This window comes from Leopardus geoffroyi, chromosome B2 (assembly GCF_018350155.1).
Source record: "Leopardus geoffroyi isolate Oge1 chromosome B2, O.geoffroyi_Oge1_pat1.0, whole genome shotgun sequence".
In the NCBI taxonomy this organism is placed as follows: domain Eukaryota; kingdom Metazoa; phylum Chordata; class Mammalia; order Carnivora; family Felidae; genus Leopardus; species Leopardus geoffroyi.
The window spans coordinates 105,887,870-106,110,985 of NC_059332.1; the positions used below are offsets into that span (position 1 = coordinate 105,887,870).

At 39.9% G+C, this 223,116-nt stretch overlaps 2 protein-coding genes and 1 non-coding gene across 14 annotated transcripts; 1 reads left to right on the forward strand and 2 right to left on the reverse strand.

Moving 5' to 3' along the window:
- Positions 1–44,409: 44,409 nt before the first annotated feature.
- Positions 44,410–54,889, forward strand: VGLL2 (vestigial like family member 2). 5 transcript variants are annotated; one of them, XM_045499386.1, is made up of 4 exons: positions 44,410–44,535; positions 49,530–49,836; positions 51,871–52,392; positions 53,535–54,889. In XM_045499386.1, the coding sequence occupies exons 2-4, from the start codon at positions 49,551–49,553 to the stop codon at positions 53,576–53,578; spliced, it is 852 nt and encodes a 283-aa protein (XP_045355342.1). In that variant the 5' UTR covers positions 44,410–44,535; positions 49,530–49,550; the 3' UTR covers positions 53,579–54,889. The 5 variants fall into 5 exon arrangements, with proteins under 5 accessions (XP_045355342.1, XP_045355340.1, XP_045355341.1 ...); XM_045499384.1 differs by lacking the exon at positions 44,410–44,535 and adding an exon at positions 46,718–47,030; XM_045499385.1 differs by lacking the exon at positions 44,410–44,535 and adding an exon at positions 46,719–47,030 and having other exon boundaries at positions 53,678–54,889.
- Positions 54,890–71,489: 16,600 nt separating this feature from the next.
- On the reverse strand, positions 71,490–192,102 carry ROS1 (ROS proto-oncogene 1, receptor tyrosine kinase). 8 transcript variants are annotated; one of them, XR_006717517.1, is made up of 45 exons: positions 191,510–192,101; positions 186,333–186,377; positions 185,135–185,194; positions 183,409–183,435; positions 178,378–178,438; positions 170,298–170,446; positions 169,488–169,626; positions 166,052–166,253; positions 165,315–165,391; positions 163,856–163,978; positions 163,503–163,687; positions 162,238–162,335; positions 157,876–158,372; positions 156,214–156,426; positions 155,129–155,239; positions 153,727–153,905; positions 150,429–150,620; positions 146,618–146,718; positions 139,732–139,949; positions 138,907–139,067; positions 137,914–138,058; positions 135,458–135,720; positions 132,238–132,301; positions 131,724–131,926; positions 129,947–130,152; positions 128,785–129,071; positions 119,838–120,014; positions 118,010–118,212; positions 116,184–116,328; positions 115,182–115,414; positions 114,918–115,094; positions 111,050–111,218; positions 110,200–110,317; positions 106,881–107,071; positions 104,990–105,073; positions 101,862–101,997; positions 100,189–100,351; positions 98,470–98,534; positions 97,402–97,531; positions 90,546–90,643; positions 90,127–90,342; positions 89,048–89,182; positions 81,709–81,872; positions 77,584–77,700; positions 72,965–73,053 (listed from the first exon to the last, which is right to left on the reverse strand). XR_006717517.1 is itself a non-coding variant. In XM_045499390.1 (44 exons), the coding sequence occupies exons 1-44, from the start codon at positions 191,630–191,632 to the stop codon at positions 72,743–72,745; spliced, it is 7,029 nt and encodes a 2,342-aa protein (XP_045355346.1). In that variant the 5' UTR covers positions 191,633–192,100; the 3' UTR covers positions 71,490–72,742. The 8 variants fall into 8 exon arrangements, 7 of the variants coding, with proteins under 7 accessions (XP_045355346.1, XP_045355344.1, XP_045355345.1 ...); XM_045499390.1 differs by lacking the exon at positions 77,584–77,700 and having other exon boundaries at positions 71,490–73,053; positions 90,127–90,330; positions 139,732–139,946; positions 191,510–192,100; XM_045499388.1 differs by lacking the exon at positions 77,584–77,700 and having other exon boundaries at positions 71,490–73,053; positions 139,732–139,946; positions 191,510–192,100.
- Positions 192,103–194,268: 2,166 nt separating this feature from the next.
- On the reverse strand, positions 194,269–194,375 carry LOC123610111. Its single transcript, XR_006718115.1, has one exon. It is a non-coding gene; the product is annotated as a U6 spliceosomal RNA (small nuclear RNA).
- Positions 194,376–223,116: the final 28,741 nt, after the last annotated feature.

The window sequence follows — 223,116 nt, forward strand, 5'->3', positions numbered from 1 at the left end:
AGAATAAACGTTCATTGATTGATTATAAGTCAGGATTGTGCTTAGCGAGCAAGATATCATGGACCCTGATGTCACAGAGATTATAGGCTAGTGGGGAAGACTACTTGAAGAGCTAATTTAAAACCAGGGGTGCCTGGGTGGCTCAGTTGGTTAAGCATCCAACTTCAGCTCAGGTCACGATCTCATGGCTTGTGGGTTCAAGCCCTGCATCAGGAGAGCTGTCAGCATAGACCTGGGAGCTTCAGATTCTGTGTCTCCCTCTCTCTCTCTCTCTCTCTCTGCCTCTCCCTTGTCTCTTTCTCTCTCAAAAATAAGTAAAGAACTATTTTAAAAATTAATTTAAAACCAAATGGTGAGGGGCGGGGTAGCTGGGTGGCTCAATTGGTTGAGCATCTGACTCTTGATTTAGGCTCAGGTCATGACCCCAGGGTTGTAGGATGGAGCCCAGAGCTGGGTGTGGAACCTGCTTAAGATTGTCTCTCTCCCTCTGTCCTTCCCAGATTCTCTCTTTCCCTCTGTCCCTCCCCCACTCATTCTCTCTTGTTCTCTCTATCCACCCCCCCAAAAAAAAATTAAAACCAACTGTGGATGCAATGTATGGGGGAAGGGTGACTATAAGTTACTATAGAAACAAGAACATCTAATATAATATGGGGCAGGGAATGGGAGGCATTAGGAAAGTATCTCCAAGGTAGTCACACAAATATACCTGAAAGATGAGTTTCAGTTGGTGAAGTAAAAACAGGGAATTTGTCTTCTGGGTTAAAAAATAAGGAAAGTATTGGGGCGCTGGCATGGCTCAGTCGATTAGGAGTCCGACACTGGCTCAGCTTATGATCTCACAGTTCGTGGGCTCGAGCCCCACATTGAGCTCTTCACTGACAATGTGGAGACTGCTTGGGATTCTCGCTCTCCCTCCCTCTCCTTCTCTGTCTACGCATCTCCGCTCCCCCTCAAAGTAAATAAATTAACTTTTTAAAAATGTTAAGGAAAATATTGAAAGTCTCTAAGAAGAGGCAGAGCACTTTTGACAACCTAAAAGGAGGTCAGGATGTACTTGATCTAGAGGGCAGTGGGAAGCTATAGAAGAATTTCAAGTAGGGGAATGGCCTGATCAGAGGTGGTGGTGGCTATCTCATGGAGGATAGGCTCAAAGAGTTCAAAGCTAAAGGGAGTGAACCCAGTGAAGAGGTTGTGACAGGAATCCACATGGGAGATTATTTGCCCTAGACTAAGAGATTGTCAGTGTATACTGTGAAGAGTTGGACAATTTCAAACATTTTTAAGAGAATTTATAGATTTTTAAAATTTTTTCTAGTGTTTATTTTTGAAAGAGACAGAGCATGAGCATGAGCAGGGGAAGAGCAGAGAGAGGGAGACCCAGAACCTGAAGCAGGATCCAGGCTCTGAGCTGTCAGCACAGAGCTGGACGTGGGGCTCAAACTCGTGAACCACAAGATCATGGCCTGAGCCGAAATCGGATGCTTAACCGACTGAGCACCCAGGCGCCCCAGAATTTATAGATTTTAATAGCCGACTGGATGCTGAAGTGAGGAACAAGGAAGAATCAGTGGTGACCCAGAGATTTCTGGGATAACCCTGCTCTGACACGCTCCCTGATATTTGGGAAGTTAAGCAGGCTTACTCCATTACAAAAAAGAAACTAGCCTTACTAAGTTAGTCATCGAAAGTCCAGAGCAGGGTGAAAAACATTTTTTTTTTTTCTGTTTTGAATCAAAGTTAGCCTCAGATGGATGCCCAGAGCCTCTTTCCTTTATCTTCCTACTCTGACAGTTCAGGATCCACCCTGCAACTGCTCCTTGTACCTAAGGCCAGTGAGATTTTAACTGCCTTTGTCAGAGGCTGGCAAAACCCAGTTTTGCCTCCATCCTGGAGGATAGTCTTGGATCCTTGTATTTCTCAGAGTATTACACTTACACTGCAACCACACCTCTTTCTTCCTAATATTGATCCCCTCAGATCATGACTTAGGTGTTATTCTGCTACATCTCTTCCTCCCCATCAGGTATAAGGGCTGAAAGTGACAAGAAAACCAACAGGACAACAACTCCATTCTGACACAGGGGCTTGGGTGACTGGCTAGACACTAATACAATTCACAGAGCTAAGGAATTCTGGAAAAGAGCAGAAACGGGAGGATGGCCATAATGAGGTGCATGTGAGACATCCAAACAGGGACTTCCAATAGAGCATTGAACAAATGGGTGAACTAATGATAAATATAAGGAGTTGCGAACATATAGAAGTTAATTTAAACATGGAAAAGGTGGGCTTGTCCAAGGAGCATATGTAGACTTATAAGAGTAAATGCCAAGGACGTAATGCCAAGTGATCCAAACATTTAAGCAAAAAAGGACCCTGCAAAGGAAATTGAGATAAAAAGGAAACTGACTTCATACAGCTTATTGGCTAGTGGGGAAGACTACTTTAAAAATTAATCTGAGGGGCGCCTGGGTGGCCAGTCGGTTAAGCGTCCGACTTCAGCCAGGTCACGATCTCGCGGTCCGGGAGTTCGAGCCCCGCGTCGGGCTCTGGGCTGATGGCTCAGAGCCTGGAGCCTGTTTCCGATTCTGTGTCTCCCTCTCTCTCTGCCCCTCCCCCGTTCATGCTCTGTCTCTCTCTGTCCCAAAAATAAATAAACGTTGAAAAAAAAATTAAAAAAAAATTAATCTGAAAACAAGTACAGGTGCTATGTCAGTGGGTGGTTGGGGTGGAATAAGTTGTTATGGAAACAGGGACATCTAATTCAATGTGGGGCAGGGGAGGCACTGGGAAAGAGAGTCTGAAAAGCAGTTACAGAAATATATCTAGCAGATGAGTTGGAGTTAGCGAAGATAGAGGAAATTATCTTGTAGGCTAGAAAAAATGTTGGAAGTTTCTGAAAAGAGGAAAACTAAGAGAGTGTGGTGTTACAGGAGCCACTGGAAAAGAGCATTTCAAAAAGGACAGGGTGACGTTAATTAAATGCTGCTGAGAGATCAAATAAAATAAGGATGGAAATGTGCCCATTGGTTTTAGCAATAAGCTAAATAAGCTTTTGAGCCTTGTCAAAAGCAGTTTAGTGAAATAAAAATCCTTTTCTTTCATTCCAGTATGTAACAAAACTGTGAAGGTTTGATTAATGAAAAATGCCTGGCAAAACCTTTCTCAATTATTTATCCATATATTTCCTCATGCATGTAACTAGAAATACAAAGGGACACTAAAACATGTTGTTTTGAACCCAACATATTTAAATGTTGTCTTTCTTTGTTATTCACTACTGAGTATGAATTAAGTCCTCTAAATCATAAAATACTGAAATACTTTCTTGCAGGCAGAAGGTATCCTCAGCCTGAACGTTGCAGTAGAACAGAAGTGTTGGGCACCTTCCTGTGTGCATCCATCCTAGAAACCTGGCCACAGAAAGCACTTGTCTCAAGAGAAATTGGATGCATCACAACTATGTCTGAGAGGGAAGAATCAAGATAGCATTACCAGAGAGAATGGTTTCCTTAACTATAAAGTGATTGTATTTGGAGGGGAAGAAAGATGTTTTGTGGTTGATTTCATTTGCTTCATCTTTTGTTCGTGTTTTGGCCCTGGTTTTAAGTATTGTAGAATGAAAACAGCAACAGCCTAATTGGTTGCCTCAGCCAGAGCCCCTGCACAGGTGGCAAAGAGTTTTGTGTTGTCAGGTTTCCTCTGGACTTATAACAGCTTCATCCCTCAGTAAGTGTTCAGTTATGTACTTCCTATGCCAAAGCATCTACCTCCCCATAGAATCCCCAAGTTTCCATCAAAAGAAAAATGCACCCACCACCCCCTCCAACCTTTCTTGTATTTTCTTCATATCACCCTCTCCATCAATCACCATCTATACAGTCTTGAAAATCTCTTCTCCATCATCACTAAAACCAGAAGTGATTATTTCCCTCTAAATTCCTCAGTAGAAGGCATGTGACAGTTAATCACTCACTATCATATAAATATCTCTTCTACTATTATCTCAAAAGTGCTATTAAATTATTTTTTGTTGTTTCATTTTCTCTGCACTTTTTTCTTCCTTCTAAATAGATCCTATGCTCCTTGAAGGGAGAGAAAATCTGATTCATCTCTGAATGCCCCACAATGCCACACCCATAAAATGGGTGGTCAAAAGACATTGACTGAGATGTTTGGAAAAGTACGTGTGAAAATATTAGGGATGCCTGGGTGGCTCTGTGGTTTAAGCATTCATCTCTTGATTTTGGCTCAGGTCATGATCTCACAGTTGGTGGAATTGAGCCTCATGTTGGGCTCTGCATTGACAGCATGGAGCATGCTTGGGATTCTCTCACTCCCATTCTCTCTGCCCCTCCCCTGTTTGTGCTCTCTCTCTCTCTCTCTCTCTCCCTCTCTCAAAATAAATAAATAATAAATAATAAATTAATAAATTAATAAAGATGAGGCAATGTGGTTATTCTACTTTACTTTTGATGACAATCCCACTTCTATCAGAGATATGTCAAGTGAGAGAGAACCCCATAATTCTCAGACTCCAAATACATTTCTCCCATGATGCAAAAGACTTCAAAACTTTGACATCTTTGAAATCATATAGTTAACATTAATTCAGAAGATACGGCCCGTATATATTCACTCTTGCTTTTTACCATTCATGTCAATAGTTTGTGGCTCCTCCTTAAACTCTCCTCCAGCTACACAAGACCATTTACAGAATTGGGCTGCTGTGGTAATAGTAGAAGGTTGGAAGCCAGAATGCAGTCTAGTTAGTTGGTCTATTCTAGTTAAGATATTGTATAATAGAAACAGACTGCTAAGCTGCATGTGACTGACATTAACCCGTGGGTAGATCCAGTCTTTCTTAAATAGACGTCTTTTCTTTGTTGGAGACAAGTATGTCTTGTCACAATTTGGCTGCCTAATTTTAGCTCCAACTAGGGTTTGCTTAGCCACCAAGCTCCAAATCCGGGCCAGAAATAGGCAGAAGAGTGATGGTCATGTGTTTAACAAGATCCCAGGCATCGGGCCAACACACATTGGAGCTAGGGTGGAATTTCTTGCCCTGCGAAAATGCAGTGCTAAATCTTCCTCTCTCTCTTCTCTCTTTCTCTACAAGTGGATCTCTCCTGTACAGTGAGCTGAGCTGTCACCTGAAACTAATGAGGAAGATGTGTCTTTCAGCAATCTGAACTACAGTCAAAAGTGTGTGACCTACCAGCCTTGACACACCAACTTGGACCAAGATTTCTGGAATGATTGAAAAAAGTGTTTTAATATGGTTCATCTTGGTAGACTATTTCATCAATGACTTCTCAAATTTCACAGACATCCTCAGATACAACACATAGTACGTTTTTTACTGTCAGAAATGAACTTTTTATTCTTCCTCTTTCACTCACTCTCTTTCATGTGGACTTTATTTTGTGTATGAAGTATGAGCCCTCATATTCACATCTCTCTTTTCTTCTCTTGATTGTCAGGAGTAGTTGAAGAATATTTACTAAGAAAATTCCTTATAAGTTTATAAACGTAGCTTGTACTTTGTGGATATCTAAGTTCAGCTATATGCTCATATCCCCCTTACTTTCTGGGGCTTTCATAGTCTTTCATAGAAAATTTGCTATATGTTAAGTCATCTAGAGAGTGAAAGTAAAAATAGCATATTTATAAATTTGAGGGTTTTTTTTTCCTAGGACTGATTCCCTAGAAGACTTGAGAAAGAACATATAAAGAACATAAACAATTTCAAGGGTCAGAAAAGACAGAGAAGGACTTGACCTCATTTAGCACAAAATCCTTGGGTCATTTTCAGAAGAATTTTTTGCAATTATTAGTTACCTATAGTTGAGAAAATCAGAGTTGACACATATTACAACTAACAACAATATTTTAAGGCTAGTTAAATTTCTGAACTCTAATAAAACATTTTACTCTAGGGAAACTCTTAAGGCATGTTAACTGTGCCCCACTCAAGGGGATATATGACCTTCATATTGGATTTAGAAAAACAGACTTGGGTTCTCCTTTATATGCAAAAGGCATGGGCTTTAAAAAGTGTTTTTCCTGTCCTGGTAGAAATGGATTTGCCATGATCCTTCCTTCTTACCTGTTTTCCATTGTGACCTAGACACTGAAGGTAGGGACCCCACATCTCACTACAGACCTAAGTCATCCCCATCTACCCCACACTCCAAAATGAACCTCTGTGATACAAGCTAATTAACTTAGTAAACCATAAAATTAGACCAATAACATCACTGATTGGCTAATGAGCTGGTAGATGGCGAGGGACTGGCTGGTAGATCCAGGGACATGTCTAATGATCCAAACTTAGTGATCCAAACTTCCTTAGTGTTAAGGAAGATTCTACACATTACATTAAAATACTTTGTTAAAGTCGCTCCTCATCAGGGAAATACAAATCAAAACCACACTCAGATATCACCTCACGCCAGTCAGAGTGGCCAAAATGAACAAATCAGGAGACTATAGATGCTGGAGAGGATGTGGAGAAACGGGAACCCTCTTGCACTGTTGGCGGGAATGCAAACTGGTACAGCCACTCTGGAAAGCAGTGTGGAGGTTCCTCAGAAAATTAAAAATAGACCTACCCTCTGACCCAGCAATAGCACTGCTAGGAATTTACCCAAGGGATACAGGAGTACTGATGCATAGGGGCACTTGTACCCCAATGTTTATAGCAGCACTCTCAACAATAGCCAAATTATGGAAAGAGCCTAAATGTCCATCAACTGATGGATGGATAAAGAAATTGTGGTTTATATACACAATGAAGTACTACGTGGCAATGAGAAAGAATGAAAAATAGTCCTTTGTAGCAATATGGATGGAACTGAAGAGTGTTATGCTAAGTGAAATAAGCCATACAGAGAAAGACAGATACCATATGGTTTCACTCTTATGTGGATCCTGAGAAACTTAACAGAAACCCATGGGGGAGGGGAAGGAAAAAAAAAAGAGGTTAGAGTGGAAGACAGCCAAAGCATAAGAGACTCTTAAAAACTGAGAACAAACTGAGGGTTGATGGGGGGTGGGAGGGAGGGGAGGGTGGGTGATGGGTATTGAGGAGGGCACCTTTTAGGATGAGCACTGGGTGTTGTGTGGAAACCAATTTGACAATAAACTTCATATATTGAAAAAAGAAACCAAAAAAACAAAAACAAAAAAAAAACAAAAAAAAACTTTGTTAAATATTCGATTATCATTATTTTTGACCTACAAATAAATCCTAAAAGCTTATTTGTAGGCTCTGTAAGGGGAGAATAATATTCTTATAATTCTTGGTCAAAAAACATTCCTTCTCCCCCCAAGAAGGCCATTCTCTCAGAATGGGGATGCATCTTGATGAGCAGCACCTCTTCAGTTCCTGGGACTCACCTTGCTCTCCCCTGTCTCTGGGCCTTTGCACTTGGCATCCCTTCCACTTTCGATGCTGCACTCTTTTCTCCTCCTGGCTCCTTCCCTTTTGTCTGGCTAAATTCAATTAATCCCTCAGATCTTAGATTCTGAAGTGTCACTTCTCCAGGAATACAGCAATGAGAGGGCAAGGACACTCGTTGATCAACTGGAAAAAACCTTGATTGTTGTGTCAGACAAATTATCAGCATCTCCTTATTATTCCTTTTGTTGACTGGTATTCTCTTCAATACTCTCCTTAAGCCTATACATTAAATACCTAAAATATGGAAAACACAATACTAAGTTAGAGAAGTATAGTCTTTGCCTTCAAGTCTAGCAAAAGCAAGAAAGATACAAACAGCTAATGACGGCACGAAGTAGTAAAGCTATATAACCATTGTAATGTGCAAGGTGCTGCAGGAATACAGTATTTTTATAGGTGGAGCTGAGTGTGAAAGGGTGAATAGAATTTTAATCAGTGAGAGGGCAGGAAGGTGATTCTAAGCTGTAGAAACAGCATAACCAAAGGAACAACAAGATGGAACGACACCATGGGTTCAAATATCGGAAAGAAGTGTGTTAGGTACCTCATAGGAGGTGAGTGATGGTAGAGGGGGTTGGCAAAATTTGCTATATATTTTGTGGAGGCCAAAATACGAAACTGTATGTAATCTGTACTGCACAAAAATGAAACTGTAAGGCCCTTGGTTCAAAAAGCAGGGAGAAATTTGAAGTTAAAGGTATTAAAATACAAAGCTTTTTTGTTCAAAAAAGAAAGTAAAGGAGTAATAGTGATATATGACTAACACATACCTATAAATTACGAAAAAATTCTATTTTTGGTGTCATAATTTTATATGGTACATTGAATAATACTTCGTTAATGTGATGTCTTGGGTTCTGGCTCATTTGTATACAAATGCCTTTGCAAGGAAAAAAAGAATCTGTATTTTTAGGAACTTAATTTTTAAACTATATAATTAAAAGCAATTTCAGTCACTCCTAGCTAATGCAAGATCACAAGTAATTTTTGATAGTTTTTAATTTTCAGAATGATCTTTCTGCTGATGCAGATTTACTGGAATTGTTAAGGATATTTGGTAGGCTGTGACAACATTGGGATTTATTTCTGATCAATTATTACAAAATATAAATTTAGCACATCTAAAGCTGATGACTCTCACAGAACAATTTTTTTTAAGATTTAAGTTTTTATACAAATCAATTTCATTTAAATCTGAATTTAATTTTAAAAGTAAATTTATACAATGGCATTTTAATATTTCCTCTGACATTTCTGGAAAATTGTGTAGGTTGTATAGGAAACTAAAAATAGTTTCATGATTTGCATATAATTTAAAATACCTATTTCTGTATTCCATCTCTTTATCTTTAATTACAAGGAAGAATTGATCTGGAAATTGTCTTCTTTTTAATGGTTCATGTGAAGTGTCATATGAAAATATCATTTTTTCCTATCAAATGAGACATCTTTAAATCTAGTTTCTATTTGCTTTGCAATGTTGCAGCAGTTTTCAAAACGAGAAATTCAAAACTCTTTGAAGAATTCTAATAAATCCCTGATATGCTTTAAAGTAATATCTGTTTTGGCTTTGTAATAATTTACTCGCAAAGTTTATTACCCCATCTCCAGAGTTCTTGACCCTGCACTCAGGCTGTAGAGTTCATATCTGTGCAGATGCACAGAGATGGGCCCCAGGGATGGACAAGAAGTCCCCCTCCCACTAAAATATAGGCATTGGTCCCATGCAAAGTCCTCCCTTTCTCCCAAGGCAACCATTGCTGCCACTGCTCTGCCTAGATGTCTACTGCCTCCCTTGCCACTGCAAATCTGGGTCCAGGTTCTAATCCTAGAAGCCCCCTTGGGGACTCAGGGCATCCCAGACTATCCCAGGTACACGCATGCCAGGAGGCCAAGCCAACTGCTTAGCCATTCATTGAGATCTGAGCCCACACACATCCAAGCCGCAGCCTCACTGCTCATACCCTCACTCTATCATTACATGTGACCTCGCTTACAAAACACAAGTTCAAAGATAAAATAATTAAGAATTTCAAGTCCAGGGGCACCTGGGTGGCTCAGTCGGTTAAGCAGCCAACTTTGGTCATGGTCTTATGACCAGGTCATGATCTCACAGCTCAAAGGCTCGTGAGTTCGAGCCCCACATAGGGCTCTGTGCTGACAGCTCAGAGCCTGGAGCCTGCCTCCGATTCTGTGTCTCCCTCTCTGTCTGCCCCTCCCCTGCTCGTGTTCTGTCTCTCTCAAAAATAAATAAACATCAAAAAAAAAAAAAAAAAAGGTTTTTTTTAAAAGAATTTCAAGTCCTTAACAGAGTATTAAACCGAGGGTGGGGTCCCTTTCGAGAGCAGGACCCTGGGTGACTGCATAGAAGCTGACTGCCTAGGAAGCCTGCCTAGGGGATGAGTAATGCAAAGTAGAAAAGAAAGTCTTTAAAAATAGTATGGGAGCACATTTTTAAAGCTCTTTGAATACCTTACTAAAGATTTAGGCACCAAAGATTTTGAAGTGGGAAAAGTACATTAAATTTGTATTTTAGAAAGATCACTCTGGCATCTAATCAGATAATAAGACCAGCAGATCAACTAAAAAATGTATAATCTAGGCAAACAATTTTGAAAGACTGGATTTAGGGCTAGTAACAGGTTTAAGGAAAAACCATACTGTTTTGACTACTAAATATGTGCTAGGCACTTTATAAACATTATTTCTAATCTTCTAACAACCTCTAAGGTGTATATTATGCTGATTTTGCACCTGAGGCGGCTGAAACCATTGGGGTCTAGTTACCTAAGGTCACACAGTAAGTAGAGCAAAGCCAGCATTAAGCCCTGAGCATACCCTCCCCGCACTGGGCAACATCTCCTCTGAGCTCAAGGAGAATTCCCCAGAATGTGGTCACCGATCTATGCAAAGCTTCAGGGAGAGGAATTGGTCAAAGATTCTGTTAAAATTTTCCCCTCTCCATCTTACAGCCTGGAAAGTCCTCCCAGCTACCCATGTTTATTTTATGTGTATTTCAAAAGATCCTGTAAAATTAAGAAGACCAAGGTCTAAATGGTGAGACTTTGCTATAGATTCCTTCCAGGTCATGTGTGCATAGTGCCTAATACATAGCTCGAATTCTATAAATATTACTTTCCTTTTCTTACTACTTCTCCAGTAATGGTCCCACAGTGCTCAAGTTTGATTTGGTTTGATCGGGTTTTTCCCTTTTCCTACCATGCTTGTACCCCACCTAACCCCATCAATCGGCAATGATTGTAAATTTGCCCAAAAGGCCATCAGAAATGTGTGAATTTTCCAAGCTTTGGAGACATTACCCTCATTCAGTTCAGAAATAGCACATGAGACAGGGTAGGGCATGGTTGGGAGAAATGAAAGAGATAAGGATGTAAATGAGTGAGGTGATTAGCACCCAGGCATCATCCAATAAATGTCAACAGCCCGTCAGTCACAAGAGTAGGATCTTTAAAGAGCTCTTCTATTATCTATTACAGAGCAGTTGAGAACTCTTGCGCAATGAACATCCTTAGGCAGCACACAGGGAAACAGAGTCACAGCCTTATTCTGAAAGTCACGATGCATTCATCAGTCAACAAAAATGTATTGAATGTCTACTATGACAAAGACGCCATGCTTGGTATTTCCCATCCACTTAACCATTAAGGTCTTGGAAATTGGTCATGTTGGAAAATATTATATTTGGTCATATATGTAAAAATGAAGAGAATGAGAGCCATTGACTTATTTCATCAGGTCTTGGGCCAACTCTCCACAACTCATGGCATTCAGTTACAATCAGTTTGAGCAAGTCAGAAATTATTTCAGGACAGAAATTATTTTAGATTATTCAAATAACCATTCTTTTTTTTTTTAATTTTTTAATGTTTATTCATGTTTGAGAGACAGAGTTGAGCAGGTGAGGGGCAGAGAGAGAGGGAGACACAGAATCCGAAGCAGGCTCCAGGCTCCAAGCTGTCAGCACAGAGCCCGATGCAGAACTGTGAGACCATGACCTGAGCGAAGTCGGACGCTTAACCAACTGAGCCACCCAGGCTCCCCTCAAATGACCATTCTATTTCCCATTGTACTATTCCTTGTGGTATTATTCCTGAAGAAGGGAATATTGACCAGGTTATCCATTTCCCAAGATTAAAATAAAGTTCAGTGATACATTCAAGTCCATACAACAGACATTTATTGGTGGGGGAGGGACATCCACATTTGCTGAGCAATAATCTTGCAGCATACACTAAGTAGCCCCTGGTCACGTGTCCTCCTTTAATTTCACAATGACTATTATTACCTCCATTTTACAGAGGAGGAAATTGAGACTCAGAGAAGTGAAGTAATTGACCACATATCACAGCACTAGTACAGAGCTGAGCCAAAATTTGATTTGTTCTATTTAATTTCAAGTGACTTCCATGTGTCAGAGTTCAGAACCTGTGCAGCTATACACAATTTACTCCAGGTCACTTGACTAGAACAAAAAGCTAGCACATAAGTGTAAATCTGTCCCAATCCAAATATGTGGTCTCATTATCTAAGTCAGGCTTACTGCAACCTATTTCTACTTTTTATAACAGCTTTATTGTGCCATAATTTATAAACTATACAACTTTCCAATTTAAACTGCTTAGTTCAGTGGTTTTTAGTATATTCACTGTTATACACCCATCACCACAATCAGTTTTAGAACATTTTCATCACCCCAAAAGGAAACCCAGATAACCATTAGCAATCATTCCCCGTTTCTACACAAATCTCCCAAACCTAGCTATCTATTTCTTTAATGACTCTTACTCTCCTGCAGAGCTAGTCATTATGCTGCAAATAATATAAACCAAATAGGGTATGCTCCCTGGGGTTTCAGTAAAATGAAAGTCACAGAACTTAACATTTTCATAACAGGTTCATCAAGGTGCATCAGCTCTTGTAGTAAACTGGGAAATCATTGTTTCCGCCACTGATAATCCAGGCAAACTGAGAAATAGCGTGAATTAGCTTGAGTTAAACAGTTGGCTACAGTTGTGCCATGTATACTCTGCTTAGCAACAACCGTCTGGTCTTCCAATGATGAAAGAGCCCTGGGAGCTGAGTACTGACTCGGTGGAATGTGTGGAGCGCTGGGTGTGCAGGGTGCTGGAAGGCAGGAGATTAAGGAGGGCTGGCAAGCGTGGGCTGGAAGGAGAGGACAGCACTGAAAGACATGTGTGTGTCCTGTGCGGGGAGGAGAGTGCATCACACAGAAGGATCGGAAAGACCAAGTAGAGCCAAAGGACACCTGGTTGATCTTTCAAAAGGCGGACTGGAGTTGTGGGAAGTATCCAACCCCTAAACCACACATCTGGGTACATGCCCTCTATTCACTACTCAACTCCTCATTTCTCACCAACCCTTATGGGAACGTCTCATCATTTTCATACATATTGGATCCCATGTCTTAATGTGGCATAACTACTCCTGCTGATCTGTTACAGCCCTGAAGAGCATCCCTCATCATCCTGCTCACTCTACCCATTTCCTCCTTCCTCTCCTCATCTCTCAGGTGCTTCCCTCAGTTACACAGGCATGGTTGCCACAGCAGGCCACCAGCCGAGTCTGACAGATGACCTGGGGCTTTGGTGCTTGAGCCCCCACGCCCCCCCCCCCCCCCCGGTTAGGCAGGTACTCTCTTCAAATGAGAGCCTGCAAAAGTGACCTCTTCACACTGAGATGGGAGCCCTGTGGAGATGGTAAACACTACCTGTAATCCTATCACCTAGAGACAACCACCCTTAACATCTTAGTGATTTTCTTCCAGGCATTTTATATATATACAAAATTTTATTTATATGTGTATATAAAATTATATATATATATGTAAACATATATAGCACTATAACATATGTATGGATTATATGCAGCTATAGCTGTATGTACATATCTATAGCTACAGATAGCTCTATGTCTTTTTTCATTTAAGATTATATAATCAACATTTTCTCAGGTCAATGAATATTCTTAGGAAACAAGGTTTTTTAAGTACCTGACTGACATTTCATCTCATAAATATAACTGTTCTAAGCATTTTCCTGTGGCTAGACATTTGAGTTTTTCAGGTTTTTATCAAAGTAATACCATAATAAATATTTTGTACATAAATTTAGCTGTGCATTTATGTTTATTTTCTGAGCTAAATGCTTTATGTGTGTATTATCTCATTTAACCTTCACAAAAATCTCTGAGGTAGGTTTTATTATTATCTCCATTTTATAGATGATGGGTGTCATAGAGAAGTAAACCACCCAAGCTCACAAAGGAAGAAGACAGAGGAGTCAGGGTTCAAATGCAAACAGCTGTACTCCAAAGTCTGCTGTAACTTCAAAGACAATGGAATTACATGAAATCAAAGACTATGGAGATTTTATTTGTGTGTTTTGCTATATAAGAGCAATTCCTGGGGGTGCCTGGGTGGCTCAGTCCGTTAAGTGTCTGACTTTGGTCATGATCTTGCGGTTGGTGGGCTTGAGCCCCATGTCATCTCTGTGCTGACAGCTCAGAGCCTGGAGCTGCTTCGGATTCTGTGTGTGTGTGTGTGTGTGTGTGTGTGTGTGTGTGTGTCTCTCTCTGCCCCTCCCCTGCTCATGCTCTCTCTCTCTCTCTCTCTCTCTCTGTCTCTCTGTCTCTCTCAAAAATAAACATTAAAAAAATTAAAAGAAAGCGAATCTATTTAAAGTGGGGGGGGGGGGTGAGTTAAAGAGATTGACAGAGCAACTATATGCAGAATCATTGTAAACTGTTTCTCACTTTCTTCAAGTCTTTTAATATTGCCTTCCCACACCTAATTCAACACCAATATTTGTAGTGACTTGCCTTTCACAAAGCATTCAACAAAGCGTTTTCAAAATATTCAATTGACTTTTTAGATGAAAACACCTCTTATCTCGCACATATTTTATTAGTTTACTTAAAATTCAATTAAATGACATAATGACAGTATGCACTTCATAATTTGTATTTCTATAATAGTTGTGTTAGTCTTCTAGGGCTGCCATAACCAAAACCACAAATGGGGTGGCTTAAGCAACAGAAATTTCTCCCAGTTCTGGATGCTAGAAGCCCAAGATCAAAGAGCCATCATGTTTAGCTTTTGGTGAGACTTCTCATCCTGGCTTGTAGACAGCTGCCTTCTGGCTATGTCCTCATATGTCCTCTTTTCTGTAGATGTTCTGATGCCTTTTCCTCTTCCTATAAGGACATCAGTCCTCTTGGCTTAGGGCCCCACCCTTATGGACTCATTTAGCCTTAATTCCTTTCCTAAAAGCCCTATCTCCAAATACAGTCACACTGGGGGTTAGGACCTCAACATATGAGTTTGGTGAGGGGGACATATTTCCATCTATAACAACAACATATGTATTTCACATGCAGATATGGGATTTTTCTCATCATGTTTGGTAATAAATAGATGTGGGGCAATACAATGGACTCTCAGGTGAGTTTACAAATCAGTACATAAGCACTAAAGGGCAGAGATATCTAGAGTGGCCTACTCACCATCAGTCAGTCTGTTAGAAAGGAAATGGTGAGCATTGTTCAGCCACCCTAAATGAGGTCATTTACAGGAATATCTGCAGTATTATGCTTATATTTTTTTCAATGTGTCAACTTTTAAAAGATCCTAGTGACTCCAATGAGCCCTACTCTACGTCTCACTTCCCCCTCCTCCCTCCTTTTGCTACTAATATTATTTCAATTCTTCTATAATTTTCCTCTATAACTTAGTGCTTGAAATTCTATTTCTTGTTTCATTAATTTTAGAGAGTTTATCTTGACACCATCATCTGCCAGATGAGCAAATTAGTACCCTCATAATTGCCTTCCATATTTCCCCCATCTCCATGTCCCAACCTCTAAACACTATATTATTATTTTTGCAATGTCTAGGTTTCTAATATTTGTTTTCCAATCTGCAACTGTACTTAACTCATAAGTGTTTATACAATGATTCTAAAAATTGGGGGAGGGGGGACGGGAAATAAGCATTAAGAGTCTGTAAGCATTAACAACAAAAACAATAGTATGGTTGGGCTCATAAAGAAGGAAATGGCAATTCTATCTCCACAAATCTGGGTTGCTTAAGGAAGCATGATACAAGTATTACAGGCAAAGGGATCTTCATTTCTTATATCCATCCAGTGTGACAGAAAAAAGTAACAGATGCTGATCTGATTCATATTCTGCTTTGATAACCTCTTTTCATTTTAAAGCTTCTATGATTGTCTCTTTATTTTCAATGTTCTAAAATTGAATGATGATGTGTCTAAAGGTGAATCTTTTGTTTCCATCCATCCAGCTGAGTATTCAGTGCCATGTTGTCACTCTAAAGATTGCATCCTTCAAGTCTGGGAATTTTTTTTCTATTATTTATTACTTTCTCTCCTTTTTTCTCTTTTTTTCCACAGTGGTGGATAACATGGAGCTCAGTGCCATCTAATTGTGTGCCTTATTTCTGCCCTCTAGCCCTGCTCATACCTCAGCCAAGAGGTACCAGCTCCATTTTACCATGAATTCTGCTAGGCATTCCTGACTCTATAACTTGGTGAATTTGACAAAACGCAGTTCATGATGTGCAATTCTAGCCCAATGGTCATTTAATGTCTCATGGACAGGTGGTGCTCCATCTCTCCCAGGGCTCTGTATCACATCAGTGATTTTTGAAAGATTCCAGAATGTTATGTGTCTGCACTGTGATTTTTCTGTTGAGGTTGGCTGTAAACTGCACATGGTATCTTCTCTGACTACCGATACATCTAGTAGTCTGCCAAGTTGTATGGCCCAAGAGGCAGAGCTGCTGGCAATACAGTCTGGACCTGTTGAAAGCCTTTTTCTGTTCTGGGCCCCACTTGAATTTGGCAGCTTTTTCTCTTATCAACATATAGTTCAGAGCAGTATTAACAGTATGGGACTTGCTATCTCCATAGCCTAAAAGGAATTTAAGACATTGTCTTTCCTCCTTAGTGGGAGGAGATACAAAATCCAATATTTTTTTCTCTAGCTTGGAGAGGTTGCTCCAGCAAGCCCCACATTGGACTCTTAAAAAGTTCAGTAATGTGGCATGCTCCTGCACCTTCATAGGGCTTATCACTGCTCACCTTCTGGAGCACAGTTGCACTTCCTGCCCCTTGCTCATCTGGTCTGATTAAACTGCTATTATCAATACAGTGAACCAGGTAACGTTCTATGGGGTTTCTAGATGGCTTGGATCCCTTCAGTCTGTATTATAATAGAAAGCAGAGAATTAACATAGCCTGGGGCTGATACTAGCTTCAGGCTATGTTAATTCTCTACTTTCTGTGTAATATGTATCATTCTAATCAAAATAAGTCAGAGAAAGACAAATATATAATTTCCCTCATTACATGAAATTTAGGAAACAAATGTTTATAGCAGTGTTATCAGTAATGGCCAAATTATGGAGAGACCAAATGTCCATTGATTGATGAATGGATTAAAAATATGAGGTATATATGTGTATATATATATATACATACACACTCTCGGCATATTACTCAGCAATCAAAAAGAATGAAATCTTGCCATTAGCAACAACGTGGATGGAACTATGCTAATCAAATATGCAAATAAAAATAAGTCAGTCAGAGAAAGACAAATATATGGTTTCGCTCACATGTGGAATTTAAGAAACAAAATAGAAAAACATAGGGGAAGGGAAGGAAAAATAAGATAAAAACAGAGAGGGAGGCAAACCATAAGAGACTCTTAAAGACAGAGAACAAACTGAGGGTTGCTGGAGGGGAGGTCAGTTGGGGGTGGGCTAAATGGGTGATGGACATTAGGAGGGCACTTGTTGGGATGAGCACTGGGTGTTCTAGGTAAGTGATGAATCACTGGGTTCTACTCCTGAAACCAATACTACACTGCATGTTAGCTAACTTGAATTTAAATAAAGAAATTCTTTTAAAAAACATAGCCTGAGCCTAAACTATAAATGTATGCTACTGTCCTTCCTTATCCTTTCTGACAGGGATAGAAAAGATGGCACTCATCAGATAAGTGACCACATACCATGTACCTGAGGCTGTTTATCTGCAGTGGCAAAGATATTACATCTGATATAGCTGCTGCAATCATGGCCATTAATTGGTGAAGTTCACTGTTATCTTCCAGAATCTACCTGAGTTGTGTAGAAACCAGACTGGTGAATTAAATGAAGATACGATGGGAGCCACTATCTCTTGATCCATCAGGTCTTTAAGGATGGCAGTAATCTCTGCCTTTCCCCCTGGATTCAATATTAGTTTTAATTTACTCACTTGAGCAGAGTGTTCTTTTTGTCCTGTTTTACTACGATACTCTTATAGCACATGCCAAGGGAAAATTTCACAATTGTAAATACATTACAGTTGTACATCATGGGATGGGGTTAATATCTGACCTCCACTCTAATAGAGGATTCACGATGATGCTTCCGGTCCCCTGGTATCAATGCCACCTAGGAACCTCTGTCCAAGAATTCTTAGGAACTGAACATATTTCCCTTTCGCCATTGTCTGGCTACATGACTGAATAGCTAAGATTCCTTTGAAAAAGAGTTTAGGAACCATATGTTATAATGTTGCAGTCTTTCCTCCTGAAGACCTGACTATTGCTTCACTCTAATGGATCCCAGGCCTGAAAACTAGCTCATGGCTAGAAATTGGGCAAAGGTTTATGACTTTTTATTGTTCCAGTTTCCCTCTACTACCTGATCATCTATCCTTGATTTATTTTTGTTGTATAGATTGAGCAATACCCTTGGTGGCTGCCCAAATATCTTTCTCCTAGGAACACTGTGCTTTGTTAGCCATCTGCATCATTCTCTATAGACCAGCCACCTTTGGCTCCCAGTTTGAACTTGGTGCTCATTACATTAATGGCATCCACCTCACTCTGATGGTTAAGTGCCACCACCTGACTTTTGTTATTTTGCTCTTCTGATATTTTGGTATCATGTCCATTGCCATCAGTGAGTAGAGTTCTGATATCACATCTTCCACCATTCATCTTGGGCTGCAAAGGACAACTGTAATTGGGCTTCTCTTTGATGCTGATGACCCTCTCACCCCTTGCAGACCTTATAGCTTTGCTGGCAGCCTGTATCTAGATTGGTCAATAAAGGAGTGTACAAGACCCAGATTCCTCTCTCTTCAACAATTTTGAAGCGCCATCCTAGCTCCAGAGCTCCCTCTAGGATTCACTGGGGTCTTTGTTAACAACTTCATCACTCTACCTTTTCCCTCCATTCAATACGGCTCTCTTCACTCCCCAAGAGGCACTGGCCCAAGGAGCACTCCCCAGTAATTCCCTGGATGGAGATCTTTTCCTCAAAATCTTCTTCCCAGCAACTGAGAAAGTGGACCCTAAAATGAGATTTTGGCACTGAACCAACAACTGATTACCTAGCAAAGACGACCCCATTGTGATCATGGGCCAACTGACTCCCTTCAGCTGAGGCAAGGATTAGAGGACTCATCTAATTGCTACTGGACATCAATAATATCCTAGAAGCTTGGGGAATGAAAGTTTCAATTCTAGAAGAGGGAGCCTGGACAGTACACCAACAGCATCTACTACCTTTGTGTTCTCCAATCACTCCTTTTTCTTAGTAGACCACTCTTGTTTTATGTTGCAATATATTTTTTACTTCCTCATAGAATGCTAATTAAAAATTTTAAAAATACTCTTGCTGTTCCTTAAAGTAATGCTTCCATTAAGGTCAGCAACCTTTATGGTCTATTTTGTTTTTGTCTTTCTTTCCGCACCCCCCCCCCAACTTTGGTATTTCTGGTTGTCCTCAAAATATAGTGCTTCGTGGTTGTTTAAGAATGAAAGACCATGGAGGCCCCTGGGTGGATCAGTTGGTAGAGCTTATGACTCTTGATCTCAGGGTTGTGACTTTCAGCCCCACGTTGGAGGTAGAGTTTACTTAAAAAAAAAAAAAAGACTATGTTGATTTGCATGGGAGTCCACTGGTCTAAGTCTGTTTCCCCAGCATGCCTTTCTACTAATTGGGAGTGTTGACCACAAACCAGTGGTGATATTAACTGGCAGGTTTCTCTTTGGGTGATCTGGAGGGGTCCACATAAGCAGTCGGGGTGCCTTCATCCCAAATGTCCAAACAAGTGAGGATTTGTCCTGGAGTGCTAAATCCTGCTTAAAACCCTAAATTTTCCCATGTAGAGAGTTCAAATTCTTTAAAGAACAGTCTTTGGGTTTTATCTTGGGAGTAAATAATATTGCTACTAGTCATTATGCATGTGTAGGGAGTCCAGAATATTTTTACAGATTTTCATACTTAGTGTTAAACTGTCCTACATAAAAACTTGCCAATTTATTTGCCAACTTATTCTCGCCATTTCACCACACTCTTGAAAGCACAAGCTATTACTGACTTGTAAATGTTTGCCAGTTTTATAAACAAAATATTATATTATCATTTAATTTGCATCAAACTTTTTTTCATATATTGATGAGCTCCTACAGGTGTTCAAACCTGTAGGAAGACTAGGACAGCGAGACAAGCTTTGACATTCATAGCATTGTGTTTTTCTGTTCATTTTCATATTTCAGAGAGGTCACAGCCAGAAAAACATGTTTATCGCTATGCCATTTTTGAAAATATTCACCTCTTAGCATATTTATAGTCCATTCTGAAGGGTAAATGAATTCCGCACTGTTTTTACCAGCCAGGTATGATTTGTAACAATTTATGCTTCCTGTCTCAAATCCTTAACATTAAGGATATATTTAGGCAGCTGTATGAGCTATGTCATTTTTCCCAAAATAACACACTGACCCTAAACCATGCAATCAGATAATAAGGAATTACTGTGCAATGAACACTGTAAACAGACAAAATATGTCTGAATGTGAGGAGGATTTGACCTGTCCAAGGAGCTCTGTCATATTCAGATGTTCCATCATGATATTTCTGGGTTTCTCTTGCAAGCTTCAGCTATGATTTCTTCATCTGTCAGTCAGGAGTCAGCCTATCCTGCCCACAGGCATGTCCTGCACTCTTCCCATTGGCCCAGGAGAGAGTGACGGATGGCAGCAGCTGTGGCCTCTGTCAGTCCTGGGCTCCACCTTCAGCCTACAGAGATCACTGATTGAAATGCATCAGAGACCACTCAGCTGTTCATTAAAGAGCCCACCTAGAGGGCCAGCATCTTGTGCACTTACACGTGAACTGAATCTAGAAGGTCTGGTTCAGAGAAAAACCAATATCCAGCCCTGCCCCCTTCCCCCCCCCCCACCCCACCTGGCAACACAGAGCACAAACTAGGGCCTAGTGCCGCAGGTATGTCAGACATGTGTGTGCAAACTGGCAATCAGTAGATCAACCTTAGTTCCTGAGAGAAAAGTAGGCAAAATGGAAAGGGTCTGACCAAGCATTCTGGAGTTGGGTCGGCAAGAACCTGTGGATAGTGTTCCACAAACAGGTGTTTGCAACACTCGCCGGGTATGTCTCAGGAACTCCACAGTCACTAAATCTGGAACTAGAGTAAAGTGATGAGGAGGAAGTGGGATGAGAAACAGGCAACATCCCACAGTGCTAAGACCTCTCAGGGACCCTGGAATGAAGAGATCAGTGATTTTTATCCAGCTGCTTTTCTGAGCATGCAGCTTTTGGGGTATATGTTTAGCATTAGTTTTGAGGTGATGACTGGATACTAGCATTCTGTGCATAGGGCTGAGGGCCGACTGCCTTCTAAGAGCTCCAATATTCTGAATTTGGGACCCATATTGACCCCAGGGCTCCTCTACTGCACTAGAGTATCAATAATCTCTGCAGGCTGAGCGACAGGGCGAGGCTGACAGCAGCATCTGCTGCTCGTCCATCATCTCTTCTGGCCAATAGAAACAGCGCATGGTCCCTGTGGCCTGGGAAGGCCCTCATTCTCCCTCTCCAGTGGTTGTGCCAGATGAAGAAGTCATTACTACTCAGGGCTGGAAAAGAAACCAAGGATGCCTGGAGGGAATAAAAGAATGAGAGAACAGGATACAGTCAGCCAGTTGGTCACTGGGGCACATTACAGCCTCTGGGCACTCTTTCCAGATGCCTTGCATTTTTCAGTGTGCAGCCGCTTTCCCCATCCCTGCACTAGGGGAGTTCAAGGTTTCAACATCCTTGTACACTGTAGCAATTGGGAGAGTGATAGGGATGTCTTGAGAAAGAGAAAGCAATGTGGGAGCCCAAGAAGAGATTCAACATATGCTCATTGTTTTGAGATTAATTCAGGAAGCTCAGGAAAGGAGCCATGGGTCAATGTGTGTCTTTTGTGGTTGCCTTTCATCGCTATTTTCATGTGCTGTTTCTCAAAACCCTTATGGTTATTATCAGTGGTGATAATACTAATAATATCTCTTTTCTGAACCATGCACAACATTGGCAAAGATTTTTCACATTCATGACTTCACCTGAAGCCCTAGGAAATAAAGGAAGTGTGTGGAATCATGCCCATTTTAGAGATAAAAACCCAAAAGGTCAAAAAACGTGACAGGAGTCCCAGGTAACAGAACTGAGAAGAGGCCAAGATGGAACCCGACCTCAGATGTTATGCTTCCACGTCCAGGGCTCTTTCCACACTCACGGCTCACATTACATCGGTCTTGTCTGCAACTCAAGTAACACCAGTCAACTGTGATCCAGAAGCAGGGGCGAGGTGAAATACCCAGCACCTAGGAAGTTTGGGGGATGTTTTCATCATGATGTAATTTCCATGAAGGGAGCCACACCCATGCTGTTAGTGGGGGGTAGGGAGGGCGCTCACACAGGTCCACATAATACACTGCAATGCTTCCACTCTCCAGATCAATGACTGCTAAACTGGAGTCACTGATAATCTCAGTCCCTTTATGAAGAACATCCCCTCTCATGTGAGATTCGACGTCATTTTCTCAAATCTTTACTAACTGAAAAAGGGACTCAGTAACAAACAAAATAAGTCAGTTGATTTATACTGAACGCTGAAAGGGAGAGTCCTACATGCTCATGTATGTGCATACGTGCTTTCAAAAGCAATATGAATCACTTCACTAGCCCACAGAAAACAATACTGAACATTTAAGAATAGAATTCATACAGAAAACATTTAGATATGGCAGAGCATACACAGAGCAGAAAGTTAGCTGTCCTCAAACCATTGTCAACTTCTAATAAATGATGTTTCAGTTTCCCTCCCTCAGCATTCATACGTTTAAATGTTCTTTTCTTTGTCTTTTACCTCGCTTCATAAAAATGGAATATATGACAATAAAATCTTTTCCCCTAGACCTTCTAAAATATGTAAGAAAAGAATTCTGTTGCTAGCTTGAACTAAATAAAGTAAAACAGCATGACCAACCAGCGTCTCATTATTTTGAAGACGATCTTTTTGCTGTTTTGACTTTCCACACTAATTAAGAGATTTGGATTAGACCCTGGAGCTTGGACAGACTTTCACAAGCCCTCAGAGTAACTCTTAGCATACTTTGATTCATAAACCCTAGAGTGCATGACATTGCCCGAAAAAGATCCACAAAGTACATCAGTTAACCAAGAAGAATAACAATTCTTGATCTCTTTTAGATAGTTGTCAGAAGGATTAGGGATATGAGATGAGACCATTAAGAATGTATAAAAATGGAAATTCCACTAAGATCCAAATTATTCTCTGTACTAGAAAAGCAATGAAATCTTTGATCTTTCTCTAACTTGATCCCAGAGCAGACTTCTCCTACTCTTAAGTCCATTTTCCTTTCAAGCTGAAACAAAGAAGAGGAAGGAATAGGAAAAAGTAAGGAAAAATTAAAAACCATACCCCTGAAGCATACCATCACCTCCTCTAAGCACAAATAAACTGTAAAATGTATTGAGCCAATTATATAATATACTCTCTTATTGAGGAACAGGCAAGAAGCTATAACTCTATTCTTTAAAGTATATCAAAGATTGTCTTTATGTTCGATTTTGGAATAAAATTAAGCAGCAGTTCTAGAGTAATGTATGATCAATATCATTCAAAATGTCCATACTAAAAAAGAAAAAGAAAAAGCATTCCAGCATTCAATGTGCCTTTACTGCAAATCACAGAGGGACTGTAAAATTTAAAAAGTAACTCCCAATACCAGCTCCTATATTCCTTAGAGCAGTGGTTCTCAAACTTTATCGTGCATCTGAATCACTTAGAGGGCTTATGAAAACAGATCCCAGGTCCCACCCCCAGAGCATCTGATTCAATAGGCCTGAGAATTTGCATTTCCAATAAGTTACCAGATGCTGTTGATGCTTCTAGACTGGGGACCATACTTAGAGTACCACTTCTATAGAAGAATTAAGAAAACAGGAAATAATAAAGGGCCTTTGGCTTTGGGCCAAAGAAATTTATTGATTAAATAGAGGGAAAAGTTTCAGAATAGTCAATTCATTCAACAAATATTTAGGTTCCCACTAGAGGCCAGTAACTGTTCTAGATACTGGAGATACAGTGGTAAACAAAACTGGCAAGATCCCTGGAGTAGATGCATGATAAGTGGGTAGTCAAGAGTGGTGGTATAGGGGCACCTGGATGGCTCAGTCCGTTGGGTGTCCGACTTCGGCTCAGGTCATGATCAACCAGTTCGTGGGTTCGAGCCCCATGTGGGGTTCTGTGGTGATGGCTCAGAGCCTGGAACCTGCTTCAGATTCTGTCTCCCTCTCTCTGCCCCTCCCCATGCTCTGTCTCTCTCTCTCTCTCTCTCTCTCAAATAAATAAAATAAAAATTAAAAGAAAAGGGTGATATAAAGAAAAATGAAGTAGAATAAGTGGGCGAAAATGATGGAGGTGGGGTACTATTAGACCTGGTGTTTAGAAAAAGCCTCTTTGTATAGGGGCTTGAATTAAGTGAAGAAGGAAGCCATGGCAAGGAAGACTGCAGGAGCAGTCTAGGCAGAGGAATAGCAAAGTTCAAATACATGTTCTGCCATTGCTTCTACGTGTTTCATGACCAACCTTCATTCAACAAAGAAATTAAATGTCAGGGTAGCACACTAATTTTTTATTAAAAAAAAAATGTCCTGTGAACATCATTTAGCCAAATAATAGAGCTATCGGTATGATATATACAGAACACAGTGAACATTTTCTAAATTGAATGGAAAGGATCTCAAAATTCGACGCTAGAATGGCTAAACATTTAAGATGGATGAAAATAATAAAGCAATGGATCACTGACTCATGTGAAGACTTCAATGTGGGATTAATTTAATGAGTAATAAAATGAAAAAATATATACAGGTAAAATTTGAAAAAGCAGGTGTTACTCCATTAAACTATATTGTACCAAAGATAAAGCCACATTTAAAAGTTAACATTGTTTTTACGTACTGTTGGACTCTTAGAGAAGAAAACAAGAATATCACAATGAATTCGTGTTTCCTTACACTAATGTAAACCTAATGTTTACACCTAATGTAAGCATTAAAGAGTTTTCTTTTTTTTTTGCAAAGGTGTTGACTGCATGAAGAATGAAACAATAACCTTAAATTGTAGATGTTAATTTTAAAATTTGGAGAGGGGAGGCCAAAGATAATGACACTAATGTTGGAGAAGAAAAAGGCATTCAAGTCACAATTTTAGCTGAAAACCGGAAAGGATTCTTTCTGCCAAGTACAATGCATACTTTGAATTTGTTACTAAGAGACATGGCCTCAACTGTGCAGCTAGTAATGGCTTTTGCGGAACAATTTAACAATTATAAACAACATATTCTGGATCCACTCAAAATAGAACATCTTGATGAAACATACCAAATGGGACTTTAAAACTACTCTTGGACACATGACAGGAATCCTGACTAAATGTTGTCAAAGCAATTAAATTTAATTTAGTCGAGATATGGGATGCAGACTGAGAGTTAAGCCAAACCACAGAAGATCCTCAAAGAGTGAATCATGGACATTGGCAGGAAATAAAATTACTTTTGAACTTGTAGTGGCCACAGTTATTGGTATGAACTGTTGCTTGCTGTTAATAATGTTAGCAAAATTTACCAAAAAAAAAAAATAATTATAACTTTAGCAGTTTCACTTTGTAAAGGATTTTTTAACTTTTTTAAAATTTAAAGATAATTTAAATATGTACATATAATATGCTACTACAAAAGTAACATTCCAATAAATTATAAGGAAATTGAAACATGAAGGGAAAGTTCACAGGACTATGAAGTTGATGATTCACATACAAATAATTCTGAAAAGAATTTCCATTCATACTATTTCCTGGCCATTGTCAATCAGGTTATAGTTGATCAATATACTGCTTTTTTTTTCCCCTTGGAATAAAATGATGTTAACATTTTTGAAAGAAAAGAACTTAAGAAATATTGTGTTTGATTGAGATACTGCTTTTAAAGTTGATGAACAATTGTGATATAAATGATAGCAATTTACAAGAAATTAAAATATCTTTTAATATTTTCTATAATAACAATACTTTCTCACACGCTAAACCATAACAAAGTTTGAACCTGATTTATAAAATTCATGGTTCGGGGCACCTCAGTGGCTCAATCAGTTAAGTGCCCAACTCTCGGTTTTGGCTCAGGTCATGATCTCATGGTTTCGTGGGTTCGAGCCACATGTCAGGCTCCACAATAAAAAATAAAAATATATAAATAATAAAATAAAATAAAATTCATGGTTCATTTCAAATCTAATTATTCCTTTAAGAAACTTATTGACAGTTCCAATAAATACTGCCTTATTGACAATTCCAGTAAATACATATTGAGAGCCTACTATGGGCTCTGCACTGTGCCCAGTCCTGCGGTAAGAGCGTCCAACAAAAGGAGACAAGGTCCCCTCTCATGGAGCCTAAAAGCAAGTAGGAAGCATAGAAATTGATCAAATACTCACACCACTGAATATATTATTTCAAGTTGAGTTCTGAGATAAAGTCATGCTTCCATGAAAAGAGAATTAGTGAACTTGAGAACATATGGAAAGGTTTGAAAAGGCAGTCTCAAGTCAGCATAATATTCTTGAACTTAGTAGAGAAACCAAAGAAAAACACAGGAAAAGAGTAAGACTCAGCACCATATCTGAAGGCAGTTCATATCTCATCCCTAAAAGAGACCACTGTGTGACTGGGAAATCACCTGTCAGATAGTTTTATTCTTGTATAAATTGTGGCTTACTTTTGGTCTTAAAAAAATGGACATTAAAAAAGAAATATTCAAAAACCAGAAGAAAAAAAACCCACAAATGTTCTTACAAGTGAATAAGTGAGCAAATCATGAGTGAACTATTAACTCACATAATAACTTGGGTGAATCTCAAATGCATTTTGCTAAGTCAAAGAAGCCACACAAAGAAAGGCTACAAACTGCATGATTCCATTTCTATGATATTCTGGAACAATTACAGCGACAGAAAAGATATCAGTGGTTGCCACAGTCTGGGGCTGGGAGGCATCAGGAGGTGACTACAAAGAAGTTTGAGAGGATTTTTTTTTTGAGTGATAAAACTTTTATATTTTGATGTAGTGGGGGATATATTCTTATATGCATTCATCAAAACTCATATAACTATATGCTGCAAAGGTAAACTTTTCTGATGCAAATTATACCTTAATTAAAAATTTTTGTTTTATTTATTTTAAAGTTTATTTACTTATTTTTGAGGGGGGGAGAATGAGTGAGGGAAGGGCAGAGAGAGAGAGGAAGAGAGAGAATCTCAAGCACGAACTGTGAGATCATGACCTGAGCCAAAATCAAGAGTCGGATGCTTAACCAACTGAGCCACCCAGGTGCCCCTAAAAATTTTGTTTTAATGTACCCAAAGAAAAACGAAAAGAACAAAAATATAAAGAAATCTTGCAGTGCTGCAGCTTGGTTGGTGATTTTTCTCCAATTTACTGCATCTTCCATTTTGGAGACACCACTCCCTGCCTGTGAAATCTAGTTAGATCCTAACTGCAAGTGGGAAGTCAAGAGTAAGTGTAGGTGGTTATCTTCAGACTCTCTTGACAAACTTCCACAGGTAGAATGAAAATGCAAATTCAAGGTAGGTCACTCTTGTGTGGTTCGCTCATTTATTCCACTCTGTTTAGATTCTGAAGTGCACTTATGTGTCAGAGTTAACCCAGACTAGAAAGGCATCTCATTTGAAGGCTATCTTGTTGATGTAGAAATGGAATGTGCTCAGTAAAATGTTTTGAAAGTCTTTGTTATGAAACCGAAGAACATAAATGAGCAGTTACTACAAGCAGTAACCTAATCTTCTGGCAGTTGTAAAGGAGCTGAACTTTGACAATAAAGGTTTTATGGGAAATATGTCTGGAATTGGTTGCCATAATAATCCATTGGTAGAAATTGGTATGGTGACCCAATTTAACAACTGTGGGCTTCAACCATGCAATAGCTAAACAAAGAACACTTGTTCCTGAAGAAGATAATTATTGCTCCCTGACTTTCAGAGGAAAATGTATTTGATTACCTATGCTAAAGTATATTTCCTGCCTTTTCCAACAGCTGAGGATCATAAGAGTTGAGGTACAATTATTTCCCCAAGCCTGTTTCCCAAATAACTTGCAAGTCGACCCACACTTCTCAGCAAGGAATTCACTAAATTTTAACAAGCAGACTTTTTTTTTTCCCTCAAATTGCTGGATACTTTCCAAGACTACTGATCAGTTAAGAGATGGTGAATTAGTATCTCCCTTTTCCCCTGTATCTAACTTTTATCAGACTCCATATACATTACTATTTTCCCTGTATCTGACTATTGTTTGACTCTTTATACAAATGTGAACTACCCTATAGCCCAGATGTGAATTGGTTCCATCATAAAGGAGAATCCAGATTTAAAAAAAAAAAAAAAAGGATAAACAATACTAGGTCCAACCCATTGACTATAATTTCTTTGCTGCTATAATTGCCCAAAACTTGAATCTTTTAAAGGCAAAAATTTTCAATTAATTGCCCAAAACTTGGATCTTTTAAAGATGAAAAATTTTCAATTTCCTTTCAACGGACACATGCAATGTCTTTCTAAATGACTCTAGGAATAGGTTTGGCTGCTTTGATATTGACATCTGGAAGTAATATTTGCTAGAATACAAAAGAAAGAACATCCTGATTTCTTTATATGAGGCTAGCATAGTCTTGGTAACAAAACCAGCTAAACATAATACAAGACAGGAAAACAGCAATATAAGTTTATTCTTGAACATAAATGAAAAATCCCAAACCAGATATTAGCAGCCAAGTCCAAAGAAGTATGAGAAAGATGAGACATCACAACCTTTGTTGGTTAATACTAGGAAACCAATTAATGTAATTAATCACATTCACAGATTAAGGAGAAAATCTGTCTGGTCAGATTTCTTGCAATGCAAGAAGAAAATTGCATCATTTACCAATGATGTTATTGCTCACGTAAACCAGACAAAAAAATCTATAAGTAACTTATTGGTATTGATAAGCAAATTTAGATATAAAAGCAACCAACATACAATTGTATCCCTCTTCACTAGCAGAAATAAATTAGAAAATGTAATTTAGGAAATACCATTAAGATAAAAAGGGGGAGCATCTGGGTGGCTCAGTAGGTTGAGTGTCTGACTCTTGATTTCAGCTCAAGTTCTGATCTCAGAGTCACGGGATCACGTTCCACGTGGGGCTCCTCACGGAGTGTGGAGTCTGCTTAAGATTCTCTCTCCTTCTCCCTCTACCCTACTCACTCTCTCTCTCTCTCTCTCTCTCAAAATAGATAAATACATAAATACATAAATAAAATTAAAAATTAAAAAATACCATTAACAAGAGCAATAAGAAGTGTAAAGTGTCTAGAATACATCTTGAAAGACATTTTCAAAGATCTAAATGAATAGAGAACTATTTCATGTTCTTTTACAGAAAGATCCAATAGGAAAAGGCTATTCCTAAATAGATCTAGAAGATTTTTCATGGAACTTAGCAAGCTAATTAAAAAACTTATATGGTAATTCAAAAATCCAAAAATAGTCTGGCTACTCTAAAGATTAAAAAAAAATCATGTAGGAACATGCCTTACTGTATATGAACACTTATAAAGCATACTCGTTAAGGCTCACTTAGAATAAGCATGCTCACATAAAATATATATATATATATATATATATATATACATATATATGTGTATATATATATATATATACATATATATGTGTATATATATATATATATATATATATAATTTGTACTTTGTATTGTAAAATGTGGTGTTTTCTGGGGTGCCTGGGTGACTCATTTGGTTGAATGTCTGACTCTTGATTTCAGCTCAGGTCATGATCTCACGGTTTGGAGCCTGCTTGGGATTATCTCTCTCCCTCTCTCTCTGCTCCTCCTCTGCTCACACGCTCATAAATAAGTATAAATAAATAAATAAATAAATAAATAAATAAAATACTATAGTATTTTCAAAGGAAGAAACAACTTAACAGAAGAGAAATGCCAGAAATAAAATCATGCATATATAAAAACTTGATTCTTGTTGATTCTTGTCAGATACCAGGTTGGTAAGGAACGAGTAAACTCTTCAATAAATATTGCTAGGACAATAGATTACCCATATGGAAAAAATATTAATTAAAGTCCCAACCTCACACTCTACTAAAAACTACTAAAAATCAATTTCTGGTGAATTAGAGAATAAACGTGAAAAGAAAAATTCAAAATATTAGGAAGATAACATAGAACAATATATGATCTCAGGGGAAAAAAAGCATTTAGTAAGCAAAACATAACAAAACCATAAAGGAAAAAATGACCATTTTCAACATTAAAATTAAGAGCTTTTGTTCATCAAAAGAAACCATAAAGGAAGGAAAATACAAGTTACAAACGGGAGAAGATATTTACTTTATCTATAACAAAGGGTTAGTATCCAATCTATATGTGAATGTACAAGAAGATAAGCAACCACATAGAAAACAATGTGAAAAATACATAACAGACTTTTCACAGAAGAGTAAACATTAATACCTCATTGTCAGAAGCAATTAGAAAATGAAAATGAATATCAAACTCCAGCACGCACATAACATATTGGCCAATTTAAGAATCAGCAAGACCATGCACTGGCAAGAATGTGTAGAGGTAAGAACTTTCTCATTTCCTGTTAGTGGGAGTATAAATGATACAGTCATTTAGAAAAACATTTTGGCACTCCTTGGTAAAGTTGAACATGCATAAACCACGTGACTAGTAATGTCATTCCCAAGTACATACTGCAGAGAATTTTATTTTATTTTATTTTATTTTTTTTTTTTGAGAGAGAGAGAGACAGGGGCGGGGGGGAGTGTAAGCAGGGGAGGAGCAGAGGCAGAGCGAGAGAGAGAATCTTAAGCAGGCTCCCTGACCAGGGCAGAGACTGCCATGGCTCAATCCCACCACTGTGAGATCAGGACATGAGCCAAAACCAAGAGACGAATGTTTCTCCAACTGAGCCACCCAGGAGGCCCTGTAGAGAAATATTATCGTATAGCAATGTATACAGCATAAAATGAATGGACTTCGGCTTTATATATCAATATGGATGAGAGGCAAAATCATAAATTTGAGGAAAAGAAGCAGGTCACAGAAGAATACATGAAGTATGAATCAATTTACATGAAGTTCACAAACAGATGAAGCTAAACAGTGTGTATTGTTTAAAAAATACCCATCACAAATGGTAAAACAAAAGGAAATAGACAAAGAAATGCCTTATTTAGAAAATCGTATACTTTCCTCACTCTGTTAAATCTCTATATTTTATAATCGGTTCTTCACCTCAGTGATCTCAGGACTTAGGTTAGGAATTGTGCCCTTATCCCATGGGACTCTGACCCATATTATTGTTTACAAAATGAAAGGATATCTGGTTCAAAATAAACCTAGGAAAAGTGGCCAGTAGCCTCTAACTTCATACAGTAGAAGTAATTTATAAATTTCTAGTTTCTTGTTGTCAGACTCTAATGAGGGCATACTTTTTACACATAAGAAAAATAGAAATACAGGGGCGGCTGGGTGGTTCAGTCGGTGAAGCGTCAACTCCGGCTCAGGTCATGATCTCATAGCTTGTGGGTTTGAGCCTCGCATCAGGTTCTGTCAGCACAGAGCCTGGGGCCTGCTTCAGATTCTGTGTCCCCCTCCCCTGCTTGTGCTCTGTGTATCTTTCTCAAAAATAAATAAAACATTTAAAAAATTTTAAAAATAAATAAATACAAAGAATGTGTCTGTGATAAACCTATTAAAATCTACTTAGTACCTTCAAGGTATTTGTACAAGCCCGTGCTTATCAAGATACAAAATATTAGTAGATGTTTAAGCCCCAGGCCCTGCTAAGTAAATACTGGAACATTATACAACCAATAAGGTCTTTTACCTGAGCATTTATGTAGCAATTCCCTAGACAAAACCAATACCTACGGCAAATCCTTCTTGTGACTCAGAGTGAGAAACTGTGCTAACCCACTTCTAGAAAAGAGGTCATAGAACCAGTAACGTGCACGAGCACTGGCTCTCCATTTTTTGGCTGATCTCAGGATTTTTTTCCATGATCTCAGGATTACTGAACTCCTAAACATAAGCTCCCTAAACACATAAAATGAACATAATAACAGGGCGGTTAGAAAGCTTGAGTAAAATATATGTGAAGTGCCAACTAAGTATTCAAAAATGTTATTACTAATGCAATTATTAAAATATTGTATCAGTAACATCTAAATTTATCTGGAGCCCTTACAATTGAGAATGCCCAAAAGACACTTTTTGCTGCTGTTTGAGTTTTTCTTACACGAGCTCATTGGCCTAAACATTTTTCTTACATGAGCTCACTGGCCTAAAAATTCTTTATGCAAAGAAATGGAGGTAGAAATTAATTTATTGATTAACTGGAAAATTCAATGATTCCTTTTGCTGTCTATACAGTTTGTATGTGCAGGTATAGCTTGAAGTGATAGTGTAAGTTTTCAGAAACTCCAAGGAACAGATACATTTGATCCATCTCTCATAAAGAGGCATTTCAAACTATAATCAATACTTAAGACAAAAAAAATTGCTTCATCTTAAGGAAACACCCAAAACTTGCCTTTAAAGATACATAATAATTTTTGCATATACTTCTTGTTGTAACACATTTCAAAAGAAAGAGAAAGACACAACCATAATAAAACTCTTGTACTCACTCCCCAGCCCTATCAAATTTTGCTAGGTTTGCCTCAGGCTCTTTTAAATCATAGAAACCCCCTGTGCACCTCTCCGTATTCCCATTTGCCTCCCTTCCCAGTAGTAGCTTAATCCTATTTCTTTTGTGGTTTTCATGTTATTAGCGTCTATATATGTACCCCTAAAAATATACAGCATTGTTTCACAGGTTTTCAACTTCTACAGAAACAGTATAATCCCATTTTGGCAACTATCTTTTATTTATTGGCAATGCTGTTAGATTTAACCATGTTGATACTTATAGTTCTATCTGCTGTAGAGTATTTCATTGTATTGATTAATGTATCACAATTCATTTATTCTTTTCACTTTTATAAGTTTGTTGGCTTTTTATTTTACTTTATTTTGTTTGAGGTGGCTTTTTTTTTTTTTTTTTGGTTATGTTTTGTTTTGTTTTTGCTACTTCAAAATACAGACCTACATCCTTTCATTGAACTTCACTCTATTGTGCTTCACAGATACTGCATTTTTTTGTAAATTGAAGGTTTGTGGCATCCTTACATCAAGCAAGTCTATCGGTGACATTTTCCTAGCAGCATTTGCCCACTTCATGTCTTGTGTCATATTTTGGTAATTCTCACAATATTTCAACGTTTTCATTATTATTAGATTTGTTATGGTGATCTGTGATCAGTGATCTCTGATGTTAGTATGGTAATTGTTTGGGGGCACCACAAACCACGCCCATATAGGATGGTGAACTTCACAAGTGCTGTATGTGTTCTGACTCCTCCATCAATTGGTTGTTCCCTTGTCTTTCTCTCTCCTTGGGCCTCCCTATTTCCTGAGACACAGCAATACCAAAATTAAGCCAGTTAATAGCCCTAAGTCTTCAAATACAATCGCCTCTAAGTGTTCAAATGAAAGGAAGAGCCACACATCTCTCAATTGAAGTCCAAAGCTAGAAATGATTAAGTGTAGTGAGGAAGGCATGTTGAAAGCCAAGACAGGCCAAATGCTAGACTTCTTGTGCCAAACAGCCACGTTGTGAGCGCAAAGGAAACGTTCTTGAAGGTAATTAAAAGTGCTACCCCAGTGAACAGATGAATAATTAAAAAAAAAAAAAGGCAAAACAACGTTATTGCTGATGTGAAGAAAATTTTAGTGGCCTGGATAGAAGATCAAACCAGCTACAACATTCTTTTAATCATCTAGCACAAGTCCTTAACTCTCTTCAATTCTATGAAGGCTGAGAGAGGTGAGGAAACTGCAGAAAAAATATTTGAAGTGAGCAGATTTAAGGGAATAAGCTATCTCTGTAACAGAATAGGACAAGGTGAAGCAGCAGGTGCTGATGACAGGCTGCAGCAAGTTACCCGGAAGATCTAGCCAAAATCATTAACGAAGGTGGCTGCACTAAACAACAGATTTTCAGTGTAGACAGAAGAGCTCTCAAGTGAAAGAAGATGCCATCTGGGAATTTCATAGCTAGAGAAGAGAAGTCAGTGCCTGGCTTACCAGCTTCAAAGGACAGGCTGACTCTCTTGCTAGGGGTTACTGCAGCTGGTGACTTGAATGCTCACTTACCATTCTGAAAATCGTAGGTCCCTCAAGAATTATACTAAATCTCCTCTGCCTATGCTTTATAAATGGAATAACAAAGCCTGGATAACAGTACAGCTGTTTACAACATACTTTACTGAATATTTTCAGCCCACTGTTGAGACCTACTGCCCAGAAGAAAATGATTGCTCATGTATCTGGTGGCCCAAAAGCTCTGATGGAGATCTACAACTAGATGAGGTTGTTTTCATGCCTGCTAACCCAATATTCATTTCACAGCCCATGGGTCAGAGTAATTGCAAATTTCAAGTCTTATTATTTAAGATACACATTTCACAAGGCTGCAGCTGCGATTGATAGTGATTCTTCTGATGGATGTGGGCAAAATAAATTGAAAACGCTCTGGAAAGCATTCATTTTTCTAGGTGTCATTAAGAAATTTTATGATTCATGGGAAGAGGGCAAACTGTCAACATTCACAGGAGTTTGGAAGAAATTGACTCCAACACTCATGGATGACTTTGAGGGGTTCAAGACTTCAGTGGAGGAAGTAACTGCAGATTGGGGGGAAATAGCAAAAGGACTAGAATTAGAAGTGGAGTCTTAAGATGTGACTGAATTGCTGCAAGCTCATGATGAAACCTGAATGCATAAGGAGTTGCTTCTTAGGAATGAGCAAAGAAGGTCGTTTCTTAAGATGGAATCGACTCCTGGTAAAGGTTTTGTGAAGATTGTTGAAATGACCGCAAAGAATTTAGAATAGTACAAGAACTTACTTGATAAGGAAGCATCAGGATTTGAGAGGATTGACTCCAATTTTGAAAGAAGTTCCACTGTTGGTAAAATGTCATCAAACAGCATCTCAAGTTACAGAGAAACCATTTGTGAGAGAGAAGAATTGACGGATGTGGCAAACTTCATTGTTGTCATACTTTAAGAAATTGCCACAGCTACCCCAACCTTCAGCAATCACCAGTGCTGATGAGTCAGCAGCCATCAACATGGAGGCAAGACCACACACCAGTAAAAAGATTACAATTCACTGAAAGCTCAGATGATGGTTACCATTTTTAACAATAAAGTATTTTTAATTTTTTTAATGTTTATTCATTTTTGAAAGAGAGAGAGACGGAGTGCAAGCGGGGGAGGGGCAGAGAGAGAAGGAGACACAGAAACCAAAGCAGGGTCCAGGCTCTGAGCTGTAAGCACAGAGCCCCATGCAGGGCTGGAACCCACAAACCTTGAGATCATGACCCGAGCCAAAGTCGAATGCTTAACTGACTGAGCCACCCAGGCACCCCAACAATAAAGTACTTTTAACTGAGGTATGTACACTTTAATGATATATCGCTACTGCACATTTAATAGATTATAGTGTAAACATAACTTTTATACACACCGGGAAACCAAAAAATTCATTTGAGTCACTATATTATTGCAAAATTCACTTTATTGCCATGGTCTGAACCAACTCCACAATATCTCCAAAATATGTCTGTAAATGTTTCAGAAACTTCCCATAAGTACTTCCTTGCGCTCACATGCATGAAATTCCCTGGAGTATATATCTAGAAATGTAAGCACTGGATTGCAGGACATATGAATCTTCAAGATACACTACTATTGCCAAAGTTCTTTAAAAATTGACTTTATTAATGTATGTTCTCATCAAAAAAGTTAGAAAATTTCCTTTATTTCAGAACTTCGCCAAGATCTGGTTGTCAGGTTTTGTAATATTTTCCCAAAACAGATGGTTAAGGTATCTTACTGGTGACTCATTACTCTGGTGACCATTTTTATTATTTTTTTTTAATTTTTTTTTTCAACGTTTATTTATTTTTGGGACAGAGAGAGACAGAGTATGAACGGGGGAGGGGCAGAGAGAGAGGGAGACACAGAATCGGAAACAGGCTCCAGGCTCTGAGCCATCAGCCCAGAGCCCGACGCGGGGCTCGAACTCACGGACCGCAAGATCGTGACCTGGCTGAAGTCGGACGCTTAACCGACTGCGCCACCCAGGCGCCCCTCTGGTGACCATTTTTAATAAGACTAAATATCTTAAAGTTTCTAAGTATACAATCATATTATTTACAAATAAGGATATTTTGTCTCTTCCTCTCCGATTCTCACACTACTTTCCCCCTTGTCTTATTAGATTGGCTAGCATGACCAATAAAATGACTAGAAGTAATGATAGCAGGTATCTTTATCTTGTTCTAATATTTAGTAGAAAAGCTTCTTAAATTTATCCATTATGCATAATTTCTACACAATATTTTTGGTGACTACCCTTAATCAAATTAAAGAAGTTTCCATATATTTTGATGTTTATAATGAATGAGGGTTAAAGCTCACTGAGTGCATTTTTCTACATCCACAAAGGTATGGGTTCTTTTTTTTTTTTTTTTCTTTCTTTCTTTCTTTCTTTTTTTTTTTTTTTTTTTTTTTTGTCTTTTTATCTGCTAATGTGGTATGTGCCAATTAATAGATTTTCTTCACTTGAATTCCTAGGATAAGACCCTCCTACCCAGTCACCATGTATCTTTCTCTAAGCGCTACTGAAACCAAAATGCTAGTATTCTATTTAGAATTTTTGCATCAATGTTTCCAGAAAATGCTGGTCAATGACTTTATTTTGTTGTTGTTCCTTAGTCTGGTTTTGGTAACAAGACCTTTAGGTGGCTAAAATTAACAAATCAGGAAATAACAGATGCTGTCGAGGATGTGGAGAAAAGGGAACCCTCTTGCACTGTTGGTGGGAATGCAAACTGGTGCAGCCACTCTGGAAAACGGTGTGGAGGTTCATCAAAAAATTAAAAATAGAACGACCCTACAACCGAGAAATAGCACTACTAGGAATTTATCCAAAGGATACAGGAGTGCTGATGCATAGGGGCACATGTACCCCAATGTTTATAGCACCACTTTCAACAATAGCTAAATTATGGAAAGAGCCCAAATGTCCATCATCTGATGAATGGAAAAAGAAGATGTAGTTTATATATACAATGGAATGCTACTTGGCAATGAGAAAGAATGAAATCTGGCCATTTGTAGCAACGTGGATGGAACTGGAAGGTATTATGCTAAGTGAAATAAGTCAGGCAGAGAAGGACAGATATCATGTTTTCACTCATATGTGGATCTTGAGAAACTTAACAGGAGACCATGGGGGAATAAAAGGGGGAAAAATAGTTACAAACAGAGAGGGAGGGAAGTAAACCATAGGAGACTCTTAAATACAGAGAACAATCTGAGGGTTGATGGGGGCGGTGGGGAGAGGTGAAAATGCATGATGGGCATTGAGGAGGACATTTGTGGGGATGAGCACTGGGTGTTGTACGTAAGCGATGAATCACGGGAATCTGCCCCAAAATCCAAGAGCACACTTTACACACTGTATGTTAGCCAATCTGACAATAAATTATATTTTTTAAAAAAGACCTTTAGTATTCTCTCAAGTACTCTGGGAAACAGAAAATTAGATAAAACTTGTCTTCAGATTCTATAGAACAATATTATATGTTGTCTTTTGAATGAAACAATACAATTTTTAAATCCTTTTATTTCATGCAAGATACTTTTAGCTGTCTACTCAATATCATTCTCCCTTTTTTTCTTGCTAAGAGAACCCTAATTTTGTTGGAGGTTGAGATATATATGTGAGTATATAATGTATATATACACACATACATACATTCACATACATGTATATACATATACTATATATATACATATATGCACATATACTATATCATATGCATATGTTATATATGCACATATACTATATATACACGTTTACAAATGTCACATATATGTATATATGCTTGTTTTATCACGTAAGTGTTGACTAAAAAATAATGTATTTTAGTATATAAGCATTTACTCCCTTGTCCTCCCTAACACTTTTCCAGTTGCCTCCACCTGCCCCTCCCACCATCAGATGTACACATCTTAGTCCATAGCTTGTTCTTACTCATATATTTCAGACCTCCTGCTCCATTGGGATAACAAAGATGACACAAACCCAGACATGGAGTCAGAAGGCCATCTAGCCCAGTCTGGGGTCATGAAGCTGTTTACCTGCCAAGCCAGAAAGAGAGATTTAATAAAGATATAGCCAAGGGCAGCAAATCAACAGCCATTTTTTTCAGCCTCCTTTGTGGGGCTGGGAGGCCTTGGTTTCGGGTTGTGGGTCCAGCTCAGAACTTTTCATCCCATTCCCCTGCAGGAGCCAAGAGCCTGACTGCCAACTTCCAGCCCAGAGCCCAACAAGCCCATGGCAACTGGCCCTGCTCATAGCTTTCGGTTTCTGTTTTATTTTTTGCCTTAGAATGTGTATTCTATTTTGGAGTCCGGTCAGGTTTTCTGGCTATCTCTTCTTACATTTTCTTTATTATTTCTATGGGTGTGAAACAAAAGGGGTGAGTCTAATGGTAACCTTACTGTCATCTCTACAGGAAGTGATTTTCAAATATTCCTTAGGATAAACAAAGCATCAAAATTCTTATATATGCTAAGACTCCTGACATAGTGTGGGTTATCACTCATTTTCTTCCAGAAATCTATGTAAGCATTCACCTGTCATGGGCAGGAGAATTTGCAGTACTAATCACCAAATAAGATGTCATGACTAGGGGCGCCTGGGTGGCTCAGTCGGTTAAGCGTCAGACTTCAACTCAGGTCACGATCTCGCGGTCAGTGAGTTCGAGCCCCGCGTCGGGCTCTGGGCTGATGGCTCAGAGCCTAGAGCCTGCTTCCGATTCTGTGTCTCCCTCTCTCTCTGCCCCTCCCCCGTTCATGCTCTGTCTCTCTCTGTCTCAAAAATAAATAAACGTTTAAAAAAAATTAAAAAAAAAAGATGTTGTGACTAATAACTTCTAGTAAACTTATTTCCTCTATTACATAGGCTACATATTACTGCACCTTGAAATACGCAGTAATTATGAAATGTGATAAAAAATGAAAAAAATTCTAGTTTCAAAACCCCAACTTTCCAAATAAAAGAATGATTATTTTTCTGTTCTCAGTCTCATGAAAGTTCAGAAAAGTTGAATTTTTATTTCCCAAGAAGCAGACACTAGATGTACACACACATGCACTGGGGCCCCCAGAAAGCAAGTGAAAGGGCAGTTTTGTTTCCAATACTGTGTACCACAGACTTCAACTTCATTCACTCAGTGCTTGAAAGACACAACTCCCTTTTGTATTACATTTCCCTGAAATTCTAAAAGATCTCTGGCTAACTAGTTCTGTCCAAACTTTGAGATTAGGCCCTTGTTTGGTAAGGATTTCGGGACACAAAATTATTCATTTTCAAGTAAAGTTTGTAAGGTGCTATTTTTCAAGAAGGATCTGAGGTTGGAAATAACCTTCATATTGAAAATGCTCCTAAATATTGCACACTGTTTTCGAGTCAAACGGGGATCTGTTCTGATTTCAGAGTTTGGAGCCATTAACATCTTTATATAGAGATCGTCTAGTCGAGTGTCTTTGCCATAAAGGTGAACAAACTGAGGGCTTGAAGGGATGACAACGTTTCACACCCTGGGTGAGAACCTAAGGTCCTGATGGGCTGGATATCCAGTCCATACAATGTCATCAGGATGAGGCTGTATTGCTTTCACAGAGAAGTAAGGGCAACGTCCCAGGAAATGTGGTCAATGGGCTGAGTTCCCAAAGTATGTGACCTTTAGAACTAGAGGCACTCAGGAATTAAGCGTGCCACCTCATGTGCTTTAAAGGTGGCAATCAGTGGCATGCCCTTCAACCTTTCCCTTCCCCTTCTAAGAGCTGATGGTTCCCTCCAGTTCTCCAGCTACTTACCCACATCACAATTTGACAACATGTGCTTTGAAATGTCTTCTTTTTGACACCTACTGTTGGGAGTTTCCTTCTGGTGAAATAACTCTCCATAGCTCTCAGGCTTACTACCAGAGGTAAAAAAGAACCTTTGTTTCTCTTTGATTTGTTGGTATGGTTGCTTTAATTTAGCACTTTATTTTCAATGCACAGATACAGCCTATTTTTCTAAATACAATAACTGTTTGGTAATAGAGCCATTACCCTGCATTACTGAAAGGCTGCTTTAAAACATTCATTACTAAAAATAATAACAGGCAGTGCCCTCATATATACAGGGGCAAAGCTACTGATGCACATTAGGGCTTCAAATTTAGTTTGCCACTGAATATCCACAGAGAGAAAAAAAGCTACACGGTAAAAAACATGTGTTCATTTTTAACCATTTCAGAATCACTCTCTTCTTAAAATAGTTACAAAACCAACAGATATTGTTAAGGTCACAGCCAAATACTGAGGATACATACATTTGGAGAAAGAATTAGCCGTGCTTAGGAGTATAGGCATTAATTAGCTAATATGGGAAGAAGTTTCCTTGCTGAAAGCCCACTTTGAGACCTGAATTTTTCACTTTGATTTATTACATGATCTTTAGCTGGTTTTCATTCCAAATTATCTGGACAGCTGCCAAATTTCTACTTTGATTCACTGAGTGGCAATATTCTGCATGAGGCAGATAAAATGATATACTCTTCTTTAAATTTTACATTTCAAATTGTAAAAACTTAAAAAAAAATTTTTGGGTAATGTTACAGGTTAGATTATTTTACAAATTGATTGATTCATGCATCTTCTAAGGAAATATGAAAAAATAATAATATCAGCCAGTGAAATTTAAATATCACAGTCAACAACCTGACTTTTACTTTAAAATATGATGTACAGGGGGGCGCCTGGGGGGCGCAGTCGGTTAAGCGTCCGACTTCAGCTCAGGTCACGATCTCGCAGTCCGTGAGTTCGAGCCCCATGTCGGGCTCTGGGCTGATGGCTCAGAGCCTGGAGCCTGCTTCCAATTCTGTGTCTCCCTCTCTCTCTGCCCCTCCCCCTTCATGCTCTGTCTCTCTCTGTCTCAAAAATAAATAAACGTTAAAAAAAATAAATAAATAAAATATGATGTACAGGATTTGTAGTATAAAGTTAAGAACAAAAATAAACAATATAGTCTGCTTTGGGCTCTGCAGGCTAAATGTCCTGATGCACCATTAGACTTCATACTACATGTTGTACTTGAGGCATTGTTAAGCCTAATTTACTTATGTCATCGTGAAATTTACTTAAAAGTCAGTCACGATAACCAAAGAAATTAAGGTGGTCAATGCCAGTTGGTGTTAAAAATTCTTCCACATGTGCCAAGAGAAACTTCCTATGAGAGAATTTCTAAGAAGCTGTTTCAAGACCTCTTGAAGCATGTGACAGGACATCACACTCAGATGGATATCCTCACCTTCTGTCTGTTATTGCTGTGGTGTCCTTTTAATCCCTTTAGCATCCTGCTGAAATGAAGTTTATAAACACAAGTTTGGGGATGGATCAACACCAATACTGTCAAATATCTAAGTCACCAGTTTAAATCCTTCGGTCTCCTTCCAACCTTCTGAATCTGCAAATTCCCCAAATGTCTCTATATCTCACAAAAGGAGTTTCACAGATATGTTAGCTTCTAGGATGTCACCAGACTGTGTGTCTTTTTTTTTTTTTTTTTCCAAAAAATGTTTTCACTATAATCAGAAATTAAAGGCAATTAGAGTGGCTTTTCCAGTCAAATAAAGATGAAAACTCCTCCCCACTAAGAAATAATTGATACATGCTCTCTGACTTAACTCTTTGTGTCCAAGTAAATAGCAGAGAATGTAAATTTCCTTCTAACTCTTACTCTCTTGTAAAAAACATAGCAAGCCAAAATATTACACACATATCTATTCCAAATCTCTCTTCTTGCCATTTGTATGCTACCAGTTTGAAAGGTTTGAATCATATGAATTTATGTAATAATATCTTTATACTAAGCATTTCATAGAGACTCATTAAAAAGAACTCATTTCTAAAAGATGAATATGGTAGGGGCGCCTGGGTGGCTCAGTCAGTTAAGCATCTGACTTCGGCTCAGGTCATGATCTTGCGGCTTGTGAGTTCAAGCCCTGCGTCGGGCTCTGTGCTGACAGCTCAGAGCCTGGAGCCTGCTTCGGATTCTGTGTCTCCCTCTCTCTGTCCCTTCCCCAACTCACACTCTGTCTGTCTCTCTCTCAAAAATAAATTAACGTTAAAAAAAATTTTTAAAAAGATGAATATGGTAGTAAATATATTTCTCAATCTTAGAACTGGCCATCAGCATCAATAAGAAGTTAAGAGAAAACTAAATTCAGAAAGTTGTGATGATTTCACCTAAGTTAAAGTTGACTTGTATGTAACATGAAAATAGTCCTTAAAACATGAAAGACGAAAAGTTTAACATTCTTGTAATAATTAAATATGTGTCAATAGTTACAAAGTAATCTCATCTACACACTAGAACAGACCGTGGAGGATTTTTGCTAGAAAACATTAAGAGTTACTTTAAGTTTGCATGAAAATAATTGAACTCTCTTTTTCTTGGTTTTTCACTAAGTCATACTGAAATTCCTTCATTTAGTGTTTTGGTGAGGTTTCAGAGTACAGAAATTTCTTTTTTTTCTTGATTTTTTGGAAATAAAATCACCACTCAGATTCCACATTAGTTACCAGAGTACCATTGCTAAATAATATACTGTGTCCAAAAATCCTGACTTTTGCAGATGTTTCCAACTAATATTATTAACATTTTGAATCCACAAAATCGTTGTCAGCTACTCTCAAATTCCAAACACATCTCTGCTCTGTAAAATGGGCCAGGGTGGGCTTAGGGGTTAAAAAAAAAAAATCTGTGAGATAACCATTGTGTTCATCTCCTTTGGCTGGCAGCATAAGGCCACATAAAATGCCAATAGTCAACGATCCAAATAAATCATGGGTGAGGGAGGGCCTGGCTGGCTGCAGGTCAATTCTCCAAATTCGTTCTATTCATACACCCTTCCTTGAAAGCTGTCTCTTTGCCGTTTTCAGAATAAGATGGCACAGGTGGACAGAAAAATTCAGAAGGTATTGGGAAAATGATGAGCAACCCTTCTGAAGAGAAAATAAACTACTTCATTGAGATGCTATCTTTAAACATATAGTCACTCAAAAGTAATTGAGCGTCACTTATTAACTTCAAAATAAAGGCACCTTTTATTTTCAGTTCTAGCTGTGGTTAGAATTGCACACTAGAGTTGGATAGTACAATGTTTTCATATGGCAAACTCCCTCCTCACAGTTCAATATATTGCCAAAAAGCTATCATAAAGTGAAATTCATTTCTAAAAGAAGTTTGGATATTCCTTCTGCCCAATTAGGAGGTTTAAGGGTAATTAGGCTAGCTGTAATAGTAATAACTGACCTTTCTGGGGATGTTGATACATTTGTGAGGGACATCTAACTGTCTGGCATAGTCTCTTCTAAAATTACTGGGAAAAAGAGAGGGAAAGAGAGGAAGGAAGAGAGAGACTTTCTGTCCTCCACTCCCACCCGAGGCTCTGAATCAAAACCTCACTTACTTGATGACTTAATGTCTTGGTGGTTTGAATATCTGGGAGAGGAGAGGGTGTTAAATTTAGTTGTTTTACCTTCTATTTCAGCACAGAAACAAGACACAATCTCATCAGATTGAGAAATATCACCTTTGGGTAAATGACAGCTTTCCAGATATACGGAACAGACTGATCTTGCTCTTATCAGTGGGCTTACTTTAAAACCACAGACTTCATTTTTCTTCCTTTACCTTGGATTTGGGGGGAGGCAAGTGTTTTCCTGCCTAAATTCAAATTGATGCTCACTGGCCCCAATTCCCTGGGTTCCTTTAAACTCCTGTGCAGCGAGTGCCCTTACTGAGCTTACGCGAGGTTTTTAAAAACTGTTTTAAGTAAGAGGAGACTGAGAAACGTGAACAGAAAGCAACCTCGGGCAACTGGCATCACATTCTCTTCATTTTCTTTGTTCAAATTGTGGGCTGTCACTGCTCCTGTAATCCTTTTCAGAAAGAACCTGCATTTTGCTGGGCCTTGCTGGATCCGGGGAGGTTGTCGTTATTTTCTCCCCAATTTGTGGGAAATCAAAGTTCCTCTGGTACAAAGGTCAGAGTAAAATAAAAATGTCAAAGTGGGTGGGTACAGGGTTTAGGATGAGCTATTGCAGGTGTGCGGGGACGAGAGTCGAGCTTTTCTGAGCGGGCAAGCCCTCACACCCCGCCCCCCCCCCCCCCCCACACCATTGCTTTTTCGCGCAGTGCTGCGGTCAGCCAGCTACGCCGCCAAGCCTGGGCTGCGAGGGAAGGGGCGGGCTTCGGCGAAGAATGCTGGGTCCCCGAGATGCCCTAGCTGCAGCCAGCCAAGGTAGAACCTCTATGTCCACAGATAGACAGCGGGACCTGCGCGGGGGGGTGGGGGGGGGGGGCGGAAGAGTGTGACCCTCAGTGATCACGCCTATTGGCCTCGATCTGTCCTGGTCTCCGCGGCTGCGTGGGCACCTGGGCTCCTGGGCTCCTGGGCTCCTGCTCAGACCAGACCCTGGGCGCGCGGGCCAGGGCTAAGCCAGGACCTGGCGCAGGGGAGGGCGGAACGGGCCCCTGCAGCCAGCTTGCGCCTAGGCGGCAAGTGACACTGGGAGCTACACGCCCACTTCCCGCCTCTAGGAGGGCACTGTGTGGATGTTTGGTTCAGGTTCGCTCTTTTGCCTCCAGAGAAAACAAAGGTTGCCGTTTTCCCAAACATCCAAGGCGGGAGGGTTGGGGTAGGGGCGGGAAGGATGTTATGCTCCACCTGTGCGCCTAGGTCGCCAGAAGCTCTAAGGAGCCTGCAGAACTCGACACTAAGGCCAGCTGGCTTCCAAAAAGGCTTGCGCAAAACTGGGCTGAATGGTGTCCTTATTTATTTATTTTTATTTAAATCTTCTTTAAAATCGGTTACCGCGCTCGGCACGGCTCACCATTTATAAACCGAACTGAAGACTGGGAGCCATTACCCATTTATTTTTCGGGCAAAACCAAAACCTCAGCCCCGAAACAATTTGGCTTAAAATATTCACATCTTGAAGACAAATATATCTTTAAGGCTGCATTTGTTTCCAGTGTTGCAGCCTGAGAATCGATGTCAGACTTTTTGTTTTTGTTTTTGTTTTAATGGGTAATAACTGGAGTTCCCTAATGCACGCGGCGTCTCCCTTGGTTCTGGGCTCTCCGAGCTCCCAAGCCCTGCCCCCGCCGCCACCTCAGGTCTCACCACCGCTATCTCCTTAACGCTCTTTCCACCACCTGACCCAGCCGTACGGACAGCCTAGTCTCGATTCGCCCCTAAACTTACGGGATGCTGGACTCCTCTGTGACACCCTCCTCCCCAGGGGGCTGTGATGGGATGGGGAGTGCTTGGGGAGGATGGAGAGCAACACCAGAAGCCGGTCCAAGCCTGCCGAGCTCTCAGAGAAGGAAAGGGAACAACGACGCACGTTTCGCAATCAAAATGCATCCTTTCAACGCTTCGAAAATGAAACCTAAAATCCCAGCAGCTGTTTTACTGGTTGAAGAGACTACATACAACAGCCCTCTCTGACCTCCCTGCATTCTGTAGGCCGACTCCTCTTGCAGCCAACAAGTCCTGGTCCCCAAAAGTTACCGCAACTTTAAAGGACTCACGCCGAGGAGACCTGGGGCTGCCGGGGGCTGCCGGGGGCTGGGTAAGGCCTCCTGGACTCCTCGAAAGCAGCTCGCACGGGAGGGGCCGGATGCGGGGCGCCAACAACGCAGATGGGGCGGGTTCGGGTGGGGGACTTCAAAGAGAAAGTGCCGGGATCGAACACTAACGAGGCAGAAGGGACCGACCCCAGAGAGCTGAACTGAAGTGTGGGAGCTGGAGGCGGTCGGGCGGGCGGGGTCGGTAGAGGTGCAGGGGCGGTCAGTACTGGCTTCAGCCACCGCCTTTTCCCCCCCAGAGGGAGCTGCTCCGCTCCCGGGAGGAGTCTTCGGACTCCCTGGACTTCCTGTCTGAGACGACGAGGATCCCCTAGGGGATTCCTGGGGAAGGCGCTACCCTCCCGGCGCTCACCAGGCGCGGAGAGCCCACCTCCTGCCCCACCTCGCCAACCCCGGGCGCACACACTCTCAAATCTCCAGTGTGAGGCCGGGGCTCTCCCAAGGGACCTTTGCCACCACGCATCAAACTTTTTTCTCTCCCCAAGTGCGAGAACCCCCACTTCCCCCCTTCCACACTCCCCCCCTCCTTCTCTCCCATTCCGTCTCTCTCTGGGTTTCTCTCTGTCTCTCTCTCTCTCGCTCGCTTTAGCCTGAAAGTCCTACTCCTCGCGGTGCAAAGCCTCCGGCCTCAAACTCGGGGGTGCGCCGTTCGCGGTACCCTTGGCCCCCAGCTCGCCGCCGGGCAGCCCCGAGAAACACCTCGGTAGCCCCTCGGCCCCGGTCCCCGGCTCCCTATTGGCCCCCGGTCCCCGCCCCCCCCCACGGCCCCCTCCCCCTTCCGCGGCCCAGAGTGGCGTCAGCACGCCTCCCCGGCGTGGGGTTTAAATGCCCACTAGCGGGAGCACCGGCGCTTCTGTCCCGGAGCAGCGTCCGGGTTGAAATTGCCGGGTGGGAGGGGAGCCTGCGAGCGAGCGGGATCCCGAGCCGCGGAGCGCGCTGCCCACCGCTCCACCCGCAGATGACTCGGGAGCTCGAGCCCAAGCGCCGCCCATGCAGCATCCCTGCGCTCCACCGACCGAGAGTTGATGATAAAATACTTAGCCGTCTCCGCTGCGGGGAGCCATGAGCTGTCTGGATGTTATGTACCAAGTCTATGGTCCTCCCCAGCCTTACTTTGCAGCCGCCTACACCCCCTACCACCAGGTACGTGTCTCCCCCGGGCCGGGACCTCGGAGACGGGTGGCGCGCCCCCGCTGCCTGGAGCACCGCCTGTACCCTGAGGTCCGGGACGCCTCCGCACGGGTCCGGGGCGTCCTACCAAAGGCGGGAGCCTCGGGGATGCGGCGATTGCCGGCGCTGCCACACGGTCGCTTGAGCTAACCCTTTAGCGTGTCCACTTGCGCTCCCGGGAAAGCAGCTAAGCCCTGTTAATGCGTGCCCCGTCCTTCCGGGGAACAATCAGACGAGGTTCGTGTGAGCTGAATTGCCTCCTTAGAGTCTGTCGGACTCCAGATTCTTCGGTGCTGGGTAAGGGGAGCTGCGATCAACGCTCACGCAGGGAAAACCAAACTTTGGTCTCAAAGGTGAGAGTGACAAGAGAACAAAAGTAAAGACCTGCCTGTGCCTCTTTCTGTCTGAAATGCAAAGATCTGGCCACTCATCCCTGCAAGCTTATCTAACGAGTAACTTTATTCCGTTTAAATTCGCAAGGGATCAGGCCAATTAATTCCGGAACCAGAGAATTCGTTACAAAGAGAACTGCGCAAAAGCATGAGTTTTATCATCTTTGCTCTGCAAAGTTCTGGGGATTATTATTGGGGTGCAGTTGACCTGGCAGAGGAGGGCTTCAAAGATAATATTCTTTTCGCTTTTCTTGAGGCTGAGTAGCTGCATCAGGCTGTCCTGCTCTCCACAGGACAGTGGTTACCTGTAAGAAGACCACTTAACCCCAATTGGGCAAACTCTTGAAGTTTCCTTTAATTATAACATTTTCTCTCTTCTCCGAGCTGAGTCTGGGCGACCAGTTTTTCTTCCCATTTCCTCAGCTAGTGTAGTAAAAACTGAGGACCGTAGTCCGGTAAAAGAGTAAGTTCACACACCCAGGAGGCCGTAGGGGTCCCAAGCAGATTTCAAAGTGAGGGCTTGGACCCCTGCTTCAGAGACACAGAAGTACATCCGGACCCCCAGTCCAAGTTTTTGCCCATTTTGCTTGCAAATTCGGAACGTCTATTCGAAAATTTCCTGCTGAATTAATGATGGAACGAGTAGGTTTTGCTTTTTGCTTTTTTCCTTCTACCTCCCCCCTTTTTAAACTTTCCATCCAGGGAGTTTGTTTGGTCTCACAATATTCATTTGGGGAATCCTCAGAGTCCCTCATTATAAGCCAAGTGGGAATGTGGTGAAAGTGGTGATATTGCTAAATAACTACAGTCTTCTGGCTTCAGTGTCTGAGATGATTCCTTCCCAGGCTGTGACTATTGCAAAGAGGAGAGGTGGGTTGATTTTCTGTCTTCTTGGTCCTTTCTCCTCCCTGGCCCTGGACCAATAATCTATTCCATTAAGATCTCCGTTCATCTTTGTATGATCAGCCCGCTTTGAGGCCATCTCTCCCTGCATAAATGCTTTAACACTGCATTCAGTCCATTGCTCACTTCTAAGAAAATATTTCAGCAACCACACTTGGTTTTTAAAATCGTTACCAGACAGCCATAATTCACTCAACCTCACAGCCAAGATCTTCTCTCCCTTTTATTACTTGTTTCCCCAATGTGCATAGAGATGGTGAAGGCAGAAGTTCTCACGTTTTTCCTTACTCAAAAGAAGACCTCTTTAAAAACTGAGCTAGACTTTTAAGTGGACATTTTATGGGTGACCAAACAAATATCAACTTGCATTTACTTAAATGATCCATGTCAGGATGTCATTCCACATTTTTACCCCACATGATTCCTTCCCAAATAGAACTACCTCATACCTCTTCGCAGTTCTTCATTCACATTCCTGGCTGCACAGAGTGGGTTTTGGTGTTTTCGTGCTCTGTCACGATGCTTAAAGTCTTGCATCTTGTGCATCTACCTTGGATTCTTTTTTTTATTTTATTTTTTTTTAAATTTTTTTTTTCAACGTTTATTTATTTTTGGGACAGAGAGAGACAGAGCATGAACGGGGGAGGGGCAGAGAGAGAGGGAGACACAGAATCGGAAACAGGCTCCAGGCTCTGAGCCATCAGCCCAGAGCCTGACGCGGGGCTCGAACCCACGGACCGCGAGATCGTGACCTGGCTGAAGTCGGACGCTTAACCGACTGCGCCACCCAGGTGCCCCTCTACCTTGGATTCTTAAGCAGGGGACAATCAGGCCCGAACTGGAATTGGATGCCCTTCACCCTTGGAGCCTGATTTTAAAAATACATCTGCCCTGAGCCTGGCTCTGCGGTCAAACTCCGCTTATATCCTGGCTGCTTAGGCATCTTCTGGGACCTTTACCCTGACACCTTCAGAGAGCTTTCCGTGTGGTCTAGCGGCGATTCTGGGGAGACAGAGACACCAAGAAAGGCAGTCTGCCTGTCAAGAAGCTCGCACAAGTTACTGAGCACAGGGGCTTATGCATGAATGTCAGTTTTCCCCTGGATACCTTAGGGATCTGACCCCAATTTGCCATCTCTTTTGAAGCTGACTCCTCTATTCTTTCTCTCTTTGAGCAGAAACTAGCCTATTACTCCAAAATGCAGGAAGCCCAAGACTGCAACGCCAGCCCCAGCAACAGCAGCGGCAGCTCCTCCTTTTCCAGCCAAACTCCAGCCAGCATAAAAGAGGAAGAAGGCAGCCCAGAGAAAGAGCGCCCACCAGAGGCAGAGTACATCAACTCCCGCTGCGTCCTCTTCACCTATTTCCAGGGAGACATCAGCTCCGTGGTGGATGAGCACTTCAGCAGAGCCCTGAGCCAGCCTAGCAGCTATTCCCCAAGCTGTACAAGCAGCAAAGCACCCAGGAGCTCGGGGCCCTGGCGGGGTGAGTAAAGGGCCCTCTTCTAGGGGCAAATAGAGAGACCTCTCAGCCTGGGGCCCAGCCACAGAGGCTCGAGGGAAGGCAGCTGAATGAATCCTAGGTGTCAGAGGAGTTGAGGATGGGCATGTGGGGAGAGTAAGTAAAAGGAAGGAAGAAAGACCTCTCCTTGCAGAGGCAGAGCGGAGTAGAGCAGCGACCTAGAAAAACCACCAGCCTTGGAATTGGGAGTCCTGGGTTTCCGTGCTGGCTCCACCAACTTCCTAGCAACATGACCTTGGGCAAGTCTCTTAACCTCTTTGAGGTCACTCTATTTACTGGTCTCTAAAATTAGAATGATACCTGCCCTCTTAACTATCCCTGGAGATGGCTGTTCAGCAAACAGAAAACTGTGTGTAAATGTGCTGCGGAAATGTGAGGTTTCCAACACTCTCCCAAGCCCTGAGGGAGATCTGCATCTACAACAACTTACAGGGCACTTGTAAGTTCCTGATAATTTGCCCAGAGAAAAAAGTCTTAGACCCTACTGTCAGCAAAACCTGCTGAAGAATGTCTCCTAAACCGTCCGTATGCTTTTTGCCAGGTTTGAATTCCTTAGGAAATTTTGAAGCAGAAAATGTCTTTCAGAAAGAAAATTAAAGTACCAAAGAAATAAAAATTTAGGTACAGCTGAAACATCTCTAAGGATTTTTGCCAAACACACCCCCCTCTTTATTCTACCCTTCTCATAAAGCACTGCTTTCTCTAGCCTGGGACAATGATTTATTGGACAAATCAACTAAATCTCCCTTCCATTCTGAAATCTCAATCTCCTTTAATTTCCAGGACAAGGAAACAAACTTTCTCACTAAACTTAATTCTTGTTGTGTACCGAGCTGAGAAACGAAGACTTTGCTGTAAAAAGGAACACAAGTATTACATTTTATGGGGAAATGACAACCCCCACCCTCCCTTTTTTTCTTAAGAGTGTCTGACAGTGTGTGCAAGCCTTGCCTAGATAAGACCCCAAATCATGAGTTTTGAACACAGAACATTCTTTTTATTCTCCAGTTGCCTAAATATTTTTGACAGGAAGACAGTTCACCACTTAGAATGCATTTTTAATTTTTAATTCTTTAGAATGTTCTGCAGATGCCTTCCCCAGAGGAGATGCTCAGTACAGTTCCCTAGGATTAAATCTTTCTTTCCCTCCCCTTCCACTAAAGGCAACACATTTGACCTAAATGCTGTTCTCTTAAAAATGCCTCCAGGCACTAGGGTCAACAGTGATACTGGCAATAATAATTATTATTCCTGGCGTCCACACTTTAACGAACAAATATTATTAATTAAAACGTAAAAGATCTGTCCCTTTGTGTCCCTCTGCAAATAATACAGCTGCCCTTTTAGTAAGTGTAGTTTACTCTTTTGCTTGAGTTCTTGGAAAAAAAATATTTGAAAGAAGGTTTCTAGAAAGGAGGCTAATAATAGCAAGACTTCGAAATATGTCGATGGACTTCCAGTCTATCAGAGGCCCTGGAGGGGCACATTTTCTGGAGCTGGGGAGGGTGAAACGCGAGAGGGGGTAGTGAAATCTCTAGGCTGCCGACCAAGAGTGGGAAGAAGTATCTTTAGCTAGGGGAGAGAGAGGCTGCGGGTTGGGAATGGGAGGCCGTGTCTGCCCCGGAGCCGCCGAGGCAGCGCAGCCCGCAGTGGAGGAAGCTCCCAGCGCCCCAAAACTGGAACTGCAGAGGGGAATCTCACCGCTCTGCCTCTCCCAGCCTGTTCTGGGGTTTCCGCGCTGGAAACGCGTCTGCGAAATCCGAGGAAGCCGCCCTCCTTCCCAAAGAGTTTCTCCCATTTTGCGGTGCCTCGACCTCGAATTCGCAGGGTGCATCCGCCTCCGAAAGACGCCGCCCCCGTGGGCGGGCAGCGGGTCGGCTCCCGGCCGCGGCTCGCCCGCACTTTGCCCGCCTGGCGCGTTCAGCGCTCCCGCTTCCATCTACCTGTGGTGACGCGCTCCTCTCTTCCTTTCCTCCCCTCCGCCTCGCCTGCCTGCAGACGGCTCCTTCCCGATGAGCCAGCGCAGCTTCCCCGCCTCCTTCTGGAACAGCGCGTACCAGGCTCCGGTGCCCGCGCCGCTGGGCAGCCCGCTGGCCACCGCGCACTCGGAGTTGCCCTTCGCCGCCGCCGACCCCTACTCGCCCGCCGCGCTGCACGGCCACCTGCACCAGGGCGCGGCCGAGCCCTGGCACCACGCGCACCCGCACCACGCGCATCCGCACCACCCCTACGCCCTGGGCGGCGCCCTCGGCGCCCAGGCCGCCGCCTACCCGCGGCCCGCCGCCGTGCACGAGGTCTACGCGCCGCACTTCGACCCGCGCTACGGGCCGCTGCTGATGCCGGCAGCCTCGGGGCGCCCGGCCCGCCTCGCGCCCGCGCCGGCGCCCGCGCCCGGCAGCCCGCCCTGCGAGCTCTCCGCCAAGGGCGAGCCGACCGGCGCAGCGTGGGCCGCGCCCGGGGGACCCTTCGCGAGCCCCGCGGGGGACGTGGCCCAGGGTCTGGGACTCAGCGTGGACTCAGGTAAGCGGGAGAGGGACCTTGGCCTCCCCGGACCCCTCCTGCCCTGTGTCCGACCCTGGGTTGAGCCCCGGACCTCCCTTAGTTCTCCTTGGAGACCCCAGTGACCTTGTGGCCCAGGGGTCTGCATGGCAGGGTTGTGCTTCAGTAAACAGATGGCCCAGTGTCATCGCTGTGGGCAGAATGAGAAAGTAGGCTTTCCCCTCCCCCCCAAATTAAATTTAAGTAAATAAATAAGTAATAAATAAATTTGTTGGAAAGGTTCTATAGCTCTGCGCTGTTCAATCCTGTAGCCGCTAGCCACTTGAAAGGTGGCCAGGAGGAACTGGGATGTGCTTACGTGCCTGATACACACTGGATTTCAAAACTGTACCAAAAAAGAATGTGAAATTCATCTCACTGGTATTTTTATGTTGACTGCATGTTGAAATACTTTCGACACGTTGCATATTGAACATACTGGGTTAAATAAAATATATTGCGAAGATTCATTCTCACCTGGTTCTTTTTACTCTTTTTCAATGTGGCTGCTAGAAAATTTAGAATTATGCCTGTGGCCCCCATTGTGTTTTTATTGGACAGCGCTGATCTAGAGGACCTGCTCAGAGTGTAGTTCATAATCTTCTAAAGTTTGGGGGGAGGGTACTGTCTCCTGGTGACAGTTATAAGGAAAGGAAAATATGATTTTGTTATCAACTTAATCGCCAATTAAATAGGTGTCTTAAAATGTAAAACTTAAGGAGAATGTGCTCTTAATGACAATACTGAATTTCTGACTTAAGGAGTTGAATTTGAAAGGTACATTCAAATAAGGGTGTACTCTTCTGCTTGCTTTACTTTTAGGGCATAACCAAAAAAATGGTTATATTATAAATGCAATCATTGGCTTGTAGTCTTGCCCACTCGCCCTTCTTTCAGGTGAAGATTTGACATTTCTGTTTGCTTTGCTTTTACTTTCATTCATGCCCTTTAGATGAATTCTGTGACATTTGCAATAAAACTGTGGCGTTTGTCTTTCTCTTTCCTTAAATACCTGTGCCTTCCCGTCCCCAACCCCTTCTCTCTCCCTCTCTTGTTTTTCTTCTCCGTCTCTCTCTCTCTCTCTCTCTCTCTCTCTCTCTCTCTCGTTTTCTCTCTGTTTTCAGGTTTGCAGCCTCAGGACAAAAGCAAGGATCTGTACTGGTTTTAGACAGCCCACCTTCTTCCCTGTAGGTCTCTGCATAGCGCACTTGATGGCACTCAGCTGAAATCGAGTGGGTTTGTAACAGCTTCTGATCTTGGTTTGCAGCTCGTCGCTATTCCCTCTGTGGTGCATCCCTCCTGAGCTGATCTGCTGACCCAGGGTTTCCCCTTCCCTTTCCCTTCTGACCAGCCGTGGAGGCTCAGCATCTGTGCCTCTCACTTCATGGATGAGGACATGGGGGAAGGCAGAGACTTCAAACTTCTCCGTGTATTGGGAAAACCAAAACACACATCTACAGAAATATTGTCAAACCATAATTCCTTCTGTGGAAAGAGCAGATCCAAAGACTGAATTATGTTGAATGACTTTTGGGCACATCACTGGAAATATCTGCGGTGAGGTCACTTAGATGACACGATGTCATAAATTTTCCTGGAAAGAGGAGGAAAAAAAGAGACTTTTTGGTGTGAATATTTTTTATGCTGATGTGAATTATTTCATTAAGTAGTGTGGCCGTAGCACTACGGATGTCAGTATCCTCACATTTGAAATGTATTTGTATTTGCATCAAAGACTGTGGTAGAGAAGTAAAAGAGGCCAGTTCCTTCTTCCTCACCTCATAGCCTCCAGTTCCCTTCCTGCCAGCTCCCTCGCTGCAATACCCACTCCAGACACAAAGACACACTTTTTTCCTTTGGACCGTGAACATGGAAGCCTCAGCCTAAATGTGAGTGGCAAGTGGCTTATCTGGAGCCACCTGCCCAAGTCTTACTGAAATGCAGCTGTTGTAGGACAACTGTTTAAAACTCCAGAAATACATCGACCAAGGTGGCACTTCCCAGTGTTTGGCACAACAATTGCAATTTCACTGGATATATTTTATATGTGTGTGTGTGTGTGTGTGTAGATATATATCATATTTTTTACGAGGAACGTTTTACGATGAAAGAAGAAACCCTTCTCTGCCTTCTCTCCCACAAATTCTGCCTCTCCTTCTATCCTCCTCTGGATGAAAAGAAGCAACAAGAGATCCCCAACTGTCTCTATGAAGAACTAGGAATCACCACAAGGGGAAGAAATGTCCATGGAGTCTCTAATACCTCGAATATTCCTCTCAGTCTCTATGGTCATGATTTGGGCACTTCAGTTTTGGGACAGGGGAAGGGGTCTGTGCGTGGGCAAAATTGAAGGTGATGAGGAAGAAGGAACAAACATTAAAGATGTCTCTTTGCTACAAGGTAACTGTGTTATTTCATAAGAAGAAAATAAATGTCCTAGTCTTTCTCCAGTAGAATAAAATAATTTATAGTAGTACAATCTGATGTCAGTAAGTACCATTACTTTATATGTAGAGTGCTCTGTGTTTTTCCAAAGCGTTTGCCATTCTGTGAAAGCTGATAACTCTTTTCCACTTCCCATCAACCCTGGAGGTGAGAAGTTAGGTAGCCCACCTCTGTTTCACAAATGAGAAAATTGTGGCCCACGGAAGCCCAGGGCTTATCTGTCAGCATTCACTGGGTTAAAAGCAGAGATGGTGCTGAAAAGGCTACCTGTGCACCATTCAGTCAGGTACATTATTATTGTTACTTCGTAAATTCTAGACTCTTAAAACAGTATTCAGTTAAAAGGTGTTTTGGGAATATTGGTTATATTATATTTTAATAAGCTAGGCTACGAAACCAAACCTACCAGGAGGAAGAAAAAAAAAAAAAAGGAAAAGCAAGAGAGAGAGAGAGAGAGAGAGAGAGATTATTTAAGAAATTTTCTCTTGATGCCAAAGTTGCGTTCCCTCACTTCATTCACTAAAATGCCCATGGGAGAGATTTTGTGTTATGTTCCAATTGCCCTTGCAGATTGTGAAAACATAAAAAGATGAGTTCAAACATTGACCTCCATTGTAACGTGAGAAACAAATTTATCTTGGATGATCATCTCAGGAGTTGGGGCGGTAAGGGACCCTCCTCAGTGTACGGCTTAGGGGAGTTACCCAGCCCCTCTTTCCATCATTATGGTCATCACAAGAACCTATCACTGGTGTTGCTCATACAGAAGGTACTCTCTGGTCATGGTGCCCAGATGTGATAACACTCATAACAACTAATGCTGTTTCTCAGGCTCTGATCTGAGGGCTTTGCATGCAGGTTAACTCATTTAAGTCTCACAACAATTCTATGTTATATTTATTATCATGATCCCCTTCTTACTGAGACAACAGAGGCTCACAGAGGAGAAATAATTTGCCCAGCCACACAGCCATTAAATGGCAGAGCCAGGGTTCCAACCCACTGCAGTAACTACTACTTGCCCTCTTCTAATTTGTCTTCAGTGGCTCAACTTTGGGTCCACTTTGCCCTCCACAGTAGATGAATAAGGAAGGGAAGGAGGCAGGGCAGCCAAGGAGGACACATCACAGAACTTACAAAATCCCTGGTCTCAAAGGAACTATCCTAAGACATTTTCACACCCCTTCATCAAACGATACTAACTATAGACCATTCAGTCAGAGGCAGATTTCCATTCTCCTCCAGGAGGCAATCATTACTGCTTCTCTTATTAATTCATTTCAGTATTTTCCAGACTTCACTGCTCTGAAGCTCCTCACACCCAACCCGACCAAGTCGTGTCAGAGTTAGCCTGAGGTTTGGACATTGAAGCAACAACTAAAATTAACTTTGGACTTCTCTGTGGATTTTTTTAATCCATGTTCCATTGGCACGGATCACTGGTATATACAAGCATAAATAAAATGCATTAAGTTCCGGCTCGCTTTTTAGAATTTGCCGCTGAGTATGCAGTCAGGGAAGGAAGCACGGTGGTGCGTTCTTTGCCGGACATGGTCTCCAAGTGTCCCCACTGGAAGAGGCTGTGCCCGTGCCCCACTGCGACCGCGCTCACAGGCTCTCTGATCAGAACCCACAGGGAGCACTTTCCCAGCCACGGGCCCCTGGTTACTGAAACCTCTCTCCTGAGCTGCATCTGACCTGAATATCAGGTTGCCGGTGAGGAGACTCATTCACTGGAACTGGCCTTTGGGGCAGTCCTGGACAGACCATCCAGACTCCAGCGACCTGGCACATAGGACACACGGATCACAGCATTTCCCTCCGTGTTGTGTGTTCCCAAAGTAGAAACGCACAACAACCTAGAACTATAATGATTCTGTCCGTGTAATAAGCGCCTCAAAGAGAACCTCGGTGAAAGAAGAGTCCTGACTGACAGGCGGTAGGCCCACCAAACCCACGCAGAATACGAATTCCCATGCCTGCCAGTAATTTTCATGAACTGATGCAGCCTGGAGAAGGCAAACTAGTGGTTGACAAAAGGACCTTCAAGGGAATGAAAGATGACAGGACACAAGGCAAACATGACGTTTTCGCGTGTGTTACACCTGGTTGGGAGCCCGAGGGAAAGATAAGCTTCTGCTCCCCTCATCCCCGCTGGCACTGGCGGCCTCCTCACGCACTCTTTCCTCCGCGCTTGGCCTCCGCTGAGCCAGAGGTGATGAAAAGGGGAGAGACAGCTCTGCGCCACCAAGTAATCCTTTTGCCCATTGCCCTCTGGCTGAGAACTCAGTCACCCAGCTTCAGGGAACTCTATCTGTTCTACTCCTTTAGTTTAAAAGGAGTTTCCAGCCTGTCTCATTTCCCCCTTTGAAGTTCTATTTCAATGCGTGGCAAATTCTAGCAATGACTTAAGATTGATTTGGGCCTGGATGGGAAGGAGGGCAGAGGTGGTGGATGTGAGGACTTAGATCCCCTGACTGGAAGCTTCTTTTGACGCTCTTTCTGGATAAGTACTGCACTTTCTGTGCTCATTTTTATCTGAGGAAACAACTCTTAAGATCAGTTTAACCTCCAGTTCGCTCAGAATCATAAACCCTGCGTTCATGTGCAGACACCCATAACCCTCCTATCGAAATAAACAAGGATTTTTTTAACACCTAGCGATTGATCACTGTGGGGTTGGAGGAGATAAGAAAAAAAAAAAATTAATACAACTTAGACAAACTGTTTTCCATAGAAATGCTTTTTCTGTAAATTGCACTTTAATTTTTTTTTTTAAGTTTATTTACTTTGGGAGAGAGATGGAGAGAAAGCAAGCAGGGGAGGAGCAGAGAGAGGGAGAAACAGAATCCCAAACAGTCTCCAAACTAACAGCGCAGAGCCCTACATGGGCCTTGAACTCACAAACGTTGAAATCATGACCTGAGCCGAACTCAGGAGTTGGATGCTTAACAGACTGAACCACCCAGGCGCCCCTCTATAAATTCCATTTTAAATGTAATTCTTAAAGCATTAAAGAAAAATTGAAAGATATTTGCAAAGACTTTAAAAATAAATGAAACCAGGGGCACCTCGTTGGCTCAGTCCATTAAGCAACCAACTTTTGATTTCGGCTCAGGTCAGGATCTCTCCATTCATGAAACTGAGCCCCAACTAGAGCTTCATGCATGAAGCCTACTTGGGATTCTCTCTCTCCCCCTCTCTCTGCCCCTCCCCAGTCGTGCTCTCTCTCAACAAGAAATAAATAAACTTTAAAAAAAATAAATGAAACCAAAAAACCTAAGATTCATTTATAAAGTTGCATTAACTCTGTTAATAATATACCTGCAAATAATTCACATTTTGATCACACTTATCAAAGTCCATACTCTATATATTCCATTTTCCTTGCAAGACTTTTAGGAATTAATATTATTTGTTATTTATTACATATTCCTAAAATCTGGAGTAAAGGAATAAATGTCCTGAAGGCAGTATCATTATTAGATTTGCTGTTTATACATAACTGAAGTTCTGACATTTATACAAGCAACATGGTTAAGCAAACATAAATCTCCCATTTCCCCACGAATAAATTAAACTCTAACAATATAAATATGGTCTCCTCACAACAGAATCTATCTACAAATCTTTCTCTCTCCTTCACGCACACACACACACACACACACACACACACACACACACACACTGATGCAGGCCTAAAGGGAAATCAGAGACACCGTGCCCTCAGACAGGCACAGACACAAATGATTATTCTCACTTGACAGACCAACTGTACCGCTCTTTCCTTGTATTTCACTCCAGCCCCAGAGGGCTGGATCAGGAAAGAGACACTTGATAGCTGCTGGTTCCGTGGCTGAAATATTTGTAAAGTTAACGCATAATCTGAAAGCAGAAGCTAATAAATTATAGAGTGCTAATTGGAGCTGGAGTGGAGCTGTCAATCACGTTATCCCAAACAGAGAGACCCTCATACCCTAAAAAGGCAAAGCAGCCTTCAGGAACAGCTCCCAGTTGTTTCCAGCCTTCACCTGAACCCCAGCATAAACATTGAATCCAGGCAGAGTGGCCTCAGGCGGAGTTGGCAGAAGTGATTCTGCTAATCCAACCTCACTTTAAGAAGACACAGATTCTCTTTTAGGAGGAAAGAGTAAAATGGTTTCACCAAAGTATTGTGTTCCGAGTAAAATAGTTTTACCGAAGTATTAATGTTTAGAGAAACATATTTACAGAAATATATATATATATATATATATATATGTTTGATATATATATATATATATATATATCAAATTTACTAGGACACTTACTACTTGGGTAAAATGTTAACCTTTATTTGGAGTTTTTTCACTTAAAAAAAAACAAGTTTAACTCAATAAGAGAAAAATCTCAAGTTCTCCACAAATTAATGTCATATCTACCTCAAGTTAGAGTATCTCTAGGAGTTTTCCAATATACTCTTACAGAACCCAGTCCTATAGAACAAAAATAAGATGTCCACACTTCCAATGCCTTACTGGAACTCATTCAGTTCCTCCTGAAAGAGCAGCAGCAGATTTTTTATTCTTTTGTTTTGTTCTTATAAAATCCTGGTGATCTCTGGTTCTACTTATCTCCCACTGTTTCGGATGGCTAAAGTCATTTTGTTCAAACTGTCCTCCTCTGTCATCATCATTTCCTACCCATGTTTCCTACCCAAACCGTATAAATCAATAAATATATAATTATTACATATAAGAAAATTTAGGTTGAAGGTAAACTAATTTTTTGGAAAACAAAACTAAAGAATTAAAATGTTTTGATTCCTAATCAATATTTGTGTGATTCTCATGACCTAGTTACCAGGTAGAAATTTTTACCAACATTTATTTATGGGATCTATGCTTTGGTCTTTATGTGTATTTACAACTAGTAAAATACTCTTATAATTTAGAAACTTCTTTAGAATGCTTGAAATAAAAATAGTTCTCACTTGGGCAAAGCAAATCGCACATCTTAAAATTTCAAACACACAATGGCTCAAATCAACAATTATAATAATGGGAATGTCATAAGCTTATTTCTTTTCCGGCTAATTCTCATTGCTATAGCCTTGCCCTTATTTTTGGCAACTATGTTACTGGCCCTGTGCCAATAATGGCACTATCATGAAATGGGATGGAAAACAAAAATATGTATTTTGTTGTTGCTGCTGTTTAGTTTTACTAGGTGCAATAGTATTTCTTTTTTTCTTCATCTACCACATTTTACACAATGTGTTATGCATCCCACAAAATGATTGGATGTTTTTCATCTAGTATCATATGACTTTTTTTTATATTGTACCTGCTTTTTTTTAATGGAGGTTCTGATATCTCAAGAAGCACTGCCTAAAGGTTCTGTATTATTAGTGTTATCCCACCTTGCTTGGTGGAGTGTGAAATCCTGTTTTTACTTCAGGCAATTTCTCCTCCATACCCAGAAACTGATGGACAGATTTTGGTAACAAACATAGAGAATAGAGCTTATGATATTTGTTCTTCCTTGTCAAAGACTTCTAAGAACACATTTTTTTTTTTGCTTGCACTTTAAAAAGAGAATTTTTTTTTAATGTTTTATTCTTGAGAGAGAGAGAGAGACAGAGCGTGAGAGGGGGGAAGGGCAGAGAAAGAGGGAAACACAGAATCCGAAGCAGGCTCCAGGCTCCAAGCTGTCTGCACAGAACCCTCACGAACCGTGAGATCATGACCTGAGCTGAAGTCGGACGCTCAACCAACTGAGCCACCCAGGCGCCCTTTGCTTGCACTTTTTTAAAGGAATAAGAGAAGAGTCTAGGGAAATGTCAGATTTATACCCTGAGGGAAAACCACAATGAAACTGTATTCAATTGGAATTGGTGAGAAGGAAAATTATTCACAATTTTATGTTTAACAGTTCCAAACTATGTAGTTAATAAATAAAAGTTACTAATACTGACACCTTCATCTTGCATTGAAGTTTGAGATGTCTGGTTATTTGATATTTAAGGAGTGGTGTTATTATAAATATGACCGAAAAATTTTTAAATCCACCATTGGGATACTGCCATCTCCCTTTTTTGCCTGAGATATAAAATGTATTGGAACTAAAAAGGAAAAATAAACAATGCTTCCCAGCCACAAAATGTACCAGGCCGCAGGTTAACATAGTCTTTAGGTCTTGGGAGAAAAAAGAAAATATAGGTACCACTGAATCTCCCTATGTTCAGAACAGCAATAAGGGCAATACATTAAATGTTAAAATAAAACAAAATTACACAGTTTAATAGTGTGTAATTTTTCGGGTCCTAAAAGCTTATGAGAACATTTCTTACTGCTATTTTAGAGCCCATATTTAATTTTTGTCACCTCCTTTATTAGAGGAATTTCTAACTTGAACTCAGTTACACACTGTTTATTCTTTTTCTCCTTAACATAAACAGAAAAGTCCTACAAGTGACATGAGAGAAAATACTTTGTATGTTGTCCTTTCATTTTCTGATCTATTCTTGTGCTTTCTTGTCCTGTGTATCCATAGCAACACTCAGAATGAAGTTAGAGCTACTTTGTCTCAGTTTTCAGGGGGACATCAAACTCACCTTCAGCTCAACAATGCACAATGTAGAAATTAACAGTACCTAAACACAACTCTAGTGGACTGTCCTGGGTTAGAGCAGTTTGCAATGTTTTATCATATTCCACACTTCCATGGAATTGTAAATTCCTTGTAAATTCCTACCTCCTGCTGTATTAGAAAACCTTCACTCTACCCTGTTACCCAAATGTTCTCTCTTCTCCAAAATCTAACAAGTTCTGCCTCTTCCGTGAAGCCTTGTCTCCACCCCAGACCCGGTGAGTATTCTCGTCTTTATCAGGACTCTTCCTATCTAATGTCTGTGACATTCACTTGGCATTTATTTTCTAACCTCTTGGGACAAAAGTTCAGAATTTAACAGGTTGTGGTAACCCTAAAGATCATCCCATTCACCCTTGAGTTGTAATATTCTTTACCTCCTTAACTAGATATTAAATAAATTGGTGGGCAGGTACCACCAATTATTTTGTGAAAAACACATTCAAATTATTGCATTAATTTTTTATATTTTATTTGGTGCAAGTGAATTTAAAAATAGAAGTTGAGCTGAAGTTTGAAGTAAAAGTTAAAAAAAAAAAAAAAAAAAGAAAAGGAAAGGAAAACTATCTGGAAGCCCGCTTCGGTAAAGAAAATCCTTTTGTTAAAAGGAGTGGGGAGCTCACCACTTTTAGTAGGAGCCAGTTAGGGTCAAATATCATTTTTCTTCACTTGTTTCCCACTCCTTGTGCTCAAGACATCACTTCAACAATTACCGTCTCTTCTCCCTGTATCATCAGTCTGCCCCCTCTACTGGATCATTCCCACTAATACAAAACGGGTTGCAATATTCCTGCCTTTATACAAACGAAAACAAAACAAAACAAAAAACTCCCTTAACCCCATCTCCTTCCAGTTATTTCTCTGTTCCCTTTAAATGACAAAACACCTGACATGAGTCATCTGCTTGCTCCCTCCATTTACTTATTCATTTTCCTTTTACCCACTCTAAGTTTCCTCTACATACGCAACAGACAAGGCCATCGGTTAGCTCCCTATGTCTAAATCTGAAGATCAGTTCTCAGTAATCCTTTCACCTGTCTCATCAATAGGGTGATACACCAGTTATGATTTTCTGATAAGCAGATGCCAAGACACGTACCACGTGCTGGAGGCCTTATTATGTTCTAGCAAAGATACTACATCTGGCAGAGCAACTATAATTGGAGCTCTATTTGATTTAACTGCGGGTATGCTTGTTCTTTTCCAGGAGCCATGCAGTTTCTGTAGAAACTCTGGTGAATTAAATAGCAAGACGACAGAAACCTTGAACCCTGCAAACTTTAGATCTTTACTGATGGCCCTAACTGCTGTCATCCGCTGGGTTTTGACTTTTTATTTGACTTTGTTTTGACTCGGCCAGGGGAGGGAAACTAGGAGGGCTGGAGTTTCAGAGGTTCCCACTTGGCCTGACACCTTGCAAGGAGAGAGAGAAAGGAGGATGGGATAGAAAAGAACCTCCGATGACAGTGCAATTCTGGGAAAGTCTCAGCTGAACTGAAAGAGAGTCCCCAAGCCAAAATGGCCGGTTAGCGGCCAGTAACATCCACTTTGGGCAGGAATGGCACATTGCTGGTACTCCTCCGTATTCAGTCATTGGAGGGAAATGGCCTGAGGGAAGCATGACCTGGCATAAATGTCACAGTAGATCTGAAAGTACAGCAGCTGGAGGTGTCAATTAGCCATGCTCCCGATAGCAGATTCTCTTGAAAGATGATCCAAATAGCACACCTCCACGTCCACCACAGGGGACCATACAATTTATGGTCTGAACAAGGTCACTTTCAAGTGTGAAAGGGACACTGGTAGTAATTAATCGAGGATGAAGGCATACAGGGGGACTATCCTGGACAAGCTGGTCCATAAGGCTACCTTCCTTATCAATAATATTTGACACAGTTCATAATTCCATCCTTCTTCAAACACTTTTTCCACTTGGTTTCCAGGATTCCACTCTCTTGATCTTCATACTACTCTTCTGAGTCTTCCTTCTCAGTCTCTGCTAGTCTTTCCTTTGCTCCCTAATATCTAAATATGGAGTGACTCTGGCCTCATGCTTAGATGTTCTCTCTTATTTACATGAGGCCCTGGCTGAGCTGAGCCAGTCTCCTGGCTAGTCTCAACCTTCTGTACATACTGACAACTCTTGAGCCCGAGTCCCCCCTCCTTCATCCCTCTCCACCTGCACACTCAGCCTCTCCCCAGAGATATCAACAACCATCTCAGAGCGCACACACCCCAACTGAACCTTTGCTGGCCACCCCACCTCTCAACATGATCGGCTCTCCGGCAGCCTCCCGCACCCGAGTAAGTGACAACTTCCATTCTTCCTACTGCTCAGGTTAACGTCTTAAGCTTTCTTCTCCTGTACCCTCTATCGAATTCACCAGCTAAGCCTTCCAAAAGCCCAAAGGCAACCACTTTCGTCACTTTCACCGCTGCTTCATCACCTTCACGGACAAGTCATCATCATCTCTTGCCTGCTGGCTCATGGATTCTAGCTGATCTTGCTGCTTCTACCTCTCAGCCCCGCCCTACTCTCAGACTTCTCTCCACACATCTGGAACGATCCTTTCAAAACCTAGGTCACGCTATAGCTCTTGTTTGCTCAGAACTCCTCCGCATCTTCTATCCCATGCAGGGAAAAGACCAAAGTCCTCCTAATGGCTTACCATGGCCTGCATGATGTAACCACCAGCCCCACACCCTCTTCCTTCAAGTCATTCCCGACCCTGGTGCTATTTCTTTCTCGGGCCAGGCAGACTTCCATTTCAGGGAGCTTTTGAATTTGCTTTTCCCTCTACGATATAGTCATATGGCTACTATTTTATTTATTTCAGGTCTTTAAGTATCTCTTTATCAAAGCGGCCTTCCCTGGCTATCATACATAAAATAACTGCCCTCACTTTCTCTCCCTCTAGCTATGTCTCATCCCCTGATTCATAGTTCTATTAGCACTCAACATTCTCTGACATATCATATATGTCACATACACACACACACACACACACACACACACACACATACATATACAATAAAAGAGATATTTATTAAGCACTTACTTATAGTAGGAATGTTCTAGCCTATTGGGACTATGCTCAAAATGGACAAAAAAGGGGCGCTTGGGTGGCGCAGTCGGTTAAGCGTCCGACTTCAGCCAGGTCACGATCTCGCGGTCCGTGAGTTCGAGCCCCGCGTCGGGCTCTGGGCTGATGGCTCAGAGCCTGGAGCCTGTTTCCGATTCTGTGTCTCCCTCTCTCTCTGCCCCTCCCCCGTTCATGCTCTGTCTCTCTCTGTCCCCAAAATAAATAAACGTTGAAAAAAAAATGGACAAAAAATATAATTCTCTGTATAACAACAAAGAACAGTTTGAATTTTTCAAAGATGAATGGGGAGAAGTTAGAATGAAGTCTAATGTAGTTGTGGAGGTTTGGCTCAGAATATGTAATCCAGTTTTCTTCTCTTGTGACTTCCCTTTTCTGTGGAGAACCGAAAGCTAAAACAAATGTTTCTCCAATTCATGCTCAGCTGGTGATCCAGGTTTTATTCGGGTTCTATATCAGAGGCAATCACATGACACTTGAAATTTGAGCTGAGATAAATGGGATGTTGGGCACATATTTTATCAATGGGTGTTCTAGCAAATGTGGCAAAGTTCTGCTGCCACACTCTGTCTCTAAGGCTTGTTGATTTGGCAGAAATGGCTTCTTAATTCTAGAAAAGGTGGCATGATGTGGGATCCTGAAGCTTCCTGATTTTGCTACAGGAAGTTTCCTGATTGGAGCGATGTTGTTCCAGAAGCAATAACTGCAGCTAATTTAGCAGCTCCGACTGAGGCAGCCCTGTGTTTATATGCATAAGAAGGGACGCCTCCGGATTTGACAAGCAGTTTCCTGATCATGGTAAGAGAAGCAGCTTCTTTAGCAGCCTGGTTCTGTGGTACAGACCTGGAAATAGATTCTGGAATTTCATCCTACAGAGTTCTATTCAACCATCTCAATTCTGAAAAGCCATCTGACATGCTGTAATAAATCCTTTTATTCAAAATTGTCTAGAGTGGAATCTGTTCTCTGCCTCAGAATATTGACCAATATGAAACCTTAAGCAGAACATACTGAACACATAAAAGGACAGTTTTAAAGGGTGTTTTTTTAAAGTAAATCAAATAATTGAGTTGAATAATAAGATGACCTCTCTTTTTCACTCTCAGCTATTTTCTGCTACTTCTCTCTATTATTGCTGTCTGTTACGTTGCCATTCAGAGGAAAGGTAAAAAAAAAAAAAAAAAAAAAAAAGTAGACCATACAGGCAGCTATAATATCAGCAAGCAAATGTTCTTTTGATATGTAATGCTTTTATTTTTAGTTTTTTACTCTCCTCAATATGGTATAAGATATCAATTCAAGTCAAACTTATTTCCCATCTTATCATCAAGTGTACATTCTTAGATTTTTCTTTCATTTAAAAAAATCCTTACTGCTAAACTTGTTTCCTTTTAGTCCTCATTCCTTTTTACTTTTGAAAAGTTACACTTTTGTAAAAAAAAAATCTTATTCAATTTCTTTAAACCCCTCCCCTGCAAAACAGTTCACTATCTTTCCTGGTTCCTCACTCCCACCTCTTGCAAACACCAATCTGTTCTCTGTATCTATGAGCTTGAGTTTTTTTTTTCTCTCTCTCTTTTTCTTTTTTTAAGAGTTCACAAATAAGAAAGATTGTACAGGGGCGCCTGGGTGGCTCAGTCAGTTGAGCATCTGACTTTGGCTCAGGTCATGATCTCACAGTCTGTGAGTTCAAGCCCTGCATGGGGCTCTGTGCTGACGGCTCAGAGCCTAGAGCCTGCTTTGGATTCTGTGTCTCCCTCTCTCTCTATTCCTCCCCCACTCACACTCAGTCTCTCCTTCTCTCTCAAAAATAAATATCAAAAAATTAAAAAAAAAAAGAAAGATCGTACAATATTTGTCTTTCTCTGTCTGGTTTGTTTCACTTAGCAATGCCCTCAAGGTCAATCTATGTTATCATAAATGGCAATGGACATTTAGGTTCTTTCCATAGCTTGGCTATTGTAAGTAATGCTGCATTGAACAAGGCATGCATACATCTTTTCCAATTAGTGTTTTCGTTTTCTTCTGATAAATACCCAGAAGAGAATTGCTGGATCAAATGGTAGTTATCTTTTTAATTTTTTGAGGAACCTCCATACCCTTTCCCGTAGGGGTTGTACCAATTTACATCCCCATCAACAATGCATAAGGGTTACATTTCTTCCCTATCTTTGCCAATACTTGTTCTTGTCTTTTTGATAATAGCCATTCTAACAGAAATGATATCTTACTGTGGTTTTGATTTTCATTTCCCTGATGGTTAATGATTTCCCATCTTTCCATGTACCTGTTGGCCATCTGTATATGTCTTCTTTGGAAAAATGTCTATTCAGATCTTCTGCCCATTTTTTCAGTTTTTATTTTAATTCCAGTTGATTGATATCCAGTGTTATATTAGTTTTAGGTGTACGATATAGTGATTCAACAATTCCATACAGCACCCAGTGCTCATCATGACAAGTGCCCTCCTTAATCCCCATCACCTATTTCACCCATTCCCCCACCCCCTCTCCTCTGTTAACCATGAGTTTGTTCTCTACAATTAACAGTCTGTTTCTTGATTTGTCTCTCTCTTTTTCTTTTTGCCCTTTGCTCATTTGTTTTGTTTCTTAAATTCCACATATGAGTGAAATCATATGGTATTTGTCTTTCTCTAACTTATTTTGCCTAGAGTTATACCCTCTAGCTCCATCCATGTCATTGCAAATTCTTCTACCCACATTGTCTTTGAGCTATTGAGTTGTATGAGTTCTTTGTATATTTTGGATATTAGCCCCTTATCAGATATACAATTTGCAATAATCTTATCCCATTCAATAGGTTGTCTTTTCATTTTGTTGATGGGTTCCTTTTTTGTCCAGGAGTTTTATACTTTCATGTAGTTCCATTTGTTTATTTTTGCTTTTGTTGCTTTTGCTTTTGGTGTCAGATTCAAAAAATCATCAACAAGACCTATGTCAAGGAGCTTACTGCCTATGTTTTCTTCTAGTTTTATGGTTTCAGGTCTTATATTCAAGTCTCTAATCCATTTTCTAATCCATTGTGTAAGTAGTGGTCCAGTTCCAGTCTTTTACATGTGGCTGTCCAATTTTCCTAACACCTTTATTGAAGTGACTGTCCTTCCTCCATTGTATGTTCTTGTCTTCTTAGTCATCAATTAATCAACCATGTATGTGTGTCTCTCTGTTCTTCTGTTCCATTGATCTATGTGTCCGGTTTTGTGCCAATATCATATTGTTTTAATTACTATAGCTTTGTAATATAGTTTGAAAGTAAGAAGCATGATGCCTCCAGATTTTTTCTTTTTTAAAATTTCCTTGGATATTTGGGGTTCTGTGGCTTCACACAAACTTTAGCATTGTTTGTGCTGTAAAAAATACCACTGGAATTTTGATAGGGATTGCATTGAGTCTATATATTGCTCTGGGTAATATGGATATTTTTAATAATATAAATTCTTCAAATCCCTAAGCACAGAATATCTTTCCATTTATTTGTCTTCTTCAGTTTGTTTCACTAATGTCTTGTTTTAAATATACAGGTCTTTCACCTCCTTGGCTAAATTTATACTTAGGTATCTTATTCTTTTTGATGCAATTGCAAATTGCATGAATTTCTCTTTCCGATAGTTTGTTATTCGTGTAAAAAACACAACAGATTTTGTGTATTGATTTTTGTATCCTGCAACATTACTGAATTTGTTTATTAGTTCTAGCAGCATTTTGATAGAGTACTTAGTGTTTTCTATATATAATATCATCTCATCTGCAAACAGTGACAGTTTTACTTGTTTGTTCCCAATTTGGGTGCCTTTTATTTCCTTTACTTGCCTAATTGTTCTGGCTAGGACGTCCGATACTAGGTTGAACAAAAGTGGTGAGAGTGGACATCCTTGTCTTGTTTATGATCTTAGAGGAAAAGCTTTCAGCTTTTCACCATTGAGTATGAGTCAGCTGTGGGCTGGCTATAAATGGTCCTTATTATGTTCAGGTACATTTCCTCCATACTCACTTTGTTGTGAGTTTTTATCATAAATGGATGTCAGATTTTGTCAAATGTTTTTTCTGCATCTATTGAGATGATTATATGAGTTTTATCCTCCATTCTGTCAATGTTGTGTGTCACATTGACTGCTTTGTGGATATTGAAACATCCTTGGATCTCTGGAATAAATTCCACTTGACCATGGTGTAAGACACTTTTAGTGTATTGTCATATATGTTTTGGTTTACTCATTATGTCTTCTCCCCCAGCTAGAATGCTAGAACATAATCTCCATCAAGACAGAGACTTTTCTTTGTTTATTACTCTAGTATAGTGCCTATAACAATGCTTGCTATATGTAAGCACTCAAAAAATATTGAATGTGGGATGCCTGGATGGCTCAGTAGATTAAGTATCGACTCTTGGTTTTGGTTCAGGTCATGATCTCAAAGTTTCGTGAGAGCCCTGCGTCAGCCTGTGCACTGGCAGCACAGAGCCTGCTTGGGATTCTCTCTCCCTATCTCTCTGTCTCTCCCTTCCCCACTTGTGCTATCTCTGTCTCTCTCAAATAAATAAATAAACAAAAAAATTTGAATGAGTGAATGAATGAATGAGCAGATCTACAAGGGAGCAATAAACCACAACATATCCATCCTAAGAGATTTTATGGAGCCATTAGAAACATTTACAAAAAAAAAAATTGTAAGGGGAAAGCATACACAGTAATGTTAAATGAAAAACAAAAGCAAAAACAGAAGAGATAGAACTACTTCAACCAAGAACATAAGCTCTCATGGGGGAAGGAAACAAAACAGGTTGAAAGGAAATACCCTAAAATCTTTACAGTAGAGTTTGGGTGGTATATTTTGGCCCCTTGATTCTTCTACTGATTGTGCAGAAGCCTGGAAGGATTGGGATAGGTCATCTGGTTCAGGCGTACTGTAGCCTTGATCAACTGTAAAAAGCAAAAGTAGATGGGCTTTTCATTTTACCAAGGAAAGAAAGTAAAACAGAAGTCAAGAGCACCTTAACATTTATTCCACACTCATAAAGGCCATTATGAGAATAACAGGCCATTTGAGACAGGGAAGAAACTGATAGTGGTAAAATAAATTTTTGCCTCCTTTAGCATATGTTCACCATCATTTCAAGGGCTTCCAGAATTTCAGGACTTGCCTAAGTCTGATCTGAACCACAAAGCAGTCTCCTACCTTCTATAGTCTATCTAGGTGTTAGGAGATGACTCAAGATCAAAAGAATCCTCTTGAGTCCCCCATGGCATTAGACCAATTTTCTGGCATCCTTTCTAAAAGCTACAAGTAAAGACTTGTCATGAAGTGTGTTGTAAAAGGGTGATGAGAAAATCAACCAATTAATCCATTAAACATGAACACCTATTTTGGCGTAGAGAAGATACAAAGGGTTAAAGACATCACCTTGACTTCAGAGAGCTTGCAATTTATTCCAGTTGGTAAGATACATAGAAATTGGATGGAAATAAACGTGGTTACTGCTAAATGAGATGTGAAGACGAGAAGGACAACAGTAATTCTGAGAAGGGAGAAGAGAAGGAGTTAGGGACAAGCCCTTCCAAAAACTTGGCATATGAGCTGATCCTACTTGACGACTGGGATTTAGACAAGAAGAAAATAGGTAAGGAGTTCCAATAGGCCAGGCAAAACCAGTATGGGTAAACAACAGACAGCACATCTGGGCCCAGGAACAGGCTCTTGTCTTAAGAGCGTTTCAAGTAAAGCATTTTCATCAGAATTATATCAACATATTCATTTTATCTAGGTAAATCTTTGTCCAGTTGGCAATGTTAAATCATTAACAATATTTGTTTCTTTTCTTTTTTGTACCTGTCAATCCCTTTCATCTATTTCACCGATCCCTCTGCCCCCCTCCCCTCTGGCAGCCACTAGTTTGTTCTCTATGAGTCTGTTTTTCTCTGTTGTGTTTTGTTGTTTGCAAACAATATTTTTCATTTGCAACTCACTCTTCCTTATGAATTATTTCTTTTCCTTGAACAATTTAAAATGAAGGTAAGACGGGGTTCCTGGGTGGCTCAGTCAGTTAAGCATCTGACTCGTGATTTTGGCTCAGGTCGTGATCTCAGTTTGTGAGTTTGAGCCCCGCATTGGGCTCCATGCTGACAGTGTAGGGCCTTCTTGGGATTCTCTCTCTCTGCCCCTCCCCTGCTCGCTCTCTCTGTCTCTCTCTCAAAAAATATCCCCTCAGACATTCTATAAATTTCTCTGTTGTCCAAATTGTGATGCACATGGACTGAAAATCCAATTCTTCTATACACTTCTGACTTCTTTGTGTCTTCCAAAATAAAGGTCCATACCACTGGTGGAGCAAAAGTCCCGGCTGCAAGCAACTGAAACAGACTCTGGTTGATTTAAAAGAAAAGCATTTCTTAAAAGGATCCGAGGGTAACTCACAGAATCACCAGAGAGGGCTTGAGAGCCAGACTAGAGCCAGGAGCACTGGCTCAAAACACAGCAGAACCAGTCTAATCTGGCTACCCCGACTGCTAGAAGCACCAGGCTCCAGATTTGCTCTGCAGACTCTCCTGGCCCTGGACACCGGATGCCAGGAATCAGACCAGCTGCAGTTGCCACCAACCACCACTGTGGTCCCTGTTTCTTTGCTTCCTTACCTCTCAATTTTAGAAGCTTGTGGTGGGGGTGTCTGAGTGGTGGGGGTCACATGCCTGAGATTTGCAAGAGATCTTGGGGAAGCAAATGGAACATAGCTCCCACCCAGGAGATAAAGGTGGAGGAACCCTCCAACAAGGGAAGGGGCATCATATGCCAGGCTATCAAAAAGAATGATAAATGTCCACTAGAACATCAGAAGATTAGACAGAAAATATCCTGCCCTGTTCAGTGGAATAACAGATGTAGCAGGGGCCACAGATCCTGGACCTTTATTTGGGGGCTGTTCGCCACAGAACTCACACATTGACTTCCCTGTGTTCCTTACCACACAGCCAATTATCCGTGCAGCTTCTCAGGCTGTAAGCAAGTTACAAAATGAACTAAATGATCCAAGGTGGAGATGCATAGGTGATCCTCTTCCAGGAGTGGCTTTTAGCAAATTTTATAATCAAAGTGTTTTCTATATCTAGCAAGCATCCTGTATACTGCAGTGGAATAACAAACAGAATGCTTTCATTAATGTTGCTGCTAGAGTACTTGAGGCATTCAGATTTAAGTGGGTAACTGCAAAAAAAAAAAAAAGATTGGCTTTAAATCAGAGTGTTTCTCTGAAGAAATGTTTTTAATAGCTCTCATTTCGATATGTATTATTTCATGTATTTTTAAAAATCATAGAGCTTAAATTAACATCATATAGTCATTTATATTTAAGGATACTCGATACTAAATGTAATTGTAAGTATTTTATGTGTAAGACACATGTGGCAAATAAAAACGATTCTCGATATTAGCGAATTTCCATAGCAGCACACAGTCACAGAGCTATTTTTATACAACCCAAAGTCCGTGGAATGCTAAACCTTAGGATTTAGAGTGATCTTCATGGTCCTATGCTCAATAGAAGCTACTGTTCCAAGCCTCCAAAATACAAAGTATTTTAGAGTAGTCATAAAGACAATTATTTTATAGTGATAGCTTTCCAAATGATTTCTCATGTCCTACATGCTGGTTCCTTCTGTAGATGTAGAGTTATTTAGTCATTTCCTCATGTATATATATACATCCTTTGGGGATAATCTGTAGTTCAGTCGGCCCCCTGAGCACACTCTTCATCGCCCTCCTTCAGGTCCCTAAACGTAGCTATTTGGTCTCTCCCCATCTAACCAAGATGCTTCTGGTGCAGCCCAGACCGAAGGGTGAGCAATGGACTAAGGGACCTCAGGGGAGAAGGGGAGCAGTTTCCTTCCAGAGTCTTGAGTCTTCCTAAGCTTTCTGATGTTTAGTGGTTCACGTCAGAATTCTACTGAAGGTTAGGCAGTTGTTATGGGGATTGCCACAGTTGAAATCAAACGGCTCTTGGAACCAAGAATTCAGGAATTCAGGAACTTTTCAGTGTTAATTTGGAGTCATGGACTACCACAACATCTATCGTTCTACCAGGGTTTTCTTTCAGTAACTACTTAATGGGAGTGTTTATCTCAGCCCTGCATTTCCCAAACAGAGTTATTAATCAGACCCATCTCTATATCCACTGTGAGTGAGACAGGCATAGTTCAGGCCTTCGGGCTTGCCAGGAGGGCAGTAAGCCACTTGTTTTTCTTGGCAGATATCTTTGTCTGCATGTGGTTCCATCTCTTCTTTCCTCAGACCACAAGATTCAGATTCCTTGGAGCCTAGAGGACCCTCAGAATTTCCTTCACCTTGGCTACACTCTGTAGCAAGTACCATATAGTTTAACCCTTCTTGGTTCTTGGTCTCCATTAAAGCAACTGACGTAACGTCACCTGAATTCAAACAGATCACACTGCCATCTTCATCTGTGAAAAAAAAAAAATGTAAAAGTTATGCTAGTATCTATTTGACTTCTGTATCTGTAATATACAGACTGTACAGGAATTGTAACAATGCCAACCTTACGCATGGGGTCAGCAAGCATTTATGAGGGCCACCAAGAGAACACAAAAATAAGCAAGACATGCTCCTTGTCCTTGAAGCTATCATAGTCTCGTAGAGGAGCAGAAACATTACTATAGATGACAAGGTGTGCTGAATGTAATAAAGGAATATGTAAAAGGTGGTGAGAGCTCAGAGATGATAACTCTACCAAACTGAACAGGTCACCACCTTGGTGATAGGAATGAAGTGCCCTTATGTTGGCTTTTTTGTCTGAAGTGCTTACGTTTCCATCCCGCTGGCTAAAATACCCCCCTTTAAATTAAAGATTAAGTAATTTAGTCATTTATTAAGATAATATTTATCGGATGCCTACCACATGCCAGGCTGTGTTCTAGGTATCGATGAGGCAAGAATGGACAAAACAAAGTTGTCCCTCTTTGGGGTTTACATTCTGATGGGAGGAGACAGACAATAAACTAACAGACAGCTAAGCCTATGTCAGGGGGTGATGAGCACTATGAAGGAAAATTTGGCAGAAAAACGGAACGAGAAAATAATGGTGGGGGTGGAGGGGGCTGCTATTTTAGATGAAATGTCAGCGAAGTCCTCTCTAGCAAGGTAAAATTCAAGTAGAAACCTGAATTAAGTGAGAGAATTGGACACGTGGATATCTGAGAGAGAACATTCAAGGAAAGGAGAACACCAAGTATGGACTGGTGTGGCTCGTCCCCCTCAACTATCTCCCTGGGATAAGGTGCATTAATACTAATTAGCAAATAGATACACCAGCATGCTTATGACCTCATAGGGCTGACAGGGAATGGGTAGGCCTGGCAAGTTTTGATGACAGAGTTGAGGGAGAAGGAAAATAACATGAAAGATAACAGTGATTATTATTGTTGTTGTTAACATAGAGCACGTACTACATACCAGGCACTGTTCTAAACTATATACATATAGGGGCGCCTGGGTGGCTCAGTCGGTTAAGCATCCGACTTCAGCTCGGGTCACGATCTCACGGTCTGCGAGTTCGAGCCCCGCATCGAGCTCTGGGCTGATGGCTCAGAGCCTGGAGCCTGCTTCGGATTCTGTGTCTCCCTCTCTCTCTGCCCCTCCCCCGTTCATGCTCTGTCTCTCTCTGTCTCAAAAATAAATAAACATTAAAAAAAAATTTTAATAAAAAAATAAATAAATAAAATAAACTATATACATATATTTACTCATTCTTCTATTAAATAAATGCTAGTATTATCCCCGTTTAACAGTTAAGGAAACTGAGGCACAGAGGGGCTAAATAATTTGCCCAAGGTCACACAGCTGCAATTTGAATCCAGATTGTGTCCCCATATTCACCCTCCCCAGTGGGAGGGCAGAGCTGCTGTTCTCTGTGAGGAGGAATCAGGTGGGTGGGCAGTGTGCCCTGTAGGAGTCCTTGAAAGACAGACTCTGGACATGTGTGTGTGCGGTCAGGGCGGCAGCAGAAAAATGGGCAGCCAGAGGGTAATCGGCCTTCTTCACAATTATGCTCATATTATTTTGTCTTCTTTACTTAAAGACTGACCTTTTTACAGAGAAAAGTACAAGAATTCTTGCTGAAACCTAACAGCAGAGCTTCTGAAACATTTCACAAGATTCTAGGTAATCAAAAGGGACAAATACACAATCTAAACATAAATATATAAATGTGTATTATGGGGATGGTTTTTGATCAGTGCTTTTCAACTTCTGAGTGTCAGTACCTAAAAGAAAAATTTATGATCAGAAATATTACTGTTCTTGGGGATGCCTGGGTGTCTCAGTTGGTTAAGCATCTGACTTCAGCTCAGGTCATGATTTCATGGTCCATGAGTTCAAGCCCCACGTAGGGCTCTGTGCTGACAGCTCAGAGCCTGGAGCCTGCTTCTGATTCTGTGTCTCCCTCTCTCTCTGACCCATCCCCTGACTCATTCTCTCTCTCTCAAAAATAACCATTAAAAATTTTTTAAAAAGAAATATTACTGTTCTTTCAGAACATATCGTATTTTACAAATCAGAAACATTTCAGGCCACAGATGATGCTCCTTCCTTTGTCCCTATCATCCTTCCAGCAAGAGAGCATCCAAACGTGTGTCGCTAAGGAAGGTGACACCTGCATTTAGCCCTGATGTACACCCAGGCTGGGTTTATTTGGAATGAATTTAAGTGGAAATATGAGGACAAGAAACAACTTCAAAGGACTAAGGGAGGCACCATTATACCTACTTTTTGCCAATGGAATTTAATGGATCTGCATATTTATCAAGTTCCAAACCTGACCTACGAAGCTTATTTTATTGTAAGAGCTTGTGAACTCTGTCCCTGCTCTTACTAGGTGCATGTTTCTTTTGCAGAACTTCCCACTGGGCTGAAGGACACAATGGCTGAGCTACAGGCTCACAGACTCCTTGCCATCATTTCATGTTCCTCTTCATCCTTCAAACATCATCATAGCATATTGCAAACCACATGGATAGCCATGTAGTGTTATAAAATATCTCTCCCACAGAAATAACTTTATCAGATGCCAAGGTTTGTTAATATCTAAGTGCTGAATATCTATGGAAGCATTCTGCTGTTATGATTATGGTCAATATGTACTAAGAGCCATTGAGAAACTCATAAGAATAATTTCCTACATATGATAATAGCAATCAAAAATATCAAAAAGTGATAGGAAGAAATAATAGATTTAACTCTAAATAGTCCAGTGACCCAGATTGAGGAAAGTAGGATGTTCCTGAAGGGCTTAAAGAAATTAGACTAGGGGCACCCGGGTGGCTCAGTCGGTTAAGCGTCTGACTTCAGCTCAGGTCATGATCTCGTGGCTCGTGGGTTCAAGCCCCATGTCGGGCTCTGTGCTGACAGCTCAGAGCCTGGAGCCTGCTTCGGATTCTGTGTCTCCCTCTCTCTCTGCTCCTCCCCTGCTGGTACTCTGTCTCTCTTTCTCTTCCAAAAATAAGTAAACAAAAAAAATAAAATAAAAAATAAATTAAGCTAAAGGAAAGTTTAGAAAACTTCAAAACTAAAACTACAATATAGGTCTAACTGCTCATGTTATCAGACGTTTCATTTTCTTAAGTCTAATTCATTAAAAGCATACTGGGAAACTTTCTACTGCTACATGAGTTAAATTTTTTTTTTGCCTCTTGTTATTTCAAAAACAATTTTTATACAAGGCAAATAAACTCTTCTTACAAATTCTGGCACCGTGTGTCAAAGAAAAATCATTAGCTAACTACTCCACTGGTTTATAGTACTTAGAGCAATATTTAGTAACTTGACCCTGGCAAGCTTTCAGCAATTAGTACATCTTATTGCATAAAGAACTTATGAAAGATGGTGGGGAGGAGGGTGTTTTGTTTGTTTATTTTTGTTGAAAACGAAATAGAAAGCCCGCAGTGCAGACCTTAAAGCAGAGATCCTGAACAAAGATAGCATGTGCTCAGCAAGTCTTTCTTTAAGAGGGAAATATTAAAATAAAGACTTCCAAGCAAGACAGGGTATTTACAGACGAGACATATGCCGGCTGACTGGCTATGTTTAGAACAGCAGAGGAGCATTTAGATTTGTTTCCTGTAGAACTCTCTGGGACTGATGAGGTGATGTTTACAAAAATGTTTGGATGAAGTCACTGGGATATTTTTACTAGATGCCCAGATACGTTACTAATCTTCTCTCCCTATCCCCTCTCTACCCCATTAGGTCAGTAGGACCATAGGATAGGCATGGTATTATTGCTCCTTGTAAGCCTACCCCCCCTTTTTTTTCCAGAAAAGTCTTTCCAATGACTTTCTTATCTTCTTATGTATCTCCAGTAATAACAGTCAAGACAGACGACATCTTCCTGCTTTGCTAAATATGCCCAGCAGTCTGCAGGGCAGTAAACTATTATTAAACACATTCTCTCTTATTAAAAAGGTAATTAAGTTTAGGCTTCCCTTGAAGGCACTGTTTTGTGATTTCTATCCTTTGCAAATATGCAAACTCTGCCTGGCAGTCTATTTCTTCTCTCTGCCCCTTTTGCTCAGTCATATCTCCACAACCAAAAACTTTAGTGATTCCCATATCCGTTTCCATTCCTTATCTTCTGGATTTACATTCATTGTAAATAACAGAGTAAGAATTTCTCTTCTACTAAAATTGAATTTCTGTCCTGGCACAGAATTGCTTGTTTCTGGCTAAATTATCAAAGTTTGGTTATATTCCCTGATAAGCTCTTCCTGCTTTGTTATTGTGCATGTTTGTCTGCTTCTGTTTTTTGAACATTATTTAAAATTTTAATTCACTCTGCCAACCATGTGGCATCTAAATAACCAGGATAAACTGGTGTATCTTTTCTAGCAAGCCACAAGTCATAAGTTCTTTCACTACACCTAGCTGCCCAGCACACTATTAATAACAAATTGGGGAAAGTGTGTGGGTATGTTCCTCACCACAGCCATGTCTCTGTGAAGGCTGAGAGCAAAGGTTCTGGAACAGAAGCCATATATATACCAGCCCCACCTCAGCAGTATGACCGTTGGCAGGTTGCTAAACCTCAGTCTTCTCATCTATAAAATGGTGATATAATAATATCCATGTCATAGGGCTATTGTGAGGATTTAACGAGTTAACCCACATAGCACAGTGAATGACACATAAAAAGTACTAAAATAAGATTAGCTACTATGACAATTAAAAGCCATTCCCAAAAAAAGTTTTGTTCTATGTATTTAATGTGAGCATTGTTACTTATCTCAGCCTCACGGATGAGCTAAGTAATGCAACATAGTAAAAAGGTCTTAAGTGTTCATAGAGACTTCTGGTAGAGGCTAAGGTAAAGCTCAGATCTCGGGCCCTCCTAAACCCATCATGGCAGCCTCTATGATTTTTATAGACTGTCTGCACACGTTAGAAGGAAAGGATTCCATAAGTAAAGAGTGAGATTTAAAATACAAGTCAACTGTAAAATCCTTACAGCCCTCTGGAACTCTTTACTTCTGCAGCATTTGACCACTCCCTCCTTCATGAGCCTCTCTCTTTTGGATTTGACAATACTCTCTTATGACCTTCCTGTCCCCTTCTGGCTTCTCTCGGTCCACCATCTTTCTTTGTCCGTCGCTAATATATTTATTGGCTGCTCCTAGGTCCCATCCACCGTTCACCTCTCTTCTTATTTTATACACCCTCGTTGAATGACCTCATCTATATCCTTGACTCCAACTACCTGTATTTACAGGACAGACCTTTCAGCTGAATACTAGGCTTCTTCCCTTATCCCATAACCAACTCCAACCAAACACGTGCAAAGCTATTCTTCCTGCTATGCCCCCCATCTTTGGAAACAGCACTACTCTTTACGTACTTTCACAAATCACTGGGACTCACCATTGTCTCCTCTCTCTGTCACTCAATTAGATGCCAAGTATTACATCTACCTCTGGCCTTCATTTCCTCCTCTCTACACCTATTATCATTCATTAATTCAGCTTCCATTAATTTCCAATTTTTTACCTGGTTATTTATGTACAACCACTATCCCTCCAATTTCATCACTTGCCATTCCCCCCTCTCCTGTGTGATAAACTACATGCAGTTTTGTGAACACCCCCATTCACTGTTATCCCATGCCTTTCTACATATTGTTCCTTCCACCCTGAAATATTATTTTTCTGACCTCCCTGAAACTCAGCTTGGAAATAACCTCTTCCCAGTGGCTTTTATTGACTCTCTGACACACAGTATGGATTTGGCATCCCTCCTCTGGAGGCCCACAGAACATGGATTCCCTCTCAATGGCAATAGAGAATGCCTCCTGGATTTCTGAAAAAGATATAGCATAAAGTCATCCGCTCCCTGAATCCTTATACATCATCTCACTTATAAGAAAAAAAAAAGTATAAAAACTGACCAGAGAATCTATATCCCACTCATTTCTCTAGATTACATAAATTTTATGTCTAAATCCAGCCAATACATATATAAATATATATAAATGCACATTTCTGTCAATGGTTGTATATGCCTATAAAATATCTAAAAGCATATAACCAAATTGCTAACTACGGCTAGCATCAGAGAGTAAGAATAGGGAGGAAGTAGGAGACTTTGCTTTTTAGTCTGTTTAGATCATGTTATATGCTTTTCAACAATAAACAAAAATCACTTTCATAACAAAGATCTTTAAAATGTAGACACAGTTATAAAATAATATAGCAAGAGGAGTTACTATGAGCAATTGCTGGAGAAGTTCAAAGGAAAACTGGAAAGGACTCAGGAGTCATTTTGACGATTGATGTAAAATAACATAGAAACTATTTTTTAAGCCCTTAAAAAGATAATAGTTGTGCTTAATTTTGGAAAGTCTACTAGAAGGATATGCACAAACAAATTCAAATCTGAGTCTTATCAGTTAAGTGCTGCTTGCAGAAGTAAGAGCAGTCATCTAGTTGAGAGGGTACCAAAAGTAAGAACGAGGCCAGGCAAGAGCAGGTTCAAATGGCGTCAGCAAAACACTAGGGATAGAGACATCATCCTATGACAAGGAGAGCCAATGAAAGCAGCACTCTTATTAAACTTTATATACAAAGTTAAAGAAACTGACTCTAAAGTTTCTCAAGGGAAAGAAATATTCTTGCCTCCTTTTTTTTTTTCCTTAAAGCAAACCCACTGGAATACATTAAATGTAGGTGCTTAACACTATGCCTTGCAACAAGTCAATAAGTATCTGTTGAAATAATTTTTCAAAATTCTTACCGAATTGCATTTAGAAAAATACGTTAAGTAAACACTTAGAAAATGAGAAGGACTTGATAGTGTCTAGAATGGGTTACAATCTGTTTTTCCTTATCCTGTGTGATCGTCACCCAGGCACGTGTCTGTACAGAAACCCCCAAAAGGCTGGGGCTGCTGCAGCAGTCGTAACCCCTCAGGGCTCAGTCACTGGAGGTGAGAAGACAGGTGCAGCCCATGTGAGACCATGAAGAAGGCTCAGCTGACAAGGGTTACGACGCCTGCTCAAGACAAGCACAGCCCTTTCCAGTCTGTTGCTTGGCTATTCATGTTAAAGAAGCCAAACCACCAGTTTTATTTCCATGCATGTCATGGATCCTAATTTACCCCAAATATGTATTCAGAAATACAGCATGCAAGACAAGTAGATGTTCACCCTGTGCTGCTTATTCTTCCCTGCTATTTATTAGTCAAGTGCATCACTCCACAGAGGTCTCACGCCCGACTCCACGTCGGTCTTCAGCCTCTTGTAATCAGTTACCACAAACACTAAGAGGCCTGATTGCTGAGAGATTTCTGACTCATGGTCCACCTTGCCAGCTTTATTTTTAAGCAAAAATGTCTGCATTCACAAAGGGCCCTGCCTGCGAAAATTTAATAGCTGGAAGGAGTTCTAGAGCAGCTGGAGAGGATCATTTGACAATTCAGTTTTCTGCAGCCACGTACACAAAGGTATGATAAATCTGATTTTGAAAATGAATTAAGTGACTGCTGCATTTTAATTCCATTTTGTGCTTTTCACTGAACTAAAAAAGGTTAGTCTGTCTATCCCAGTTGAATGGTCCCAAAGGATCATTGCCTTATTTACAAAGTTCCTAAAATTGTGGTATCAGACTAGACCTTCACAAGGCGTGAGCCACTACAATAATCCTAGCAAAATTCCTAAGCCAACGATTAGACATACGCACAGCAACACGGATGGCTCTTAAAAACATAGTGTTCAACGACAAAGAAGAGAAGCTTTACAAACACAATAGTATCTGTGTGTACAAAACAGTACACGTTTTGTAGCAAAACATACAAATGAAAAGATGCACATTAAAGACACTAGAATGGTTGCCTGGCAAGAGGAGGGAGAAACTAGAACAGGAGAAGAGGGAGATAAAAGGACTAAACAAACAAACAGGAGTGAAGCCCTGCATACACCAATGATCATGATGTACCATCAACTAACAGTCTATAATTAACTCAGCTCTGTACTTGAGGGTGAAACGGGTATGAGGGGTGGAGGGGAAGGAAAATAGATCTCATGAGAATATAGTCTAACATGTTCATTCTCCTCCTTACTATCTGAGATTGTAAAGTCCAGGGGCCATGTCACTATTCTTTATTATTTTTTTTAATTTAGTGCCCAATTCAAAATAATTTCCAGGGCCATGCAGGTGTCTCAGCCAGTTGAGTATCTGATTCTTTATTTTGGCTCAGGTCTTAGTTGCAGGGTCATGGGATTGAGCCCTGACTCTGGCTCTGTGCTGACCATGGAGCCTACTTAAGGTTCTCTCTCTCTCTCTCTCTCTCTCTCTCTCTCTCTCTTTTTCTCTCTCTCTCCCTCTGCCCTTCCCCCGCACATGCATGCATGTGTGTGCATTGCCACGCTCTAAAAAAATTTTTTAAATAAAGAAATCATAATAATTTCCAAAGAGGAGTACAATGAATACATAGTACCAGTATATTCTTCTTCTTCCTCACCATAAAATGTCTTCTACGTATATATATACCCCCATTTTAACCTGTTCAGTTCAGACTAGAGAGAAAACCAGAAAATTCTGAAAAAGAATCAAACTTACATTCAAAGCCCTCATTTATGACTCCACTGGGGTCTGTTTCTTCTCTGCGTTGAGAAATACTATTTAAGGAAATATTTTTGAATAACTGAAGCTGATCTTGTATTTTGTGGAAAGTAGGTCTTTGGTCAGGTTCTTGAGCCCAGCATTGGGTCAACAGATTCCACCTGGATACACAGGTAAAGGCACAAAAATAAGTGGTGATTGGAGATCATTAGGCCACCAGTACTGATAACCCAGGTAAGGTCATTTCAGAAGGCAACAAATTTCAGTTATTGCCAGTTTTCCATAATTAGTATAAATAAGCCAGAACAAAATCTTTGGTTTCCACTTAATAGTGTCTTCCAATATTACTACCTTTGTTAGATAACACCTTTCTTTCAAAAAGCCATTACTTTGAACAGTCATTAACCCAAATAAATAAATAAAATAGATAGTTGGAAAATGATTGCTTAACACTAACAGCTATAGAAATTACTGAAGAATATGAAGACTTTACATTCATACATTGATATCTAGAACAAAATCTAAGATTACTCTAAACCACATAGATCTCTAGCGGCAGAACCCGAGGTAGAAACCACATTCAGTTCGAATGCTTTTAACTCCTCATTATACTGTCAAATTAAGTAAGAGACTCAGTTTCCTCAGACATTAGTAGCTGGTTTATTAAACATTATTTTTTCCTTAACGGTTGTCTAAGAAATATCTGTGTAACACTCTTAACTGTGTTCATTCATTCAGCAAAGACTTGGAAACTTATTATATACTGGGAGTATATAAAGAGCTAGGGATGTGGTTGTCCTCATAGAAATACATATAGTAAATGTAAGAAGGTGACAAAAATTTATCTCCAACTCATATGAGCTGGAAAAAAAAATGTAGCTCTTTTATATTGTCTGCTACTAATTAGGTCTTTCTTAGAGCCCTCACCTAGAAGGAAAAAAGTTAACCTCGTTAAATACAATGGTATTTAAAACCTGGTGCAATTCAATATTTTAAACAATCTTTTTAGGTAATGCTCAGTCTTTTCTGGATAATAAATCAACCTCTAATTTTAGTCTATTCCTACTCCCTCTGTCCTCTTCTAAAAGATGGTGGCAGGATATATGTTGGGTGAAAGTCTTACGTGACTTATGATGGCACAGTGAAAAATTCTTTGGACTGCACCGTGCCCTCCAGATCGTTGCTGGTCTCAGAATAGAATGATCAGGAATTCAGTAAGGAGTGACTGGTCTGGCCCATTCTGCAGGCATCAGCTGCTATCTACAGTCTCCGATTTCTTTACCTTTGTATCCTTCAGCTCCCCCCTCCCCCCACCCCACCCCCCACTCCCCCACCCCCCCCCCACCCCCGCCCCGTGAACTGGTCTTCCCTTTCCTCTCTCTAACCATAACCATCTCTGAGACTGCCTCATGCCCTGTATATGCTGACAAGGCCCAGGGAATCCCTACCTGTTTCTGTTGTGTGACTAAAGGATGCTCCTTGCCCTAATGTCTAGCTTTCAACAAAATGTCCACGCTGAATGGGAAACAAAGGAAGATGGGAAGTGCAACTTGACCTTCTCTGCCTGGACATGCCCTTCTACCTTACTCATGATGCTGGGTCTCCATGTAAATGGGATGAGGCTGGGTGGGGAGTCCCCAGCTCAATGATCAACTTGCCATCCTCCCAAATTGGGAGAGGTGGGCAGTTTTCCACCTTTAGTCTAACTGAAGCTTACACAGAAGGTTTTTCAGGACCTAGATATCCAACATCTTCACCCTCCAACCTCTATCTATCAAGGTCTCTTCTTCCTACACTTCCTTAGGGCTTCGAAGAAATGGGCTTCTACTACTCCCTCTTTTTAATTAGATTATCCTTATATAGAATTATAGGTTCTAGTCATTCAAACCTAGCATTTAGCATACTAACAAGAAGCTAAAGGATTCTAGATAACCACTCCTTCCTCCAAACCTGGCTTTCAAGTCTACTGATTTACTAAAAAGGTCAAGTACCTGCTTTTTTTTTTTTTCTTACTCTCTGGAGCTAGAAGGCATATTGGGGACAGGGAGAGAAAAACTGGTAAAGAAATGTAAGATGGAAAGTATTTAAAAACATTAGTACTACTATATCAACAGATTAATATACAATTACAAATTACAAGTTCTAAAAAAAGTACTAAAGAAAACAAATGTGAGATCTAATAGAGATAGAACATTTTTAGTAAGTTGCTGTCAGAAGGACACTCTGAAAAGGTGACATTTAAGCCAAAGAACTTCGTAGGAAAATAAGATGCTAGTCACGGGAATAGGGTGGGGATGGGAGTCAGGGAACACATTAGAAGAGGGAAAAACATGTGTAAATTCCTAAATTAGGAAAGAACGTGGCTCATTTTAGAATCTGAAAGAAAGCCAGCTTGGCCGAAGAGCAGTCATTGGAGGGGGAGAGTGTTAAGAGAGGAGATGGGAAGAGGAAGGAGAAATCATGCAGGTCTCACAGGCCAGACTAGGAGTTGGATTTTACGGCACTACAATGGGAAGCTGTTGAAGGTTTTTAAGAAGGCATGATCTTAAATTCTTAAAGAAGTTACTCCAGCTGATATATGTGGACAGTGAATTGTAGAGGGGAAAGTTAGAAGCAAAGAAGTTATTAAAGGAGACAAAGTGAGAGATCATGAAGGTATGGACTAAGGTAATGGCAATGGTAGTGGAGTAAGGATGTATCCAATCACAAACGACAATGACCAAGAAATCATTACAGGTACTGTACTCAAAGTAGCTAGTGTCTATGTTAGAAATTATAATGGAATCTCCATTTCCTTATAGTATGGTGCAAAGTCAACTTCTGTCTCATTTCTTGACAAGCACTTCAGGTCAGAGTTAGTACTCAAAATCAGAGTATTATGGGGAAATCTAATATTGGTCGATTTTCCAGTATTCATCTGACAACTTCACATATATTACAAAGAATTTACATTCTGGATATAGAATGTGAAACTTGACTCTATTTCTTAAAAATGAGAATGACAGCCGAGAACCTACCTTTTACATATTTCTTTATAACCTCTCATTTAAAAATAGGGATGATACAAAGATTTGAATGAAGGATGATTAGACTCTGAAATAAAATAGTACAACTTATATGGAATCATGAAATGTAAACCAATATTTAAAGTAGAATCTTGAGAGGAGAAAGTCTAATTCACCACAGGAATCATATCCCTTCTGAAAATAAAGTTGTGATTCAAAGTTATTGCCAAAATGTAAGTAGAATCTTTCAAGACTTGCCATATTTTAATTGTGGAGTCTTTTAACTTATTTATTTATAAGGTGTCTCGTTTCTACAAAGGACTCAAGATACTTAATGAAGATTATTTAGGAGAGAAAAGACAAAGCAAGAAATGGGGTGCCTTGGTGACTTAGTTAATTAAGCGTCTGACTCTTGGTTTCAGCTCAGATCATGATCTCACGGTTGCCGAGTTCAAGCCCCACACCAGATTCTGCTTGGGATTCTCTCTCCCTCTCTCTCTCTGCCCCTTGCCTTCTCCCTCTCTCTCTCTCAAAATAAATAAATAAACTTTTTTAAAAAGTGAGACAGAACAAGGAAAGGGAGAAGGAGGGAGATTGGAAGGAAGAAAGCCATCCCTTCAGTTGCCACCTAGCTAGTCTGTTTCTCATCCACTCACACTACCCTCCAAAACTTCAGCCTCTTGTTTAATCCATGTCAAGTATTTAAACAGACTTTCCTCTTGTCTTTCTTCTATGGATGCTTTCATTTACATTGAACCCAATCATTATTCTAAACTTTCTGATGGCAAAAATATATGACCTGATAATATATCAAATCTTCCTCTCCCACCAGCCAGGAATGAACATGGAATTGCTCTAGATTAAGAAAAGAGGAGCTTTATAAAGCAACAGCTATTTAAAAGTAAAGCGCACAACCTGTGCTCTGAAACAGCATTAAGCTGGCAATGGAATGAAAAGGCTTTTATGAATTTAACAGCTTCTAAAAAATGGATTACTTAGGGTGCCAGGGTGGCTCAGTTGGTTGAGCATCCCACTCTTGAGTTCAGCTCAGGTCATGATCTCGAGGTTTATGGGTTTGAGCCTCACATCAGGCTCTGCACTGTCAGTGCAGTCTCTCTCTCTCTCCTTCTCTCTCTGCCCCTCCCCTGCTTACACTCACTCACTCTCAAAATAAACAAATAAAAACTTTTTTAAAAACTGGATCTCTAATATCTTTCAGATAAATTAATAACAACAACTACACGTTTGGCATCCGGTCTTCCCTCACAAATATGCACTTGTCACAATTCAATATCATGTATTCCATACCTGTACTAAGTTTTAGTTACAAATCTTCGAGAATGTTACTTTAAATAAATTTACAGGTCATTCACTTTGTAAAAATTTCCCTACCCTGGTTTTTCTAGCTAGGTAAAATACTCACTCATACTTGAAATATCTCACTTGGCTAAATGTTCAAGTTCAAATTCCTCCATTCACTATGCCAACCCTTTACTCTTCTTTGCCTCATGGGTTTTTAAAATAGCATGAGACTCATTAGCCATGTGCATTATTGGTCTCTATGAGTATTAAAGTCCTTGGATTCATAAAGTAATCAAAATTCAACAGATGAAAATTTCATATCATCTTTCAGTATTAAGGGGATGAATTTCCAAGGAATTGAAACAAAGCACATAAAATACAGATTTGTAAGTGTTCTCTTACTCACTATGCCCAATCCCAGAGAGACCCAGCTAGCATCTAAATGTACATATCTTTTAAGAGGTAAAAATAAGATGGTGAACCCTCATGTTCTCCCATTGTTGCCTCCTACGTATGAGACACCCTCCAGTAATTCCAGTTGCCCCTCTGATACATCCATCACAGAACCCCAAAGAGCTCGCACTTGAAGTAGGTTGCCCTTTGATCCTGTTTCTTCTCAAGAGTGGTGTGGCTGTTGTGCAAACTGAAAGTTGAAGAGAGTACTGAGGACTGGGCTTTCCACCATACATCCCAAGCTACGGAAAGAAGGGCAGGAATGCTCTGAACTCCTGCATTCCATTAATAGCTGAGCACAACGTGGCCCTGTATGGACTCACCTGACCCAGAGTGCATCCAGGTGCTGAGCATTTAGGCAGTGAATGGAAGGTGCAGCATGGCTCAGTGAAGACTTTCAACCCTCTAAGCTGGGCCTGTGATCTCAGAGAACTGCTTCAAATAAAAATCAGTTCCCTCTGTACTCTAAGGAGAGTAGTTAATCTTTATCATGACAACTTAAGGCCACGGCCAGATTGAATGGCATGGCTGAGAGATCCATTTCCTGGCACAGCTTGTTTTCCTGGTTGGCAACAGATCCTTAACCCTTCCCAGGGCTCTGAGAGCATGTAACACTCGGGGGTGGGGGGGTGGGGGTGGCTGGGAGCATTGTTGACTTTTTAATCATAGATGTTCAAATGAACTTCAAAACCAACAATGGAAAATTTTGGCTTTAAGGAAACTATATTTTTATAAAGTTACAGCAATAATGTGTTCAACCAATGAATTAGTCAAGATAAAGTTATGTAGAATATTAAGTTATATATTTATATAAGTTATATAAATATATGCTTTATAAACATATAATATCAATGTTGTGTAGAGTATATGTTTCTGCCTATAAACAGGAATGTTCTTCTAAGTAATTTTCTAGGATCTCTTCCTCCTCCTTCTAGTTGCGTTTTGGGATCCATTTGGGCAAAGTCCAACATACCTACGTTTTTCTGCCCCACAACCGCCATGTAATCATCCACCTCCATCCTCCCCATAATAAAGGTGGGTATGATTTGCATCAATCAAAATGTAGAATTCTGTGATTGAATCCTAAACTGTCTATCCAATAAAATTGCGTCATTGTGATGAGGTACCCTCTAGGGGGGAAAGAGGCCAGATAAAATTCTAACGGGATAATGCAAATTTTGTGCAATTGAAATTCTGGGGAAAATTTCTGAGCGTTTGACAGATATGTAAGAGCTGCACAGCAGTGGTTAGTTTGCTACCTAATAAAAATGTATTTCATGCTTAGGTATGCTGGGGATTTCCTCAAGCCCTGGGTCAAAGGCTTTCCATTTTTGTATAATTTCTTCCTTCTAATTTTGAGAATTTTTTCTGTCTCCCCCAAAAGGATCACAAATCATTTTTAAGCACTGTCGCCAAACTTGGTCAGGTATGTGTACATCTGATCTCCCTGTAAATGTCCCAGTAAAAGCTAAATCAGAAAGAAGCAGTGACTCAAATCTTCTTATTCTGACTGGAAGATTTAAATAATACAAAACCATTCACCAGTAGAACATCCAACCAAGGTGCCCGGTTCTTAATCATCTTTTGGCTCCAGTCTGAATAATCCTCTAAAATAACACAGCATAGTCAAGGCAATACAACCACGGTGTGTATCCGCATACTGCTAATTCCTTTTGCACTTCTCTGTACCACACAGTTTAGCACTTTATTACGTGTTGGCTTGTTATCCAACTGTTCCATGTGTGTTTCTTCTCCTTCAAAATACATTCTGAGACGCTGAAGCCCTGGGGCCATTAGTTAGACGCCCATGTATTCCAGACAACGCATGGCATGGTACTGTGCACATAACAGGAGAGTTTATACTTGTTCAGTACTTGTTCCTTTCCAAACATGTCTTGGAAAAAGTTTCAAAACTTGTTTATTTCTGCTGACGTTCTTCACAAGAAGGTAGATAACTACTCAGCAAAATAACTGAGCTTATTTTTCTTTTGTAATTAGATCAAAATCACCTACTCTCCTGAGAATCATGAATTATTAGACTTCAAGAGGAGCCAGGATCAGTTTGATAGAGTCACTAATACTTAGTCACTTTGAGCTAAGTTCATAAATAGATCGCAACCTGTATAACTTTTAGTAGTACTATATCCCAATATCAGCTGCACCAACAAAGGCAATCCAACTTTTAAACAATATATTCCTCTTTGATGGAATCTCTTAATATGCAAATAAAGATATTAGCCAAATTAGATCTTCCAAAGTCAAATGAGTATGTGTGTGTATATACATACACACACAAGCCTTTTATTTATTTATTAGGATTCATCTCTCAAAAGTATAAATATATTCTATGCTTCTAAATTTTGTTTCTGAAGTGAAACATCATGGATATATATAAAAGAGACCATCATGTATTTAGTAAATTAAATGTTACAATCAACTTACATTTGATGTAGACAACACAAATATCCAAATTCCAGTTTTTATTTTAAAATACCATGCAATGAGGCATAAGATTGCATAGGCACATGTGGTTTTGTTGTTGTTTTTAGGTGTTTATATTAGCATAATTAACTTACAAATCATCAGGACAATTTCTCGGTGGCTGCAGTCTCCCTCCTGTTTGCACATAGTTTAAAACATCAAGGTTGGAATGAGCTGGATAAGGCTGATGACCAAGAGTTAAAATCTCCCAAATCAGAATTCCAAAAGACCTAAGGATGTTAAAGAGTTTACTTTAATTCTACTTACTACAAGCATCATGTTTACAGTAGTTTCTCCAATGTAACTATTCCTGGGGCTATCTGGGTCTACTTTGTGATTGGCATTATTGGCCCCATAAAAGGCAAATGAGAGACTTAAAAGCAAGTTGACCTCAAGAAAAAGTAGAAAAAGCAACTGCCTACTAGCAATACTTCAAAGGTGATAGGTGATAGGAAGGCTTAGTGGGGACACACACACGCACACACACACACACATTTTTTCCTTCTCCCCAGCTGAAACTGCATCACAGACCTCCACTAAAGGTTTGCATAGCATCAATATGCAGACTTACATGGGGATAAGCAAGAAAGCATTTCACCCCTTTCTCCCTGACTTTGAATGCTGGTAAAGGTGGAGGGGAAAGGCATGAATGTGAACTGGCCACACTGGGGACCAATTTTATCTCATCACCAATTTTGCCTATGGCCAGTTCAGCTTGAAAGTCATTAAACAAATCTTTACATTTTGAGTAGCTCTAATCAAGATTTGGGATCAAAAAGCAAAAATGAGGGATCCTATTCTAATACTAAAGAGATGTCCAAACCTCCTCAATGTCATAACGTTTTTGAGATGCATGATTTAAAATCTACCTATAAATTAACGCTCATACATGCCAAAAGAGTAGGCATTTGGACATATACTTGGACATCAATTCATATGTACCAATTCCTATTAGTCATAGCCTCTATGCTTTTGGACTGTGATAAAATACTTGAAGTAAATGTATATATTTCACATATACGTGTAAGACAACGGATCAAAACTAATTAGGGTGAGAAGGGAAAATGTTGAGATCCAGGAATAGTCTCACCAGGTTAGATGACCTTTTAAATTCCCTTCTGGCCCTGACATTGGGTGGTTCTGCCCAAATTTCTCCGTGTCCTGTTAAACTCACCATACGTCAGACTGAGTAGTGAAGATTCCATCCATCAAACTTTCTGGAGCCATCCACCGAACGGGGAGTAGGCCTTCCCCTCTCTTTCTATAATAATCATTTTTATAGATGTCCCTTGCAAGTCCAAAGTCCCCAATCTTCACTACCCGTGATGGACTGGTATAGTCTTTCACAGAGACAAGGCAATTCCGAGCTGCCAGATCCCTATGGCAGAAGCTATATTTAATAATGCTACGAATAAAGTTCCAGAGATCAGACAAGTAACCCAGGTCGGTCTTTAGAGAAGGGAGACTTTTTACGGAAATGTTTGCTATTTTGAAGTAATGAAAATGTTTAATTATCCTACATGTTTTACCCAAACTGCAGGTAATTGTTGTGCCGATGTCCGTAGGAACCTTGTATCTAGAATATCACTGTACCTGTGAATGAAGTGCATCTGTTCCAAGTAGACACAACCTTTTGAAATATCCACACACAGATCTACAAGGTCAACCAAGGTGAGTAAAGGACCATGAAACTGTAAGAAATGAAAGAAAAGTTACAGGTACTTTTACAGTTTGTACAAAACATATACATATACATATGTACACACACATATGTGATGTCTCAACGGTATTTTTAGTTATGGTTACAAGAATTCAAATAAGGAGTAAAAGAACTAGGTTTACATACTTTCTACTGAAATAAACATAAATAAGACTATTTTTACTAAGCAGAGGCAATATCGGATCTTTATTGGAAAGATCTCAGGGTGTCAGGTCATACAGACCAAGATTTGAAACCTAGTTCTGGTACTTACTAGTTGTGTGAACTTGTTTACATTGTTAAATTCATTAAGTAACTTTCTCATTTGTAAAATGGGAATAACACTGACCATATAGGATTTGAGAGAAGATATGTAATCTGGCTGATATATAACAACTTAATAAATAGTAGCTGCTGTCCTAAGTAGTAATAATGCTAATTTAATCAGTACTAGCTAGTTTAGTCATTGGCCCAATGTCACACTGTAATGTCAGTCATGACAATGGGCTTGTTGCTCAGGCGAACTCCCATCTGTTAGCAATTGTTAACAATACTCTAGTTCAAGGTCACAGATCGCTCCTCTCCTCCGTAAGAGCCAGCATGAATATATAGTTGAGCCTATACTGCTTGCAATGATTTCGACATGAAAAAAAGCCAGTTGAAGTTTTTATTGGCACCCCATGGAAAAAATTCAATATTCCTTCCTCAAGGCTACATTCATATATTGTCTTTCCCTTGCCATTTCCCTAAAATAACCCTAGTTCAGGCCTTTATCGTTTCTATCTGACACATCCCAAACTTGTGTCCAGCCTCTTGTGCTTTAATCAGCCCTCTTCGTTGTGACCTACTGCCTGTGGAGTCTATTACAGGTTCCAAAGCACAACCTCCATGGCAGCCCTGGGCTGCACCAGTCTCTTTTTGCCTCCACTTATGACCCTAGTGTCTCTTTTCACAATCTGTGCTTCAGTCATGCCGGGACACTGGCAGTCCTTTATCCCTGCTCTGCATTTCTCAACCTCTCTTTTTTTTTTTTCAATATATGAAATTTATTGTCAAATTGGTTTCCATACAACACCCAGGGCTCATCCCAACAGGTGCCCTCCTCAATACCCATCACCCACCCTCCCCTCCCTTCCACCCCCCATCAACCCTCAGTTTGTTCTCAGTTTTTTTTTTTAAACATTTATTTATTTTTTTAAGAAGAGAGAGACAGAGCAGGGGGTGGGGGAGGAGAGAGAAAGAGGGAGACACAGAATCTGAAACAGACTCCAGGTTCTGAGCTGTCAGCACAGAGCCCGATGCGGGGCTCAAACTCATGGACTATGAGATCATGACCTGAGTTGAAGTTGGATGCTTAACCAACTGAGCCACCCAGGCGTCCCTGTTCTCAGTTTTTAAGAGTCCCTTATGCTTTGGCTCTCTCCCACTCTAACCTCTTTTTTTTTTCCTACCCCTCCCCCATGGTCAACCTCTCTTCTTTAATTCTGCTATCATTCTAGAATGCCCTCATTCTTGATTTCCATCCACATCCTTCATTGAGCACCTCAAATGATTCCCACCTTCCCTCAATTTCTCTTAGATGAGTGCTTTTATGTGCTGCTCCCCCTCGCCTCCCCCAACAAGCCCATGTCTTGTCCCAAAACTAAGAAGACTCCTCATGTTCTTGGACTCAACATTGCCATGGTCCTGCTCAACTGTACCTCAATCCGACACCGAGTCTTGATCTTACTCCCAAGAATCAATCCCCCCACAACACTGTTTGGGTCCAGTAGACACCAGACACTGGTCTCTTGGCCTATGTCTGAGTCCCTGCTGGGGGTCCCGACTGGCTCATTGGTTCCTCTGTGAGTGGAAGCCTGCTTTGCTATTGGCAAAACCCACTCTACTGAAGATGTTCCTCACTTTGAACCTTGCTTCTGAACTTCAGTGTGGTGACTAACACCACGTTCCCTGCCAACGGGTTTTTAGAATGCTGCTTGCCTGCCTCAATCTCTATCACTTGCTCTTGATAGCCCCTGTGACAACCTGTTGGGATACCCCCATGTTGGGTCTCCTTGATTCCAGATGCTGCTGCTCTGGGCTCACCTGTCATCTTTCTCTTACCAGCCTCCCCCTAGGCACATTCAACCTCCACCTGGGTCTGATCCTAGTCATGGCTTTTCATGACTCACATGGGAAGGTATAATTTCAGAGACTGTTCTATCCCCTACTTTAGTTGTGTCTCAAACAGAAGACCTCCTCCATGAAGCCTTCCCAGGACTCCTCAGTTGGAAATCATCTCTCTCCTCTGTGTTCACAGTATATTCTCCATTGCATTCCATTAGGCCCTCCCACTTTCTATCTTAAATGAGTTCTTTATATTGACTTACCTCCCTACCATGTGGCAAGGTCCTTGAAAGAAAGAGTCACAGCCCTCACTATTGTATAATAAAAATGCAGCAAAAAATGGATAACTTGATGGTATCTGACTACATATTTATACTGTTTTGATGGGTTGGTTTTTGGTTTTGTCTTTTACTTTCTTCCATGTGAATATAATCTTAGGATATCAAAGCTAAAAAACGCCTGAGGACGTTGTCAGTTCAATACCCCATTCTAAAGACACAGAAACTGAGGTCCTGAAAATAAAAGACTAAACTAAGGTTTATGGGCCTACTTGCAGTCAATCTTTCTGTATTAGACCCAGCACTGTAGTCTCGGAGCAGAGCTAGGCAGAAGGATGCTTGCGGCCCTTCTGGAATGTTGCCTCTGAGCACTTCCTGTGGAGAGAAGGCTGCTTCCAAATGAGCTGAGCATGATGGGAACATAGAGCCCGCAGCGTTCTGGCACTCAGCACCTAACAGCATCCTGTTGTCTGGCTGGGGTGAGGGCAGTGAGGCATGGAAGCTGTCCTGGGCTGGAAAGGCAGTGGAAGAACTCTTGAGGACCAATCAGTATAACCATCAGGCCCCTGACTAAATAGGAATAATTTGGAAAGAGCAGGTCCATATTTTTATTTAGTCTTTATCCCCTCTTCTCTACCCAAAACAAACAACATCTACAGATAAACTTCTTGTTCAAGATGGAGGACTCAGGATGTGCATTTTTAGTTCTACTCCTTCCCCAAACCTTACTACAATGGCAATATAGGGGAAATGTGTATAACCACACAAGGATAAATGTATCAGGAAACTAGATTTAGTGCACGAAACATTTTGGGAAAGGGAAGCAGATGGAAGGGTGGTCATTCAGCAGAGCCAAGAGAGAGCCTGGCTGCCTGCAGGGGGGAAGACAAGAATTAAGCTGTGTTTCACTATAAAACCCCCTAAGGCTCTGCAACTGGAGATAGCAGGTATCTCTGGATGTAGGGGTGTGGGGCAAGGCTGGAATCAAGAGGAATGTTTAGAAGTATATTTTAGGAGCTAACCAGATCCTAGACCCTCCCATGACAGCAGGAGGCTTTCCTCTTCAAAACACACACACATACACACACACACACACACACACACACACACACACACACACACAAACACACACACTGAACCAGAACAACTCCACGTTCAAAGATACCAGTCGCACTAAGGCTCTGTGCTGAAAATGGAGAGGAAAATTAAACAAGAGTCCAGATACTCAGCCTTGAGACTTCCACCCCCTTCCCATCTCACCTCCCTGAACTGAGGCTTAGGCATTTATCACTCACGCAGGAGACTAGCAGATTCCCCTCTGGTGAACCTGGCGTGTGCCAGGAAAGACACACAAATACTGTCATTTGAGGATTAGGGAGACCCCCAACGACAAAGCAGGGTCCCACATAACAACCAAAAGGAAGCTGCCACAGACACAGCTTCCAGTCAGCTTCTTAGGCCTCACTGTCAAAGAGGAAGACCAGCCACAAATCACCAAACATTTGAGAAAAGCTTCTCACATTACAAACAGATTCCAGAACAAAGAGGATAAAGGAAATCAGGACAATGCAGGAAGCAAATTAATACTTAAAAAAAAAAAACATAATTAGTATCTTAGGAAAGATTAGAGAAGACTTTTCACCTATGAAAAAAAACAATACTATTTTAAGAAGAATGAATCTGTGGGAAATTAAAATTTTTAATTTTATTTAAAAATTTATGAAAATCTACCAGAATTGAGAGCAAAGATACAAAGATGTAGAAAACAGGAGAAAACAACTATAGAACAAAGGATAAAACAGAGGGTTTTTCTAGAACCAATGGTGTTTCTAGAATAAGGAAGCAGAGGGGACAAAGAATTTTATTGATTATCCCATAAAATAACATAGGGGCACCTGGGTGGCTCAGTCAGCTAAGTATTTGACTCCTGATTTTGGCTCAGGTGATGATCTCACGGTTCACGGGTTCAAGCCCCACGTAGGTCTCTGCGGTGACAGCACAGAGCCTGCTTGGGATGCTCTCTCTCCCTCTCTCTCTCTCTGCCCCTATTACACGTGCTCTCTCTCTGTCTCAAAATACATAAATAAACTTTAAATAATAACAATAATAATAATAATAATAATAGTAATAGTAATATCCCAGAACTGAAGGAGGTGATTTTTCCAGGGTGAGTGTCCAGATTGGTTTAAAAAAAAAAAAAAAAAAAAAAAGTACCACACATAAGAAGTTCCTAAACTTTTCCAGAGAGGAGGGGCAAAAAGCAGATCACCGATCATCAGTCCAGGAATCAGAATGGCATAAGACTTCTTTTTTTTTTTTTAATGTTTATTTATTTTTGAGAGAGATAGAGACAGAACACAAGCAAGGAGTGCTTCTCAAAAAGAGGAGGGGAAAGGAGATTTTTCCTTCAGATGCTTGTTTTCTCATGCTTTCTCTCTTCTAAAAGAGAACAAAGAAGTCATGGAATAGAGGAAGGTAAGGTCCAGCAAGGAAATCACCAAGGTAAACGTGAAGCAAAGCCCTGGGATCACGGCTAGTCAGCTAACCCAGAGGACAAGCACCACACTGCCTCTCGGAGGAAAGTGTGCAAGAAAAACATCATTAGGTGCTGGATCATGTGATATATTTAACATATACATTGATAGAAGTGTTACAATTCTGTCCAAGAGTTTAGTTAGGTATACAGAAAACTAAGCAAAGGGGGGAAAACAAGACGCGTTTATTGCGTTTTTTATTTTAGCCCAAGGTGGGAATAAACCCCACAATCACAGTATTTGAATAACTCAACTGCAAGTAATTGTCATAGTAATGTAAATCTGCAATACTGATTTATCTGAAAAATGTGACACAGCTTTTGATGGGTGGAGCTGGTGGGGTTGGGACTGATAATGAGTAAGTCTCAGAGAGTTAAAGCCTCACCTCTCATAGTAGGTAGTCAGTAGATTTCTCCCAAGACTGAAAATTCAATGTGCAGCAGTATAAACAGAGTTTGTAGGAACATGAGGTAAACACCAGAAGAAATTGGACAGATCTGGGATGTGGGGATGAGATAGTCTTTCTTTCTTTTTTTTTTTTTTTCCAATGTTTATTTATTTATTTTGAGAGAGAGAGAGAGTGAGCAGGGGAGGGGCAGAGAGAGAGGGAGAGAGAATCTCAAGCAGGCTCTGCACTGTCAGCTCAGAGCCTGATGCGGGGCTCAAACCCATGAACCGTGAGATCACGACCTGAGCCGAAATCAAGAGTAGGATGCTTAACCGACTGAGCCAACCAGGTGCCCCCAAAATAGTCTTTTGCTATAAACCTTGTTATATATTTCAAAGTTTTAGCCATATAATGTGTACTTTGACAGAAATAAAAACAAATAATAAAAAAATAAATAAAAATAAATAAATTTTTTTTGAAATCTACGTTTAAATATTAGTTACTTGTTTTGTCTCATGTGTTTCTCATTGGAGATAAAAAGTAGGTTCCCACAGGTGCTGTCACCCCTGGCCCTCCTTCCACGGTGTTTGCAGTGCCCTCGCTGTTCCAGGCACTGCTGTAGGTAAGCACAGGGGAAGGGGGTGGGTGGGCAGAACTGCTGACCGGGCTTGTTAGTGTGACCGGGGAAGAGAAAGCAAGGAACTGGATGGATGGCATGAAGGAGGAGATAGGAAATCAAGAATTCAGTTCTGGCCAACATAAGTTTGAGATGCCCATTAAAATCCAAACAGGGGCAGCTGGGTGGCTCAGTCTGTTAAGCGTCCAACTTCAGCTCAGGTCATGATCTCGCAGTTCATGAGTTCCAGCCCTGAGTAGGACTCTGTGCTGACAGCTCAGAGCCTGGAGCCTGCTTCAGATTCTCTGTCTCCCTCTCTCTCTGCCCTTCCCCTGCTCATTCCCTTTATCTCTCTCTCTCTCTCTCTCTCTCTCTCTCTCTCTCTCTCACAAATAAATAAAGCCATTAAAAATTAAAACAAAATCCAGATATGCCAACTGGGTAGGGACATATAGTTCTCAATAAAGACGTAAGGGGTTGCAAATATCAATTTGGGACAGACAGGCATATAGATAAAGTGAGGAGAAAGATGTGCCTTTCCAACTCCACACAATCTCTGTTCTCCAGAAAACATGATTCTGGCAGTGAGGTACCTATTTTCCCATTAAATACTAAAAACGGGCTCAAATAATCAGAAAATGCCAGAAGTTAGCCCAGAGTCTAATTGTCTTAATACGAATGAAGGAAATACAAGAATTCTTTCTACAGAAGTCTTCAGAGGTTCTACCATCAGCCCAGATTGAATCAGCCTCTTGAATTTAAATACATTTAGCAGGAAATTATAGAGCATTTGCATTACAAAACCAATACCGGGACCCCATTTCCTACCTTTGTCATCCGGGCTTTACGCAAATAGGTAAGAAGGTCTCCTCCTTCCATCAGTTCCAGGATAATGTACTGGGGTTCATTCAGCAGACAAACTCCAAGCTGCTTCAGAATGTTGGGATGGTTAAATTTGCTAAAAGGTGGAAAGAGACAGACAGGATGTTGTGACAGTAACAGACACCCTGGCTGAGAGCCTTTGGGAAATAGAGCAATTCTTTATCGTTTCCTCCAAAATTCCTGTTGTTGTTGTTGTTGTTCTCTAATAAATGGAAGTCTCCTTTTCCCAGTACTGTCCTGTGTGCCTGCCTTAGAGAGATGATACGGCAACCCCTAGTGGCCAATGCATACCGATAGAATAGGGTGATCTTTAGAAAAAACGTTTATATGAACTATTTCATGTTTTGGAAAAGAAAGTAATTTTAACTAGTATCCTTCTTCAAAAGATATTTGGAAGTATTACCTTTTGGGTCATCACAGGTATGGAATGTTATTCTCTTCCTTTTGGAGAGGCAAGTCAGACATGCAGGTTTGGCTTCAACCAACTTTCTCAATGCGTTAAAGCCAGTAAGCCCTGACCTGCTGATTAGAACCCACAGCATGGATCCCATAGACCACTGCCTCAGGCCATCCCTTTAAGATGCCTCTGAGCAGTTTTCATGACCAGCAACTGACTCCACCCTTGAAGACAAGTTTACCAAGACAGAGGATATTTTCCCTGACGTCATTGTACTTAGAGCTCTCCCTTCCTCCGTCTACTTGACCCATTATCACACGGTTCAAAGAACATAAGCATGCTTAAAGCTAAACAGCTTCAGAAATCACTTGAACAACACACTTCTTATCGAAGGTAAAAGAAGAGAAGACCTTTTGCCTGAGGACTGCCTTTTGAAAGACTGGCTTCTGTATAATACTCGTCACTACAATCTATTTATTTATGTTTAAACTTGAGCCATGTTTATTTTGGGCATGATCTGTTACATCAGGTCATTTTGAATGTTAAAAATTTACCAATCGGATATAAAAGCTTGCCATTCATACCAAGGAAAAATTAATCCAGAGCTGCCCCGATACCTCATCAGATGTGCCTCTTTCAGGAATTCAATCTTCTCCTGGTCTGTGGAGCCCTTCTTCAAAGTCTATGCAACATAAAAAGAAGCCAGGAATCAGTATAGCAGACATTTCTGTGCTCAGTGGGTTAATGGAGACCATCTTTGTTTTGTTTTGTAATATCCACCCTGACAGCTGGAAACAGATCATGGGTAATACGTGCGCGTGTGCTCTGCAAACTTAGTTAAAGTTAGCCCATGTTATACCCAGTGTTCACGTGAGAAAACCTGACAGATAAAAGATTGAGTATCAATTAAACAAATTCTCTCCAAAATGTAGACATTTTTACAAATTTGGTATATAGGTCAGTTTCTTGCTTTTCAAAGTTTTCTACTCAATATGTTTCCCCCTGCATCCTTGTTAACAATACTCAATTTGTTTCTTAGAGGCATGATGCCCAGACCCAAACAATTGGTCTAAGCTAATCATGAAAATTGTGTTTCGTGATTCTCCGGCCTCCCTTGCAAATAGGGGCGGTCATCTGACTCAATTCCGGTCAATGAGGTATAAGGGGAAAACTGCTAAAAGGGGAAAGAAGCTTGTGGAAAACTTTCACTTTTTGAACATATACGTCTAACGTTATCCTTACCCTTTCCCTTAACCTGAATGAAGATGTGATGCCTGATCTTTGGCAACCATCTTGGGACCATGAGGCAACACACATGTACAAAGTCAAGAGAATTTCAGATTTACTGGTTCTGACCTAACACAGTACTGCACAAAGCCAGCAGTCCTCTCATTAGGTGAGAAAAATAAACACTTGTCTACACCAGTTGAGGCTACAGTAATTTAAGTCTTTTTAGATGATATCATTTGGAAGTGGAGAAGATTTTGCTAACTTTTCTAGTTGTATAGCCCAGCCTCAAAGCAACAAATTCCTAAAAAGCAGTGATTAGGATATTGCTCAGTTCCATAAAGGATTCATCATCCCTCAATCAAAAGGTTTTACACAAATATGAGAATATACCCAGTGCTTCCTTAAAACTACATTAAATACACCATGATGAATAACCGTATACTACAGTGGTCAGCAAACTATAGCTTACAGAACGATTCCAGCCTGTCACCTTTTTTGTACAGCTTGAGACCTGAAAATAATTGTTAACTTTTAATTTTGTATTTTCCCAGCTTTACTCAGGTATATTTGACATGTTACTTTTTCAAATGTTTGGGGGAAAAGTAAAAAAAAAAAAAAAAAAAAGAATATTTCTTAACACATGAAAATTATATGAAATTCAAATTTCAATTCTCATAAACAAAATTTTACCGGAACACAACCACTCATTAGTTTACGTATTGACTGGAGCTGCTTTTGCACCGCGATGGTGGAGTTGCATAGTTAAAACTGACACCAAATGGTTAACAAGCCATCGTTGTTGACTATCTGCCATAGAACCTAAGACACTGAGAAGGTGCTTTTACAACCCCCATTCTCTTATATATTTGCAGGGGAAAACTGCCTGCTGAGTCTTAGCAAATTAGTAACTTTAGAGGTAAGTGAATTACAGGGCTTATGTAAGAAATGGAAGAAAAATTATAATTTCTGGAGTCAGGCGTGGACTTCCACCTTCTACCAGTTGTCTTTCCAATTAAGATCACTCATGTTTTATTATAGTTTCGTCCATGTAAATTCATGTAGATATGTTGAGCCAGCATGTCAAGGAATTAAAAGATCCACGTTACCTTCACTGCTACTTTGGTTTCTCCACTTCCAGCCCCTAAGATGTCTACTGCTGTCCCTTCATACACTTCTCCAAAGGCCCCGCTTCCCAACAGGAGACGCAGAGTCAGTTTTTCCCGGGGGAAGGCAGGAAGACTTTCAATCTCCTCTTGGGTTGGAAGAGTACTGGAAAACAATATTTTTGGTTTCCCAAAATACATCTGGTTTACAAGTTGGTGTTGGTGTCAGTGTTTGAGAAATAAAGAGTATGAGAAAGAGAAAGAGAAATCTCATGACTTTGCAACATTGTTCTATGTAATATAGCGATGTGGAATTTTGTGTTTCTATTCCTTCCCTGTTCCACCAACCAGAATATTCCTTCCCTATTCCAAAACACAGAGAGAGCATGTCACTTCACTTCTAGGCACCGTTATCTTGATAGAAACATGCATATGCGTGCATTGCCTCAAGAGTTTTAACTGTAGTTTGTTTTGTTAAAGTTATGAGTTATTAATTTCTTTGGGTTATCAATTCATGTAAAAAGCTATTGCAAATTAGTAATAAATATATCTGGGTTTATGAGCCTAAAAACTTTCATGTTAACTATTTCACACACCTGATCTCTTACGTAGAACATTTAGCATGACCACAAAAATCAACTCTTTCTCCATAAGGTTAACTTTTAGAAGCCAACTCTCACCTGGAATATTATGAGGGGGAAAAATTGTCTGAATTTAAAATGCTTTGAGTTTTTGAAACAGAATCTTGAATATAGATTTGCGGAGTATTTTCTCAAGGAAAAGTCACCTCTGAATCACTAATTTAGATCGCCTCTGTGTCTACTTTTAAACTTCCATCTTTATGTCTTGGAATTATAAATTTCAAGGCCTATGACTATATAATTCTTTTAGCATAGGCCATAATATAGTGTCTTGTATAAACTGCAATATAGTGTCTTGGATAAAAAGACATTTAAATATTTTCTTTAACTAATGACAGCAACATAAGTTCAAATTCAACGATCTTAAAGAGCTTTTGTAGGCAATCACCATACAACGTTTGAAAACAGATTAAGATTGACTTAACGGCACAGGCATGGGACCCTTGGAATTCCTCTCTTCTAGTTGCCTCCAGTTGAACCAAGTGTGTTACCATCTGTTCTCTTCTTTTTTTTTTTTTTTTTTTAATTTTTTTTTAACGTTTATTTATTTTTGAGACAGAGAGAGACAGAGCATGAACGGGGGAGGGGCAGAGAGAGAGGGAGACACAGAATCGGAAGCAGGCTCCAGGCTCTGAGCCATCAGCCCAGAGCCCGACGCGGGGCTCGAACTCACGGACCGTGAGATCGTGACCTGAGCCGAAGTCGGACGCTTAACCGACTGAGCCACCCAGGCGCCCCTCATCTGTTCTCTTCAATACAGTATTTATTTCCTTGTTTCATTTATTTTTTAACTATGTGATAAAACACTGGAAAACAATGACATTTTGATGATCTTCCTTACACTAGCATAACCACATAATTTGCCATCCATCTCAGGTCACATTTGAAAATGGAAGGAGTTGTTATTAATAATTATGCCAGAGTAATGAGCATTACTCTGGACAGGACCAGGACAATCCTGGGATCCATGAGCACTCTCTTTATAGTTGCCCACTGTTCTCTAGGTGCCCCATAATGATGGCCCCGGTTACATACTGTATCGCATAGCAGGCATTAGCCAGTCCTACTCCAGCGGCCAGCCCTCGAAGTTCAGCCAACTCTTTGTCTTCGTGTATGAGACCCGTCAGCCCTTCCGTGGGAGTTTTTTGCTTCTTTAATTTTCTATGCCAGACTATAAAATAAAAAAGGACATAATTTACAAAATGAAACATTGCTTTATTTCTGAAGAAATGTTAACAATACATTTGAAACGTTTAGATGTAAGAACACCATTGACAGGATAACAGAATTTGATTGAAAAATTTGTCCAGAGCAGAAAAACAAATTAAATCTAGGTAGAAAGACATATAAAAACACATAAATTATACCACGTCCCTTCTTACCTTGTGTCGCAAACCAAAGCTTAATGCATTTCTTATTGCTGTTATAAACAAGTCGAAGTCTCTTAATATCAGAACTTATTTCTCAAAATCACCCCTAAACTAGAGTCAAAATAAGGCAAAACTAATTTGCATTATAATTATTAGTGAAACAAATTTATATCTGAGTCCAGATATGTCCAGGTTATACTCTTAGAGTAGATCTGAGGAACACTTTCAATATAATGGCATGCTTTTTTTTTTCAGAGTACAAGAGTTTATACCATTGTTGTTCATATACACATACTCAAATATACAGGAAAAACTATTGCAAGAAAACTCATCAAATATAAATTATCTTCCCTAAGCTGTGAAATCATGGATGATTTATATTGTCTTCTTCATACAATGAGCACATATTATTTTCATAATCATAAAGATAAGTGATTTTTGGAAGATTAAAATACAATTATAAGGTCAACCATCTATACTAGAACATTGGCTCAAAAGTTGAAAACAGCAAAGATGTTTTGTAAGATGATCGTTAAAGTCTGAATTTCATTCCAGAGTAGCTTCTGTTTCCAACAGGTTAGAGTTTCGTTCGAGCGAAATTCCATCTGAGGGACCACATGGGGGAAAGATCTTAAGTACCTTTGCCAACGCAATTTTTCAAACCTGAAAAGCTCTCACTCCCCCCCTTCATTTTTAAAGGCACAGCTCAGGCCCCCATCCTCATCCTCAGTGATGCCTTCTAAGACCTCTGCAACTCTGCTGATCTCTCATTTACGAATTTACAAGACCACTTGTAGCTCTCAGCACTTCTATGTCAGTGTCCAGTGCATTTCCTGTACTATTGCCTTTTATATCTCCCTCTTTAATTTCACACAGGTTATGTCTCAGCTCCCTCATTAAACGGCAAGCTGCCATGATAAGCAATTGCATTTTACAACTTATTTCCCTCTGCCCCCAACATGAAGCTAATGTTGCATGTTAGATATGACCACTCACCAAAGCGAAGGCTGTCGATGTTTATTTTTAAATACTTGCTTCAATTTTATATTTGTAAGTACAATTGCTGAGAGCCCTCCGCCCAAAACAGATTTTTAAACAATTGCCGCTTCTCATTATTTTAATAACTCAATCTTTTCTCATGCACTCACACACTCAGACTAGTCAAAACACATGCACTGCTGCTAAAAGCAAAGAACCAAATTAGCTTAACTGTACTACAAAATTCGTAAGTTCCAAATAGAATAGAGACCTTTAAATCCTGAGAAAGTCAGATATCCATGGGATGTCTCGAAAGCACAATATAGGTTGTCTGAAATTATCTCATGCTCACCCACTAGAGTTATGGGTTTAAACAGTGGTGATGTACAGTAGGCAAGCAAAGGTCAGATGGAAGATTCTTCCTGTAATACTCCTTCCCCGTAGGAAAGCAGACAAGCAGTCAAGCCTATATGCCAACTGCCAAATATACTACAGCCGTACGTGTAATTCTGGAGGGGCCGGCTTAGTGGCACTAGCATCAGCTGTGCAATACTTAGACACCCTGGAACCACAGGTTAAGATCCTGGCAGGGTCAGCTGAAATTTTTAGCTTTCCAAGTGAGCTAAAGGAGTTCCGTATATTATCTGGGTGGAATCTGTGAAAAGAAATCTCAATTCAAGTTTCAGTGTGCTCTCTGATAGCTTACCACTCCAATCAGTTTGGGGAAAGAATAAAGATTCAGACCAGTTAGTAAAATCCTGGCTTTCTTTATCCTGAGCACTAAGTTTAGCTTTACGTTGGTAACTTTTCCTTAAATTTTACCTTCTTTCCCTTATGCAGGAAAAAAACAAAAAACAAAAAACAAAAAAACAAGCCAAAGTTTCCTAAATATGTACTTGAGTATTCTTTTCTGGTAAGTATTGTGTCTTTCTTATAATGCTTCAGCATGTCAGGGACTCACAATATTAGTAAGTGATGATAGGATGATATCTTGTAATCCAAACCAGGATATTTGGGGCACTGAAAGAAAGTCCTATTAATGTTTATGCTGAAACAAAAGGAATGATCCAGGATATATGATCACCAAGATAACCCTATAGGCCCAATATTTGACCCCAATATTTCTGGAGTTGTCACTATATTTTCTCCTCATTAAACCAAATCTTAAAAAAAAAGTTAGGACTAGCACATTAGTATAAAAATGAGTAGAGAGAAACAGCTACCTTTCTATCGACCTAACAAATTCTTCTGCTTTCCTGGTCATTTATAAATGAGCAGGGATTTGAAATAAGCAAGTTAGACATCTGAAAACCAGAGTGGACCCTACAAGTCAGAGATGGGTTGTCTGCAAAGGAAGAGCTATTCCTTCCAAACCAGTCTGTCTGCCCAGAGACCCAAACTATCCCAGCAAGGACTGTCACCGGTCTCCTATTAATCCTACACTTTTTTTTTTTTTTTTTTGCATCCAGAGTTATTTTTCTTTTACTTATTTAAAACTATAAGCCACAAAGCACTTGGCATGCAGCCAATCCAAAATACTGTTTTAAAGAAAGCTAAAAGTTGGTGCCCTTATAATTAGTTTTATCTAAAGTACACCATGAAGTATAAGTGCAGATATATTTTTCATAAAATAGTTACTCCAAGAGCAGAAAACAATTCACAGAAGTTAGTGGTTATGAAAATCTAGCCAAAAGTAACTGTGAAATTTGTGAATTTATTTCATGTGGGAAATACACTAAGTGCTAAATCAACTAAATATGATCAAGTAAATAGTTTACTACTTATATTTTTAAATCAATTTATTATTATACTTACCAAAAATCAATGAGATTATAACAACCAGAAATATTCCAATTATAATAATAAGTATAAAGCTTCTTTCTGATATCCAAAAACCATCTAATAAAATAAATGAAAAAAAAAAAAGTAAATTTGCAGAATAAAGCTAGGTAGTTTCAGATATGCCTGAACCAGCTCCTACTAGATTTTTGCAAGCCACTTGTTAAACCACTGGTAGTTTGAAATCACCCACAGAAAAAGCGCTTAATACCACAGGAAATTAAAATCAAGGTTTTGGTTTTGTTTTGTTTTCCAAAGATCTGGTTTACCAATACACCATTGTGATGTGCCCACCCAATCTACTTAAAAATAGCGGAGGAAACACCTATAATCTTCTTAATGAATTTGGAACAAAGAAATCTCAATCTTCATATAGTATATAATCAGAATTATTGTTTCTTCTATACCGTCTTGCATTACATTCAATTCTATAGGTGTTAAACTGAGGAATAGAACCATGGAAACATGGTACCTTCTCTTGGTAGTTTCAGTTGAGGAGAGGTAAGACATGTAGGGCAGAGCTTGGCAAACCATAGTCTGTGGGTCAAGTCTGGCCATAGTCTGATTTGCACTACCCATCAGCTAAGAATTATTTTTACATTTTTAAAGCATTATTTGAAGAAGGAGGAGAAGGAGAAGGAGAAGGAAGGGGAGGAGTAGAAGGAGAAAGGGAAAAAAGAGGGGGATGGAGAGGAAAAGAATGGGAAGAAGAAGAAACAGCAGCGACAGACATCAGATGTAGCCTGCAAAATGTAAAATATCAACTATTTTGGTTTTGTTTTGTTTTTTTTTTTTCAGAAAAAAAATTGCTGAGGTTTTATCCAGGTAACGAATTATAATACAAATAAGAATGATGCAAACATTATATAGAATAATATAGGCTATGTGTATGTGAAATGCAATAATTCATCTTGCCTAAAGATCATCAGTTAAGCAACAGCTCTGGGTTCATTTAATTTAGGCCTTGAAGGATGAGAAGGATGAGAAGAATTTCAATTGACAGAAAGTAAGGGAAAGGAAAACCCAGCTAAGGGGTGAATGGTAGGTGGTGGGAACCCACATTCTAGGCTGAGGGAAACAAAAGCTTAAAGACCTAGTGTCATAAAAAGGTTTTTACCAGTATGGCTACAACATAGGGGCAAATATTGAGAACAATGAACATGGAAGGCCTTAAATGTCACACACACAAGTTTCCACTTGACTCTGAAGGCAGTGAACGGAGAGTCGTTTTAGGGATTTCAGAGATGGGTTAAGTGATCCAGCTTGTGCTTCAGCTAGATTAACCATCAGCAGTGTGATTAAGCCTAGAGCACAGACAAGAAATGATAAATTAGGAAAGCCAAAGTGGAAATAAGAAGATGACCCCCCAGTGAACAGAAATCAAGATGGTAAATAAATAGAACTTGGTGAAAGAGTAGCGGGAAAATTAAATATGGTATTGAGATTTCTAGGCTCTGTGATCAGACAGATGATATAGCATCACCTACAATGGGATACACAATGAAAGATGAAGATATTGAGGAAGAGCCAAAGCATAGTTTTAAGCCTGTTGTGTAGCAGGTGAGAATATCAGGAAGAGGAACACAAGGCTGGATCCAGACCAGACTGTGGACAGCCTAGGAAGCCTATCCAGGAACACGGACTTGATGTGCCGGGCATTAAGAAGTAGCTGATTATTACTGAAGAGAAAAATGACACGAGGACGCTGATGTGTTAGGAAGATCACATCACATGAAATAAATAGTTCCATAGTCTAGATGATAAATTATACAGTCATCCAACTCATTTCTATTGTTAAGAATTCACTTATATTTCTCTCTGAACCTTTATGTAATCAGTTAGAGCATAGACAGACATCGTAACATACCTCCAACTAATATAATATTCTCACTGATTCCACTATAGTCACCAAATCCCAGATTATTTGCAGCTACCACTCTGAACTGAAATGTTCCTTTCAGGTTTTTGGACTTCCATGTGCAAATACTACCGCAGGATCCATTATATGCCATCCTCCACATTAAATTCTGGTTCTGTGAATCATTTGAAGTACCCTTTCTACAAAAAAAAAAAAAAAAAAAAAGAGCAAAATGGTCAATATAGAAAATATAAGAGACAATATATGTGTTGTTTCTAGATGCCCCTGTACCATTTCAGCAACAGAAATCAAGAGCATCTCCTACTGCACACTTTACCTTTGATCTCATTCCTCCCACACAGCATAATCCTGTCAAGACATTCTGGCAATGCATGGAGCCAACAAACTCAGCCCATTGGGAAAATAACAAATAGTGAATGGCCAGGAGAGAGCTGAAGAGGTTTTTCCTACTATTAGAATGTATAAACTTTCTTCAGAATTCCAAACACATCAGACAGTTGTTCCATAATTTCTAACCTGGAATTTTTTATACTTTCTTAATTCTCAGTCTCTTATGCCATGTGTAGTTTATGTATACCATAGCTCTGCATAAAATGAAATACAGGACATAAAATTGATAAGGAAGGTGTAATAGTTTGAATACCAAAATTATCATTACACCTGAGATTCCAAGGTTTATTTCTTCCATTTTTATTGGCATCTACTCCACCTCAAGTCAACTCACACTATTCTTTATATGAAACATGGAAAGAGCACAAGAGTGGGGCTCAAAAGATATAAATGGAATGGCTTTTAACAGAATCGTAGACTGAGGACAAGCTCCAGGCCTTCCAATTATGTCCTGACAATGAAGAACTTTTCAAGTCTGGGACTTTTCAGACAACAACAGTTTTAGGACTTGGTACCAACCCACAGTAAGCTTAGGGATAGCTAGTTCTGCTTCTACAAACTGAGTGGACATCCTGAAAGGGGTGGGAAGGCTCAGCCCTTGAAGGACAGGGAAAAGACAAGAACTTCAAGAGGATCAGGGCAGCAGAGTTGTTGACAACTGTTGCCAGGAGCTAAGTGTCCTAGGGACCATCCTGCATAAGACTCTTTATACAATGTCTTTGTACATTTTGTGAAGTCTTGTGTTAGGCACTGGCAATTTCATTGTTCAATTCCAACAACTCTGATCCAAAGGAAAGAAACACTTAAAAATTCATAAAATGGCTCTTCACAGTTATTGGCCATTGAGGAAGACAAGAAAGAATTCTGATATTGGTTGAGAATCTTTTATTTATAACACACCATACTGATGCTTTTTATTTCATTTCCTGTTGTTGAGTTTTCACAACAACCTAAAGAGGTAAATACCATCATCCCATTTTACAGTTGAGAAAACTTAAATTCAAAAAAAAGAGTAAAGTAAGTATTTAAACACGGTACGGGGTTGAGTAGTATCCCCCAAAACTTACACCTACCCAGACTTTGTGAATGTGACCTTGTTTGGAAATAAGGTCTTTTAGATGTAAGCAAGTTAAGATGAGGTCATATTGGATTAGGGTAGGCTTAAATCCAATGACTAGTGCCTTCTTTTAATTTTTTTAAGTTCATTTTTTTACTTTGAGAGAGACAGAGAGTGCAGGGGGGGTGATACAGGGAGAGAGAGGGAGAGAGAGAGAATCCCAAGCAGGCTCTACCCTGTCAGCCCAGATCCCAGTGTGGGGCTTGACCCAAGAACCATAAAATCATGACCTGAACCGAAGTCAGATGCTTAACCGTCTGAGCCACCTAAATGCCCCATTGACCAGTGCCTTCTTAAGAAGAGAGGAATATCGGCACAGATATACACAGAGAACACCATGTGATGACAGAGCCAGAGTTGGAAGTGATACATCTGCAAGCCAAGGAATACCAAGGATTGCTGGGAAGTCTGGATCACCAGAGGCTAAGAAGCAGCAAGGAAGGATTCTTCCCTAGAAACTTCAGAAAGTGCATGGTCCTACTGATACCTTGATTTCCGACTTCTAGTCCCCAAAACTGTGAAAGAATAAATGCTGTTTCAAGCCACCCAGTGGTGATACTTTCTCATGGCAATGTTAGGACACTAATACAGTGTATTCGGCTTCCACGTTCACACACTATCACTACGACTGTACCATCAGCAAGTACTTAGTGTATACTAGTATCCTGACTGAAGAAGTGACTTTGAGATACAGCAATTCATTCTATTATTATCCCATTATCCCTGTCATGAGAGTAGAGGCTTGGGGCAAGAAAATGCAAAGAATGTATGGAGTTCTGCTCTTAAGGAGTCACTGAAGGGAACACACTAAATGGTTCCTAGCAAGACAGTGGTATGGGCTGGCTGGCGAATATAATTAGAGTCCCAGACCACCGACACAGTTCTGCAGATCAGAATGCATTTGACTCTGCATGAAAAACAGTAATAGAATTTACAAGAAGGTTTCAGTTAGAAATATGGCCAGTGTAATCCTCTGCCATGAGCAGGAAAATTTTTTAAGGTTATGGGAATGCCAGATCAAGATGGAGCAAAAATAGATCTAAAGCTCGAATCGCCAGGACTATAATTATGGAAGTGACTTTTGTCCTTGGAACTTCTTAAAAGATAGCTTCATAGATCCATGAGAGGAGTGTCTGTGGAATTTGGAATTCTCCCCTCAAGCTGGCATGAAATCAGTTCATCTGAGCCAGTTACTATTATACAGAGCTCCCCATACTGGCCAGCTCTGAGGTTGTACATGTTCACTAGCTGCCTGGTTTTCATTGAAGGCACGCTTTCAGACCCTCTGGCATACAGTGCAAGTTATACTCTTCACAAAGGATAAAGAATCCAGTGTAACCTATATAGTTCAGACCATTTCTGTGCTTGACCTGTTTTCACATTCTGAAATATACCTGGTTCACTGCCGGTTCTCACCAGACGTTATTCATCTTGCTAAAACAAATTATCATCAGAAATTTGCATGCATACCATCGTCTAACATCAAATATCAGCCCTGTTTCTTGGACAGAATAGAAATTAAATAAATATTAGCTGCACGTGCCAATGACTGGATTATTTCCATAACGTTTTGACAAGTAGTTGCAGATTTCTGAGAAGGATGGTGTGATCTCCTTCTGATCGGAGTGCCAAGGCTGACCACTAGGCATTGGGCAGAGAGCACAATGGTGCACTGAAGATCCTTAAGCTAAAGATCCTTCATATTTATTTATAAATATTGCTAATTTTGATCTAATAATACCTTACAATTAACCACTTAGCTCTTTGTAGTTTACAAAGCACTTTTGCAAACAGACATACCTGACCTCAAGGACATAGTACATAAGCCGGCTTCCATTATCTTCAGCTTTTTCCCACTGTATTGAATCTTTACTCCCTTCTAATAATTTTGGAATGCCTGGTTTACTTGGGACTCCAGCTTTGGAAACATAAGAAAGTACTGATTGGTATGTTGGAAGTAGAAAATATTCTGCATAACATCTTTCCACAGAATATATTTACTGAGAGGAAAGTCAAATACATTAATGAAATATTCAGAAATATTCTCATATGAGTGCATATTTTTAAATGAGTATCTGAAGTTTTTATTAGTGATGGATTAGATGGACCAGTGATAGGAATAACAGTATTATGTTAGCTCACCACAAAATAAGTGATGTGAATAAAGAAAACTGTAAATTTTGGAGCATTTTCCCTTTGATTCTTACAGGGATCAACTTGGTTACAGTATACCTTTTAAAACACTAATTAGCATTCTTTTTAGATTTTTTAATTTTTAGCATCTAGAATACAGTAGTCAGTAAGTTAATATTTGTTGAACACTCAACAACACCATTTAACTTTTGTTCTCAATGCAAAATGTCACAGATAGACAAGAAAGTAGAGAATACTGGAAGGTGGAATCATCTTGCTCAGTTCAGGATTCTGCAAAACCTGGTATTATCTCAGTATTATCTCATTAGTGCCTGTAAAGACTCCTGATTCTTTTCAACTCTTACCTCAAACTCTAGAAATAATTTACTCCTCTTCAAAAAGAAAAGAAAAGAAAAAGGTTGACCTCTAGCATTAGTGAAATAAGTGATAAGAAACTCATTGAGAAACTTACAGGGCTTTTTGAGTATTGAGGATTATTGAGGCTATCAGTACTCACCTTTTGTCTTAAAGCTTTCTGGGAGTGAGGTGCTATTTTCTCCTGTCCTATAAACCACCACGACGCGGATGTTATAGGACATATAAGGCTGTAGATCCGTGATGCTACAGACATAAGTAGGACCTTGGATGCATGAAGTGTTCACACGGTAAAACTCATTATACTTCCACTGGAAAAAAGAAGTCTCAATTAATATTTTTGGTTCTTTAAGAAAACCTTCTTAAGCATAGAAATTCACAAGTCTATGGCAAGCAATTAAAAATTTAAATAAAATTTATTTTCAATTAAAATAAGTGCTCCTTTATGAATGTTTGATCCCAAACATTATCTCCACCACTGACCGCCATTTTAAGTTTGTGACAAGCTATAACTGACTTGAATAACGGTTCTTAGGATGAGTTCAAGGTGGGACAGGCACCTCTTATTACATAGATGTCCTTAGGGAAGATCTGGACCTTGGCTTTTTGTTATCCCTCCTTGGAGACACCTACATTAAATTAGGATGGCTGAGAATGCAAATCCATAGCTGAGGGACCATGCTGGATCAAAATAATGACATTTTCAATTCCATGGATTTGTTAATTTCAAAATTATAATGTTTTTACACATTTTGATTCTATCAACAGGTCTACAGTGACTTATAAATTAAAACATGTAGTTTTTCCCTTCAAACTCTTTTCAGTCTAACCAGCGTTCCTTGTTTTTTATACATATGAAGCCTAGTTCCCTAAAAGAGGGAAATTTTTGTCTATCATCACTCAGTCACTGAGTAGAAATGTTAGAAGTTAAATATAGGAAATATTACTTTAATTCCAATGTAGATACTGGGTCTCTAATTATAGCTATCTTACACTTTCTTTGTGCATGGCTTTTGAAAAATCTGTGTATTTGGACCCTTCATGTGTTATTTGAAAATGGTGATTTTTTTTTCAATGTACAAATAGGGAAAGACAGAGGATATGGCATTTTGTCAAGGGTTCTTAGTGTATTTTCTCCAGTAGAGTTTCCTAAGAAGGTCAGTTTCCATAAATAAACCTTACTTTACATCTCGTTTTTCATTTAGCACTCACAAGGTCACATCATTTCATTGGATGGACACTTTATATTAGTTTTCTATTCAACTAGGAATGATTCCTACAGCACCTTCAAGAAGTAGACCACCTTGTTACAAAAAAAAAAAAAAAAAAAAAAAAGAGGAAAATGGGAATGGAAGGAATGAAAAAAAATAAAAAAACAAAAATGCTGATGTCCAGGCCATTGCCTGCTAAATTCATAAAGGTATCAATCCTACTAAAACATACAGGCTAAAGAAACAGATGCATTGGATCCCTAATATCTACTCTGAACTGAGGGAAAGAAAGAGGGACAGACAGACAGACAAATATTGATTTCTACCTCAAAAATTTTAGCCCTTTGTGATCCTGCCTCCTTAATAATCTGCTATATAAACTACCTTAAGTGAATAGATGGCCCAACATTCCATACCCTCCAGAAATTATCAAAGCTCCTTGGAAGGTCAGATGTTTGACCAAGGGTTCTGCTGGAAAACAGTAGACTATTGGCCTTACCACAGCAATGAATGTTCTGGGCAGACCACCAACTTGGGGAGGTGCCACAGCTACCCCAGTAAATCACAACAGAGTCAAGACCTTCCATTTGTTAGAGGCCAACAAGTGCAGGAGTGAAAGCTACCACAGAGAGATTTGAAAATTATTTGGGTGGGGGTTGTGAAGGAAATGGTGCAGCCTATCATGTCTCAGAGACCAGAACTTCAGAAATGTAGGAATTTTCCTGGACAATTGAGAAAAACTCAATTTTAATGCACAATCAGGAAAATAATTTACCAAAATGAAACTACTTGTTTCTTCTCCTTAATCTCAAATTAAATATGTTCTTCTTCCATACACTGTTGTGATTAAAAAAAAAAATCTATGGAATTTAAGACCTAGACAGAAATTTAGCCTTGTGCTTTAATTCCTTCATTTTCCACATAAGGAAAATTTGACAGAAAAGATGAAAATTGGAAATTTATCTTTTTCTCCTCCTTTCTAAAAAAAAATTCTTAATTAAAAAGACACATATTCACCCTTATCACTCCCCTCTCAGAGTTCCAGTATGGAGTTATACCATCATTCCCAGGTATCCTATCTTTGTGAGATAGGTTCAAGTTGCTCTAAAGATATAGAACTTTCTGGGGCGCCTGGGTGGCGCAGTCGGTTAAGCGTCCGACTTCAGCCAGGTCACGATCTCGCGGTCCGTGAGTTCGAGCCCCGCGTCGGGCTCTGGGCTGATGGCTCAGAGCCTGGAGCCTGTTTCCGATTCTGTGTCTCCCTCTCTCTCTGCCCCTCCCCCGTTCATGCTCTGTCTCTCTCTGTCCCAAAAATAAATAAACGTTGAAAAAAAGAAATTAAAAAAAAAAAAAAGATATAGAACTTTCTGACTGGATGTACTCATCAACCCTCTCGGAACACAGCCTCCTACTGTGCTCATCAGTTAGTACTTGTAGATGGTCACATGTGACGATTACTGTATCCCACATTTTCAGCTTCATGATTTTCTAAGTGGTATATCTAGAACCTGTTTTCAGCAAGTGTAGGGGAAGTTTTGAAACAAACAAAAAAAAAAACGTTGTGTGAAAGTCACAAGGACTGAACCAGACAGTCCCAGTCCTCTGTCCCCCAAACTTTGAGGAGTGGGGTAGGTGCCTTAGTGACTCACATTCCTTCCATGGATAGCACCCAAGTAGGACTGCTGTAGGATGAGTCAACCCCTGGGGCTCTTCCCTGCCTGGCTGGTGATATCTGACTCACTATGGCACCTGTCTGGATCTCCGACTTCTCATCAGTAACAGGAGGGGCTTAGAGTCACCAGCTATAAGGTCCTTCCCCATCACGTTTCTTTGATGTCAGAGGTAAACTTCACATCCCCCACTTTGCCTTTAAACTGAACTGCACTGAGCTTCCTTAAATGGATGTCTAGTAAAAGGTGATCCTCCAATTTCTCCAATTTAACTGCATTTTTTATACGATGACACTTTTTTTAAATAGGCAGCAAATCATCACAAGCACACTCGATGAAAAAAGTCCAATAAACTACAGCTTTTGGTTTTATGAACTCAACATTCACTATTGTTTCATAGTTTTCATGGATTTTATCTTAAAAATGTAAGATCATAGGGGCGACTGGGTGGCGCAGTCGGTTGAGCGTCCGACTTCAGCCAGGTCACGATCTCGCGGTCCGTGAGTTAGAGCCCCGCGTCGGGCTCTGGGCTGATGGCTCGGAGCCTGGAGCCTGTTTCCGATTCTGTGTCTCCCTCTCTCTCTGCCCCTCCCCCGTTCATGCTCTGTGTCTGTCTCAAAAGTAAAATAAATGTTTAAAAAATAAATAAATAAATAAATAAAGTTTATAAGCCAAGATCCAACTGGTTCAGAATAAACTGGTCTTATATTTTATTTCTCTCCTGTTGCTATACAGCCTTTAAATGGTTGAAAGAACATTTCTAGACAAGGATTTGGGTTTTGTTTGCTTGTCCATTCCTTTTCTTTTTCTTCATTGGAAATACCAAATTGCTGGACACTAGACAGCCATGCTGATAACATCTAAACTAAGTAAAATATTATGAAAACCAGTAACTTATAACCCTTTCCACGGAGCCTTTTAAGAGCAACCAATGTCTCTAGGAATTCTTTCCATCAGAAATGAGTCTAGATAGATTCTGTAAATGGCAAGCCAGCCTAAATCAATGAATGTTGTCAAATATATTGTTGGTTTATACAAGAGAATACTCTAGAGATATGAAAAAAGGTCTTCTAATTTATCCCATAGCACAAAACATAGATTTGCATTAAAAGAGTATGGTGAGATCTACCTTCTGGAGTTCAAACCAAAATCTGATGAGGTTAACATTAGATGGAGCCTTCCATTCTAATTGCAAACTAGTGTTCTCTGGAACCAAGGCACAAGGTTTCTCTGGTGTGTCAAACATTTTGACAGTGATAGGATGACTCTCAGCACACCACATTTCCTCAGCATGGCAGGCCAGAACCTTTTTGTAAAAAAGAACAATTGCTTAACCTTTTCGGAAACTTGCACTTGAGCATGGCAATAAAAGTGCCCCATACAGTTATTATACCTTTAACACATATGGTTTTCCACCAGATAGTCTAGTAACAAGGAGAGAGAGCTTTCCATTTGGATATTCACTTTGTCTTAGAGGAGTCTCTGGAATTAGGGCCAGATGTGAGATTTCCAGCTGATAGCGAACTGACTCCATAGGTCCATTTGGCTTGTGAGATTCTTCCCAGGATACAAGTACGCGGGTGTCTGACTGCACAGTTGTGTTAATGAGCCTAACTGCTTCTGGCACTGAAATAAATAGCAATGCATAGTAAGGGCTATTGCATCAGCACTGAAAGATGGAAGAAGGAATGGGGTTCTGGTTGAGGAATAATCATATCATGTGAGCAGAACGAATGGCCAATATTCTAAAGGAAAGCCAACCTCTTATAAAATGGTAAGTTAACAGGCCGCCTGAAAGTCTCTTGCTTATTTTTGCCTAATGACTAAGTCATTCTCCGACTCCAGCTCAATGATATGGCCAATGATGATGAACAAACCAATTCAGATTAGTTTTGGGAATGTCATCAGAGACCTCTGAAAGAAATGGTGTGACCTCAAAATAATCACCACCTCTCAGAAAACCTTTTTAGATCTAGATTCATTTTCTTTCAGGCAATGATGCTATTTACTTTAAATCCCAAGTGTCCTGAGTAAAATTCACACAGAGAAAAGGCTTAATTCTGCATCGCCACAGGATGAGACCTGTGAATATGTAGGGAGAGGGTGACACTATGTGGTGAGACTGGAAAATGTGTTTCTTGGTCAAACAGTATTGATTCTGATGTTTCACCTTCTAGTTGTGTTTCATTTTGATGGAGTATTATTCATCTTCTGTTGTTAGAGCAAAAACCAGGTTATCAGAGTATTGTCAATAATACATTTCCTTATTAAGTTTAAAAAGCTCACATAATAGAGATTACTTAGCATCCAAATTTTAAAACCCACAAATATAGATGTATATGTCACGTATATCACAAAATGCCTGTCTAGAAACCCACCCAAGCCCATAACTCACCTCCACTTTTAGTTTTTCCCCAAATCTCCTTTCCCAGAGGTAACTGTTCCACAGCGTCTGAATAATAATTCTTTACAGCTGTCTGTATCACATATGTTGAAAATGGTTGTAAACCTTCAATAAAGGCTATCCTCTCCTGAAATTCCTGTAATTAATTGTTAAAACTCAATATCTGATTCTTATTTTTTCATACAAATGAGGAGAAATTAACCAAAGGGATACAATAATTAAAAGATCTTTTAAGTTAACTTATTTTCTGATATTGGATCAAGAGAATGATAATGTTCACTGCCCTAATCTGCCCAGACCTGAGTTGCTTACTATCTCCAAGAATCAATACCAAATGATCGGTCAATTTTCAATGACATGCTCATTTCACATAGGAAGCTAAGTTCTCAGAAGATACTAATTCACTAGCTTTGCATACAAAGGTCAGCAAGATGGTATGGTAAAGATGTGACACAGGGGTGCCTGGATGTCCAACTTTGGCTCAGGTCATGATCTCATGGTTCGGTCCATGAGTTCAAGCCCAGTGTTGGGCTCTGTCCTGACAGCTAGGAGCCTGGAGCCTGCTTCGGATTCTGTGTCTCCTTCTCTCTCTTTCTGCTCCACCCTGCTCATGCTCTGTCTCACTTTTCTCAAAAATAAATAAACATTAAAAAAATGTTTAAATAGATTTGACACATAAGTGAATATGATAAAATATTAAGCTGAATTACTTAATCATTATTAAAGGTAAAGTTTAATAAAATAAAAACACTGTCCTTAGACCAACAGTTCTCAATTTTGGTTGTATTTTGGAATCAACTGGAAAGTTTTAAGAAAACACTTGTGCCTGGGTCCCACCCCCAGAGATTCTGATTGCATTGGTCTGAGGTGAAGTGTGGGCCCAGAGGTTTTTAAAACTCCAATGTGCAGTCAGGTTTGAGACCCATTGCCTTTGACCCATATTAATCAATGTGTAGGATAGACTGGCTGTGGTAACAGAAATATCCAGTGCCACCAGCCTAATCTTGGTCAGCCAAATGATCCAATCTGTCTCTGAAACATTGAAATGTGTAAAGAGAGGTTAAAATAGACAAAGGAAATAACCAGAATCATGTGTCCTTTCTGGTGAAGTATATAGTGTTTAACTTCCAACAGATGATGATGGTCAATTTCACCTTTTGATGTGGTTGAATAGCAAGCACAGAGCAAAATATTGAGTACATATGACTCCATCACAAGGACAACTGAAACATCAGTGCCAACAATGGAGTGAATTGTGCCAATTAATTCATCCACTCAAGAAATAACTAGTGAAAGCCTCTACAAAGCCAACTACTATGCTAGGTGCTAAGAATACAATGATGAAAAAAACCCGACATACTCCCTACATAACAGCATACAGGAAATGACAGACAAAAATAGAACATACCATTTTTATATTAAATAGATGCTATGGAGGAGGGTTATACAGTAATGTTCTTTCTGTCTAATCATTTCTTACCCTTCAATCTGCAATCTGCTGCATAGGCCACAAAAACAGATCTCTATCACTTTCTGGGGATAATTAGTCAGGGAAGACAACAAACCAGTTCTCCCAGGACACTCAGGAAACTGTCACTATGGCAATCCACCACTGGTCATAGTTAATAAATATACTTCCTTGAAGCTTAACTCCCAGACAAGACTAGAACACAACTTGCTTTGATGGATCAGCCGTAAAAGTTTGCACAGTAGCGTGCTTCAGGATATAATATAGAAAACAGTTCACTGTGAGTGAGAATTTTATATCAGAAACAGGTATCTTGTGAAAAGACAAAGACCACCAGCTCCAATCTTACCAGCATTTTATATTTCAGCCCAGAGCTATTTTTCCCGCCATTAACTTCTTGGTAATAAACCAGGTATGTTGGAGTAGGGCAAGTGATGCTGTGCCACGTGAGATTTGCCCTGGTGGGCGGTAATCGGATTGTGAGGCTGCTGTTAGTGGTGTTAAGTATAGTTGGCTCTGTGACATCTGAAGCTAGACACAGTAATGCTTTATCTAAAATAATAAGAAAAGATTCAAAATATACACATATATCATACATACATGTATGAAAGAGGAACAGCAGATTTATTTAACATCAAGGGTAATAACACGTTTTTATACTTGGCTGACAAGGTGTGATATATTGAAGTATTAGAAATGTTATTCAGGAAAGAAAGACGGGTGTTTTTCCCGCACGTATTGAAGTTGTTAAATGCCTCAGAAAAAAGGGAGCAAGGTAACAGATCATTGTTTAAAATTTCCAGCAGGGGGAGCTAAAGTACACTGAATAAGGTACACAGATCCCAGCAAAATCAAGCTGAGCCTTTTTTTACTTTGAAGACAGTAGTGACAGCACATTAGTCAAATTGGGAAGGGGGCACCTGGGTGGCTCAGTCTGTTAAGCGTCGGACTTCAGCTCAGGTCATGACCTTGCAGTTCACGGGTTCCAGTTCTGCCGTCAGGCTCTGTGCTGACAGCTCAGAGCCTGGACTCTTCTGTGTCTCCCTCTCTCTCTGCCCCACCCCCACTTATGCTCTGTCTCTCTTTCTCAAATAAATGTTCAAAAAAAATGTTTAAATATTAACCATATTTTTAAAATTAATTCCAGTTAAAAAAGACTCATGCTAGCTTTAGAACTTTTATTTTTAAGGATGTGCGGGTATATGTGTGCGTTCCAATTTCAAACAGACTTTTAATGGACTTACCAAATCTCCTAAATTTCTCAAAATGAAAAGTGAACTACTTTACCAAAATAGGCACCTGGCTTATTTATAAATTCTCCCATTTTTTTCCTATTTTATAACTGAATACATTTAAGCAGAGAGAGTTTGTTCAATTCTTTCTGCCCCTCTCTAGGGGGTAATTATGCTTAATTTAAAATGATATTGCCACCCTAATGGCAGATAGCTTGAGAAAAAACTAAAAACCTCTTTAGGTTTGAAGGCCACCCTCAGTGTATGTAATGTTTTTAATTTTGGTCGGTTGGCTTTTAGAGTTCAAACTTTTTTATTAGTATTATGACTCTCAGAAAATATATAGCTAGTTCCGCCATAGTGCCATCCACGCATTCCTAAAAGTCTTTGCATTATACAAAATTGTACAATAAAATCCACAGGGTTTCTGCGGGAGATAGAGTTAGAAGCACAACACTAAAAAACTTAACGAGTGACACATTTAAAAAAAGGGAGGAACTTAGCAAAAATGATAGCACACATATACACATGATGAACAGTTGACATACATAATACCACAACAAATAAAGCACTTTACCTTGAAAAAGACCTGAAATTTTATGCAGTGCTTTTTGACACAACGGGGATTTCTAAAAATATTGTCAGAGGAGAAAAAAAGACAGAAAAGAAATTATGAGAATGCAAAGAGAAAAGGAGACAGACAGAATGATAGACAAGGGTTTCCCATGTCTAAAACTCTCTAGGACGACTCAAGTCATGTATACACACGGAGATCAATTGTGACCCAGGGCAAACAGCAATCGCAGCGTTCACCCATCCTGGCAGTTTGGATCAACACTGAGCACACAACGAAGGGCTTGAGGGGGCAGCCTGGAGGAGATATTCTGAGACTTTTCTGCCCCCCCAGACGGGAGAACGTGCTGATGAACAGTGTGATTTTATTACCTGGAAAAGGCTGCAGAACTGAACTGTAAGCCAAGATATGCTTACTCCCTTGGGCCTTCACCTGGGAGAGGATGGCCCCATTGCTTTTCTTTGCTTGATAAATCTGTGTGCTGTCCTTTGCGGAGGAGATCCAGTAGAGAAATTCCCCATCCACAGTTAAACTTTCAAGCATTTCTCCTGCTCATGAAAAACATAAAATAAAGAACAGAAACAACAAAATACGTAACTCACATCTTCTACTCAAAACAATATGTGAAATCCTTTTTCTGTATTGTAATTGCTAATTTTTAATCTTTCTATCATTTCAATAAGAAAAAAAAATACCACCTTTGTTTTATGTCATTAGGCCAAGGATTTTACAGATGTTTTCTCATTTTAGTTCCATACCAAGCCAATAAGGTAAATACTATTATAATTGGCCTCATTTTCTAGAAGTGTAAACTGAGGCTTTAAGGAGTTAAATAATCTCCTCAAAGGCCACAAAGTTAGTAAAGACCATAGCCAAGATTTTCAACTTAACCTGTGTGACTCCACATCAAACAATACCTATTGGAAGGGAGGTGTTGGACGACGGGCCCAGGGCTCAGTGTCTTGCTCAATATTTTTTATCAGTAATTTGGAATAAACACAGGGTAAGTACACTTACCAATTTTGTAGATAATACCTGATTCTTACTGACACTAGTATGTTCAATTACTGGCTTAAACTTTGAAAATATCTCTACACAATCAGGAAATGGATTGAAATGTAATAGGAATAAATGTGACACCCTAAATTCAAGTTTAAGGTCAATTCTAAAAATAACAAATGAAAGAAATCTGGCTTAATAATAGTTAACATGAAAAAAACTATGGGTTTTTCAAACGGCAGGCAGCCAAAAGACCTGATACCACCTTCAGCTTCAATAAAAGAAGACAGAGGAAGTCAGAGACCCCCCTGCACTAACCAGAACACATCGACAGTACAGGGGGTCATTATGGGGGTGACACTTAAGAGGATATTAAGCAGCTGGAGCGAAACAACAGGAGGGTTACTAGGGCAAAGAAAGATCTAGAAGCCACATCATGTAAGGAGTAGTTACAAATACATGAATTTTTCCTCCGAAGGAAAATGAGCTATGACAGAAGTCACTACATACTTGTATGGCTATCATGTAGAAAGTTATTGATTTATTCTGTATAAAATTAGAGGTCAGAACTCAGATCAATGAATGGGAGAAATGGGGAGAAAATTTTGGCTAAATGTAAGGAAAAAATCTATTTAGAATTATTCAAAAAATAAAAAATTTCCTTATAAAGACATATTTTTTTTATAAACAGGTATTATTCAAGCAAGGGTGTTTTTGTAGAGGGGATTTCTTCCAATATCATTCCAGCTAAAACATCTCTAAAGTCATTCAAATTTTCTAATTTTAGGGTTATAAATTTCAATTATGGATTCCTGAAAGACTAAACAATTCTATATCTATAAGATAATGGCCTACTAGATAATTCTTGTGTATCAGATGGTAAAGAAAATTTATTCTGACACTTGTTTAAATGGTAAGAAAGACTTTAGTTAAGGCTGTTGCAACATTGCAATAGGAGAGAGAGATGTGCTCAACTTCACATACAACAAAGAAAGCTGGGGATTCAAAGCCAACAAGCAAAATTATGGGGTCAGTGGATAGAAAATTACTAAGAGAAGACATCAAGGGTAGGGAGATTCTTGCTAATCTTCCTATGATTTTTGCTAAAGGCAACCCAAGAAATCAAGTGTGGGAGATGAAGGACTTGATCAGATACCAAGGTGGAGGGGTTATCCCTAAACTGATTTAGCAAGATTCTTGCTAAAACTAGACTCAACAATGACAGACAAGGAAGACTCAGGTCAAGGCCCAGTTGAGAAAAGGGGAACATTTGATCAAGGAAGGAGTCTGTGCCACAGATTCAACAGAAACAAGTAATTCTCCTAATACGAGAAGTTCAAAATATATCTCTACTCTTAAGCCCATTGAAAGTATATTAGAAAAGGCTATGGGTAACATGTCAACAAAACCATGCGTGCAGTTATAACACACACACACACACACACACGTTTGTAATTTCAAAACTTTACTATAAAGACCAGCAATGTCCAAAAACACTTCTGATGATGGCAATATTTTATGTCTACACTGACCAATACAGTAACCATTAGCCACTTGTGGTTTGAGTATTTAAAATGTGGCTAACATGACTGCGGAATTAAACTTTTAATTTTGTTTAATCTTAATTAACTTGAACTTAAATCACATGTGACTAGTTGCTACTACCTTGAACAGTGAAGAGTAGACTCTTAACAATGTATGGAGGTATTTAGAGTGCATTTTTTTTTTCTGCTGCAATTACTCCTAATTAGGAGACCTCCAAATCACTTCAGACATTTAAGTATTTCTTCCACAAGCATGTGATGTCAAGTATTGATAAACTCATGCTGAATGTGGAGTCAATGAGATCATCAAAACAGAAGTAAAGTAGGGTACTGGTAGTAAGATCACAGATGTTGTAGTTAGGCCCACTTTCCAACCGCAGATCCTCCTCTAATTGTAGCCTTTTGGACAAATACCTTACCTTTCTGGGTCTCAGTTTTCTCATCTGTAAAATGAGCATACTATTATCTACTTCATCAAGGTGTTTTGAAAATTAAATGAGATAATACATTTGGTAGCTTGGTTAGGCTATGTAGTTAAACTTAATAAATTATAGGAAAACAACTCATGAGGAGGAGGGAAGATGGCGGCGTAGGAGGACGCTGGGCTCACCGCGCGTCCTGCTGATCACTTAGATTCCACCTACACCTGCCTAAATAACCCAGAAAACCGCCAGAGGATTAGCAGAACGGAGTCGCCGGAGCCAAGCGCAGACGAGAGGCCCACGGAAGAGGGTAGGAAGGGTGGCGAGGCGGTCCATGCTCCACGGACTGGCGGGAGGGAGCCGGGGCGGAGGGGCAGCTCGCCGGCCAAGCAGAGCCCCCGAGTCTGGCTGGCAAAAGTGGAGGGGCCGGATGGACGGAGTGTGTTCCCTCAGCAAGCGCGACTTAGTGTCTGGGAGGTCATAAGTTAACAGCTCTGCTCAGAAAGCGGGAAGGCTGGAGGACAAAGGGAGGGAGAGCTGCTGAGCCCCCGGACGACAGAGCTCAGTTTGGTGGGGAACAAAGGCGCTCGCCAGCGCCATCTCCCCCGCCCATCCCCCAGCCAAAATCCCAAAGAGAACCAGTTCCTGCCAGGGAACTTGCTCGCTCCGCGCAAACACCCAACTCTGTGCTTCTGCGGAGGAGCCAAACCTCCGGCAGCGGATCTGACTCCCTCCCGCTGCCACAGGGCCCCTCCCGAAGTGGATCACATAAGGAGAAGCGAGCTAAGCCTGCCCCTCCTGCCCCCATGCACCTTGCCTACCCACCCCAGCTAATACACCAGATCCCCAGCATCACAAGCCTGGCAGTGTGCAAGTAGCCCAGACGGGCCACGCCACCCCACAGTGAATCCCGCCCCTAGGAGAGGGGAAGAGAAGGCACATACCAGTCTGACTGTGGCCCCAGCGGTGGGCCGGGGGCAGACATCAGGTCTGACTGCGACTCCGCCCACCAACTCCAGTTATACACCACAGCACAGGGGAAGTGCCCTGCAGGTCCTCACCACACCAGGGACTATCCAAAATGACCAAGCGGAAGAATTCCCCTCAGAAGAATCTCCAGGACATAACAACAGCTAATGAGCTGATCAAAAAGGATTTAAATAATATAACAGAAAGTGAATTTAGAATAATAGTCATAAAATTAATCGCTGGGCTTGAAAACAGTATAGAGGACAGCAGAGAATCTCTTGCTACAGAGATCAAGGGACTAAGGAACAGTCACGAGGAGCTGAAAAACGCTTTAAATGAAATGCAAAACAAAATGTAAACCACCACGGCTCAGATTGAAGAGGTGGAGGAGAGAATAGGTGAACTAGAAGATAAAGTTATGGAAAAAGAGGAAGCTGAGAAAAAGAGAGATAAAAAAATCCAGGAGTATGAGGGGAAAATTAGAGAACTAAGTGATACGCTAAAAAGAAATAATATACGCATAATTGGTATCCCAGAGGAGGAAGAGAGAGGGAAAGGTGCTGAAGGGGTACTTGAAGAAATAATAGCTGAGAACTTCCCTGAACTGGGGAAGGAAAAAGGCATTGAAATCCAAGAGGCACAGAGAACTCCCTTCAGACGTAACTTGAATCGATCTTCTGCAGGACATAGCATAGTGAAACTGGCAAAATACAAGGATAAAGAGAAAATTCTGAAAGCAGCAAGGGGTAAACGTGCCCTCACATATAAAGGGAGACCTATAAGACTCGTGACTGATCTCTCTTTTGAAACTTGGCAGGCCAGAAAGAATTGGCACGAGATTTTCAGTGTGCTAGACAGAAAAAATATGCAGCCGAGAATCCTTTATCCAGCAAGTCTGTCATTTAGAATAGAAGGAGAGATAAAGGTCTTCCCAAACAAACAAAAACTGAAGGAATTTGTCACCACTAAACCAGCCCTAGAAGAGATCCTAAGGGGGACCCTGTGAGACAAAGTACCAGAGACAACACTACAAGCATAAAACATACAGACATCACAATGACTCTAAACCCGTATCTTTCTATAATAACACTGAATGTAAATGGATTAAATGTGCCAACCAAAAGACATAGGGTATCAGAATGGATAAAAAAACAAGACCCATCTATTTGCTGTCTACAAGAGACTCATTTTAGACCTGAGGACACCTTTAGATTGAGAGTGAGGGGATGGAGAACTATTTATCATGCTACTGGAAGCCAAAAGAAAGCTGGAGTAGCCATACTTATATCAGACAAACTAGACTTTAAATTAAAGGCTGTAACAAGAGATGAAGAAGGACATTATATAATAGTTACAGGGTCTATTCACCAGGAAGAGCTAACAATTATAAATGTCTATGCGCCGAATACCGGAGCCCCCAAATATATAAAACAACTACTCATAAACATAAGCAACCTTATTGATAAGAATGTGGTAATTGCAGGGGACTTTAACACCCCACTTACAGAAATGGATAGATCATCCAGACACACAGTCAATAAAGAAACAAGGGCCCTGAATGAGACATTGGATCAGATGGACTTGACAGATATATTTAGAACTCTGCATCCCAAAGCGACAGAATATACTTTCTTCTCGAGTGCACATGGAACATTCTCCAAGATAGATCATATACTGGGTCACAAAACAGCCCTTCATAAGTTTACCAGAATTGAAATTATACCATGCATACTTTCAGACCACAATGCTATGAAGCTTGAAATCAACCACAGAAAAAAGTCTGGAAAACCTCCAAAAGCATGGAGGTTAAAGAACACCCTACTAACGAATGAGTGGGTCAACCAGGCAATTAGAGAAGAAATTAAAAAATATATGGAAACAAACGAAAATGAAAATACAACAATCCAAACGCTTTGGGACGCAGCGAAGGCAGTCCTGAGAGGAAAATACATTGCAATCCAGGCCTATCTCAAGAAACAAGAAAAATCCCAAATACAAAATCTAACAGCACACCTAAAGGAAATAGAAGCAGAACAGCAAAGACACCCCAAACCCAGCAGAAGAAGAGAAATAACAAAGATCAGAGCAGAAATAAACAATATAGAGTCTAAAAAAACTGTAGAGCAGATCAACGAAACCAAGAGTTGGCTTTTTGAAAAAATAAACAAAATTGACAAACCTCTATCCAGGCTTCTCAAAAAGAAAAGGGAGATGACCCAAATAGATAAAATCATGAATGAAAATGGAATTATTACAACCAATCCCTCAGAGATACAAACAATTATCAGGGAATACTATGAAAAATTATATGCCAACAAATTGGACAACCTGGAAGAAATGGACAAATTCCTGAACACCCACACTTTTCCAAAACTCAATCAGGAGGAAATAGAAAGCTTGAACAGACCCACAACCAGCGAAGAAATTGATCGGTTATCAAAAATCTCCCAACAAATAAGAGTCCAGGACCAGATGGCTTCCCAGGGGAGTTCTACCAGACGTTTAAAGCAGAGATAATACCTATCCTTCTCAAGCTATTCCAAGAAATAGAAAGGGAAGGAAAACTTCCAGACTCATTCTATGAAGCCAGTATTACTTTGATTCCTAAACCAGACAGAGACCCAGTAAAAAAAGAGAACTACCGGCCAATATCCCTGATGAATATGGATGCAAAAATTCTCAATAAGATACTAGCAAATCGAATTCAACAGCATATAAAAAGAATTATTCACCATGATCAAGTGGGATTCATTCCTGGGATGCAGGGCTGGTTCAACATTCGCAAATCAATCAACGTGATCCATCACATTAACAAAAAAAAAGAGAAGAACCATATGATCCTGTCAATCGATGCAGAAAAGGCCTTTGACAAAATCCAGCACCCTTTCTTAATAAAAACCCTTGAGAAAGTCGGGATAGAAGGAACATACTTAAAGATCATAAAAGCCATTTATGAAAAGCCCACAGCTAACATCATCCTCAATGGGGAAAAACTGAGACCTTTTTCCCTGAGATCAGGAACACGACAGGGATGCCCACTCTCACCGCTTTTGTTTAACATAGTGCTGGAAGTTCTAGCATCAGCAATCAGACAACAAAAGGAAATCAAAGGCATCAAAATTGGCAAAGATGAAATCAAGCTTTCGCTTTTTGCAGATGACATGATATTATACATGGAAAATCCGATAGACTCCACCAAAAGTCTGCTAGAATTGATACATGAATTCAGCAAAGTTGCAGGATACAAAATCAATGTACAGAAATCAGTTGCATTCTTATACACTAACAATGAAGCAACAGAAAGACAAATAAAGAAACTGATCCCATTCACAACTGCACCAAGAAGCATAAAATACCTAGGAATAAATCTAACCAAAGATGTAAAGGATCTGTATGCTGAAAACGATAGAAAGCTGATGAAGGAAATTGAAGAAGATTTAAAGAAATGGAAAGACATTCCCTGCTCATGGGTTGGAAAAATAAATATTGTCAAAATGTCAATACTACCCAAAGCTATCTACACATTCAATGCAATCCCAATCAAAATTGCACCAGCATTCTTTTCGAAACTAGAACAAGCAATCCTAAAATTCATATGGAACCACAAAAGGCCCCGAATAGCCAAAGGAATTTTGAAGAAGAAGACCAAAGCAGGAGGCATCACAATCCCAGACTTTAGCCTCTACTACAAAGCTGTCATCATCAAGACAGCATGGTATTGGCACAAAAACAGACACATAGACCAATGGAATAGAATAGAAACCCCAGAACTAGACCCACAAACGTATGGCCAACTCATCTTTGACAAAGCAGGAAAGAACATCCAATGGAAAAAAGACAGCCTCTTTAACAAATGGTGCTGGGAGAACTGGACAGCAACATGCAGAAGGTTGAAACTAGACCACTTTCTCACACCATTCACAAAAATAAACTCAAAATGGATAAAGGACCTGAATGTGAGACAGGAAACCATCAAAACCTTAGAGGAGAAAGCAGGAAAAGACCTCTCTGACCTCAGCCATAGCAATCTCTTACTTGACACATCCCCAAAGGCAAGGGAATTAAAAGCAAAAGTGAATTACTGGGACCTTATGAAGATAAAAAGCTTCTGCACAGCAAAGGAAACAACCAACAAAACTAAAAGGCAACCAACGGAATGGGAAAAGATATTTTCAAATGACATATCGGACAAAGGGCTAGTATCCAAAATCTATAAAGAGCTCACCAAACTCCACACCCGAAAAACAAATAACCCAGTGAAGAAATGGGCAGAAGACATGAATAGACACTTCTCTAAAGAAGACATCCGGATGGCCCAACAGGCACATGAAAAGATGTTCAGCGTCGCTCCTTATCAGGGAAATACAAATCAAAACCACACTCAGGTATCACCTCACGCCAGTCAGAGTGGCCAAAATGAACAAATCAGGAGACTATAGATGCTGGAGAGGATGTGGAGAAATGGGAACCCTCTTGCACTGTTGGTGGGAATGCAAATTGGTGCAGCTGCTCTGGAAAGCAGTGTGGAGGTTCCTCAGAAAATTAAAAATAGACCTACCCTATGACCCAGCAATAGCACTGCTAGGAATTTATCCAAGGGATACAGGAGTACTGATGCATAGGGGCACTTGTACCCCAATGTTCATAGCAGCACTCTCAACAATAGCCAAATTATGGAAAGAGCCTAAATGTCCATCAATTGATGAATGGATAAAGAAATTGTGGTTTATATACACAATGGAATACTACGTGGAAATGAGAAAAAATGAAATATGGCCTTTTGTACCAACGTGGATGGAACTGGAGAGTGTGATGCTAAGTGAAATAAGCCATACAGAGAAAGACAGATACCATATGATTTCACTCTTATGTGGATCCTGAGAAACTTAACAGGAACCCATGGGGGAGGGGGAGGAAAAAAGGAAAAAAAAAAAAAAAAAAAAAGAGGTTAGAGTGGGAGAGAGCCAAAGCATAAGAGACTATTAAAAACTGAGAACAAACTGAGGGTTGATGGGGGGTGGGAGGGAGGAGAGGGTGGGGGATGGGTATTCAGGAGGGCACCTTTTGGGATGAGCACTGGGTGTTGTATGGAAACCAATTTGACAATAAATTTCATATAAAAAAAACAATAAATTATAGCTCTACTGTTAATTATAAGATAACAACAACAATGAAACCACAGATCCAGAAAATTGTGTGAACATCTGTGCACAATTTGCCTGGAAACAACTTGACTTGAATTCTTTGGGAACATTTGGCATGGTCCAGAGCAAATAACCATGTGTGTATTCTTTTGAATACATGTAGAATGCACACCATTTTTAATTGAACAAGAAGGGCCACCATTACTAACGGGTATCTATGTACACACATAGATATCTTACCAAGCAGAGTAGGCACCATGATAACTCGCCAACATCGACATCCTTCCAGATCCATGGCCCAGATCTCTTGCCCTTTGACAAAATATATCTGTGGTCTCTCTAGATCAGAGGTGTCAATAGTCATTGCTCCACTAAACTCGAATTGAGTAATGCTGCAAAAACACTGTTTCCTTCCATTTGAATGGTTTGTGGCTGTGGGTGGAAGAATGTGACTCAAGGTCTGGTTGATAATACTGTAGTAGAACATCTGAGGGCCCAAATCGGAAACTTCTGTCCAATACAGGCGACTATGGGAGAAAAAAAAAGACCCTCCAACTTAATGAGTAAAGCATATTATTGCAAACGTTAGTTTCCAATGAAGATTAATCATTCCTAACGACTGGAGAGACAAACACAGCCTTTGGAGAGAATGTGTCCACATGTACAATAATCTTCTGAGATGGAGGGGGCCAAAAGCAATCTAGTTTGTACCATTTTCCCATGATTTCTCAATAAATGTGTTTACAACTAAAGCCTTGGACTAAAATGACCCGAGGGTGGTATACTGAATGGTTCATTAACGGCTGTACATGTGAAATACATTTGCCTACTTTTCATCAACACCCATCTCCATTCCCCTCCTCTCAAGTTTGTTTCTGCTTCTTAATGCTGGTTAACAATCTAGTTTCAAAATAGAATAACCATGCTTATGACACAAACAAAATACATCTTTCAGCATGAAAAACTGCTATCAGTTGGTGAATGGAGGCCTTAAAACTCATCTTACAAGGACACTAATTAAAGATGGGTGAGCCCAGAATAGCATTAGCATGACATGCTGTCTATCTCCTGTTCATCTCCTGCCACTGTCTCAGTCCTCTTCTCATCCTTATCATCTGAGGTTATTAGGAAATCCACTGGTATGAAAATCTGCTTTAGTTTCCTATTGGTAATGACCTTAACTTTAGGTTAGCCAAATTGTCAGTATGGATTAAATTTGCATATTTGTGGCTATGGGCTCATAATTAATGTGTGGAGTTACTTACTATAAGTTAATATAGCTAGTCAAGGACCGTAAGCATCTTATTTTCCCATCAATAGCTTCTAATATTAAACCAAAGATATTGTATTGAATATGCCTCTATTTCATCACAACAGAAACAGATACTCATACTTTACATACCTTAAAAAAGGATATACAGAAAAAGAGATTATTGTTGAATTTCTATTGCAAATGTCCAGCTTTCTGGGGTACTTCACCTTGTGTTCAAGATCAACATCAAATATTTGCATGCCATTTTGTGATTCTTCTAGCACAAAGTAGAGATGCCTTGAAATCCAGTCAATTGTAATAATTGTGATATCAAAGACCAGTGCATCTCGGAAAATCTTAACAATAGGTAGAAAACACAGCCAAGGAGAGAGTGGTCATTTTTTTTCCCCCAAATCTGAGGACTTTTCGGTAATCTACCATATTACTTGTTTACTGCACTTCTCTGTAATCCAAAACGTCAATAGCTCTGTACTGTGTACCATTATAACACTGGTCCTCTTCTCTTCTCACATTGTAATCTTTCTCCTGGTTAGCTTCCACTACCCTGACTTCAACTGTAATCCATAGACCAGTGCTACAAGAACAGTAGCAATATCCCTCACCGAGTTACTGATCCAAACTGACTACTGAACATCTCCATATGAATGATCCCAGGAAACAGAATTCATTACTCCACCCCCAAACCCTTCTTTTCTCCTACAGATTATATTTTTATGGATTTCCAACATCCACCTGAGCGGCAATCCTGACAAATGTGGTTCATCCTTGACATCTTCCTCTCATGACTCCCCACGGTGAATTAGTCCCGTTTGAAATATGTCCCAAATTGGTCCTCTCCTTTCTCACCTCACTGGCTCTCATTTCCTGCCTGACATTTCCTGTCTGGCTTTCTGTGATAGCCTCCTAAGTGTCACAGATTTAACGTTCTCTAAGTCATGATTCACACCACGAATGGAGAGGTCTTTCTAAAACATAACTTGATCATGTGAATGACCCACTAAATTTCTTTAATGGCTTGATGCTGGCTTCAGGATTGGCCCTCCACACCTTAGCACAGTTAAAGAGGCCCATTATATTCAGGCTCCTGCCTACTACTTCAGCTTTTTCACCTGTCTTTTGTTCACCCTCACTCCCACCTTCATTCCAAGCTCACTCTATTTTCAGCCTCCTGGATGTGCTATGGCTCTCTTGTATTCCTGTCTTTGCACTTGCTACCCCTTAAGTTTTTCCCACCTTCACCTGGCTCATCTTCCCAAGGTGTCTTTCCAAGGTGTCTTTCCACTCAACCACTCCAACCTGGATTGATCATCCATTTTCTGTGATGCCACCACATCCTGCCCTCAGCATAGCACGATAACGTCTTCTGTCTGTCTGTTCCACTAGCTGACACTCAATGAATGCCACCACATGCCAGGCATTGTGCTAAGTGCCTTACGTCGGTCATCTCATTTAATCTTCACAGGAACCATGTGAAGAGATGCCACAAGTGAAATAACTTGCTGATGGTCACAGATCTAGTAAATGGCGAAGCCAGAATTAAGTTCTAAATTTCAGATCCCAAAGCTCAGCCATGAATCATTACACACTACTGTCCTCCTAGTGTTAGACTAATACCAGACTGGGTTTGTTCAAAGACTGTGATTTTTTTTTTTCTTTTTTACCTCTATCCCAGGAACTAACACAGTGCCTTAAACCAAATAAAACTATTTGCAAAATTAATCCTGAATGATATTTGCCCAAAATCTAATCACTATTCATTTGTGACTAAATAATTATGCAACATTTGTCCTTTCCAACCATTCTAATCTCAATAGCTCGACCACTGACCAGCCTATTTAATTATAGGGTGGTGTGATATGTAAATTTTCCATGTCCTTCCTTCCAGAATAGTTACATAGTGAAATACCTCAGAGCTGGATCTGTTGTGCATGTTCAGAAGGCAGAGTGAGTCTCCTTGAGCATAATATCCCATTCCATTATCAGCTGTGTAGCCCATGGTACTGATGTCTCCTTCTGCTGAAAATGTCCATACAACGTGATTTTGATCCATATCTAATAAAACGATCTTGCTGTCAAAAAGAGTCATGAGATATGGAAATGGGTTGATTTCTGAAAACAAAAAACAAGTAGATAATACATATAAGAGAAAAAAAAAACTTTCATTTGGCAAAATCCCTTGATTCACTATCAGGCTATTCTGAAATCCATGGGTCTTCTCTGGGTGCATCTACTGTTCCAGTCTCAATCAACACTGCCAGGTGCCCTAAGCTCAGATTTGTTAAGTGTGTTTGGTGATAAAAATTGGTTATTTGACTTTAACTTCAGCTCAGAAACAGCATTCATATCCCTGAGAATACCAAGGGTCAAAAATGTTTTTAAAATACGAATTGTTTTTTGCACAGGTTTTAGGTAATGAATACCTGAGGTTCTGGACTTTACTGTGTCAGAAAATGGTCCAGGTCCTTTGGATGTGAAGGCTCGAACCTAGAGAAAGAAAAGGATACCAGAAAAATTGCATTCAACAGTGTCCTCAGTGACAGCAATTACATTCTGAGACATAAATTATCGAAGGTTTCATTTCACAATTTTGGTATCAGTTATGAATAGTTTCTTTTTTCTGTCAGGTTTTTATTTAAATTCCAGTTCGTTAACACACAGTTAGTTTCCAGTGTAGAATTTAGTGATTCATCACTTACACACAATACCCAGTGCTCATCTGGACAAGTGCCCTCCTTAATCCCCATCACCCATCTAGCCCATTCCCCACCCACCTCCCCTCTAGCAATCCTCAGTTTGCTCTCTGTAGTTAAGAGTCTGTTTCCTGGTTTGCCTTTCCTTCCCACCCCCATGTTCTTCTGTTTTGTTTCTTCAGTTCCACATAGGAGTGAAATCATAGGGGTTTTTGTCTTTCTCTGACTGAATAGTTTCAAATAGTTACTTCCATCTGAGTATAAAGCAATAAATCACTAAAAGGTAAGTATTGCCCCACATTCATGCCGGTGGTGTGGTTTTTATCGTTGCTATTGTTGTCTGGAACAGTACAAAGTATTGGCACAAATCTCCCCTGCAAAAGATTTGAATTTCTAAAAAAGGTCTTTAGCTATTTCCAAAATGAAATTATATAGAACGTTTAACAGAAACAAAACTATGCATATTATGGTAAACTCCCACAGACTGTGAAATAAACAACTAGAAGCTTTAAATAACCAAATTTACTGTACCTTTTAAAAAATGAGATTTGTAAAAGAAAAATAATAATTAAAACTTACATTTGAATATTAATTATGCATTTCAAACCACTTTTACATACATTATCTCTTTTAGTTCTCACAATTTACTAAGAGCAGAAACTAGACAAAATCAGAATTAAGTAAGTAACTCATCCACAATGACATACACAGAAACTGGCATAAAAATCAAGTCTTGTGGGGTTTGTATACTTGTATACTGTACCACTCTGCATCCCGCTACCAAAGCTTTTTAAAAACAGCTTTTAGGGGTGCCTGGGTGGCTCAGTCAGTTAAGCACCTGACTTCAGCTCAGGTCATGAGCTTGCAGTTTGTGAGTTCAAGCACCATGTCAGGCTCTGACAGCTCAAAGCCTGGAGCCTGCTTCGGACTCTGTGTTTCCCTCTCTCTCTGCCTCTCCTCCTCACACACTCTGTCTCTGTCTCTCTCTCAAAAATAAATACGTACTAAAAATTAAAAAAAAAAAGAGGGGCGCCTGGGTGGCTCAGTCGGTTGGGCGTCCGACTTCATGATCTCACAGTCCGTGAGTCTGAGCCCCGCATCAGGCTCTGTGCTGACAGCTCAGAGGCTGGAACCTGCTTCAGATTTTGTCTCCCTCTCTCTCTGCCCCTCCCCTGCTCATGCTCTGTCTCTCTCTGTCTCAAAAATAAATAAAACATTTTAAAAAATTAAGAAAAAAAAAACAGCTTTTAGTAGACGTCTTTTATTGTGTAATAAATCATTTCCACTTCCCAACCTTGCATGTGTATAACAGCCTATAAAGGAAATTGACACCTGTAATGATGGACCCAAAAGGTAGATCCTCAAGTGCCCTCTCAGTCAACAAAGTATTAGATTATTTTTATTATACTTCTACTGTTAAATATATTTTACCATATTATACATACTACTATCTGTACATGGGGTGTGTGTGTGTGTGTGTGTGTGTGTGCATCATGGTATGTACATATACCAAGACGTCTTCACTTTTGCACAAGACCACATTAAGTGAAACTCATGCATATCCGTGCATATCACCTTGCACAATCCTGTGATGACTGAGATCTGAAACTATATGTACATTTAGACAGATACACTTAACCAGAATATTTATTTAACCAGAACACACATAGTTCTCAACAAATAAGAATGTGTACTATCTTTAACTTTTATGTACAACTTCTTCGATTAGTATATGTTGAACTAATATATTAACAAAATAACTATTAAATTAGAATTTTACAAAGAGAAAACAGATCCTTAGGAAACTCAAATCTCTAAAACACTCCCCAAAGCATTATATTCCCCAAAAAGAAATGGGAAATAATTCTAAATATGTACAACATTGTCACCTGTAAGGGCAGACCTATGCCGGCCGACTCCATCTTGTTCTGTGTCCTCCACCTTGACCACGCCTCCTCCCCTTGAGTAACCTCCCGCTCACCCGTTCAAACTTCCCGATCAAAACACGCCCAGTGACCTGTGTAACAGGACTCCGACCCTTCCCCAGCCAATCCGCCAAGGCCACGACCCTTCCCCAGCCAATCAGCTGAGGCCACAGCCATTACCTCACCAACTGCCCCTAGGCCCCAATAAAACCTTTGTGCTTTTGAAACTCGCTCTCTCTCCCCGGCATCTCACCGCTGCGTGGGTGCAGGTAGGGGACTGAACTCGAGCTAGCTCGAATAAAGGCTCTTTTGCTTTTGCATCGGACTCGGCTCCCTGGTGGTCTTTGGGGATCGCGAATTCTGGGCATAACATCACCAACTTGGTATTTAATGAAGATAGGAAAATCATCAAGCCATCTATCATAAGTAGAAAGCTATTTCATATTAAAGTTAAAATGCCCAAATGGGGTGGCAGTAACTTGTTATTCTTGACTCCTATTCTCACTTTCTCGTCTAGCAGCAGCCAGACAGTAACTCTGAGATATCAACTACCTAGATCCTCAGGTTTTATTTCCAGCAGTAGCTCCAAGTTGGGGCATCCAGAGGATTCACGGTAGTGATGTGATCTGGGGGAAAGGATTCTAGCAGCTGGACTACAGAACACCACTTCCTAGCCATGCAGCTTTGGTAACTCACTGACACACCCAGGGACATGGCTCTTTCTTCACAGACAGTAAGGGGATCAAATGAGATAAGGAATATAAAAGCATCTACCCAGGTACACAACCTATAGTGATTACAGGGAAAAATAATGGTTTGTTCTGAATCTGAAAGCAAGAAAGCTGTCAAGCTGTCCTTTACCCTAGCTGTCCCCTCTCCCCTCTGTATCTTTGCCACCCACTTGACTTCCGTGACCATAGTGGATCTCAAATTATTGACAGTGGCAGAATTCTTAACCTAGTCCTTTAATCAGCCTTCTGTTTGCACCATTGAGACCCCTGTATCCCTGTTTTCACTCTTAATACCTGGAAGGCAACAGTGTACCCGGGACTCATGCCTTCAAGCTGAAAAGACATCTCTGAGGGGGTTGCATTGACAGCCATCCAGTCTTCAAATGTTTTATTTGTGTCTCTCTGGTTGGATATTTGATAGAACATTTCAAATCTCGTTAACACACCGTTTTCATGCTTAGGCTTATTCCATCTAAATTCCACCACAACCTCGTTCTGGTTATGGTATTTCCCACTTGGTAATATAAATATCCTGGGATTCTGGGGTGCCGACGGAACTGAAAAGCAGAGACACAGATAGGGTAGAAAAGAATATAAAGTTGACTTTTTACCATTTATGATGAGGGGATGGAGAAACAGTAATAAATACTTCTCATTCCAGAAATCGAAGCGTATCTATCTTGTTCTTCAGGAGAGAAGATTCCACAGATTTCTTCAGGAACATATCCTGATATTTTAGCAAATCTTTCTTATCTGCAACCCAAATCCCTCTTACCACCACTTAGGCACATCTTTCTCATCTGTGCCCTGTACAGATGAAAGGTGGCTGGTTCTCCTTAAAAATACAATATTTACTCTCATCCTGCCACAGTGATTTAGCTGGTGGTGGAAATGGCAGTCACAGGATGAAAGGCAGCAACTTGGCCTGGCCTTCAGCCAGTTCAGGATGTAAAATCCAGCATGTCACAGATCCAGGCCCTCTCACCTTAAACCCTTCCATGGAGCAGGGTATACCCCAAGAGTATGGTTTGGAGGCTACCATTTATCCTAGAGCCGAACCAAGCAATTTAATGTCTCCTAGCCCTTCAATGAATTTATCTCCCTCTTAATCAAGAGAAATTCCTCTGCCTGATGTCCATGTCATTTCATGCAAGATGCCTGTCTTCCTTCTTCGGACTCCTCTACAAGGTCCCTTTCCACTATCCACTCCAGTCACATCGCTGCTCAATGTTCAACACTCACATCATTATCCAGTCTCCAGGCCTTCTTACACTGTGCTTATATGGGATACCTTTCCTTGCATCATTCCCTAGAGCCCAGCTAGAATTCCCCCTCCCCAAAGGCCTTCGGTGGCCATTCCAGTCTATGACCATTGTCACCTCCTGAGAGTGGTGGGGCTGCTTGATAGAGGTGAAGCATTCTGTCTTGTCTATTTACTCTATGCCATTGAAACTCAGTTCTCACTGTCTCATTTCTGTTATTGTTGGAAGCCTGTGTTTATCTCTCTACTGTTTTATGAGCTCCATCAGAGAAAGCGCCTTTCCTTATTCCTTGTTAAATCCCCTCAAATCTAGTATAGGACTAGCACACTGTAAGCGCTTAATAAATATTTGTCTATTTGAATAATTTCCCAACTATATTGTTAATTTCCTGAATGCAAAGGCCAAATCTTTTCATTTTTTATTGCCCCCCAACATCCAGCAGAATGCTGATGACCCTAGGTCCCCAGTACATCCCCTGACAGACGCAGGCAAAACCATTTCCATGGAACAATCCTACCAAAGCTGACATCCCAAGATGATCTCAAAGAGAGCATACCTGGATTCAAATGCTAACTGCTCCAGGACCTACCCAGGCTTTACTGTGTTCCTGTTGTGAGACTCATGGGTAAATATTGTTGAAAGAAACTTAACAGTTAAAAACAAACATACAAAAAATGCATACCTATGCCCATTGAGCTCTTTCCGCCTGCCAGGTCCTGTGCTAATAAGTTCATAGTGAATAAATCAATATGATACTATCATTTACTAGCATTTGAAGACAGGACTGAGTGGAGACTTGATAAAACGGCAGTGGAAAGTCTGGATTAAGTCCCAGCTATTCTACATTGGGCCACCTCTAGGCTTCTGCTTTCTCATTTGCATAACTGAGATAGTAACACCTGTGCTACCTTTCAGGGAGCAGGGGGAGGATCAAATGCAGGGAGGAAATGATGCTCTGACACGGAATAGGTGTGCAGTAAACGTTTAATAAAGGAGTGATACATATAAATGTGCTTTGTACATTTTGTAGTGATACACATGTAAAGACACGACTACTATCCTTTTTAAAACATATTCCAAAGGAAACATTAAATTCAGGCATGAGTTATCCACCTATGGAAGCTTCTGAGTTACCATCTGTGAGAACATCTTCAGACAAGCCTGACTTCCATGAAACTGTCCCTGCTATTATATTCCCGTTTTCCTTCTCAAGTGTTTCACAAGTTACCTGAAACAGGTTTCTGCATCATATGTATTATTATAATCAAGTGAAACAATCTTTAAGGAATCTTTGGAATATGCTTTTGGAATAAATGATGCAGACTGATACTAATGGTGTTATTCTCATCTCCAAAAAGTCATTGAAAAGGTATTGAATCTCAACACATCTACAGAACTGAAAGTTATTTTTAAAAATTATTAGCCATTTACTGTAGAGCATAGAAAATGAGGCTCTGCCCTTTTAAAAAGATCTTTTAACCCCTGTACCTGTTTCAGGTGCTCGAAGTGACAGAGATGTTTGGGGGCCCTTTCCCCAGTACGTATAAGGAGTGACAGAGAGATTAAATAAGGCATAGGGCTCCAGCCCTTCCACAGTAAACACAGGCGAAAGCTGCTGCTCACTAGCCAGGAACTAAAATATAAGAACAAAACATTATTTTCTTAGTGAGGGAGTCATAAAACCTTTTATTCCTAATGAACTAAAATCTCCAAACTTTGGTTCACCTGTGAACCAAAACGTGCAATTTTGGAAATGCTAATGTTGCTAAGTTCCATGTGGTTCCACATAGACCAGTTAAAATGTACCTAACATACCAGTCGTTAACATTAACCACAAAACAATCAGAGACTGGCTGCAAACAAGGGTTCTCAGGGGGCCCCTGGGTGGCTCAGTCAACTGAGTATCTGACTTTGGCTAAGGTCATGATCTCACAGTTCATGGGTTTGAGCCCCGCTTTGGTCTCTGTGCTGACAGCTCAGATCCTGGAGCTTGCTTCAGATTTTGTGTCTCCCTCTCTTTCTGCCCCTCCCCTGCTCATTCTCATTCATTCTCTCTCTCTCTCTCTCTCTCTCTCAAAAATAAATAAACTTTTTTTAATTTTTAAAAAACATTCTCAGGAAAAACCTTTTCTTTTTTTCTTTTTTTTTTTTTTTATTTTAGAGAGAGAGCATGAGTGGGGGAGAGGGGCAGAGGGAGAGAGAGAAAATCTTAAGCAGTCTCCACACTCAGCATGGAGACCAATGAGGGGCTCAGTCCCACAACCCTGGGATCATGACCTGAACCAAAATCAAGAGTCAAATGCTCAGCCAACTGAGCCACCCAGGCGGCCCCTCAGGAAAAATCTTAATAATCAAATGCATTGGGAGCAACAAAGGAAACAGGCTTGGCTAAATGAAGGAAGCACAAATTAGTGTGGGCAGGGCTGATACAGTTGGTACAGCCTGTTTGAGAAATGGAAGTTACTAGAACCAACACTATACCTTAGAATGAGAACTGAAATCCACACTGTAGAAAATTATACCCCAATCCACTGCTGGGGGAGCATTCCACAGGATTTGAAAACTTGAAGCATTTCCTTCAATCCTAAAGGAAGACTCCTGAACAGAATCTGGGATAACCTTGGGGGTAACAGAAAAGTTCCCTATGGGATGAAAGAAAGAATAGAGGGGGAAAGAATTTAGGATTCTCAAACATCATAGAGAACATGGATAATTAACAGAAATTACTAATAATTAATACCAAAATAAAATTTCCCTTTCTTTTAATATATCCTAACAATCTTCTTTTTCTGACTGTTCCATGCTGCAAATTTGGATTAAGAGTAAAATGCAAGCAAACCAAGAGAAACTACCAAAGCCTTTTTCTTTTTAAAACTTTTTTTTTAACATTTTAATTTTTTTTTTTTTTTTTTGAGAGGCAGAGAGAGACAGAGCATGAGGGGGGGAGGGGCAAAGAAAGAGGGAGACACAGAATGCAAAGCAGGCTCCGGGTTCTGCAATGTCAGCACAGAGCTAGATGCAGGGCTCAAAGTCTGAGCTGAAGTCAGACACTTAACCGACTGAGCCACCTAGGCGCCTCTAAAATGTAATTCTTAAGAAAAAATTCCCAAAGGGGCACCTGAGTGGCTCGGCGGTTGGCTGTCCAACTTTGGCTCAGGTCATGATCTCACAGTTCGTGAGTTCAAGCCCCGCTTCGGGGCTTAAATATTTTTTTAAGAAAACAAAACAAAACAAATCCCAAAGTAAACACTTATTTAACAAAACATGCTTGGAGGCAAGAGGGTAAACAGAAATAATATACTGTACCTGGCAGAGGCTTGAGGGATGTCTGAATGATTGTGAACTGATTAAATTTGGCTGGTTCCAAAACAGAGACACTGGTTCTCTGACTTATTTCCTGAGCTGTGATAATCCTAAAGCCATTGATCCAGAAGAGCCGGCCACTATAGTACATCAGTGTATTCTGGGAAATTTCAGAAGTACTCCAGGCTGCAAACTCCGTGATGTTGATATCTCTGGCACTGCTAAAACATGGCACCAATTAGCCTGTGAATCTCAAGTTGGGGAAGGGCTGGTACATTCACATACTGGAGAGAATGTATGTTTGTGAGGGTGTGTGTGGATGCAAAAACAAAAAGAAAATACTTTGCAACAATAATTATCGTTATTTTTAGTTCTGTATAAAGTTGATTTTTTTATGCTTTTCTTAAAGTATACCTAAAGCAAGTCTTCTAGGACTTTTCTCATTAATGTGATATTGCAATGGCAAGAGTATTACACAAATTTTAAGAAATACTGGTGATTCTCGGTAGTACCTACCTTAGAGGTGCAACCTACTGGCTGGTTTCTCCTCATTGGGCCACGCCTCCCTCTTACACTTGGTTAATCATGTTATTTATTTGCCACCCATTATTCGCTCCTGTTGGGTCCATCAATATATACTATTCACAACTGCTGCTTCAATGATACTTACTAACTTCGTTAGCTCGTGCAGAATGCTTCTTCTCAGACTGGGGAATTCAAGTTAACAGACTATTATTTACATCGATGCTAGAGTTTTCTCTCCATGACACAGAATTGGAGTATAATTTTCACTTTAAAAATCTGCTTGGTAGTTTCTAAAAATCTCTCTTGCCTGGTACTCAATAAATAAAAACCACCTCAATGATTTTCAGTCTTTTGAAGTGGTGGTTTGACTATTTCTTTTCAAGATTTCTCGACATCTTTTTAGAGTGTTGACAGTCCCTTCTTTAGAAAAGTAGAAAGAATGGCACTTAAAATCAAAACAAATAAAGGTTTTGATTTGAGAATTTCACAATATCTCCTTGACAAAACTGTGACTACCTGAGAGGACCAAAACTGGAAGTTGGGAAACTTATAAAGAAGTATGTTCACCAGGACGATTCACATTGTCCTTTTTCTAGCGAAATACTCTATTTATACCTGCGCAGTTCTGAAGACAGCATCTGGTTTGCCTTATGGACTTTGACTTGCTTGTCTAATTTCACTTGTTATTTCCACTTCTCGTTAGAACTTTCCAGCAACCTTGTGAAATACGTAAAACCCAGTTCCAAACGGAGGGAAGCTCACTAAACAGGATGCACTTGGGCTAGGAGGCTGGCCCTTCTGGACCACCCACAGAGCTGCTGATGCCTGTATCCTGTGAATGCCCTTGTGTTAGTTTAGCCCACCCGGTTGTTTGTTTCAGCATTTCCAAAGTGTCCCTGGGACACAGGGTTTCCCCGCAGGGTGAGCCTGGATATCCCTTAGCTGCTCCTGGCATGGATGACCCCTCATTTCCAGTTGAAGACTCCTCCCCTATAAAAATCTCATGGACTAACCGGGAAATTCTTGACCGCCAATGTTCACGGCACTTCAGCAAAACCTCCTCACTTTCGAGAGGTCAGTATGGGGCTTCCTTCTACCTGTAATTTCAAACCCTTCAGTCCTCCACAACAAGTAAAGCTGGATTTAAATCGAAGCTTAACAAAAAAGTCATAAAAAGTCAAACTCTTCCATAAAGGGTGAAATATAGAGGTCAGCTGAGGTTACTGTGCTGAGGGTTCATTCATTTACTCATTCAGTCAACAGGTGTTTTGTGCCCCGTTCTGTGTTAGCCACTAGGATACAGTGGTAAATAGACAAATACAATCCCTGCCCTCATAGAATACACAGGATAGCAGAAAAGGCAGTCTGAAAGAAGATGAGCAAACAACCACACCGCTGAATGGCACCATAAAAGGAAAAGTAGAGTGGATTCCTTAACAAGGAGACCTACTGGGATCTGGTCAGAAAAAGTCTGGTCACATTAGAGAACATGCTTAAACTGAGCCATACAGACCGAATACCAATTAACCAAGGGAACTGAGTCTGGGAACATTGCAGGCAGAGGGAACAGCAAGGGCCTAGGGTCCCTTGGAGCATGTAATCAGTTCTGACATAACCAAATACATCTGAATTGTTGACGGGTGCACCCTCTTCAACTTCCAGGTCAGATATGTTGTTATACTTGTACCTGATTAATTCTTTTATAACCTAAAGGAAATTGATGGACTTAGGAGAAGGAAGAGCAATTTCAAGAGTAGATCCATCATGGGCACCTGGGTGGCACATTCAGTTGAGCATCTGACTTCAGGACTTGGCTCAGAGGTCATGATCTCTCTAGTTTGAGCCCTGCATCAGGCTCTGCGCTGACAGCGTGGAGCCTGCTTGGGATTCTCTGTCTCCCTCTCTCTCTGACCCTCCCCCACTCACTCTCTATCTCTAATTAAGTAATTAATTAATTAAAGCTGCTGTGGCTATACTACTATCAGACAAAGTGGTCTCTAAGCAATGAGCATTACCATAGACTGATGAGGGCATTTTATAGTGAAAAAAAGCAATATAATCAAGTATATAGATAATAATATAAATACAAAGCACCCAGATGAAGATGAAGAGAATCACCATAGACTAATGAGGGCATTTTATGTGATAAAAAGGCAATATACTCAAGTACCTAGATAATAATATAAATACAAAGGACCCAGGTATATCAACTGTAGAGAACCATAGGCAAATCCACAATCATAATTGAAGACTATGGCACCTCTTTCTCAGTGACAGATAGTACAAGTAGACACAAATATTTAAACTACACTATCAACTAATTTATGTACTTGACAGTTATAGACTACTATACCAGCTATTAATCTAATAATAATTAATCTAATAATCCAACAGATTATTAGCTGAATAAATATTCTTCTAGTGCACATGGAACATTCATCTTGATATACCCAATGGTGGGCCATAAAATAAGCCTAAATAAATGTCAAAAGATTGAAATTATATGGTGTATGTTTTTCAGCCACAATGATATTAAATTAGAAATTGATAGAAATAATACCCAAACAATCCCAAAATACTTCACAATTAAGCAACGTACATTTTAAAAACACATGGGTCAAAGAAAACTAATGAGAGAAATTAGAAAATATTTAGAAATTAGAAATTAGGAAAGATAATAAAACACAACATACTAAATTTTGTGGAATACCAACTAACACGGTCTTTAAAAAAATATACAGCTTTAAATGTCAATATTATAAATATGTTAACAGAATGATGTGAACACAATTTCTTCTTTCATCTTAAAAAGCTAGAAATAGAAGAGGATATTATAAAAGAAGAAGAAATAATAAAAATAATACTGGAAAAGAGTAAAATTGAAAATGGAAAATCAACAAAACTAAAAGCTAGTTCTTTTAAAACATTAATACATTTGATAAACCCTTAACAGGAATGATAAAAAAAAAATGTATCAATATCAGAGAGATGAGGACGTCACTAACGACCTTATAGACATTAAAGTGATAACACGGGACTATTATTACATTTAATCTGACAACTCATTCAAACTGGATAAATTCCTTAAAAGACATGAATTAACAAAACTGATTCAAGAAAAAAAAAATTTGAATAACCTTATACCCCTAAAATATATTAAATTTAAAGTCAAACAATTTTCCACAAAGAAAATTCCAGGCCTAGATGGATTCACTGGTGGATACTATCAAAATTTAAGGAGGAATTAATATCAAAAACTCAGAAAATTGAGGAGGAGGGAATGTTTCCTAAATCATTGTAAAAGACTATTATAACCCCCTAAAGCATTTCTGCATGAAACCAGAACAGTGAATTTAGCAATGAATCAAGATACCAAGTCAATATACAAAAATCAATTGAATTTCTCCATATTAGTAATAAGAACTTAGAAAATGAAATTTTTGAAAACACCACTTATAAAAGCATCAAAAAAAAAAAAATATTCAGAGGGGAGCCTGGGTGGCTCAGTCAGATGGGTGTCCAACTTCAGCTCAGGTCATGGTCTCACGGTTCATGAGTTCAGTCCCTGCATTGGGCTTTCTGCTGTCAGCACAAAGCCCACTTTGAATCCTCCGATAAACCTCTCTCTCTGCCCCTCCCCTACTCTCACACTCTCTCTGAAAAATAAATAAACATTTCTTTTATTTTAAAAATCAGACCCTTCAGGATTAATTAATGAAAGAAGTGCAAAATTTCTAAATTTCTTGGAATGCCTGGCTGTCTCAGTCGTTGAAGCACACGGCTTGTAATCTTGGAGTTGTGAATTCAAGCCCCAGGTTGGGCATGGAAACTACTCTAAACAAAACAACAAAACAAAACAAAACAAAACTTCTACACTGAAAATACAAAACACTGCTGAATAAAATTAAAGAAAACCAAAATAAATGAAGAGAGATACCATTTTTAGTGATTGGAAGACTCAATATTTTATGATATCCATTCTCCCTAAATTGATAAGAGACTTAAAATTCCAACAGGCTTTATTCTAGGAATTAGTGAGATGATTTTTAAAGTTATTTGGAAAAGCAAAAGATCAAGAATAGCCAGAATTAAAATATTGAAAAAGAAAAACAAACTGAGGACTGAATATTAGCTATCTTTAAGTCTTTTTCTAAATTTATAGTAATCAAGAAAATGTAGTATTGGCATGAGACAAATATAATAAAGGAACAGAATAGAGAATCCAGAAATAGACCAAAATATATTCAGTCAAATAATTTTGAACAAGGGCACAAAGCAATTAAATAACAAAAGGCAAACCTTTTTAACAAATGGTACTGGAACCATTGGATATTCATATGAAAAGGAAAGAAACATCTAAAAACCTATTTTAAGTGGATCACATATTTAAATATGGAAGCTAAAACAATAAAAAGTACATCATAGGGGCACCTGGGTGGCTCAGTCGGTTGAGCATCCGACTTCGGCTCAGGTCGTGATCTCGCGGTTTGTGAGTTCGAGCCCTGTGTCGGCCTCTGTGCTGACAGCGCAGAGCCTGGAGCCTGCTTCAGATTCTATGTCTCCCTCTCTCTCTGCCCCTCCCCCACTCACACTCTGTCTCTCTCTTCTTCAAAAATAAATAAACATTAAAAATTTTTTTTAAAAAGTACATCATATAAAATTCTCACAACCTTGGGATAGGCAAAGATATCTTATAGAAGGCACAGAAAACACAAACCATAAAGAAAATAATTGATAAATTGGGTAAGTCAAAATTAAAAACTTCTGCTCACCAAAATACACCACCAACAAATATATAGGTAAGCCAAACACTGAGAGAAAAATTTCACAACACATATATTTTACAAAGGACTTATATACAGAATACATAAAGATCTCCTGCATCTCAATATGGAAAAGATATACAGCCAATTAAATAGTGAGAAAAATACTTGAAGAGTCACATCACAACAGACAATATATAAATAGTCAATAACAAATTAAAAAGTGGTGAAAATTATTAGTTATTGGTGAAGTGTAAATTAAAAGCACAATGATATATTGCTACATACACCAATGAATGGTGAAAACTTGAAAGATTGCCAAAGCCAACTGTTGGGAGGATGTGGATGAACCAGAACTCTCATACATCTCTGGAGGAAATGTAAAATGGTATAAACCCTCTGAAAACCAGGAAATTATTTAAGAAGTTAAGCATGTATCTTCCATATCACCCAGCAATTCTACTCATAGGTATTTATCCAACAATACATCCAAAGCCTTGGGTATAAATATTTATACAATTTTATCCATAATAACCAAAATCGGGAAGCAATCCAAATGTCCATAAAGAGGAGAATGGATATGCCAACTATGGTATGTTCATGCAATGGAATACTACTCAGCAATAAAAAGGAAAGACTAATACTCTTAACAACATGGATGAATCATAAAGATATTATGCTAAGTAAAAGAAGCCAGACACAAAAGGTACATATTTCAGGGGTAGGGGGGATTGATTGGGTAGGGGCACAGGAAAATTTCTGTGATGATGGACATTTATGTGTCTTTTTTAAAAATTTTCTTTATTGTGCTTATTTATTTATTTTTGAGAGAGAGAGAGCTTGAGCAGGGGAGGGGCAGAGAGAGAGGGAGAGAGAGAATCCCAAGCAGGCTCCACACTGTCAAAACAGAGCCCTATGTGAGGCTCAAACTCATGAACCATAAGATCATGACCTTATTCAAAACCAAGAGTCAAACACATAACCAGCTGAGCTACCCAGGCGCCCCTCGACATATCTGTGTCTTAAAATGTACTTGTCAAAACTGATATCGTGGAATACTGAAGATCTACATTACACCTAATTTTAATAAGCAAAAATGTTAAAAAAAAAAAAAAAAGAAAGAAAAGAAAAGAAAGTGTAGGAAAAATACTAGAAAAAAAAATACCTTACAGTATTATTATGGAAGATGTGGAAATGCCAACAAGAGAACCAGGGGCTTAGTTTGAGGACACAGATTGAGAGAATAATTCATGTGCTTCTTTCGACTCCAGTCTTCATGTGTGCCGTGCAGGATGATTCCTGCCTAACTCCATCATGTTAAGAAGAAGAAAAACACATCTATCTATTTCTTGGGCTCTTGAGAAGCATTCTTCTCAGTGTCTCCACTGTACTCTCTTTCTACCCCATCACAGTATTCACCACATTCTACTGTCATTAGTTGTTTACAAACCTATCTTTCCCCACAAGCACAATGCCTGCAAAAACAGTGGGCAACTAGTAAGTGCTTATTGGAAGAATAATGAATGCTCATGCACTGTCACATAACTGAGGGGTAAGTCATTCTCATCCTCAACAGATTGTTTTCAAGAGATATTACTTACCTCCGCCCTCGAAGAACAGCTGTGTACAGGTGAATGCATTGACTGTCTTGAACCAACCAATACAGGAGTCCATCACTAAGGTCTAAAGTTAGAGCAACTACCTAAATAGAAAATAAGAAAATGAATCAAATACATGTTTGGAGGAGACTTTTGTGAATAAGTCACACTTAAACTATAGATTTCTCTTTAATGTCCTCTTTGGAATAATAAACTCGATAATTGTTACCTTTCGCTGAATAAAAAAATTATGTGAGAGGCCTATTCCTATGTAACTTGGATATAAACACAAGTTTCCTAAAAATCCTCAGAAGGCAGGGACTTCCACAGACCTAGCTCTGGTGGTTCTCAAAGTGTGATTTTTGGACCAGCAGCATCAGTAGCACCTGCAAAGTTATTACAAATTTTCAACCACACTCCAGGTCCTACAGATGTCCAGATGACATCTGAAAACCACTCCTTACTAATCTTTCTTTGTCTTTTTGTTACAGTCCATGCCTTAATTTTATGTCCCGTCATCCAGGAAAGGCCTGAGGAAAGACTCCTTCTCCTGTGAAATAGATTGCATGAGACAGAAGTTACAATTCAAGGGAACACTTTTGCTTTCTTTGGCTTTGTAGGAATTTTTCAAATAAGCTGAGATGGCCAGGTATATGACCTCAGAGTGGTGAAGTCTTTCTATAGCAGACCTAGAGGCTAAGAGAGATCAAGAATTAAAGTTGATGGCTACATCTCTAACAAAATTGCAAAACCTCCAGCTGTCATATAAATCACAGCCTCTGTCTTCAAGGAAACTCAGTCTACTCCTTACCCACAAAATAAAAAACAAAAAACAAACAAAAAACTATCTAGCAATCCTCAGCCTTTTGGGAGTTGAATCATGTCCTTGCCTCAGGCTAAAAGAAATTTATTGATTATTGTGTCAGTTAAAGTGAAATCAGGTTAATCTTGTTTCATTACTCATAATGAGATGCACTCAAGTTTTCTAAATCAAAAAGTCTGTTTTATCTCTTAAAAAAAGAATATTCTACAACTCCCTGTTCTAGAATACAGCAAACTATTCGAGTCATAGATAACATTCAGGTGTTGGGTCATTACCCAATTCCTTTGCATCAGTCATTTGAGCCCATATTTAAACAGAGCCAGAGGACATTCCATAAATCTTTGGTAACCACTGTTGTCTAATAACAGCCATGCCTTGGAAATGCCAACAAGGCATAACTATAAACTTGAGGTTTAATCCTGTGGTAACGTGCACTACATATATATATGAGCCCACCCGATCCATCAGATGTGGCAGCGGCTATCTTTTCACTTTAGATGAATGTCTCACTGCATTCTCCCTTTTAATCACACAAATATCAAGCCTTTCTATAAATAATTGGCTGTTTATTTTATTATACCTATTGATTGCACAGTATCTCATGGTTCCATGATAAATTTATGAGTAACATATGAAGGAACGAATGACAGTGAAATGAAGAGTTTTGCTCGGTGCAAAATACGTTACTTTCAAAACACCCACTAGCATTAATGGAGGCAGATGGGTAAGACATCAAACCATGGGACCAAACTATAGATTTGTACAAGCAGCACTCCCCAGCCTGTGAAGGATTTGGAGTGGGAATTTAAAGAAGGATGTGTTTCCCCACACATGCTGAGAAATCTAGTTTTCCACTCATTTACAAAAAAGTCCCTATGGCCACTGTAGAACTTTCCAGAGTGAACATTACTCAAACAACAAGATCAGAGCACTGGGGGACATTACTGACAAAGTCCCAGGAACAGACAGAAAGTTACTCTTGAGATAATATTTTTTTTTATCTTTAATATGCTTTTACAAAAATAAAAGTGCTTTCCCCCAGCACTTATAGAGACATAAAAAGATATACTTTTCCTATATTCAGACTCAAAGTTTCCAAAATAAAATTAAGGGATGTTTTCATTATTTGACAGAAATGATTAATCTCTGCGTAAATTTGTATTTCTTTTAGGGGAGTGTGGGTGGCTCAGTTGGTTAAGTGTCTGACTCTTGATTTCAGCTCAGGTCATGATCTCATGGTTTGTGAGTTCAAGCCCCATACGGGGCTTTACGCTGACAGTGCAAATCCTGCTTGAGATTCTCTCTCTCTCTCTCTCTCTCTCTCTCTCTCTCTTTCTTGCTGCCCCTTCCCTGCTCACTCTCTTTTTTTTTTCTTTCAAAGTAAATAAGTTAAACTTTAAAAAAAATGCCTGTGGAAAAAAAATTGCATTTATTTTAAATATCTGTGCTATAATCTGTATATACAACTGAAACTAATGTAATGTTCTATGTCAATTATATCTCAATTTAAAAAATAAATAAATAAATAAATAAATAAATAAATAAATAAATAAATAATTTTTAAAAATCCTAGAATTGGGGATCATGTGACTCAATAATTTGTTTATAAATGATCTGGTTTATTTATATTATGGGTGATTTATCTCTACTGGCAGAAAAAAAATGATTAAAACAATAAGAAAAAAATTAAGGAGGGGCGCCTGGGTGGCGCAGTCGGTTAAGCGTCCGACTTCGGCCAGGTCACGATCTCGCGGTCCGTGAGTTCGAGCCCCGCGTCAGGCTCTGGGCTGATGGCTCAGAGCCTGGAGCCTGCTTCCGATTCTGTGTCTCCCTCTCTCTCTGCCCCTCCCCCATCCATGCTCTGTCTCTCTCTGTCCCAAAAATAAATAAACGTCAAAAAAAAAAAAAAAAATTAAGGAATATCCTAGGTAGAAATAGTACGAGTGCTTTCTTTCTTTTTCATGCTTTGCTGTGATTTCTAAATTTCCTACAAGAAACACAAAATTCAGAAATTTATGAACAGGAAAGACAAAATTCAGAAATTTCAGATGATAGCTACAGGGTATCAAGAAGATAGGTATTGCTTGTAGAAGTTGAAGATCAAGAAAAATATGTTTTGCTTCTAGAAGCTGAGGAAGTAACATCTGTTTTAGAAATGCTCCTATATCAGGTGTGCTTTTCAGATTTAGTTGCAATAATAAGAGCTTAACCACTGAGTAGTTACCATGTGCCTCGCACTGTTCTCAGCATCTCACATTAATTATCTCATTTAATCTTTGCAACAACCGTAAGAGGTAGGACAATCGCTAACATTCCCATTTCTCAGACAAGGAAGCAAAGAGAAGTGAAATAATTGGTCTAGGAGTCACAGTTTCTAGAGCAGTCAGTACCCAAAATTGATCAAAGATAATAAAACATCTACTCATTACTCAATAAGAAGCTCTAAAATAGCCAATACAATTCCTGAAGATTATAAAAACAGTCAGAAATTAAAGTGCTTTGAAGTGCGGGTCCTTTCAAGATACAGCAACGTGTAAAAATCTCCATATTGTATCTTAATTTGTTTAATTATAATGACAATTAAATAAGACTTAGAAAAAATTTGGTTACACCAAGATCTTACTGTAACAGTATTTCCTTTCAGATTCTACCTTAACTATTCCCAACAAGCAGAAACAGTATTATATTTTTTTTAATTTTTTTTTTCAACGTTTATTTATTTTTGGGACAGAGAGAGACAGAGCATGAACGGGGGAGGGGCAGCGAGAGAGGGAGACACAGAATCAGAAACAGGCTCCAGGCTCCGAGCCATCAGCCCAGAGCCCGATGCGGGTCTCGAACTCACGGACCGCGAGATCGTGACCTGGCTGAAGTCGGACGCTTAACCGATTGCGCCACCCAGGCGCCCCCAGAAACAGTATTATTATCGTAACTATTCGATAGCACTATTTAGTATGGCTAAATGATCAGGTCTTATTTTTAAGTTGTCACCTTTTTCCCAGAAAACCAAGGCTGTGCCTGTATTACAAGGGAACTTTCTCCGTTTAGCCTGGTGCTTTCAACTGAGTGTAGTGTGGTCCAATAGAGATATCCTCCGACCGAATCTACCGCCATGTCGTTCACCGGCAACTTCACATGGGTCACAATGTCCGTGTGCCCTGTCAACAGAGACTGCCTTTGTATCTATAAAACATAATAGTAGGGTTGATTAATAATTTTCAAATGACATTGTCATTTCTTAATAGTGTGTTGCAGGGGCGCTTGAGTGGCTCAGTCGGTGAAGCGTCCGACTTCGGCTCAGATCATGATCTCGCGGTCCGTGGGTTCGAGCCCCGTGTCGGGCTCTGTGCTGACGGCTCAGAGCCTGGAGCCTGTTTCGGATTCTGTGTCTCCCTCTTTCTCTGACCCTCCTGTTCATGCTCTCTCTGTGTCTCAAAAATAAATAAATGCTAAAAAAAAAAAAAATTTTAATAGTGTGTTGCAATCGTTAGTAAATTGTTACATTCTTCCCACTGCGAATGTTTATTAGCACTGTATACTGGGTAGTGTGCAAAGCCTTGGGAGCAAAACAGTCATGGAAGCTGCCCTCGTTGAGCTTCTCTCTTTTCAGGACTCTAGGGAAAAAAAGGAGGCAAATTTACTTTGAATTAAAATACTTATTTTTCCTAATCATACATTTTCCTAATCATACAACACTGCTAGATAAGAATGTATTGGATACCAATTGCATTACTAGGTATTTATACAAAGGATACAAAGATGCCAATTTGAAGGGGCACATGCACCCCAATATTTATAGCAGTGCTATCAACAATAGCCAAATTATATGGAAAGAGCCTGAAAGTCCATCGACTGATGAATGGATAAAGAAGATGTGGTATATACATACAATGGATTGTTACTCAGCAATCAAAAAGAATAAAATCTTGCCTTTTGCGACAACGTGGAACTAGAGTGTATTATGCTAAGCAAAATAAGTCAGAGAGAGACAAATGTCATATGATTTCATTCATATGTGGAATTTAAGAAACAAAACAGATGAACATAAAGGAAAGGAAAGAAAAAAATAAGATCAAAGCAGAGAAGGAGGCAGCCCACACGACACTTTTAAAGACAGAGAACAAACTAAGGGTTGCTGGAGGGGAGGTCGGTGGGGGGGGAAAGCTAAATGGACGATAGGCACTAAGGAGGGCACTTGTTGGGATGAGCACTGAGTGTTGTATGTAAGTGATGAATCACTAAATTCTACTCCTGAAACCATTATTACACTATATGTTAGCCAACTTGGATTAAAATTTTTAAAAAGAGAGAGATATTTAAAAAAAAAGTGTATTTGATTAGACTCCTGGAGAAGATGTATACATCCTGATAAATGATGACGTCTCTCCTTGCTGCTTTTTTTCAGTATATTTCCCTGATATTAATTACTGCCATTACTGAGTACTTATTGGGTGTCAGGCACAGAACATTTTTATCTTGAAATATTAGCTTTTGTAACCCTAACATTATGCTTCTAAAGGATTTCTATCACAAGTTAACTAGGTTCAAGGAATTTAAGTAATTTTTACTAGAGTTAAACAGTTTTATAAGAGACAGAGAAAATACTTGAAACCAGTTTTTATATTCACTCTTACACTTCCTCCTTCAAAACTTCTTTTTTAACTATTTTTAAACTAATCAATTTTAGGGTGTATTCTCAGATTTACCCCACTCAACTCCATTCCACCTGCATATCACTGGCACTTATGAATTCAGACTACACCACATTGCTTTGCCTCTAAATACATTGCTTTGTATGCTTCTTCTATTATTTTTTTGAGGGGAGAGTGTAGAAAGAGGGAGAGAGAGAATCCTAAGCAGGCTCCATGCTGTCAGTGCAGAGCCCAAAGCAGGGTTCAAATCCATGAACCATGAGATCAGGACCTAGCCAAAATCAAGAGTCAGCTGCTTAACTGACTGAGCCACCCCTTCTTCTATTATTTATATATGTATTTTATCTCATCAAAAGAGCAAGGACAACGAGGGTTGGTTGCACAACACTGGACATACTAAAACCCAGTACATTTCATACAATAAATTAATTTTATTGTATGTGAGTTATGCCTCCTAAAGCTGATTTTTTAAAACAGATACATATCTACTATTAACTTTATATTCCCTACTATGCCTATCTTCATGGCTCCCAACACATTGGTAACAGATAAATGATTGTTGAATGAATAAATAAGTGGACAACAAGCACCCTCCTGATTAGAAAATGATTCCAGGACTGTATTTCTTGATCTTTCAGACCAGTATGCTCATCGCTAACCATCCCTCTCTTCAAAATGTACCACAACACGGACGTACACGACGTCTTCAGGTTGCATCCAGCTACACTCTCCATCCTCCCCACCCCACTCTATAACTGCGGAGGCTGGTGTCCATAGACTACACCAACTGGACTCTCACTCTCTGGCTTCCAGTGGCATGCAGCCAGTGGAAGTGAGGGCAGATCAGAGGGAAGAAAGAAAGAGGGTTCAGGTGCTTACTCCCCTAGGCCACTCCTTTCCAGAACATACCTTTTGACAGTGGCTGGGTTTCACGTCAGCAACTCCCATAGCTACAGCCCTTACCATGTTCTTCCCCCTTCGTCCCCGTGCCCCCATGTGCCTAAAGGTGGTTCTAACTTCCCACACTTACTAGCCCAGGGCATGTTTCACCATCCTTTGCTCATTTTCCTTAGCCCTCTCCACACCTTTGAAAATAGTCCCTCCATTGGGTTTCCTTCACTGGGTCTTTGGAGTATGCCATCTTCCTCCAGGGCACTGACCCACAGGTGAACATTTTAATATATTTAAGATATTATGGAGCACCTGGGTGGCTCAGTCGGGTAAGCACCCCACTTTGGCTCAGGTCATGATCTCACGGTCCGTGGGCTCAAGCCCCGCATCGGGCTCGGTGCTGACAGCTCAGAGTCTGGAGCCCGCTTTGAATTCTGTGTCTCCCTCTCTCTCTTCGTCTCCCCCACTCACACTCTGTCTCTCTCTCTCTCAAAAATAAATAAACATTAAAAAGTTTTTTAAAAAAGCTATTATTGAAAATATATAACTAGTACAACAAAGAGAGATATAAAGTTTTCTTTACCCATAAATCCTTTTTAGCTAAAAAGTGAGTATGTTTAGAGACAAATATTAAATAAATAATAGCATAGGTGGCACACAAGTATGAAAAACGACATGAAAACTCCCAGCCACTGAAGTGGTTGGGTATTGTTCTAGAGCATCCAGAATGCTGAGCTTTAACTTACCACATACGTCCTTCCAGCCCAGTAGAGAAATTGACCCAGCCAATCAAAAGCTAAAGCCCCTGCTCCTGCAATGTTGGGTATGCGATAATTCTCTGAGATATCCGTCCCATTCAGCAGCCACACATGAACATCACCTTTCGTGTCGCTGTAGTAGAGGCTGTTGTTATACCAGTCCATGTCTCAAAACAAAATGAATTAGTAGCAGTTATTTTTCATGTATGCCAGCATAAACATGGTGAGTCAGCAAATCACTCCTGTACCTCCACATAATTTGAAAGCACGTACTAATATGATATCCATTAGAACTACAGGGATCTATCAAGAATACTTCTATAATGTTATCTCAAAAGCTCAACCCCGGGGGACTAGGAAGAGGAATTGATATTCACCAAGCACCTCTCTTTGCCAAACATTGTCCCAGGCACTTTACGTATCTCACTTAAATCTGAAAACAAAGGTATGAAGTAGGAATTATCCCCATTTTTGACACGGGGAACCCAAGACTCAGTGAGATTATCTATTCTTCCCAAGGCCTCAAAGATAAAAATGGGGAGCCCAGAGTGAAGACAACCCCAAAGCATCATTCTTCGTACCATTACCATGCTACCTCCTAAGTCCAACTCCTACGTTGGTAAGAAATGCTGCTGTACTTTTAGTGGCCCAGCAAATAGATCAAATAAGTAATATAGTTATAGAAGGTGCCATCTGCAGGCAAGTTCACTGTTGCATCACCCTACAACGAAGACTTTTCCTTCATTCCGATGTGTTCTAGGCAAAATGACCCACTTCTTACTTAATATTCCTCTGTGTCAAGAAATTGTTTCTTACATTGTATTTAGAACTTCATGCAACCATGCCGAAAGTGCTTCAGTCTTACAGCAAACATAACAAATTACTTAAGTATAGCTGTTTTTAAGTGGAACCAGATAGGCTGTTACCATGAGACAACGTTGACAGATTCAAATACATTCAACGTTTATTTATTTTGGGGACAGAGAGAGACGGAGCATGAACGGGGGAGGGGCAGAGAGAGGGAGACATAGAATCAGAAACAGGCTCCAGGCTCTGAGCCATCAGCCCAGAGCCTGACGCGGGGCTCGAACTCCCGGACCGCGAGATCGTGACCTGGCTGAAGTCGGACGCCCAACCGACTGCGCCACCCAGGTGCCCCTCAAATACATTCAAATACATCAATAAATAGCCTCACCTTTTGTGAAATAATAAATAGCACCTATACCTGAGAACTGATATTTCTACACTGGCAGTGTAGTTCGCTGAATGTTTTTTCCTTTCATTATTGTCCTACTACCCAAACACTCAATTCTTTCAATGTATTGAAGAGAGTAGGAAGCCTTATAAGTAGAATCCTGACGTCCAAGCGAACAAGGGATTTGGTGTTTACCTGACACATTTCCTATATCAGAGGACAGGAACTCTCCTGGGCCAAAGCTATTTAATGGCTTACTCCAAAGCCCATCTTCTTTCACAGCCATGATAAACGGTGGTTCTGAAGCTGTTTGGGAAAAAGAAAAGAAAAGAAATACTGCAGAAGGCACACGTTTTAAGGGACACATCTTATACCCCAAGATTTCCTTTATAAAGTATAAGAATATCAACGTTTGAAAAACACTGTGGAAGGACATGAATGGCTACATGTGCCTAATAAAATTACCTATCATATTAAACACGTTTTGTGATTTTTGGATAAATAATTGAAGTTGAATGTGAAAAGAACTGTGTGGTGACATTGCCTCCAGAGCAATGTCATCGTCGTGGCACAATCCTCCTGCCCCGTTGGATATTGGTTGCCGTGATCCCATGCAGAGCACCCAAAAGCCACCGTGGTAACAATAGCAATACAAACATAAAAGTTATCTTTCCGTTTCCTTTTCAGCCAAGAGGATGGAATTCAGCATAATTCAGAGCCCCTCAACTTCTCTCACTATGACCTTCTGAGTTCCAGGGCTATTATCACTTAACAAACCACGAGAAAGAAGAAAGCCATAAAGAAGAAGAAACGATATTGTTTCCTCAAAAATATCTTGAAAAGTTTAAAATAACAATTTAGAAATGTAAATTCAATATCACACAATGCCTTATTTGCTTTCCTAATCCAGATAATGAACACATACTCAAGTGACAAATGCACCCTCATTCTAATTTCTTTACCACCCTGGAGGAGAGGAACTCTTAAGGACACAGAGAATAAGCCTATTTTGTCAGAATTACTCCCTAAATCAAGGATATTTTCAGTGTACGTGGGTGGCTCAGTCAGTTCAGCATCCGACTCTTGATCTCGGCTCAGGTCATGATCTCACAGTTCATGAGATCAAGCCCCACGTCAGGCTTCGTGCTGACAGCATGAAGCCTGCTTGGAGGGCTCTCTCTCCTTCTCTCTCTGCCTCTTCCCCACTCGTTTTCTCCCTCTCTCTCTCTCTCTCTCTCAAAATAAATAAACTTTAAAAAATAAAAAAACCGTTTCCTCACCTGGCACCAGAGTGGTGCCCACCAAGGGCTCCGACCAAGGGCCTGGCCCCTTGGGAGAACCGGCTCTCACAGAAACCTTGTATCTTGCAGCACTCTGCAGCTCAGGCACGTTAAGCACAGTCCCACTTATGTTAGAGAAAATCCGAGTGATTTCAGGAAAGTCCTCGGTTGATACTTTCACCTCATAAGTCCAGTTCTGCCAGGCAGAGGGGCCTAATGAGAAGAGTTAAACAACATTACTGACAAGGATGACATAGACAAGGGCAAACAAAAAATTGCCAGTAAATTCATCTACACCTTCATCTTGAGTGGAAGGGTAATTGGGCAGTTAAACCTGTTACCCCGACAGTCATCAGGGTTAGTCTCATGATATGACTAGGACACTGTCCATTCCAGCCACACCATAGCTTTTGCTCTGTCGAAGGAGACATCATTTCTAACCAATCAGAGTCAAGCTCAGTCGAAGCTAGATGTGTGGCTACGTAAAATTGTCAGGAGGGTGTTCTATAATACCGCTAAGTGTAACCAGGCTCCTAAAGAAAAAGCGTTTAATGATGAATCTCTACTACAACTCTCAGTGTTTGCATAGCACCTTCCTCTAGAAATCCAAACTATACAAGAACAAACAAACAAACAACAACAAAAACTTCCTATACGGCAGTTGAAATATACAGCAAACAGGCGTAGTTAGCTTTGTCGTAAGGTAAAAAATAGCCCATGTTTGCTAAATAGTCTAGAATCAGGAGTTGGCAAACTACAGCCCACAGGCCAGATCTGGCCCTCTGCCTGTTTTTGTAAATAAAGTTGTACTGGAACACATCCACAGTTCCTCATTTACATATCATCTATGGCTGTTTACACACTGTAACGGCAGACTTGAGTAGCTATGACAGAGACCATATGGCCCACAGAGCCGAACATATGTACTATCTAGTCCTTCCTTTACAGAAGAAGTTTGCCCACTTCTGTGCTAGATACTAAGTGTTCTACGTAAGCACCTTAATTTTTTTTTTCAATATATGAAGTTCATTGTCAAATTGGTTTCCATACAACACCCAGTGCTCATCCCAAAAGGTGCCCTCCTTAAGCACCTTAATTTAATCTGCATGACAATCCCACAGAAATATGTAAGTAACATTCTGGTTTTCCAGTAGTGGAAAACAACACATGGGCTGGTTAAGTAGCACGCCCAGGATCATTCTACTAATAAATGACAAGGCCCGCCTTTGAAACCATGTAGGCTGGCCCCAGAGCCCACCTGCTGACCCTCCATACACACCGCCTCTCTAGAGATGAAAGTTCAAGTTCAAAGAGCTTTAAGAAATTGCTCCAATTCATGTCAGGTCTAGATGGGTCCAAATCTCAACCCACCTTCTCTATCCCTCTGGCTAATACATTCACTCAGACCACAGTGTCAGTGCCTGGCCCCTGGGTGACATTCAATGAATGTGCAAACTATTCTGTTGGGATATACATGGTGAATACAGAGATCCTAATAATAAATGCAGAACAAATGTATAAGCACTTTTTCTGGAGTTAAAAAGCATTTCTGGTTGATGACTGAATAATCACCTACGGGTTCTCAAAATTGAGTGGCATGTCAAGCAGTTCAAACTCTCCTTCCATCAAGGCCAGAAACCACACTGGGGAGGGGGTACTCACTGGCTCCTATGGCGAGGGCAGGGGGTTTCCACTGAACCAGGGCCTGGTGGGAGCCAAAGAGCACGGAGAGCTGCTGGGGGCGGCCCGGCATGGGGTGCGGCTGGGCATAGGAGCCAAAGATGACCAAGTTCCCAAATCCAAACTCTTCTATGTGACTCAGGTCACATCCCACGATGAACTCATTGAAAGACAAAGAGTCTTGTTGGAAAACAGCCTTGCCATCTGTGACAAGGAAGTCATTGTTTTCACAAGCAAAGCTCTTCACATCGGCAAAGGAGACATGAGCTAGGACAGGATGGGAAGCAGAGCCGTCCAGAAACGTTGACATGAAGACACGAGCGGTGTCATTGAAATAAATGATTCGTTTGGACTGTGGCTTCACTGCAAAGTCCTTTAACGTGCAACTCTCCACAATACGCAGGGCTTCTGAGTCCCGACCAGATGGCACAGGGAGATCTACTCTATAAATGCCGTCTTTCAGGAGATAAAACACGTACCTGACATAGGAGCAAAAGAAGCCGGGTGTGATCCAATGCAAGGGTGAGGGTAACACTTTGTCCTGTTGTGCAGTCAGAACCTCTGATCTTACCAGTCACTGAGTCCAGGGTGTCCCAAGGTGCAAAAGAGTAAAGGTATTTACTAAAGATACGCACTATTCATTTAAGTTAGAGGCTGAAACATTGCAAAATTTCAGTCTCACTTAACAATGCTTTGTCTCTAACCATATATGTGACTTTCTAAGGAATCAGAAAATTTAAGAGCAGAAAGGGTCTTTAAGATTTTCTAATGAAGCCTACTTTTTTTTTATGTTTAATTATATTTTGAGAGAGTGCAAGCAGGGGAGGGGAAGACAGAGGGGGACAGAGGAAGCAGGCTTTGCACTAACAGCAGCAACCCCCATGTGGGGCTCCAACTTGCGAACCACGAGATCACAACCTGAGCCCGAGTCAGACGCTCACCTGACTGAGCCACCCAGATGCCCCCTAATGAAGCTTACTTTTAAAGGAAAGCATATTATATAAAAATTACATGCCCACATGTGTTATTTATTGTAAAACACTTTTCTCCATAATGCATATATTCTTAAATCTAATTCTTTCAATAAATTTTCCCATGCATTGTGAATGATAAAATAAAGCAAAAATGTTTAACCTATTTTAAAGCCAGTTATTATTTTGCTATAAATATCTTATAGTATATAAATATAATAGTAAAACTACTTTGCATTTTGGAGTAGACTAAGTTTTTTTTTTTTAATATTTACAGTTGAGTGGGGCAATAGAGCTACCATTTTACAAATCATAAAGATTAAAACCCCACAAGACAGCAAAACAGCTGGGATGGACCACCCAGCAGTTAGGAGAAGCCAATGGAAATCTCATGGCAACAGTGAAGGTGAGTTTTTAATAATAAAAACACCACCAAAATATTTCACTGATAAACCAAATCTGTAAATAGAATTTGAACTAAAACATAAAACTATTAATTTGGATGAAGCTAATTTTGAATGTGTGATCATGGAGACAGATGCTAACAAAAGTATACTTCTGCTTAGTAAATCTTTCTTATCACAACCCTGTGGATTGACAGGATTCCAACATTTCATCACAACTGTCCAATCATTTTCTTTGTCCTATTCAGTCCCGTTCTTGTTCTCCTTGATGGCTGTCCCAAATCTTTATCAATATGCTCCACTCCTGTGCTAGAATAATATCTGAGATATAAACTCCACGCTGAGATGTTAACCTATGTTTCTTGTCTTAAGAAAGGGTTGTAGCGGGGCGCCTGGGTGGTTCAGTCGGTTAAGTGGCCGACTTCGGCCCAGGTCATGATCTCCCGGTCTGTGAGTTTGAGCCCTGTGTCGGGCTCTGTGCTGACAGCTCAGAGCCTGGAGCCTGTTTCAGATTCTGTGTCTCCCTCTCTCTGACCCTGCCCCGTTCATGCTTTGTCTCTCTCTGTCTCAAAAATAAATAAACGCTAAAAAAAAAAAAAAAAAAATTTTTAAAAAGAAAGGGTTGTAGCAGGCAAAAAGCAGAAACAACTTGGCTCTTAACTGCCTGCTTTTGTTTACCAAATTCAAAGCTATTAAGGGAATATAAAGGGATTTCAGGGTAGATAAGAGGAAGATTTGGCATGAAGATTACAATCCTTGTACTGAAGTAAAGAGGAGTGTGGGTCTTTAATACTCTTTGCCACTTTGGAGGGGAAAGAAAAGAAAGTGAAAGTTAACAGAGCTGGGGTGTGTGGGGGGGAGGGGGGAAGAAGGCAGAGGTGAGAAAGAGAAACAGGGGTGGGGAAGAAGGGAAGAAGTTTAGAAGCCTCAACGAGTGAATAATTCACTGGTGCAAAATAACAACATAAACCATTCTTTAATGCTTTTTTTTTAATGTTTATTTTTGAGAGGGAGAGTGGGGGAGGGGAGAGGGGGACAGAGGATATGAAGCGGGCTCTGCGCTGACAGCAGAGAGCCCGATCCAGGGCTTGAACTACTGAACTGTGAGATCATGACCTGTGCCAAAGTCGGACACTTAACAGACTGAGCCACCCAGGAGTCCAAAGGAAACCATTTTTAATGCCAGGAGAATAAATGATTTCACACATTTGGAGTTCCTTAGGAACATCACAAACAAAGTGTTGCTGAAAGTTATATCCTGATTTTTACAGAAACCCTATTATTGTATAGGGAGATGATTAGAAGACAGACATTGGGAGCCAAGTACTGGTCCCATTGCAAAAGAGCCGTGCAATCTTGTGTCATTACTAACCTGTGCCTTACTTTCCTATCTGTAAACTGACATAGCGAAAGTACCTACTTCATAGGGATGAACAAGAACTAAATGAATTTTTGGAAGTAATACACTCAGAAGCACATACTAAGTGCCCAATTAATATCAATTATCGTTAATATTTCTAGTCACATTTCAAAATCTAAGCACAAAACAGTTTTATCCTAATGGAAAAAAAAAGAGCCACCAAAAACCTCACTAAGATGAATTTTGAGTGATTGATGTAATGGGTGAATTTTATTATCCTTATTACATTTATTATACGTAATATTATAAATATAATAATATAATATTATTACACATAATAGTATAAATATATTTATTATTATTTTAGTAGATGAAGTTTATTTATAAAATGAGGCTTTCTGTGTAATTGCCAGCAACAAAGTTCCATTTCATAGGATCTTAGACTTTTACGAATGAGAAAAATAATATTCAGGGAATCCAAAAGACTTATCCTACATCACAGTGTTTTTCAAACACATTCTTGAATTCAGTGATTCATTCAATCCTAAGATAAAATAAGTAACTAGTAAAGTACGAACAAATATGAATAGAAAACTTGATTTCAGATCAACCATGAGCAACCTTTGTTTTTAAGAATGTCAATTCATGAAAAATAAAAAGCGCCTTGGGCTATATACTTTGTTTTCATTCAAAACGAAAACAATTTTACTCCTACAGGAAAGAAAAAAAAAAGTAATCTTACAAACATTGGCCTTGCTTATTGTTATTAACCTGTTATTATCCGGTCACATTTAAGAAATAACATTCACAAAATAATTTTCTGTGTTTGCATCCTTCACATTTATGTGCATTTGGAGATCACAACATATATTCACAGGGAATACCTCATGTCATACTCAAAATAACCCAACTGGGCCAGCATTGTTATCATCCACATATGAATAGATAAACGAAAAGTTACTTGCTACAAGTTGTACTGCAATTTAAGGAGGACAGCTGAGCTAAAATGTGTCCATTTCATTTGTGGGGGAAAAATAGATATTTATAGCAGGAAATTTTTCCTTGTTATTAACCATCAATACCTGTGTCCTTGTTATTAACCATTAATACCTGTGTTATTAACCATCAATACCTGTGATAGCAGCTATCTTGGAAAGCCAGTTTCTGATAGGTGTGAGAACCAGACCAGAGAAATGAATTGGTGTTGAATTGCTCAGCAAAAGAAACAGTACGATGAAAGGAAGCAGTCAGAAAGGACTTCCCGCGGGGAGTGTTGAGGGGGCAAAGGGACCCGGAGTCATGCCATAAAGTGACAAATCCAGGACTGGAATCTATCCCTGAGTCCCCCACAAGAGGTCTTTCCCATATACCCATATTTTACCGTGAAGGAGAGGAAAATCTACTCAACTTGAGAAGTTGTAGTTCAAGTTTGCAAGAAATTTCCTCGTGGCTCTATAAAAGGAAAACTTTGCCTAAAATTATATTTTATTTTATTTGAAATAAGATCTATAGATTGGTTCCTCTAATTCTATGATGTTTCATTATCAAGCAAGTTTCCCAAAGATTCTTGCCAAGGAAGAGAATCCATCATCATAAGGTTAACACTTACCCATTGTATGAATCAGCCACAATTTTTTGAGGTGTGGTAATTGACGGAGGAGTAATTTCCTCAGTGTTTGAGCAGTTCTCTAAATCACAGGTGTATACCTAGAGAATCAAGCATGCATCAGTATAGATCAGTGTCTGTCTATGTTCAGTTTGGCAACAAGTATTTCTTCTTTTATTTTTTCACTGTGTCCCCTACCCCCACACCCTCTCTAACAATAAGTATTCCCGAGCATCTGTTCTGTGCTTAGAATTTACTAGTCACCGATCACTTTTCAAAGTATAAAAAAGAAAAAAAAAACCTTAAAAGTCAGTTTTATATCCTATATCCTAATGAGTGTGTATCCTGTTTACATCAATGAAATACAAAAACCTATTTTTCTGGCTTGTGGAAGCACTCAACTACTTTTTTTAAGATTTTTTTTTTATTTGAAAGAGAGAGAACACAAGCAGGGGAGGCAGGCGGGGGGAGGGGGGAGAGAGAGAGAGAGAGAGAGAGAGAGAGAGAGAGAGAGAGAGAGAATCCTAAGCAGGCTCTACACTTAGCTCAGAGTCCAACACAAGGCTCAATCCCATGACCCTGGGACCATGACCTGAGCTGAAATCAAGAGTTGGACACTCAACCAACTGAGCCACCCAGGCACCCCAGAGATTTTTAAGTAACCTGTACAGCCAACGTGGAGCTTGAATTTACAACCCCAAGATCAAGAGTCACATGCTCGACTGACTGAACCAGTCAGGCACTCCTCAACTATTTTTTAATATTTAAGCTAAATCCAAGTTTATGGGCTTCCAGCAATGGTGATTGTAATAAGCTTGTCCCTTTGAAATAAGGAAACTTGAAAACATCAAGTGTGTCTCCTTAAAGATTTCAGTTATACTGTATTTTCAGAAACCTACTAAAGTTATCCCTGGCTATTGTCTAATTTAAACTGCCTGCAGTTGATTTTAATCATGATTGGTAGTCTCACCTAGTGATAGCACAGAGACCACCACTCTCTTATGGAAAGTGAGTTATCACAAATGTAATAAATCCGTGGCTCTAAAAAATCACAAATAAAGATGACTTAAAGGTAGGTCAGGATTAGTCCTAGGTAAATTCTAGACCCGCCTATAGACCAGATCTGTGATTCATTGCTAACCCAGCGTCTAGAACATAGCAAATATTCAGTGAGTATTTATGGAATGAATTATGTTTACTTGTAAATATACCGAGAAATGCATGTGAGTGTCAATATCTAGCTGTTCACTTTAAATTCTCAGACTAACCCGTTCATCCATGATGAAATACATCCTCTGATAAAGCCAGTCTACGGAGATGGAAGAAATTAATCCTGAGCCTCTGTAAAAAATTCTCAGGTCAGACACATCAGACATGTTGGCAGCCTCCTTCACCCATATGAGAGTTCCTTCAGAGAAATACACAACTTGCTGGTGGACATTAATCGATATTCCTAGAAGAGCCATGCAAATACATGTCTGTTACTATACAACAACCAGGAAAAAAAAAGTACGTGACAGAAAATGTATTTCTTTTCATTTTTAATAAGGAGATCATAACAGAAGTCAGTCTGGATCTTTTTTTTTTCACACTAAGGGAACATTTCTTTCATTATACTGACCTGTAATATTACTGTATATAGCATCTGAATGAAGGCAATGTGCTTCATCTACCAGATGTTTTAAAGATCTCTTTCTTAGAGAAGATTTTCTGGATAAAAAGAGCCACTGTTCCTCTTCTTGAACTAAAACAATAACACGATTTACAGACAGACCAACCATATACACATTGACACACACGCAAAAGAACCTATTACCATCCTTCAAAGCAAGACAACTAATGCTTGAAAGAGGCTGGTCAGATTTTTGTCTGAAGACACTGGGACATTTCAACGGCAGTACAAATCACATTTAGTCCATGATGAGGGGAGCGAAGTACAATGTCAATCAAGTAGGATTTATACATATGTGCCCCAGAGGGCCCCCAGAATAAGATCACATAAGGGATCACCGTTTTCAACAGCCTTGCCCCAAGTAGGAGCTCAGCTCGTTACCCCCAGCCATGAGAATGTGACTGCTTGGTGGAGGTGGGCCAGCCCAGGCCAGACTGGCTTGTTGCATAACACCAGACAGACATTGCTTGTCTCTTTCTTCTTCAATGATCTCTCCCTTTGAGGCCAGAGAGAAGTCCTTAGAGCAATGAAATCTGAGGACTGCAGAGCTCTGCTTGACGTCCCACTCAACTGGAGACTGATGCCGTGTGCGTCGACGAACACTTTTAGGGCAATTAATAAAAGTTATGCAATAATTGCAGTAACAACAACCTCAAGCCTGTTCTATATTTAACTCGCCCTTTGGATGCTTCTTGCATAACAGAAATGTCTCTCCTTTCCTAGAGTCCGGTAACAGCCAAAAAACCAAAGGCCAGCGATAGATGACATTGAATACACACTGGCATAGATGCGTGCAGACAATTCATTATTGTTTTTCCCACACGGGCCTCATACAGGAAGTACTCAATCTCTCAAGGCAATTGTTGAAATGCCAAAGTGAAAACAAAAATGATACTGGCAAAAAAATAACAAAAGTTAATTTGGTAGATTGAATATTAAAAATGGTAAAATGTCAATTATTAAATCCAGATATATTTTAAAACCTTAAGGAGAATGGAAGAAACAAATATCTGATATGTATTCATTGATGATACATAATATGAAACGGGGTTGAGGGCAAAAAGATTATATGTGTCCCTAAGTATCTAAATATGAGTCACAATCACTAGTGATTTCATCTGAAACTAAGGATTTGCTTGAGGCCATTTTTTTATCCCTAAATTTTTCATTCTAAGTTTTAAACTTCTAAATTCTGACTTAAGAACATGGGTCTCATAACTTCCTTCTGTTTGCCAAATAAGGGGATTCATTTAAAACCGAAAGCTTACCAAGTGCCAAAAGACAGTGTTTATTTGGGCAGAAGAGGTGGGGTTCTTGGGCTCCACCAGATGACCCCGGACTCTGAGCGCTGAACCCACCCTTGCCACCCCTCAGTTCCAAGTAACAAAGGAGCATTCCCAGGCTGTACCTGCTGAGGATGGAGTGGTAATACTAGATTCTGCTTCTGGCCCCTCACCAACTTCATTTACTGCTGCAATGGAAAACCTATTCCAAAAACAATTTGGAGAGATGTGTTTCACATGGCATGGTGTGAACATGAGATAAAAAGAGAAGGAGCAATATTTCTATTTAAAGAACAATGTGGCAATGCATGTATCTAGTTTCTCGGTACCACTGCTCAGCCCTGAAACGACCATCAATCACATCCTTATTTGCATTCCCCGTAGACCAGGTCAGGGTCACAGAGGTCAAAAGCTGAACTCTGCTATCTACATGACCCCCATTCCTACCCTAATTTAAAGAGGTGTTAGTAAATGCTAGAAAAGCTAACAGTAATAAAATAATCTCCCTAACGATTAATAAAAAAAAAAAAATAATAAAGCACCAGTAATAGAATTTCACCTCCTTACTTTTTTCATGTTGGATTAAATAAAGAAATGGTATCATGGTGTATACGGTGTCTTTATTAGTGCCTCTTTATAAGGATCCTCTGAATATAATAGAAATACTTGAGAATGTTTTTGCTTAGGACACTGTAATCTAACACACAAACTTGAGGAAAGCTACAAGAACTTCAACCCAACAGCACAAAGTCAAGGGGAGTTCTCCAAATACATTTAAACAACTTTGGGGCCATATTTCTTCAATAATTACTATGCCTGCAGCCATGCTGGCTACAATTACCTTGCACCACTTAATTCTTACCTGTAGGTGGTGTTTGGTAGAGTGGAGTAAAACTGGAAACTGGTTCTCTGTGTCCCTGAATCTAGTTGTTGATTTTTGCTGATCAGCCTTAAGTTATAACCCAAAATAGGTCCTCCCGGGAATTGTGGTGGAGCCCAACTGACTTCCACAGTGTCGGGACTTGAGCTCTCGATATTTCTGATGGAAGGAGCAGTTTCCGGAACTGGAAGAAGTAATGGTGACATGGTGAGCAGGAAAATTACAGGCACAAATTTAAATAGGATAGGAAAAAAGTTTTGTGTTTTGAAGTGTAAATTAAATATTTGTATTAATATTCAAAGTAAGTGATAGGAGGTGGTAAGATATCTATGAGCTGCGACTCTTGATCCCTGAATGAGACCAGTTAGCTACTTTCCTGAGGGACTCTTTCAAGTATTATTTTCCTTGCATCTCCTTTATGAAATAAAATTAAATGTGGAGGTACGTAAATAGGAGAAATGTTCTGGAAAAAAATTATCAAAAATCTCCGGAGAGCTGAATGAATTGAAACTGTAGGGTGGTGCCCGGTGCGGGAGGAGAGGAGAAGCTATAATAAAACAGAAGTCAATGATTAACGTGAGTTGGAAGAAGTAAGTCCTGGGCCTTCTCACTCAGGAGAGTGCTATAGCCTGACTAGTTCCAGCTGAAGATACAGGTTCAGATAAGCAAAATTTAGAACAGTGTGCTTCCCTCTTGCTGGCCTCAGCTGTGCTGGCCCAGACTGTATGTTCCTTACCCCAGCTCCCAGGGTCCCTTGGAATCCAAGTTGACTGTGTTTAAGGCAGGACCCTCTCCCTTATGAAGGATTCAAGGAACATGCGTGAATTAATTAAGCATTCACTCACAGACTTTAGAAGCTATCTAAGTAGCAAAGAGCAGAAGGAAAAACAAATGATCTAACAGCCTATCTGCCTTCATGCCTCCACCTACTTCTCGTAACTCCCACCCCTGAAACCACACTCTTTTATTTCCTCTTCCCAGAGAAAGACATACTCTGATGTCACTTTGTTCTTGTGTAGACTTCGCTCCCTCTGAACACGTTTGGCAAATGCTCTGCATCACTCCTGACTAATGAGAGTTGGTAGAAATAAGACAGTTCAACCCTCACAGTGGATGAGTTTTTAAAGGGCCTGTTAATTGATCTCTTGGCCTTTCTCTGATACAATTCCTCCTCAACTCTCAGACTAATCTTTGAAAAACACAAGCCTCATTGTGTCCACTCCTCTGCTCCACGCATTCAGTCACCTTGGTGAGCAGAGGGGTACAAATCATCTTTCACTAATCAGAATCAGGATGTCAAAAAACCTAATTCATTAGGGTCAATGCTCAGACATGATCTGCTTCGCTTTGAGCAAGTTAGATGCCACCTACATGGTGAGCTGTGATTCTTGTCCAAATCTCTCCCACAAAAATCCTCCCCAAAAGGCTGGTCAGGTTGGGCAAGATAATCCCTGACTAATAACAATTCCACTTGGTTAAGAAATTATCTTCAGGGGCGCCTGGGTGGCGCAGTCGGTTAAGCGTCCGACTTCAGCCAGGTCACGATCTCGCGGTCCGTGAGTTCGAGCCCCGCGTCGGGCTCTGGGCTGATGGCTCAGAGCCTGAAGCCTGTTTCCGATTCTGTGTCTCCCTCTCTCTGCCCCTCCCCCGTTCATGCTCTGTCTCTCTCTGTCCCAAAAATAAATAAATGTTCAAAAAAAAATTAAAAAAAAAAAAGAAATTATCTTCATCAGGGCACCATCTAGAATCATACATTTCCCATCAAGAAAAGAAGAGGGCCATGAAGCATGAAACACAAAACAGAGACCTGTAAGTTTTAACGTGGCTAGAAAAGTGAGAAAGAATCGAAGAATAAGGCGCTATCCACGAAAAGGATACCCAGTGTGGGTCCAGAATACCTGGAGGGCATGAGAGCTTACAAATCCAGAAGAAAGGCCCAGAAATGGAAAGCAAAATTTGCCTTCTTCATTATTTTGATTTGACTAGCCATGCGCCCTGGATCATGCTATCTCTCCAGCATCGGAAAATGCTCCAGCGCTGTTAGGATGCATGAGACACCAGTTTGAACAAAGAAGCATCCATGTATTCTGCTCTGCCTGGGAACATTTCCAATACTGTCCTAGGCCAGTGTCTGACCTGAGGTTCTGAGGATGGTCAGGGAATAATCAGCAGGGGTGGCCACACACAGCCTAAAATCTGATCAACAGTAAGAGGGCACTAGTCAGGGAAGGGGAAAAATTCCTCAACCAGCTTCATCAGCTGTCCAGCCATGCTTCCGGGCATGGCCTAGTTCAGTGTGAGGCTCTTTGCACACTGCCAAATCTCCAGAACTGAGGCGTAGGGACATCTACCATCTGCCTGGAGTAAGCCCCCCAGGTCCATTCAGCTAACCCTGCAGGTAAAGGCACCAGACAACTCTCCTTCATTGTCCGTCCCAGGCATTTATCCCCCTGAAATGCTCTAAGCTTGAATCCTTTTCCTGGTGTGGAAGTCACATCTTCAAAAGAAGAAATCAGAAACCGCTCCAAAAACTGTGCTATTTTTTTTAAAAAATCATGTCTGTTAAAATATTAAAGTATTATCATAACCTCCATGCTGGTCACACTACGTCTGTGCTTTCAAATCTCTCTCATTCCCTCGATTCATTCTATGTGTAGTTGACAAAATTACCTTTTTTAAGAAGCATGTGAAGCAATTACTTCTCTGCTTTAAAACCATCCTTAACTCTCAGTGGCTTATTGAGGTTTATACTGACTACCTTATTTAATACCTGATGTCCTTCACCCCATGTCCCATTTCCAAATCCCTAACAGACAGACCCTGTTCAAAATGTTCCTCTTACCCAGGCGCCTGGGTGGCTCAGACAGTTAAGTGTCTGACTCCTGATTTTGACTCAGGTCATGATCTCATGGTTTGTGAGTGTGATCCCTGCATCGAGCCCAGCGTGCAGCCCCTCTAGGAGACCCACATGGAGCCCTGCATGGGGCTCCAGGCTGAGAGCATGGAGCCTGCTTGAGATTCTCTCTCTCCCTGTCTCTCTGCCCCTCCCCCAGTCTCTTTCAAAAATAAATAAATAAAATTTTTAAAAAATGTTCCTCTTACCATAGTACACAGCACCTTCCCAATTACAATCTACTTTCCTTATTTATTATGTTTACTCCTTAGAGTTATGTCTCCTCCTCCAAAAGGTGAGCAGCACAAGAACAGGGAGTTCTGTATTGACCACAGAGGTACAGGGAGCACCTAGAGTGCCAGTTGATCCCAGAGGTATAGCGACTTGACACATAGTGAAGTACTCAGTTACTGAACGGATCGATTGATGAAGGAATCATTTATTTCGTTATTTAAAATAAACACAAACCAAACTAAAACTTTGGAATAATCTCCTCATTTCATAAGCAACACAGGTGCACCATACCTCCGTAAGGATGAGTCCTGTAACTGGGACTTGGCAGAGAAGACAGCTGTAGCTGGGCTGTGAGGATCCAGACCACTCGAAAAATATACTCAGTGAAGGGATGCAGGGATTCTACTGTGTATGAGAGCTTGGACACAGCCTACATCAATGAGAGATTAATAGCATTTACAGAATCACCACCGCACGGTGCGACTCAAGAACACAGATTAGTTTGTAAAAGATGCATGACTTTTTTGGCTATGGGGTGACCCAGGGCCCGTCAGACCAGGAAAAAACAGAGGCCTGGAGCTTAGAGCTGAGCCATCCAGATGTCAGTCGACATGATTCACACCAAAAGTCCCTCCTTCTTCAAAATTGCAAAACTATGGATTCAGCCCTCTTCCATGTACCTCAAGGTTTTACTTTACCTTTTCTATGTTAATATACTTAGTGTCTTGGGATTATTCTCTGAACTTGCTTATGCTTGCTTTCCTAAAAGGGACAGTTCTAAGTGACCTTCTTGCCCTCCCTCCTAGTTGGAATCACTGTGGGTGGGATGGGCAGATAAGGATCAATGTTTATGAGTATTGAGTATGTGATGTTGTGCTGAAGGAACAAAATATGTGTCTAATAATATGTTTTCTTCTAAAATAAAGGATTTAGCATCAACGTGTGGGAGTACTAGAGATTAAAATTCATCTAATCCAACCACTCACATTATACTTGAATCTTCTCCAAAATGTCTTTATGCCTATAATATATGCAGTAATTTGGCACTTCTAATAATTTGGAAAAAAAAATCTGTGTATGTACATAGGCAGCTTTTCACACCTCAGTATAAGTCCAGCTTCCAGGAAGTTGTGCGTATTTCCACTGAATGATGTATTTTACTCCAGAGATGTTGGCAGATTTCCATCGTAACATCACACTATGGCTTCCAATGGAAGAAGCAAAGGGTGCTGTGGGGAGGTCTGCATTTTCTGGGGAGAAAGGAAGATTTCATTCGCCATGCACCTCTGTCTGTCATATCAGAAGAAAGGGTGTCCGTTTCATCTAATGCTCTCAGGACTCTCTTGTTACAACTACATCTTGCCACAAAAACCCACCTGAATAATAAAAGATGCATATAGTCAACTGGTTAATATTCTGAAAATCAGCTAATCAGTCTGGCGTCTTGTTTTCCCCATAGTAGTCATTAATATGTTTTGTTTTGTTTTGTTTTTTACAGGCAAGGACCATGGAGTGTTCTGAGAATGTCCAGTTTTCTCTTACTAAACCACTTCCTTCTAGGTGAGGGGGCTGGGTGCCAGGAATATGGTACATAACAGAACGATCCACTGTCCCAGAACGTGTATCCCAATTCACACTACAATTCTCATTATTGCTCATCTTGTCAATAAATCATTTTTAGGGGCGCCTGGGTGGCTCAGTCGGTTGAGCGGCCAACTTCGGCTCAGGTCACGATCTCGCGGTCTGTGAGTTCGAGCCCCGCGTCGGGCTCTGTGCTGACAGCTCGGAGCCTGGAGCCTGCTTCGGATTCTGTGTCTCCCTCTCTCTGACCCTCCCCTGTTCATGCCCTGTCTCTCTCTGTCTCAAAAATAAACATTAAAAAAAATTTTTTTTTAAATAAAAATTTAAAAAAATAATAAATCATTTTTATTTTTTTAAATTTATTTTTGAAAGAGAGGGAGACAGAGACAGAGCATAAGTGTGGGAGGCGCAGAGAGAGAAAGGGAGACACAGAATCTGAAGCAGGCTCCATGCTCCAAGCTGTCAGCACAGAGCCCAACGTGGGGATCAAACTCACAAACCGTGAGATCATGACCTGAACCGAAGTCAGACGCTTAACGGGCTGATCCTCCCAGGTGTCCCAGTAAGTTATTTTTATATGTACAAGTAGTTGTACTCCAAAGGATTCTATATTTAGTTGTTCTATAATGTAAAATATTTTGTGTCTTCTAAACATTAGTAACATCACAACTGGCAACACACATTTATTGGTGCTACTTTCAGGCACTGTACAAGGGGCTAGAATTTGGAATGGTATGTTCCCCAGGGCTGAAGTTATTTCACTTTACTTTTTCTATTTTCCAAAATTGTGACTGATTTACTACTTGAGCTTGCTTCCCCCCCCCCAATTATTTATTGTGTAAAATACACATGACAAAAATTTACTGTCTTAACATTTTTAAGTGTGTTCAGTGGTATTAAGTACATTTATATTGTTGTGCAACCATAACCACCATCCATCTCCAGAACTCTTTTCCTCTTGCAAAACTGAAACTCTACCCATTAAACATGAACTTCCCATTCTTTACCCCCACCCGCACCCCCGCTTCTGGCAGACACCATTCTACTTTCTGTCTCTGTGATTTTGAATACTCTGATCCCTCACATAAGTGTCATCAAACACTATTTGTCTTTTTGTGACAGGACTGATCTCACTTAACATAATGTCCTTAAGAGTCATCCATGTTGAACATGGCATCCTTGCCTTGTTCCTGACCTTAGAGGATACAATTTCTTTTTTTTTTTTTTTTCCAACGTTTATTTATTTTTGGGACAGAGAGAGACAGAGCATGAACGGGGGAGGGGCAGAGAGAGAGGGAGACACAGAATCGGAAACAGGCTCCAGGCTCTGAGCCATCAGCCCAGAGCCTGACGCGGGGCTCGAACTCACGGACCGCGAGATCGTGACCTGGCTGAAGTCGGACGCTTAACCGACTGCGCCACCCAGGCGCCCCTACAATTTCTTTTATAAAAAAATAAATAATCACTACTCTGATTGAGAAAACATAATAGTCAATTTCCTTCATTTTTAAGGCTGAATAGCGTTCCATTGTATGTATGTATCAAAGTTTGCTTATCCATTCCTCCATCAATGGACACTTGGATTGCTTTCATGTTTTAGCTATTGTGAATTCAATAAGAAGTGGATAGATAGCATCGGTGTATAAATATCACTTCATGACCCCGCTTTATTTTGAGTATATACCCACAAGTGGAATTGCTGGATTATATGGTAAATCTATTTTTAATTTTTTAAGGAACCACCATGCTGTTTAGCACAGAGGTTATGCCATTTTACATTGCCACCAACAATGCACAAGTGTTCCAACTGCTTCACATCCTCATTAACACTTTTATTTTTCTGGATTTTTTTTTTTTGAGAGTAACCATTCTAGTTTTAATTTGCATTTCCCCAATTGTTTAGTGATGTTGAGTATCATTTCCTGTGCTTATGGATCATTTGTGTATCTTCTTTGGAGAAATATCCATTCAAATCCTCCACCTATTTTTGAATTGGGTCATTTGGTTTGTTTTGGTTGTTAAATTTTAAGAGTCTCAATATATTCTGGATATGAATCCCTTATCAGATATATGATTTACAAATATTTTCTTCCATTATGTTGTTGCCTTTTTGCTCTCTAGACAGTGTCTATTGATGCATATTTTTTTAATTTTACTGAAGTCCAATTTGTCTATTTTTTTCTCTTGTTGCTTTTGTTTTGTGCCACATCCAATAAGTCATTGCCAAATCCAATGTTGTAAAGCTTTTGCTCTATTTTTAATTCTAAGAGTGGTATAGTTTTAGGCCTTACATTTAGGTCATGAATCCATTTTGAGTTAATTTTTTCATATGATATTATGTAAGGGTCCAACTTCATTCTTTTGTATGTGGATATCCAGTTTCCCAACACCATTTCTTGAAAAGACTGTCTTTTTCCCTTTGAATAGTCTAGGCACACTTGTCAAAAATCATTTGACTATCCAAATAGGATTTATTTCTGGACTCTATTCTAATCCATTGATCTATATGTCTGTCTTTTTGCCAATGTCACACTATTTTGATGACTGTAACTTATCACTATAAGTTTGAAATCAGGAAGTATGGGTCATCCAGCTTTGTTCTTTTTAGGGTTTGGGGTCCCTTTAGATTCCATATGAATTTTAGAACATGTCTTTCTATTTCTACAAAAGATACTGGGATTTTAATAGGGATTACATTAGATCTGTAGGTTGCTATGTGTTAGCATTGACATCTTAACTATATTGTCTTTCGATCCAAGAATATGGGATGTCTATTTATGTCTTCTTTGTTTCAGAAATGCCTTATAGTTTTATTTTGCAAGACTTTGACCTCCTTGATTAAGTTAGTTCCTAAGTATTGTGTGTTTATTGATGCTGTTGTAAATGGAATTGCTTTCTTAAATTCCTTTTCAGATTGTTCATTATTAGAGAATAGAAATGCAACTGATTTTCATGTGTTGACTTTGTACAAATTTATTAGTTCTAACAGTTTTTTGTGCTATCTTTAGCACTGTCTACATATAACATCATATTATCTGCAAACAGGGATAATCTTCCTTCCCCATTTCAAATTTGGATGGTTTATTTCTTTTTCCTGCCTCATTGCTCTGGTTAGAATTTCCTGTACAATGTTGAAAAGAAGTGTCAAAAGCAGGCATCCTTGCCTTGTTCCTGACCTTAGAGGATACAATTTCTTTTATAAAAAAATAAATAATCACTACTCTGGTTGAGAAAACATAATAAGTTTTTGTAAGAAACTTAAAATGGGTAAATACAAACTTCCACGACCTCACTCTTTCTGATTAAAAGTTGACACCATTCTGATCATTATAGATACTGAATCTGGACTAATTAAAGTCCATAGTACCAGAATATCCTGTGACCCAGAAAAAAGAAAGCCACCATCATCTGAGGTTCTAGCCCCCAGAGAGGCTTAGCACAACCCTTCTCTGCTGATTCTTTTATTTATAGTTCATTTTTAGCTTTTATAACTACACAAACAAAGCACAGCTCCATTTCCCCACCCTGTTTTATGGTGTGAGACACTTAATCGCGGGGACTGGAATATGCAGTGGAAAACCTTTTTCAAAAAATAAAGGAAACCTCATTTAAAGTGGAATCAAGAGGGGTGCCTGGGTGGCTCAGTCGGTTAAGCGTCCGACTTCGGCTCAGGTCATGATCTCACGGCTCGTGAGTTCGAGCCCCGCATCGGGCTCTGTGCTGACAGCTCAGAGCCTGGAGCCTGTTTCAGATTCTGTGTCTCCCTCTCTCTCTCTGACCCTCCCCTGTTCATGCTCTGTCTCTCTCTGTTTCAAAAGTAAACAAACGTTAAAAAAAAATTAAAAAATAAATAAAGTGGAATCAAGAAGCCCTGATGGGGGGGAGCTCTCACACACGTACCACTCCTTGCACCCTGCATAACCAGCAGCAAGAAGGAGGATAAGAATTATCTTGACACGGAGGACATTTTTTTTTTTAATTTTTTTTTTTCAACGTTTATTTATTTTTGGGACAGAGAGAGACAGAGCATGAACGGGGGAGGGGCAGAGAGAGAGGGAGACACAGAATCGGAAACAGGCTCCAGGCTCTGAGCCATCAGCCCAGAGCCTGACGCGGGGCTCGAACTCACGGACCGTGAGATCGTGACCCGGCTGAAGTCGGACGCTTAACCGACTGCGCCACCCAGGCGCCCCAAGGAGGACATTTTTTACACGGGATTTTTTTTAAAGAAAAAGAAGGAAGATCCCTCCACACTCCAGCAACAATGCACTAACACAATCTCAAACTTCTGTTCTTCTCCAGTGAACTTTTGTTCAAAACAACCCTCCCCAGTTTCCCTCTTTCCTCTATAAAAACCTACATTCCCTCTGTTCTCTGGGCTTACCTACAGTTTGCCATAGTTTGCTCACCCCAAATTGCAATTCCTTTGCTAATTCCTGAATAAACCCATATTGCTAGTGAAATAACTGGCTGCTTTATTTTTAAGGTTGACATGCTAAAGAAGAGTCCAGTGTGGAGTTGTCAGCAAAGAGGAAGATCCGAAAGAATCAGAAAGAAGGTAAGTTGAGACCTGGGCAGAAGGGACCAGAGTTATATCAGTAAATGCAAGTAAAGGTAAACTTCATAACTAGATGTAGAGATGTTTCCAAGCCATGGCAATGCGCGTGGACAATCAGAGGTCAAGTAGGTTTGTTCTAAAATATCAGGACAAGAGTCAACTAAATGAGAAAAAGAAGCTGAACTGAGCTGTATACGACTTTCAATACACAGCTGAGTGGGTAAGAAAAGCCCCTGAAATCAGACAGTTGGGTTAAAATCAAGTTACTCCCTCTCTAGTTCATTCAATACCATCCCTTTCTATGCAGCCCTAAGCAAATATATATACTTTTGTGCCTCATTTTTCTCATCTGTAAAATGGGGATTAAAAATAGTATTTATACCTCTGAGCTCAAAAAGAGCTAATATCTATAAATTACTTTTAGCAGTGCCTGACTCATAAATACCTAACAAATATTAGTTCTTTTTATTTCACCATTGCTATTTCCACCACGTGGAAGAGAGACACGGACGGTATCTAGAACAGAATAATACAGCAGACTCAGAGATAGGTGAACTAGGTACTAGGTGTGTTAGAGACAAAAAGGGATCTTAGGTGTTTGGGCAAAAAGATTCATTATAACAAACTGAAGATATGGCCTGTAAGCACAATTGCTTTTATTTAGACTTGATACATATCATTTGTTAATGGTATATAGACATTGATCCATAACCAGTGTGAAATATTAAATAAAGCACCAATTACACTTGTGTTATAAAAATATATAATTAAGTTGTTAGTATAATTCTGGAATATAAGAAAGGAACGCAACTCAAAGCTTTCCGAACTTTCTCAGTTCTGGCATCTTTAGTTTCTCAGTAATTTTTGCATAACTCCCTGGACCAAAAGAATTACCAAACAGCTCCATGTATTAAGTATAACTTCAGTTATGTGTGTCCTTTCAACTTAGCAGATATTTGAAAAAATAATAATAATAACACACATAAATAGAAAGACAATATATGTATTTAATCCTTCAATAAAGAGAATTGCACACTGGTGTGCCTGGATGGCTCAAGCGGTTAAGCGTCCAACTCTTGAGTTCCACTCAGGTCATGATCTCACAGTTCAGGGGTTCAAGCCCCACATCGGGCTCCGTGCTGACAATTGTGGAGCCTGCTTGGGATTCTCTCTCTCTCTGCCTCTCTCTCTGCCCTTCCCCTGCTTGTGCTCTCTCTCTCAAAATGAAGAAATAAACTTAAAAAAAAAATGAATTGCACACTAATGGGATCTGTGTGCCTATTGGGCTTGGCACAATTTCTCCAATATTGTAATCAGGTTGGGCACCACCATCCTCATTTCCTGTTCCAAGTTGAGTTCTTTACGGTACTTGCTTTTATCCCAGCAATCGCCAAAAAAACTCAGCGTTGCAAAGATATGATATAGAAAGGAATGTAGCTCATTTCGTTGTTTATACCATGAACTACCTACAACTAGTAGTTCCAATAACGTCCAGAAGATCAATTACCCCTATGGTTCCCTTAAATGTTTAAAATGCCCCATGCTTTCCTATGAGGTATGTGTGATGCACTGGGAGGGGGGAGGGGGAGGGGGAGGAGGGAGAGGGATGGGGGAGGGAGGTTCTTTGGTGCACAGTTTGGAAACCATAGAATATAAATTTTATCCATAGCTAATTCCCACTACACAGAAGGAAAAGAATGTACTATCACTTATCTCTCCACAGAAATGTCAAGGGGGTTCTTTTGTGGGATACGAAAGGGCAGAAGCAGATCAGGAGAGCCAGGCAAGATCCTCCTTCCAGTTTCCATCAGTCACTGAGAGCAAGGAGCAAGCCATTGAAGCAAAGAGCACAACTTATAGGAGAATCAATCATTTCCCCTTCTGGAGGGAACAGTCTACCTCTTCGTGGGAGGAAGACCCTGGAAATTCTGGAAAAGAAAGCTACTAACATCCAGGCTGTGACTTACCAAAGAGTTGGTTCTTCAGAAACCACTAGAGAATTAACACACTAGGGCAAATTCACTAAGACACACCCAACCTGCTCTGAAATCAAAGGGAACTGGAGACGTATAGCCAAGTACCCTACTTAATCAGAATCTAAAAGCAAGAAGCATAGTTTCTAGACATTCAGCAAATTTCCCAGGGCCTTGAAGGGAGCCAGGCAGATAGTAGATACTCTGCTGACTAGCTGTTAGCTGAATAATTAACTGCATATTAAATAAAATATTCTTATGCTTTTGGTTCATTAAAACAGTGGCATTTCCTGACCTCAAATCTAGTTAGGATTCATAGTTGTCTCTTTCATTAAGATGGAAGTGATCTCATCTACTGAAGTGACCGCAAAACCTCCAATTTTAAACCTCGGTCATGTGCTCTGCACCCTATTTTGCTCTAAAAGAAGAGTTTTGCGGGGCGCCTGGATGGCTCAGTTGGTTAAGCGTCGGACTTCAGCTCAGGTCACGATCTCGCGGTCCGTGAGTTTAAGCCCCGCGTCAGGCTCTGGGCTGATGGCTCAGAGCCTGGAGCCTGCTTCCAATTCTGTGTCTCCCTCTCTCTCTGCCCCTCCCCCGTTCATGCTCTGTCTCTCTCTGTCCCAAAAATAAATAAACGTTAAAAAAAAATTTTTTTAATAAAAGAAGGGTTTTGCTGAGTTTCTATCACAATGGCTTCCACATTTGAAAATAATGAATTTTTTTCTATATATGTATATATTTTTTATTACACTGAGATAGAGAAGTCTAAATATTTAAAAAAATTTTTAACGTTCATTTATTTTTGAGAGAAAGTGCGAGTGGGGGAGGGACAGAAAGAGGGAGACAGAGGATCCAAAGCAGGCTCCATGCTGGGAGCGCAGAACCCCATGTGATGTGGGCTTGAACCCACAACCTGAGCCGAAATCAGGAGTTGGCCGCTTAACCGACTGAGCCATCCAGGCGCCCCAGAAGTCTAGATAGTTTAGAAGGTGGCTCATTCTCCTTACATACGCACAGTCCCTCGAGTGGTGTTGATTATTTTCAATAATAGTGGCGGGCATCTGCTTACCCAGCACTTCCTCTTCGTATGCACCTTCAGCACCGCGGCAGCCAACCTCACATGATTCTCGCTAAGGAAGACAGGGACCATACCAGTCAGTGCAGCCCAGGAACTGCTTTCGCTGATACATTTCAACTAAATTGTGAAATGCGAATGCCTGCTATGTAAGTATACCGGTGTATCAATTATTTCCACCGCAGTGGAATTAGTAATTGCTAGTGGAATTAGAAGAGCACCTTTCAAACTTTTTTGATCATGTCCCAGATTCCAAAACACATTTTCACAAAACAACTTGGCACACACATACAGGTTGGGTGGTGGGGGGTTGGGGGGGTGGGGGAGGATCTTGAAACAGCACTTACTTTTTTTTCTTTTTTTTTTTAACAGTTTTACTGAGATCTATTTCATATGCCATAAAATTCAGCCATTTAAAGCACACAGTTCAGTGGTTTTTCACTATACTCATAAAATTGGGCAACCATCACCACAATCTAACAAGAAAGAAAACAAAACAAGAAAGAGAAAAGAAAAGAAAGGAAGGGGAAAAAACTCTTGGAGAAAAGGCACAAATTGTGACTATAGCACAATCATGATCCATATTCCTGCTCTCAGTCAATTTGCAATTATAATACCTAAGACAACATGCTATTGTTTCTCATGATGATGGTGGAAACGATGACACAACACATTTGCCCTAAACATCCCAGGTAATTTACAAATACTAGCTGCACAATGTTTGACCTGGGCACTCAAAGGAAGTACAGGCTGATAAGCTCAGGTTTGCTTAGTTAAGGATTAATTTAAATACCTCAGTCTGGGCTCAGGATTATTTAACTTAAGGGTTTAGTATACTTTTCACATCCTTATTGCAGGTTTCAATAAAATGCATTCAACGTGTTCATTACCTGAGGAGAGAATAAATATACCACGTGGCAACAAAATTATCATGTAACATGGAAATTTTTTTCCAAGTCACCAAGGAAGAAGAAAGGAGATGGAATAGTGTTTATTTTGGAAATACAGCTAGTACTGACTGCCCAGGAAATTGTGGGCTTATTTTTCCTGCATTTTTTTTCAGGGGAAAATACATAAATAAAATTCTGATCTATCTAGGAGTTTAAATGTTTTGTTACTTTGTGAACCTTGTATTTTTTTTCAGCCTTATTGAGATGTAATTGACACATAAATTGTGTAAATTTAAGGTGTACAACATGTTAATCTGATATATTTATATGTTGCAAAATGATTAACACAATGGCATTTGCTAACATCTCCATCCCATCACACAATGACCATTTCTTTTCTGGGGTGAGAACATTTAAGATCTACTTTCTCGGCAACATTCAGGTATATAATGCAGTATTATTAGCTATAATCACCATGCTGTACATAGCTCTCCGGGACCTGTAGTCATAAAACTGGAAGTTTCTGCTCTAAGGAGTTTAAATATTATATCAAGTGGTCGCAACACTGTGTATTAGATTCCCTCTCTCTGTTATGTAACGTTGGACTTCGCATGACATTACCCAGTGCTCAAATTGCCTAGAGAGCATCTAAAGGTTTTGGATTTAAGGAATCCAGAGAATCTGAGCCCAGAGCCCGTGGATGGGGCAATTACACAGTGTATTTATTCCGGGCTACTGAGCTACCATTCCCACTGCAGAAGCCAAGTGCATGCTTCCCAGGGGCTACATCGACCTGCTGTCTCTGTTTTAGTCCCTACTGCCATTTCTCCCATTGTAGTAAAACCACTTGTCTCTTTGTCCTCTGGCTCCACTCCTGTGTTTATCAGACTGGCTCACATGCTGCAAAATGCCTTTTCTTACTCCTGTAGCACAAGGAGGACACACCTACCACCTTCCTGGGATGCCCCTAGTTACAGCCTCTCCATATGAATTGTGGCTTCTTTCCCTAAAACACCGTTCATTCATTCAAAACGTGTTTGCTGAGTACATTTTTTGTGTGTGCCAAGCACGGGTTTAGGCTTGAAGGATCTGGCAGGGAGCAAGACCAGTAAGTTCCCTACCTTCATGGAATGTACGTTCTCTTAGAAGAGGACCGACAACAACAGAGTAAAAATTCTTTTAAACAAAATACATTCAGGGGTGATTGATTGGGTGGCTCAGTTGCTTAAGCAACTGACTTGGGCTCAGGTCATGAACTCCCGGTTCCCGAGTTCAAGCCCCGAATCGGGCTATTTGTTCTCACCACAGAGCCCACTTTGGATCCTCTGTGTCCGTCTCTCTCTGCCCCTCCCCAGCTTGTTCTCTCTCTCTCTCTCTCTCTCTCTCTCTGTCTCTCTCTCTCAATAAATAAATAAATAAACAAACTTACAAAAGAAAAAAAGCCATAAAAAACAAAATAAAATAAAATTCAGATAATGAAAAGTACTATGAAGAAAATAAGACGAGTTCAAGGCATTAAGTCCTGACTGGGCAGGAAGGCTGTCTCATCAGGGCACTCAGAAAGAACCACGCAAAGATGACCCTAGAGCAAGGCCTAAGTGATTTCAAGGAGCTGGGCTCCTATGGGTCTTAAGGGCAAAAGCTGGGAGGCAGGAGTGTGCCTCCTGTGCTCAGAAGAGGGAAAGGCCAGTGTGGCCGGCACAGAGAACAGGAAGAGGGGTGCAAGAAGAGGCCGGGGAGCCAGCAAACGGTAGTTCGTACTTTTTCTGAAACAGCAATGCGAAGCCATAAAAAGATTTTTAGGAACAATACGATCTAATTTGTGTTTTTAATTACCAGGGATAAGCCCTCTCATGGACTAACATCATTTTCCAACTTATACTTTGTTAAGCTAACATTTTCAAGACTATTTCCTCCAAGGACCATGCGCAGAAATTCCCAGCTTCCTGGGTTGACGCATTAATGGTTGAAGAGTTTGATTTCCTGCAGGTGTGGGTAGCTGAGTTTAAGTCTCCATCCACATACCTATCTCGATCTCCATATCTATAAAGCATGTATTGCTATTCAGTTCTACTTTATTTAAAGTGTAAAATAGCAAAGTATCTGGGCAACTGGGTGGCTCAGTCGGTTAAGCAGCTGACTTAGGCTCAGGTCATCATCTCATGATTGGTGGGTTTGAGCCCCACATGGGGCTCTGCGCTGACAGCTCGGAGCCTGGAGCCTGCTTCGAATTCTGCGTCTCCTTGTCTCCCTGCCCCTCCCCCACTTGTGCTCTGTCTCTCTCTCTCTCTCTCTCTTTCTCTTTCAACAATAAACATTAAAAAAAATTGTAAGTGTAAAATAGCCAAGTATTAATAGAAAAGAACAGAATAATTATGGAAGTTATAACACTGTGAGAAAAGATATACATTATATAAACACAGGCAACTGGGCAGCACAATGATTGCCTGGGAGCTACAGCATTAGAAATCCAATCCTGGGCTGCTTCAGCACTTGAGAGCCTTGAACTCTCTCTGCCTTTCTTGACAGTCTCCCCAAGGATGGTTTGGGGAGAGGGGGAGGTAATTTTACTTTAATCATATAAAAAGACTCTCAGGCAGCTTTTTTTAATCTCAATCAAGAAAGACCTATAATTGTTTTTTTTACATACGGAGTGAATTTTCCCCTCGGTTTTATCACTTCTTAGCCAACCCTGACCCTTCCATCTGTCCCCAAGGAAAAAAATCACTTGAGGTGAAAAGTAAGCACAAACTATTGAGAATATGTTCCAGTGTAATGTTTTTTGTTTTTTATTTTTATTCTCTAGTAAAAAGACATTGTCCTATTTTACTAATGGATGATAATTTATACTCCTTTCCCAGGCAGAAGAAAATAGTTCCGCTCCCCGGTTTCAAGGACATTTGCATAGAATACAACATAAACTTTAAGCTGAGAAATAATGCAGTTTCTTCATAAACATCTGTTGTCAACCTAAAACTAATTCTGAGGGCCATAGAATCCAAAACAGTTGAGGAAGATCAAATAAGAAATGATCAAAATTTCTACGGTCTTTCTGAAAAAGAAGAGAAAATGCAATGCAGGGGAGGGACCAGCATGGGCAGGGGTAGCAGGCAGTGTGCTGAGAAGAGATCTGAACAGCCAGAGTCAGCCTCAAGTGTCATGTCATCACAGCAGGGGAAACAAATAAAAAATAAAATATTTTAAAAGCTGTGCTTTAAAATGTTGTCAAAGGAGTTTGTTGAATAAGGAAGAAAATTGCAATTACAGTGTTCTTTTTTTAATGTTCTGTATTTAATGACAGACCACTGTGATTTGTGGGGAAGAAAATGAGATCAGCAGCGGTAAGGGTATCCCTAGATGTGCACTTTCCCCCTTCCCCAACCACCCTTTCCCCCACCGGACACTCAGAATAGAAACTGTCCAATCAAATTAGAGTAGTATATATGTATATATGTGAAGGTGTGTATACATATACACACATATATATATGCACATGGGTATATAAAACAGCAAATATTTGTGTCAAAAATGGAATCTCACAGTCATTTTTATACCCACATTTATAGCACTCCCAGGTGAGCATTTCTGTGCTCTGAGAATTACTAAGTCTTCTTCATTCTTTTTTTTGTTTTAATGTTTTTTTTTATTTTTGAGAGAGAGACAGAAAGAGAGAGCAAGCAGGGAAGGGGGAGAGAGATAGGAGGACAGAAGATCCCAAGCAGGCTCTGTGCTGACAGCAAAGAGCCCAATGCAGGGCTCAAACTCACAAACCAAGGGATCATGACCTGAGCCAAAGTCGGACACTTAACCGACTGAGCCACCCAAGTGCCTCTCTCTCTCTTTAATTAATTAATTTATTTTGAAGGAGACAAAGTGCAAGCAGGGGAGAGTCAGAGAGAAGGAGAAAGGGAGAATTCCAAGTTGACTCTACTCAATTGGTATGCAGAGTCCAACACAGGGCTCAAATTCAGGAAACCGTGAGATCATGACCTGAGCCGAAATCAAGTGTCCCATACTTGACCACTTAACTGAGGCACCCAGATGCCCTGGCTTCTTCATTCTTATTTCAATAGCTTTTTAAATATAATAGATGAAAACATGGAGTTTGATGACATCTCTGTGATTGCCAACTCACCTCACAAACAGTGGCATATGTGTCGTTCTGCATGGAAAAAAAGAAAAAGAAAACCACTTAAAATCCTTAAAGTTGTAAATCATTTTAATGACACTTTGGTATATATTTCTTTCAAATTAATTTCTTGCCTCACCATTGACACATAACCAATAAAAACAATCAAGACCAAGAAGCCCAGACTTGGGCCTTCTATCCAGGCAGGCCACACTGTATGAACAGCTATAAAAATCATGTTTGCATCACTGGAAAAATGGTGGAGCCTGATGTCTACTAGAAAATCCCAGGCAACTAAGAGGTCATCTGTGATGGACCAGGTTAGCGAATGAAGAGGTGTTGGCAGATGCCCAGTGGAGACAGAAGCTGAAATGGAAACCACCTGCTGCTCTGGCTAGCAAAGGCCAGTAGGTTCCCCTGCCCAGACTGGCTGCTCCGGTGCCCACTCTATTGCCTGGACTGTTGCCAGCAACAAATGGCACTTCCCATTCATTCACCCAGCAAGTGCTCTCTGAGCACCTGCTTTGTGCCCCTCACTGTGTCCTGTGCGGTAGACACAGTGTGAACCAGAAGGAGAGAGACCCACTCTGATGGGTTTACGTGTCAGAGCAAAAGATAGCAAACACAAACTAAACAAGTAACGATCTTAGCTGAAGTTCGTAAAAAGTGGTACCAAAAGAAAGGTAAGAGTGTTTTTAGAATGTGTAATAGCTCCAAAATCCAGATAGCACCTGTTCCACGTTTTGGTAACTTCCATTCTATGGGGCACATGGTCCCAAATGTGAGAGTCGGCCTAAGCAACTCCCACAATAGTGACTTCTGCGGACATATCATACAGGAAGAGCTATGAGCACCCTTTGTAAGGAAAAGCTAATGTCCTTATTTAAATTTCAATGATATAGTTTCACTTATTAATAGAAAACAATATTAAAATTACCCCCAAATTCTCATGATTTAACCTCCAACCTGAACAATCTGAAAAAAAGGAACCAACTCACTTTTAAATAACACAAAATTCTTATTCATTAGATCTGAGTAATTACAGTGTATCGGGCCTTGTCCTTAGGGAGGAGATTCTATTATTATCCTAATTTATTGATGAGGAAAGTAAAGTACCCAGAGGTTAAGTACCTTACCTAGTTATACACTAAATGGCAAAGCTGGGATAAATTAAAAAACAACTATTGGGGGATGTATTTTCTACATAGAGTGGAATGAACGTAGGGGCTATGATTCCTGGATTAGGTTGCTGCCGTGTTCCCTGCAGAGAAACTTTCAACATGATCTAGGACCTTGCTATCCAAGTGTAATCCAAGGGCTACAAGCATCACATCACCTGGGAGCATGTTACAAGTACAGAATCTCATGTCCCACCCAAGATCTACAGAATCAGAATCTGCATTTTAACAAGATCCTTAGATTATTGTACTTTAAATTTTGAGAAGCGTTAGACTAGGAAATTTAACAAAGGCCTGACATTCTACTAAAAGGCCTTTATGGTTTGGAGCAATTGAACATTCCTGGGTTCCATGGTTTTCATTAAATTCCCTTGGTCTCCAGTTGCATTAGTAATGTTTATCTCAAATTATGTATCACTCAGGCTATCATACTTTTCCTTTAGAGTCAAGCAAACTAATTGAAAGCCAGTGGAAATTCAAGCGGGAATCCTCCTAGATGACTTTGCTCTTGAAGGCATTATTAGTATCAAAACAGAAACATAATTAATACTTACACACTTTAAAGGACAGTTTTCCTGATCTACAGAGTTCCAAAAATGACATCCTTGGATGCACTGCAAAAGATAATAAAGAGACAATGGTGACTAAAGAAGTGTGACTTTTTCTTGTTACCTGGTAATACAACTTAGTAACAAAAAGTATTTTAGAAATAGATATCTACCCAGGAACCCGTGGCCTCAGAAGGATCAAGACTTTTGGAATTCTAAGCAGAGCCCTCATATCTACAGGCAGAGCAGGGCTTGGTGTGATTCACTACAGGGCTGCGGGATTGCTGAGTACAGGTGGGGTGGGGTGGGCAGGCCTAGAAGCCAGAGAGCACCCAACCTTCAGGGAACACACTGTCCACCGGGTGGCTGGCAGCAGGTAAAGTCCCGGACAACATGGCATCGAGCATATTGTGCGTCCTTGCCATGTCCTCACGCACAAGCCAAGCCCAAGGGTGCCTGGGTGGCTCAATTGGTTAAGCATCTGGCTCTTGGTTTTGGCTCAGGTCATGATCTTAAAGTTCATGAGTTTGAGCTCCACATCGAGACTGTCAGTGCAGAGTCTGCTTAGAATTCTCTCTCCTCCTCTCTCTGCCCCCACCCCACTTGTGTGCTCGCTCTCTCTCTCTCTCTCTCTCCCTCTCTCTCTCTCTCAAAAGAAAGAAATAAACTTAAATAGTTAAAAAAAAAAAAAAAGCAAAACTCAAAACTGGGAACTCAACCAGAAGGCAGCATATCAAAACCTAAATAGATCAACAGCTTGGGAAGTCTGTTCATGTTTATATTTTGAGTCACTAAACACTAGTTGAATAAATGGATACAGGTGCGGGAAAGTAATAAAACCATAAGTGTAATTGTTAGAGGAAACACTGGAGACCATCTAATCCAACCCTCTCAGACAGCATATAATAAAACTAAGTCTCAGAAATATTAAGTATTTATCCAAAGCCACACAGTAATGTAGAACCAAAATCACAGAGTTGAATTTGTCCTGTGTTCTTTCCTCTTCAAAACACTGTGCCTGAGTTCATTTTTGAATATTCTATAATTCTGACGTCTCACTATTTTCAACTGAGTTTCCTCCATCAAGGACCAATACATGAGACTTTACTTAGGGAACATTTTCATTGTAATAAAACCTGACCATTGCCCCATTTTTATCAATACAAACACTGTGAACTTCCAGACAATGGAAGCGATTACTCACCGGTTCACTCAGGTTATATGGCATGCCAATGTCAAGCTGCCTGCCCTGAAGTGAAGAAGGAGATAATAAATACCAGCTATCAATACTGTGTTCAGTACAACTACCACACCTTTTTATAAAAAGCTTCCTGGAATAGCGTTGCCTCCTCCATGCTTTCTGACTAGAAAGTACAATGTTTTAAAGTCATTAAATCAGTCCCGAAATCAGGTAAAATGCCAGTGCAAATTGTAAGATGGAATGTCTAAGAACTCTGCAGAAATGATAAAGGTGGGAGTGGGGATATGACTGTAAGGAGTGGTTGAGGACATTGGATAGATTCTCACACGGTATTAAATAAACCTGTGACTTTAGTCAATTCATCCATTTAAAGGACTCATAGGTTAAAGATGAATTATATTCAGATTTTTTAAAAGTCACCTTACAATAGTACTTTGTTTCCACAATTTTGTTCAAAATGAAGCTTTTGATTCTCCTTTATATGATTGAACCACAATCATATAAAATCAAATGTAAGAGTCATTTTGCAGTCGAATTTTCATATCCCTTCAAAAATCTGTTAGCTCATAAAAACAACAGGGTGGATGCTGGGTAGATTCTCCATTCCATTTTATTTTATCTTTTTTTCATTTTTAAAGGTTTTATTTTTAAGCAATCTCTACACCCAACATGGGGCTTGAATTCACACTCCCAAGATCAAGAGTCCCACGCTCCACTGACTGAGCCAGCCAGGCACCCCTCTCCGTTCCATTTTAAACAATAAGTTAACAGATGTTTCTTGGTGACCATAAAGCCATATTGTAACAGTATTGAGTCAAGACTAAATTTAACAGGCTGAATGGAAAGCCCATCAAGTGGTCTTGGGCAAGGTAGCCTCATGAGTCAGGTCTATAGGGTTCTGATGAAACAGAGTTTGTCAACACACTTCTCTAATCTCATGGTATTCTCCACCCCACTCTTCATCATCATTATAGCCACCATGCAGTGAGTGGCTCCTATGTTCCAGGCACTCTACAAGGTGTTTTACACTAAATCTCATTCAACATCTCAACAGCCCTACTAGTAAGCATTATTTTTAACTCCATTGTACAACTGAGACACAGGGAGGTTTAGCAAATCGCCCAAGAGTTAAGATTTAGAGATCTGAAAGTTGTCTCCAGAGCCTGTGCTCTTAACCAAAGCACAACACCTTCTATAATCTTCACCAAATTCATGTTCCTTACTTTACAGTTAGGATCCTTACCAGTTTACCTTAGCTCCATCTATTCCAGTGATCTGCTTAAAACACGCAATCCCAGTCCTGGATCTCAAATCTTCTTAACCCATACCTACTTCTGGGCACAACCTTGTCTACTCTGCCCACCTCAGCCAGAACTAATATCATTTCCATACTTTCAACCTTGGTAAATGCAGAATAGTCTGCCTTTTAGTCCCATATGCGACACTTGCTCGTGATGTGATATTTTCAAAGTCACCTGTGCTGTCTAAACTTAGTACTCTCATCAGACATAAATGAGATAACATTTAGTTCACAAAACTCTGCGAGGACTCAAATAATAATGTATTAGTTATAATAGTACAGTACCAGGAACTTGGAAATATAGTGGTAATGTTATGTGCAAACATGCTGTAAACAGCTTTTTGCAGATGTATCTTTGGTTAGTTAAGTAATAATCTCAGATAAATTTCTTGATGTGCAATTGTACATGAGAGTGCTGGTTTATCCCAACTTTGCCAACTATAAATGTTTTTCATCTTTGCCAACATAATGCATATTTTTGAATCAGGCTTCCTAAGGCATTCCCACTTCAAGATTGTAGAAATATTCTTCCATAATTTATGCTAAAATTTCTATGGGGTAAAGTTTTGTTTTCTTTTTGTTATTTGTGTATATTTAAATCACACTACTTTTTTAAAGCACACTATTTTTTAATACCTCCTGGAATCTATTTTGAATCTATTTTGAATCAGTATTGTAGTTAGGTTTTTAAAATTTTGTTTAAACTTTTTTTAAAGACTTTATCTTAGAGCAGCTTTAGATTTAGAGCATAATTGAGATTAAGGTATGGAGATTTCCCAAATACCTTCTGCTCCCACACATGCATAGTCTCCCCCTGTTATCAATATCACTCATCAGAAGAGTACAATTTTTACTAAGGATAAATCTACATGGACACAATATAATCACTCCAAGTCCGTAGCGTGCCTTAGAGCTCACGCATGGAGTCGTATATTCTGTGGGTTCGGACAAATACATAGTGACATATATCTATTGCTGTATCACACAGAGTATTTTCACTATTCTAACAATCCTCAGTGCTCTATTCATCACCCCCCACCACCACCACCACCACATACAAACCCATTTCTGGCAACCACAGGTCTTTTCATTGCTTCCATAGTTTTGCCTTTTCTAAAATGTCATGTAGTTGGAATCATACGGTATGTAGTCTTTTCAGATTGGCCTTCTTTCACTTAGTATATACCTTGAAGTTTCCTCCATGTCTTTTCATGGCTTGATAGCTCATTTCTTTTTAGCTCTGAATAATATTTCCTTGTCTGGATGTGCCACAATTTACTTATCCATTCACCTACTGAAGGAAGGTATTTTTTGTTCTAAATAAATAGCTCTACTTTGGTCTGAATTGCCATCTTTATCATATTCCCCACACCCTTAAGTGCCTGGTTTAATTTCTAGACTGTCTTCTGTTTTACCGGTCTGCCCATTTGCACACCAATACAAATGGTGCTAATTTCTGGGTATTTTATGGAATGTTTGGATTGTTCTATTATCTTGTTATAAAGTTATATATCAATATACGAGAAAGGTACTGATGTTTGTGCTTTTTTAAACAGGATAACCTTCTGAACTCTATTGTTTCTAACAGTCTTTTATTGAGTTGAATTGATGCTTCTCACAGCATTTCTCAACAGCAGTTCCTCAGTTGTTGGGACTTGTTACTCAAAAAAAAAAAAAAGTTTTGCTGCCAAAGAAGATCAGAAAACTATGATTAAACAAATCCATTAATATATTGTTGTGGCCTGTGAATCTACAAAAAGCTGGCAAAAAGCATTTCCATAAGTTATTTGACCATGAGTCCCTTGTCTCTCTTTCATAAAGGATCCCACAATACTAGGGTTCTGAAGACCACTAATTATTTTTTGTTCTCTGCAGCACAGGCACATATAACTCAAAAATGTCAAGTCAGTTAACACACTCAACTAACACATACAGATCCCCCAACTGATGTAAAATACTCTTGTTCATGCGTAGAACTATGATTTGTGCATTAATGGCAATTCTAACATTCCTTTGGACCGGACTTCGTGTTTCTTTTTAAAAGGCAAAGATGCCTCACTATCAAGAACCACCCGGTGACATCAAAGATTTTACCTTCACAGCCAATGTCCAGGCTAAAAGAATGGAGCACAAAAAAATTCACACAGTATAATAAACTCCAGCACTTTCCATATCCTTTCCCCTGATCCATGGCTATGCTCACTGTTTATTCACCTAGCTTTTGTCACTCCAGGTCCTGTGTGGGAGGCCCAGATGGAGAACATTTATTACAGTCACCAGTGAAATTGGCAGACCGTGTCTCTTGCAGCCGCCACCACATGAGCTGTGCCTTTGTCTGTAGGTGGTAAACGGAAGGCAGTGCAACAGGGAACAAACTGTCCACTCCTACTGCCTGAGACCAAAGGAGCCCACACAAAGGCAAGAGAAAACTAAACCTAACTGAAAAATAAAAGAAAAAAATAAATAAAACAAATAAACGGGAGGCTACAATCATGGAAGCAACCAACATCAGTTTTGATAGTGTGGGGAAATTAACAAATTATGGTGGTACACTTATCGGATGGAAATATTCTAAATATATTCAAGATCTTGTTTCCATAAAAACTTCAGGATATAGGAAAAACTTACAATGTAATGTGAAATGGAAAAGGTGAGTGCCCAACTGTATGTAAAATTACATACATGTTAGAAGGAAAAATACTCTTTTCTTTATCTCTATTTCTTCTCTATCTTATAAATATTTTACAATGAGTATATGTTCTTATTATAATCAGAGAAAATGTTTAATTTTTTTAGTAAATAAAACATTTAATAGTCTTATTCTTCCATTTTTAAGTTTGGATGACAACTGTCAAAACCTAAAGCATACAATTCTACATTAATGGCAATGAAGTCTTCAACAATGAATTGTATAAAATACCAAACTTCTTTAAAAAGTGCTACTATCCATAGCAAGCTTAGGTAGTGTTTTAAACTATATTTTAAATGAAGCCAGAAGAGTGTAACATGAATAAATCTGTTTTTTTTCTGCCACGGATTTCTACCTCCAATACTTTAACATGACAATGAGTACTGTATTTGGTACTTTTATTATTCTAAAAAGTAGGACTATAAGCAGTATAACCTTTTAAGCTATCTTGCTGTTTCCTTTGTCTTTACATAAGAAGGGTGCATCTTTCCGTGGCTAGAATGTATTTAGTTTTTACGGTTGATTCAGTGGCTGTTTTAAGGACAACTGAGTCACAATAACTGAAAGATATGAAACAATGTATATAGGAAGGGCGACACCCGGAAATGAGAAGGAAAACATAAATTTTCTAACCAAAACACTCATAACTGAAAAAAATTACAAATGCACAGACAGAAGTAAAGCAATTTAAAAACGATTCTTGCTTTTCAAATAAAATGTTGTTCTATATGGCATCTGCATCTGCTTCCTTGGGCATCCACCTGCCGATACCTCCATCCATCCACAATATAAACAGTACTGCCTGCCGTCTGCAGCTAGTAGGCATTGCCCTGTGGCCAAACCTATTTCTGACTTCAAGACAAACAAATGGTTTTGTAATAAATGAGTTTAAATTGATACTTTTAAAGCATGCAAAATTTATTGCATTGAAGCCTCTGTAACCCAAGTCCTATGCCTCCTCACATACACACAAATCTATGAACAGATAACTTAAAGAACTAAAAGAGCTCCCCTACCTTCTGTAATTAAAAACATCCCTAATTTATTTTGGAAAAAGAATCTTTCTGGCCTCGCTACCACTTCTTAGGAGAATATCTCTCATAAAGAAAAAATACCTCACTCATTTGCAACAAGCTGAATTTTCCATGTTCCAGTTCCTGCAAAGACAAATATTAGACCAGCAAAACTTACCAGGTTAGTCACACATGACTTTAGGCAGCTGTTTAAAACTGTACACTGTACCACAGAAATCCATATGCAGCCAAGACTCACAAAACTGACAAGTTTCAGACCAAGCCAGGAAATGTTCTTCATCACTTCACCAATGGCGACTTTCAGGCGACTGTTCTCATTTTCTCCATTTCACTACATCAGTTCTTTAAGTTTAAGTTGAAAGGGTGGCTGGTGGAGTTTGGGGTTTGTTTTTTTTCTTTTTGACATGTTAGAATATCTTTGCCTTATGAAATAATATTTACGTCTTTTGCTTTAGACCTTTGAATCGTAGACAGCTTGTAACATTCACAGAGCAGCTATTTCATAATTTCGTTTCCTTTTACTCTCATAAAGAAGATCACCTGCTGTCTAAAGGTTAGAGCTTAGAAGTGCGCTTCGCAGGGGGAGGGAAACCACGTAGAAAACGCAAACGGCATTTCAGCAAGCGTGTGACACGCGCGCAGTCTGAAACCGAAACCCTCGAGATCATCCACCCCTTCGCTTCTCTGAGGTTGGTTCAGCTACGCAGGAAACTGGGTTTGGACCGTCTACGCTTTAGCAAACGGTGACACTATTATAATGAAGAATTATCAGAAAAATAGAATCAAACGATGCTACGGGGGGGGGGGGGGCACAGAACCCTTTGAAATACATATTTTGAAATTAAAAAGCAAATAAAGCTGAAATTAATAGACAAATACTCGGAGGGTGAGTAAAGACAAGGAAGTTTGTTAGTGCACTTTGAGAACTTCACTACATATTAACTAAAATACTGCCTTATCAAGGCTATTGAGACAGAGAGCTAAGACTAGCCACTCTCTAAGACACGTACAAGTGTAGCTCTCTTGAAAAGGAAATACTGTACAATTTCAATGAGTCGGACATCAAGATAAAGTTAAGAATTTCAAATCCACAAGGTACAGAAGTGAGTCATTCTGGAGAGCTACTTTTTAGATTGCTGGGGGTTAACTCGTTAAGGCCAGATAGTTTTGTGTTTGCTGGTTTTTCTTATGACTTAAGTATCCATGTCTTTTTTCCTAAATTTGTTTTATGTTTTATTTTATATTTGAGACAGAGAGAGAGACAGAGCACTAGCAGGGGAAGGTCAGAGAGACGGAGACAGAATCTGAAGCAGACTCTAGGCTGTGAGCTTTCAGCACAGAGCCCGACGTGGGGCTTGAACTCTTGAGCAGTGAGGTCATGACCTGAGCCGAAGAAAGACGCTCCACCTACTGAGCCACCCAGGTACCCCAAACTTCCATGTCTTCTTCTTCTTCCTCTCCTTCTTCTTCCTCTTCTTCTTCATCTTCATCTTCTTCTTTTTCTTTTTAATTAAAAAAACAAAACTTTGAAAAAAACTTTAATAAAAAAAATGAGGTAATTGCTTTGGGCCCTAATCCAATATGATGGGTGTCTTTTTTTTTTTTTAATGTACATCCAAGTTAGTTGGCATATAGCTCTATACCATGTCTTCTTAAATAAATTATACTAACATAACAAGCTTTTCTTATTGGCCCCAGGTTCTCATTGTGAGCAATACATGCCTGGGTTTTTTTTAATTTATTTTATTTTATTTTATTTTTAACGTTTATTTATTTTTGAGACAGAGAGAGACACAGCATGAACGGGGGAGGGTCAGAGAGAGAGGAAGACACAGAATCCGAAGCTGGCTCCAGGCTCTGAGCTGTCAGCACAGAGCCCGACACGGGGCTCGAACTCACAGACCGCGAGATCATGACCTGAGCTGAAGTCGGATGCCCAACCGACTGAGCCACCCAGGCGCCCCGGGTTTTTTTTTTAAAGCTAAACATCTTTGAGCAAATGTTGACAAAACTGCTCTATAACGTAAAGACAAACAGTACTGACTCCAGAATTGACCCCTAAAGCTTGTTGTCTTGAAAAAACTTCTACCTGAAATTTGCCACCTGGTCTTTGTTCATTCTCTCCATTTTATTTTTATTTTTTTTAACATTTATTTATTTTTGAGACAGACAGAGAGAGAGCATGAACAGGGGAGGGTCAGAGAAAGAGGGAGACACAGAATCTGAAACAGGCTCCAGGCTCTGAGCTGTCAGCACAGAGCCCAATGCGGGGCTCCAACCCATAGACCGCGAGATCATGACCTGAGCCGAAGTCGGACGCTTAACCGACTGAGCCACCCAGGGGCCCCCATTCTCTCCATTTTAAAGAATGCAGATTAAAGAATATACAACCCTCTGATTTCTTGGTCAGAGGAAAATGGCCATCTTTCCACAAAATACACATTTAAGTCAGAGAATAAACTTCCTTGTCTAAGGGATTTCCTCATTCTAACGAAAGTCATCTTCTTCACTGTGGTACCTATGTCTTGTGCCACATTAGCACAAATAATATTTATAACATTTACTTCCTTAACAGAATGGACCGCTAAGTACTTCCTTGATGTAGCTTTATTGGGGGAAGGTGAAAAAGAAATAACCTTCAATTTTTTTTTTTTTTTTTTTTTGGATACTAACCTGGTATGTATGTATTACGAAATATAAAAATTCCGATTTTGCTACCTCTAGGTACACTGTACATCTATAAGATCAATACAATACAATACAAATGACACAGTCTCTGAGGACACTTTTCACTTATTATTTGCATTTTAACACTAAATTTAATCTCAAAATTTTATAGATATAACTTATATCCTTTTTGTTGGTTTCACTCAAACTTAAAAAGTATGATTTGTTAAAAAAGACTGCAAACAAATAGAAAATGTGGAACATTTCATGAATTTGTGTGTCATCCTTATGCAGGGGCTGTGCTAATCTTCTCTGTATCGTTCCAGTTTTAGTATATGTGCTGCCCAAGCAAGCACAAAATAGCCTTCAATTTCAAGTTTTTGTGCTTATTCTGTTTTTTGGAATTTAACTGGCATTTAGTTACACTCATGAAAAATGGACTGTGTTCAAAGGTATTTGTTATGGAATTACTTATATCAAGAGCTTGGAAACAATCTCACAGTCCAATAATATAATACTGGATCTCAATCAATTCATATATCTTCTCCAGGTGATTTCTCCGCATGGGCTTGTTTGGACTTCTTCTCAGCATGATGGTCTCCAAGCAATTGGAGAGCTTACATGGTGACTCAGAGATTTTGTGCAAGTGCTCCAGTGCTAAGCTGCGTTGTCTTTTATGATTCAGCTTTAGAAATCATAGTTACCTTTGCTGCATTTTATTGGTTGCCAGAGAGTCATAAAACTGCGCAGAATCGAGGAGAAGGAAATAGGTCCCACCTCTTGATGTGAAAATAGCGAGATTTGAGAAGAACATGTAGAATGGAAGAGATTGTTGCACTACCTTTGGAAAATACAATAGGCCACCAAATGGGCAGTCATCATTTGCATCGTTCAAAAAGGCAGACATTTTATTATTTTTTAAAGTAATCTCTACTCCCAACATGGGTTCAAACTCATGACCCTGAGATCAAGAGTCACATGCTCTACCCACTAAGCCAGCAAGACACCCCTGAAAGGCAGAAATTTTAGTTACCACAGTTTAGTTAAATAATACCAGTCCTCACACAATACAATCCAAACTTTAGTTGGGACAATATATTAACTGTGAGGAATTTCATTAAGTACAAACTTCTCTGCTATTTCTTTATTAGAATGAGTTTTACAATTCATTAGCAACAGCATTGATTTGATATGATCAAATATACCTGAGTTCTAAAATTATATTCATTGAAAATATAGAGTGTACATTCTGAAACTCAATTGTACTCCATCAGTATCATATAACTCCAGAGAAATGAAATTTTACAGTCATCAAAAGGAGTTCCAAACAATGACCTGTTAGACTACCAGACTCAAGAGGGGCCACACCAATATTCAAGGTCTTAAGAATTTGCCCTTGAATTCTTATTCATGACCCACCTCTGCCATCATCCCTTACTCCTTATCAGGCCCACTAGAACCTGGTCATTGTCTACCATGGCACATAAGCTGGAACATGAAAATGGCCCAAAGATATATACTGGTTATCACCAGGGCAATAATTATTTCTCTGGGGGGATATTTGGTGGCATGGTGGGGGGGGGGGGGGGAGGGGAAAGGACGTCAGGGTCTCTCTTGTAAGTTTCTTGCACCCAGTGCATCTCATCTTTATGCCTCAGGGAAGGGATGATGCTACAGAATGAAAGAAGGAAAATATTAAACAATTAGCTTTTGAGTTTCAAGAACCAAGGTCCCAGCCTGGAGGAATGAAAACTTTTTTAAAAAGACACAGTTCAGGGGCGCCTGGGTGGCGCAGTCGGTCAAGCGTCCGACTTCAGCCAGGTCACGATCTCGCGGTCCGGGAGTTCGAGCCCCGCATCGGGCTCTGGGCTGATGGCTCAGAGCCTGGAGCCTGTTTCCGATTCTGTGTCTCCCTCTCTCTCTGCCCCTCCCCCGTTCATGCTCTGTCTCTCTCTGTTCCAAAAATAAATAAACGTTGAAAAAAAAATTAAAAAAAAAAAAAAAAGACACAGTTCAGTTTCTAGTCTGCAATTTCATTTTACTACATTATTATGAAATTAAAATTTCATTTTAGCCTGGGACCTCGGTGGTTGAAATGCAAAAGTGAGCTATTTGACATTCTTGTTCTCTGCGTTCCTCCCCTGAGGTTTGAAAATGGAAATGGAATCAATCAGTGCCTGCCTTTTGCTTCCTATAATGAAAGATAAAATCACAATGCAAAGGCTTAATTTAGGGTCTGGGTTGTTTTTGTTGTTTGGAGGGGGTTGTTTGTTTTGTTTTGTTTTTTGTCTCCTTTCAAACTTTTATTCACCTCTAGGTGCTCAAGGGATTTCATTACCATTGCTGTTATTGCTACTATTGTGGTTCAGAGCCTATACCCTGCTGCTGCCATTCTGGAGCTTTTTCAGAAGCCATAAATTCAAAAAGGCTGGTTTTTTAAGTGGTCACTCCTTCTTTGTATGAGTTATTGAACAGTCATTAAAAATCAGCCCAGAATTCTGCAGGTACAGTTAACCCCGGGACAGCATGAGAGATAGGGGCACCGGGAGCCCTCCACAGTCAAAAAATCTGCACGTAACTTTTACCTCCCCCAAAACGTAGGTCCTAATAGCCTACTGCCGACCAGAAGCCTCACTGAGAACATAAATAGTTGATTAGCATGTATTTTGTATGTTATAGCTATCATACACTGTATTTTTACTACAAATTAAGAAAAGAAACTAGAGAAAAGAAAATCTGAAAAATCAGAGTAATAAAGCATTTTTAATGGTTTAAGGAAACCCGTGCCATAATGTTAGGTAGAAAGAAGTACATAAATCTCTATGATGTATTCTAAGACTGTCTCAATTATGAAAAAAAAAAAAAAATGGGTAGAGATATACCAAAACATGTTTCTCTAGGTGGTGGTGGTGGTGGTGGTGGCGGTGTGTGTGTGTGTGTGTGTGTGTGTGTTTAAAAAAACCTTCTGTTTCTTGATATTTTCGAGCCACACACTACAATAAGCATGTACTACATCCATTGCAGTCTTCAGACACATTTCACAGCACCCTCCCTCATCTGCTCCCCTGACTCCCTGTGTCCATGGCCCCCACCCCCTCTCAGGTGAACTTCCAAACAGCTGACTCACTTGTGTCGCCAGGTTGGGCTCTCAATCCTATCATCGGCTAGAATGTAAGGCACCCTCCTCATTCCATAGATGAGGGCTGCACAGAATCAATTTTGGCTGGATTTCTCCCTTTAAACTTGTGATTCACTTGCCATTCACTTGCTTCTGCCCAGAGTCGGGGGTTCCATAAACTTCGGATAGACATCTGCAGGTTAGTATCTTCACAAATAATGTGCTCCTTGACCCCGGGTTCCTGCCACACACTAGCTGCTGGCTGGACATCCTCCATCACCTCCACTAGCCTCCACGGCTCACTTTTGTGTTCAGATTGCTGACACCCCTAAGGTTTGTCCTGACCCTGCTGTCTATAGACGAAGGACATCTCCCCACCACTCCTTCCAGGCACCCAGTGCCTTCTTAACCCTTGTTCACAAGAAAAGTATTGCTTTTTATTTAATTCCCTCAAATACTTGCAGTTTTGAGTCTTTTAATCTGATCATAGGCTAAAAGACATTAGGTCTTCATGGAAGATATTTTCAGTGGTTCAGACCAGATATTGGATGACAGTTTAAACATTTTACCCAAATCCAGCCCTGGAGTGAAATGCTTTGGTAATAAAGAGGTTTTCAAATGCAAAGTCAGGCTCCTAAAATTTTCCTCTGCTCCCAGCCTCCAGAGGTAGAGAAGCCAGAGTCTATGGAGGGTTTTCACAGTTCCACACCCTCAAGAGTGCTGCAACCTTTGTTCTCAATGAAGTTTCTCCATCCCCTGAGGTGCTGAGGCCCAGGGATCCCTTATCACACAGCATCACCAATGACCCTGCACATGGTCCCCCACACCCCCCACTGCCACCATCCTCTTGGGCTAGAATTGCTGCCGTTTCAAACCCTTACCCCAGGCAGGAAATACAGGACTGAGAAAAGAAAACAACTGCCCAAGGACAGATGGTGGGCGGAGGTCAGGAAAGCACCCACGCAGATCAGATCGCAGATCGCAGATCGCCAAGGCAGGGAACTGACAGGAGATGGAGGTAAGGGAGGGAGACAGAGACTTTGACCCATGAGAGCCAAGCCCCAGGACTTGCTTCTTCTAATGCAGTCACACATTTTAAGAAACGTCTGATCATAGTTGTAATTATTAAGTGACATGAGAAAAACTCCAACAGTGGCCTTATTCCAGATACTGAGAAAATAATAAAGGGGGAGGAAAAAAAGAAACCCTACTACTAATTAAATCACTTATATTACTGACCATTTATGACTAAGTAGTCCGAGCACAAAACCAAATAGTTTTGGATACCAACTTCAGACTTAAAAATGTCCTCCTTGGGGCGCCTGGGTGGCTCAGTCGTTTAAGCGTCCAACTTCGGCTCCAGTCATGATCTCGCAGTTTGTGGGTTCGAGCCCCGTGTCGGGCTCTGTGCTGACAGCTCAGAGCCTGGAGCCTGCTTCAGGATTCTGTGTCTCCCTCTCTCTCTGAAAAATAAAATAAAACATTAAAAAAACTGTTTTTAAACGTCCTCCCAAGAGTACATCAAAGTTCACCTAGGAAAGAGAAGAATGGGAATCTTTAAGATTTCCTTGCTTCAAAAATTATTGCGGTGGTAAAGAGAGGCTCTTGGTACAGCAGGAAATGGAGAGTTTAGGAGGTGGTAGACGTGGTATTAGGTTCCAGTGCACTTTATTTCTCTTTCCCCACCACAGGTCTCTAGAGCCAAAGCCCACACCTTTTCTATCTTCTGGAACCAGTACAGTAGTTAGAACATGGACTCCCATGTATGCCTACATCCAAACCTGGCTCCACCTGTGAGCTCAGTGACCTTGGCAGTTACTTCATTTCTGTCCTCATCTGGAAAGGCAGACAACAGATTCAATCTCAAAGTTTTAGTACCTGCCACGTGGTAAGTTCTTAATAAATTTCTTCCTGTTTAAGAATTTTGTCACCTGAGATACTCTGGTTGGTCCAGTTGAAATGGTCATAATGATTTGTTAAATGAATACTCGACAGTTATTGAGTACTTACTATTTGCCAAAGAATCTGCAAGGCACTATGAAGACAACAGTAAACCAAACAGATCAAAATCCTTGCCCTTATTTGGATAGGGGCCAGAGAAGGACAAAACAGATGTACACAGGTAAAACGTGTGCACAGTTGTTATATGGTAATAAATTCTAAAGAGAAAAAGGACAGGTTTGCAGGAATAGAGGGCTAAGTTTGCAGGTTGCTAGTTTAGTTATTATAGCATCATGTGAACTCTACATAAGTTTGTTTATTATGAAGTGAGATATAAATTTGTTATTTTAATTGGAATGGTGAACTAGCCTTTGCTAATATAAAATGGGTTACCTGCTCACAAATTATGAACGTTTGCACATTGTTTTCTTTAGCTATTTATATAACTCAAAAGGTTTCTCAATCTCCTCAACTACTTTCAAAGAGAGTACTTTGACCACTTACAAGTAAAGATTACAGCTGAGAGCCAAGTGCTTTCTTTCAGAAGCTCTCACGGCTACTAAGATGATATAGGCAGTTTAAACTCAGGGAGGATGAAGAAACAGGAAACCATGACTTCAGATTTAGTTCTTCATTAAATCACCTGATCTGCATTTGCAAATATTGCACAAGTCTTGCAGACAAAGTTTCCAATTGTATCCTTTGCTACAAAGAAAGAAGTTTTACAATGCAAAATGATTGCAAACCCCTTCTAAAAGGGGGGTTTGGGGCGCCTGGGTGGCGCAGTCGGTTAAGCGTCCGACTTCAGCCAGGTCACGATCTCGCGGTCCGGGAGTTCGAGCCCCGCATCGGGCTCTGTGCTGACAGCTCAGAGCCTGGAGCCTGTTTCCGATTCTGTGTCTCCCTCTCTCTCTGCCCCACCCCCGTTCATGCTCTGTCTCTCTCTGTCCCAAAAATAAACGTTGAAAAAAAAAAATTTTAAAAGGGGGGTTTATAATAATACAACTTACATTTAAAATAATTAATATTTATTGGGGCGCCTGGCTGGCTCAGTGGGTTAAGCATCTGACTTCAGCTCAGGTCATGATCTCACAGTTTGTGAGTTCGAACCCTGCATCGTGCTCTGCACTCAGTGTGGAGCCTGCTTGGGATTCTCTCTCTCTCTCCGTGGCTCTCTGCTCCTCCCCCCACCTGCACTCTTTTTCTCTCTCTCTCAAAATAAATAAATAGACTTTAAAAAAATAAATAAAATAATTCATATTTATATAAATTGCTGTTATCTGTAAATCATTATGTTTAAATTCTTAATTCTTATATTTAAATTGTTGAATTTTGAGTTGAATTGTTGAATTGTTTAATTATTACTAAAATATAATTTATGATATATTATTTTTAACTCAATAATATAATATATAATATACTCAAATATTATTAAATATATTAAATAGTACAATTTAGTATTACTAAAAATATATTTCACAACATAATTTAGACCACCAAGTTCCCAAGATCTCCATGCCCTGTGTTTTTTAATCTTCCCCCTGGGAGAACCCTGATAGCAAAGCAGAATTAATGAGTTAAGTGGGGGATAATGGCCATCACTGGTTTTAAGCTTTGAGTTTTGAGCTTCTTATGAGCTCAAATTTTCTTTGTATCTCCAATTTTGGTTTTAAAATTCATGTCAAATTAACATTTTACTCCATAACATGTTTTAATATAAATAGCAGTGAAAAATTGAGGGAACACTGGACCTACCTAGTTGCAGATTTCTTCAAGCGAGATCATATTTGTGTTAAGACATTTTCAGTTTTCAGTTTCTTATTCTGATTCTTAGCCAAGAGCTTCTAAATTGATACAGTGTAATAAAAGTCAGAATGTAAACTGATAACAGATAATATGAAACCCTCCCTCCACTCACATCTTGCAGGTGATACAGAAATGTTTGTGGGTGATGACTATGGGTATCAAACGGGAAAAGTTTTGATGTCAAAAATTCACAGTAAGAACTCAAAATTTTCCCTGGTAGTTTGTTCTACCCACATGGGAGGGATGGGTCCTAATTAAGCCTCAGGAGCACAGGGCTGTTATTTACTAGTAAGATTTGTCCCAGATATTAAACATTCTTATCCAACCACAGTGCACCATATTCAGCCAAGATGGCTGTGTGTTCTAATATTACAGGTAGTGTGATTGCACAAAGCAGAAGAGCTCCTGTAGTCATTATTGTGCTTTTCCAGTTGCTTTTATATCTGCCTTGAATTCTCACTGAAATAGTCACTCCAAAACACTGGCCCAGATGTTTTCAGGGTTCTGCTCAAGAGCCCAGCAATCCACTCCAAGCGATTTATTTCAAGCGTGTCACAAAAGAACTGTGATGTCTTCCTTATGAAACCTCCATTCCGAATCTCTACTTCCATCTGTTCCTCTGGAAACTGAATAGTCAGAGTTGCTCAGAGGAACCAGAAAGCCAGTAAATGAATCTCAAGTGACCCAGCTGGGAGGGCTGTGGTAAGAAAGCTGCCTCCCTGTTCACCAAGACAAGCGCTGCCCTGGTCAGGAGCGGACAGTCTGCCTGGAGGAACAGGTGCACAGCTTCTCTACTCCCGACACGTGGGTCGCCGGATGCCAGTTCAGACTTCAGACACTTCAGTCTGTTCAGATCTTATTGCGGCACTTGGAAATGTGGACAAGACAGTCTGCTGAAAACTAATTCTATACCAATACGCAGTGTAAAACTCTGTTGCTCCCCTGCCTACGCCACTTTGGTGCCTTCCCATTTCCCTTAGGATTGTTAAATTAATTGAATAAGAAAGCCACTAGACTGAAGTGGCTCTAAGGCTTTAGTTGCTTAAATAAGCAAACCAAAACCAAAGCCTGGAAATGCCTCAAGTTTAAGACACTGAAACCTAGGAGCAACCAGTCACGAACGAACGGCCAGCTAGTCTTTTCCCAAATAAGGCAACTGTTTAATCAGATAATTTCCTTGCTTTGCTCCTACACCTTCTCTACATAAGGACTTTCCCTAACTCCTGTTGGCAGAGCGCTCCTACCTGCTTCCAGCTCAGCACGGCCTGATTATAATCTATATTTACTCCAATAAACTCTTAAAATTGTTGATATGCCTCAGTTTACCTTTTGAGAGTTCCAGGTTTAAAGTCCCTAAAATGTACGTGTTAGCAAAGATCTCCTCAGTCTACCTGCTTAGCTTTTCTCCCTCTGCTTTCCTTCTCCTACCTCACCCTCCAAGTAGCCAGAACTCCTTCTGGTTTCTTCTCTTTCCCTTGGGCCTTCCCTCATCAGTCTTCACTGCCCGGGAGACCCATACCTGTCTCCATCGGACTTATCCCACCCATCCTTCCATATCACTTTCCCAGGGGCACCTTCACTGACCCCTGAGACTAGGTTTGATTTCTTCATTGAACAGGCCTGTGGCTCCTTGTATGTTTTTGGTTTATTTTTGGTTTTGTTTTATTTTTGTGGGTTTTTCTTCTTCTTTTTCTTCTTTTTTTTTTTTTTTTTTTGCTTAGAGTCGACACATGTGTAGTTATTTGTTGACTGATTACTCTTTATTTGTATAAAGGTTGTATTCCATAGTATATTATAAATCCCTTGAGGGTAGGAGAGTTTTTTTGTTTTGTTTTGTTTTGTTTTTTCACTGCTGATTCCTTGAACAATTTTAACCATAGGTTCGACCATGTGGAATGGCTGATATTTGAATATTTTGACCTTAAAAAAATACCAGTTTCAGATGCTTCAATCTAGTACCTGTTCAATAAATATTTATTTAAAACTGTGTCAAAAAGGCATCCATGTGAGGGGCACCTGGATGACTCAGTCGATTAAGCGTCCCGCTCTTAATTTTGGCTCAGGTGATGATCTCATAGTTTGTGGGACTGAGCTCCGCATCGGGCTCTGTGCTGACCGTGAGAAGCCTGCTTGGGATTCTCTCTCTCCCTCTTGCTCCGCCCCTTCCCCTTCAAAAATAAATAAACTTAAAAAGACTTTTTAAAGTCATTCATGTGGTTTTTAGGCTGTGTGTGTGTGTGTGTGTGTGTGTGACAGAGACAGAGATGAGAGAGAGAGAGATCAGCTATTAGTATAACTGTTACTAGAAGAATCTTTTAAGTACCACTATTTTTTAAAAATTTCATTGGGTTTTACAGAGATTTTTCAAAGATAAATATAATAACAAATTCCAAAAATGGGTCCTATTTGAAATACAATTTCAGCAGTTTCCCTCTGCCGCTTTGATCTTAGGTCAATTTTCTATTTGCCTAAATTTTCCCCCTTCTGTGAGTTCGAACTCCCAACAGTCATCACTTGAGCTCCCTGGAGCCTCGTAGGTGAGTTCTGTGTGATTTCCTCCTGACCTGTGGAAGACGACCCAGGACCAGATGGAGATTTTTCACTGCCCTCCCCAACTCCCATGCTGAGCCTCAGGACAGATGGTAGGGCCAGAAGCCCTACTTCATTGTCCCCTCCTGGAATTGAACTGTTTAAATCCGTGACTGGTTCTCCCACACGGGAGCTCCCCTCCAGAAACGCCTTATAAATCCCCGTAACATTTATAACTCTCCAGAATGCCTCTGGTTCAAGCACAACAACAAAAAATTAGTGGCACAGTAACACCAAGTCTAAGGCATCTGAGTTAAAGTCACTCTAAGGCATTTTTAAAAATATTCAGTTTTATTCCCCTCATAAATTCATCACCTCAGAGACTTTGGATAAGGGGAATAGGGAAGAAATTATTGAGGAGAATGAAAAAAGGCAGTAACAGGGGACATGACAAATACCGCATAGAAGCCTGTCCCCCAGCCCAAAGGCCCATCGTTGTAAATTAAACGGCTTGTTCATCTCAAGTAAGCATTCAAGAGCTTACTCGTGCCAGCTCTGTGATAGTCGGTGCTTTAGAGGCACTGGCTTCCTGCCTTATGAATAAATCTTCCTGAAGGAGCTGCTTCCTTCTGCTTACACTGATTTGTTCTTCCTTCATCTTTGTTTTCTTGTAAACAGCTACTAGTGTTATTTTATGATTCATACCACTATCTTTTGCCTTATATTTAAAATGAGATTGTTTCTCTCAGGAGCTACCCCTCCAGGAGCTCTTTCTCACAGACAGTTTGGGATGAACAGCTGTCTTCAGTGACGATCTACTGATTTGAACTTTTTATTTTTATGTTTTTTATTTTGAGAGAGAACGCAAGCAGGGAAGGGGCAGAGAGGAAGAGAGAGAATCCCAAGCAGGCTCCGCACTGTTAGTGCAAAGCCCGATGAGGGGCTCGAACTCACGAACTGCAAGATCATGACCTGAGCTGAAATCAAGAGTTGGGCCCTTAAATGGGGCGCCTGGGTGGCTCAGTCCGTTAAGCATCCGACTTCAGCTCAGGTCATGATCTCATGATTCATGAGTTCTAGCCCCACATTGGGCTCTGTGCTGACAGCTCAGAGCCTGGAGCCTGCTTCAGATTCTGTCTCCCTCTCTCTCTGCCCCTCCCCTGCTTATGCTCTATCTCTGTCTCTCACAGATACATAAACATTAAAAACATTTTTTTAAAGAGTTGGGCACTTAACTGACTGAGCCACCCAGGCGCCCCATTGATCTGAAATTCTGATGAATGGCAACTCTGAGGAGCTTATCAACATACTCAGACCACAGCCATCCACCCCCTTAAAGGACAAAAGCCCTGTGTGGCCTGAAAGGGGAGGCTTTCCTGCCTTCCCCAAGACTCAGCACTTGGTTGCACCTGGGGTGACAACAACAGTAGGAAAGGTAGGATGCTTGTAAAAGACAGCTGTGAGAATCCCGCCTCAGGAGGCCAACCACCTCACTCAACACCCACACTTCTTTCCTCCTCACAGCTCAACTTGGTGAACATGTTGTATCTGATGCTAAATCTCCAAATTTCCACACAGGTAAAGGTTGCATCTGAAATTGATGGCTTCTTTACTCTCTTAAACCATTTAAAAGTTAATCGATTCCATAGTTTATAGACCTGAAAGGAGTTAATCATGGAAACATATATAAATTGGGTTTTCGTGTTTCCAAACCACTCATCATGCTTTTTGCCAACAGTCTACTGCAGTAGAGCCCTGACACCAAGGATCTATTTACTTTTTTCAAAAAACAGCTTTACTAAAATATGATTCACCTACCATGCAACTCGCCCATTTAAAGTGTGCTATTGAATGGCTTTTAGTATATTTACAGAACTGTGCTATCATTACCACTATCTAATCTGAGAACATTTTATTATCCAAAAAAGAAACTCCTATCTTTTTTCCCTTCATTCTCCCTGCCTCCAGCCCCCAGCAACCACTGATCTACTTTCTATTTCTATGGATTTGCCTAGTCTGAATATTTCATATAACTGGAAATAATACATGTGGCTTTTTGTTACCATTTTTATTGACTTAGAATCCTGTCTTCAAGGCTTATCCATTTTGTAGCATGTATCAGTAGTTCATTACTTTTATTGCTGAGTAATATTCCATTGTATGAATATAACACATTCATTTATCCACTCGGCAGCTGACAGACTTTTGGATTGCTTCCACTTTGGGGCAATTGTGATTAATGCTTCTCAAGACATTGGCCCTATTTACTTTTAATTCATCAGACTCTCCTTTTACCCTAAAGAGGGCACTGTGAACTCCCATAATTCTGTGACAAATTGCTAGAAACAAAGATGACTGCAATCCTTGGGCAAGACAGCAATCTGTGTGTCATACTTAGTGTGATCCATTCTTCCTGGTTTCTCTAGAACTTTCCCAGTTTTAGCGCTGAATGTACTGTGACCTGGGAAAACTTTTAGTCGCAAGCAAACCAGGACAGTTGGTCTTCCTAGACTGGAACTTAGTCAGAAGGCAATTCTAGAAAAGCCCATCTTTGAGTTTTATGGTTTCTGGTGAAGGTATAGTTATATTTTTAAAAACTGGCTCATACAGTATCTATCTCTTTACAGAGTTTCATTTTAGTGAGAAACAATTATTGTTTTATTTCCTATATAATAAACAATGTCTGAAATTTCACATATATTAATTTTAAGCTTAAAGCATACATATATTATGTATTAAGTTTAAAGCATGTATGAAGCACATTTATATACATTATATATAATGCATTATATATAATGCAGGGTGTGTGTGTGTGTGTAGGCATACGATATATTTTTTTAATTTTTTTTAACTTTTTAAAATTTATTTTTGAGACAGGGAGAGACAGAGCATTAACAGGGGAGGGTCAGAGAGAGGGAGACACAGAATCGGAAACAGGCTCCAGGCTCTGAGCTGTCAGCACAGAGCCTGTCGCGGGCTCGAACTCACGGACCTCGAGATCATGACCTGAGCCGAAGTCGGCCACTTAACCAACTGAGCCACCCAGGCGCCCCAGCATACGATATTTTTAAGACTTTGTGTTTTGGAGCCATTTTAGGTTCACAGCAAAATTAAGAGGAAGGTACAGAGATTTCTCTTATACAGTCTGCCGGCACACATGTATTGCCTCCCACCAGAGCAGTACATTTGTTACAATGCTTAAGCCCTGCCTATGTTTTAGATGGAGTACTGGTTAATTATGAAGACCTCCCTAGAAGCTGAAAAGTCTCATGTCCACAGGGTGGCAGTGTGACACCCATAAACCCAAATAGAATTGGAGTAAAAGCTGTGTTCATAAAACCTAATCTTTGGTTGGAACTATGATAGGAAAATGAGTAAGTCCAACCAACTACTTGTGAGATCTATGGCTTTGGTTTATACTGGTAAGCAGCCTCACATGGTTTAACCATCGATGTCTCCAAACCATAAGTTTAAGATTAAAAAAATGCAAATTCAATCAAATAGTTCAAAGGCTATTGATTCCAGCATTCTTTAAAGTTTTTTAATTGCAGCTGAAAGAATTACAGAATATGAGCCTTAGAAATCACAAGATTCAATGTTTTATGCATTTTTCCACTGAAAAATTGAGCAGGTCACATTTTCAGATACTATGCCTATGGTATTTTTCATGGAATGTAACTTTACCCCTTTTCCTCCTCTTAAGCAAGGTATTTAAAATTCAGGTGAGTGATAGGAATGTAATAAGGATAATATCAAATCTCCTTTTTAAGTCAGTCATTCACTAGCTTCAATACTTGATTTTTAGAAATAAATTACTTTAACATGCTCTACACCCCATCTGGACACATGAGTGTGTTAAAATTCTTAAACTGAAAAAATGTGATTCTAGTACAACCTTTCATTGAATGCTGAACTTGTCTTCTAGAATGTTCTTAACTGTTAACCTATCTGGGAAATAGGCACATTTAACTTGCATTGGCTTCATTAGCAAAATCCCACTGTTTACAGGCCTGATATTCATAAATTATATGTGTTTCTGCATTCATATTAAAAAAGGAAAATGAAGAAAATATATAATTTTTCCTACAAAAAAACAACAGACTTGGAATTTGGAAACTGTCTTATTTATTCACATCATTAAAGGTAAGGGTACAGGGAAGTGTGGGCTAGTTTCTTTTCCATGAAAATAAAGGACACTTTCTCCTTCATGAAAATATTGAAATTGCTGAGAAAAACAGCTTTCCTGTTACAGGTTCTAACTGGCACATTAGGCCAGTGTTCACCTTCTTCTGTTAATAAGGAGGCATTATAGATTCAACAGCTGAGTAAAGATAAATTAGCAAAGGAGGAAAAAAGAAAATGCAGTCTCCATATGAATCTAGTGACATATATACATAGTTTCTTCTTTTTTGATGTCAGGTCACAATATCTATGGAACAAAAAATAGTCTGATCTCCAAGTGCTATTCATGCTGGAATCTGTCTTTTTCTAGGAGTCTTTGGTCCTAATCTTAGTTGTTTGTCTTCTGTCTGTCCATGTTGACTCAGCCATTTATCATGATATTGCTGAAGTTCAAATATGTAGACAGTAAGACTCTAATCTAAGAGAATAAGATAGCATATGTTTAAATTCTTATCCTGTTCTATGAACTTTTGTTTTGAGATTCTAAATGCCCACTTCTACGACTTTTCTAAACACAACCACTGAATAATTGTAATTAGATTGAACAGTCATTTTTGTTTGTTTGTAATATTATTTTTAGTATTAACAAGTGCCCTCCAGGACTGCAATCCACTTGTTGCAGAGGATCTTTGAGACATAAAATGTATACCTAGGATGTGAAAAGTGCTTTCCTGAAAAAATAAATGTATTGTCTGCACTAAATGATATATTCTCTACATCGTATTGCCTGATGCATGTGAAGTGATGGATTGCTATTTAGTTGACCCAATTACTCTCTCTTCTACAAGAGGCCAGGAACTTCCTTCTTACAGAGTTAGTTTCCCAATAGATCCTGAAGTTTATATAGTAACTTCCTGTTTGATAGACTAGGAGGTACAAGCACTCTTCTGATATGAATGATGCTTTGGAGAGCTATGTCTTTGAAGTTTCTTACAGGGATGGTTGCCCACCTTCATAACAGATTTCAAAGGCCCATGAAGACACTTTGCCTGTTAAGATAATTTGGTTGCTCTGAAATGCAAAGCCAGCCTTCTGAGCTCATGTGGGTTTGTCCCCAGGAACCCTCCCTGACATTGCCTGTTCCCACCACTAAGAATCTGTGTTGCATTTAGAGAGACCCTGGATGTCAAACTAGAATTGCCTGAAGGTGTCGGTCATAATAGCTACCACTTATTGCATTCTTTATTAACAAGGCTAGCCTTCTAATCCTCCAAGCACTGAAAAGCAGATATTACCCACAGGTGCAGATGAAGAAATTGAGACTTAGAGACTCAGTAACCTACCCAGGGCAGAATGTGGATTGACCCAATCCTAATTCTCCTGTAGCACATGGCTGTCCTGGGACTCCTCACACCAGGGGTGATGGCCACTTATATCTCTACCCCAAGAGGCAGCGTGGCAGAGTGACATAGGTCCTACCTCCCAAGGTGGAGTAGCCTCAGCCCTGAAATACTAAGACAGAACACTTGCCCTCCATTAAAATAAAATCATTGGGGATTTTTTGTTGTTGTTTTAAGGTATCTGGGTTTCACTTATTTACCTTTTTATGGTGGTAACATAAAATTGACCATCTTAACTGCTTGTAAATGAACAGTGCAGTAGTGTTATCTGTTGTGCAACAGACCTCTAGCATTTTTTCATCTTGCAGAACTGAAACTCTGTACCCATTAAACAACAACTTCCCTTTCCTTTTCTGCTCCAACCCCTGGCAGCCACCATTCCACTTTCTGTTTCTAAGAATTTGACTACTTTAGATACCCCATATAATAGAATCATACAGTATTTGTCTTTTTGTAGCTGGCTTATTTCACTTAGCATAATGTCCTCAAGGCCCATCTATGTTGTAATATATGATAAGATTTTCTTCTTTTTAAAGGCTGAATAATATTCCATTGTATGATTATCCCACATTTTCTTTTTTTTTTTAATTGAGATATAATTGACATATAACATGGTATTTAATTGACATCACAAGGTGTACACAACATGTTGATTTGATACATTTTTACATTGCAGTATGATTTCCATCATAGTGTTAGCTAACATCTCTGTCATGTCACATTTTCTTGATCTAGTCATCTGTTGATGGACATTTAGGTTGCTTCCACCTCTTAGCTGTTGGGAATAATGCTGCCATGAACATGGGTGTGCAACTATCTCTTCAAGATCCTGTTTTCAATTCTTTTGGATACGTACTCAGAAGTGGGATTGCTGGATCACACGGTAATTCTGGTTTTTTATTTTCTGATCTGAAGAAACTCCATACTGCTTATGGAGCAGTGGCTCCACCATTTTGCATTTCTATCAACAGGTCACAAGGATTCCAATTTCTCCACATCCTCACCCAAACTTGTTATTTTCTGTTGTTGTTCCTTTTTTTAAAAAATTTTTTTTAACGTTTATTTATTTTTGAGGCAGAGAGAGACAGAGCATGAACGGGGGAGGGGCAGAGAGAGAGGGAGACACAGATTCTGAAGCAGGCTCCAGGCTCTGAGCGGTCTGCACAGAGCCGGACGCGGGGCTCGAACTCATGGACCGCGAGATCGTGACCTGAGCTGAAGTCGGACGCTTAACCGACTGAGCCACCCAGGCGCCCCTGTTGTTGTTCTTTATAGTAGCCACATTATTTTTTCTTGTGGATATCCCTGACTCATCCTTTTCTAACTCTGCCCTATTTCAAGGCTCTTTCTACTTTATTCATTTCTATGTTGTTGTTCGAATTTTTATAAGTCTATTGCTTTTATATTTTTAAGGCAGAAAAGATACTTTTTTAAAAAACGTGTTGCAAGAAGTTTGGCCAAAACCAACTTAAAGTGGTGTTTGTTAGTTTTAAGTATAATATATGTCACCAAATACTGAGAGAAGTGATGGCGTTGAATTGTGGATTTTCTGAACAGTCTGGAACTAAGGGATCAGAGTGTGGTCCAGATATCCCTCCCACCATCATCCATCTTCTCTATATCCAATCAAGTAAGGTAACCATTGTTAGTAAGGCAGGCACTGGAATGCCAAATGAAAATTAGAGTGGCTTCCTTTGTGAAGCAGACAAATACATTCATTAATTGAAGGTAAATAAAAATATTGTGACGTAAAAAGTGAAATAGTGGAATGTGAGATGTAACCTATTGGAGAGATAAGAGAGTTCCCACAGAATGAGGGCCATTCTTGGAGAAGCAAGTGTGGTCAACATACTAGTGCTGGTCATGTGTTCTGGCAGTAAGTGCCTAAGCCCCACCCACACCAGCTCCTCACTGATCCTGACACCAGGGTGATTCAGGCATAGGATGAGCCCCAAGCCTGTTGTACAAATTATTTAAAAATAAGAACAGATAGGGGCACCTGGGTGGCTCAGTCGGTTGAGCGGCTGACTTCGGCTCAGGTCATGATCTCTCGGTCCGTGAGTTCGAGCCCCGCGTCGGGCTCTGTGCAGACCGCTCAGAGCCTGGAGCCTGTTTCAGATTCCGTGTCTCCCTCTCTCTCTGCCCCTCCCTCGTTCATGCTCTGTCTCTCTCTGTCTCAAAAATAAATAAACGTTAAAAAATTTTTTTTAAATAAATTAAAAAATAATAAAAATAAGAACAGATAAAAGTTAAGTAACATAGTTTTTAGAATTCTAAGATGGCCCCATGTCAAATCAACTTATGTCAAACTATCATATGCCCCTGCCACCAACAGGCTCTGTGACTTTGACCAAGTGACTTTAACCTCTCTATACTACTTCCTGTTCCAAAAATGGGGAGGTTAGAATGGATAATTGTGCATTTTCTTCTAGAACTAATGTTCTGGGATTTTAAAGTGTCCTTTCAAAATGTCCATGGGCTCTCAAGATTACTGACAGGATCAGCCTCAAAAGGATCATGAGCACAATACTATCCAGGGTAAGAACACTCCATTCAAGATACCACTCCCCGCCATCTCATAGTATCCACTCCCGGTTTCTCACCCCACATCTCTGCACCTCCTCTCTCCTCTGCCCATCCTTCCCCTCACTCCACACTTGAATCAAATAAAAAAGATTGTTACATATGAATTTATCTTGATTCATGAAAATTGACTATTCACCTTAGAACAGAATGCCATTAGCACTTAGCAGTGTTTGCAAAAACTGAGAAAAACTCTCTATACCTCTGAACATATTTTTACCTCATTGACGTATATTAATAGTCACTAACACCTTATAACTGTATCACACTTTGGAATTGCAGAGGCTCTCATGTGCAGTATCTCACTTAATACTCCTGAATAAGCTTGACAGGTAGGTTTCATTGTATCTCTATTATCAATGAGAAATACAGCGTTGAAAAATAGAGCAGTCTGATCAAGAACTCATAGTAATTGGCAGATTCAGACCTATTTAATCAAGATCTTCCAGGGTGGGGTATACATTTCTACCTCTTATTTTAGTTCCTGAGGCAATTCTCTTCAGGCCTATATAAATCCATTTTTTTGACCTTTTTTTTTTTTTTAGAAACATTACCCAAAAATCCACTCGAAGAATTTTAACTAGAATGTTGATGTTTAGCTTTATGGGAATGCCATTGATGTTTTATGTGATTTTTTGTCTGTTATTTAATTCCCCCACAAGGTCATCTCCAGAGAAGGCGTTCAAAAAGTATGTTTTGAGAAGATGGTAGATGGAAAGATGGATAGGTGGATGAATGGTTGGATGCTCTAACAAAACAACAACTGAGTGAGTGAATGAATTAATGAATGAACTTAGAACCATTTGTCTTTTTGATTGTTGATGAGAAAATATAACATCCTTGTTAGAGCCATTTATTTATCGATTCATTTAATGAGCACTTTCATCCATTTGTTTAGTATTTTCTCACTTCAATTAAGCATTGATAATTAGAAATGGAAAATTGAAAACTACTGTCCTGCTTATATGTACCCATCCCCATTTGATATGCCAAGAATTTTGGTTACAAATCAACAGAGATCGATTATCTACCTCGTTAATCCACTGGAAAGTATAATATGTCAAACTGTTGAGGTTTTGTTATCTATCCAGGACAAAAAGAACTAACCATCCCCAAAGCTTTTCTTACTTTGACAAAAGCAGCTATTGCTTTCGTCAAAGTTTAAATAACCAGAACCTATACTAGCTCACGCTTTTCCTACACATTAAAGAAGTCAACAAGTAGCTTCTCTTAGAATTATTAAAAGTAAAAGCATTCAGGTAGTGCAAAAGTAAGTTTTAACTGGGTGTATAACAATTTTGCACAAAGCTGGATTGAGCCAGTGAGACTGTGGGAACCGAGAAAAACAGGCCTAACCAGCTCTTCTTATACAAAAGAATGGGATCCAAAATGATTAAAGTCTAACGCTATAAAATGATTCCTCAAAGTCTTGTTCATAACTTTACACATGTTACATCAAATTTATCTACATTTAGAAAGTTTACCTATCAGGTGGTCAATAGAGTCATGATATAATAATCATACTTAAATAGCAATGTTCCTGTGGCAAAATGAAGGCTCAATTTTGGAAGTTCTCAAGGAGTCCGAAAATGTCACCATGGTTATCTGGTGAGGAAAAGAAATTAAAAAGACAGAAAACATTCTGTCTTATGCTTCTGAAATGTTTTATCTTTTTATAATAATCGCATATCGCATTTTAAGCAGAAAAAAATAATCTAAAATTTTGTTTATGTTTGGCTTCTGGAGTTTATGTGACAAATCACTCCCAGAAGATTTCTAGTCTATACTATAAAGATGACTGCTCATATTCATATCAATTCCTTCTAATTCAGTGTGCAGAAAGACGTGAGCATCTCAGCTGATATCAGAACACAGACGCTACAAGATGTATGTTTTTACCATACTAGAAATATTACTGCCAGCCAAAGATTCATAAAGCCACAGTTTCCTCAAACTGGAGCTGTAGAAATTAAAAGTCATTATTATTCTAAGTTGCGAAGAAATTCTGGGAACCTAGCTATATGTGTAATACAAATTTATTACAGATTACTATTTCACTGTGTTTCTGACCAAAGTCTGCAATTACATACTACAAAACACACACACTGCAAATTCCCAACATTCTGTCAGGCAACAGAGTATTCAAAATAATGGCTTGAGTTGAAGACACTTCTTTGTTTGAAGCACTTAACCTGTTTAGCTAGTTTTAGAAAAGACCTTGGAACTCATAATAATAACTTGGGTTTATTGCTTAGATAACTGCAGAGAGGAATAAGGTGCACATTTTTAAAGAGTACAAGAAATAGACTTTGTAAATATACTAATTATTTTTAAATAGTAATATCAAATCATAACTCATTTATTGAACAACACTGGAGAATTGGGTGTGGCGCATTAGTGATTTTTTAAACGGCTGTGGTTAACCATTTTAAATGTTTTTTATTTTTAATGACAACCTATTAAAATTGCATCAGATATGTTCTCACCTAGTTGAACAGAATATATGGAGCAGATATCACCTTTGTCCCGAGATTCAGGGACATCAGTCATTGCAATGCATGAGGCACTTCACAATTACTAAGGTATTTATATGCTACCTCCTTTGCAATCTGTTTTTCCCAGCATGCCTGCAGCCCCCTTTCCATTTTTTTTCTAAAATACCACACCCTAGGAACTTAGTAATAATTGAAAGTAACCAGTGAGACCTGATAAGCAAGCTTGCTTAATCTGTACCCTTCATTTTACACACAAACCGCAGTCAAAAGGCTCTGATAGGAAACTCTGATAATGACTTCATTCCACTCGGATGGTTTACTGTTACTCCTCAAGTCAGTATGCTACTCTGCCAAAGTCCAGTCTGTACCTTGATCTAGGCGAGTAATATAGAAGGAAAATTGGTTGCCAAATAATAAAAACAACACAGTCCAGGCTATTTGTGCATCTGTGACAGCTACAGCCACCTAGAGTGACCTCAATAAATTGTACCCCTCTCCTCTATCCGGTTTTAAACAATTTGAGTAATAAAGTAAACATGGAACCATTACCAGTAGACCTTGGTTGGAAGTGTGAGACCTAACTGGGTCTACTAACTAAACGACAGTATTAGGAAGATTTTCCCACTTGATCCTTGACAGCCCTGAACCTGAGCAGACCTTTGGGATAAGGGCTCCCTCCTAAGAAAAAAGGAAAGTGCTGAGCTGCACATTCCTTAATGTGTTTTTGTTTTTTTAATTTACCAGTTGCACTAAGCTGATGCTTACAGCTCTCAATTTCATGTACCATCAGCCTTCTATTACTTCCTCATCTCGGCTTCTTTAGTTACCTCAGGTACAGAAGATTGAACTCTGTACTACTCATTCCAAGGCATAATCTCATCAATGTCAAGAGTCTATACAAAGCCCCTTTTTGCTTATTTATTTACACACTACCCCTGTTTTCTTTCCCACCCCAGGCAATAACACAAATGTAGTTTATAGTTTTCTTGAGTTTGTATACAACGTTGTAGAAAATATTGTTGGACTGTATATTTTAAAACTTTATATAAACGTGTATACTCATGGTCCCATTCTATAACTTACTTTTCTTACTCAATATCATGTTTGTAAGATCTGTCTGTGCTATTATATGTAGCATTATAGGTAGTATTATTATATTACTATTATATAATACATATATATTACATATATAATACACTATATACTATTATATGTAGTATTGTGTGAACTTGATGTATATCAACTTCATCGCTTCCAAATGTTGCACAGTGCTCCAAGATGTGCAACCATCACATTCCACTTCTCATTCCCCCAAGTGATGGACATTCTGATTCCTCTACATCCTCATGCATATCCATTATGGTCCTGGTGGGATCATTGAGCTGTGAGTACCTAATTTGGTTGAGCACAGCCAAATCATTGTCTGGTTGGTTGTACCAATCTACATTCCCTCTAGCAACACAAGAGGGCTCATGTTACCCAAAATTCCCACCAAATTTTATATTATCTTTCTATTTTTGCCGTTCTCACGGGTATAAACTGGTATCTCATTGATTTAAAATCCATATTTCTCTCCAATCACTAATAAGTTTGGACAGCTCTTTATATACGTGTTAGCCATTAAGGCTTCTGTAAGTAGTATGTCATATCCTTTGCTCATCTTCTGTACATTCCCTGGAATTTTCTGAGTGATTTGTAAACACGAATGTATTCCAAATGTTGGTTCCTTGTCTGTTTAGTTTAGTAAACTAACAGTTTAGTCTGTTTAGTAGTTGCAAATATCTTCCTTTAGTCCTTCATCTACCTCTACATTTTGTTCAGTATGTCCTTTGCAAAATAGAAATCTTTCTCTTTTTTTTCAATCAAATTCTTAAATCATTTTGCCTCATGGTTGTCCTTTTGTTCTCTCTGACATCTAAATGAACCCATACTTCTTCTTATGACAGTTTAGGGGAACCTGCTCACAGGTATTGTTTCCCACACAATCAAGTTGAAAAGATTCATATGACCTATTTTATCTATATAAAAAGATCACTTTTTGCTTCCAATCAAAGTTGTTTTGTTTTAGTACTGGGTGGTGTGGGCCAACAGATTTATTAACAATATAAATTGAACAAAAACATTCCTCTAATCCTACAGTGAATATAAACCAAATTCTCTGGGCAGTAGACTAGTAAATGGGAAGAGAGGAAGTGGGATGTCTAGAACTGTCCAAAAACTCACACATCAAGCCACCCCTAAATCAAGCCTAAGCCCAAATCTTGAATGTGAGGGTCCAATCTGATTTAGTCTATACATTGACATGGAAGTCACAAGGTCTTTTACTGTGGACCTGCTTTATTGTGGACTTTTGGCACAGTTTGTATCCTCAATAGCTTTTTTTTTAATTTCACTTTTTGAGATAGTTGTGGATTCACATACAGCTGTAAGGAAAAATACAGAGAGATCTGGTATACTCTTTTCCCAGCATTCCCTAATGGTAACAACTTGTACAACTACAGTGTAATATCGCAATCAGGATATTAACTTCGATTCTATGTATGTATGTCAGTGTGTTCTCCATTTCTATGATTTTGTCATTTCAAGAATTTATATTAATGAAATCATACAACATGTGACCTTTTGAGCTTGCATTTTTTCACTTAGAATAATCTGCAATGAATATGGAGATCCATCCCAGTTGTTGTGTATATCGATAGTCTCTTCCCTTTTCTTGCTGAACAATATTTCATGGTACAGAAGTAGACTGTTTAACAATTCATTCACTGCAAGACACCTGGGTTGTTTTTAGTTTTTGACTATTATAAATCAAGCTAGTATAAATAAGCATTTGTGTATGGGTTTTCGTGTGGTCATAAGTCTTCATTTCTCTGGGAAATGTGATTAGTAAGTTGCATAGTGGTTGTATATTTAGTACATTAAGAAATTTGCAAATGATTTTCCAGAGTGGCCATAGCACATCCCACCAGGAATGTATGGGGGATTCAGTTCTTCTATTTCCTCACCTGTGTTTGGTGTTGTCACTATTTTTATTTTAGCTATTCTGATAGGCGTGTACTGATAGCTCATAGTTTTAACTTGCATTTCCCTAATAGCTAATGATGTTGAATATCTTCTCATGTGCTTATTTATTATCCAAATATTGTGCTTGGTGAACGTCTCTTCATGTCTTTTTCATTTTCTAATTGGAGTGTTTGGGTTTTATACTTTTTTTTTTCAAGTTTATTTATTTATTTTGAGGGGGGAGGGGCGGAGAGAGAGAGGGAGAGAGAATTCCAAGTAGTCTCCGCACTGTCACATGCGGGGCTTGAACCCCGAACCATGAGATCATAACCTGAGCTAAAGTCAAGAGTTGGATGCTTTTTTTTTTTAATTTTTTTTTTTTGTTTGTTTATTTTTGGGAGACAGAGCATGAGTGGGGGAAGAACAGAGAGAAAGGGAGACACAGAATCCAAAGCAGGCTCCAGGCTCGGAGCTGTCAGCCCAGAGCTGGACACAGGGCTCGAATGCAAGAAATGCAAGATCATGACCCGAGCCGAAGTTGGACACTTAACCAACTGAGCCACCCTGGGTTTTATACTGTTAAATATTAAGAGTTCTTTATTCATTCTAGATACTAGTCCTTTGTCAGATGCATGGTTTGCAAATATTTTCTTCTACTCTGTAACATATGTTTTCATTCTCTTAGCTGTTTTTTTACCCCCAGAACAAAAGGTTTTAATTTTAAAGTAGTTTAACTTATCAGGTTTTCCTTTTATAGATTGTGCTTTTAGTGCCAAGTATAAGAACTTTCTACCTAGCCCTACATTCAAAAGGTTTTCTCTTTTATTTTATCCTAAGGCTTCATAGTTTTTATGTTTGATATTTAAGACCATGATCCATTTTGAGTTAATTTTTAATTTTCATATAAGATGTAAAACTTGGATTTAGGTTCTCTTTTTTTCCTGTGGATGTTTAGTTGCCCCAGCACATCATTTGTTGGATTCTCCACTTATTTAGATCCCCTTTTTGATTTCGTTTATCAGTGTTTTTGTAATTTTCAGCATACAGGTCATATACATGTTTTAATAGATTTACCCCATGTATTTCATTTTTTAGCAACTGTAAATTGTATTTTACTTTCTTTTTAATTATTTTAACATTTATTTATTTTTGAGAGACAGACAGAGCATGAGCAGAGAGGGGCGGAGAGAGAGGGAGACAGAACCTGAAGCAGGCTCCAGGCTCTGAGCTGTCAGCACAGAGCCCAATACAGGGCTTGAACTCACAAACCACAAGATCATGACCTGAGCCGAAGTTGGACACTTAACTGATTGAGCTACCCAGGCACCCCAATGGAATTTTATTTTTAATTTTGACATCCACATTCACTGCTAGTATATAGAAACACAACTGATTTTTGTATGTTTATATTGCATTCTGCAATCTCGCTAAGCTTGCTATGTTGTAAAAGTTTTGGTAGATTTCTTGGGACTTTCTATATAGACAGTCATATCATCTGCAAACAAGAACAGTTTTAATTCTTCCTTTCTGATCTAAATGTCCTTTATTTCCTTTTGGGGGGGGGGCAGTTCCTTATTGAATTGACTATAATTTTCAGCATTATGTTGAATAAAAATGGAAGAGCAGGGAGAACAGACATTCTTACCTGTTTCCAATGTCAGTGGGAGAGCATCAGGGTTTCACATTAACTATGATGTTAGCTGTAGGTTTTTACTAGATGTTCTTTATAAAGTTGAGGAACTTTCTATTTCTATTTTCCAGTTGTTTTCATGAATGACTGCTGAATTTTGCCAAGTGTTTTCTCTGCATCAATTAATGGATAGTATGTAATTCAAAGTCTTACTGTTAATGAGGAAGAGAGTTGAGTATGTTCCAGTTTTCAGGGTATATATACCTCAGGAATAAAGCCAACTGGGTTTACCTTCAAGAAGGGACAGAAAACACTGGCCTGAGAAAGTGGAGCTGATGTTGTTTTTCAATAGCCCCTCTGCTATGGACTGACAAATAGGGACAGGGTAGAAAGGGTAGAAACTGTTTAGCTAATATTTTAACCAAAGTCTGCGAAACCTGTATCCTTGAAGATTTCATTTGGCACGTTTGAGAAGGCAGCAGAGTGGCTAAGAGCAGGGAGGGGGCGAGGAGGGGAAAGACGAGACAGACTGGTGTCAGACTGCCGGGCTCTCTATGGGAGTTCTGCTAACAAAGTAGCAAGTCTTTTGGATTCCTTTTAACCTGCCTCTCAATCTCCTCATTCTATGTTCTCTATTCAAATAAAAATTCCATTAACTAAGAGAATTGTTGTCTAAATAAAGACTTCAGAATCAAACCCATAAAAGCCTTTCTGTGTACTTAGAAATTTCTGTGCTAAGAAAAGATTACTCAACTTCTTAATTTCAAGATTTTTATCTTTTTCCAACCTATGATCATCTCCATGTGGTCTGGAATCGTGATTTTTTTTTAAGTCATATGACATAAACATTCAGATCTTTTAGGGAAAATGGAAAACATCCTCTTTGAAAAGGCAAAGTCTGTCTCTTAAACAAGCTGAAATTCTATCCTTCACTTGTTTAACTAAATGAAGACCTTTTCTTGAGATGAAGCCCATGAAGTAGGATGAAAGGCTGTAGAAAAGAAAAGCAGATTCTAGTTTTTAACAGTAGTCTCATTTCCTACTCATCGTTAGGACTTTTTAAATTTCACTGAGTTTCTGCATTCAAGATGTTTATTAGGATACAAATTAGTAGGTTTGTATGGAATTTACAAACCCCTGTTTGGAGACAGAGCTGAGGGGATCTTAGGGATGGCCAGCCACCTCGGTCAAGGTCTTCCTGCTCCAACACTTATCCTGTTGCTTAAGAGAAATGCATCTCCTGCTTAAATGGACTGGTGACTGCAATGGTCTTTGTTTTCTTCAAAATATAAAGTCAAATCATGTGTAGGGATGTGGGGGAAGGAACGAAGATAAAAATCAGTACCTAATCTCTTAGCAGAAGCTGAGATAAATGGCCCAGGCTTTTGGATGGAGAGCCCTCATTTTCCCCAAGCTTCATGATTTCCCTCACTGTCAGCACAGATGAGGTATTTGTGGATGCTCTACTCCATCCACAGCAGATGTCTGGTTTATGAAACCCTCAGCCCTCAGGTATATGAGAATCACATGGGCAGCCCAAGGGATGGGGTCAATTCTCCTATAAAGTTTTTATGTTTTCAGCTTCCAAGAATGCTTTCCAGAGATCCCAAGGGATCACCTCCACTTTCCCAGTGGCTCACATTAACATCAAGACAGTATCCTGGATGTCTAAGCAGGAAGTATCACAGACTGTCTGGTCCTCTGAGCTCCTTTTTTCAACTAGGTCTTACCGTTGGGCTCTCTTCTGCCTGCCAAGTCAGTTTAGGGAGAATCCTCCACCATATTGGATCACCTTGGATCTTCCTCACCCTTGAAACTTGATCAAGTTTCTCATCCTCCACCTTTAATGTAGGAGTCCTTTACCTGTCTTAACCCTGTTAAGTGAGTTTAGCAAGAATGCCCCTATTCTTGATGTCTCCTCTTAATTATTTTCCATCTATGCCCCCCTTACTCTGTTCATTGGCTGGAAATCCCAGGATGTCTTTGCTGTATTCAGAGTTAAGCCTGATCTCTCTTCCCTCTTGCCATAGTCTTGACCCCTGTTGCAATATTCCCATAGAAAGTCTTCCTTACTGATTGTCAGAATATATATATATTTTTTTACTTTAATAGGGATGAGGAATGGGAATGATCCCGCACTCCTACTTGTTGCCTTCACACATGAGAACCACAAAAATAATCAGCCTTGTTTTTCTTCCATGTTCATCTAATAACCTCTGCTGGTTTCTACATTCCTAAGTTGTTTTAAAGCTGAAGAAAATATCCCTCACCATTTTATAGTTCTCAGGGTCAATAAATTGACATTGATACTGTCTTATATGATTCCTGTGATTAAGTTAATTATAGAGCAGTATCCCAAGTTCAAACAAATTGACAAAAATCAACTTTCTGGAGCTGCAAAAGGGAGGACCAGAATGTGAGATCTGACCACAGTGAGCTACAACATTTAAGAATCCATGCTAGATCTTAGATGACACAGCTACCTACTGAACACCAGCAACCAAAAGTCAATAGGGAGTTAGAGATGAGGAAAGAACGTGTGTGATGCAAACTATCTGGGCTATTGCATTCAGAATTTAATCTTCCTTCTCCCTCAATGCCTACACCTAAGACTCACCTGTTTCTAATGTCTATCTTTCAGATCTACCAATGGCCTTATCCTGACCTGGAGATCTTACTAAAATGCAGATTCTGCTCAGAGGTCTAGGCAGAGGTGTGGACAGGAGTCTGCATTTCTAAAAAGCTCACAGGTGTTTTGATGCTGCTGGTCCAGTGGTCCCCTGCCCCTTTGAGCACAAGAGGCAGGCGCCATCATCCCTAGGCTTGGAGTATTGCCACAAACTCCTAATTGGTCTCTCTGCCTCTTTCCAATCCATTCCCCGCCCCACAGCCAGTGTGCTCTTCCAAAAATCAAATCTGAACAAGTTCCTCCACTTTCCTTGCTTCTCGTTGCCCTGGGCACCCTCAGATCCACCCCTGCCTCCTGCCACAACTTCAGGCGCCTACTCCTGTCTCACGCTCACTGTTCCAGCCACAATGAATTCGGCTCAGTTCCTATGAGCACCCTATGATCTCTATCTCTGAGCTTTCTCACAAATTCTTCTCATTTGACAAACAATATTTCCCTTCTAATTCCCATCTTCACTCCTCCCAACTCTTGCAGGCTTTTGAAACCCCAGCTATATACCTTTCCTTCCTTGGTGATTCTCTAACACTCTGGACTTTTCCCATCATTGTACTTATGAGCCCATGTAATTACTTTTCTCAAGTTTCTACCATTGGATTATGAATGGAGAGAGAGAAGCACCTGTATTTGTTTTCATTGTATCTCCATCAGATTGTTTTGCATACAGAAAAGTTCAAAATGTATTTCTAGGGTTGAATTTATTGAATAACTGAAAAAGAGGGAGCATTCAGGACGTAGAAGCCTACTTGGGTTTCAAATTTACATCCCATTTGGTCTTCTTCATAGATCACAACAGGGTTACCAAATGTTAAGGATACAATTGATGAGGTTGTCAAATTGAAGCACAATCTAAAGCTTTCTAAATACTTTAGAATAATAGGCTTGCAGTTCTGTTTAAGTTCTGTCTTACCTAAGCAATACAGAATACATATTATGTATTCAAAACAAGGCATCTCTGACCAGCTAGCTGCCCCCTATTTTTACAGAAGAGCTAGCAAATGTAAACGTAAACTGCAGTAAGATATGCAAAATATGGAAAGACTGGATGGTAAATGAGGAGACAGGTTAAATGTGGAGTTGCTCTGTGAGAAACCCTTCCAGAGAGGTTTCACATGATAAGCAGTTCTTTCATTTTAATATGTGAGATGCTATAAGTGGATCCTAATAATTATAACTTCAATAGAATCTCCAAACTTTAAGTTCTGAGATTCCACGATGCATTATTTAAAAAAATCATAGTGGAATCTTCTCAAGAGTAAAACAGACACACATGCTGAACATGAAAGTCTATATGATTGAAGTAGATCAATTTGGTAAGGTCTATGTATTTCATTATATACAAAACTATAATTGACTATCTGCTGTATTTTCATAGTTTTCTTTCATTATGCTTTGCTTTTATTTTTTCAAGAAAAGCATGGCATAATGAAAGCCCTAGGATCTAGTTGGCCTTCTTGTTTGGTCATTGTTACCAGATCCTAAACCTCGCCTCTGATCTGGCTCAGGATTCTGTTGTAGAATAGATTAATTCATTCCCATGAAAGTATTACCTGAGATGGAAAAGGTCACCTCTGGGAGCCCACCTGGCTCACCCTGTGAATTCCTCACTTGTAAACAATACTCTCATTGTCTTCATTCATTGCTCACAGATCCTCACCTGTTGGAGGGCAGCAGCAGCTGCCCCAACTCACTTCCTTAGAAGGAATGAAGGGAAAAAAGAAACAGGGAAAGCTGGAGTTAGGGAGTAATTCAATGTTTTAAAGTATCCTTTATGTTTATTGTGT

Coding starts and splice junctions, on each gene's coding strand:
- ROS1 (XM_045499387.1), bottom strand. CDS start 191,632: ATGAAGAACATTTCCTGGCTTGGTCTGAAACTTGTCAGTTTTGTGAGT. Junction 185,195..186,332: donor CATATAACCTGAGTGAACCG/GTGAGTAATCGC, acceptor TATCTTTTGCAG/TGCATCCAAGGATGTCATTT. Junction 155,240..156,213: donor GGGCACCACTCTGGTGCCAG/GTGAGGAAACGG, acceptor TTTCCCAAACAG/CTTCAGAACCACCGTTTATC.
- VGLL2 (XM_045499382.1), top strand. CDS start 47,258: ATGCGTGCCCCGTCCTTCCGGGGAACAATCAGACGAGGTTCGTGTGAG. Junction 47,411..49,529: donor ACCAAACTTTGGTCTCAAAG/GTGAGAGTGACA, acceptor CTCTTTGAGCAG/AAACTAGCCTATTACTCCAA. Junction 49,837..51,870: donor GAGCTCGGGGCCCTGGCGGG/GTGAGTAAAGGG, acceptor GCCTGCCTGCAG/ACGGCTCCTTCCCGATGAGC.